The sequence below is a fragment of the Pangasianodon hypophthalmus genome, chromosome 4 (assembly GCF_027358585.1).
Source record: "Pangasianodon hypophthalmus isolate fPanHyp1 chromosome 4, fPanHyp1.pri, whole genome shotgun sequence".
NCBI lineage: Eukaryota > Metazoa > Chordata > Actinopteri > Siluriformes > Pangasiidae > Pangasianodon > Pangasianodon hypophthalmus.
Window position 1 is genome coordinate 22591290 of NC_069713.1, and position 220270 is coordinate 22811559.

The 220270-nt window shown below is 37.6% G+C and overlaps 2 protein-coding genes across 3 annotated transcripts; both read left to right on the forward strand.

The window, feature by feature from the left end:
• The first annotated feature begins 29242 nt into the window (after positions 1-29242).
• On the forward strand, positions 29243-90111 carry malrd1 (MAM and LDL receptor class A domain containing 1). Its single transcript, XM_026937183.3, has 33 exons — positions 29243-29564; positions 32422-32556; positions 32751-32839; positions 34173-34346; positions 35118-35214; positions 37326-37451; positions 38322-38474; positions 38938-39043; positions 39127-39494; positions 39678-40108; positions 40948-41035; positions 41178-41357; positions 41446-41605; positions 42000-42156; positions 42530-42640; positions 44102-44315; positions 45046-45293; positions 53101-53386; positions 57847-58092; positions 59573-59730; positions 68499-68676; positions 72850-72978; positions 74392-74544; positions 76630-76787; positions 80210-80411; positions 80627-80905; positions 82415-82540; positions 83628-83694; positions 84624-84715; positions 84797-84890; positions 85057-85117; positions 86916-87017; positions 89472-90111. The coding sequence occupies exons 1-33, from the start codon at positions 29399-29401 to the stop codon at positions 89532-89534; spliced, it is 5397 nt and encodes a 1798-aa protein (XP_026792984.3). The 5' UTR covers positions 29243-29398; the 3' UTR covers positions 89535-90111.
• Positions 90112-99503: 9392 nt separating this feature from the next.
• On the forward strand, positions 99504-214786 carry plxdc2b (plexin domain containing 2b). 2 transcript variants are annotated; one of them, XM_026936701.3, is made up of 14 exons: positions 99506-99959; positions 141828-142021; positions 155228-155374; positions 155903-155972; positions 169354-169476; positions 170444-170562; positions 172261-172360; positions 178400-178495; positions 179952-180033; positions 189629-189689; positions 190001-190154; positions 194704-194742; positions 211435-211607; positions 212586-214786. In XM_026936701.3, the coding sequence occupies exons 1-14, from the start codon at positions 99857-99859 to the stop codon at positions 212703-212705; spliced, it is 1581 nt and encodes a 526-aa protein (XP_026792502.3). In that variant the 5' UTR covers positions 99506-99856; the 3' UTR covers positions 212706-214786. The 2 variants fall into 2 exon arrangements, with proteins under 2 accessions (XP_034159837.2, XP_026792502.3); XM_034303946.2 differs by lacking the exon at positions 194704-194742 and having other exon boundaries at positions 99504-99959.
• The last annotated feature ends 5484 nt before the right edge of the window (positions 214787-220270 follow it).

Below are 220270 nucleotides of genomic sequence, written 5' to 3' on the forward strand. Positions count from 1 at the left end.
ATATGCCAGCATATATGCACAATGTGTTGAATGTATCATTCATACAGCTTTAGTGATTGCTATATCCTAGTCAGGTTCACAGTGGCTCCTGAGCCTATCCTGGGAACACTGGGTGTGAGGCAGGAATACACTCTGGACAGGGGTTTTTGGGAAACATTGCCCACTGAAACTGAAAAGCAAAATATGTAAATGGACACAAAATACACACCTCATTTTTTGGGGACAAACTTCTCATAAAATAATTTGACTCGACAGTATGTAAAGTGCTACACAGTTAAAAAGTAAAAAAGCAAAATACACTGCAAAATATTTTATCAACTGAAAATGTCTTCAATATAGTCAATTTTATTTAGTATTTCCTGTTACAAGATCACAATAAACCAAATATGACATTATTAAAAATTCTTCCTCATTTCAAGCTGAAATATTCTTCTTCTGTTGGCAGACAATTTTGCAAATATATACATTTGACTATATTCAAGATATTGACTATATTAATTTTTACTTGTAGAAAGTCTGTACAAAGTATAAATCTTGGCACTGTACAGCCCTATACTGTACACGAGTATTAAATATCTAAAATAACGAATATTGAATATTGCACTTATAAACAAGTCTGATAACTTACATATATACTGTATTACAAACTGTAATACTGGATAAATGTACTGTATTCTAGCCATCTAGCACAATGCAGAGACATCCCACAGTTATACTGTGAATGTGAATGGCTGTCTGTGCAGAAAAATGTGTTTAAAACGTTCAGTATAGCATTTTGGACTGACGGATTGTTGGCTTCTGTGCTCCTGAGCTGTTCCAGTGAGCTGTGTAGGGGATAAATAATGTTGGCAGGAATTGAGTCCAGTATATCCATCATCCTCTTTTCTATTAGTGCCTCCAGAGTGTCAAGGCTTTGCTTCACTACAGACTCACTTAGTGACAAGTATAAACCCTCAGAACACACACACACTCACACCTATGGGAGGTTAGAGTAGCCAATCGATCTACCAACATGTTTTTGGGAGGTAAGAAGAAAAGTGATTTGCAAAATGAGTGTAAAGAGTTCATGATGAAAGTGAACTCTGTGGCTTTGGCAATATTAAACTGGGCTTCAGTTAAGTGTGTGCCAATGCGCAATAACCATGTGTAAATAATTACAGTCATGAGAAAAAGAAGAACACCCCTCTTCAGTTCTATGTTTTTATTTATCAGGGCCTAAATAACAATTGTGTGGTCCTCACCAACTTCTATAAACAAACAAATGACCTCATGTGACAACAACAACCAAAAAAAAAAAAAACACAACACATTTCAATATGTAGTCATTTGTGCCCAAAAAGTGAACCAACATTCAGAAACCAGGTGGGAAAAATAAGTACACCCTACTTCCACAATCATTAAGCGAGCAATTAGCAGCCAGGTGTTACTAATGAAATACACAAGATTAGATAATAATCAAGAAGTATGACTACCTCTATAAAAGCTGCTTATGGCAGTTTGGTGTTCTGGAGCACTCAGGTGTGTCTACATTATGCCAAGAAGAAAGATATCAGCCATGACCACAGAGAAGCAATTGTTGCTTCTCATCAACCTGAGAAAGGTTATAAGGCCATCTCCAAACAATTTTAAATTAACCATTCTACAGTAAGAAGCATTGTAAACAAATGGACAGCCTTCAAGACAGTTGCCAGTCTTCCCAGGAATGGGCATCCCAGCAAATTCAGTCCAGGGTCAGACTGTTTAATGCTCAGAAAAAGCCAAGAGATACATTATTTGATCTACTGGCCTCTGTAAGCACATTAAATGCTTATGACCGCACAATCAGAAAAAGACTGAACAAGTATGGCTTTCATGGCAGAGTGGCTAAGAAAAAGCTCGTTCTCGCTACAAAGAATATAGCAGCATGACTTAGGTTTGCAAAATTGCTTCTGAACAAACCGCAAAGGTTCTGGAACAAAATTCTTTGGACTGATGAGACCAAGGTGGAGATGTTTGGTCATCATGAGCAGCACCATGTTTGGTTAAAAAAAACCCAAACACAGCGTATCACCACAAACACCTCATACCAACTGTCAAGCCTGGTGGGGGAGGGGTGATGATTTGGGCTTGTTTTGCAGCCACAGGAACTGGGAAACTTGCAGTCATTGAGACAACAATGAACTCCACTTTATACCAGGAATACACCCTGGATGGGATAGAAATCCACTACAGGACACCACACACACTTTTACAACAGCCAATCCACTTGGGAAATGGGCAGAAACTGGAGAACCTGGTGGAAACTCATGGACATGAGTAGAATATGCAGAGAAACCCCAAACTCCTGAGATCAAGATTGAACCAGGACCCTTTAGCTGTAAGCGCAATGTTACCCACCGTGCCACCCAACTGAAACACCATGTCTCCCAAAATAACAGTGAGTTGTTCTTTACACAATACGATAAGACAGCTTTTGGGGGGCTTTTTTATGAATGTGCTGAGAGCAAACCCATTGTACCTTTAGAACACCACTTCTCAGGGATTCCGCCATTTGATTGATGAACACTCCAGAATAGAGCAAGAGGCCAAGCTTCCAGGATGACAATACATTAAAACAAGGCCTGCTGCCGTGCGTGACGTGAGTCAGCACGTGAGCCATTCTAGGGACTACATTACTTTTCAGGAAACAGAAGGACACAGACAGTATAGACCACACACTCTGCTTAACTTGGAAAAAAAAAAGTCTGAGAATGTGTCTCATGACTGTCACATAATCCTTGTGTTTACAGGAGACAGAAATAGTCTGTCTGTGAATTGATCTGTGTGCACTCAGAGTGCTGTCTGTGTAACAACATGCTAGTGCAATATGAGATTCTTTAGCCGATCCTCTAGAAATACTGATGCAGGTTAATATTTGGGTTGAAGGGTGAACTATGGAGGCATAAATGATCTTAGCTTTTTTCACAAATGACTCGTGTTTATTTTTTTCTTTGTTAGCTGGGCCTTCTTGTATAAAAAATATTTTTCTAACAGTCATGATGTTTGCGCTGTCACGCTTGTTGCAATTTGCAATTTGTGTCATTTTTACAAATTTAACTAAAAACAAAAACTATGGTGCCATGGTGCACTCATTACATTTACAGGTTTATTAAACAACCAACCTTATTCACATAATTGGCTAAGTATCAAGTGCTCGAATAAGGTTTTACTAATGCACCAGCTAAATTTATCATTACATGAGTTAACAGATAAAAATATAGTAGTGTTGTTTGTTTTTCATGAAAAATGAAGTCCTTATGCTAGCCACATTCGTATATTGTACAACAATAACACTAGTTTAACAACTGTTTCTTTTATTTATTATTTTATTTATCCTCCATCTTCTTTTATTTATCCTCTTTCAGATGCTCTCAGATTTTTTTTTTTTGGGCTACCATCACCATGCTTTATCATAGGGATGTTATTAGCCAGTTGCTGAGCAGTACCTGGATTTCACCATTTGTAATATTTGTAGCTTCCCCACTAATGGAGGGTCATATTTTCTGTTGATATTTGTTTTGGATTGTTTCCTGCTGCAGGATTTACCCGCATTTCATTTTCAACATCTTACAGTCCTCAGTCCATGCACAATTTCCTTTGAAAACCCTGAGTGATGTTTAATTTGTCTTTCCATGTAGACTGGCTATCTGTCCTCATTCTTTTCAGTTTTGTGAAGTGTAGGAAAGACATTAGCAGAGTCACTTGAAGGGCCATATTGTGCATTTTTTGGTTCAAATTTCAGGTATACACTTGCACTGTCACTCCATTTCTGTGCTCTCGTCTGTCTGACACCAGGGGGTGATATTGCTCTGTTTAATCAGAATGACCTCACATGGCTTGGGCAATGTAGGTTTTGTTTGGACAGCCCCTGCGGTGTGACTGGATGGCTGGCAGCTGTACTAGTAATATACAAGTTTATTCTCAGTGTGAACATAATCTGTTATTTTGCAAATAATCTAGTAATCTAACATGAATGCACAAAAGGCAGTAGCACGCTGTGAGAACTTGCTGCTGGGGGATTTTGCTAATCTCCACATTTACGACTCTGTGCTAAGGTGTGTGTATATCTATACTTTCACACAAAAAAGTAATGAGGAGACTAGCAAAATGTCCCCCACAATAGTACATTCTCACACTCCTTTAATACTTTTCATTTACATTTTGTAGTATTACAACCTAGGAATGGAATGCATTTAATTGAGATTATATGTTATATATGTCTGTAAATAGTAAATGTAATTAGTATCGGTGCACCAAGTTGCCATTAGAAGTCACATAATTAGTTGAACGTAGTCCACCTGTGTGCAATTAAAGTGATTTCAGTGTAAATGCTCCTGTTCCTGGAAAGCTCCATGGTTTATTGGAGAACTTATAACAAACGTTATAAGAAAAGTATCAGGGTTGGGTAATGAAAAAATATCCCAAACTTTGAACATCCTGTGGAGTACCATTAATCACTTATTAAAATATGAAAAGAATATGGCACAACAGTGAATCTGCCTAGAGGAGCCCATCCACCAAAATGTGGATTAGTCAGAAAAGCAACCAAGAGGCCAAGGGTAACGCTCAACATGATGCTACCGCCACCATGCTTCACTGTGGCAATGGTGTTCTCAGGGTGATAAGCAGTGTTAGGTTTATATATATATCACCCAAACTGGAAAAAAATTCCCCCGGTCTTCAGAGGATTTGAGTCTCTATTCATTGGGTATATCTGGGTCAATAGTTAATAATTAATTTACTTAAGTGAGTTAATAATTTCAGTTCTATACAATAGACTTTAAGTTAAAACTATAATGAATTCAGAAATGACTTCAGAAAACAGGTAAATTTATAAACTTAAAATTTATATCCAGAATTTATTTATTTCTGTAAAGCTGCTTTGTGACAGTGTCCATTGTTAAAAGCGCTATACAAATTAAATTGAACTGAATTGGGTCCATGGTGCCTTTAATTAATATTATGTTTCTTTTGTGATGGAGCTAGCTCTGATCCATTTAACTGTTAGCTAAAGTGATGACAGACCTGTCCGTTAAAGGCATCCAAATGACAGGCAGCTGAGTGTGTTTGTGTGATGGAAGAGAAGAAATGCTTATGTCTCTCACTAAGGTCGTTAGGGAAAAGCGATATCTTCCTGCCCACCTGTTTTGCAAGAAAATTATGCTCTGCATGTCATTATTTGCACAATGAACATAACACCCAAGAGGAAAACAAGAAAGTCTATTTGGACTAAGTGACAAGCTCATTAAATAGAGTGCATGATTTGTACATTTCTGAGTCATTAATTCTTTGTCACTTTCACACTAAAGACTCATTTTATTATTTCACTGCTAATAATAAATCAAATGACAAATTTTAGTTTAGTTTATAGGTATAGTTTATTTTCCAGAAAATTTTTACAAAACAAGCGCAGAGTGAACAGCCAGTGAATATTGTTATCTTGTATTGTAATGTGGTGATGTTGCAAAATGGTTGATGTTCCAGAAAATAATCTGCCATACACAGCAGTTGTTGATCGGGCTTTTGAATGCTTAAACATGATTATTGAATCAAGCTTTGCTGGAACATGGCAAAGTGGGATTAGCTCTCAGTGATCTGATTTAGACTGATCTTAATTTGCCTTCTATAACGCTGGATTGACACTGCTACCTTGTAGATGAGTCCTCGATAATATCAGTTCGATCACCTTCTATACAATGTTTTCAAATTTCAGCTTTTACTGAAAGTCAGAAGAGAAAGCTCACTACTGGTGTGCAAGCTTACAACAGAGGGGTGTTATTTAGTGATGCAAATCAATCATTATTATAATACTGAGATGTGTGTAATGGATGCATTATAGAGTGAAATGTCCTTATAGCAGTAAATGATTTGTGCATAAGTGATGGTGCAAAAACAATACTGTGTGATAACCTCTCAGACCAATGTCAATATGTCAGGGCATTGTGTTATCTGCTTATGATTTCATGTTTTCAAATATGTGAAATGCCATATAACACTACACATCGTTATAATAGGAAACTACTACAATATTTTTAAATTGATTGTAGTTTTATTTAAGGCATAAAAAGTTTACACAGGCTTAGTCTCTAAAGCAGTTTGCTATAAGGGTCAACAGGGACTCCCCATAGACCTAAAACAGAAAATATGGACCTTTCCTAGAGCTGGAGAATGAGGTAACTGAATATCTGTATAGAAACACAGAAACTTGACAGTAGAAAAAATAACTGGAAAAAAGAACACCAAAACTTTATTGTTTCACAATTAATCTTTATACAGATTATAATAAGGAAGGAATATCATGCATGTTACTATAAAAGAAAGGATATGCAATCTTTTGTACTTAACTGAATATCATCATATACTTAATTTTTACATTGAAAGACTTCATCTTTCTGTTTAATAATGATTATTATTATTACTTTCCTACTTTCACAAGTATCACACCAGTACAGATAAATTTGCTTCATATACATTTTTAACATTCATTTTTGATTTCTTAAATCTGAGTGTACTTATTATTACTCTTGATTAGTCATTTCTCATGTACTGTACTTTGTTGAGCATACACACTTTGGTCTATTGTTCATTTTGCTTTCTTTATTAAAGTTATTATTCAGTAAAATCCATCTTCATAATGTCTGATTAGTTTGTTGCAAATGGTCTCACACTATGGAGTGTGATATGTGACATTGTTATATTTGTACAATACATTACATTACATTACACTACATTACATGTCTGTGTAACATGTTGTTTCACATGATATTTGAATATTGTTGCACATAGTGTTTAGTTTCATAATGTAAATAGAATCATATTTAGTGAAATACTTTACATGAACATTAAATATTTCAGGCATTTAATAAATAAGTTAGAAAATCTGTCATAATGTATTGATTAATGTGCTTGGCACAGAGGTCTCCTGTTTAAATCCTTGTTTTCCAAACTTCCCCTCAGCCCTGATCACCTGTAGCACCTGTGATATGTTTAGCGATAGTGAGCTCTATGCCAAAAGTCTTCTATAATACACAGCTGGCTGTAAGTGTTGAAGTCTTGAAGTCTTGAAGCTGTTCCACAAATCATGATCAGTATTGATGGCTGAGATCAGACAGCATCAGCCTCAATCAATATTCATACTCAGAAACAGACTGGAGAAGCACAACTTGGACAATCCAGGAAAGTAGAATATATAAATAAGTATATATAACACAATGCTAGCGGTGCTTCACAGAGCTACTGAACTTTTTAAAGAATCTTTATCTCTATCACTGAGAATGTACAGTATTGTACCATCCAAAATCAAATCCTATCAGAATATTGTCATAGACAACAGTTATGCATAAGACGTAAGATACTTATTGCTTTGAGCTAGCAATGTGGCTCCCATTCAGTTCACTGCAGTTGCTAAAAATGGTTAATTGTATCTCAGACAATTGAGACAATTGTTGGAATATTTATTTTGCCTTTTGATTCGACAATAATTTAAAATCGACAGAAATTGTTTACATTTTATTTTAATTACAGTCATACAACAGGAGTTTTCAGTTCACTTCAATTTTACTTATATAGGACACTGTCACAAAGTAACTTTACACAAATCTGGATATAAATTTGAAATGTATAAATTTGTCCCTAATGATTAAACCAGAGGCGACGGTGGCAAGGAAAAACTCAGTGAAATGACATGAGGAAGAAACCTTGAAAGGAACCCATCCTCAACTGGGTGATACCGGATGGTGTGATCATAAATCGTGTTTCTTCTATAATTGTCTACTACATCAAAAAGTGCTAATTCTGTTAACAGGAACTTGAATATGAGCATCGGAGTCATTTCTGAATTCATTATAGGCTTAACTTTAATTCTAACTATAATTTAACTGTTCAGTGTTGGAGACTGGAGTGCAAACTGTTCTTACCAATTGCAGTCCTAAGCCTATCCAAGGAACATCCACAGCCATCTTTAGGGTTTCTATGTGGTACAGTCCATAGTAATCTCACGGTGATCTTTAGGCTATCCTTGTGGAGCCATACTTAGCAGCAGCGAGTGGGGCATCAGGATGGATGGAGAGCAGAAGGAGTCAGGATCACTGGTAGAATATTCTGAAGTTGTTGTCATCATTCAGTCTTGGTTAAAGTCCAATGACATTTTTGTGCTTAAACTGAACCAATTTTGCCACCATAGACTGACTCTTTTACAATGAACACATGGTGAAATGGTTGGAGATTAGGCACCAGCTCTGGAACCAGCACCACAATGCAAGAAAATAAACAGGAGGTCTGTTTTTATAAGCTACATCACTGATTAATATCCTCTTCAGTAACAGTACTGACTTATCTGCATTAATACTCACTGTTGCTCCACATACGATTGTGTTGTTGAAGGAGATGAATGTTCTCCACCTCTCTTCTCTGATAACGCTTCCCTTTTTCTTGCTTTCGCCACACTTCTCCACTCTCTCCATTCACTGCGCTCTTGTACGGTCTATTTTTCTCCAGAGGATGCTGGAAACATAATGGACAACATGATGGTATTTTTGTAGCGCTTCAGCAAAATTGACCCATCTTTTTACTGAGCCGAGAATGAGTATGGGCATATAAAGTAAAGAAGAACAAAAACACAGTGTTTCTGGGAATTCTTCAAAACACGGTGGGGGGCGGAGGCGTTTGTGGGGGCTTTGTCCACGAAATGTCAAGTGCTGTAGACTTAATGACGAATTAGACATATATGTTATTTATGTTAATGTGATAATGATGCCATTACTTTGTCTCATTACTACATCCACGCTGTTTAATGTCTACATCGCTTTTATTTACTAGACACTTTGTAGAGTGAACATTATAAAAATCAGGACAATTGGTGACCTCTTTGAAAATTGACCTTCAATAAAAACACCTCATTAAAAGTGTTCTTCACTGCCACTCCCCTCTTGTCTAAAAGTTGATATTTGTGTCATTTTGGATTTTATACTGCATTTAAGATCTAACTTCAGTCAGCACTGATTTTAAGACAGTGCACTTGAAACACTGGATTTGATGCCACGTGTGAATCAGTCAAAGCCCAAATTCAAACTAAATGATTGTCTTCAGGATAAAAATAGGAAGCACTTTCATTTTTTAAATTATGTTTGTGCATTAGTTTTGGCTTTATAAATGTGAATGCAGCCAGAATGTCCATGTAAAATTAAGCCAAAATACGGAACTATATATATATATATATTTATGTGTATATATATATATATATATATATATATATATATATATATACATATATATATATACATACATAAATATATATACATAAATATATATATATATATATATATATATATATATATATATATATAGTTCCGTATTTTGGCTTAATCAGTATCCCCCCACTGTGTTTTGAATATATATAAACGATAATTAAAAAAGAAACCATAATAAAAATAAAAATACACATGCGTACAGGAGTATGCATTTTATATACAATGTTGTAAAGAGGAGTGGGCCAAAATCTCTCCAAAACGGTGTGAGATACTGATAAACTACAGAAAATGTTTACATTATTTGTTAACTGTTTGTTAATTTGTTAATTGTTGCTAACGATGGTTCTACATGTTACTGAATAATAGGGTGTATTTATTTTTTCCCACCTGTTTTCTGAATGTTGGTTTACATTTTGTTGGTTCACAGGTACAGGTGACAAATGGTCTTGTGAGCTCTATCTGGGTCAGGAGAAGATTCTATTCTTAATTCATGATGCTTACGTTTGCCAGCAGCCATGAAGTGATATCTAGATTCTTCCCACACTGTGCATTCTATACATTCTATACATTGCCTTGCCGCTGTGAAAAACAACTACCATGTCCTTTAGGATAGATGTGACTGTCAACTGGGAGGTATTACAACCTCAACCTGTCACCTGAGCTAGCAAACTCTTTTAGTTGATGTACACATTTTTAGTTGAATGACCCAAAACAATTATTCAAGAGTCAAAGAACATGGCTAGCTAACTTCAAGGGTGAACAATGATATAATTTTATGCAACTAGTTAATTTGTTCAACAAATAACTTACTAACAGAACACTTTCATTGAATTAAATTAATTCAAATGCATACATTGGATCCACGTGATTGAATTGAGTTACAGTAACACAATTTGTTTTCATATATCCATTGTGATTTGTGATCATGTATTTTCAAAGCCCTGAATAAAATCAAACTCTGCACTCTCACCAGAACTGAGGATAGGGCCGAGGTCGCTGGTGTGCTGTAACAGCCACATTACCCACTCTACTGCACATGTTTTAATCCCACTAATTTCATACTATAGTTATTTATTCCCGTCAGTGCCTACATCTTCGTGAGATTTCATAATCTGATCGGTTTATGTTAATACTACATGAATTGATCACGCTCACTCTACATAAATCAATCTAGTAATTAGAAACTTGCTTAAATCAAGTTCAGTATAAGCAATGAGATCAAGTTTTGATGAGAAACTTAATATTTTTATGTAAACTATATGAAATATTTTTTCTAAAATCTGGCCGGCCACATATTCCATTTTTTTTAGTGTTTTGCTGACAGTAAAGAAATGCGTGGATTATATATCACTAAACATCCCAGGATGTATTGCATTTTCTAGTCAATTACTGCAAACACTCAAAGCTACATATTTATACAGTTTAAATCTATTTGGACAGACTTAAGTGCAGCTTTCTATCTATTCAGGGACAGAAAGCCTGAGGTGTAAAATAACAATAATTACCAACAAACATGAAAGACAGAAGATCTAGAAGATGAAAGGCAATCCTAGACATACCCTTTCATGAGAAGTATATAAAATTGAAAGTGAAATACTAGGAAAAGAGACTTAAAAACAACAACACTGAGACTTAATTATGATCATGAAGTATTGGCAGAAGAAATGCAAATTATAACCCCTGTTTACTCAAGAAGAACAGAAGATTCAGTCCTAGTAATTAAAAGGCAAATAGGTCAGTAGGGATGAATGTGAAGTGCTGACTCACGGCAAGATCTGTCAGAGCCAAATTAAATTCCCATCCTATTCCTGACTTCCTCCAGCAGCTTGTCTTGAAAAAAGAGGCGTTTTTTCACAGAAAGATTGATGGGCTACGTTAGATCTGATAAAGCTGTAAAAGTGACCTATGCAGAGGCAAGGCAGAGTCTGATATTCCGCACAGGTATTTGGTATGCCAGCTGGCTGTTGCCACAGACAACTGGAGAGAATTTACAGAACGGCAAAGAAGAGTGCTTTGCAAGTTGAAGGCAGAATGCCAGCAATACCATCCATATATATTCTAGCTTTCACCTGTTAATTCCTTCATGTCCTGTTTTCTCTATTGCCTCTCTCTTTAATAAATCCTCAGACCTGGGCCCTGCAATGCAATCTAAAATCCCTTCTAAATATGTACCTTACCTTTAGTTTAGCACTCCATACCTTTTTTTTACTCATTTGACAACAGTCTACATGATTACTAAGACATTTAATCTAATCTTTCCAAATGAGATGGCTTAGTGTGGATCATTAATATTAATATTAAATCCCCTTAGCTTGTTGCCTTGAGGAGATCAGCAGCACAATTTAATTTCCTCCACAAAATTTCATTCTGGCTAACGTCACTTGAATACAGCATGTCTCTGTTTAACCCTAACCTACCAGCCTACTGGTAAGATTTCAAATACCTCTCTTTCTTATTTTCTCTGTGTTTTCAGTTAAACAAAAAAGTTTAGGCTTTTATCCAAAGCAGTTTACAATTGATTAAGTTAAGATCTTGCTCAAGGACCCAACAGAGGCCGCTTTGTAGTACTGGTGGTGGCTCAGTGGTTAAGGCACTGATCAGAAGGTTGTGAGTTCAAATCCCAGTGCTATCCAAACCTCAGCTGCTCAATTTCTAAGTCATTGAGTTTGTGAACATCCCCAAGGTAACTTCATAGTGCAGTGCTGGGTCATTGTTTAAGGTGTTGAGCTACTAAGTGATAGGTTGTGAGTACAAATCCCAGCATTGCAAAACTGCCACTCTTCAGCCCTTGGGAAGACCATCAACTGCTCAGCTGTAGCTTGTCTCATTTATAAATTTCTTTGGATTAAAGCATCAGCCTAATGTGTAAAAATAAAATGTAGAGTGCTTGGGTGTGAATGACCCTACAAATGCAATAGCACAATGACATTACACAAAATAGACTGAAACGTATACCCAAAACACAGGTTGTTCCTTTTGATTGATATTTATTTTGTCTATGTGAACGTTTTCTAGGCTAATATGCAGACGTGTCCTCATCTAACATTATGTCTGCTTTATGGATAACATATTCATGCCTCTAGTTTTGGTGCATACTCAAGACACAAAGCATTTGTGCAAAGATATGACCCTCCACCTTATAGTCTGTCAGTCTGTAACCATGGGTTTGGGTGTTACTTGTGCCCTTGAAGAGAAATAGAATCTTTATAAAGTTGTTCTTCAAAAAAAAAAATTGGGCTTTGCAAAGTGCTACCCTTCCACTATTTCACTTTTCTCTCATTTCACCTCTAATATTCATATAATCCTTCAAGAATGTCTCTGAAAAGAGCAACCCAACCTAATATATATTGGTGATATAAAACCATCCATAGGCAGCAGTCCACACAATAAGCCGTACTGTGTACTTCACTTTTACTGAATCATACAGATTATTTATCCTTGTCTAGACTTACAGTTTGCTGTTTCAGCTAAATGTTGCCCAAGAAGCTACTGACACTGACTGTACAAAATCTCTGGAAAATGGTTCCTCAGAATGTTGTCTAGACAAAGAAAAAGGAATGTAAAGAACCACAAACCACACGAACATCAGCATTCATTTCTCAGCAAAATACACATAGATTGTGTTTATTTCTCAATCTGGCTTTAGGATTAGGTACTCTCAGCAATTTCTCAGACTTGCTGCACTTACAAATCACTGACTTTGCATTCTGGGTTAAAATGAGGTTTGTATAAGTATGTGAGATTTTATATTCTCAAGAGTAACATGCACGAACATCTTGTCTCCATTATGACTCTTATACTGATTAAAAGAGTTATCAGCTACTCCAGTTTCCTTTAGAAGACATTATTTGTTAGTCTCATACAAATAACTTAAGTAACAGAAAGACTTTGTACAGCAGGTTACTTCTCAAAACACTTGCACATATTAATATCTCTCTTCATACCATGTTTTTATTAAAACTGACGAGGAATGTGCACTGTCATTGAAAGAATGAAAATGCTCTCATAAGCTCTTGTTATCAGAGAAAAAGAGAAATGGTCAGATGTCTTGTCATCTATTCTGATGCAATCAGGCCTCATGATAGTGTTTCACAAGGCAGCTGAAAAACAAGGCAGCTTAGATGTTAGCTTTAATTAAATTCAATAATATGACAATGATAAATTGTTTTTTTTTTTTTCACTTCGTTTCATCTTTAATTTCATGTAGCTATTGTGACAGTGAACCCAGGATGCTAATGTGGCTTCAATATATTTTTTTTTATCTCCTACATATTTAGAGGGGGACAATATAATGGAAAGTTTTTTTTAAAAAAATGACACATTGTAAAAATAGAGTAAGACTTAGAGTTAAAAAAGAGTAAGACTTAAGACATAAACATTTTGGGTTTAACCTGTATTTAATCAACATGTACATTATGGAAACCAATGTAATGGGTTTGCTATATAAATTGCATGTTCTGATATTAATGTAGGACTAACTGTGCCCTCTTTTTACATTTTTTTTTTACTTGTGCTACAGTAAAAGAATTTCCCAGACCACAGTTAATTTATTTATTTAGTCGATCTCAATTAATTAACCACCTTTAAACCACAGCGCTCTTAAATTCTCAATTCTGATTGGTCACAAGGTGTTGATTAATTTCTTTATGTTATAATTATACATTATAACAGGCTATACGTTGTAATGATAATTAATGATAATTTTCTTTTCTATATTACCACTTAATTTACTTATATGGTGGAGGCTCCACATAATTTAAGCTTGAATATAAAGTTTTTTTAATGTGTTATTTAACAAAGAAAAATGTATAATATTTGATATGGAAACACTTTCTGTAAGGAGACTTATTTAACTTGTTTTATTCATGGGAGGATTCTCTGGTGTCAGCACTTTGCGACAGTCTGTCACGAGTCTTCAGGACAGAGGACGTTGCAGTTTGTGGTTTCTTGGTAACATAACAAGCTGTGTTTTATTTTTGAGGTATTAACTTGGTGGCTGGTGAGGGAGCGACTGTTTTTTAGTTGCTATAATGTAAGTGATAATTAAATTTAAAACATAAAAAGTATGACATGCCATTCTTTAATAAATATTTGTAATCATTGGCAAATTGGGTTCCTGGAGGACTAGTGGTTAGGCCACAGCGCGCTCACCGCCGCAGCCCGAGTTCGTTTCCCAGCCAGGGAACCAACCACTGGAGTTGCGTGTAACAGTGTGCTCTCAGCACCGGTCCCAAGCCCGGATAAAATTGGGGATGCATCAGGAAGGGTATCCGGCATAAACACTGTCCCAAATCAAATACGTGGACCAATGATTCGCTGTGGCAACCCCTAATGGGAGCAGCAGAAAGAGGAACAACAACAACAGACATTGGCAAATTGCTGTGGTATATAAGGAATAAAGCATATACCACTTCTCCTTTGCATTGGCTTGCTCACTCCACCCTGTCTTTGATTATTTTCCTGAAACAGCTGCCCTGTTTTGTTCATGTGATTTATTCCTTACACTTTTAGTTCTTCATCACAAAGCGTATTATTCAGTATGTGAAATTTTAGGAAAGCTGTTTAGTTAAAATAGTCAGGAATGTCAGTCTGAACCTAACAACAGGTACTTCAAATTTAGGGGGTTAAAGGGGAAAGATATGTTTCTGTCATCACATCTCAGCCTGAGACTGAAAATAGCTACCGGGACACATTCATACAAGCATCTAAACATTTCTGGTGGCAGTCTACTGTACTCAAAAGGTGAGGTGAAACACTCAGTCTGGAAGGTCTTCTTCACGCCATGGACTGCTTCCAAGGTCATTTGAACCACATTACTGAGACGGAGAGAGAGAGAGAGAGAGCGATACAGAGAGAAAGAACACTGCTCCAGCTATAGAGAACTTACAAGAAGCAGTGATGGATTCCTAATGCAGTCAGCTCTGAGGGTTTCAGGGAGGCTGCATTTAAGATGTGAATGTAAACTTTCCTCACAGAGCAAGGCTGCATGTGGCTTTGTGTTCTCCCTCTTTGTCTTTTTTCACTCTCTTTTTTATTAAGAATGAAAAACTTGACCATACATGCATTTCTCACAATACAGAAAAGTGCTTCATATAATAAAGAACTAAAAAAAATATTATATGAATTGTAAATTCATATTAAAATGTGTTGTAAAGTGTGTTTGTTTAGATTTGAAAAGAATTTTAGATTTTTTTTTTTTTTGTCCAACCAAGATGCAACAGCACTCCGTTCATAGGCCTATATTTACATTGGGAGCATTTAGCTTCACAGTCATATCATTTTAATTTATCTCAGAGATGGACTCAGTGGCATGGAAGCAGGATCCATATGAACTAGGTATAGAACTTAAGGTACAGAACTTAAGGTCAAAACAGGCAGGGTCATTACCAGAAAAATTACTAGAGTCATAAACAAATCAATCTGAGATATATATACAAGCAAAGAAATGCTGTAGAGCAAAGATGCCTTCAAAAATAATGAAACTAAATGTTTCTATATTAAAAAAATACTATAAAGAGCAGTAAACAGAAATAAATGAACAAAATCAATATTTGGTGTGACGATCCTTTATTTTAAAAAAAGTAGTCTCAGGTGCAGTGTGTGCAGTTTATAAGGAAATGAGCTGTAAGTTTTATTGAGCATCTTGCAGAAGCAGCAACAGTTCCTCTGGAGACTTTGACTGTCACACTTGCTTCTTATTTTTGCAGCAAAACCCAGCAGCCTTCATTATGTTTCTTTGTCTGAAAAGTGTCTCTTATGTAATATGCTGCTTTCTTTACTGACATACAAACATTTTTCTGTAACATTGAATATTGTGCTGGAAAACTAATGTTAGGGAATCTAAAATGTTTTTGTACTGAATCAATAATGTAGAAGTCATAAAATAAAATCTATAACAAAGTTTGTACTAAACAAAATAGGCTGTCTAAGACTTCTGCACATTACTGTATATATGTATATATATATATATATATATATATATATATATATATATTTTTTTTTTTTTTTTTTTTTTTTTTTAATGTGGTCGCAATGCAAAGCAGGATCAAAACACCAAAATTCAGAAGAGCATCAAAAACAATAGGGCTAGGCAAAGGCAAAAACAGGTAAAGGCAATGTAATGGGCAGGGTCATGCCCAAAGAATCTTTTCAAAAACAATGGCTCAGAATTCACAAGATTGGCTGTCAAACTGTAAGACTTCGCATTGAAGTTCAAGGCCATGTACTTTAAATAGCAGTTCAACAGGAATTGAGAAACACAACCGAAGAAGGGATTCAGAATTTGGGGGATGTTGCTCTCTGGTAGTCTGGAGGAGAAATGTCTGGGCTACATGTTACAGTAGGATATGCATCATGATTATTTATAACTGCTAGATAATAATCATTAAGCTGATGACAATAACCTGATAGTGAACAGTAACATCATTATATAATCATAATCTATGAAAATATATTAAAAGTCAGGAAGCAATTTGATATTTAGTAACCATGTCCACCCTGACCACATGTACACACAGTACACTCAGGATTAGATGGCTTGTTCATACAGAACTAACTCCTTTCAGTAATGTGAACAGCAATAGCACCTCTAGGCTTTAGTACAGGATTTTGACTTTGGAATATGGGCCACAATTTGATTTATTGAAAACTTATTTCTTCTTCTTCGCTTTTTAGCTACTAATTAGTGATAGCTAAAACTCTACTTTAGATTATAGAACACATATTGTAGTATTACTGACTTATTCAGATTTTATAAGCTCTTAAAATCATAAACTGCAGGTCACCTGATGCTATCTAGAATCTGCTGGTATAATATGTATCATACACTAATAAAAGGTGAATTTAGATTATTCATTTATGCCCAATAATTTGCATGACAATATCTTAACAAAGCATTGATTCCACATTTTCACAACTAATAATGCATTTATTAGTCATTTTTTCAAAACAGATCCTCAATTAAGAACTAATACAAGTGTTTATGAATAAAGTGTAATTCATTGAGAATAAACCATTTGCAAGTGTATAATTTGGGTTTTATTAAACAAAGGACAAGGCCATTATTACCCGCTAATGCACTGCCTGGCCAAAAAAAAGGTCGCCGTTTGGGTTTAAATAAGCAAATACTTAAGAGCCTATGATTGGATCATTACTGCAGTGATTAATGTGTTTCAGCTGGCAACTGTTCTTTTAACCTTAACTGATGCAGTGTGTAGCTTCTCATTTCTTAAACAGCCATAGCAGATTACGTATCCCATGGTCGTGGAAAAGATGTTACTGAAGGGGAAAATTGTTGGCCTGCATCAAGCAAAGAAAACAACTAAGGAGATTGCTGAAATCACTGGAACTGGGTTATGAAATGTCCAGTGCATTATTAAAGCCTGGAAGGATAGTGATGAACCGCCAACTTTACAGCAGAAATGTAGTCAGAAAAAAATCTTGAATGATCGTGATCGGAGATCTTTAAAACGCTTGGTGATGTCACATCGTAAAAACATCGACAGGAGAACTCACGGCTATGTTTAATAGTGAAAGTAAGAGCATTTCCACACACACAATGTGATGAGAACTTATGGGATTGGGACTAAACAGCTGTGTGGCCACACGAAAGCCATTTGTTAGTGAGACTAATAGGAAAAAATGACTTCAGTTTGCTAGCGAGCATAAAGACTGGCCTGTGGAGCAATGGAAAAAGGTGATGTGGTCTGATAAAATCAGATTTACCCTATTCCAAAGCAATGGGCGTGTCAGGGTAAGAAGGGAAATGCATGAAGTGATTCACCCGTCATGCATAGTGCCTACTGTACAAGCCTCTGGAGGCAGTGTTATGATCTGGGGTTGCATCAGCTGGTCAGGTCGAGGCTCAGCCTCATTGTGCGGCTATAAAATGAAGTCAGCTGAGCACCTGAATGTACTGAATGACCAGGTTATCCCGTCAATGGACTTTTTCTTCCCTGACGGCACAGGCATATTCCAGGATGAAAATGCTAAGATTCATCAGGCTTAACTTGTGAAAGAGTCGTTCAGGGAGCATGAGGAATCATTTTCACACATGAATTGGCCACCACAGAGTCCTGACCTTAACCCCATTGAAAGTCTTTGGGATGTGCTGGAGAAGACTTTACGGAGTGGTTAGACTCTCCTGTCCTCAATGCAAGATCTCAGCCTCTGGATGGAAATAAATGTTGTGAAGTTGCATAAGGTTGTTGAAACAATGCCAGGACGAATGCGTGCCGTAATCAAAGCTAAATGCAGTGCAACAAAATATTAGATTGTGCGACTTTTTTTTTTTTGGCCAGGCAGTGTATGTGTTCCTTAAAATAAAGTGTTACCCAATGATGTCCTGCAGCTACATCTCGGTGCTACTGTAATCAGCTAAATTTGTTTAGAATCAGTTTTCTCTCTGCCTGATCACTTGTTTCTGACATTTTGTCTCATTTTCATTGTATTGTATCAAAGATTATGTGTACAAGGGTGATTTCTACATCTATTTATCATTTGTTTTACCATAAAAAAGCTCATTAAAGACACATTTTTGGCTACTAACTGAACCATCTCTGACAAGCCACTTTCTATTTGGCATGTCTAAAAAATGAACACCCTTACAGTTCAGGGACCCCTGGCCCCATCCAGGATGCATGCTTATCTCCTAGCAACAGACATCTTGTGTTTGCCAAAAGCCTTAAACCAATGAAATTATTCTTAACATCTTTCTATTTGGTCTCTAAGCACTGACTGTCTTTCATATAAGTCCACTAGCTGTAGTCCATGGCACACATTTCTCTGTGTCTAGACCACCATTTATTCTTGGCTGTTTTTTTTTTTTAAACTACATCATTCAATAGATTTCTGTGTAGTTCTCAGCTGAAATAAATACATTTTCTGCTTATGTGATATCTAATTTTGCTCCAAGGATTGTTTGCTCTGTCATTTTCTTGCAATATTATCTTTAATCATGTAGTTTGTCTTAAAAAGGTGACTCATTGGTTGGTGAGCACTGAACACTGGGAGGAAATCATATGAGATAATGAGAAAGGACGATTATCATAATGGTAAATCAATAGCTTAATATTTTAATATGTATTGTCCATGTTAGACCTGACATAAATTAAGCGATTAGTAGTATTTGTTACTTGTAATGATGAAGTTAATAGCTTTGTGATGCTCAGGTTGAATGAATGTTATCACTGTGCTTCCAAGTATGTGCAAGTTAATTAGTGTGTATCCATGCAGAACAATCGTATCAGGCCGAGCTAATAACAGTGCTTTCTAGTTCAATTGTGATGATGACATGCCTAATAAAAGGCACGTGTTTATATGAAAAGTAGATATGTTTTTGCTTCTATACTGCAATGATGATAAAACGATATCTTAGCAAGTAAAAAGATCTTGAATACAGGCAAATTCAACTATTTCTCTTTACACTCACTGAACACTTTATTAGGAACACCTGTACACCTACTCATTCATGCAATTATCTAATCAGCCAATCATGTGGCAGGAGTGCAATGCATAAAATCATGCAGATACGGGACAGCAGCTTTGGGTAATGTTCTCAACAAACATCAGATGGGGGAAAAATGTGATTTCAGTCATTTTGACTGTGGCATGATTGTTGGTGCCAGATGGCTGGTTTGAGTATTTCTATAATTGCTTATCTTCTGGGATTTTCACACACAACAGTTGCAGAATGGTGCAAATAAGAAAAAACATGCAGTGAGCCGCAGTTCTGCGGACAGAAAAAACTTGTTGATGAGAGAGGTCAATGGAGAATGGCCAGACTGGTTCGAGCTGACAGAAAGGCTAAAGTAACTCAGACAATCACTCTGTACAATTGTGGTGAGCAGAATGCGCTGAGGCTGCAGTGGGCACAGGCGCACCAAAACTGGACAGTTGAAGAAAAATGTAGCGTAGTCTGATGAATCTCCATTTCTGCCAAGGCACACAGATGGTAGGCTCAGAAATTGATGCCCACAGCATGAATCCATGGACCCAACCTTCCTTGTGTCAACAGTCCAGGCTGGTGGAGGTGGTGTAATGGTGTGGAGAATGTTTTCTTGGCACATTTTGGGCCCATTAATACCAATCAATCATCGCTCGAATGCCACATCCTATTTGAGTATTGTTGCTGACCATGTGCATCCTTTCATGGCCACAATTTACTAATGGCTATTTCTAGCATTATAATGCACCATGTCACAAAGCAAAGAGTCATCTCAAACTGGTTTCATGAACATGACAATGAGTTCAGTGTTCTTCAGTGGCCTTCCCAGTCACCGGATCTCAATCCAATAGAACACCTTTGGGACGTGGTAGAACAGGAGATACACAGCATGAAAGTGCACCTGAAAAATCTGCAGGAATTGCATGAGGCAATCACGTCAACATGGTCCAGAATCTCAAAGGAATGTTTCCAACATCTTGTGGAATCCATACCATGAAGAATTGAGGCTGTTTTGAGAGCAAATGGAGGCCCTATCCAGTATTAGTATAGTGTTTCTAATTTTAAACAAATAGAAGGTTATTAAAAGTATTCATGGATATTTTTAAACAGTTTGAAAGTGTCATTCATTTGGTAGATAATTTTGCTAACTTTAAGCATTTTAAGCATTTTATAAAGAAGCAATGTGTGTGGAAATAATATTTGTACATTAGTTTTCTGATAACAGTAAAAAACAAACAAACAAACAAAAACACACTATTGGCTTCAGACTCAAAGCTGTGAAAGGACATCATGGTCAGGAGGGGTGTCAGTGTTTAGCCAAGCTAAGGACCAGCCCTCACTTGAAAAGGGAGATCTAGTGTAGAGTGGCTGAGCTGGTTTTTAAAAATTACATCAGGACTTGTTTGTTTATCAGCTAGCTTTGCAATATCTTTGTAGTGAATAAGAAGCCTAGCCTTCTCTCTCTTTTTGGTTTGGGGACACCTAACCATCACACCCATCTGTGGTTCTTCCCCAAACTGTTTTATAGGATGTATGCTTTACATGCTGTAGCATTACATTTTCCCCTCACTGGAAGTAACAGGCGCAAAACCTGTTCCATCATGGCAATACCTCTGTGCACAAAGTGAGGTCCATAAAGAAATGCTTTGCCAAGGCGGATGTGGAAAAATGGCCTGGAATCTAGAATCCTAAATCTGGAATGTGATGTTCAAAAAGAAAGAATGTTATGGTCAGGTGTCCAGAAACTTTTGGCCATAGAGTGTATATCAAATTACATGCTATTTTTATCATGCTCTCTGTGTTTGTGTAATTTAAGTTATTAGCTGATAGCATGGCAGCCAGTTTAGACCTATATGTGTGAATATAACTCTAGACACTTTGTGAATTATGTTGCTATACCTGGTTACCAAAAATTACAATTCACTGTAAATTGTTTGTAATACTGACGTAGTGTCATGTCTACTTTAAGAACCTGAGGAACCCCTGGTGTCAATATAATTTGAACACTGACAAATAGCCTTGGATAACAAAGAAATGGAAGAAACGAATCAGAGATGCCAATCATCCACTGCAGCACCAATCACCCAAAGCTCAACTAATCAGCTTCCTAATATTTGATGCACCAGACATTCAGCTTGCAGCTGGACAGCTGGGTATACACAACTATTTGTTAAAGGTTTTGTGGTGCTTTTGAGTTTAGGTGTTAAACGAGAATAAGTAGGCTCTAACCTTGAAATAGCCTTAGGCATCAAAACTGCTGAAGACTTATGAGAGCAGGAGGCATATACAGTTACAGACGCACAATTATCAGTATATAAGTGTGTGTGTGTGAGTGTGTGTGTGTGAGTGTGTGTGTGGGTTTTCATTTCCTTTGGTTTGTGTCTTGGGAGGAATAGTGCTTTAATGTATTCCTTTGTTCTCTGGGGCAGAGTGATATTAAACTCCACACAAACCCAAATATCAGGAAAGTTCATCCTTTTTCCTTCTTCCTCCACTTGACCTTTTCAACAGAGACCAGGCATGATATGTCTCAGTCAGACCTCACCAAGACAGAGTACAGAGTAGCTCTCTGTAGACCCACTGTGTTTGGGAATGTGTGGGTTAGAATAGGCATCCACACTTATATAGTATATCATCAAAGCACTGAACCAGAAATTGCCAGAAATAGTACTCCTGGAAAAGAAAATAATGAAAACAAATGATAAAAATGGCCTCCGTATTAAGTGTGGGAGGGAGATTGTGTTTTCTCTAATGAAGTTAAATGGCTATAGGCAGGCAGAACAGTAGCAGGAAAGTTAAAGGCTAAAAGAACAGTTAAAGCCTCAGAAACAACTGAATAACAAACAGTGAACCAGTTTACCCATATTTAAGTTAGACTTATAGCTAAAAAAAAAAAAAAACACATAATCTTGCACTTCACATGTGTAAATGTGTAAAGGTATCCAAAGTTTTAAAATGTGCATCTATCCATGATGCATGACACCAATCCACCATTTTCTTCATTTTCTTCGTATAGAAAGGAATTTTCATTCCTTTTGATAAGTTAAATTTGTAGAAAATCTTTCAAGATCTAGCCAGTACAACTGTGTATTATGTATATGTAATTAGGACATGAATTACATAACCTACATCTAAGTGATGAAAATTGGTTCCTTAAGATCCTGAGTTACTGAACTGGATAAATTGCTTTTTTACAAGTGCACATTTGGGTTCTGGACAAGCTCATTTTCCCAGTTATGTATGCATGGGATTTAAAGATTCTTTTGGACAGCATATTGTTAAATTAAAACATTTTGCTGTACTCATGCAGACACACAGATCTGTTTTTTTGTTGATCTAAATTAATTCAAATTCTCCAATACTTACTATATTAATTATCATGATGTATTTATTTTTTTCATTCATCTTCATTAACTATCCAAGTCTTGGTGGAATCAGGATCTCATGTATCCCATGAATATATGGTGCAAGACAGAACCCAATAGGAATAGGATGCTACGAACACACACACACACACACACACACACTTAGGGGCTATTTAGCATAGTTGATCTGCTTACTGGCATGTTTTTAGGAGGTGGGAGGAAACCGGAGAACCTTGAGAAAACCCATGAGGATGGGAGAAGATCCGCAACTTAACACAGAAGTTAGAAATTGTTGTCACTCCTCCATGCTTCTTTACTCAGTCCTTTAACTACTTTTTATTAGTGGGTCTGAAGAGCCTCATTCTGACCCCAGACTCCATATGAGGAACAATGGAAATTATATCAAGGAGGCCAAGTAGACCTAAAACACAACAAATTTGGAAATATTTTTGCTTAATGCTTTGCCAGATTTTTAACAGTAAAAGCTTTGAGTACCACTTCCAGAGACAATGCTTTCTGAGAGAAAGGAATGTGCTGCTTTATTTATTTCTTCATTCTCAGTTTTCTTTTACTTCTTGCTTATCTGTCTCCCTCTTTTCTTTCCAGAAACTTAAATAACGGAAGCTGTGCATGTACTGGAAGGTCAGATGGTTGAGTCTTTACGCCAATGTATAACAAAGAAAGATCCAAAAAGGTCTGTTTTCAATTAAGTTTATTTTTACATCACTTCCTGCCTATAAAAATGTAAGAAGAACAGAAAGCAAGGCAAAGAAAAAAACATTCTATAGCTGGTCTTGAAGTAATTTATGGCACCCATTGGAAGTCTCAGTGAGATGCCATTATCATTTATTAAAGGTCTACAGTGCTCTGGCATAAAAGATTTCTAAAGTAATGTCTTCAAGCAGACAGATGGAGTGCAGCTTTTCTGTTTTTATTAAAAGCAATATAGCAGACAAGCAAAATGGCTAGACCTAGAGTCGGAAACGTGAAGCAGGCGAATGATCAAAACTCTAATCACGACAGGCAGACAACAATGGCTTAGAATCTACTTACGCATAATGTTGGAGTGAAACTTTGCAAAAAAAAAAAAAAAAAGTAATATGAGTTCCATTAGCAATCGGTTGTTGTCTAGAGGTCATGTGATGAGGTTGTGGGCTAAGGATCATGGGAGTTTCAAACTTATAGGGATACCAGGTCTAAATACAGTTGTCTATATAACAAGTAGTTTCAGTAACACTTTCAGTGAGGACCAAAATTCATAAATCATTATATCTGTGCTTAAGTTGGTGATGGTTCCTTGTAAACATTTTGATAAATTCTAATAATGCCTCATAAAACTGTTTGTGTATGTTGTAACAGAAGTGTCACTATTCATTGTAATGCCATATGCTATATTGCACACCTTTTATAACTAATAATGAGCTATGCATAATTATAAAGAAATTATCACATTTATTAATAGTTATTAAAAATATTCACTGGACTTGATGCACTCAGTGATGACATTTGAAATGTTTATAATCTTTTTAAATTGTTAATACATTCTACAGGTTCTTTATAGTTATGCACAGATTAATATTATTTAAAGGTTGTCCAGTACAGCACATCGCATTAGTAACGAATAGTGAATTTTTGCTACATAATTATAAATTAGCAAGGAATAACATATAGCACATTATTTATACAGATTTATGATGCATTATTAAAGTTAATAAAATATTCACAAACGATCATTCCCAACTTACAAAGAGCTATAAGTGCAGTTGTTTTTGTTTGTTTGTTTGTTGTTTTAATCTATGAATATGGGCTTCATAGAAAGTGTAACCATCATTATGGTAAGAAATTACAAGTCACTGAACAGGAAATAATACCAGCCTGGAGCGTTCTCTTTTTCTCCTATTTTGCTCCAGTGCTCAATACATTCACTGGGTCTGACTTTTTTTTTTTTTTGGGCTTAATCCATTAAATTGCTCTCCCTCGTGCTTGCATGCAGTCTCATAACTGAGAGTGTGAAATGAATGTAAATGCCTCATTTCTCCCTCAGACGCTCATCACTCTCAATATTCTCCGACCTTCTGTCCTGTCATTCTCAAGAATTTGGGTGCTTTCTTCCTAATTCAACCAGGGCAGTTCCGACATTGATCAATTTTTAGCATAGCGTATTCAAACCAAATTAACCTTCAATCTTTCTTCTCTCCTTCATGGAGGAAGACAGACAAAAAACTTTTTTCCCCTATTTTTTTCTGCTCTTGATAATACCCTAACTGTTGTGCACTGTACTTGCTGTACTATTAGTTTCACTGTGCTTACTGATTAATTCCTAGTAGTTACTTAATAAAATTAGGTTTAAAATAAATTTTGAAAAATAAGCTGGGACTTGAAGGGGTTAATCACCTGTCAGCTACAGAACAGGACAGATAGAGTGGGGTCCAAAAGTCTGAGACCATACTGAAATTTGGATTTTTTCATTTAGAATTAGAAATAAATTTTAGAATTTTGAAATATTTAAACAAAGAAAGCAAATGTTTAAGATTCTGCACTATTTCACCATGTCCCTATTTAAACGTTAACAAATTTGTGGTATTGAACATTAATAACTGCTTAATAATTGTTAACTGCTTTGTACAAAAAGTCTGATTTTCCTCACGCCTAATGTCTTCTATTGAAGCACGTGTTCAGACGACACTCCGATGGATTTGACCTAAAATGGATCATCAGGTTTTACACAAACTTGTGGAGTCCATGCCAGCTTGAGTGCAAACTGCCATTCGAGCAAAAAGGGGATGTCCCAAATACTAAGAAACTCTGAAACTCATGTAAATATTTCAAAGATTCTACTTTTCACTCAAATTTTCAATAATATGATTTTAAATTTGATTAAATTTCGAAAAGGATGCAAAATAGAAGCATTTTCACTCATGGTCTCAGACATTTGGACCCCACTATATATGCAGATCAGGTTCTGCTCTTGCTGCTGTTATATAAATTGATTTTTCCTCTAGCACAACAAGCACTGGTTGACTGCTATTATCCAAAAAATCACCCCGGATCAGTTAATTTACCACTTCTTTAGTTTCCTTTGTTTGGTCTGTCTATAGGACTGACATCATTATTAGGTGGCATTTAAGGAAAGCACAGCCTGTCAAGTGTCCACTTTGTCCTAAGTTCAATTAACCTCATGAATCACTGAGGCAGAAAGTAATCTTGGTGAGTCAAGATCCTTTGTCCCTTCAGACAAGATGTGTGACTGCGTGTCTTTCATTCATTAATATCTAATTTCGTCAGTAAAGTTAACTCCATTATTGATGGAGCTTGACGGTTATAACCAGTAGAGTGTAAGAACTGTCCTAATTGGCTGGACGAGCCAATTCGCCACATCCATTAAGTCTTCTGACGGAGCACAAATTGAGGCAGTCGACTCATACAAATATTTGGGTCTCTGGCTGGACAACAAATTTTCTTTTAAAATCCATGTGGAACACTTTACCCATAAACAAAAAAAGACTGGGTTTCTGTACAGATAGAAGACTTGTTTTTCTTCATCCATTAGAAAACGCATTGTCCAAACATCTGTTTTACCTGTGCTGGATTCTGGTGATACTATCAATGCTCATGCTTCCCAAACTACACTCAAGTCATTAGATGTAATCAGTCTACTTTAAGAGCTTCAGTTAATGTTCACATCAAACATCAGAATGGGGGAAAAGTGTGATCTCTGTGACTTTAACCGTGGCATGGATTCTGGTGCCAGATGGGCTGGTTTGAGTATTTCAGAAACTGCTGATCTCCTGGGACTTTCACACACATTTTTCCCCATTCTGATGTTTGGAGTGAACATTTCCTGAAGCTTTTGAAATGTATCTGCATGAATTTATGCATTGTGCTGCTGCCACATGATTGGCTGATTGGATAACTGCACAAATGAGCAGGTGTACAGGTGTTCCTATTGAAGTGGATGGTGAGTGTATATGTATGTATGTATGTATGTATGTATGTATATGAATTTGAATACTGAAAACTTTTGAATGTTTTGACCCTTGGATAAGGACAGAAGATGCTGAAGGCATGGCGTCTTGAAAATTTCAATCTCTCTCCCTCTCTCTCTTTATATATATATATATATATATATATATATATATATATATATATATATATATATATATATATATATGTGTGTGTGTGTGTGTGTGTGTGTGTGTGTGTGTGTATACATACATATCAAATTCAGTCTTGCTACAACATGTCATCTGAATGTCTTAAAGGTACACATGCAAATGTCTAGGGTCACTACAAAGAATGGTCTAATGTGTCTAAGATTGCATGTGAAAGCCACCCTTCATCTTGCAATTGGTGAGCCAATCCATGTCAATGGATCCATGTCGCCATTTTGGGTCCAGCTGGGTTATGTGATGGCCCAGTCACCAGACACTCACCTGAAGACACCAATTCAATGCCTGGCTCTATAATCTGGGCATGGTACACTTAGTCTTTTTTTGTTCCTTTCATGGGGTTCATTAGGATCACTCTTTGTCTGACCTCTCTTCTCCTCAGGTTTGTTCATCAAGGGTGGCTCTAATGGGAGTATTAATGGGAGCATATCAGGCATGTCCCATTGGACGGAGACCCCAGGGTAGACCCAGAACCAGCTGGAGAGATTATATATCACAGTTGTGTTTGGAAATGTCTAGGAATCCCAAAGGAGGAGCTGGAATCTTTGGCCAGGGATTTGGAGAAGTCTGGATTGATCTCAGCCTGTCGCCACCATGACCCCCACTGGGAAAAGTGGAAGGAAATGAATGAATGTGATAATGTAATTTTGAGGCACAGTACTTAATTTTGCTATGTGTTAGTAATTTCCTTATTGCACAGACATTGTTATGATAATATCAACTAATAAGGTTCTGTGAAAATGAATAGCCGTGTATCTGCTATAATGAACAACTTTTCAACTTCACAGAAAAGGGTGTTTTTCTCAAACTTTTTTTTTTATTTTGTCCAGCAAATAATAACTAAATAAAATACAATTAAATAAAAATCATTTTCTAAAAAAAATGCTAAACGCATGTGAAATCAGAAAAAATCATGTACATGTACCATGTAAAGCAGAAAAAACATTCATTGCAGAATAGTATAAAGTATAAAGGATATTTAAAGGTATCTAAACTGAATGTATGGCATTAATGCTTTTTCATGCTCATACAAATTCATCTTAGATACTTACTGACTTTTAGAAGCTGATCTGATTTTCTGATAGACTTTCTGACTGATTTTCTGACGAATGTTCCTATTGCTGGTACAGCAAATTATATATAGCTGCTAAGATGCCTCTATGTACAGTATGTCTATAAACAAAAGGGCACTGGGCTCCGCAAAGTTTCTGCACTGGGCTCAGAACCATGAAAAAAGGCTTGCAAACAAATAAAGAAACAAAATATAGTTACAGGAACTATTCAAATGCATAATGGATGGTTCGCCAAAGACCTATTGAAAATTACTTATATGATCATATGACAATGACATGACATGACATGAAATCATCAAGTTGCGTACAGTAAGTACAAAGATGCATTTCACATTAAAATGGTCTTAACTGGTCTCCAAACAGACTAAAAATGTGTTCCTACCATAACAAATGATTAAAAAGCCAGCCAACAATAAAAAGAGATAAAACGCTTCTTTCCCTTCTATTTAATATGATTTATTATAATACACATCAGTTATACAGTATATATGTGACAGCTACAATCACTGTGTTTTGTCTCCTTTGAAGGTTGCTGTAATAGCATCATAACCAACATGACTCTTCTCCCAGTTAACATTTTGGCTGGATGCCTTCCTTTAGCCACTGATTCTTTATAAATGTGATACTGTGTGAGAGAACATTTGTAATACAGCTATGAGCTGGCAGCCAGAGCTAATGACACCTAACACAATGTGGCTCAATTCACTATCCATTTTTTCTATTCTTCTACATTTAATCGAACTGAGAGTGCGTTGAGGAAGTCCTGCCCAGGTGCGCCTGCCATTTAGACTACAGATTACATGCTTTACAATGGATTTATCTGTAGCCAATGACTTTAAGGTTGACTTTAGTCTCCCTCATACACACTGTTTTGTAACCGCCATAAAAGACATTTATGGCCTGTGGTTGGTTTGAGTAAATTGCTTTCTGAGTGTCACGTTCAGACTGCCGAATTTACGCATTCCTTTCTGGATTGAGGAGGATTGAGGATTGCTGGGTGTGTGTGTGTGTGGGTGACTTTTTTTTTTTAAAGCTGGGTTTATGTACTTACGTTTATGTGACCTACCTGTCAGAAAGCCTAATGCAAGCACTTGTGTGGCCCTCCGTCTTGGTGTGGGCTGTGATGTGTGTGTCAGGTCAGCCATGCCAGCCAGATGAGTTTGAGTGCTTGACAGGAGAGTGTGTGTCAGAGAAGTATGTATGTGACTTCAGCCAAGATTGTTCGGATGGTAGCGAAGAGAGAAACTGTAAGTATTAAAGCTCACTACTATCATCTGGCTTTTGCTAATTTCTTTTTTATTCATGTTTATTGGCTCTATTCTTTATGTTTTGATGTGCTCTGTTATTTAAGATGTTACAAGTTATTATTTACTAACCACTAACCTACAAAGTGAGCTATTAAACTATTGATATCAGTATTTCTGCCTGGAGATGTAACAACTGATAAGTCAGTTCCTTAGTAGTCTCAAAGATTCTTCCATAAGATTATCTCACGACATTCAATCCTTATAATCTTGAATTGTTTGATAATTATAATCTCTCGAATGATATAATGTTTCAATCAAATGTTTCAATCATGTCCAAATTCAAGCTCTCTTCCCTGAACCATTGATTATATTCAGTGTGGTACACTGTAGACTGTGTGAGATATATAACTTTATTCAGAACATTAGCCGCTTCCTGTTTTAGCTCATTGACAGGACAATATGCTTTTAAATGAGCTGTAATGTGTAAACACGACAGTTTATGGCACAGAAAAAGAGTCTTTATTGTTCTCATAAAATGGAATATCATTGGGGAAGCATAGAGATGACACACAGCAGTGCTTTTATTATCGCATTTGTAGCCTCAGTTGTGTCTTTTCGAAAAGGAAACATGGCTGGAATAATGTTTACACAACCTCATAAGTGTCTTCTAAACAATTCTGATTAAGGGTTGGTGTCAGTTTTGGACAAATTCCCAATAAATTAAGACTGTCATGGACATTGTCTGAGCCGTCCTGCTGTTAGACATTAACATCCATCCAAAGAGATATATTTTTAGTAAGAGGAAGCCTTGCTTGTTTTCACTGTCAGCCTTAAAGTTTTTTATTGAACATGAAAACAATATCCTTGTCCAAACTAATAAAATCTAAAATCTTTCTTTAGTCAGATTGTTTTATCTTCGTCTCTTAAATTTTATTTGTTATTAGAAATCCTTTGTTTTTTTTTTCTTTCTCAGTTTCTATTTGGCAAAGTCACAAAGTGATATATGATGCAATATTTGCAGTAGATACTGCTGTCGTGTAGTCATATTTCCCATTTGTCTTCTTGCCATGTACATGTCAGACCACATGTACACCATATGGAGCTATCTGCTTAGAATTCTCCTCTAATCTCAACTCTATGCTTTGTCATCATCTTTTAATTTCAACCTCAGTGAGTATTTTTATACATTGTGAGGTAATATTTCATATTATCTTGATATTGTTCACAAGCAAATATCTTTGCTTGAACTTTTTAATACAGACACAGGCGACACAATTCATTCTCATGTAGCTCAACTTACTGAAAATGCTATACACCCTGGCATCCCAATGTATGGCAGAAATGATTAAGATTCAGCCAGGTCACTACGTGCAGTACCAGTTCTTGTTATTGATGCTAAGAATGATAACAGCTGAGAACTACCAGCTTTTCAGAATTGAGTTATCAGCCTATGGCTAGACCCCAAACACCACAAACAGAGGTATGAAAGCTATTGTGAAGCTATCTGTGAATAGTGTGCATCCCAAATCCTGGATCTTGTGTGTTGCCCAATTTCCAAAATTTTACCACAGACTGCTAGACAGCTGGAAGTCCCAATTAACCCTTCAGGTGTATGTGGCTGTCATCTCAGAGCATCACATCATCACAGCATGGATGGCCTCGCTCTAGGTTCTCATAAAACTTATGATTTTTCTCAAGGGGTGAAGTATCTCCATTCTCTCTGTTTGCTTAGGCATAAGGCCTGGGCTCTCCTCTTGAAGTCCCCAAGGAGTCCCATAAGGCCCGTATTTGTGAGTTTATGTAAGACGCTAAACTGAATTTGGTGTCTGAACTGAAAACTGCCTTTTTGATAGCAAATATGGATACAAAAAAAGTGGAAAAACTACATGCTCTGGTGCTGATGCTTATGGCCTAAGGTTGTAGGACCCAATTTGTAAATCAACTTTGCAGCATTCCATGAATGTGAGCCTGCAGAGCATTCTTTTGGGCCTGGTATGCGACCTGTGGTACTATTTATACCATACGGCAGCCATCCAATCCTCAGATCAACAGTTATTCTTCTGTGGAGGAACGACACATGGGATCCCTTATCTAAGCAAAGACTGGCCCATTGCATGATGAACATCATCACTATGGCTTACCTTAGCATCAACATGCACTTTTTCCAGGTTCTACAAAGTAAACCTCATGCTTCTCAGTGACCTGAGTGTAGTATTTGTCATCTTCAAATACCTTTCTGATCAGTCCTAAGTTGTGTCTCTTAACTAGGTGATTCTCACTGCCCCTAGTGATTAAGCAGAGTGAAACAGAATGCTAGTGCTACATATGTAACTGTGATGTAAAACATGTGTAATGTAAACAATACTTTTGAAAGTATGTGCCTAGTTACAATGAGGAGGCCTAGTGCCAGAGGAGAGGGGGTGTAAATGCATAATATTTTTTATTAGGTCTTTTCAAAAAATTATTGTCATAATCCATGGGTGGTGCCAAAGCACAGAATCAGAGCCAAAATAATTGCATAAAGCATTCTGTATTCACCATTACACAGTCATGGATGCAAATTTATCTAAAGTCATTATTTCTGTGGACTAATTTTGTTAAGCAAAAATCTTTGTAGAAGGCAGTTCCTAATTGTTCGCACTATCATTCAGAGATCCCAAATTCAAATCTTAATGATACTATAGTACCATGGCTGCAAGTCCAAGAGCCCTGCTCTCATTGTGAGGATGGATCAGAGCAACACTAGCTAATGGTCAATTGAGAGAAAATGCAGTAAAATAAGTTCACTGATTGTGTATATTGATGTGGGGATTTTGTGGTTTTACAGTTCAAATGATTGTGGTTTCCAATTGTACAGGTACTCATTTAGAGAGATGTGACTTTGAAGATGGGTTTTGTGATCTACAAACACCAGAATCAAATAATCTGTGGAGTCGAGGCTCATGCTTGACTGATCCTGGACCTCGGTTAGACCACAATGGCAACCCTGCAGGTATGCACACTTTATATAGGCACTTAGTAGAAGTAATTAAACTATTTATATATTATTATTGCAGTCTATGCCATCAAAAGGAAAGCATGTGTGCACATTTATTACAATATATTAAATACTTATACATTATAGAGATATTTGAGGTACAGTATATCAAAGAAAGTAGTGTATCATTGTTCCCTTTTTTCACTTAGGACACTACTTGTTCCTGCACTCTGAAACTGGAGAGACAGCCACTGCAGAAATATCCAGTCCATCTTTTCTGCCCTCGGAATCCTGCACGGTACTGTGTGTTATACGATTCACTACTTCCACTCTTATACTAGAACATTATGTTAATTATTTTACAGTTTGGAAATGTAAAGGAGCGTAAGAGGTTAAACTGAATGACAACTGATTAAATCTGTCTTAAATTCCTACATAAGTCTGAGATAAACAGAGCTTCAGCTAGCACAGTCCTATCAAACATATCTTTTTGTAATCTTTTGTAGAAGAATTCAAGTCAAGTCAAGTCAACCATATACAGCTGGTTAGTACACAGTGAAACGAAACAACATTCCTCCAGGACCAAAGTGCTACATAAAACAAAACACAGAACTACGGTAGACATTACATACTGTATATTTACATAAAGTGCACAGTGCAAACATGTGCAGACAGCACAAGACAGTACAAAAACTATCGAAACAAGACAATGGGCACAGTGAGTTACATTGCAGCACCGACGAGCACACAGTACTAATAAAAAAGTGACTGTTACGACAGTAGTGCAAAAGATTGACAAAATAAGTTGATGAATGTAAACACAGCAGCCAGGTGGAGATATATAATATATATTATATAATATAATATATATTGGTATATAATAAATATTTAAAGCAGCAGAAATTGAATGCAGGTGTGTGCAAATATTGTAAAGATGATGGGGAGATGCTCAGTTGAGTGTTTGTGTGTGTGTGTGTGTGTGCGTTTTCAGTCCAGTCCCTGGTGAATTGATGTCTTATGAATTAATGTCTTATTAATGGATACATAAATGTGCAAAAATTCCTGAATAGGATTTCATATATATTTAGACACTGCATATGCTGAGCAGGGTGGCACAGTGGTGCAGTGAGTAGCATTGCTGCTTTATAGCTCTTGGGTGCTGGGTTCGATCCTGGGCGTTCGATCCACGTTACTGTCTGTGTGGGGTTTCACTTCTTTGTGTGGCTTTCATCCGGGTTCTCCCGTTTCCTCCCACTTTCCAAAACCACAGTAGGTGGTTACACTCAATTGCAGATAGCTGTGAATGTGTGTGGTGCTGTGCGATGGACTGGCATCCCATCTGGGGTGAATTCTCCCACCTTGCACCCAGTGTTACCAGAATTGGCTCAGCATCAACCACAACCAGGATAAAGCACTTACTGAGAAAATGTTGAGAGCTGTACTGGATATTTGCCTGAAAAATTCCTATCATGTTTTCTTCTGATCTACATCCAATATAAAAATATAGCTCAAGAAAGAACATTAATATCTTATTTCTGATGTTTCCCTGGTAAGACGAATGAAGTTTATATCTGTTTCTGTGAGAATTAGCACGTGCTAATTTGAGTGTGCTCATTCTTTATACCCTGCAGGCCACTTTCTACTATCACATTGGCCAGGTGAGTGGTGACTTACAGGTTCTGGTTAAATCTGAACCTTCAGGAGAGCAGAGACAAATCTGGATTCAGACCAGACTGAATCCTGAGCCACTTACAAAGCCCTGGATAAAAACATCAGTTACATTCAGACAGAGCCAGGAGTTTCAGGTATGTGTACATGTGTATATTTCCAAAGCCCCATAGCAATTTACTGAGCAACACTTCCTGTTATTGTATAGTTAGCTTTATAGTTAAACTCTTAAGCATGATTAAGTGAATCTATGGATCATTTAGTTGTGTAGAATGTCCTATGTTGCCTAATTCGATTTAAATTGCTGCCTTTAATGAATGTCCTTAAATGAAATTGCCGTAATATGGATGCTGATTTTCCTGGAACTTTTTGAAGGCGTGTTTAATGTGAACAAGGGAGAAGAGCAATAAATAAATAAATAAATAAATAAATAAATGAAAAGTAATCCCGTCTTCAGTGGGTGGGAGCTCTGAAAAGTCTTGCTTGAAGTTTGTAGTACTGATATGAACTGAATTACAGTTCTGTCTTTGTCATTAAGTACTCACAGCCATAAAATACGCAGCTGAAAAATCTATAAATTGGACTTTGACCAGTGAAACCTGCTTTATGGACTGTTATTAAGGAGTCACGCTAAAATGGTTAGCAGATGCAATTCAACTTACAAGACTGATGACGGTTTAGGACTTGACCCTTTTTTACTTGCTGGTTGTGTTACTGCTGTAGAAAAAAACTGAAGCATTTCCTCAGATATTAAAGACATTCATTATATTTGACTCTTAAGGTAAAAAAAAGTTCACTGTTCATTATTGTGATTTTAAGCACAATAATAAGCAAAAGTATATTGTTACAAAGTGTACAATGTTGAGTTTGAAGTGGAATTATATATGACAAGTAAAATAACTCTACAGGTAATATTTCGTGGACTGGTGTTCAGCAACAGTGATCCTAATGAAGTTATTGCCTTTGATGACTTGTCATTCAGCCCAGGCTGTGTATCAGCTGGAGGTAACACACATCCACACACTCCAACATAATAACCTGATAACTCCCACCTTAATCATCAAACCTTACAATTCAATGAGAATTAGGTTGATGTAAAATAAGGGTAAGAGTAAAGCTGATACTGTGCCTTTGGAGGAGCTTATGGTCAGTTCGGGGGCAAAATTGGCAGCTCATATGTGGATATACTGTATATTGTAGAGTAGATCATGAAAAAATCATAAAATTATAAGAAAGGAGATTATAAAATACTGTTTGGAGGTAGAAGAGAAAGGGAGTGAGTGCCATTTTCATCTGGGAAAAGCCACATTTAACTGTTGCTGATTGTGCAAATTAAAAAGAGGCGAAATAAAGATGAATGACATTTTTAATCTGTTTCAGTTATGGCAAGTTGTAATTTTTGTTCTGGTTTTATAGCGTACTTTTCCCTCTGTGCTGCCACAGTGAAATTCGTCCTCATGAGCTTGGGCTCAGTTTTATTTGTCCATAAATAGCTGCACTACATATTTCAGCTTTAACGCTATCTATTGTAAAAAATACATATACACACACACACACGCACACACACACACACACACACACCACACATACATATATATATATATATATATATACATATATATATATATACAGTACTGTGCAAAAGTCTTAGACACATGCAAAGAAATGTTGCAAAGATGCCTTCAAAAATAGTGAAATTAAATTTTTCTACTTTAAAAAAAATACTATAAAGAGCAGTAAACAGTAATAAATGAAACAAAGTCAATATTTGGTGTGATGATCCTTCGCTTTGAAAAAAAAAAGTAGTCTCAGGTACAATTAGTGCAGTTTTATAAGGAAATGAGCTGTAAGTTTTATTGAGCATCTTGCAGAACCAGCCACAGTTCTTCTGGAGACTTTGACTGTCACACTTGCTTCTTATTTTTGCAGCAAAACCCAGCAGCCTTCATTATGTTTGTTGTCTGAAAAGTGTCTCTTATGTAATATGCTGCTTTCTTTACTGACATACAAACATTTTTCTATAACATTTAATTTTGTGCTGGAAAACTAATATTTGGAATTCTAAAATGTTTTTGTACTGAATCAATAATGTAGAAGTCATAAAACAAATATATAATATATATATACTGTATATATACAGTTGCAGCATTTTGAGAAACTGGGAGTGTTTGTACAACACCACTTTTTAACTGCTACTTTGATACTGATTGATTGGCATGATCAACTAATTAATTATTTGCTTGATGTTACATTCATAAAACAACTCATCGAGTTATTGCATAAAGTCAATTCTCCACTAAAAATGATCAGTGATAAAGACTTCCTTTGCTGCAGTCTTAACCATTTCACCATTGTATCCTAAGGGGTTGATACTTTCTATATGCTCTACATTTCTACTACACCTGATACATAGATGTGCTAACAAACTGCCACAAAACAGTAGTGTTGCATTTAAAAAAAAAAAGCCTGTCAGTTTGCTGAAACTTTGATTAAATATGTTATTAAATGCAAATGTAAAAGAAGGAAAATAAAAAAATCTGAGACAGAGACAACTTTATTATAATATATAATGATATATATATCACACACACACACACACACACACATATATATATATATATATATATATATATATATATATATATATATATATACAGACACACACACATATACACACAAACACACACACACACACATATATATATATATATATATATATATACATATATATATATATATATATATATATATATATATATATATATATATATATATATATATATATATGTGTGTGTGTGTGTGTGTGTTTGTGTGTATATGTGTGTGTGTTTGGATTTAGATTTGGATCCTTATCATTAAGGATCCAAATCTAAATGCGTATTTCTGTAAGGATGCTTTATGAAGATGTGTATGGTTAAAAGGGCTATAAGGTTTATTGAATTTTGCAATTTTTACAATTCACTGCAACATTTTAAAAGCTGCTATAAATGAGAGTTTGCAATTGTTATTAAATATGTAAAGTGTGGTATAATACATCACAATATAGAGATTATCACATTGCCCAGCCCAAAAAGAAAGAATGTCTAGTATGTTATTTTCTACCTACCAACTGGCAGAGGGAAGGTATGCATCCTCTCCAAGCCCCTCTCAGTTTGACTGTGGGGCAGGTGTATATGTGGACCCAAAGCATGTGTGTGACTTTACTCTGGACTGTCCTCATGGAGAAGATGAGGCCAACTGTCGTGAGTATTGTTTAATATTATATAGTATGAACTGAAATACAATAACTTCACTAAATGAATACATATTCATGATCATGTTTCTTGAAGATGGTACACAGTATGTATCACTAGATACTGTATAGGTTTGCTAACAACAAAATCATACAGAAATACAGCATTCAAAACTGTTTGATACTTTACACGATGTCTACGAAAAGAAAAAAAAAATATTTTATATATTTAAAAATAATATTTTTATTTAGAAAATAAATAAATAAATATTCGATTCACTGAAAACCTTTTTTTCCACAGAAAGTTCAGAGAAAAAAAAAAATCTGTAACATTTTTCAATTCAAAAAATGAAGGACTGATAAGTGACATAATTTATCACCATATCAATATTACATGGTCATATCGACCAGCTCTATATACAATGTTGAGAATCAAAATATTACTAACAAAATATTCAAAATATTATATTATATTATATTATATTATATTATATTATATTATATTATATTATATTATATTATATTATATTACATTATATTATATTATATTATATTATATTATATTATATTATATTATATTACATTACATTACATTATATTATTACCACACCAGTAGACGTTTGAACCGGTATAAAATATAAAAAAATATAAAAATATACCGACATTACTTTTTTAATGAATATTGATAAAGCACATGGAAAATTACATCATTCCATCCTATACTACTTCTAACAGATAATATAGATATAGATAACAGATATAAATATAATATAACTTGTAAAGCATTAGTGTTTTTCAGCATTTTATCATACTTTTAGCTTCCTCTGCACAGATTTAAACCTGAGTCATATGTGTGTTTATGTATGTGTGTGTTCTACAGCTGCACAGTGTGATTTCGAGGCAGATGCATGTGGCTGGCACGAATTTGTGCCTGATGATGGTTTTGACTGGGTTAGAAGCTCACCTCAAGTCATCTCCACAGACCAACAATACAAAGCACCTCCAAGAGACCACTCTACCAACACAAGCACTGGTAAGGACATACATACAGCTTTCATAGGTGAAAATGTTAACAATATTTGTATTTCATTAATATAATATATATTAATATATCCTGTGGGTCTCACAAGGCCTGAACTTACATTATAGCTTATAATTAGAGTTAACCCACATTGTTTCCAAACAGACTCTTCATAATATAAATTATCTTTATTAATACTGCATAAATCATGATATTAATTAACAGTATTAGTTAACTAGATGTTACTACTTAATTAATTTTCAGTTAATGGCTAATAATGTTTTTTTAAGGTTTTTTCCAAGTCTTCAATCAGTCCTGCCGTGGCCCAGCACTAAAAAGAGCTCATGATGCTGTTATATTTTCTAATAAATGATGCTGTATTGTACACATTTTCTTTCCCTCTTTTCACATCTATCCATTAACCACTCAGGCTTGCTATTGTTCAGATACTCTACTGTGAATTCCTCTCTTTCAGGCCACTTTCTTCTAGTCCAGAAGAACAGCAGTAGTTTTTCTCAGTGTGCTTTACTCCGGAGTCCCACGTTCCAGCAGGCTGGCCCGGACTGTAAAATTACCTTCTGGTAACAAGGAGATCTTGTATTTTTTGTCTGTCTTGAATATATAGATGGTTTAATAAATTTGATGTTTGATATTTTGGTCATAGGCATTACAATGCTGGTATGTCTGTGGGTGCAGCCAACATGTACCTGCAAATCAAAGGCATGGACAACCTTACAGTTCTGTGGCGCACACTTTACCATCAGGGAAACTTTTGGCAACCAGTGACTGTGCAGCTTGGCCGCCAGACAAGGCCTTTCCAGATCTTGGTGTCCAAACTGAGCCTGGGTGTGTATGATGGTATCTCCGCACTGGATGACATCACTTTTCACAACTGCTCACTACCAGTGCCCATGGACAAGTGCCCTACAACTGACTACTTCCACTGTGGGCGGAGTCGAGCATGCGTGGACCGCCTCAAGCTCTGTGACCTTGTTGATGACTGCGGAGATAGAACTGATGAGGAAAACTGCTGTACATCCTTGTTTTAATATAGCAAGAGATTTTAATTCAGAGCATGAGAATTGTGCATTGCTAAGTGATTTGTTATATATATATATATATATATATATATATATATATATATATATATATATATATATATATATATATTTATATATTTGTGTGTGTCTCTCTCACCTCTTCCTGCTTTTCCAGCCTCTGATTTAATGTGCAATTTTGAGGATGGCTTATGCAGCTGGACTCAGGATAAAGAAGACATGTTTGATTGGACCTGGAACCAGGGACCCACTCCCACCCCCAACACCGGCCCCTATAAGGACCACACGTGGTCCAGTGTGAGTGGACACTACCTCTTCATTGAGTCCTCTGCCCCTCAGCAATTCAAAGACACTGCTGTACTCATTAGTAGACCTTTTAATCCCACTCTCACCAAAGGAGAAGCCCCTCGTTCAACTTGTGTCTTCAGATTCCACTACCACATGCTGGGCCAGTACATCTTCCGATTAGCCGTCTACATCCGCAACTATAACACTGGGCGTGGCCAAATGCTGTGGGTTCGCCATGGTGACCAAGGCAACCTATGGCACAGAAAGACCTTGTACATCAACAGTGCACGCCCCTTCCAGGTGAAATCTCATCTAGTTCCCACATTTTCATTATAAATTAATTAATAATTTTCGTTAAATTATAAAATCACCTTCAATTATGCAGAAATTGAGTGATGAATAAATGCACTGTGAATGAATACACCATGCTAGAAGATTGAAATATCGTAAATAACATCATTCTTACGTATGTTATTTGGTATTAACTTTTCATGATCAAAAACATGTCATAGCTCTCACCTATCCAGATTCATAGAAGAAGGCACGGAAAACCTCACATACACACACACTCACACACTATCACACACAGCCTTGTCCTTTGCCTGATAACTATAATTAGATGTTCTCCAAAGCAGCACAACCTTGGCAACGTCTGCTATCAGCAATATTGTGGTCTCTGCCCCAAAGCTGTAAAACTTTTAGATGTAGATCATTAAACCCAAACACACATACACACACACACTACAAATGCAGTGACACTTTAAAAGACAGTTGAAACATCTGAACATCTCTCATTTCTAAACCTTTCCTCTATTTAAAGCCATATATACCTCATTTCATTGTTGTATCTGGACTGTATCCTGATAAGATTTTAACCACATGCATTTTTGCACGTCATGATACAATGTTTTGTTTGACAGATGTGGCTGGGAGAGATGGATATATTGTATATGTATTTGAATAACACAAAATTCTAAGATTCTTCTGATCTGAGATGGTTTGACCAATCAGATTGTCTGCATTGTGCAGATATGCAGAAATGCAGATCATTTCTATCTAGGTATAATTCTGATACTCAAGATACATGACACAACCAAGTGTAAATGGGATTTTCTTTTCCTCTCTCAAATTTGTCTCAGATTCTTGTAGAGGGCACAGTGGGGGATGACTTCACAGGAGATATAGCAATAGATGACCTCTCATTTCTGGGCTGTCAGCCATATGAGGGTAAATGTGACAATGAGACACCAACTAATAGTTTTTAACACATAATGGTCGATCAAAACTCTCATAGACTGTCCTATCAAACAAGTGTATTTGCTTTTAAAATTTGAATGATCACACCTTTTTTCTATATATGTGTGTTTAGGTGTACTCCCTTCATTTGAAGCCAGCACTATGGCTCCTGTCATCACTCGTCCCACATTGCCACCTCATAGCTGTCAACTGGGCCAGTTTGTGTGTGGGGCTTATGGAGAATGTGTGAGCCAGAATCAAGTGTGTGACTTCAGATGGGATTGTTCTGATGGCTCTGATGAAAAGGACTGTGGTATGTTTGTGTCGATCTTCATATCCATCTATCAGTCACTCCATCCATATCTCCTTCCCACATATACTTTTCTCTCAAAACATTTTAGTGATGGAACGGTGTTATTTTGAGGATGGAAATTTATGTGGGTGGAAACTGGATAGCCCCAAACCTCCAGTCCCACTACATGCCTTCCAGTGGCTAATAGGACAAGGAGAAACTATATATCATGGTGAAGAATATCATAGGCCTGTTAATGACCATACACTGTAAGTAACTGCATGTGTGTATTGTATATGTATGATGTTGTTCTATATACAGTCCAATCCAAAAGTATTGTAATATGTTTGATCAGTGGAAAAATGGATGGGTTCAAACAAAATGTGCCATGTTCTAAGTTGTTTAACATGTCCAGATGTCATTATCAGAAAATGAAAGCGGAAAGTTTGATCTATTATCTCATGTTCATGCTTTGATCTTTATTTAGAAAACATTAAATTGTTGTCATATATTTATACTGTATTTATCTCTGTAAGGTACCATTTGAGTCGTCTTCCTTTTATTTAAAATAAAATGTAGGTATCATACAATTTGGTTAATCCTTTCAGCTGTGCACTTTTTGTTATGTGTGTGCATATATTTTTGTCTGTGTGTTGGACTCAGTGGCACTGCAGAAGGCTGGTACATCTATGCAGACAGCTCTAATGGTGGGTATGGCCATGTATCCGATCTAATAACCCCACCCATCACTGCCACAGGGCCCCAGTGCACCATGGAATTCTGGTACTACATGAGTGGCTTCACTGTGGGAACACTACAGGTGGATGTTTCAAATGTCATCTCTTAGATTAAATCAGTTAATATTAAACTATACTATTACACTATATTACACTATATATATATATATATATATATATATATATATACATATATATATATATATATATATATATATATATATATATATATATATATATATATATATATATATATATACAGTATTATAGCACAAGCACTCCATCACATTTTATGCCCCTGTCACATTGTAAATGATTTCCAATTTTCTGAGGATAGGGATGAAGGGGTAATCTTATTTTAAAATTCAAACTGAGTGCGTACAACACATTTCAATTACATTTACTAAGCAATGACCTGACTTCTATTTGCCAAGTTTTTCATTTGTGTGTTTGTAGGTTTTAATCAAGTCTGGTAATGTCACACATGAGGTGTGGTCTGAAACTGGAAACCAAGGCAGCCACTGGATGCGGGGGAAAATTTTCATTGGAATCCGCCACAATTTTCAGGTCTGTATAAACACTTCCCAAAATTTACATTACAGATCAAGGAGTAACTCTTATTATGCCTCTATTGCTTCAATCAGAGCATATCCTTGTTTATCACATAAGTAAATAGGGTAGAAGGATGGTTTTACTAGATGTAACAAGATGCCCCTACTGACTTCAAGCCACCCTATGGAGGAATAGAGGAGTAATTTAGAGGGAAGACAGCCAGTCACAGTACACAGTAGACACCCCTGGTGTAGAGAGGGTGATGATAATTAACTTGACAGTGTCTGAAAAAACTCTAATATCTGATCCTGACTTAACGGCTGCCTACCAAGTAAGTATCACCATGTCACCGAAGAGCTCTTGGTGGCAGCTCGAAATAATAATCATTCCCAGAAAGCCAGGTATAACTGAATTTGATCATTTAGTAGCAAAGTCCTCTAAGCTTATAGCAATCAGAATTCTTATTTTTGAAGAGATTTTCAACTTCTAGTTCTAAGTAATCATAATAAGGTATTTCCAAACCACAGGCTGCTTTGAAATGGAGCCACCTGCATGATTGTAACAGTCCCATTATTTTGAATGAATGAGAAGTGAATGAATGAATGAAAATGCCATTTGAAAAAGCTTTTTTAATGGTTGTAACTAGAGCTTAAGAAGCAAGATATTGCAACCCCCAATAAAAACCTCAACCACGGTGCATTGCCCACTGTGCTGAGTTAATGTAAAGCTTAAGTAACTTGAGCCTGATGCCAGATTCCCAATACAGGAGGGTACTAAAGTTGTCTGTCATAAAGCAATTAATTAAAAATGTAGATTATAAGTATATAAAACAAAAAAGCATACACACAGTTGGGCCTTGAAGAATGCTTCTGTGCAAACTTGTAGCAGGGTTGTATGAGTGATTGATTAAATTTGGAGTCAAATGATTAGAGCATCTCTTGAGTTGAATGGATTTGTTCAGAAATATCACAACCTTTCTCAACTGGTTCTTCACTTTATATCATTAAGCTTTATCAACACTCCATCCACACCAAATACCTGCAGGCACATACAATCTCTAATGCCCTCTCTAACCAGTACTTAGCTTTGAAGTGTTCTTCAGAGGCTCCCTACAATGCTGAAGGGTCTTCTCTGTGCATACTATGTATCACAGGTCTAAATGCCTTTCAGCTCCTTTTCCCTGTTTGAGGGCTATGATTTTTCCATAATCTACTTTTTCATAATCTACTTTCTCTCTGTCTCTTTCTCAGATGTAGATATTACCTGACTAGAATGTAAAATTCTTTAGTAGTCTTTGATATACAGTGAATGGTCATATGTTTCCACATCTATTTTGTACACCAAACATCTATTTTGTTAATGCATGAAACATCTTAACAATTAATTAATTAATAGGTTTTTACAGGTTTTGCAGATGAGCATGCTAATAAGATGTTTTATTTTAATTGATGCTGTGTGTGTATGTGGTGCTTTCAGGTCATCCTCCGTAGCAAGCGAGGCGTTAGTTACATGGGTGATGTGGTAGTTGATGATGTAGAGTTTATTGACTGTGCACCTCCAGTCTTCTCGGGTTTCCCCTGCATGAAGTATGAGTTTGCATGTGCTAATGGACTCTGTATTCCTGATGGCAATCTATGTGACTTTATCGACCACTGTGGGGATGGCTCGGATGAAAACCACTACATCTGCAGTAAGATATTACACTTATATATCTGTTTGAAAACATAGAAAACTTCACCAAATGTTAATTTGGGTGTGCTGATCAGTTTTAAGCAGGAAAGGTTATGCTTAAGAAAACAAATGATAAAATAAATGAGTTAAAATAACACTCTTCAGTGCCCCATGTGCCTAAAATATCACTCATTGCAAAAATTATTATTTATTTTTATGTATTTTACCTTCCTATTAGGAAAAAAGTGATTCCTCACAAGTCTGAATAGTGTGTCCTTGAATAATTTAAAGTATAAATTTTAATATAAGTAAAAAATTGTATTACACTCTGAGGCAAAAAAAAATGGGCCAAGGTTCTTTTGTCATAAAAGTTTTGAGGGACATTCAAAGTTAGGGCGCTCCTCATGTTGACAGCCTGTGTATCATCTGTGGGCCATCAAACGGAATGAATCAACACTGACCCATCTGTAAAAGGCTGTCTTTAAGTTAAGTTAACCCCAATCACTTGGTTATGTGAAAAAATCTAAAGCACACTTTACTCATTTGTTAATTTTTTTATTAATTGCTAAATTAAAAATACAAAATTTCATTCAATTTTTTTGCTTGGCAATTTTATCCCAAGAGTATAGTCTTTTAAACCTAAAAACAATTATTAGTAATGGACCTTTAGACCCAGTTACACCTTGCATGTAAAACCAGTATGTGTTTCTGTGTCTGTGTGTTTGCTTGTTCATGTCTGTTTTTTCCAGAGGGCTTTCATGGCCACTGTAACTTTGAATTTGACCTTTGCTCCTGGCGCCAACTGGAGAGTGACAATTCCGATTGGCTAATTAAAGCAGGAAGAACACCCTCTGGGGGAACAGGCCCATCGACTGACCACACTCTGCGCAACTCGTTAGGTCACTACCTGTACAAGGAGAACTCTTTGTCCAAATCATCTGGAGACATGGCTCGAATCTCCAGCCCAGTGTTCAGCCAGAGCAGCAGAGAATGCAAGGTCAGATATCATTGGTAATGTCTAGTGTGGAATTAAGTGTAATTTTCCCCCAAAGCAACTCAACCACCACCTGACCTCCTAACTGTAGCACAGTAGATCACTTACAGAAGGGACAATATTTTGGAATAAAGCAACTATAGGTGAGGTCAAAGGCTATGGAATGGATTGATAGATGAATGGATAGATGGGTCACTGGGCGATTAAAAGGTTGTATGAAGTAATTGGGTGAAATGGTGCTAAGTTGGAAAAACAGAGGTTCCAAAATAAGTGTCTGTGACAGTGTCTGTGAAACTCCAATAAGGTATTAAACCTGGTTGCCCTTTACTATTATCAGCTCTCATTCTGTCATAATCTCATAATCATTCTGTCAGGGAGCAACAGAGAGAGAGAGAGAGAGAGATTTACATTCAAAGAAAGAGAGGAAGAGAGAATATGTGAATATGTTAGTGTGTGAACAATGAAAGAAAGGCTTTATCGTGTTATATACTGCCTGTTCAAGCTTGTTTGTGTCTGTGTGAATGCTTGTGAATCATTTCTGTCAAATCATTTCAGAGGATTCTCTTTCATTTTAAGAGGCAGTCATGCAGGAATCAATCAACTATTCATTCTTGGTATGCCTGTGGAAGAAAGAAAGGGACAAAGAGACAGGAAGATATAGATGATTGGCCACCTGGAAGAGATCTGTTGTCCAGCCTCAGATGCACCTACAATACTAATCAATTGCACTCTGCCATCCTGACAGGGAGCCAATTAGAAAGAGAGAGAGAGAGAGAGAGAGAGAGAGAGAGAGAGATTGTGTGTGCTGGTGTAAGCATATTTTCTGTTTGGGATTTTGTCTGTAAAGTTCATTTTTATTTTGTTTTCTATCATTGTGTCTTGAGCAGTGTAGCAGTTATTGAACATGTATGTAGCTAATGAGTCAATCATTGCAATCATTATAACTATATTTATTAAAGCTTCTGTCAATATGGTTTAAAATATTCTTAATATTTGTCTTTTAATTAACCAGGAGTAGAGATAAAAAAAGTCACCAAAAAAAAATTAAGTATAGGCACAACTTACAAAAACTAGGTTTCCACCTGATGGCAAGTCACATAGTGACATAGTGACATCGTCTCCACAACTTAAACACATTTATAATGCTAGTGCTAGAGAAAAGAGCACTGAAATGAGAGAAATGATTTTGTATTATTGTGTCAAAAATCTTTATGAAAGTACTTACTTCAAAAATAAATTACAATTAAAAATGTGATTTCTAGCTAGTCTAGAAAGCTATATTAAATAAGCACACAATAGTGCAGAAGCAGACTTGTAACCACTTCTGGTTTAAAACTGACAGCAACATTTCACCATCTCAGCTAGAGAAATGCTACTGCAAGCTACACACATGAGAACATTTCGTGATGTGGACTGTGCTAGACCCTTCTCCACCACGATTATTCTCATAGCTTCCAGTGCCAAGTCAGTACACATTCAATGAGCTGTGTTCCAAACGCAGTAGTACTGTAATATTATTCACTACTAGTACGGGTTTGGGAGACATTCCGTGTATTCACTACCCTGAGGATCTAATTATTTGCTGCCATTACGGTGCATCACCAAGCAGTCACAGCATCTGCTTTTCAGAAAAGCTTGGTCAAATTGTCTACTCTTTAAAATTGCCACTGTGTAACTGTGTAACATGCTGTGGGATCAAAAACAGCACGGAAAACATAGAATAAAGTAGACACCTAGTGTTAGCTAGATAGCTAAAAATATAAACTCTGGGTGAAGGGAAAAGGGTTACTCGTTTCTAATCTCTTCTGCTTCTTACTGCACAATGACTATAGAGGCTTTCCCTAAAGCTACGCACACCTCCAAGGCCAATTACAGTAAGCTAGCTCAATAGCTCTAGCCAGCTAGCTTAAAAAAAGGTGTAAGGAACTAAACTATTATATATGATTGCTAAAAGAATGGCTGAAATAGAAAGTCAACAATACACAAGAACACACCAAGTAAAACCCGATATCTGCTGTACAGCTATTGTTATCTCTTTAGCTAAAACCACTTCACAACTGGGTAATACAACTTCCCACCAAGCAGAGAACAAAAAACTCCATCACTATTGAATCTGTTTTCCTCTTATTAATTATATTGAAGCCTTTCACTCTCTTAGTTTCTTCCTCTCTCTCTCTCTCTCAATCAGGTGGCCTGATTGTTTTGCTAGTTATTTCAGATTGTTTGATATACAGGGTAATTTGGCTGTGATCTGAGAAAGGTGTTCGAGGTTTAACTGTGAATGATCTCAAAGAGGAAAAGTCCAGACCAGTGATTGCATAGTCTACTGTGCTGTTACCAAGAGCTGAGCTGTAGGTGTACCTTCCATTGACGATGCACAGACCCAGACTCTGACAGAGCTGCAACAGCTGCTTTCCATGGCAGTTACTTTATCAGAGTTGTGTCTGGGGGGATGCAAAGGAAACGTCATGCCATGATGCAATGGTCACCATGTGTATCTGTGAAATCAGATTCTACAGCAGTTCTAGAGTTTAAATCACCCAGAATCAGCATATTTCCCTGGGCCTGGAAATGGATGATTTCTTTTTCCATGCTGGGAAAGGTTTCTTCTTGAAAGTAGTGGAACTCGAGAGGGGAAATATAAATGGCACACAGGAAGATAGGCTGTAATGTTGATATCAGGCCTTTGTTGATTTTCAGCCATAGGTGATATTGTTCTCTTTTAATTAATTCTATGGATAGTGCAGATTTAATCCAGATTAGCATCCCTTCTGAGTCTCTGCCCTCTGTGACTGTTTTGAGTTTGAATGATGGTAACACTATCTCTCTGTATCCTGAGGGACAACCATTGGACTCATCACCTCTACACCATGTTTCCTGTAAGATGATGACATCTAATTCTTGAATTTCTCTCATAAAATAACAATTTCCACTCTTTAGGCTGAAAACCTGAGGAGCTCAGACTTTGAATGTTCCACATTGAAATGCAAAAGGATTTCATCTCAAAACTAGTAAGATAATCTCATAACCAGAACAAGGGTTTGTTTGCCATTCTGAGAAAAAAGAAAGACACAAAGAGCAAAAACAATGCAACAATGAATAGTTAGTTGTAGAAGTTATCCAAGGAATGGGGTAAACAGGAATTTAAAACATCCTTTACACAATTTCTTTTTTCTTTTGTAAGGGTCTTGTGGGGTTTTTTTTTTGTTCAGCTCTTTCCACTGTCTGCTAGTAAGCATGAGCAGATGATGCTCAGCATGTGTTGGATGTCCTGAAGTTCAGTATTGGCTCAGTTTACTCCTCCATTGAGATCCTGGGCGTAACTCAGCCTACTTGGCTGCAGAGGGGTCTGCTGTGGAAGGAGATCCAGTGCTGGGGGGTATTCTGCAGGTGCTGTGGGTCTTGTGCACCATGTTCTTGTATAAATGAACGTGATCATTCAAACAGTTAGTGTCCAGCTCTGGGTGGTGGGCCAGGTGGATAGAGGGCAGTAGGGCACAGTGTCTTTAGATGCTGATGTTTATTTTGTAGATTGAGGAAATCTTTCCTTTGGAGTAGAGTTGAGAAAATGATTTTAAAGCTGGGAAAAGTGTGTCTTGCATTCTTCAGAACAGCTTTCACTGAGTCGATCACCCTGTCTTGCTGGTTCTGCAGGTCATTGGTACCCGTGTGGATTATGATGTGGCTGGGCCGACCGAGCTGTGACTCCGTCAGAAGCTCCAGGACTTTCTCAGTGTTGGGACACCAGAGTTTAACAGCTCAATGTCAGGGAAAAGTTTCTATATATCAATGAATTTGATATATAGAAAGCTCTAGTCTCACAGAGCTTCAAATCTCACAGCACTGCTGCTCTCTCTCCTCCTGTAGCTCTCTGAGCTGTTGGGCCAGCTCTAGTATGGACTGTTTCTCTGTCCTACTGTAGCTGTAGTCTCAGTGCTGTCAGTTCACTCAGATATCCTTCTCTCACTGGAGCTCTCTCAACTGCTGCGTGAGGCCGTGTAATTCCTGTGTTATGTGTTCTGCGTGCTGCTGGAGTTCAGTACATGCACATGTGTGAGGGTGCACAGTCTGCTGTTTGAGCACAGTTTCTCTGAGCACTTCCAGCCTTGTGAAGTGCTCCTGGAGCAGAGCTATAGATGTGTGTGACAGGGGGGCATGGTCCTGAGAGCTGGGCTTAGAACCTGTGGACTCTGTTCACTTAACAGATTCTCATTTAGTAATACTTTCTCTTGCTTCATAATTTCACGTATGACGCTGTAATCAGCCTGGAAGGCCTCCAGGTTTCCCTGGACAGTGACGGGGCCATTTTATATATGTTGAATCTCTGATTTTCACTTTCCATCCGTCCATCCGTCAGGGACAGTTGATGATTACGGCTTTATCCCAGGTGTTGGGGTTGTCGGAAAAGAAAATGAGGTTAATGACTTCTCCAGTTTTATACATATCTGTGAACAGTGTTTCTGGACTGTACTTAAGCAGCTTCTGTTTGAAGAGTTTTTTGCAGATTCATTTTTCATGTCAGGGGTACTGCATGGGCACACAGTCTGTGTGGAGTGGGGGGATTATTTGAATAGAGCAGTGGGGTGACTGCAGCTGCTCCTCTGATTGGTTCATCATCTTGAGGTCATTTGAATTGATAGTTTACAGTCCTGGCTAGGAATGGCTTTAGTTTTTTAGCATTTGGACATGTTTAAGATGATCAAAATAGTCACTTATCTGTTCCTTTCTTTAAAAAAAAAAAAGTACAGTTTGTACAGATTGTCCAGTACAGTTTTGATTTTACTCACTGCTTCTTCACTGTTAATTAATGGATCTTGTCTTGTTTTCAGTTTACCTCCAATTTTTCTGCTTAGCCTCTGCTGCTGTACTGCTGCAGTCTGATCCTCTGCACTGAATAATCACATTTTAAACAAAAAAAATTACGTTTTCTGTTTTTTTTGCGTCAAAGCCTGCTCTGTATGTGATATTCTACTGATCTTTTCTGCACTGTTTTGTTTTGTTTTGCACTGTTTGCACTAGGCTGCACACGATGCACTTTATGTGGCTAGGACAACTTAGTCTAGTCCTCAGCTCTGTGTTTGTATCTCTATGTTGTGTGAGGTGACGATGTTGTTTTTATGTAGCGCCTAGGTTCTGGAGAAACGTTGTCTCATTTCACTGTGTACTGCATCAGCTATATATAGTTGAAATGACAATAAAAGCCTCTTGACTTGACTTGACTTGATCTTGTTGATGATCTGACCTAACTCATATCTCAAAACAGCAAACAAAGAAGAAATTCTAGATCATTCTCTCATGCAGACTCTCTCTCTCCCAGCTCCAGTTAGATGTATGTATGCATAAAAGGTTTCCCAGCACCTTGTAAGGTAAAACGTTGCAATACAGGACATTGTTAAGATCATCTTAAGGTTTGGTGATACTGATTTTGCTACTAGGATATTGTTTTCACCTGAGGCTCTATTAAACTATATGGCCAAAAGTCAGGTGGACACCTATACAGTCAGGTCCATAAATATTGGGACAGTGACACAGTTTAGGGAATTTTGCCTCTGTACACCACCACAGTGGATTTGAAATGAAGCAGTCAAGATGTGACTGAAGCGTAGACTTTCAGCTTTAACTCAAGGGGTTTAACAAAAATATTGCATTAAACGTTTAGGAATTACAGTCATTTTTTACAGAGTTCCTCCATTTTCACAGGCTCAAAAGTAATGGGACAAACTAATATAATCATAAATATTAGGATTATTTTTATTACTTGGAGGTAAATCCTTTGCAGTCAATGACTACCTGAAGTCTGGACCCCATGGACATCACCAAATGCTGAGTTTCCTCCCTTGAGATGATTTGCCAGGTCTTTACTGCAGCCATCTTCAGTTGCTGCTTGTTTGTGGGTCATTCTGCCTTCAGATTTGTCTTCAGTAAGTGAAAAGCAGCTCAGTTGGGTTGAGGTCAGGTGACTGACTCGGCTATTTAAGAACATTTAATTTCCAAGCTCTTGGGCTGCTTTCACAGTATGTTTTGGGTTGTTATCCATCTGTACTGTGAAGCGCTGTCCTATCAGTTTTGCAGCATTTGACTGAATCTGAGCAGAAAGTATAGCTCTGTACACTTCAGAATTCATCCTGCTACTTCTATCAACAGTCACATTATCAATAAACCCCAGTGACCCAGTTCCATTGGCAGCCAAACATGCCCATGCCATAACACTGCCTCCACATGTTTGACGGATGATGTGGTATGCTTTGGATCATGAGCACTTCCTTTCCTTCTCCATACTTTTCTCTTCCCATCATTCTGGTACAAGTTAATCTTGCATCAGAACTGGTCAGGCTTTTTTTAGAGGTTTTTTAGCAAAGTCTAATCTGGCCTTTGTGTTCTTGAGTGTTACCAGCGGTTTGCATCTTGAGGTAAACCGTCTGTATTTACATTCATGAAGGTGGCTCTTGATTGTAGACTTTGACAATGATAGGCCTACCTCCTCCAGAGTGTTCCTGACTTGGCTAGATATTGTGAAGGGGTTGTTCTTCAATAAGAAAATAATTCTGCAATCATCCACTTTAGTTGTTTTCTGTGGTCTCCCAGGCCTTTTGGTGTTGCTGAGCTCGCCAGTGCATTCCTTCTTTTTAAGAATGTACCAAATTGTTGATTTGGCCCTCCTAAAGTTTCTGCTATCTCTCTGATAGGTCTGTTTTGGTTTTTGAGCCTAATGATGGCCTCCTTCACTTGCATCAACACCTCTTTGGACGGCATATCGAGAGTTCCCATGAACAGCTACCAAATGCAAATTCAACACTTGGAATCAGCTCCAGACCTTTTATCTCCTTAATTTATCACGATATAAGGAGGAAACAGGCCCCAGCTGGCCATGAAACTGCTTATCAGTCAATTGTCCCATTACTTTTGAGCCTGTGCAAATGGAGGAACTCTGTAAAAAATGGCTGTAATTCCTAAACGGTTAATGCAATATTTCTGTTAAACCCCTTGAATTAAAGCTGAAAGTCTATGCTTCAGTCACATCTTTACTGCTTCATTTCAAATCCACTTTCGTGGTGTACAGAGCCAAAATTCCCAAAACTGTGTCACTGTCCGAATATTTATGGACCTGACTGTATGTGCTTCTTGAACATCCCATTCCAGATTTATTCCTCCTTTGCTGTTATGATAACCTTCAGTCTTCTGGGAAGGCTTTCCACTTGATTTTGGAGCGTGACTGTGGGGATTTGCCCATTCAGCCACAAGAGCATTAGTGAGGTCAGGCACTGAGGTCAGGTGAGGTGAATGCAGTCAGCATTCCAGTTCATCCCAAGGTGTTCAGTGGGGTAGAGGTCAGGGATCTGTGCAGGCCACTTGAGTTTTTCCACATCAACCGCAAAACATAGACCTCAATTTGTGCACAGGGGCACTGTCATGCTGGAACAAATTTGGGCCACTTAGTTCCAGTGAAGTGAAATTGTAATGCTACAGCATACAAATATATTCTAGACAATTGTGTGCTTCCCACTTTGTGGCATCAGTTTGGGGAAATCCCACATATGGGTGTGATGGTCAGGTGTCCACATACTTTTGGCCATATAGTGTATGTCAGTATGTCAACTGGAAATTAACAGCTTATGTGGAATGCATCACATCATTTTTTTTTCTTTGGAAGACTTCTTTATATTCTTTATAAATCTGAAAAGAAATGGGGCCAAAACAGAGTAAACATAAATAAAAAGTATGATCCTGGGGTAAATATGATACTATGTCACACTAATACCTCTAAAAAGCAGTTTATAGAATTTTCTATGAGCATCTTTCTTTGTTGTAGATGGTGTTTTACCTGCATATGTCTGGTGAGGGCGCTGGCACTCTGAGTGTGTATATGGTCACAAAGTCCTCGCTCTCCCTCCTCCTCAACCTCACCGGGTATCAGGGCAACTACTGGATCAGACAGGAAGTACCCCTTTTCTCCAAAGAGCACTTCCAAGTCATGTTTGAGGGCAAGATGGGTCAAAATGGAAGGGGATATATCAGCATCGATGACATCACTTTCTCGCCAGGCTGTCTCTTTAACCATGATCCCAAGACAAACCTCCCAGACTCTCCGCCCACTGGTATGCTTTTATTCTGTCAGCTGACTTTTTGTTTTATCTTATTTTGTATTGTGTTAGTTCAGGAAGTGCTGCTTTCTTCTGCTCTGTTTACTCAAATGGCATGCACTGTGGACTGGAAACCTTCTTGGTCCATATCAATTCAAAGTAAAAACTCATTTGAAATTCAGCCGATAGCATTATAAGCACTTCAATTCCCCTGCCATTACTCAGTCAAATCTATGGCTCTCATGCATTATTGCTTTTTTCCTCAATATTTTCCCCTAACACCACTGCAATATTTAATTCCCTCCTCTTGAGGTGTCTGTAGTTCCATATTCCTCATATCATTTCTTCATTTTCTAACGTGCTTTTCATAACCTTATCACAGGCACTATTAAAGCAGCTCCAAATGGTTAAGGCAGTCGAAACATGAATTCTTATTTTATCACAATCTTATTCCATACAGCACTCTCAGTCACACTGCCTTTCCTTTTCTCTTCCCCTCCCCGGGGTTGGCCTGTTTTCTCTCACTGCATTAAGCACTGATAGGTTGTCTGTAGTGAGTTTCGCGCTGGAGAAGCATCTCAATTGGTTCTCTGCCAAGACACAAGGTAATAGCAAAGAAACACAGCCATCTATATCCAAGTCTAGCCATTAGCTTTCAAAGTGTCATGTATACTGGGGTGAAGGAAATAAAAGAAAGAAAGCATTGGTAGTTGAAAATTTAGTTATGATTATAGATTAGTCCATGTTTATTTTTTGAGAATCACGAAGCAGACATTAGCTTTTTGGTGTTTGCAGCTTGCAGAGATTTGGTGTTTGTCCATTGATTCCGCTGGACGATTCATTTCTCTTTAAGTGTGTTTTTTAAGTGTGTTTAGGAGGTCTGTGTCAAAGTCTGTCTTGCCTAAATTGCTGTACAGCTAGGCTTTCTATGTGAAAAGCAAAGGGGCCCTTGAGCATCCTTTCTTTTATTTACACGTTGACTCTTCTGAGACAGAGGCAGAATGAGTGAGAGTGCAACAGAAGGGAAGTAAGACGTTCTAATCTATAGTTGGTTTTCACATTGATTGACAAGACCGCAGAGTGTGAGAAATGGGAACAAATGTTCCTGAGGTACAAAAAGCTTAGTGTGTGCATGTGTGTGTGTGTGTGTGTCTTTCAACAGTATTAGTGTGTAACTCTGTGACTTGTCTGTGTGTGGTCTCCCTGAAAACAAAGACCCTGCTAAGACTGTCTGTCTGATCCTTCTCAAGCAGTGTGTCTCTGCATAAATGTGTGCGGATTGCTAGCATGGTCTCTTAAGAGTTTCCCTGTGCCATATAATTTTAAAAGAAAATATTAAACCTGGCCTGTGGCAGATTTAACAACTTTCTTATAGCTTCATTTGGATGAAATTCTACAAAGTCATCTTCGCTTGATGTGATAATTTTATATACACAAATACCTTTAAGTACAGCAATATCAGGTCAATGTTGCGCTTTAAACCCTATTTGCTTGACAAGCTGATAAGTATGTAAGGTTTAACAATGTCCCAATACGTTTACAGATTTGTTTAATTAATTTTGTTTAATGGAATGAAGGGAAAAGTCCATATATACATATATTTTCATATTTTCCTATACTCACAGGATGTCATTCATTCATTCATTCATTCACTCATGCTTTGATGTACAGTAACAATCCATGTTGTTTTGTTTAGCAGCAATTAATCATCAGAAAATACCATTCCAACCAAATCTCCCCATGTTTATCACATTATATTTCAAAATAAAGCCTACACTATCCATGTTCATCATGTTATTAAGTATAAATAGCCCAGCACCCTGACATACAGGCGTCATGTAGCACTTTGAATATAAGCAAAGTCTTATTATGATTATGATATTGCACTTCTGCATGACTACACACATACTTTTCATTTTAATAATTTTCCATTAAATTGATTAGTGTTTGCATGTTTCTTCCAAATGCTATTCATTCTTCATGATCTTTTGTGTAAAAAGAAAAAGATAAAATACTCTTAATTCTTTCCGTTGTGATCAACATTATTATTTTTTTTTAAAGTAGTATACTTGGAGTGTGTCAGAGTCCAGCTCTAAGTCGTTAAGCATTTCTTCATTGGTTGTCATTTTTCTGGTTTGCTGCAAATTATGTTATTACCAAAACATCTTTCAGAACATTAATTACTTTCAGATATGTGTGATTTGGTAAAGACTATTAGCTCCAAAGAACGCAGTGTGGACTGTGGTTTTGTGACATACACTAAGACTATGGCCATAACTAGCTATGAAGACATTGAGGTCCAGTCCTTCGTACTTTCACACGGTTTTGTTTACGTCTCACGTCGCCTATTTCCAGCCATTAAATTCAATATAGAAACAGTGATGTCCTGATAATGTGGTGGCACAGTGTAGTCTACTATGTGGAAAAACTTGCATTCAACAAAGATGATTGGTCTCAACTGACCTCAGAGCAGCTGAGGAGGTCTGTCAAATACAAACTTAAATCTTTTTAGTTGTGGTAGCTCAGTGGTTAAGCAGTTGGGCTACTGATTGGAAGGTCATGAGTTCAAACCCCAGCCCTGCCAGGCTGCCAGTGTTGGGCCCTTGAGCAAGGCCCTTAACCTTTAACTGCTCAGATGTATAAATGAGATAAATGTAAGTTGATCTGGATAAGGGCATCTGCCAAAATCCATACATGTAAATTTAGACTACTCGAAATGTTGTTAGCCGCTTGGTAGTTGCAGGAACATTAGCTTATCAAGTTAGGCTATAAGCTCTATAGCTGTGTATAAATAAACACTTAATGTTAAGTTTAATTTCAAGTTGTTGCTTTGTGTACCTTCACTGATTATTAAAATACTATGAGCATGACAAATTTCATTAACGATTTATTTATCTCAATAAAATTTAACAGTCTACCTGGACAAAAGAATTTGACTGAATAAAATTAAACTAAATTAAATAAAATATTTAATTGAATCATATTAAATATTATTATAGACTAAAATATTTAACTCAATAAAATGACACGGGTTTGGACCAAACTGGACCAAAACATTTAATAAAATTAAACTGTTCTACTGCAGTCAGAGCAATTTATGGAAGAATGGAAGGATAATGGAGATTAGAAATGAGCAATTGATGTAATACACATACGGTATTGTGATATACATCATGAGACGTTTCTGCAATGTGAATGTCACTAAAATTTTGATCCTGGTTAAGGCCCTGAGTCATACAAAGTTAGCCAAAGAATTAAGTGACTATACAATACTCATATTTGTTTAAGGTAGGGTGATAAATTAGATGTATAAATGTGTAAAGGAAAGACTAACTGCTCTCTATAATTATATCTTATTTATACAGGAACCTCTTATTCAACTGTACTTTTTTTAATAATTTATCAAAAACATGAAAAATTTTACTCAGTTGATGCTTAGGATTAATAAGCAATTTTAATTTGCCATTTTAAATTAATATTGTATTTAAAATTGATAAATCAACAAACAATAAATCAATATTTTTATCTGAATAATGAATACTAAGATGAAATAAATTTTTTCCTATTTAATTTGCTGTTTGCAGGCTGCTTGCTTATTTTTTTATTTTTTATTATTATTATTATTATTTTTCAAATATTGAATTTAAATGGTAGTGCATATGCTCAACAATGAGTGTGAAATATTTTCATGTCTTAATGACTCTACACTGGATATTGACTGGATTACTAAAGTCCTCCATGTGTAGGCATCTCTACCAGTTTCAGTCACAGTAATAAGATGCCATGATGACAAGTTTCACTGGTGGATTCAGAATTTTGAACTCTACACTACACCTGATTTGAAGCACACATCTGTAGTCGGGGTGCATAAGCCCATGTGGATTTGATCAGCATCACATCTCACATCAGATTCAGGCTCAGGGTTTTAATTATGCTCACATCGTTCCGGAGTCACTGGAGAGATTCCCTGATGAGAGATATGATTCACACAACCTACCGTGCTTCTGCTCAGCTCTGTCCCAGAAAAAACTTTCAGTTATCTGATGACAGTGTGTGATTTTGTGTGTGTGTGGATATGTGTAGATTTGATCTTGCACATAGCTGAACATGCACAGTGATGTTCAGATTTGTGTTTTTAGCTTTGTTAGTGATTACATGGGGGAAAAAATCCTTGTTCTAGGAGTAAGCATTGTAGAGAAAATAAAGAAGGATGACTGGAATGGTGTAAAAAGAGGTGCTCTATGGCCTTGAGCTCTCCACAGGAAGAAAAGTTTAGAGAATTTATTCACTCTTTTCATCACTCATTACAGAAACCTCCCCCCTTCCTCATGCCTCATCACCCATTTAATACCGAAATTCCCACAAGCAGAGTGCACACAATGTGCTTTTCTCCCATTTCTACACACTGTGTTACACAATATATAATTTGATACTTGTTTTTATATCATACTTTATTTGTGTGTGTTTGTCCTCAGACTTTTGCCAATTAGGTTTACTTCGGTGTGATAAAGGTGACTATTACAAACCAGAGCAACTATGTGATTTTATTGACAACTGTGGAGACAACAGCGATGAGAAGAACTGTGGGACTTCCTGCTCATTCGAAGATGGACGCTGTGGATGGAAGAGCTCTCATGCAGACAATTTTGATTTAATCCTGGGCACTGGCTCCGCCCAGAGCATCAGACCACCATATGATCACACTCTGATGAATGAGAAAGGTAGGAAGATAACTTTTTTCCTGAGTTTTTTACATATACGTATAATACACATATCTGAGCTGTTAGAGCATTTACATAGGCTGCATTTACACTGTGGGCCTTGATGCACAATTTTGATGTTTTCACACTGATCTGTTTTTTTGTCGTGCTTGTTTACGTACACCTAAGGCCTGACACATATCCTATGTTTACATCTATCATCTGCCAAAATTTGATAGGCTGAAAATAGGATATATGTTGGTCCACATATGCGAAATTGTAGCCTACTGGTGCTAGTTTATAGGCTACAGTGTATGAGTAAAAGTGAGTAAAAGTAGATATTTAGCCCAAAGCAAATGTTTGATAGCATTACAGTAAATTAAAGATGCTGACTGGAAATAGGCCTGAGTAAGATGTAAAATATAGAAATGAGTTAACATAAAGCTAAATATGTCTGCTGGCTCAGAATAGACCAACGCTAAAACTCACCAACATCTGTCTCTGACTGTTGTTTCCACTGTATCCTTGCTCGGCCATGGCTTTAGACAGTGTGGTTTCACTAGCTACCCTGCAGTTTGGATTTTTTTGGTTGTGATCTTTCACAGATTGATTAGATCATTTTTCACCTGGACTCCACTGACTACCCTCCAAGATTCATGTGTTCATGTGTCGATGAGTCATGTGTCAAAATGCCAAATGCTAAATTTTAGCCTATCATCACATAATAATAATGTTATGGATGTGAGCATATTCATGTAGATGTGAGTCAAATGACCAGATATCAGATATGTTTTGGGTTTATAGCCTTATTTGAACATGTCCCATGTCAGATGTCCAGAATTGCATTCCATGCTATTTACAGTTATTCAACAATATTCAATCTGTGTCAGAAGTCAGCCAAAAAAAGTGGGATTGGTTGGCAGTGTAACTACATACATGATCTGGAGTGACTAAAGTGAGATATTTTTCCAAAACCTCCATGATTTAACTCATGTTATTATACTTATCCCTGGTCAACTTGGTCGTGATGTTACAATGGCTTTAATTATGCATTGCATATGACTGTATCTCATCAGCATGCACAAAACATTGTTCGTTCTGTCAATTAAATAGCATTGGAATGTAATCCAAATGCATTACTGCTGCAATTACTCTGTGGGTATATCCTATTAACCATCGTTACTATCTTGGCACTTGCAATGCTGATATCATAAAAGCCTGTGTTACCCATTACGCCCTCTGCCAAAACACTCTGTTGGTATTTTGATCCACACAATTAATTAAACCATGACCCTAGAACAAAAAAATATGTTTCATCAGATTCTTGCAGGCTGATCTTTAATCATGACCCATCATGAGTTCCTGAGTTCAATAGCTGTGTATAGTAACATTTTCAGTATATGCTCATTTAGACTATGTAGGAGATACACATGGCTTCAGTCCTGAATCTCATTTATTCTCTGTTATCCTACCCCTCTCTTTTTTCTCCTCCACTTCCCAGGCCACTTTGTGTATTTGGCAGCCACTCCAGAAGGTCTAAAGGGGGATAAAGCTCATATGAGAAGTTTTGTATATAAAGAGTCCAGCGCCACCTGCAAACTGGCTTTCTGGTACTATATTTCCCACAAGGCAACAGGAGTCATCCGTCTCTTCTTAAAGGTAAAACACTTAAAACACTTACATGTAAGTTCTTGTAACTTCAGTCAGAATTACGTCCATGTAAAATGTTAATAATGAAGAGGTGTTAGTAGAAGACAACACCTCCATGCATTACGACTATGAGTTTTCAGAAATGGCTTTATGTATTTTAATTGCAGATCACAGGATCTGTGTGTCGAATGCATCTGGGAAGTACACGGTGTCCCAAAAGTCTCCATACGTAGGGGAAATTAACACTTTTTAGCACAGTGTAACTTTATTAACAAAACATCATCTACACGATTGTCATTTCTTCGTAAACACACACAGAGTCATCTCTCCCACTCGTGTTAACACATGTGAACTCGTGTTAACACATCTGGTGTTATACATGGAATTGCGTGTCCATCAGAACCATGAAACAGCTTCCTGATCCAGCCATGAGAATGATTTCAATATGTTCTTCTTTCGTCAAAGGCATTCTCAAAGGCTATCTGAAAAAAAAAAATATATATATATATATATAGCGATATATATATATATATAATATAAACTAAGTATGAAAAATTTTGGAAGACATTTTGCTAAAAGGTTTTAAATTGTCCTATGTATGGAGACTTTTGGGACATCCTGTAGAGCTAAAGGAAGTTAAACAAACTGCTACAGGCATGAAAAATTGTAGGTGACAGTTGATTTAAAAGGAAGAGTGGTGGGTTTTACATGCACGCTGTTCTTCACATGCATTTCGTGCATTGAGAGTACTCACTGGAAATGGCACACACACACACACACACACACACACACATCTGTCTTATTATCCTTTCAGGATATCCCTTATTAATGCAGCTGATTACTGCTATGCCTGCACCAAAAACGCCAACAACAAAAAAAAACTCAGTATCCAAAAGGAAACCTTTTGGATCTTTTAGGGTTTTTTTTTCTTTTCTTTTCTTTTTCGTTCTTTCTTTTTTTTTAAAGAAAAGCAGCAATTTTTATTTAAAAAAAAATTGTCACTGTGTCTTGTGGGGACACAGGGACAGGGACAGTTCTCAGATTAGAAGTTGTGGATTAATTTTGAAAATGTGGATTAATAAAACAGCACATCTCTGAAAGTTGCTCCAACTGTAACACAAATGACAGGTTTATATTAATGCGTATAATTATATTAATACGTATATTAATTAATTGATATTAATTAGTTCTAACACATAACAGCTCATACAGGGACTTGTATGGCAGACAATCCACATAATCAAAGGATAATAATAATAATAATAATAATAATAATAAAAAACAAAGAAACATGTATAATCACCGATATGAGGAAGTTTTCTTTGGTGAAGTGTTAGGAGTTTATTTAACATTTACAGAAGGAATCTTGGGTGTCAGCGCTTAAATAAGTGCTGTTAAAGTTATTAAATAAATAAATGCGAATAAAGTAACAGGCCTAAAATAAATATAAAAGGCTATAGCTAATTTCAGATGAACACATTAAAAAAATATATATTTTGACTAAGATAATTCTGACTTACATTATATGCTTAAACAGACACTCTTACTTTATTTCCACCCTATTTCCTTTCAGCTGAGCTGTTTTGACATTTACTACTCCCTTGATAAACATGCACAGTAGGCCACTATTAATGCAAATATGAATAGGGCTTCTCAGAGAGTACAATAGCAAATATCTATCACGCTTAGATGGCCACATAACTGAGTCATTCATAAATATCCCAACAATGCTTTGAAAATTCCTTGAAATTGTTGAGCACTAAATTGAAAGTAGCTTGAAGATGAAGGAAAGATGAGCTGTCTGGAAATTGTAGTTTGTCAAGCTATAAGCGTCTCATGATTTAAAGCAGAAGAGTATCCACTGTGACTTTTTCTCTGTAGATGACTTGGATTTCTATCATTTGCACTAAGATGATCACACAGCACTCATTGCTACAGTAGTGTGTATGCAGTGCTACACTGTGCACACCATAGACACCTGTCTCAGCAGCTGCATGCCTATTATCTGAGCTTGTTGCTGTCACAAAACAAATCTCTAAGTTTGTTGCATTTACTTCCGTCTTCCTCTAACACCTTTCTATTCTTTAATCTGGTCTTTCCTGATCCCTCTTTTCGTTTTTTTGTTGTCTGTATTGATTAAAGCCTTTTAGAGAGCTTTCTGGTCTAACTGTAAACCTGTACATTTGTCATGTGACCAGTCTGGAATCAATCGACCAATTAGGGATCTTGGAAGGGGCCACACTCATTGTCACATTGCCTCCTGTATGGGGAGGCAGGGGCGTGATCGATAGGCTACCTGTGTGTAACTTATTTCCGTCTACCTGCACTATTTGCTTTGGCATCAAATTCATGCCAATAAAGCACCGCTGAACTAAACTGAACTGAATTATGTGTGTGTGAGTGTTTGAGTATGCGGCTCAGAGCACAGCTGCCTACTCTGCAACAAGTAGTTCTAAGATATAATTACATTGATTTTATTGCACCGCCAACACGTGGCCCACTGGAAAGTCTCCCGGTTCCCCTGATTAGCCACTCCAGCATTGGATAACATGGAACTTCCAGACGTTCCATAACATTACATGTAACTATAGACTCAAGATAAAAATGTGAGATGTGTAATGGTGCTTCTTTAATAAATTAAAATTTGTAATCATTGGCAAATAGGTATTGATATAGTTAATAACAAATAGTTATTAACAGGTATAAGAGCAATAACACATTCAGACCAGGCTGAAAATAATCCAGTTTGCGGTGGTAATGGCCCTCGCATCACACTACCCCGTGTGTATTATTTTTGTATAACAGCATGGTCCATCATTTGTTATTCTTTACTTACAACATTATTATCTACAATAAACATTATGAAGTCTCATAACACATGCAATTATACAGACATTCAATATTGTATTATATATGCTATATGAGACATTATTATTGCATATTTATTACATACTTAATATAGGACATGCTACCACACAAAAGAAGAAACTGATCTCTCTATGTCCAGTTGTCTGTTTTCTTTCTCTGTCTTGGTTTCAGTCAGACACTCTTCTGTTAATCTGAGGATCTTTAAGTAGCTTTGCAGCTCAGTTTGTGCCATCTGTACAGAGGGCTGAGCAATGCCAACTTGCCCATGTGTTTATCTGGTCACCCAAACACCAGAACAGCCTTCTACTACCATCTGGCCCTGCAGTTAAGATGGAAACACTCCCAGACACTGTCTGTGTTTGTGCGTGAGTGTGCATGTGTGTGTGTGTGTGTGTGTGTTTGTGTTTAAATTTCATTGTTTTCATCTTCATGTGACTGGAATAAAATAAGGTGCAGATTACAGAGATGATTATTAATGTATTATTCATTTTTTTGTTTGTCTGTTTACCTTCGGTAGTCAATAGATAATGATGTTTGAATTCAGTAGCTGTAGCCAACAAGCTGCAGAGTTTTGTTTCTCTGAACTGTGTTTGGTTGTGAGCATAATGAAAGTGAGAATTTCGTGTATCCATGAGACAATGGAAGAACCACAGAGATAGTGAAAGAATGATAGTGTGTGTGTGTGTGTGTGTGTGTGTGTGATTTGCTGAAATAAATTTACTCCCTCGGCTCTTGCTTTGCATCAACCCAGTAACTCAGATAATTAGAATAAAAAATATTAGTCGCACGTTCTCATGGAAACAGTAAGGCTATCTCTGTCTTGTTCCTTATTCTATTTCATAGAATATCCATATTCTATTCTATAACTCTTTAGTTTCTAACACCATTGTCATATGATATTAAATGACGTTGATTTGTCAGAGGATATTTTCACAGCAGTTTGAACATGAGTGAAGTTCCTTCATTGGTTTCCTAAGCAAAGTGGGTTCTAAGTGTGTCTGGATCAATGAGAGAATGAGATAGCAGCAAACATAATGAAAACGTATACAAGTAAATAGCGATGAATATATAAAGTGCTGAGGACGAACAAGGTCAAAAATCAAGTATACTATAATTATGGTTCCTGTTATTGTTTTAGACCACTGAACTGTACATTCAAAGGAAGCAAACAAACCCATACACACACAAGCACACACATGCCAAGAAAGGCTGTAATATATTTTCCTAATAATGCATTGGCACAAACACTTACTTGATGCTGTTCAGTCATCCATGCCTAATATTTGATTAAGTCTGCACTTGCGCTGTCTCACTTATAAATCTCTTGAAGGTCTACACTGAGACTGGCTGTTTGTCTGCACTTATGTTTTGCCTCCAGCAATAATGTTTCCCTCTACACTGAGGTAGACTGTGCTCTAGCTTGATGGATTGACTGTATAGTGCCCATAACAGCGCAATTATTTTTTACCCTTTGCTAGGGCCTGTCTCCTGTCCTGTGCTGCAGGATGGATTGGCTTAGAATGCAATGAATGCAATGAGTGCCAAAAACGTAGATTGCCACAAATTTTCAAACATCTTACTATTCCATGCTTCTTTGCATTTTCAAAGATGATGATATTATTAAACACTGCCGTAGCCATGTGAGTAAGAAGTGCTACTTTGTTTACTGCTGATGCTTTTGACGTGTCTCTGTAAACTGATGAGGAACTCGTAGCTGAGAAGACTACCCCAAGTTGACAAGTAAGAATTTCAAGTTGAGGGGGCGTTTTCTTTGGCTTTTCTTTGGAATGTTGCAACCTCGAGTCAAAAGCAGCATTACTATGTCTTACCCCAAGATTAAGCCCATTTTACACCAAATGCTGTAAATGTGCAGTGAAACACCACAGTGCTACTTTACACACCAGTGAAAATCATTGTTGCCTTTTAGCCCCATTTACACCCAAACGAATGAGGTACCTGTTTCATGCTGCAACATTCTGCCACTCTTTTCAGCAGGTCACACACTTGAGTGTAGGCTGCATTCTTGAACAGGATTCGTAAATATGACATGGAAATGGTGTCAGATTAGAATGAACACATGGTGCCACTGTAAATGATTAAATAAAGTCAATCCAGTGAGATTTTCGCAACAATGCTCAGACTGTTATAACCTTCACAAAGTTTGAAGCAAGCGAGTGTGTGTGCAGTTTCCATGGACTGTAGAGATGATAGGCACAATTTAGCAAAAATATTGTATTTTATAGTGTTTCTAGTCAGACAAGAGTGCAACAGTACTGCATGAAATAGAAACAGGGCATCCTTGAAAAATGTTATAGCACTTGTCATTATTGACATTGATTTTTTTTATACCATCCTTGCTGTTAAGACAAGGTTTTAGTGTAGCTGCTGCAGCAATGGCCATCAGCTGTCAAGGTGTTGAGTGAACCTTTTATTTGTTCTTTTCTAAATACGTGTAAATGTGAGGTTTTTATATTTGGCGTATCAATGCAAATTCTGTCATAAATTACATTCCCTGAACAACTATTTGCTCTTATTTTCACCTAGTATGTTTTTATTTACCTAAGCCAAAAATCTTGTAACACAATAGAGAATATTTTTAAAGGTGAAACTTTAAGATTTCATTATGATATTGCATCATTATACAGGTATATAGTCCCAAAACTATGTGCCTTTTAGTGAACCTAGTGACTTTAGTGACTGGGTTATACACACTGACCATCCAACATTATGGGGAACACCTGTACTCCTGTACATTCATACAGTTATCTAATCAGCCAATCACGTGGCAGCAGCGTAATGCATAAAATCATGTAGATAAAGCTCAAGTACTTCTGTTAACGTTCACATCAAACATCAGAATGGGGGAAAATGTGATCTCAGTGACTTTGATGGTGGCATGGTTGTTGGTGCCAGATAGGCTGATTTGAGAAACTGCTGCTCTCCTGGGATTTTCACACACAACAGTCTAATGACCAGGTGACTTTTTTCCAATCTTCAATCTGTCCAGTTTCATTCAGTCTGTGCCCATTGTAGCCTCAGGTTCCTGTTCTGGGCTGACAGGAGTGGAACCTGATGTGGTCTTCCACTGTTGTAGCCAGTCTAGCTCAAGGTTTGATGCGTTCTGCATTCACCATGGTTGTAATGAGTGATTGTTTGAGTTACTGTAGCCTTCCTGGCCAATCTCCACCACCCTCTCTCATTAACAAGATGTTTCCTCCTGCAGAACTGCTGCTCACTGTTCGTTTTTTGTTTTGTACCATTCTGTGTAAACTCTAGAGACTGTCTGAAAATCCCAGGAGATGCCAGTTTCTGAAATACTCAAACTAACCTGTCTGGCACCACAACTATGCCATGGTCAAAGTCACTGAGATCACTTGTTTTATTACGTATGATTTTATCCATTGCACTGCTGCCACCTGATTGGCTGATTAGTTAATTGCATGAACGAGCATGCGTACAGATGTTCCTAATAAAATAGATAGTCAGTGTATATCAGGTACTATATCCTTATACACCTTTTTTGAATTCTACACATTGAAATATATAGTGTCTATGATTCAATATCATTGGGAAATGGTACTACAGTACTTCAGTACTTTAGAAAGAACAGGAAACAAATACGTGAACAAAAGAAATGAAAAAGCATGGTAAACTTCTTTGACACATTTAAGCTTGACCTCCTGGGACAATTATTTTCACCTTTCACTATAGGGCCTTTAAAAGAAACGGTGCAATTCAGCTAGTGAGTGGCAGGTTGTGAGTTATGAACCAGACTAATACTTTTTTCCTTGAGCAAGATCCTTAACCCTCAACTGCTTACGTGCTTAAATTCTGCTTTACTTAAAGTGTCGGATAAAAGCATATGCCAAATTAATAATGCACTACCATAAGGCTCTTAGTAGCATTATGAGAAGGGGTCTGGATTTTATATGTAACAGTCCATTAATTACAATAGCTGTAATGCATTTTGATTACATTGTATTGATATTTAACTCTCCACCTTTCCAAGCTTTAGTATAGTGGTCTATTAATTTGGTCTGACATTTCCCAGGATTTTTCTAGCTTGATGAATGATTCAGAGCAGCATTATTTCATCCTTAATGGAAGGATTAATGTTCTTTTTTCTGCCCACGTTTGTTTTCTCCTTAATCATGAGATGGTTGTACCAAATATTATTAAAATACTGTTTCTAAATAGCTCTCAGGAAAGTGCCTATAATATTGTGCTATTGTAAATCACACATTTTTTTAATTAGATAAGAAAATACCTAACATCACAGCAAATCATTTTCGCCAAGAATACATAATGTCATTGATGTGACACACTATTACTGACGTATTATTGTGTCTACACAACCCAGCTGAAGTGAGAATAAAGCTGGTAAATATATTTGAGTATAAGTGATTGACACCTATGTGATGTGTGAAACTACTAGTTGAAGGCATTTCGGATCATTCAGACAACAAAATGTGTGATTTAAGACTGACATACTGTAATTAGCTAACAATCAAAATAGTTTCACAGCAACAGCAGAAAAGTTCAATGTAGTCTGTCTTTATGCAGTTTGTCCATCCATCCATCCATCCATCCATTTTCCGTACCGCTTAGCATATCCCAGGAGACTCGGAGCACAAGGCACAGGACACCCCAGACAGGGTGCCAACCCAATGCAGTATGCAGTTTGTGTTTCAGGGTTTTCAGTTAAACTATTGAATAGAGATTCTGCCTTGTGAAGAAGATTTTACATGCTAAACACAAATGAATGAATTGTAAGCCAGTTCCATGGGATTCTTTGCTCCTCAAAATCACATTTGTATGACAAAGATCATGTTCACATCACTTTGCCCTGACAGTAATGTGCGATAAAATTGTTTAAACATCCGGCCTATGTACAGTCAATATGAAATAAAAAGTTTTTGTGTGCCTATTGTAATAATTATTGTTTATTTTGCTAAGAAATGATATGAAGATAAAAATTCAATCAACGGTTATGGCCTGGATGAGGGGATATCCCTTGCTAACATGATATGTGGCATGAAAACAAATGAAAATGAATTTCTTCCTGATTTCTGCAAATGCTGCTTTCAGTTCTGAAGCAAAGTTATAATTCCAGGTAAAATACTGTGTGAATTAATTTTCTATAACAGCAGCTGTGGCAGTAGGTCAGATTTATGTTAATGCACTACTTCTAATACTTTATTGTTCCTATAGTAACAGCTCATACACATGGACTTGTACAGCAGAGGTTCCACATAATTTAAGGCTAAAAATAAATAGAATTAAAAAAAAAAAAAAAACGTTTCTGTTAGTAGATTTTTGTCTCAGGTGTCCACGCCTTTGTAGCAGTCAGTAAGTTTCCAGACATGGGAGAGTCTTCAGGACAGAGCTGTTTATGGTTTATGGTTTCTCAGTCACATGACAAGCTGTGTCTCCTTAAGATAGAGGGAAAAAAGGGAGTTTGTTGATGGAATGACTCTTTATAACTGCTATAACATAAGCACAAACCGGAACTTACTTTATTGCAGTCATTCCACAATAGTTCCACAACATTAAGTGTAAATATAAACAGCTAAAAAGCAGAATGTGTTCATTAATAAATTAAAAATTGTAATCGTTGGCAAATTGCTCTGGTATAAGAGGAATAACACCCTTTGGGCTGTGCTTCCAACTGGACCATATCACATCACCTTGGCATTATATATTATTTATAATAGTGTGTGACTTTGTATAATGTGTGTTACTCCTTACTTAAAAGACTGATTGTTTTAGGCTACAGAGTTTTAGACTACTTTGTGTTTTTCAAGCAGTCCGACTCTTAGTAATGATTTTGCAAGTGCATACAGTATAATTGCATTTTATATAGTATCCTAGATAAAGGTCTGATTTTGTCTGTCACATGTGATGATCAGACAGAGAATGAGCTGAGGGAGGTGTGGATGGAGCAGAGGATGATGCCTGAGTGGAGGAGAGCTGAAGTACCTCTGAGGAACCTGAGAAACTTCGAACTTATCTTTGAGGTAGTGCGTGCGAGAGATGTCAGTGGTGGGGCAGCACTCGACGACTTGCAGTTTATCAACTGTGCCCGCAGTGAGTATACACACACACACACACACACACCCTCACACACACACACACACACACACACACAAACACACACACACACTAAACTTCATTGTGCATTGCCTCATATATCATTGTTTCTCAGTTCAGTGGTTTCAAGCTTTCCCTGCACCCAGAACACCTGATTTAATTTATTGAGCCCATTAGACAGTAACTATCTGATGAGTTGCATCAGGTGTGTTAAACTGCTTAAACGTACAGAGCAAGGTTGCACCATGACTGGAATTTTAGTGTCAGACTCAAGCCCCAACACTAAGCGAGTTCAGCGTTCTACCTCATTTAACATATCTGACTCATCTGCAAATTTCCAAGGCCTTTCTGGTCCATTTGTTGTTAGAAGAGTGTACTGGTGTGTCCAGTTTTTTAAGCATGGGAAGGCAAGAGGAAAGAGGGAGGAGGAAGGAGACTGAATGGCACCAGATTTAATCCTTGGTGTAAAATGAAGGCCATGTAAATATTCCTGTATTGCCTTTATAGCTCCGAATACTAAAGTATTTGATTAAAATACCTACAATGAAAATTTAGGTTCGATTCGTTAAGTCTGCACTAATACCTGCTCCACTCCTGTGGCCATGCCAAAGGAAGACAGAAAATATACATCACAGTAGAGTTGTGGCAAAGGCTGAAGGTAGACAAAATGTGTACAGACCACTGAGGCTTTCCTTAAGTCCCTTAGACATTTAGGTGAGTGGTTATGGCCTTCAGGAACATTTCTAGAAAGTTCACTTAACACGTACGGTGACACATTCAAATGAAGTGTCAGATTTTAATTTCCCTCAAGTCTCATTATTGCTTAATATTCATGTAGTGGCTTGACCAGCAGGACTCTTCGGACAGCTCTCAGCAGTGCTTAATAAAATATCATATCACCTGCTTAATTAGCTGATGAAAAAAACACGACTCACGATGCATGAATATTTTTGTAGCATGTCAGTCGTGAAAGCTACTAATTAAAGTTTGGAAAGAGTTTGTAAAGTGATCTTAGGACAGCTTTAAAGGAAAGAGGCATTAACATTTACATTTACACTCTTAATCCAGTACAGATTTTAATAATTACCTTTATCCTTATATGACCCAGGTGGAAAGTCCTTGAGTAATTATACTTCATTACTATACTTAAGTATAATTTTGCTGGATTTATACGTGACTTGAGTGTTATTGAAATTGATTACTTGTACTCTTACTTAGTTACATTTTAAAGAAAAAACTTCTTTTTACTCATTACATTTTATTTAGACCTTCAAAGTACTCCTTACAAATCTCGAAGGTCTCTTTTCTCATCCACCCACTGACTGTATGCTATACATCAATAGAAGCTAAAAATGGAATAGAAGCAATAAATGCTGATGCATTTCAGTTTAAAGCATCCAAACAAGTGTAGAAATCAGTGTAGAAAAAGCTATCAAGGATCATACCAATTCATCATCTGCAGTGACCTTCTCATACACAGTGTAGTTAATGCTTTAGCTATCTGTGTGCATTTGAATATGGATAATCCACTGCACTGCTGTGTTGAACTTGAGGATTAGCGCCTTAGCCCTTCTTCGGAAAGTTTCAATATGCTGGTGTAAGCAATGAGATATATCCTTTGCCTTAACTCCATCTAATTTGAAAAATATTGACTGGTTATATTAAACTAAGTTATCCTGATTGCTAATGCTAATCCTTTGCTAATGCCAGGTTAGACTAGCATCAATTCCAGTAGCTGACTGTCACGGTAGCACAGAACTACACTAACCATCAGCCCCTGCACATCATATGATCTGCTCGCACGTTCCCTGATCACTCTCACCTGCATCATTATGCCTTATCACCACTATTTACATTCTAGTTTTTCTGCGTCTCATCGTCAAGCTTCTGTAGTTGTTGTGGTTTGCTGTCTTGTGTACCACGTTATCGCTTATAGTCTGTTTATTTCTTGCCTTGTATCTATAGTTCATGTTGATGGTTCTTGTTTTCACTGTTTTGTTCATACTTTACACAATAAATTTCCTGCATTTGCATCCACCTCTACTACCAATTCCTGACACTTACATCATTTGCTAGGCATTATTAGACAAATTAAAAATTCAAGGTAATGGGAAATATTGGTTATTTACAGGATGATTAATTCATTAGCAAACTATATAGCATTAGTCATGTACATAAGCAGCAGACTTATTGAGATTGAATGATGTTTTCAGGCAAAGCAGTGTACTTGCTTATAATAGTTTTAGCTAAGTAATAAAAGTTAGTGTTCACATGAAAATATGACATTAATTCCATCAGTTAAAAATATTTACTTTTAAATTTTTTTTAAATACTTTAAGTACACAGATTTTGGCCACTTTTACTTGAGTAGGATTTTCACACATGACCTATACTTTCACTGAAGTCTCATTTCTCAGTACCTTTTCCACCGCCTGTAACTACATGCTCCACACACATACCTACATAGATGCCATACCCAGATATCCATGTACTGTACATTGCACCATAACATGTTTTTATTTCTCTTAGATCTTTTATGTATTTCTTTCTCTGTCCTCCCTGCCTGGTTGTAAAATCAGAAAGGATTTAACAGCATAATGAAAACAGTGTTCAGCTCCGTACAGCTCTCCTGAAGCTACTTCAGTATCATTTTGTGTGTATGTTGTTCCCTAATGTGTATTAAGGAAGTAATCTGATGTCTTTGAATATGATACATTTATTCCCTAAAATTCTTATAACAGAAACAGTAGTAGTAATTATAATGAAGATAAATTGTGATAAATTATATGTTTTAATACTGTTTTTCCATTCTTCTGAATTCTCAGCTCTTCTTACTGTAGCTCAGTAATATATTTAGCCTTTATGTTGGTTATAGTGAGCTCAGAAGAGGAGATTTCATACTTTTGCTGTCACTAGTGTTCTGAGGTGTGATGTGCTTTTGTCTCAGCTCTTTTGCAGCGTGGGTGACAGCGTGCTAGCGCCTTGTGTGATTCGCTTGAAGGGGCTGAAGGATAATGGATTTCCTAGAAATCCTAGGGAAGGCTGATGTGTAATGCAGTAAACTTTGATTCCCTGCAGAGCGCTGATGTATGATGTGATAATGGGTAATGTGTGGTAGTAGTATCCATGCTAGTTCTGATGTAAGGTAGTGCAAAGATGCTGAGGAGCTAATGGTAGCTAATAAGAAGACATTTACTGCCTGAGAGAGAGATATAAAATCATGCCCCCAGGGCTGCCTGTCTGCAGTCCCAGATACCCACCGACCCACACACACACACACACACACACACACACACACACAGACTGAAAAAAATAACTAGTGGCCCAATATAGACAACATGTCATTAACATTTAAAAAATGAAGTCTAACAAAAGCTAAGCTTGTGTGAGTGTGTGTGTGTGTGTGTGTGTGTGTGTTCTGAATGAGCTTTGGATCTCAGACTTACATCAGTGTTACCTGTTTTTCACAGTTCAGTGAAGTTTGCTCTGCAGTTTAGAGATGTTATTAAAAGTGTATTCCAATTTTTTTTTTTTTTTTTGAGCAGAAGTTGCATTTTTTTTTTTTTTTGAGCAGAAGTTGCATATTTGATCAGCCTTGATGTAATGAGCACTTGGCAGGGTTGCCCTGTCTGGAGTCTCACACACACACACACACACACACACACACACACAAACTTAGCCTTTGTTAGACTTCATTTTTTAAATGTTAATGACATCTTGGATATATTGGTCCTCTAGTTATTTTTTCAGTCTGTGTGTGTGTGTGTGTGTGTGTGTGTGCATGTGTGTGTGTGTGTCTGAGACTGCAGACAGGCAGCCCTGGGGGCATGTTTTTATATCTTGGATATAAAAAAAAATCATATGAATATCTGACAGTTTGGGCTTTGCGGGGACATTTGGCTGTTCCCCATGAGGGAAACTGCCTTGCACCAATTTTTTAACAAAACCTGCAGCTTTTATTTGGTAAAAGGACCAAGAAAGTTTTCTTTTTGTTAGTGAAGTTAAAGTTAGGGATGCATTTCTTTAGGCATAGCATTAATTAGCTGTATTAATTAGATCGTTACAAGGTCCTCAAAACTAAGGAAGTAGTAAGACAAGACATGTTTATGTGTATATGTTTGTATCTGTATTTGTTTATGTATCTGTATTTACATTGTGTACATGTTACAGATGGAACACATCCTGGTTCTTGCCCTGCAGCAACTGATTTTGTGTGCAACAATGGCAAATGTATCATTTCCAGTCTGGTGTGTGACAACAAGCCTGACTGCACCGATGGATCCGATGAACTGGACTGCAGTGAGTGGATTTTCTCTGCAGTTCCTGTTTAACACAAAGCTGTAATGCCACACCTGTTATATTATACCAAGCTAACACCCTTAAACGTGTGCGGTAAAAGAACCAGGACATTATTGCAGTGTTTGTCATTTGGGTCAGAGACTGAAACAGGTATAAAAACATAACCATGTCTGCTAAATCTGTGACATGTCAATTTTACATTCTAAACAAACCGGAAAAACTATGTATCCTTTTATATTTCAGGTACAGTTAATTTACAATACTTGCATGCAGAGGACAAATTCAGTATACAGTGAACTTCAGAATTAGTGGTACCTTTCTTATTTATAGGGGAAAACTATTATATACAATAAATTTTACAGACAATGGGCCTCATTTATCAAGCTGGATATGAATGGATTTGTTATGAATGGATATATCATTTGTAGGAGTATTTACACAAGAAATTTGGTATTCATGAAAATCCCGTAATTTTACAAAAAAAATATCGTATCCTAATTCTAATGTGCTCCTGATGTGTGTAAATTTACACATAAGAAGACTAACTAATTGGCTTCAAATGATCTAAATTGCGATGAGTTACTGCATTTTTATATACAGATTACTTGTCAAGTTTTAGTGACTTTAGTTACACTCACAAATTTAATGAAACCCAGTCTTTTCATATTAATGGCATTAACTAAAGAAATATTAGATATGAAAAAAATAAAGAAAGCAAGCGAACATAAATCCATAAATTAAAACAACTAAGACCAGTCATTCAATTAAGAATGTCTCTATATAAAAGGAGGACGGACTAATTGTATAAGTCGTGGTGTATAAGTCGGTTCCATTGGCCATGGCATCTTATTTTAATGCTGTGTAAAACTTTATTAAAACCAGCACTAAGTGACTGATAAGTGACTGATCTGGTATGTCTCAAGCAATGTACTGCAGGCTCCCTGTTATGGCATTCATCAACATACGCACATGAGTATGAAGCTTTTCCAAAACTTTTGTAAACCTGTAATAAAAATGTTTTCAAAAGTCTGGAAAGCCAGAAAAAGGACCCATGAAGACAAAAAAGGAAACTTTTGATGATAATATGATGTTTAGAAGGACTACATGAAAGAATCCCTTTCTGTAAGTAACATACAAAATGCAGAGCCTGAACCTCAAGTGTCATTAAAACAGGAATGTGGTTCAATCAATGAGAAAAGATATTATCTTACTATAAAAATATACAGTGGGTCTATATGCTTAAGCTCAACATATAACTTACTGCCTTGTTCAATAAAGCGTACCAATAATTCTGGAGGTATCTTCATAGGGATTATTTATTATACGTATCAGGGCAGTGCTTGCTCAGGACAGTGGAACTTTTTCCTTTTGACTATATAAGCAATGCATTATGTCCATTTTTATGTTTCCCAGGTGGCCTGGCAGGAGCCTGTAACTTCAACATGCCTGAGGATCAGTGGGAGGCGGCGTGTCAACTGGTGCAAGATCAGGATGATGACTTTGACTGGCAGATTGGACACGGCAGAAAACATCAAGGAACAGGACCATTCACTGATCACAGCCCCGGTATGTGTTACAACTATGGCAAGCTTTAAAACTATTCTATTCTATTTAAACCAGTGGAATTTTATAAGAAAGCAATTCTCTACCTAATTCCGAAAAGGTTATTCAGAAAAACTTGGTAAATATCAGTACAGGTGATGGATGAGGGTAATTTCTACATGCAGTGCAAGCAGCATCTAAAAGGCTTTACAAAATAAGATTTAAAAAAAAATTATGACACCATAATCAGTGTCTGCTTACATGGTTTCCTGTTATAATAGCCCTGAATTATTGATATACCCTAATATCATTGTGGGAAATTCTAGAAAGCAAATTGAGGCATTGTTCCATTTTTTGAGCTGCTTATGGAGATAATCAAGACCGCTCTGAGAGATCACAGGAGTGAAATGGCTGTGTTCCGAGCAGCATGATAATGAAGCTGTCCTTATCTAAACCATTACCTCCAACTAAAACTTGCATGAAAACTATTTTGTCTGCTTCAAATATTATCTGTATCATATAAACAGGATAAAAGTAAATAAACTAAATAGAAACAGTAATTACCATTTTTATGTTTAAATAAATGTTTAATATAGACCCATATTAAAGGGGACTAAAAGCTAGTACTAAGAGAACCTTGAATGCTCTGTACAGGATAAAGCCGCTTTAAATGCTTATTTATTTTTCTACTGGGAGATCCCATTCCTTGTGTGCATGTTCTGGATAAATAACTTAAAACATCAATAAAACCCATCAACAGCATGTTTGCCTGTCTCAGCCCTCTATAACTACACTATATGGCAAAAATATGTGGAAACCTGGCCATCACAGACTTCCCCAAACTGTCGCCACAAAGTTGGAAGCACAGAATTGTCTAGAATGTCTTTCAGAATTTCCCTTCAGTTGAACTAAGGAGACCAAACATGTTCCAGCATGACAGTGCCCCTGTGCACAAATCGTGGTCCATGAAGACATGGTTTGCCAAGATTGAAGTGGAAGAACTCGAGTGTCCTTCACAGAGCCTTGACCTCAACCCCACTGAGCACCTTTGGGATGAACTGGAATGACGACTGCACCCCAGACCTGCTCACCCGACATCAGTGCAGGATCTTATTAATGCTCTTGTGGCTGAATGAGCAAATCCCCACAGTCATGCTCCAAAATCTAGTGGAAAGCCTTCCCAGAAGAGTGGAGGTTATTATAACAGTGAAGGTGGACTACATCTGGAATGGGATGTTCAACAAGCACATATGGGTGTGATGGTCAGGTGTCCACAAACTTTTGCCCACATAGTGTATTTTACCTTGAAATATAAACGTTAAAATGCTTCAAAAAGTTGTGTTTTTCATTAATATTTGACATCCTTTTCCATGAGTCATTCTTTATAGGTTAGGAAAAATGGACATTTTAGTGTTACGACATTCACTCAACCCCATAACCTGAACACATTCATTCCTATTTAGAATATTCTACAAGTCACATGATCAACAGGAAATTGCATCACCCGAATTCCCGGGGTGACTGAAAATACAACCCTCCTACTCAAATTATAGATTGAAAGTAAATTATTAATTTTTTAAAAATAATTTTAAGTATATCATTAGAATGTCCTCAATGTCCTCATTCCATTCACATTGGATCCTGCATTTGCTCTAACTTCAGATGCTCTAACTTCAACGCAGGCAATACAGAAGTAAATCTTGTAAAAGAAATAAATCCTGTAAAGAAAAGATTAAAATGAGATATAAAATGAGATTGTTGTAAATTGTTGTAATCCTGTAAAAATGAGATTGTTACCTGAGATACTGAGTTACTGTCACCTGCATATTTTCTTAGATTCAAATATTTAAAAAAATTTAATTTTTAAGAGTTACAAAGGCTATATGGCCTAATCATGGAAACACCCTAATAGATTTCATTAATTTGAAAGAAACATTAATGGTGTTGTTCTTCAGATGTTTATTAAGTTCAAAAGGTAATTTCCTCAAAATCCTCAAATTTTCCTATATTGATGCAACACATAAAATTTATACATTTATTATGATTGAGATCGGGCATTTTATGTCTGTAATGAAAGTCTCTTGTGTATTTGTGGGTGTGAACTGGGAGATGGTGCAGGGAGCTACCTGTATGTGAACTCAGCCTTGCAGCGAGAGGGGGATGTTGCTCGTATAATCACCCAGCAGGAGTTTCCTGCCAGTACTGGTGTCTGCCATCTGCGCTTCTGGTTCCACATGTACGGCTCCAAACAAATGGGCACACTGAAGGTGAGAAAGAGAAAGACATTGAGAGATTGGCAGGCAGCATTAATCTGATCTGAAATATAAGTCAATCATTTTTAGACAGAGAGAACTAGAAACACTGAACAAACAAGGATAAACAACTGCTCATTAATTATCTCCCATCCCCTCTACCGCTTCATCAATAAGTCTCTTAAATCTGCTTCTGCTCCACTGAGCCTTAAAATTGCTGTGGTTCCACCAATACTGGAGCTGGGCTTGATCCTCCCGAGCTCTGGAACTGTATTGTGTTTTCAGAGGTGGAAAATAGTGGAGCACAAATACTTTATTACTGCACTTAAACATGTTTTTTTTTTTACTTTACTTTACTTGAGTTTTTCTTTCACCTCCTACTTTTTAGTTCTACTTACTATCTTTCAAAATAAAAAATCTCTATGTTCTATTCCCTACATTTTCAAATACAACATTTGTACATTTTTCTAATATAATATATTTGTCAAAAACCTTTTAGCATTCAAGGATTTTATCCAAATTCATAAGAAATCTTCACTTTAACAGATGGGACAGCAAGAATGAGACATAATACATATCACTGTAATCTATATGCGTACATTTTTTATTGTAATGTATGTATTTATTAAGGCAGTGTGTATTTTGGTAGCTAGCTATTAGCATTCAATTACTTATTATTAGGGATGCATCCTTACTAACTGTGGTATGGGGTTTTGGTCCAAAACTATGTTAATTTGCCTATACTCATAAAAATTCTCCAACACCAACATCTGATACCACAAGATACTATGTGAAATAATGTACATTGTTGTGCTAATGAATAGATGACATGAAATTACAGCAATCGAGGCGTATTTCTTGATTAATGGTGGCAATCAAAGTAAAGCAAACTGCAAACTGTGATCTGTGAAAATATCAAGAGGAGGTACTACATTATCATCCAGCATACAAATAACCTGATAAAACATCTTATGGCACTTAAATAATATCTTTAATAGAGAGCAGAAGGGCAGCCGAACTGAATGGACAGGCAAGTGTAGTCATTAAAAATGAGGTCAAGTGAATTGCCCATGTACAAAAGTACTTATGAGCATGGAGCAGTGAGAGTGCAAGAGAATACGGAGTACTGAGCCACGTGCACTCATGAGGGTCTACACATTGAAGAGAATCAGGGTGCAATTCACAGCACCTTGTGCTCATGAAATAAGCCTAATTTCTCCTCTTCTCAACAAACACTATCTTGCAAGTCACGTTGTAGCACAGCACGGTAATGAGGGTATTTTTGAAATGTGGAAAATCTCAGTTTTATCTGTAGCTTGAAGAAAGCTCCACTCCCACATTACTTATGCAGATTGTAGTAATTCTAATGGATTTGTTGATAACAATGCAACCTAAGCTTGTAACAGAACGTTGTTGTGTTCATTGTATAGAAGGTGCTGCAAACATGTGGACGTTTTTTGTCTGTGAGACTGGGTTGTGTTTAAAACACCCTAACATCCTAAACAACTTAAGCTCACTGCTAGCAGCACACAGCAGCAACCAACATAAATAGAGCTAAATGAAATGTTCCATGACCCCCCTGATTTGTAATACTAAGTAGATTACTCATGACACCCTTGATTTGCAGCACTAAGTAGATTACTTGCACTTGGGTTGAAAAAAATGGTATTGATGCATTCCTAGTTATTATTGTGCTAGCTAAAATTTGAGAGACATATTTTTTGTGAAACTTTTTGTACTTTTACTTTCATACTTGATACTACTTTTACTTGAGTGAAGAATTTGAAGCTGTTCTTTAATAGATGAATAGTTGCACATTTACTTGAGTAAAGAATTCTGGTACTTACCTTACCTTGAGTTACCTTGCCATTGACAACCACTCTGAGGTAGTCTGCTTTGTGTGCACTGTATGGCACTGAGACAGCTCTTTTAAGAGGTATTAATAATCTTCACTCTGCTCACTCTGCTGTCCTCAAGAGACTTACTCTACTGTACATTAGATCAGCCTTTAACACTGTAGATCATGACATTCTTGACTCTTGTCTGTTTTTATTTAGATTCCTGGCCCTCTGTAGGTCCCTAAGACTCCATTCCCTCTATGAATAACCATAATTGTTTTGCTACATACAGTCAGGTCCATAAGTATTTGGAGAGTGGCACAATTTTCGTAATTTTGCCTCTGTACACCACCACAATGGATTTGAAATGTAGCAATCAAGATATGATTGAAATGTAGACTTTCAGCTTTAATTCAATGGGTTTAACAAAATATTGCATTAACTATTTTTTAACAGTCCCTCCATTTTCACAGGCTCAGAAGTACTTGGACAATTGGCTGATACACAGTTTCATGAATGTAAATACAGAGGATTTACTTCAAGATGTAAACCTCTAGTAACACTCAAGTACAGAAAGGCCAGATTAGACTTTGCTAGAAAAAAAAAAAAAGCCTGCCCAGTTCTGAAACAAGATTATTTGGACAGATGAAACCAAGATTAACTTGTACCAGAATGATGTGAAGAGAAGTGTATGGAGAAGGAAAGGAAGGGCTCATGACCCAAAGCATAGCACATCATTTGCCAAACATGGTGGAGGCAATGTTATGGCATGGGCATGTATGGCTGCCATTGGAACTGGATCACTGATGTTTATTAATAATGTGACTGCTGATAGAAGTAGCAGGATGAATTCTGATGTGTATAGAGCTAAACTTTCTGCTCAGATTCAGTCAAATGCTGCAAAACTGATAGGACAGCACTTCAATGTACAGATGGATAATGACCCAAAACATATGAAAGCAACCCAAGAGCTTCTTATGGCAAAGAAATGGAAATGGCCGAGTCAGTCACCTGACCTCAACCCAATTGAGCATGGGTTCCAGACTTCAGGGAGTCATGGACTGCAAAGGATTTCCTTCCAAGTATTAAAAATAATCTTTATATTTATAATTATGTTAGTTTGTCTGATTACGTTTGAGCTTGTGAAAATGGAGGGACTCCACTAAATACACTACTAAATGGCTCTGATACATTGGCATTTTAGAGAGAAGATTAACAAACTCATCTTCAGACTCTGAGTTAGTGTGAAGTGAAGTGTGAGGTGTGAAGAATTATCCCCAATGTTACCTCTATTTTGATATAATGTTAGCATACTGTGCCAAAGCTAATAAAATAGCTTAACCAGAGAAGTGAGGAGAAGAGAGGTGCTTTGGATAGCAGAAGGACCTGAAGCGGTTTCTAATTTGCATATTCATGCATATTCAAAGATCCTTGCATTCTTTATTAGGCTAAAGGGGTAGAGATGCTCCTAGGCCATTTTGAGATTTTTATTTGTACTTTTTTATGATGATGATAAATTCCGCAAGAAGGGAACATTATAAAACCAGAACACAGTGTTGGTATACTATGAAGCTAAAGTGTTTGCACTGAACTCTATAGGTGTACACAGTGGGCAGTAGTGGCATTCCCTTACTGATGTGGGCTGCTAGTGGGAACTATGGAAACAGGTGGCGTTACGATAACGTGGTGCTGTCAAACCCCCATCCCTTCAGAGTGAGTTTTCAGGCTGAGGTGGGAGGAAACAAGTGGACAAACATCGCCATTGATGACCTCTCATTCACCCGAGAGTGTGCTATAGGAGGTACAGCACCTACATCTTCAGTATCTTCACTATCACTTTTCCAATATTAAGCTTTATGTACTTGGCACAATGAATATCTATTGAATATATAAGGAATGTATTCTTTTCCAAAGATTGTTCTCTGTTCCTTATGACCTGAGAGTAAATAGGTGAAGGGAAACTGTTTAAAAATGCTTGACCTTTGTCATTTTTATTGTATTTTGCTGTTTCCTCAGCTCCTGTCACCCCTGTCCCTCCGACATGTGATTCAGGACAATTCCAGTGTGTGTATTCGTTGGAATGTGTCCTCCAGAGCTGGCGCTGTGATGGTGAAGCGGACTGTGTGGACGGTTCAGATGAGGAGGATTGTGGGAGTGTGGCACCCGGGACTGTACCACCGCAAACAGGCTGTGAGGATGCGCAGTACCGCTGTTCCAAAAACATGTGCATTCCAGCATTGTTGCGCTGTGACAGCATACCAGACTGCCCCAACGGCAAGGATGAATATGGATGTCGTAAGATGTGCACAAACACACACACCCACATGTATACATGCAAATATACATACATATATATATATATATATATATATACATATATACAGGGATTTATGTTTATATTTTAGAGCAGGTAGGAAAGTTGCAAAAACTGTAGTAGAAACTCAAATACTGTTGTAGAATTGGGATAAAAAAGTCGATAAGACTTCAAAAAGGTGTTAATCCCTAAAAGTGGCACAATTTGCCATTAAGTCTGTGAAAAAATAAACACCTAAGGTAAATGTGGTGTAAAAATGGACAAAAAAATCTGAATTTTCTTTCTCATGTATAAATAATTTCTCACTTGTCTTCCTGCACCATGAGTAAAACAGCTCTTGGTCTACTTCATAAACTAGTCAGGTGAAAGTAGAATAGATACTCAAGAGTAGATGTCTATCACTTGATGCTAACACTAACAGTGAGTATTATAATGGACTTCTTTTTAACAGTAATGAGTATTATTATAGATCTTTTTAACTAGCCAAGTGGATTCTTTATCTAGACCTGACTCACTGTCATGGATACTGTCAAGTTGATTCATTATTAAATAAATATAATGTTTTTTGTTTACTTTTCTTTACTGCAGCATCAAATTAGATTTAACCTTACTTCACTGCAAAAAAAAATATAGCAAGTAAAATATCTTGAATAAAGGCAAATTCAACTAATACTTCTCTTTATTAGATTGTTTTGTAAACAAATTTAAGATTATTAAGCTTATGTCTAAATAGTTCTACTCATTTGTACTCGTTTCAAGAAAGACGTAAAATGATCTTCCAATACAATAAGACGATTTTAAGTGTGAAATTACTAAACATGTGTAGAAATAGGCTTAATCATCTTTTGTTTGTTACATTATAATCTCATAATGAGAAATATTAGGTAACTTTTCTTTTATTCAAGATATTATCCTTGCTATTATTTACAAAGATATTATTCACAAAGCAGCTTTACAGAAATAAATACATTCAAATTAAATTAAAGCAAAATGAATTGTAAATATGTGAATTTATCCCTAATGAGCAAGCCAGATGCGACACTTAAGATCTTCACTTGTTAAGATATCATTCTTTGCAGTGTTAGCATTACAGTTAGCTCGATATCTTAGTTTAGTTTAGTAGAATCTAGTATAAGCTAATAGCTACTTAAGAAGCTCCCAGTGTAAACAGCACTGACCTAATTTGTCTAGCTGCTTCTTCTTCATAGAAGCTAATAGCTGATAGTTATTAGTGTCTCCTGCAAAAAGAACTAGATAGTTTAACTTGATCTTTTTAATGTTATATAGCTATTCCCATTGATGTAAATTATTTACATACAACAGATTACCTAACAACAGATCACTAGTGACAATAACACAAGTGATGCATATCAAAAGTGAATAAGAAAAGTATATAAGATCTTATTTATTACTTGTGATAAATAAGATGAGTGAGTGTACATGCTAATGCTTTCTCTGCCTATGTCTTTCTCTCTACTGTTTGTGTGCAGCTGTTGTGCAGTGTGAGATTGGGGAGTTGGTGTGTGAGGGGACCGGTAGCTGTATTCCTCACAGCAAGCGATGTGATCACACTGTAGACTGTCCTGCCTTTAACTCAGATGAGTCCACCTGCTATGGTAAAACTGAGTTTTATATCCTTGTTTTTCTCTCCCAAGCAAACACTCAGAGTCAGTTATACTGTACATGCATACACATACACATTCAGGTATATACAGTAATATATATATATATATATATATATATATATATATATATATATATATATATATATATATATATATACATATATACGAAATATCTTAATTTTGATTACTTAGAGTCAGCTACTATCCTCTCTTCTAAATCAGGTCTCCCATTATTTCTGAATTTATGAATAAATGAATTTAAAAAAAAGGTCTGTGAGTAGACACAATGCGAAGCCTTAGTCTTAAACTAATTAATAATAAGTAATAAGTTTGCCCTGTGCATTTACACATTTTACCTGATTTAATTATCAGCTCATGGAGAGCTTGACAGTTCGCTATTACAGAGTCAGAGCCTGGTTCATGCACTGTACCTTATTTGTAGCTGTGCTCAGCATGTGTGCTTATAGAATAATGACAGTTATGATGAACCAGCTCAATTTAGCATTATAATGGACTAATGGAAGGTACATGTGAGGCCTTCTATGCTTCATTCTCACATACTGATCCCTATAATGAAAATATAAAAAGGTACAAATTATTCACTGCACTGCTTCAGTATATTTTCACAAAAAGCCTAATGAGGTTCGTCTTTTTAAAAACTGATGTGCCACTTATTAATCAATAGCACAAACTGAGGAACTGAGTTTGAAATTTGAAGTTTAACTCTACAGAAAAGACTTGGTGAAAGTCTGTTGAAGGATTTTGAGACAAAGGAGATCTGACATAACTTCGCCTTCCAGTCACTGATTTTCAGAGTTTATAAAACCTCATCTGTTCTACTTCAAGCCTCATTGATTTGTAATCTTTGCAAGTACTGCCATGAAAAATTCCTAGAGACTGACTGTAATAAAATATTACTGAATATGTAAATGAAACAATTCGATGCACTGCATGCAAGATTTTTGGAGCTAGTTTGTCATTTTTGTGAAACTTGTGTGTGTGTGTGGGCGTGTGTGTGTGTGTGGGTGGGTAGTTGGGTGGGAGTTTCTTAAACATACTATATGTATCTTGTTTACAGAGTGCCCCAATGGTTACTGCCGCAATAATGGAATTTGTATAGTGGAGAACCATGGGCCTGTGTGCATGTAAGTAACACACACACACACACACACACACACACACATACATTGCAAACGTATTGCAGACATTTTAAGTTCCTATACACACTCATAACATGAATACAGTAATTGTGAATGTGCATGAAAAGCACATGAGTAGTTTAATATTAGCTGGATGTAAGACCTGACAATACACACTCACAAGCCATCAAACTGCATGATCACAGTCAAAAATGCAACGTCAGTTTAGCCAACTTAACCTACCTAGCTAACGATTTCATGCATGATCACTAAAAGCTGGTGATACCTGTTACAGGTAGGTAGACAGGACAACTGCTAACAACTTTGTTTCTACAGTGTTAATAGTGTTTCATTTTGTTTAGCACCACAGTTCAACTTTCATCTCAAAGCCATTTTTGCCCCGATGGCCAACAAGTCCATGAAAATGTCAAATCTCGAAGTGCAAAACTTCCCTAAAATCTCCAATGGGCAATGTAAAACACTATACCAGCACACACACCCCCACTACCCATAGTCCCTAGCGTTGCCTCTGATGGGAGCTTATTGTGTGCTAGTGTGATATTAGTAAGCATTTTATCCTGGTCTGGATCACGGAGGTGTAAATGACAAATTTGTTTATGTTTTGGGAAATGGAGCCAACTAAGTTTGTTGAAAATATTGGGGGCAAGTGCAAAAAAAAAACTGCAGAATTGGTCAGAATTAATTTGGGAGCAGCATGCATTAAAGGAATGCTAAACGTACTTTTAGTATGCAGTATAGTGAGTGTGGACCAACAGGAAGAATTTACTTTTGTTTACTAAGGGTCATTTCCGTGAGCAGATGCCATGGTGTGTGTGCGTGAGTGTGTGTTTGTGTGTGTGTGAGTGTGTGCATGAGTGTGTGTGTTTGTGCATGAGTGTATGTGTGAGCTAATGGTTCGTTTCTTTTCTGTCCAGCTGTAAATCAATGTGGACTGGCAACCGCTGCCATGTGCAGCAAAAACCAACCCCTCCCACTTCTTCAGTTGTGGTTGCTGACAATGGACCAGGTAAGTGTGTGTGTGTGTGTGTCATGTATGTGTATGTGTATGTGTGGAGATGTCATAATTCTGTGTGTGTTTAACTGATAGTGTATGCTGCCGTAAGTGTATCAGTGATCCTGATATTGGCTGTTGTCATTGGCACTATTATACTCTTCTTCGTACAAAGAAAGTGCACCGCTAAGTAAGTGTATTTAATTTGGACCTGTTGTATTTTTATGCTTCAACCTTTACCTTAATCATTCTTATGGAATTGAAATGAATTCAATTTTACTTTTCTAGTTTGCTTTTTTAGATAAATGTTAACATTGTTTTGTTTATTTGTTGCTATGATTGTTTACTGTGCTTAGGGATTCCAGGTTGATTGACAATGACGAACTGGACAATTATACTACGGCGTGTAGCGAACAGGTCAGTCACCTAGTATTCATTTCAAAAAGTATACGAAACTGCAAAAGTCACCGTAGACACCATATTTTTTATACATTTTGTCTTAGATGTTTATTTTATGTATTCTGCATTACTGGGTAAAAAAGTTACAGAATAAATGTTACAGAAAAAAAATACAATACAGAAAGTAACATATATTATGTAACAGAAAAAGCATAATGTTGGCTGTCAGAGATTCCCTGCAGAAAACAGAAGCAAGTGTGACTGTCAAAGTCTCCAGATGAACTGTGGCAGGTTCTTCAAGATTTAGAAAATCTTACCATCCAACTTCCTTATAAAACTGCACAGTGAACCCGAGACTACTGATGCATAAAGGCAAACGGTTGTCACACCAAATACTGACTCTGCATAGTTTATTACATGTTATTTACTGTTCTATATAGTCAATTTCTTTTTTTTATGAAGAACCATTTCATTTCATTATTTTTGAAAGCATCTTTGCTTTATAGCATTTCTTTATATATGCCTGAGACTTTTCCGAGGTATTGTGTTACACAGTATAAAACAATTTCCCACTAAGAAACGTAGTTAAACCCAACACTCGGTTATTGTATGACATCAGTGTTGGTTTTGGTAGCAGATTTTAAACACGATGGGGCATGCTGTTAACTAATCACTGACCAGGTGGTGTGATGCATCCTGGCATGAAGCGGAAGTTGATTACAGTATATCTCGAATTGTTTTATTCCTCTTATACCACAGCAATTTTCCATCAATTACAGTTTTTTAATTAAATCAAGAATAACATATTGTACTTCTTTATCAATTTATATTTACAGCTGGAGATAAAGCTATCACTTTCTAATGTTATAACACATATAAATAGTTGTTCACTCATCAGCCTCTTTTTACTCTTTCTCTTGAAGTTAATAAGACAGAAAAACTGCAAAGCCCTCCATCCTAAAGACTTTCCTGTGGCGTAAACCATAGATACAGCTTTCCCGCTGACTGATACAAAAGTCCCAACACTAGAGATTTCTTCCAGGAAGGAAGTAGGAAGGAAGGAAAGGCAGTAAACAAATGTGTTCTCGCAGAAAATTTCACTGTATCAACAATTACAGTGCACAGTTTTTAATCCCTGTGTAAATTGTTAATATAGAAACAATAACGTATTAGAATGAATGCATTAATATTAATTAAAATTAAAATAAAGTTAAAATAAGGGTTACTGTTATGGGAAATTAATAAACACTTTCTGACCAATCAGAAGCAAGGACTCAAGCGTGCTGTGGTATAAGGTAAAATTATCATATCACAATACCTGAAGATATCATTATGAGATATACTGTGTGTATGTATGTATGTATGTATGTATATATATATATATATATATATATATATATATATATATATGTGTGTGTGTGTGTGTATGTGTGTGTGTGTGTGTGTGTGTGTGTGTGTGTGTGTGTGTGTAAGTTTGAGATTTTGCAATATGAGATTTTGTGAACAAACTGTCAACAAATCATTGGAACTAATTTAACAGTTTTTTTATTTAACCCTTATTTAAAAAAGTATTTAATAGAGAAAAGGCACTAACCCCTGATGTTACCCACAATATCCAGAAAAGTGTATCGCTATGTTGTTATAGTGATTGTAATGATGTATTGTAATGATGCTTCTGTACATACACTTATAACAACATACCCTTAGGCAGCATTACATAGATTAAACGTTTGCTCAAAGTATAGTTATTGTTGTTTAGCCTTAATGCATAGAAGTTATTGTGTTGGTGTCTAATAGAGTATAATAAATTATTCAGTTTCCAGGTGTGAGGCATAGAGAATCTGCTGTCGTTAAGGCAAGATGGAGTAAATTTCCTAAACTGGCTATCAGTGTTTACCCATGGAGAGATGAACCAGAGGTACACACAGTAACACACATGAACATGCACACACATTTATAGGCACTAAAGTAAACAGGACATACATTTTCATGATATGTGCACATTTCAAATTGACTTTACAAGTAAAGTCAATTTACTGTTTATCAAAGGGGTTTTTAGTCCTTTATGTATTTCTTATTGACACCTCAAAAGGAATAAATGGCCAATATCATTGTGCAATCTTTTTTTTCTGGACTACAGCAATGGAGATGAATAATGACTTGCCTTGATGCTAAATGTAGCCCATTTGCAGCTTGGAACAGATTTTGTTCAGATGACATACAGTTATTTCCAACCATAATGCACAGTAGTGAGTGTGAATATTGAACAGTGTGTGAGTGCAACTGGAGCATATACTGTATTTACACACTGTAAATGTAAATAACTATGGCTCTTTACTCAGCATGTTGGATTTAAAATGAAGCATTGACTGTGAGAGTGCTTTCCTATCTATTAGTTCATTCAAATTAAAGCACTTTTTTCCACAATTTACAAAGGAAAAGGCTGGAAAAATCCAGATATCTAGACTACAGTATACATTATAGGTTCTGCAGCATTCCAGCTCTGTCCTTTGGTGTCTTTATTTTTCATCTCACATGTCAGTTTAGCAGTTTGCATGATAACAATAATATATAGCCTGTTTGGTTTACTTCATGCAGTTGTGTCAAATAAGGAATCATATTCAATCAAACAGCACTAGGGTTACTAAGTGCATTGAGAACACGGGCTGTTTTGGGTTGCACTTGATTCAGATTGCCATGTTCACACCTGTGCATATGAATCAAACAGCACTAGGGTAACAAGCCAGGGTTTGTTTCAGAAGTACTGTATATATGAAGCACCCCCAAGATTCAACCATATACAAATCACTTTGATACATAGTCTTCCTATTGTATGGGAGGAGGCATATGTTTTGAGTAACAAAAATATCATAAATAATATTTAACTACAGTTGAGGCCAAATGTTTACATGCATCTAGGCTAATTTCATGTTACCCTACATTTCTTTTGGCAAGTCAGTTAGGGTATCTACTTGGAGACAGATTTATTTCAGCTTTACTTCACTGAATCAGAATTCCAGTTTGCATACACCAAGCTGTCTCTTTATACAGTCTGGAAGATTTCAGAAATTGATATAATGACTTTTAGAAGCTTCTGGCAAATTGTAATTAGGGGAGCATATTTGTGGCTGTATTTAAAGGCCTATCTTTGGAGCCAGTGCCTTTTTGCCCTTGATACCATGGGAAAACAGAAACAAATCAGCCAAGACCTCAGAAAAAAACTGATCCTAAGCATACAATGATCCTAAGCATACCTCTAAAGTTGTAACATAATGGCTTAAAGACAACCAAGTGAAAGTATTGGAGTAGCCATCATCAAAAACCTGACTTGAATCCCACGTAAAATTTGTAGACTGCACTGAAAAAGTGTGTCTGAGCAATGAAGCTCACAAACCTGACTGAGTTACACCAGTCTGTCAGGAAAGTATTGCGAGAAGCTTGCAGAAGACTACCCCAAGAGTTTGATTCAAGTTCAAGCAATTAAAAGACAATGCCACCAAATACTAACAAAGTGTATGTAAACTTTTAACCCACTAAAAATCTGATATAGTAAATAAAACTTGAAATAAATCTGTCTCTTATCTATTATTTTGAAATGACCTCTTATGGATAAAGTAGTTGCCCTAATTGACTTAACACAGGAAATGTATGGTAACATGAATTTTGTGGAGTTGTGCAAAGCTAAGTTTGATTGTCGTAAGCCTAGGTGTATGTAAACTTTTGGCCTCAACTGTAAAACGCCTGAAGGCTGTGACCTCCACACATCATCGAATGCTGGGTATTTTTAATGTTAATATTCTACCTGACATGTAATCATGCAGTAGTCAATTTCTGCATGTTTTGGGGTCTTTTGCCTTGGGTTTTGTCTTTAGTGATGTGCATACTCAGTGACTGACTCAGCCAGGCATTAATATTCCAATTGTTAGAAATGAATCACTCCACAGTTGCTGTAGTGGCACATTGTTCTGCAGTAAGATGAAGCACTTTTGGATCATAAGCAGCCAATTGTTGAATCAGGCATTTTTCTTTAAATAGGTGAGGATTATGTACAATTTAAAAATGATACAATTAAAATGACTTATGATTAATGCTCGGTTCAGTCAGTATCAATACAGAGTGAGCTAAGCTTGATATAAAGCTGATATTTTACTCTTCTCATAGTCACTGTTTCAGTTTAAAGCCAAAGCGGCAAAGAGTGTGTCAATGACCAGTAACAGCACAAAACTCTAGCTGTCCATTTCCCATCCATCCAAACAAATGAAAACATAATGGAAATGATATGAACCTTAATGAAATTAATATATTTTTACTTGAGTTCTTTTGAAAGCTACTGTACCTTTAAAACCTGCCTATTCTTGTGTGTTGTTTTTAGTTTCCTGCCAAACTGTCTTTTTCCAACCCACTCTACAAGGAACCCAAAAGCTCCAAGGCCTGAGGATAGACACACACACACACACACACACACACACACACACAATGGCACTACAAAACCCCTATGGATGTACTTTTGTAATTTGAACCTTCTTGGCTAACATGACTGTACTTGTACAACATCCAAAGCCTTAAAAATATATATCTATGAAAATTTAATTTATTTGACTCTTCTGGGAAAAACGCTGGGAGCAACTGTAAATTGCTAGCATATTACTTTGGCCCTGAGATGTTATAGCCTACATTTAAAGTTTTCAGAGTGGAGGAAGTTGTCGCATTAAGCAGCAAAACTCATTATAACTCCATTATTCTTCAATTAACAAGACAAACTTTCTACTTATTTTAATTTCCTGTTTTGTTTAGAGTATAAACATGTGTGGTTTTCTTTATTATTCATATAAGATAGAATAGACCACAATTCTACTACAAACCATGGGCTTCGTTTAAGATTTAAATCATGAAATGGTTTTCGTGTGGGACCACAGCATATGCCAATAAATGTGGACAGTTTACCAAAACCAATATTGAGTTTGACAGCATGACATTTCAATTGTCTCTCTCTCTCTCTCTCTCTCTCTCTGTCTCACATACTCACACACACACACATACACATACACAAATGGTCTCAGAATTAACAATTACCAGTAACTTCACTACTTGTTATACTTGTTATTCAAATATAATCAGTAAGGATAAGTATAGTAGGTGTTTGTGGCAGTGTGTGAATGCTGAATTAAACTGGATATTTAATATCACTGCATAGCTGATTAACTCAGAAACACACACTGCTGCATCTGAGCAGCAGTCAGTCGTGTGAGCGCGGACTCTGTTGTCTGATGATATTACTGTATTTAAGTGTGTCTCATTTCACTGGTGGGGTTTCAGGACCCGTGAACTCTCAACACACACACACACACACATGCACACACACACAAATAATGTGGTATTGAATGAGTCATTGAACTGTTGCTCTGTGGTTCTGTGGAAAGACAGCCTTATTGATCACCTTTTTCCATGCACAGTTTGTGTGTATGTGCGTGTTTGTGCATTGGGTTTATACTTGCTCCAGGTCCTTTGTGTTTTTAACGAGAAATTCAGAATAGTTGGAAAAACAATGTGGGACTCATTATGTGCCTCTATCCGTTAGTGATGTGAATGTTATTAGCAGACTACTCACAGAGTAATGAAAATACTGAAACACCCACTCACTATATCATAGTTCATGGGAAAGTCATTCCTTTATTGTAGGCGTTCTCAAACTTTTTAACCACTTCAACTATAAAATAAATTCCACAATCCACTTTTTTTTATTGTGGATTTCTATTATTGAGTTTTAATTCTAGGTCCAAGCTGGCATTTTTATAGGAGGGGTTTGTTTTCTAGGTGTTTGAGGTTTGAATTAAACTCATTCAATTCAAGTGACCAGTTCTACAGGTTAATAAATACAAGAACTCAATAATAATAAAAGCTGCAAGCAGCACTTTTGGGGCCCAAGCACCCAGACTTGGTGAGCCACACATTCACAGACATTCTACAATTGTTGCCTAAGCAATCACAGGAAAGCAGAACCATAACTTTAGGCAAAGGGATTAAAGAGTGATTCATAGTTTCCCTCATGATGTTTATGTTTTGACCACAGACAGTGGTGGAATGCTCTGACTGTAGGAGGAAAGGTCTAAATGAACAAATGGGCAGCAGGGTGGCAATGCTGCAGCATTGTTTAGACAAGTATCAAGAAGATGTGACCCAAATTTGGTGAAGATTAGACATAATTTGGAGGAGGATTAGCATAAAAGGCAGTTAGATGTAAGCATTTTTGGCATGTTACTGTAACTTTTGAGCAGTAGGTAGTGCTATCACTATTGTTGCATAGCCTCAGGTCATGGTCCTGAAGATGCCTACCAAGTTTTGTGTCAGTGCACAAAGTCGTTGCTGAGATACAGCCTCACTTCCTGTTAGGCGGCTTCGCCATCAGATTTGTAGTCTCATTACGGGCAAACCCTTTGGACTATTAAAAATTCTTTCAATAATTTTTGTGAGGCGTACTCTGAAGATGATGTTTGCCAAATTTGGTGGTGCTTGGACAAAATTTACATGAGAAGTAGTGAAAAACAAAATCCATGGTGGCAGAAAATAAAATTGGGTGGAAATTCACGTCATAGGGTGCATAAACCATAAACGTACTTCCAAATTAGGCCCAAATTTGACCTGATGGCAACACTTGGCCCAAATTTGGTCAGGCTTTTCCTTAGACCCTCCCCAATCAGTGTGCCAAATTTCACAACTTTTTACCAGACGGTTCTATGGGCTCCCATAGACACTCTAGTCAGAAGAAGAAGAAGCAGAATAATAAGAAGAAGAAAAGCACCTTCAGTGTTTGGCCCCTTAATATAATAAGTTTAATAATTTTGGGTTATGTTTCACTGTAACAAAAAATCAAGGACGCCACTAGATGATGGAGGCATTATGTTTTCAGGTTGTCAGAGTGTCCATCCAACATTCTCATTAGTGTGATATCTCAAGAATGAGTGGTTGAATGTAAATAGTATTGTGAATAGTATTTATATTGAATGTTTGTAGTATTTATGTTTACACTATATGGAATTATCATTGTAACAGGCAGATGAACTGATTATATTACGGACATACTCATGTTCAGAAACCCGTCCATTTTTGGCTAGCAGTATGAAATTCGGTAGGAAATTCTTGTTAGTGAAATATCTCGGGAAAATGTGATTAAATGTCGGATATGTATAGAGTTATCATTTCTATCACCAGATGAACTGGATACATTTTGCCATTGAACCAAACATGGTCAGGATATATTTTAAGGGTATTTGAGGCCAAAAGGACTAAACTTGTTGGCAGCAGAGGCATCCCCGCTGACACTGTTGGCATCAATACTTGTTTTGCTATTGCGTCATTTATTTAATATCCCTGGCATTTCCATTATGTGTTTTATTATGGAGAAATTCCACATTTGCATAACAACATGTGGATGTAAATCCTGTTTATAGTGCAGGGCAAGCCAAGTGCTTCAGAGGCAGAGTGCATCAGGAGCCTGGGATTCGGTGTATGTATGCCTCTATAACAGGGGTGTAACACAATATTTGTATGTGTATCTGTATCTGATTAGTGCTCCAAATATTCATATCTGTATCTGTAAAGTACCTCTAAGTGGGCATGGTCAAAACAAAAATGTTTTTTTTTTTAGAGTTGTGCATGGATCTGTTCTTTAATCCCACTCATGTAGTTATTATTTTTGTTTGTACCTGCATGCGACATTTTCTACAGAACTCCCCAAACCTACATCCATACTACAAGCTGTAAGTACAAAAGGCATACAGTTTTTCTAGTGGTTCGGTATGTACAGGAAAGTAAAGCTGTTTAAGTATCATGTGGCTGTGGTTTGGATAGTACAGCAGTCTCAGCCTCAAAGGAAGATCAATGGAAGGGCCATTTATTTGATAGATAGGTCCATTCCACCTCATTCACTCAATAAATTGTGCTCTGAAGTTAAATAGCACAAGGACAGGCAGCACTGCCAAGGCAAAGAAAACTTACGTGTGGTGATAACGTTCTTCCGACCATTTTCAAGAAGACCCCACAGTGGTCATCTGTAATGATGTTTAAACGTTAAGTGGGCACTTCATTTGTGCTGCTTTTGAGTGGACAAAGAATTGTGCACACACACACACATTCTCTCTCACCTCATTTGCCCACAAACATGTGACTCTCAGCTGACTGAGAAAGTGCTCAGACAGTGATCATCATTTCTCTGTTCCCTTTCTTTCATTCTGTTTGTGCTGTTCTCTTTCAGTATGCTCTCGAACACTCGTTTTTCACCACAGAGGAACCAGAGGAATGTTAAAAGAGGAGTGTAACATGACAATTCTAGCATTTTAGATCTGATTTACATTTAGATAAATGTCTCTCATTATTTTGTTTATGGATTTGTCCTTTATTTTGTCCCTTTTTTGCCTTTATTTTGGCACGACTCTGATTTATGTCATGGAATTTGTAGAGCAACCCTGAATTTGAGAAAGGTGCTATATAATTCATACCTCATATATTCATCAACACTAGGCGCAAGGCAAGAATACACCTCAAATAGTAAACCAGTCCACTGGAGAAAAAAGTATTGCATGAACACACCTAAATCTGTTTCAGTTTGACATGCCGTGTCTTATTCCTTTGCACACAGTGTTCCCAGGATAGGCTCCAGATCCAGAGGAAGAGAGCACTAGTGGGCTGCCTCTCTAGCAAGGCAGTCTCTATTTGTGCCTTCCAGTCAATCCATGTTCTCACTGATTCTCACTCACACCCACCCTGTTCCTCATCACAGTCTCTCATTAACACCTTCTTCTAGAGTCTCTACAGAGGCTCGGATGAGCTGTGCAAAGCCGATAATAATAATGTCCACATGGGTATCTGGCCCCTCATCAAGCCTAGTCCTTATAGGTAACTTAACTATAAAAACTCCATGACCATAATCATTTAAACAAGGGGCAAGAATGTGAATAGTTTTCCAGTCTTTATTCCACTCTCATGTATGTCAAATTGACTTTCCATTTTCACATGGGTAGAACTCAAACATTGTCCATTCAGCCTTACACAATGGTGAAAGGCCTGAGGGATCATCTATCATCTATAATATTATCATTCATCCAGTATCTCTGATTTCTTCACCTAGAATGTACCTGACGCATCTGCACATAATGTCTCTGGTCACACTGCCAGACATTATAACTCAATAGCCTGCCTATTACCCTCTCATGGATCCTGCATGGATTTTACATAACTTAAAAGATGAAAATCAATAAGGGGATGCATCAAAGGCTTTTCTACAATGCAACCCTAAATAGAAACTAATATCTAAGTAAAATCACTTTTTTTCTCAATACTCAACAGTTTGAAGCAATAGATCATTATTGTCATCCCAACCCTGTACATTACATGGGGTCCTGTAAAAAAATAATAATAATCACGCAATCCTGGAAGAAGGTAAGCCAATTAAAAGATAGTATGTGCAAATGTTAAATAATTCAATTTCAAGACCCAGTCAACATGAATCAGTTTCCTGCCAAAAGTCTACACTTCAGACGCCAAATGCTTTTTCATTTCTGAGACAGTGAAGACAGAAAAGGATTCCTGGCCCATTTTATCCGATATCTTCACTTATAAATGCTTCAATTGAAATAGTGTGATAATCTCCAAATTATACGAGGTAACCCTGTGGAGATATTGGCATTTCACAGCTCAACATCCAGCCTGCAGAAGTATATACAAGTAAGTCAATAGCTAGCTGAGTGAGCTAGACTGGCTATCCAGATCGTTTTATATTTTACAGTACAAAAGCTCTGTGTTAAACTTGAGATGTCATTTTTATGTTCTGTAGCAAATGCCTGTTGTGTTATACATACCTGTGTGCTGCTACAGCCTATAGATAACACTCAGGATAATGTGTAAGGGGTATCTTTGCTAAATAGATAACAGTGTAGCTAGAAACATGTATGAATTAACATGAGCTAGCTAGCTAATTCAGTAGCTAGCAAGCTACTGAAACTCCAACAGCGTCTGGCTAAGTTAGCTAGCCAGCTAACTTTACTTGTCTTTATATACTGTTGATAATTCAGGTGGTGTTCAAATAAGTAACATGACAGACTGCTCTGTTATACGAAAATAATCTAAGCAAGGTTGGTGTGAAACCACCCTGACGTTAGTGCTGGTTAGCGAAGTATTGCTACATTAGCAGTAGTCCAGTCCAGTACTCAAGTCAGTGTTTGGACTCTTTCCACTACTGCTCACCTATCAGAAGGAGTGCTGAATTTTTTTAAGATTTGCTTTTATGTCAATTGAAATGTTAATCTGGTTTGTTCAGTTTCATATAGGTGGGTGTTGAAGGGCAGCAGTGTGTTAAGAGCCTGTCTGCCAACGGAACGGAGCTGAAGTGGAGTCTGGCAGTCACAGCCTAGTTGTTCTCCTAACTTCTGCCAGACAGCAGTGGTGTAAAAAGTACGTGGGAGGGTCATTTAAAATTCAAGTGGTTTTAAGGATGCACCATGGGTCCTTCTGAAGTCAACAATTCTCTCTCTTTTTTTTATTGATACTACCAGCTCCAGTACCACCACAGTGGAGACCCTCAGTGGCTACACTACTGCAGTTCACTTTGCTGATTCATGACTGTGCTCCAAAGCACAGCTTGAATCACATCATTAAGTTTACTGATGAGACAACTGTGCTGGGCCTCATCAATGAACCAATGAAAAGTCAGCATACAGAGAGGTGGTGGAGTGGCTTGCAGAATGTTCTGTCTACAATACATGTAGACAAGGCTGCTATCTACACTTTCAGCGTTGATCCAGATAGTTAGTTCTGTGAAAAATATCACTCACAATGCAAGATTAGGGGTTTTTGCCCAGGATTTCCCACTTCAATGAGAAAACTTTTCACTTGCATGCTTATAACCAGCACTTAGATAGCACGTACATGCTCATAAAAGTGTGTCTGACACCCATACATGCCAGTACGTGAACACACCCAGCAGGAGGGATGAGGATGTGCAGTGAGAGACCCCATTCCAGCCCCAGTGTTGTGTGTTAGCAGTCAGCACAAGAAGACCTGCAGGTGATATTTACCATCACTGGTGGTTAGGAGGTGTGAAACAGAATAGAAGAGTGTAGTCACTGTAATCATACTACAAACAGACAACAGTTAGTGGGCTGTCCAAATCAACTGGTTGATTCTTACATGCTCAGCAATAGCAAAGAACCTGGCAGACCACAGAAGACCAGAATACTGGATGAGTGGAGAAATACATTAAATCACTTTTGAATAAAGCTGATGTTGAACATTTCAACAAACTCAATGCCAGAAGCATAGACGTGTGTAAGACTTCCATAAAGAGAAGCATATTTATCATGAACGTAGGGTTAATGCCTCTAATGGCCACAGACTTCAGTCACTCATTGTTTGGAAAGGAATTGCGAACAAGCACTAAGCATGTTATTATGTTAATTTGATGAAATACTCTTGGTCTACTAAAATGCCTGGATTGTGTATAGACATTCCTGGGCTATAATTCCTACACAGGTCATCTGTTTTGGACATTGAATTAAAACTGACAGCCTGAATTTTTAACTTGAGAGTCACTGATTTATCCAAGTCCGGAGCCAAAACAGCAAGAATTTTGTTTCTGTCCAGTTACTTACATAGTGCAGTGTAGTGTGGATTCCTGAAGGATAACACAACACAAATATGAGCCTGCTAAACAAATTCTCCAGGGTTTCTCTTGGGTATGGATAAAAATATATGTCACATTTGATTTATGTCATGTAATAAATAAAAGGCTTTTTTTCAATGTTTGTGGCTTTAAAAGGGTTGATTAATTGTTCACAAAATCTGCTGACATTCTTAAAAGCAATGATTGACCCGTCATGTTTGGTGCATGCAGAGCTGTGGTTTGTACTTCATAGGGAATGCTGGAGGGCCTATGAGAAACTGGCTCCGAGACACAAATAACACGCAGACACACATACCGCCTTCTAGACTCACAAGGCGCTATCAAAGGCCTTTGCTTGTAAAAGCTATAACACCAGAATCCAAATTCAATTTACGCGAGACGGTTGCTTTCGCATGCCGTTTTAATGTGGCCTGGCCTTTTCACAGCTGCGTCATGAGGCTGTTTGAATTGGAACCTCTGCAGCATCTCTAAACGATTTTCCCTAGCAGGCTTGTCCTGGCCTGCACAAATGAAGGGTACGATGGAGTGGTTAGTGCTCAGAAGTGCCTTACTAATTCTCGAGGCCCCAGAGGGTCTTGGGCTCGGGCTGCCTGGCACACAGAGAGAACAGACCTGGCAACATACCGTGTCTGCCAACTGCTAATGACCCTCCACACATTAGTCTGCCTGAGGAGGAGAGGAATGAGCTACTGTTTCTTAGCCACTTCAATCTCTACTCACCTCTCAGTACTGTTGGAACAGTACCATTTAAAGGGGTTCTTTAAGAAACCTTAAAACAATTTATTGACTTGTGGTACATCTCTATATCGGTAGTTAAATATGACAAAAACCTGAAGACACAGCCTACTGTAATCACATCTTCTAAAGCAAGTCATATCCACTGTATTTTGGTGAGCTGACTAAAATAGGTCTGTTGAAAGATAAATAAGTGGCAAAGTTGGAGGAAAAAACCTTTCTTGTCTTGATATGAAGAAAAGCTTATGTTTATTAACCAAAAGAGGGCACCCTTTTTGACTAGTCTAGAACAATCCAGGGCTACTGGTCAAAAGTCCATGCTAATGGTCCTACCTGTATGTCCCAATAAACAAAAGGGTACACTCAGAAAAACTGCAAATATAAACACTAAATAGCAGGTTAAAAGAGTTCACCACCACAATAGACCATCAGTAGTAGTATATTATAAAGGTACACACAGCGTTGATGTGTAAGTGGTGTGTAAATCCGGATACACAGATGAATGCTGTAGTTCAGCAGTGCTTTTCACTTGCAACTGTGTATTTTTGAACCTAAAATCATGATGGTGTCCCTAATACTTTGAATCAAACAAACAGTGCCAGTTTCCATGTGAAACCTCTTGAGGAGCATCAGTTGGACTACCTGATGAAATCCATTCACTTTTCCAGGATGACACCATTATAAACTTGGGGTTTTTGTCCTGGGATGTACCATATGGAAATGATACGGCTGTGTCCAAGATCATGCAGGTTTCTGGCGTCTGCATTACTAAATCATATGTCAGTGATATAAACGTGGGTCAGCTACTAAACCCCAATAACAGCAGACTCGGTGGCTAAGGCATTATTCTGTTCAGGTCGGTGGCTCTCACAGTTTTCAACCGAGTTATCAACTGAGCCCCTCTCTCTCTCTCTCTCTCTCTCTCTCTCTCTGACCACACACACACACACACAGTCTCTCTCTCTCTCTCTGTCTCTCACTACACACACACACACACACACACACTGTCTCTCTCTCTCTCTCTGTCTCTCACTACACACACACACATACACACACACTGTCTCTCTCTCTCTCTCTCTCTCTCTCTCTCTATCGCTCTCTCTCTCTCTCTCTGACCACACACACACACACACACACACTCTCTCTCTGACCACACACACACACACGCACTGTCTCTCTCCCTCTCTCTCTCACACACACACACACTCTGTCTCTCTCTCTCACCACACACACACACACACACACACACACATAGACACACATACAGTCTCTCTCTCTCTCTGTTTCTCTCTCTCTCTCTCTCACTACACTCTCTCTCTCTCTCTCTCTCTCTCTCTCTCTCTCAAGTCAAAGTCAAAAGAGTGCTTTATTGGCATGACAGATATTGCCATTTTTATTACCAAATCTTGGATATAGACTTTGGGAACAAATTAGAAAATAACTACAGAAATAAATAAATAGAAACAAATGTACATACATTCAACAATACAGTCAAAAAGTAATGATACTTATAGAACCCTGAGGAAAATAATAATAATAATAATAATAATAATAATAATAATAATAATAATAATGTCTCTCTCACCCCCCCCCCCCCCCCCCCACACCCACACACACACACACACACACACCCACACACACCCACACACACACACACCCTCTCTCTCTCTCTCTCTCTCTCTCACACACACACACACACACACATTTTATCTTACAATTCTTATATAATTACATAATCATTAATGCTATGCCTCCACCTAACCCTAACCTTAATCTCACTAACCAAAAGGAAACCCTTTGGTTCTTTTTGTTGTTGTTTACTTGAAAAAAAAAAAAAAGCTGTAGGTTTTGTTTTGTTTTGTCCCCCATTAGGTCAAAACTCTGAAAAATTCCTATTCCTTGTTCCTTGTGGGGATATTTGGTTCCCACCAAGACATAAACCATGTACACACACACAGAGAGAGAGAGAGAGAGAGAGAGAGACAGAGAGAGAGAGAGCACTCCTTCTGCATCCGAGCAGCAGTCAGTCGTGTGCGCGAGGACTGTTATTTGATGACACTACTGTATTTAAGTGTGTCTCGTTTCTCCGTTTTCAGGACCCGTGAACTCAGTTCTCACACACACACACACACACACACACACACACAGACAGACAAGCGCGCGCACATCCCGATCCACTTGAGCGGTGTGAGTTGTGGGAGCAGCGCGTGGCGGAGAGACGAGAGCGCGAGGAGGAGCTGACAGTAACACCGCGGCTCCAGTGAAACGCCTGCTTCAGTCCTGCCTGTGCTCGTGTGCAGAGGAGCAGAGGAGCAGAGCACATCACATCAGCCGCACATCTTCTCGTCATGGCGGGGGCGAAGGCGCTCGACCTCATGCTTGGAGTTGTGTTACTTCTGCATGCTCTTGGAAGTCTGTTCCAAATCACCCGCGGGGAATTAACCACAGAGGGTATGTATACACACAGCAGTGACTTTTTTTTTTTTTTATTAGATAGAGCAGATAAAGCCCACGGCTCGGATTTTAAACCTCAAACCAGCACTGAGGTTCATTTCTACTCTTTACATTTACCCTCCTTATTCAGATCAAGGACTTTCTCTGTCAGCTTTTCATGCTTTCCTGCATGCATGCGAATACTCGAATAATCGGAGGATCTATGAAATACAAATCTACACAAACAGGCAGTCTGTGTGCAAAGCAAAACCCCCTCGTGCTGAATTAACATCTGCTGTGTCCAGCTGGATGTAAACATAACAAGCAGATAATCGGCTTTTTTTTTTTTTTAATCAGTTCTTTTCTTTTTTTCACAAAGCTTAAATGTATGCTGCGTGTTGGAAATGTTCTTAAGGTTAAACTTTGATCACTATTGCATAAAGTCAGTGCCTGCATTCACAGCACAGGGCATTTTGCAATGAGATTTGCTGGTGGTGCATGGTGCATTTGTGCGCGTGCCTCTTTGTGTGTGTGTGTGTGTGTGTGCATGCAAGGGATGAGTTTATCAGTATAGCTGTTTCTCTGTGTGTGTGTGTGTGTGTGTGTGTGTGTGTTGCTTCCTCATCAATGATGGTTTTGTCAAATTATTGTATACGCACAATTACTGTATCCACTCACAGTATACACGCACCATAAAGGTTAAATCTAGCACCCTAAAAGGTTCTCTAGTTCATCTCCATAGAAACCCTGAAAAGTTGAACGTAGAACCCTACAAAAGACGGTTTTCCTCTCATGGAAGTCGAGCCTTTCTCCCCCTCTGTCAGCCAGTGTGAGCCTGATTGGGTGGAGGAGCATCCTCATCTTTCTCATCAACCTCTTATCTACAACCTGTTCAGAGCTGTTGCTGCTGCGAGTGTGTGTGTGTGTGTCTGTGTGTGTCTGTGTGTTCCTCTGTTGCACTCGACTTACACACCAGGTGGCTGATTTCACTCTTGTTTGGAGTCCTTCAATACCATCATCCCATCTGACGCTGCCATAACCTGGTTGATGTTTTATCACCCAGAGGATCAATTCAAACAAATTCATTCACAGCGTTTTATGTTGTCATTTAAGTGTTCGGATATAGTCTGACATTTCTCAGGAGTATTTACGGCTGACTATAACTACTATTGTGCCACAGACATCCATAAAGCACGTGGGAAGAAGAAAACAGCTCCAACATGGCGCTGTGTAAACACTGTGTGTTCACGCTCACCTGGAGCTACCTGAAACACAGAATTTTGCCTTCATTTAAATAAAACCTGTGACTTGCTGTGTGTTTACACTACCATTCAAGCTGTGTTTTTTTCAGAGCAGGTGTCTGGTGTTGTTATTATCAGGTTTTCATTGTGCATTCAGGACAATGCCATCAATCACCGCTACACTTTTTCGTGACCTGCTTTCCTGACCTGCTCCCAAATCTTCCCTTAGGGATCAAGAATATTAGCTTTCATACCTGTATATTAGGTACTTTCCTACCCTGGAAGTATTTTCCACCAGACTAGGAAGAAATCACAGTTAGTTCCATCTGAGAGAAACATGGCTGATTTGTCTGTTGGTGTAAACACGTGGATATGCTGTTTGTGCATTCTGTCACAGATCTCTTTAGGCCTTATGCTCAGTGCATGCTCTTAGTTAGATGGTCAAGGACAGTTATTTGATCATTGTTTATGCTCTTTTCTTTGGATAGTTAAAGGAATCTGAGGGTTTCCACAGATGGATAAACCAAACAGCCCTTTATGGTGCTGGATTTAACCTGTTAAAGTGTAGAAAATATCATATTATTCAGGGGCATTTAGTTGGATATCTGTCACTAATATGCTTTTGGATTACTGACTGTCTATATTCAGTTCTGCAGATGTGTGTATCAAATCCAATTTAACAAATACATTTTGGCTGTTACCTAGTTATGTTTTTCTGTGATTATGTGTGAGCTTTGTTAGTTGTACAGGAAATGTGCTTGTTTTTTATTAGCATGTCAGTAAAATAGACTCAGAATCAATAAAGCAATCAATAAACATTATGTAAGCACAGACAAGACGCCGATGCAGTTTAACACTTAATAAGTGAACTAACATTAAATCTGAGTCTGCACTTTCCTTTTGCATGGCTCGTAACTCTTTGGATTGGGTGCATCTGTATGAGGAAGTGGGGATGAATACACACCTGTAAAACCCTGCACCTGGTGATGGGAATGCTGCTACATGGATGAAGGGCTCCTGAGGACTATATTGCTCTATGTGCGTTCAGTGTCTAGGATACTTGACTTGGGAGATATTAAAATGTCTCTGGAACGGCACAGACGAATGGCAAACTGTGAACCTGTGAACTGTGAGGCTAAACCTCAGATCAGACTAATGCTCTGATAAGTCTTCTTATCATATCTTGATCTTGCTATGGTGTGAAATGGGTGATTCCATGATTGGGGTGTCTGATTTTACATTTACAAATATAGATCTAAAGTAAAACTGAAAGGCACTTTCAGCATATACGGAAAGTGTCCTTTCACAACAGATGAATAACTTTAAGCATTAATTAAACCTATCTACAGCACACAGTGCATGTCCCAGGCCATTATAACTACTTTACATTGAAATATACTCATTAAAATACTTCAAATCCCTTTTTATAAATTGTATTTAACATTTCATGCTTGAAACATTCTTTCCATGAGTCAACATGTGGAATATATCTCAGGTCACATGTTCTACATGCATCAGCTAAACTTTCTAAAGATCATGAGAAGAAGAAAATGAAGCTGTATCATTCTTTTTTTCTTATTTTCCATGGCAGTGATACTGGTTGATGATACTCACTTTGAATGTACAACCTTGCTACGCAAAATATATTTAAGGTAAATCATATCATTAGCATGGATAACCACTTTTTGTATATTTGCTAATTCTAAAAAAACTATTCTAAAAAATACAACCTTGTTACTTTCAATGCTGCGAAAAATGCAGCAAAGAAACCTAGTAAAAATGAGATTGTTGCCTGAGACCTTTTAAAATGGATTTTTATGGTGTTAAATAAATGTTTTCCTAGATTCATGATTGAAATTTTTAAAAAAGTTTAATTTTTAAGATTTACAAGGGCTGTATGGCAAAGCAGTCATGGAATCACACAAATATTGTCAGGATAGAAATGAGGTCCATTAGAAATTTTCAAAAACAGTTCCTACCAAATACATCATACATACACCTCTGCAGAAGAAAAGTGGGCTTTTCTCTTGTGTAGACATTTCTCTTGTGTAGACATTTCTCTTGTGTAGACATTTCTCAGTCATGTGGGTGTTTCCTAACTGTTAGACATGATTGGCTAGAATCTGTGCCAGTTAATAGAAAAAGAAAAGCAGTAGCGAGTGTCTTAGTAAATGAAAGTTTTCAGTTTATAGTTGACTAGCTAGGTTCAGTGACTATTACGTTTTAGTGAAAGTCATAATCAGTTAGTTAAAGCTAGTTAATTAGCTAGCCAAATGAGTAGCTAGTACTGTGTAACGATGCATCGGGACGCAAAAATTTGACAATGTGCGTCGTGGAAATGTGCGATTCAGTGCAGTCGCACTGTTTGAACACCAGAGGTCCCAAACTGTGCATCCCATAGAGTTAAAATATAGGGAAAGCACGCTGGTCACATGATCGCATTCTTTCATAGAGAGCCTGCGCTATTACTGGGAATCATCATAACAGTAAAAAAGTGCTCTTCAGTAGTTTTCAACCGACGCCAGTCCCGCATCATTGTGATCTACAGTGCCTGAAAACGAGGCTGTCGAAGTCCGGCAATTATCCGAATTTGGAGCTCTATTTGTAGTTAAAATGACAACTCAGACGCTGCTATGGACCTCGTTATGTTTCAATCGATCATTTTCCCCAGGTCACAGACATTGTTTATTCAATAAAATTTTGGGGAGAATTTATAAATTTATTTATTTTTAAGATATAGTGAACCTGTAGTAAATTTTGTTTCCAATATAAAACCTCTGTTCATAGCCATTTTGATTTATTCAGTTTTATACAGACAAAAATGCACATTGTATTGCATTGTTTATAATTCAGGAATAAAAAAATATAGAGTCATTTCATTCTTAATTTTTCTTTTTTGTTTAAAATATTCTGAGAATCAGATTGAATCAAATCGTGTCCAGTATCGTGAATCAAATCGAATCGTAACCGGAGTGTATTACACCCCTACTTAGCTTGCTGGCTGATTTACAATGCCTTTAAAGGCAGAATGGCCGACGTTCCATAAATCAAACAACAAACAAAATGGAGACAAAGAGGTGTTTAGAAAAAGGTCCATCCGCAGTCCAGTGGAACTGGTTTTGCTTTTAAACGCTAAGCAAAAACAGAGACCTGTAATGTTTGCCAGACTACTTAGTAGTTTAGCACTTCTTGATCGTTAACTGTCACTATGTGTTGTTGACTGTATCACAAACCCTTATGCAATGGATATGCATTTGAGGTTGCTTTGCATTATCATGACTGCGTGGTAGAATGAAATTATCATGCTAAGTGTTTTGTGTAAGGATGGACAGGACTAAGGTGGTGGTCTGACAAATCGTTTGTGTTTCTCATTTGTGTATTCATTCTCACTGTACATATGTGTTGCTAATCTACCAGTTAGAGTTCACAGCAGATTGTAAATTAGCTTTACAATGTTTTCATCTTTATTTAGCTGTACGAAGTGCCTTTAAACATGTAGCTGGCAAATGATTAAGTATATGTAAGAAGACTTGGTTTCTCTGATTGTGTAAATGTAGGCTATATGATTCTATGTTCTGTATGGTCGGGGATTAGACGCTTTCTCTTGGTTTTCATCAACCCCTCCATTATGAATTGGTCATGCTAATCAAAGACAACCTAAAATTTCATTCATTTTGTTCCAAAAAAGATGGCAAGAAGTCATCAGAGGAAGGTTGTTCCTTCAGATGGGTTTGTTGCACTTCCATTTGGGGATGGCAGCGACAGAAGGCAATTTATGAGACTGAAATTTGCATAATAAGAGCTCTTTTCTGCTCTGTCGCATAATGGAATATGACAGAAATATGCACCTGTGGTTCTCCAGTTAGAAAGTCATTGAGTTCTACATTTCATGTGTATGGAGTATTATTGGACATGTTATGAACACAGCTGTTCTGTTCAGGTCTGTCTTTTTGTCTGCTGTGCTTTGATGTATGCAAATATCCCATTTGAGAGCTTTGTTTTGTGGGGTGGCTACAGTTGAGTACGAGAATTTGCGTACTCATATGACAACTAAAGAAGAAACTGAATTTATATTAATGTGACAGTGAGTTAAGTTTCATAGATTATCAAAAGGAACTGGTCAAATGTTATGTTAAAATGACTAGTGGGTGTCACGGTGGGGCAGAAGTTAGCGTTGCCATCTCAGTGCTCCAGAGTCCCTGGTATGATCCTGAGCTCAGGTTACAGTCTGTATGGGGTTTTGTATGTTTCCTCCCAATTCCCCCCAAAAAAACATCAGAAGGTGGATTTGCTAAGGCTAACTGCCGCTAGGTGTGTAAGAGTGTCAATGTGTGTGTGTGTATGGTGCCCTGCGATGGACTGGCGTCCCATCCAGGGTGTATTCTCATCTCATGCCCAGTGTTCCTAGGAAAGGCACCGGATCCTCCACATCCCTAACCAGGATCTTACAGAAGATTAATGCATTAAAGATTAATAGTGAAAGAAATACCAATTTTATCACTTCAAAAGCTTGCATCGCCATGTCTCAAAGTGATATAAATATTCTCTAATAATTTGTAAACTCTTTACCTTTGTAACTCAATCCAACATTTCATATCTTTGGGCAACTTTTGGTTCATCATTTCACTTGTAAGAATCGTTCTTGAATTCTTTAGTATTTCATTTTACTGTTATTTGCTGCCTCCTTCCAATCAGGCCATGTGATTTCTTGCTTTTGGTTCTTTACAGACTGGTTTCTTTTCCTGCTGGTTTTGGATTTGCATTTCATTTGAAACTTCTTGGAATTCTTTTTATTTGTAGGTAAATTAAAAATAGAGGTGCATTTTCCTTTTTTCCCCCGTTCAACAGCCATGAGGTATGAAACCGTTTGCACTTTCTGTGCCTTCACTTTACATAATATGATTTCCAGGCATTCAGTGCAGTCCAACCACAATACACTCTCCCAGAGTGTTATGACATGCTGCAAATGTGGCTGTGTATGAATAACTGTGGTTAAAGCACAAGTCATGGTGGAGATGTAGTTGTCCTCAACTTCCGTTTAGTCTCATGCTAATAATAATTTCAGTAACTGGCCTTGTTTGATAATGCGCATACATTTTCATAGATATTCTCTAATCTGGTGTTGTGTGTACATCCTTACAAATGACTGTTGTTCATTCCTGATGACCAACATCACGAACAACATAAACTAATGCTATCATGTTGTAAATACTGTAGGTGACTAGCACATTATTGGGAAAGTTAAGACTTTACTTTAAGATGTCCTCAGTGTGAATGGCTATGGGGCAATATGAAGATGCTTATATACAGTACATGCTTTATACAGTAGTTGTCATTGAAGGACGTGATTTATATCTCTCTCCAGTATAGACGACATCACCAGGTCCTCAGCATTTACTGAATTACCCCGCCTCTTCCATTATGGCAGTGTTTTGGACATTTTACCAAGTGCTGCTCCCAGCTGGATTTATGGCGTGCCACTTGATCTGAGCTATCAACACCTAGCCTCTCATTTATGGTATCTACATTTTTTTACCTGTGCTCTAGCCTTGACCATCACTCATATCGACAACCCATGAGTCAGGTGTTTTCCCTTTTAGCCACACTTTGTCTGAATTATGACGTTGTACTTCTCTTGCTCATCAGGCTTTCTGTCTCAGTGCACATGGCCCAGATAGAGCAGTATTTATAGAGTGCTAGCTCACCGAACAGTTTTAATAAGGTCATGATAAAGTTTGCAGAGTTAGGACTTGGTCAAGGATTCCCACATGTAGAACTTCTTCCCTGCACACACACTGTGTGCAGATACAGACTCTTACACACACACACACACACACACACAGACGTCTAGAGATATATGATATCTTTGTACCCTGTGTAACAGATAAAGCAAAGGACCATCCCTGCAAAACAATCCTGGCTTATCCCTCCTCTGTTATGTCAGACAAAGGTTATCAGAGTCATACTGGCTGTGTTTAGTGCGCATGTGTGTGTGTGTGTGTGTGTTATAAAGCAAAATCATGACTTAGTTATGAGTCATCTCACACTGTGAGACATTAGTTCTTTGGTATGGGATGCACGCACAGTGAGTGGGTCATTGGGTTGACAGCAGTGGCTGTGATACACAGCCTGGTTCTAGGGGCGAGTTTCCCATTCATCATAATGCCAGCGGTCTCACACACACGCACATACATGCACATACATGCACATACACGCACATACATACACACTCACAAACACACACACAGACACACACTTAAACACTGCAGTAGAGGCAATCACTGTAATTTTGTAGTCCATTGACCTTCATGTTTCTGAAAGCTGACTGTAAACCTGGAGCTTATACGCCAAACTAAGCTTTAGGCAGAGAGAGAGAGAGAGAGAGAGAGAGAGAGTAGCAGAAACAAATGCAGAGAGAAGAGCAAAACAAAATTAGGAGCTGAATTATTAGGTAGACAGAGGAAGAAGTGTTTTGCTGTTTTCAGGGAATGCTGTCTTCGTGCCACTTTTCTCCTTGTTCTCCGTGGGTGGAAGAAGAGAATGCGTCAGGCTTTATCTGCTCTTAATGACTTCCTGGGAGCATTATGAATAGAGCAATGAAGAAAATAATGGGTCTATTTTTGTATGTGTGTGTGCATGTGTGTGTGTGTGTGTGTGTGTGCGTCACAGCAGGTACATCACCACACTAACTTCAGTCTTTCTGACTGATCAACCAGACTCTAAATGGGCTATAATTGTTAAACATCTGTAGCATACAGGAAAAGTGGATTATTTCTCAAGACTGGGACCTTAGCTGACTACACATGGGGTCAAAGCTCAAAGTAGGGTTTCCATAACAACAGGAACAATGCATGATGCAGTGAAAGGAGGAGAAGGAGGAAGGAGGAGAAAGCGAGAGTTACTTCATGAAAGTCGGCGCAGATGCTGTCTCAGAGCTCCTTTGTGATTCACATGCTTCAAATCCTCTTTCTGTCTCCGGCAGTGCTTTTGTTCTATTTCTCTCTTTCTCTCATTGTCTTTACCTCCCCTTCACAGCGGAGGTTGGAATAATGCAGCCCGGTATGAGGTCTTTGACCTAATACTTGAGTTCATTATGTTTCTGCAGCTGTTAATTACACCGCAATTAAGAGTTGAAAGTGCTTATTACTCTCATAAAGATATTCAGCACATTGTTTTTATGTGTTGTCTTTCCTAGCGGACAGAATACAAAAGAACCATTTGACATAGCCATGGTGATAACAGTGTAGTATCAAGATCAACACATGCTGGACGCAACATATTGTGTAACTCAGTATACTTGAGGCTGTGGTTTCATGCCAGCACAAGTGTGATTTGCTGGTTAATAATGAATATTGCCTTATTATCCACTTATAATCTTAAAAACTCTTTTTTTTTTCAAACTCAATTACCTGCTGTACCACACTTGACCCGCTTGCAAAACACTCAAGTCAAGTGGGATTTTATTGTCATTCCTCTGTATCACTTGTAAACATTAGAATGAAATTTCATTTCTTCAGAACTATGGTGCAACACATAATGATGCAGCAGCACTTTATACAGGACTAGAAAAAGTGCAAATGCACGTCAAACGTGAGACAAGTGCAAAATATGCAATAAACACTCAGGACAATAAATACGCAAGACAGTGCACACTAACTAGACAGGAACACAGAACTGTACTCGATGGAAGAAACAAGTGCAAACAATAGTCTGTAAACTGTTGGCTATGCAATTGGGTAGAAAAAAAGATGTAGAAAAGTGTAGAAGCAAGATCTGGCGTGTGTTTTGGACCTTTCACGTCATATAATTAGTAAATGTGAATGTATGCACTTGTCAGATGACTGGTGTGGGTTCATGTGAGCTACACGTCAGGGTCCGTATTCACAAAGAATCTTATCTTACCAATAAGAGTTTAACTAAGTAGCACTAAAAGTTCCTAATTAAGAGTTTCTTCTGAAAACCAATCACGAAAGCACAGGAAAGAACTTATACTAAGGAATGACTAATCTATGAGAACGGTCCAGTGGCATTTCATGAATGAATACTAAGAGTGATTGGCTGATGTGGTAGTACTCTGAATTTTAAAGTTCTCGTTAAGGAGCACAGTGGTATAGTGTATATCTTTGCCACCTCACAGCTCCAGAATCCAGGGTCTGACTCTGAAATTGGGTTACTGTCTATGTGGAATTTCGTGTTCTCCCCTTGTCCATGTGGCTTCCCTGTTTTCCTCTCCCTGTCCAAAAAATATGCAGCTAGATGGATTGGCCATGCCAGCTTGCCCCTAGCTGTAAATAAGTGTGTTTATGGTGCCCTGCGTTGGAATGCTGTCCCAGCCAGGGTGTATTCCCGCCACGCGCCCATGTGTTACTGGGACTGAATCCAGATCCACTGTGACTCTGTTTAGCATAAAGCGATTACTGAAAATGAACAAATAAATGTTACTGATTTCATGCCTAAAAATAAACATCCAAATGCTAACATACACTGTAGTATAGAATATATGTTTAGCAAGATTTGTTAGCATAGCATATGCAAAGATATTTTAATTTACATTTAATTAGAGCAACGATTGAATTGTTTAGAGTCAGGGGTGCATTTATTGTTGTGTAAAAGTAGCGAGTGATACTTGCAGAAGTAGACAGTTGGGTAGTAGACGCGTTGTTTTCCAGTGGAAGTTCATTACCGTTTACCACGTTATTGACACGATACCCTTTTCAAACTCATAGTCATTACGTATCATTAATTCACACGTGAATTTGGCTACATTGTTAAATCTCTTTAGAATCGTTTGTGATTTGATCTCAGTGACTTAGGATTCCTCTGGTCTACCTCTAAGTTTTTGCAGGTTTTAACGTTAATTAAATTGTTCTGAATTGTTCTTACACAGAAAAAATGAGGAGTTTTACTATTAGGATTAACACAGCCGAGAGTTTCTCCTAAATCAACCAGTTAGAAGCTCTTTGGCCTTAAGGTTCTTTGTGAATATAGCCCCTGGTCTAAGGTTCATAAGGTTAATAGATAATAAACATTGCATCATTATTGCAGAGCATGGAAAGAAATCCCATAATTTTAATATTACTGGTTCAAACTAGTTCAAACCACATGTGAGGACCGAGGGTGTTTGACTGTGTGGGAATGGTGTGTCTGTGGGACTGATGGTGTGTGTGTGTGTGTGTGTGTGTGGGCGTGGGTGCTTTGTCAGTCAGGGGAATAGCAGAGGTTAGCACTTGAGGAGTGGAGGGTTTTCAGGCCACTCAAGCATTCTGACTAGAGAACAAAGGACCGGCGGGAATGTGTGTGTGTGTGTGTGTGTGTGTCCCTCTGCTTTCTTCTTTCTTTCCTTGTCTGTCTATCTTTTTCCTTCTCTCAGGTCTGCTTCTGTTTTGTGCTAGAAAAGTTGTTTTACTTGAAGTATTGCCAGAATGTTGGAAGAACGGGTGGCCTTGTCCTAGTCATTATCATTTAAACATATTTATGCTGCAGAGATCCTCTGGGGCAATCCATAATAAAATGTCATGTTCTTACATTCACCACACCGTTGCTCCTTGTGGTTTCATTAGACTTCTGCATCAGGCAGCTCTAAACTCAATGAATGTATTTTATCTGCATGCTCGCTTCTCTACATTGCCTTTCTGCAATGAACTCTCTGAACTCTAATATTCACACTCGTTCATCAGTCCCAGAGAATCTGCTTTAATGTAGATTGTATTGTTTACGTCACGGTTATAGCAGCTTGAATGCCTCAAAACAGTGAAAGTGGGAAACACATATATACTCATTTATTTCTGGAGAGGCCGGCGAGGGTAAGCGGGCTCCTGTAGATAGTGAAGATATGAGGATTAGGCCCATGTTTCATGGGAACTCAAGTGATAATCCTACCTTATCTCTTCCTGATGTGTTTTGTTCTGGTACATTTCAGATAGACTACAAAGAAATTGAGAATTCTACCAAAACTCTGAGGCTGAGACATGCATATACTAAAGAATACTACATAACAGAAAGTTTAGCTTTTTAAGTTTAGAAATAGTTGACTAGAGAGCCATGCTGCTTTGTGTTTTGTCTGTTCTTAAGGCAAATGTTTTTTTTTATTTTCCAGTAAAATATCAGGACTACAGTTCTCCTGCACAGACTTGCACACAGTCTTACTGATTGTCAACTGCCTGCGTGTCTTAACAGGACCCTGCGGGCTCTTACCCACCCTGAGCTTAATAATGGTGCTTTGTGTTTCTGTGACTCTCTCTCTCTCTCTGTGTGTGTGTGTGTGTACGTGCATGCGTGTGTGTGTGTGTGTGTGTGTGTGTGTGTGTGTGTGTGTGTATGGGAAAGAAACTTGGTCTAAGGAAAGACAATCCCAGAACAATCATGCAGTCATGCAGCTACAGTATAATGTCAACCAGATCAAGCCCCAGATTTTCTCTGTTTGTCTGAAAAGACTAGAAAACTATGCAACTGTTTTTGTCCCTGCGAATAAACACATCAGCTTGAGATTTCGTTTTGCTATCATAAATGCCACTTTGCCTAAACTACCCAGGCTGCTTGCATTTTAATGAAATTTAACTTTTGACCAAGGCTTTTGCTTTGTGCTTTGTTATGTTGAAAACAGTCAACTTATTTTCTGCCACCAAAGATGCATGAGTGTCATTTTTGTGATTTTAAAAGCAATTTAGTTTGGAACTAATCATTTAATATATACAGTCCCCTCCGAATGTATTGGAACAGCAAGGCCAATTCTTTTGTTTTTGCTATACACTGAAGACATTTGGGTTTGAGATCAAGAGATGAACTTGTGATTTTGGCTTTCATTTCCTGGTATTTAGATCTAGATGTGTTAAACAACATGGCATAGGACATGGCACACTTTGTTTGAGCCCACCCATTTTTCAAGTGATCAAAAATATTGGAACGTAGTTCATAGTGAAAATAGTTCTGAATGTCTACTCTTGGTTTGAGTCCTGGGTTTCACCTGTGAAGACAGCATTTGTTGTTAAAAAGGATCAACCTATATATATATATATATATATATATATATATATATATATATATAAGGTTTAAAGGCTTAAGAACATTGCTATATGAAGCAATAGATATTTTCTTGATTCATCCAATGCACTTCATACACTTTATACTAATTAAGTTGTAAGAAAAGCTATTACTTCTAACTCTCTCACTCCATCCTTGACAACTCTGAACTTCTTGTTTTTCATGAGTTGACTCGTGAAGTTTTATGAACTCATTTTGTTCAGATCATTTTAATTATTGCAGTATTTGAAATGGAGGCATTGAACTAACATTTTATAGCATAATGCACATTTACACAACCTTACGTTTAATTATTTGATTATTTATCCAAAGCAAATTACAAGTGTGGCAGAATATAATTCAGGCCTTCAGCTGTTAAAGAACCCAAAAGTAATATAAGTGCTGCATTCAGCATTCAGTCTATAATTATTCGTGTCTCTGTTACTCTTCTAGGCCATGGAAAAATGGATTTTCATCAATCCCTGTGTTATAATTTCTAAATAACTTTGTAAAGTAAATGATGTTTTCAACTATCCAACTCATCCAACAATGCTATAATATTGCTGAAGCACTTACACAATTTATGCACTGAAAATCCCTATGTAATAATAGACCATCACAGATCATAAAACATTTTACTGGCGTAAATATGCGTATCAGTGCACTCTTGCAACTTTTACACCAAAACAAACCAAAGGTTTTGGTCTAAGTCTTTATGTTTTAGTTTTTTAGTTGTTTACACTCATTTTTAAAACTAGATAGAGCTCAAGAAATTGTATTCGGGCCAATATGGAATTGCAGGCTAATATTATTACTGACTTCTCACCAAACCATTACTTTATTCTTCATGTATTTGATAGACAGACACTACATATTACAGCTAATATTACAAGCTTGTACATGACCAAGCTTTTCAGTCTTCTATTTCTTCACCATTGAAAGCTCTGTAAGGTATATTCTTTCCTCTCTAGGCATGTTGATGATACTATAGGGTAATACCACAGGGTAATTTTACACTGTAATTGCAGTAACTAACAAACAGAGAATGAACTAAGAAAAAGAAATTAAATTAAATTTTCAAATGTATTTAATTATAGTACTTGGGAAATTATTCTTCAAAATGCAAAATATAAGATAATGTAGTAATGCATTGCACATTTGAAGAGTGGTATTGATACACATGGATTGTTGTACAGTGTTATTTCAGGCTGGCTCATCAGTAAATCTTCTAACGTTTTCAAATATTGATAATTTTCCTGGTTCTTGGACCATGAGTGCTTTAAACACTCCTGGACAACCATCTCTGCAACTTCCATCAATCAGATGTTTATGGTTCAGTTGCCAGAGAGAAGCCACTCCTCAGTAAAAGGCACACAATGACTCAACACCTTCCATCCCTACACTGAAGCATGGTGGTGGCAGCATCAGCAGGAGAGAATCAAGGGAAAGATGAACGGATCAAAATATGGAGACATCATTGAACTCAGACTGGGGCAAAGGTTCACCTTCCAACACTACAATGATCTGAAGGTTGCAACCAAGACAACACAGGAGCAGCTTCACAACAAGTTTGCATAAACTTGACTGAACATTTCTGGAAAAACCTATGAATAATGGAATGGAAGCACATCCCTATATCCAAGTGTGCAAAACTAGTGGAATTATAGCCAAGAACATTTAAGACTATAATCACTGCCAAGGGCCTTCAAAATATTGAGTAAAGGAACTGAACCCTTGAGTAAATATTCTATTTTTTGCAGACAAATAAGCAAAAAAAAAAATTAAAATTGAATCTAGTTCAGAGTGAGGCTGTAATATAACAAAATGAAATAATAAAATAATAAATTAGTAAATTATTAGTACGCATATAGCAGTGCCAAATACTGGATTAATGCCAGGTGGTGGTGATGGTGACAGTTACAGGTTAAGAGTTTTATTTCATAAACAGGCAAATGAATCCCAAACGTGAGGTAAGATCAAGGTCAAGCTACAAGCAGAAGTCAGGTGACATAGCAGAAGACAAAGACATAAACCAATAAACCAGAATCGTAATTATAACCAGAAACACTATAGCAGGATAAATAAGACTCGGTATCACAGGTACAAGACACAGAGCATATAGTTCTCGAAATGTAGTGGTGAAGAGTGTCATTAAGTACTGTTGGCACTGATTGTGTAACTGAGTCCAGGTATGTGCGATCACTAGGAATCTGAACGTGAGCGTGATAGAGTTCATGATGGCTGAATGTTGTAGTCTTCAGTGGCCATGTTTGTAGGCCGCTCTGTGTGAACAAATGCCGATTCCAGCATTGACGGGCCAATTAAATTTTCTGATATTACCATGAATGTGTATACATATTCATGTGCATTAAGTTGCATTACGTTGCTTTCTCACAATATTTAGCAATAATGTGTGCCTCTCTCCTGTGCTTCAGTGGGTTGTTTCTGTTCGAATTTAATCACTAAAAAGACTATAATGAACATGCTTTTGTGCAGTGAAACTAATGAGATAAGTAGGGGATTAAGTCTGACAGGCCAATTATGAATAAATTATGCAAGTCATGACCCAGCAGGCCTTGTTGCCCTCCATCTTTGACAAACAGGACAGAGTTCGTACCAGTGTATAGAAGGGTCTTAAAAGCAGGAATAAAATAAGATACAAGTGGAACTCGATAGAACCAGTGTTGCTAACTCTCAAAATCAGCTATATCAGCCAGTAGAGTGTTGTGATTGTGTGTCTACTTTCAACGTTGCAGCTTATCTTAATTCTCTGCATAATATTAAATAATAAGCGAGCACGAAATTTCTGCCTCATGTTTGACTCCTTTCCTAATAGCGTGCATTACAATCCAGAATAGAATAGCTTTCATTTGCATAAGCATCATCCCAATCATGTGCCTTTGACTTCCTTGGTCTAATTTTCTGGTGTGATCTCACTTCTGGCTTTCCTTTTTTCACTGTGCTTGTTAGGTGGTCTGTTTTTTTTGTACTTTGTAATAGCAGTTTTCATAATCATTTCAGTATTTTGTATTTCCTGATTTTAATGACATTTGCTCTCTTCCTGCCAAGCCTTTGACACTGTAGAAATGTGAATAATTAGGTAAAATAGAAGCTCATTACATGCCTCCATTATCCATTGTTGTCAAATCCATTCAGATTGATTTGGCTTGGGTATTCAAATATCCGGACATCAGACCTCATTTTGGTATTCATGTATGTAATCGAGTATTTGAAGAAGGCATATGTATTGCAGAATGAAAATGAAAGAAATGATCTATTAAACCTGGGAGTGTGATGTAGAAGCACAGAGAATGGCAGCAATGTCTGCAGCCTACAGCAAGCAAAATGGCAACTGTTAAGCTGAGCTAAATACTTAGCTATAGCAGCTAATGTACTTCTGTCTGTGCAGAGAAAGTCTCCAAACTCACCTTATACCTACACATGTAACATCGGTCTGGATATGCAGATATTGCCAGTGTAGTGTTAAATCAGCAGGACTACTCTTAAGAGTTTAGTGACATTATGGAAAATGTGTGGCTACTATTTTGTTAGCCTAGTTTGCACTGGATTTTTTTGGATTGCTGCGTCACAGGGCAGTGTAACACACTCAGAGGAAAACGCTATGCGTCCAATTCCACATACATGAGCTCACAGAAACCTACGATTGGCTAGTGTTGCTCCGATTGACAGAGGACAGAGCATACACCACCCTTCCCACCCAGAGAGCATGACCAGTTTTGCTTCCTTGGCTCGCAGTCACTGATGGCTTATGTGGCATCACCGGGATTCAAACTTGCAATCTGCCTATGATTGAGTCTAACTAACTAACTGACTAACTAACTAACTTTTAAGCTTAGCTATATATAGAAGTACTTATCTGTAACAGCTGCTTCTGTCATGACAGAAGAAGTCTCAGCACCCATTATTTAATTTGTACTACATCATACCGGAACAGGATCCGGCACCTATCATATCTGAAGTACCTGCATCCAGCATTATTGTATTACATGAAGTGCTTGGAGCACGATTGTGTCTTTCCCTCACTGTCCACTTGCTGGATCACCTCTTGCCTTGGTGTTTCGGTACTTCATGTTTTACAAATTATGCACTATATCACCTCACACCTAAAAATGTGGCTATGCTGATATTGACAGTGCGCTGTTAGATTAGCGGAACCACACTTTAGAGTTTAGTGATATTATGGAAGTCATGGCTACTACTGTGCATTGTTAAGCATTGTTTTCCTTTCTGATGTTTATTCTGACTATTTGATATATTACAGACACAAAACAATTTCCATATTCAGGTTGGTTTAGGTCAAATAAACTCTTAGACATTTTAGATTTTAATTCACAACATTATAAAATACTACATTTGGTGGGATATTTGAATATTCTTCATTTAAAAATGAGGATATTTGAATAGCCGAATTAATACATTTATTAATTTATTAATACATTTATTATATATTATACATTTATTATATATTAATATATATATATATATATATATATATATATATATATATATATATATATATATATATATATATATATATATATATATATAAATGCAGGAGTATTTAAACCTAACCTAAAAGATGTGCTTTTGTGGAACCATGAAAACAGATTTATGATGTATTAATATGATCTAGATATAAATAACTAATCCACAGAGCCAGAGTTTGAGCTCTGTGCTTTTAATCTCACAAACCCTCACAGCTCACTCATCCAGTCTCAGGTCTATAAGAGAGTGTGGATTGATAATGTGTCGAAGTGGCAGTATTAGCACACAGGGATTTGCTCTATCGATTCTTGCTCTGCACATCTTCAGAATCTTTGTTTGAATGAGTTTAGATGTGCATTTGCCCGTCTAGGGATTTTTCGTATATGGTGGAGAAGTACAGTTGGGTTTGAACACCAGTGGACAAATATATTTAAGACATTCTCCTCACGTTTTCCTCCCTTCCCCCAGCAGCCTCTGTTTAAGAGTGTGATGTAGTGTGTGCTTTCTGTTATGGAGTGTGGCCCTTGTTGACCTCTGACTTTTCCTGGCGGTAATGGAAGACTCCAATTCCATTTCCTGGCAACGTGGCATCTTGAGAACATTTATCTCATGCAGAGCAAACACAGTAATACTAATACAACAAGGAGACATGAACAGAGAATGTAACAAATTCATTTATAGTCATGAAAGTAATCATTTATGGACATGAAATATGAAAGTTCATCCTGATGATGAAATAGTGTGTCCTGTCTGTAGTACTGAATAATTTGTTTCATTATTTTTTTATAAAGTAAACCAGGTCTGTAGGTCTGGGTCAGATAAAATGATCTAAACATAGGTTCAACAATTAAAAAAATGTATGACTTGCTTGCACAATATTGGGTAAAGTAGGATATGTGCTGTATATGATATGAAGTGCTATGGCATTGCATCGTGATGAAGGAAAAAAGTCTTAGTCATGACATTCAGCAAAAGGACAAAACACGATCAACAAAGAAGTTATAAATATCACAGACTTATTAGAGAGTCACAGATCAATACATAATTGATTTTCGACTGAATTATATAAGAAAGTGAACCTTATTCTGACTGTACAATTTGAAACATTTCATGTTGCCAAATAAATGTAGAAAATAATTAGATATATTAGACATCTAGGAATCTATAACTTGTCCATAGATATAAGTTACATATATGTAAATTATTGTCTAAATCCTTCAGGCATAATCTGTCTATCACCAGAGTACCTCTGGCACATTTTTTGCTGAATATTTTACATTGTAGAATATTGGTTCACTTTTTGTTAGCTGAAAACAATATTCACATTAGTTTACTGACCTGCTCTGCAGGTAGCACAGAACCATTAAATGAAGCTAATTCTGTCTCTAATTCAGTATAAATGATGTGAAATCAGTTCTTTATTAACTGTGTGCTTATCAGTGTTTGATTTTGTTTGTACATTGGCATGGGTACAAATTGAGACATTAGCTTAATATCCATAAAATGAGAAGAGGAGCATACTCATTTATCCAAATAAATGGCGCAGTGGCGGGAAGGCCAGTGAAAGGTCAATGAATAAGATCTTAACACTGCTAATAAATGTTTGTAGACCTCCATAAACCCTGGTTTGTAACTACAAGGTATTTATGGAGCATCATAGACAGTACATGTATTAACACAGTTAGACTTGAATATCCTTTTTATAGAGGATATGTGTGATTAGCAGCTTCCTTTTGTGAAATCTTGGTTCTCGTTATTTATTGATTCAGTAGTAAGAAGTAGGGATGTAATCCAATACAAATTCATTAATCAGAATGAACAGATAATGTGTTTAAACAAATACAAATATAGATATGAATAGGAGGAGCACTGTTGTTTTTTTAGACTAGAGGTGTGACTGGGATCCCACGGGGCACATTTAGGCTTAGGCCACATCCACTTTGAGTTTAAATCCAAATAAAGATACAGATACGAATATTTGAAACGATAAACATATACAGATATAGATGGTGGCACTGCATTACACCCCTAGTAAGAAGATGTGGACGACTGAACAAACTCATCAGTGTATACTATTAAAAGAAATAAATAAACAACCTTAAGCTCACTGACATGGTGGTTTGGTTCTAATACCTGTCTGATAGTCAGACCTCTCCATTGCTGCTTGTTAGAGAATTCTTTTTTAAGTGCAGATGTTGAAAAGTGCCAAGCTGAACATTTGGGGCAAGTTTGGCAGCAATGTGTGTGCAAGACTGTGGGCAGACTGTGGCAAATGTAACACATTTTTCACAGCCTTACACCAACCACAGAGAAATTCAGTTTGTGTGCGTGTGTGCGTGTGTCTGCATGTGTGTGTGAAAGTGTGTAGATTTGTATGTGCTGAAAAGAAAACATGTTTATGACATGGTTTTATTTTTTAAAGTCAGAATGTAGTACAAACTGTGCCAGAGTCTAATCAGTACTGGTGTATGTTTCAACAATTCTGTGTGTGCACATGGTCTAGTATGATCATCTGCAGAGACTTAATAAATCGAGTGAAGTAGTTGATTTATTTGGTGGATTTACACTGAGATATCTATTTAGAGAATAGTAGATTGTTATGCCTCATAAACTGCTAACTATAGTTACACACAGGGGGTAAATTAGGTGTGAGTACAAGAAAGTGAATCTCCTGCACCTTGGGCTCATGTGAGCAAGACATGGAGCTACTATATTTTAATGAAAGTCTGAACAACTTCACGGTCTTCATAAAATCCATTGAATTATTCAATGTGATTAATCTCCTTGAGAGACAATAGCTGAATGGTCCATGATCATTCAAACCCTTCCTTTGGCACCACATGTTTAGAACTATGATTCCTTTGATACTGTCGAGATTCGCTATCAAGTATGTAATGTGAGAATGCAGTATTCAGTATCCTGTATTCAGTATTCTATACACTTTAGTACTCTGTATAATTCAATATTTTACACACTTCAGTATTCTATATACTTCAGTACTCCGTACACTTCAGTATTCCGTACATTTCAGCATTCTATACATTTCACTATTCTGCACATATGGAATCTTTACATTTCAGTATTCCATCTACCTCAATATTCACTTCAGTACTCTGTACACTTAAGTATTCTGTACACTTCAGTACTCTGTACATTTCAATATTCTATACACTTCAGTATTCTATATACTTCAGTACTCCGTACACTTCAGTATTCTGTACACTTCAATATTCTATATACTTCAGTATTCTATATACTTCAGTACTCTGTACACTTCAGTATTCCGTACATTTCAGCATTCTATACATTTCACTATTCTGTACATATGGAATCTTTACATTTCAGTATTCCATCTACCTCAATATTCAGTACCCTTCATTATTCTGTGCACTTAAGTATTCCATACACTTCAGTATTATGTACACTTCAGTATTCCTTACACCAGATCCTAAATCCATTTCTCAATGAAGCAGAGATTAGAATTGAGTGATATACTGTATGTATGGCAAGACATTTTTTCAAAAGAAATAAATTCTTTATTTTGCTGTATTTTTAATGCCAAAACTGATAGACAATGAAAAATTAAAACTGGCAACCAAAATGTTAAATTATTCCTATATTAGGACAGAACCAGACAGTATTTCTATCACCTTTACATGATATCAGTGTTAAGGACAATGTTGAGGATATACTTCAGCTTACTGAAGGTGCTGTTCCTACATAGCTGCCACTTCATAAACCCAATATAACTCCTGTGTAGACTAGTTTAATAATCAATAAAGTGGCAATATGAATTCATTTAGAATGTTTAACTGATGCAGCACACACAAACACACACACACACACAAACACACACACACACACTTCAAGTTGTTCCTTGGATAGCTTAATACTTTTTTATTCCCCTGTCTTTTTCACTACTCCTCACACTCCATCTGTCTTTGTGCTTTACCCTTCCCTCACTCTCTCCTCCTGTTCCTGTTTTCATCCTCATCCTGGAACATCTGCAATCTTTCCTTCAATCTCCAGTTGTTTGGAAGACGAAAATGTTTCCTTAAAGTCAGCTGTCACGACAGTGAGGCTAAAGTTTCAAGATGTTCTGCGTACTGACCCAGTTCTGCTTGTGCTTTGACTGCAGCCCTGATAGGATCGCTATTCAGTCATGTATGCTGACAGCCACCGCTTAGACCATTGTGGTGATGATTATCATGTTTGTTTGTGAAAGCTGTCTGGAAGTACACAGTTAATGACTTATTCGTGAGGCATGTTGTGTGTGTTCGGAGGTTATAGAGAATTCATTGTTTGTGTGTGCGTGTATATGTTAGGGTGTGTGTGTATGTATGTGTATGTGTTCACATTCTGCGCCTGATATATAAACCTTTTGAAAATGTACATGTGTACAACCATTTAAACCTTGTTTTTGAGTTTCTGATAAAGACCTGAGAGATAAAACATTTGCAGGAGATGGTTTAATAGTTTAATAGCTTTTTAAACTCTTTCCACATATGTGAAGTATCAAAACAAAATAGTTTTCTGCTACATAACTTGGATGAAAATGAAGTGTCTAGCACAAAAATGTAGAACAGAGAGGAAAAATATGTGTATCCCTGCTTTTTTGTGGAAACAAAAGATCAGGAGTTTGGGGGTTTTGAGACTTCTGAATCTAATTTGGATTTTAATTTCATGCACACACAAAACACAAGCAGCATGTATGAACACCCTCCATCAGGGAGGTGAGAGACGCACAGGAAGAGGTCGTCGCAGCTGACTTTGAGTGTGTGCATCTGTGTGTTTTTGTTTAAATGACCTCATCGTGAATACACTAAAATTTGGAAACCTAACCAAGGAACATACACCAATCAGCCATAACATTAAAACCACCTGCCTAATATTGTTTTTTGTAGAAACAAAAGATTATGAGTTTTGGGGTTTCGAGACTTCTGAATCTAATTTGGATTTTAATTTCATGCACACACAAAACACAAGCGGCATGTATGAACACACGTTGACCTAGTTTCCCCTCCATCAGGGAGGTGAGAGATGCGCAGGAAGAGGTCGCCACAGCTGACTTTGAGTGTGTGCATCTGTGTGTTTTTGTTTAAATGACCTCATTGTGAATACACTAAAATTTGGAAACCTAACCAAGGAACATACACCGATCAGCCATAACATTAAAACCACCTGCCTAATAGTGTGTAGTTCCCCCTTGTGCCGCCAAAACAGCTCTGACGTGTTGAAGCATGGGCTCCACAAGACCTCTTAAGGTGGTCTTGAATTCTTTGTCATGTTCCTCAAACCATTGCTGAACAATTTTTGTAGTGTGGCAGAGCGCATTATCCTGCTGAGAGAGGTCACTGCCATTAGGGAATACCGTTGCCATGAAGGGGTGTACCTGGTCTGCAGCAATGTTTAGGTGGGTGGTACGTGTCAAAGTAACATCCACATGAATGCCAGGACCCAAGGTTTCCCAACAGAACATTGCCCAGAGCATCACACTGCCTCCGCCAGCTTGTCTTCTTCCCATAGTGCATCATGGTGCCATCTCTTTCCAAGGTAAGCAGCACACATGCACCCGGCCATCCGCATGATGCAAAAGAAAACATGATTCATCAGACCAGGCTACCTTCTTCTACTGCTCCATGGTCCTGTTCTGATACTCATGTGCCCATTGTAGACCCTTTCAGCAGTAGACAAGGGTCAGCATGGGCACTCTGACCGGTCTGTGGCTATGCAGCCCTATACTCAGCAAGCTGTATGCCCTGTGTGTTCTGACACCTTTCTATCATAGCCAGCTTTAACTTTTTCAGCAATTTGTGCTACAGTAGCTCTTCTTTGGGATCAGATCAGATGGGCTAGCCTTCATTTCCCACGTGCATCAGTGAGCCTTGGGTGCCCATGACCCTGTCGCCGGTTCACCGGTTTGCCTTCCTTGGACCACTTTTGGTAGGTACTAACCACTGCATACTGAGAACACCCCACAAGACCTGTCGTTTTGGAGATGCTCTGACCCAGTCTTCTAACCATCACAATTTGGCCGTTGTCAAAGTCGCTCATATCCTTACACTTGCCCATTTTTTCCTGCTTCCAACTCATCAACTGACTGTTCACTTGCTGCCTAATATATCACACCCCTTGACGGGTACCACTGTAATGAGATGTTAGCAGTTTTGTGTTAGCTCTTGAGTAGTTTGTCCATTCATACCCAGTTGTGTCTAGGATTCTTGGCAAAGTCTTCTTTAACATGCATGAAGAGGCAGGACAGAAGAGTGTAAACTCAGTGCTTTCTGTATTAGGGTGACTCCAGTACTCATAGGCTCTGTTGGCATTAGCATACGCCCTTCATAATCTAATCATAAGTGGACAGTAATAAGTACAGGTGTGAATGGGGTCCAAAGTGTCTCGGAAACACTTTGTGATCGAATCACTCAAACCACATTCAGAGGTGGTCAGAGACATATATGACCACATCACATTTGTAGTGTGAATGCAAAATCATCTTATTGCATCCCAGACAGCAACGAAGAACTGCCTAATTGACAGCATCATTGCCCTAACCGGAAAATACATAATAATTGCAAGACTCTTTGGAAAAACATTACGTTTCCTCATTTAATCTGTTCTGTTTAATAATCTGTTTAATTCTATATCATTTTGTTTGGTCATAAGAACACATGCAAGAGGAAGGGACATGTGAATCAAGCCAGAGTTGAAATCCCATGAAGACTGACGTTGCAATCTCCTGGGACAGGACCAAGTAAACATTCCAGGAAATTATCAGTAGGGTCTATATGTGAACAGAAGCCAATACATTACAAGAAAATACACACTGACCTCTTCTGAGCACATTAAAGGACCAAAAAGGATAGTCCATAATCAAAATTTATGAAAACATGTCTAAACCAGGAAGTACTAGGAATAAAGTACAGGAAACCCAAGAACAAGAAACAAGGCTCAGACTTCATAATACTTGATATATGATAGTAAAAAATTCCAGGAAATTATCAGCCTGGGTTTAGAAGCCAAAACATTATGCAGAAAGACACACTGACACCTTAGGAGCACAGAGAAGGGATAAAAAAGGAGGTAAGGCTTCAAGGAAAGTGAATGAAAACACCAGGAGACATATCTGGAAACTGGAGGGATTGAAATCCTGGTTATTCATGCTGAGAATGAAATTCAGGAGCAAATTAGAAGGAGACTATATGAACATGCATAAAAAATGCAGGTGCATTGGTTTGTTATACATCATGTCATGTGTTGTGTGTGACAGGAATTTCATAGTGTGAATGTGTGCATCCTGTTAAAATAAAGGTTGAAGGTTACAAAAGGCTTACTTGGTTGCTGAGAGGCTAAAGACATCAGCAGCCTGCCATGCACACATACACATACACACACACAATGTGTGATGAGCTACTAAATACGCACTCGTCGTCCCGCTCAGATATCTTGGCAAAGTGGTGTGTGAACATTCTCTTGGTAATGAGCCTTTTTAAAAGAGCAAGATGAGTGTGAATGAATGTGTGAGAAAGAGAATGAATTATTCAGGGACTGAGTTGACAATTCAGCATGGAATAATGTATCTTTAAAGAGCATCTTCATCAATGTGATGAATGTCATGAAAAATGTACTGCATTACGCCTTATTTTGATCGTTTCTGTCTTCTACAAAAGTCATATTCCTGTTACGGGTGTGATGAACGAAAAAAGTTTTGGGATGGGGTTAGAAGTGAGTCGAGGGCCATGACGTCTTCATGTACTGGTGCACAGACTTGTTTCCTTAACATGCTGCCTAAACACATCTTTGTGCTTATTTATCTGACACTGACACACACACACATATCAATCCCACCCTAGTAAGAGAATCAAGGCTCTATAAATGTATAGTTTTCGAGGGCACGTAATGGTGGCGGTAGTCTACAAATAAGAAACTATAAGGACAAGTGATGTATTAGTCTTAATTGATGATTTATTGCACATGCAGCTGTGGTTTCACTTTCATAGTTTTCTATAGGTTCATTTTGTTTTCCTGAATGTGCTTCAGCACATTTTACATCCAGCACCAAACAACATAAGCTTTTCAATTCATACTGGCTATGACATTATTCATTCATTGGTGCATGGAGGTTTCTCACTACCAGTAAGCTTAAATATAATACAAATTGTCCGCATTGGACCGTCAGATTATTATGAGCGTGCATTACCACTGTACACCATTAAATAAAATTTATCGACTCATTGAAATAAGCTAAGTGTGCTCAAAGCTGTTTTCCACATGTTGGGTTTAAAAGGAGTGCTTATTAACCCAGCACCAGTTATAACCCGTAAATGAGCCTTTAATTTCGCTATTACAGCTCACCACTCCCTCCCATTTAAACGCATACGGAGTGAAAACAAAGACACAGGCTGAGGAGACGAAAACTTGCTGCCATTTTGTTGTCGTGATCAGACATGCTGGCAGATATCAAGAATTCTGTTTTCTAATATCAGTAGGAGAAATTATATTGGAATTGACTATTAAGGATAATTGGAAAGGACTATTAATTAATTATATTAATGACTATTAAGGCGAGACACAGTGGTGCAGTGGGTCCACCTCACAGCTCCATAGTTGCTGTCTGTGTGACGTTTCCCATGTTCACGCAGTGTTCTCATGGGTTTCCTCGGGGTTTTGTGTGTGTGTGTGTGTGTGTGTGTGTGCATGGTGCATCCCATCCAAGGTGAATTCTCCTGCCTTGTGCCAGAGTTTCCGGGATAGGCTCAGGATAAAGTGAGTACTGAAATTGAGTGAGGAGTAGACTTGTAATTTATCATGAGTGAGAATATGTATGCTTGCATGCATGGCTACTGTATATGTCTATTTATTTATTTAAAAAGCCCAAAATCACAAGCATTTTTATAGCTTTATAAAATGCCTTAACAGTTGTTAAAACCCTATTTTTGACATGAAGTGTTAGCAAATATCTAGATTTCATATGAACTATATTTGAATACTTTCCTTAATAGCTCTTTGATTCGTAACTGACTGGGACAGATTGCTTGATACAGAACTGAAATTTAACTACAGTATTTATTCTAGTTGTGTTAAGGCTAAAGCACTTCTTGTCTGCCTTAAAGCTTTTCTTCACTATCACTGTCACTTTGCTCCACTTTCGGCTTTAACCACTAAAAATGAACACATTTTGGGTCAAAGTAACTAAAAAAATGGAGTATAAAGTAAAAATGATGGAAAAAACTAACTGAGTCACATGACTGTGTAGCCAAACATGATCATACTGCATACAACACGAGGAATAGTATGTTTTATATATTATAGGTGCAATGTACAAGTATGCAATTTCAAACATAGCCACCGGCTTTTCTTATATAATGCATTGTGTGTGTGTGTGTGTGTGTGTTCTCATTGGGAACAGCTGCACATAGTGTGTCAGTGAGTCAGTGAGATATACGATGTGAAACACTCAACTAAAATGTGGGTTTAGTTAAGATCCCTGAATTATGTAACAGCACCCTCAGTTCATTTCACTCTTTTAATTAGCAGCAAGAACGTAATGACAGTGGCAGGTTTGGATAAATCTCATGTCAGAGACAGAGCAAGATGCATGTAAGTGTTCAGTAAGAAATGGATTGATGATTTGGAGCACATTATAAGTCCCTAAGCACACACATTTTGTTGCCTGTGGATGCTATGTACAATGAATCAACTTTAATACCTATTACCTATAATGTATTTATGAATATAAAATATGACTGTGTTGTATGCACATACACTGCTTACTCTTACTGTGACTAAACACCACTGCAACTAACCTCTTTTCATGTGAGAGTTCACATCGATGGAACTAATTACTTGGCTTTATTTTCTCCATCACCAACTTAAAAAGATTCTCTCATAGCCAGGTATGGTTTAGTAAGGCATGGACAGGAACCTACGCAGGGACCGGGCCTGACTCCACCACACATGAGCCAGTGCCGCCGCGTCTCACAAGCCAACACATGCAAAAATAAAAGCATGTACATTACTACATACATTACACATGCATTATGAGGGTTTGAGTAGCCTCAGTGCAATGCAGAAGGCAGTCTTACCTCAGGCAACTGGCTTCTTGATGCCATTTTTCCTCGCAAACTCATCTACCAGATTGTTATAGTCCAGCTCTTTAACAAGCTCTGACTCAATGGCCAGCAGTAGCAGCATGTTGAGTCTTCTTTGACAAATTTTAGTTCATTTTTATTCTAGGGAAAATCAATATTTTCTGCATTTTTAAGGTTTCTTTTCATTGACTCACTTAGTGTGGGTTCCAGTTATCTATGGTTCATTTTCATCTGCTTATCTAGCTCCAGTTCTTGTCGTTAATAACAGTGCTGTTAGCATGGAGCCGTCTCGTCCACAGACTACTGGTTTTTGTGGGAATTTTTTTTCTCTCTCTCTCTCTCTCTTCCTACTAGGATTTCCTTGTTAGCAATGCTGGCACCTCTGTATCACTCTCATAAAAATGATTATACACTGTATCAGCAGAAAAATTATCTGCCTCTATCAAAAAAAAATCTGGACACCACTCATTACCCACTTAGGTCAATGACTCCGTAATCATTACTCCTATTATATGTATAACAAGACATAATCCCTATGGCCGTACCACATTACTGTAGAGCTCTAAAAACATCTCCTTGCACTTGCACAGTCACACTTATTTACACTCTGCCCAAGCACAGAGCAGTTTTATTTGGTTATGGTCGGGTGACTAGGCAAGACTTAACATAATCAACTTCTCTGGGAGGATTTGGATGGAAATGTTCACGTGTGAGAGAGAAAGAAAGAGAGAGAGTTGTGTTCAACCAGCTGCATAAAGCTCTGGCACGTCCTGCATAAGGCACAACAGAGTATCTCTGAGAAATGGTGACAAAAACACAGACTGTTTATAGGAAGGAATTGTGTGCAGCATTTAGAGCTGCAAAGAGACATGTAAACATTTTTGTGGTACATTTTTGTGTGGTTTTTTATTTTTCAGATAGTATATGATGTCACCAGTGTCGAGGAAGCAATTTTGAAACTTGTAACTTGTCAAAATACAAACTACTCATGACTTAAAATAGCTAAGCTACAGCCACACTACACTTTTGATAGAGTAGCTAGCTAAAAAATAATGCTAGCTTCTCTGAAGCTAGTTTATCAACCTCAGAAAATCTGTGGCATTTTCATTTTCTTGTGCTGCTAATTTTTTTCACAAAATAATAATTTACCTGCTTTGTACACAGTATTTCATTACAAAGACATTTTTTTCTAAAAGCAACAGATACAGAGAGGGCTAACTCCACTACTCTTGGTTCACTTTGTTTCTGCATATACTGTATCCAGCTAGCTAGTTAACGTTCATAGGCGTACAGTAATCCAAGAAAAAGAAATGTAACTTGTTAATGTGGAAAAAAGTAGCTAGTTACTGGAAAAGCTACATTATTCTGAAAAGTGCTAAGCTACTGCCATGCTACTAAAACAAGTAGTTAAGCTAAGAGCATCACTGCTTGTAGCAAACAACTGCCTGGATGTCACAAATCTGTCTAAATCTAATAAAGTGCCAAATAAAGAAGTTCTGTAAATTCTGTAAAAGTCCATGTGCATTTTTTTTATAGTGCATTGCGCTGGCTTTATTAGGTTACACACTTTATATGTAACCTACATTTTAGTGCAAGGCTTCCTTGTTTGGCGGCGTCATGAACAAATAAGAAAGAAAGAAGCAAAAAGGCAAGTGTGAGAATCGATGAGCATCTGATAGTTCTGTTCATCACTGGAAAGGGAGGACTTGTTTATCTGCTGGAAAAGAAATCAAAGCCACTTCTCATTAATGTCTAGCAAAAATGGGTCACTCCAGAATATTTGTGTGTTTGTGACGAGTTTGATCAGTGCAGCAGTTCAGCACTTAAGGGGAATATTGCTACCCCTGTACACAGTTTTCTCACTGCAACCAGTGGATATTATCAGGTAAATGAGGTTGTTTTTCTTGTTCGGTTAAACAGCATTCCAGTTTCTTTGCTGGTGTGTTTACTCATTAAGCATAGCTCCTATATGTCTATTTGATGCTTGGTCATGCTTTTATCATTTGTGGTCATGCCACATAGATGCAATTGTAGCTCATTAGTTATTTGCTTCTGTTTTTAGCAGACAAAAGTTGCAAAATACAGACTAGTAGTCTTACATTTTTGTTTAATATTGTAATTGTCCTAGTTGCCTTAATTTTATTTACTACAGAGTGTCCCAAAAGTCTACATACACAGGGACTGTGTATGCCAGCACCACATTGGTTGTGCCGTCGTCACAACACTTCCAGTTTTTTGAATTTGTTAATAAGTTTGGCAACAGTGTCATGTGTGACGTGTTTGCCATGGTTCCTGTTAAAGTCCATCGCAGCCTTGTGACAGTTTCACAATCCAGCCATGAGAATGATTTCAATATGTTCCTCTTTTGTCAAAGGCATTCTTTGAGGATATCTGAAAAAATATATATATATAAACTAGACATTTTGCTAAAAAGTGTTAATTTCCTCTATGAATGTAGACTTTTGGGATATCCTGTATATTTATTATATACCTTATGGACCTAATTTGGCATGATGGCTTAATATGTTCCCATTTGTTCAAATTAAACATGTCGATAATTGACCCTTAAATTTGACAATAAAATTTGACTGATTAAAAAGCGTGAAGGTTCTTGTGAGTATTCACTACTGACCTGCTGCATCTAGGGCAGTGGTGGTTCGATGGTTAACGCCCTGGATTACTGATCAGAAGGTCAGGGGTTCAAGCCCCAGCACTACCAGGCTGCTACTGTTGGGTCCTTGAGCAAGGTCCTTAAACATCTCTGCTCCAGGGTTGCTGTATCATGGCTGACTCTATACTCTGAACCCAGCTTCCTAACAAGCTAGGATATTTGAAGAAAAGATATTCACTGTGCTGTGATGTACATGTGACAAATAAAGGCTTCTTCTAAAGCTTGATTTAGTGGAATTTAACATTGGATTTAAATTCGGGATACCTGGAATTAGTTTGGTTTCTCCTCCCCCTCTAAGTGTCCTGTTTATTGGATGTTCTTGGATTCTACTGTTGATTTGGGTAATAGCATCTTCCCAGTGAATAAATGTAAACGTGTTCAATAATAAAATATTACTTAGTGCCATTTTAAAATGCAGCATTTCTCAACTCCAGCCCTCCAGCCCTGCAGTGAATTCTGCACAGTTACACATTCACACTGCTCTAACACACTTAATTACACTTATCAGACAATACTTAAGCCTTTAATATGCAGTAATAATCCAGAAATCACAATGAACAGAGCAGAGAAATCATAATGCGTGCAATGCCTTTCATTCATTAAGACATGATTTAGATAACAATCAGATTGCGAGTGTTAGACGTCATTTTAGGGTCCAAATCTGCAGACTATAAAGAGATAAACTGCTACTCTCAGTGTAATACACACTCATAGCCAATCAATTACTTGGATGTGAGAAATGAATGTAAGCTTTTTTGCACTGACCAAAAAGTGTGATTGTTCATTTTGTGATTGTTATCTCTGATTAGAACATTATTAACAGTATGGTCTATCTGAAATTTATTTACGCACCTCATTACAATGATGTGGACAGAAATACATCAGAGGAGACACTGTGGTGATTCAATTATTGGGCTTATTGCTCTGCTTGCTATCATTATTTTATTTAATGATCTCATTCACGCTCTCGTTCTGATTTATCGCTCGCACCAGTCACATCAAAAAGTCATTTTAATACCAGGTTCTTTTGATTCCTGTTTCTCAGACATAAATGCTTGTCATGAAGGAAGGATTTTAGAGAAGGTGTTCAAATGAACAAATGAAGGCTGCAGCTTGTAAGCACATGCGCAAGGGCCCTGATGTAATGTTGTAGTGCACATTGTTGTTGTTGTTTGTCTGTTTAGGTATCTTTTTTGTTTTTAGTTTCAAGTGAAGGAGCAGTTGTTGGACAGGAATTGTATTTTGATGCCTTAATGAAAAGTGGAAGTGTGTGCGGCGTGGGAACTCTCACATTCTAGTTTTCTCAGGTAAACTTGCTGTGGCTTTACCTGCCTCAACACTGAGCTTTTATTTTAAGGATGTTTAGGCCAAAGTCCAAATTGGCAGCAGAGAGAAAGAGAAAGAGAAAGAGAGATACATATAAAGATATTTGGCCTTGGCTGAATAGATGTAAGCTTATGTTGGGGTGTCAATCATTATATCATTATTATTCCAAAGCGTGAGTGAATTGTCAAATCAGAAGGTGTTGATTCGTTTTCTATAACAGCACAGGTCTGACAGTAGTTGCTAGCATGACATCATGACATTTTTTTCTCGTATTAACTTCAACGAAGAGAAAAAAGAGAGGCTGGTGAGGGAACGTTTATTTATGGCTGATATAACGTAAGTGATAACAGGAACTCTCATGGATGTTCCATAACAATAAATGTAGCTATAAATGGTTAAAAAGCATGACATGTCTATCATTAATCAAGTAAAAGTTATAATCATTGGCAAATGCTGTGGTAGAAGAGGAATATAATAATTCATGATATGCTATTATTAGAAAAGAATCAGCTTTGGGGTTGAGCATGCTGTGGCCTTTGGCAGTACATGACCATACTAACAGATTTCAGATTATATCCTGTGATAGGCTGAAGATTGTAGACCATGGGAGTATTTTTCCAGCTGTAGGCATTTATGTGATCTGGCAAACAAATTTTTGCCCAAATTTTGCTCCTTTATCATTAATACTGTTGTTAAGAAAAAATTGCTGTATTTGGTAATAGAAGCAGTATCATGCCTCCTTGTGTAATACCCTTCCCAATTCTGTAACTCAAGTGCTTTGTGTGGCCTGAGCTTATCTAAACCCTGTGCTGACTTCAAAGAATGCTAGCACAGCCAGTCAAAGCTGCGGGACTTAGTAGCCTTGTTTGTGCTGGATAGCTGATAAGTTTGTTCTCATTTATAAAGCAAACATAACTAACAATATGATACTGTTCTATGGCGGAACAATAAAAAGCATGCAACTGCTCATACTGTGTTTTTCTGATAAGGCAATTCTGTATGTAATGATAAGATTTCTACAAAATCTAAATCTAGGCTTTCTGTCTGTAAACATGCTTCAGTGTGATTTTGAATCATATTTGAATTATATTTGACTTCATAATATTTCTATTATTATCTCGGTGGAGCATTATCATTTCCAAAAGAAAAAAAATAATTGAGCTTGAGCTTGCTCCTATGAGCTTGCTCATAAAATATTCTCTAATACATTAAACACAGCATAGAATTAAAAAAGATCTTTGAGTTATTTTAATAACAAATAACAAACACATTTAAAACCATGTAAAAAGTCTTGCAATACCCACATTATAATTTTTAATAAACCCAGAGTATACAATGTGAAATGTCAAATTTCAGATTTTATTGTCATACATAATGTCATTTGAATTCAATTCAATTGACTTTTATTTCCATAGCTCTTGTAACAATAGACATTGTCACATAGCAGCTTTTCAGAAATTCAAAAATATAGACTTAGGTCCCTAATGACCAATTCAGAGGTGACAGTGGCAAGGAAATCTCTCTGAGACGACATGAAGAAGAAACCTTAAGTGGAACACGTGCTCTTTTGGGTGACATTGGATGCTGGGATTATAAATCATTACAATATACAGGTCTAGAAGAGTAAAGACAAACAATCCTAAGTGTGTTGAAATGGTTTTCAGTATAAGCATGTAGTTAAAAAGAGTCCAGATGAGCACAGGACAGTCTTTATGATTACAGCAGCAGTTCTTGGTACAAGTCTACAGTATCTAGAGATTATCCACTAAAGCAGGAGTGAAGTGAGGCTTGGACAAATCTTTAGGTTTTTCTAGATCCAAATATGAAAAACACACACCAGTTTCCTTCTCCTGTGCACTGATGGGCAAATAAGGTATCTAAAATAATTTTGAGTCACAGAGCATACTGACAGTGCGCATTAGGGTCTTTTATTTGAGTCATACATTAGCTGTTATATGATGTAAATCTTTCATTTCTTAAAACTCTAATTCCAGTAGAGTGGTGCCAGGAGTGTAGGATTACTGAGACAACCAAGGCTGGAATACAGGGATACAAATCACACTACAAAACAAAACAAAATAACACAACATTATAAGTAGGAGTGAGTAGTGTGTCTCTACACCTGCATAGATCTAAATTTTAACTGCATTTCTTTAGTGCTCTAAGTGCCCCCTAGATAAGAGAGTCTCGTAAGTGTAAATGTAAATGCATTTGTGTATTCTCATGTGGGTGTAAATACACAAGTGTGTATGACATTTACATTTATAGCTTTTGGCAGACGCCCTTATCCAGAGTGGCTTTCAGTAATGCTTTGTAGTCCCCATTAAAACATATCCTCATGTAAGTACAAACAGATCGGGGTCTAAGAATGCTCTCAGATTATCAGATGTTCATTCAGGTGCTTAGTGAAGAAGTATGTCTTCAGTCTTCATTTGAAGACAGCAAGCGATGCAGGGGAAGTTCATTCTTCCTCCTGGGTGCCAGAACAGAGAAAAGTCTTTATGTATGTCTTCCTTGCACCCCTGTGTATAGAATGAAGTTAAAAGTAAGTTAGACTTTAATTATGAGCTGCTGTGTGCTTTGCAAATGAAGAGAGCATGAAGTAAAACCCTTAATAGATCCTGTTCCTTCTTCATGTGCTCTAATGACTGTGAGTCTCAGCTTGGTGTCTGTGATGAACTCAAACAATTAGAGTATAGTATGTTTCATTCCTTCCTTCTTTCTTTTTTCTTTCTTGTTGAGTAGCTCTGTGCTCTGAGAAGAGAATGCTAGATGCGCACATGTCTATTGCAGTCATTCAGATGAGTGAGTTTCTGGCTGTTAGTGTCAGTAATTTCTTCCTCTGTTTGGAACACAGTGGAGTGTATACCCAAGGGCCTACAAGACTGAAGCCTAGCAGCAGATTACACCTTGAAACCACACACACACACACACACACACACACACCTTCTTCCCTTCATTTCAAATCAGTGACTCAGGGGAGAATAGCATGCAGGCAACAGGGTTTCTCGCTTTTTCTATTTATTTTAATTTGATTCTTATGCCTTACATCTATTAAGAACAATAATTTATTCAGGTTAATGCTGAGCAAAGTGATCAAGACATGCATTTTTGGTTGAGAGAGAGAAAGAGCTAGCAAGAGAGAGAGAGAGAGAGATACTTTGTGTAACTGCAAGGTTTGTCACTTAGCAAGTTTCATCACTAACCTTGTCCTGTCACACAGAAAACATCATCATCACGCAAATGTCATTACAAGGAAACACAAATAAAACAGTTGTAATGATCTGTGTCATGGTGAACAATCATAGAATCACCACAGGCTTCAAGGTGGAAGTAAACATGGTTAGGAATAAATCTATAACCAATGTTTATAACCAAGCATTTAAGCAAAGACTTTAAATAAGAAGTTCCGTATCAGTCACCCATGCATTTCAACAGAGATGAAGAGGAGGACTAGACTACATACCCTTCTTTAAGGGACGATATCTAGATTCGAGGAGTCCAGCCAGGGATAGACCCAAAGTCCAGAGTGAGACCTGAGCCAGAGACCAGGCCATGAGTGCAGACCAAGACCAGAGGCATAGACACTGAATTATAGACGTAGACAAACCTAGTGATAGAGATAGAGAAAAAAAACAGCATAAAGAACCTAGGGCAAAATCAGTAACTGACAGGGACAGGATGAAGACCCATGACTGATACTGAGACTTGGAAAGTCTCAAGTTCCAGTACTTGCTCAAAGAAAGGCTGAGACAGAAACAAGCCCAGGGGCTGAATGTGACCTTGTGGAAAGCTGATGCATCAAGCGTGGCACTAGGTACAACTAAAATGTTTAAAACTGATGCAGGAAAATTCTCAGAGGATAAGCAAGATGCTGGAGAGAGCTCAGAGATGGAGCATTACAATGTGTATGAGCCTTACATAAAGTAAAACTCAGGGGCTACACATGAACTGGAGTAAACATGGATACACCTCCTGTCACAAGAGAAAGGCAGAAAGCAGGGGCCTGATATTTGGGAACTCACATGACATGGAACTGAGACTTGAGATAAAAAGGGCCTGAGATTTACACAGGGGAAGATTCAAGGCTTGAGACTAACTCAGGGAAGTTCTCTGGATCTGATTTAGGGGAAATCTCAGAGCTTGAAAGAGATTCGGCAAAGGTCAGGGCTGGTAATTGTCTGAGGATTTACAAAGACAAAATCTGACAGAGGAAAATTCTTGGGAACCATGCCAGGTAAAGCTCAGGGTCAGGGAGGTTGATAAAGACAACAGATCAGATACAGATTCAGACATGGCGCCAGAAACAGTTCATCAGTGATAATTCCCCTGGCCGTACAGGAGGGTTAAACTTCTTTTTGGGGGTCAGCTCCCACTCCTTTTGACTGGTATGAAAAGCAAGACAGCTTAAACATCCTCATAAAGAGTTCTGAAGGTGCAGACAGCCATTGGGAAAAAAACAGTAATGCAGTTTGAATTCAGGCATACAAAGGGACTCAGATGACCTCTCAGAAACCAAGAAGCAAGCAAGAACTAGAGGAAGGCTGAAGAGTGCAGGCGAGAGAAACTGGTCAGTGTAGAAGTGTAGGAGTAAGAAAACATATCACAGATCAGATACACTGCAAAAAAAAAAAGTGCATTGCATAAATTACATAGCAAGTGAAAATATCTTGACTATAGTCATATTTATCTAGTATTTCCTATTATAAGATTAGCATAAACCAAATATAAGACTATTAAACTTATTTTTACACTTTTACTAATTTCAAGCCTGAAATGGTCTTGTTCTATTGGCAGATACTTTTGCTCATTTTAAATATTTATTGCTAGAAAGAAGCAAAATTATCTCCTAATAGAATAAGAAAAAGTTTAAAATGAGTAAAAACATCTCACAATAGGTTGAATAATCTTATATTTGGTTTATTGTAATCTTATAATAGGAAATACTACATACATTTGACTATATTCAAGATATTTTCACTTGCTATCACTTACCAAGCAGGACACTATGTGTCACGACACTGATGCAGGAGGTAGTACAAAGTATTTCAATATTTTGTAAAACCCAAACATTAGTCTAATTCCAACCACATATCTTTTTACATGATTATGAGAAAGTACACCTGGTAACTTAACTGAGGAAAACATCGTCGTCGTTATGTTCAGGATCCTGTTTTATCCTGGTATAATATGGGATGCCAGTCCATTGCAGGTCACCATGCACACACATATTCACACACTTTTCATACAAATTTAGCACAGTCAATCCACCTACTGGCATGTTTTTTTGGGAGATTGGAAGAAACCCAGGAACTTGGAGGAAACCCTCAGGGGATCCTGACGCTGTGAGCTGGCAGCACTACCCGCTGCACCACCATGCTGTGAGGAAAACATGTTCCAAGGAAATGAAAAGATCGACTCTGCTGCTCTTCATCTTGTTCTTCCAGATCAACAGAATGTCCACAAAGCAAGTTAATCGTTTGCAGCAAGCTATCACAATGGAACAACTGGCAAGTTTTTTTTTTCTTGCCTGGGGAGGGGCCAAGGGACGCATTGGCATGTGGAATAGGCATATTTGATCAAAATGTTTGGTCAGAAATTCTGGTTATGTCCCAGGTTTATGTCTTGTCCAACTGGAAAGCTATTTTAAAAAAATGATTTCAATATGTGCAAATAAGATTGTTTCCAAGAATTCTGGGGAAAAAAAATTTAAATGGGATACAGTTTAGCTATATAGATATATAGCCATAAAATACTTTATTTATAAAAGGAAAGTATAATACAATGATAAATGTTATTATGCAGCACAGTATATTTGCACTCTTCCAGTGAGAGTTGTGAAATAAATTAAACTGCTGACAGTTTCATTGGTTTTACCACACTGTTGTGAAAGGTACCACTGTACAGGCATTCTTTTCGGGAATATGACGGGTGTTTACACAGATGGTTATCGAGTTCATGGAGTGAGGAATTTGAAAATCAATCTCACTTTAGTTCTGTTTAGCAATGAGACAGCAAATGGAGAAGGAGAAGACAGAGGCAAAAAGAGAGAAAGACAAGCAAATGGTCAGGCCTGACACACTCATCCATTTATTTCACTGCCACACACACGTACATGTGTACCAGGGATGTGCCTGAATGCAAATGCATTATTCAGAAAGAACAGCTACAAAGAATGGGCTACATTTTGCTTGGTGGTCTTTTGTTGTTGTTGTCGTTGTTGTTTTTCCAGAAAGAGAGTTGCATGATTGGGAGTTTTTCACTTTCATGCAGGCATGAGTGAGCATCCACAGTCATGGTGGTTTAAAGTTACGGTATTGGTTTGTTTATATTGTGGGAAATTTTGAGGGAAAAAACTAAATTTGTTAGAAAATATTGCAATAACCCCTGAGGATTAAAAAAAATCTGTGATGTAGTGATGTAGCTGAGGTTGAGAAGCTGTCAGAGCCAGAATTCACACACCATCCTGCGAGGGCTGGCATTTCTACCTTTTTTCCTAGTGTTTTCCAGTGTTTTCGTGGAGGGTGGGAGGGGACCCTTCTGGTTTAGGCCACACCCACTTTGAGTTTAAACCGAATAGAAATACAGATACGGATATTTGTAGCAGTAGACAGATACAGATAGTGGCATTGCATTACACCCCTAATGTGCACAAACACACTTTCACGTTTTGTTTTGCCTGGTCTGGAAGTGTGTTTTCAAAGACATCACAGAATATCTCCTCTAAACTCTTCTTTTCTGTTTCTTTAAATCGTTTTTTTTCTATGTTGTATTTACATTATTAGTGTTATTAGCTGTGTAAGGAGTTTCCCAGCATGAGTCATTGTGTTTACAGGCTGAATTAGTTAATAAAACCACAAAGCCAAAGAAGACAAAAAAGGCAGCATACTTTTTGTCTAAAGAACAAGAGAATTACCAAATCAAAAGAAGAGAGAAAGAGGCTTACTTTCATATGAAAGGAGAAAAGAGTGAGACACTGTGTGGAAGGAAATGAGAGGGAAAGAGTGAAGCCATTCCTGCTGTGGGGCCTTTCACAGCATGGCATCTGAAAACTGCGATTGTTGCTGCACTTCAATTGGAGTCAGTGACAGTCACCTCTGCGAGTCCTATTTCACCTTCAGCTTCGCTTTTAAATTAATAGGCTTTAGAGGAAGCCTTTGGCACTGAGGCCACTTGCTCACATTCTTAGTCATCCTAGACTTTAAAAGAGTATCCTAGAAAAAAAAAACCTCTTATTCTGGGAAATGAGTTGCAGGAGTCTTTTTTTAGGGGCTTTGAGTGAATGAATAGAGGAACGAATGCAGCAGATATAATTAGATATCTCTTTTGGGAAAGAATTTAAGTTTTGTTATTTCCTGAATTCAAACATGTCATTACTTAAATAGTTATTACTTGAATAGGGAATAGTTCATGACTGAGCACTGTGAGCTTTTATGGATTAAATGTATTATTAGATGTCACAAATTTTAGAGAGCTACAGTATATAACCTTTTCTGAATAGCTAGTTTTGATGAGAAAAAAATGTAAAGTGGTGGACTGACTTTTTAAAAGACCATCTCACCATTATTTCTGTTTCATTTATTGTATACTGTACTAATCTTTTGAATATGTGGTACATGTGGAGTACATTATTTTCATTTAGCAACAAAAAGGTTATGTGCTAATTCTTTATTTCCTGAAAAACAGCATGGCAGATATAGAACTGTTCCCCTGTCTAAGTAGACCATAACACCTCATTTACATTATTAGAAATAACAGTGACTGGCAGTTAATAATGACAGTTAATAATTACCATGGCTAACAGTTTTTAGGAAGCATATAAGTGGTATTAGCCAAAATGTTTAGGTTACTATATAATCTAATACATACAGTAGAAGCCTAAATATATAACCGTGGTACATTATATGAGATGCTTATAAGCGTCTCTGTGTTTTAATCTGTTGAAAGTTAAAAGCTGCACAGAAAACAAGTAGCTGTTAGATTAGAGACCAGGGAGACTGAAAAACAACTCTCCAACTCTTTGTTCTGGTCGCTTACCAATTTATCGCTTGCTAATGTGAACTTAGCTGAAGGCTAAAGCTAAAATGAAGTGTTGGTTGCGAAATGATGGAGTGGACCTTTAATGTCACGGGCATAAATGAGGCCCAGTCAAGTGCACGATTCCCACACTCTCTCATTACCCTGTAAAGAGGCCAGAAAAGGCATGAACAGATGAATGGAGCTAGTTTATCTTAGTGCATTGTGAAATGTAGTACTTTAAAAAAGTATATTGCAGTGGAGGGACAGATCTATGAGCATGAACAATGTTTAAGGTCTTTTTTTGCTCTTAAATAAGTGTTGCACAGAGAACCAGAACAAATTCAGTCCCATTTAGGTATAGAAATCGAGTGAGTGGCAAAGAGTGAAAGCTTGGCGTCAGGCACAGCTTCAGACACCTATAAACAAGGAAGGCCCCAGCACGGTAATTGGCAACATGCAAATCCAGTACGTGTTCTGTGAGCTGACAAGCTAATTACAAGCAAAGATGTGTCATGCTACTCATTAAAGGAAGAATCTGCCATCTTTTAAAGGAGAACACTCGAATACACCCAATACATATGTTAAGACAGTTTGGTGTCAAATGGTTTATGAGGTACTTAGTGGAACAGAATATTTCCTGTGCCAAGAAAATTCTAGCACTGAACTACAACTATAAAACTACTGAACTATAACTATGAAGCTGTTGATAGGTGTGAATGTTTTTACACTGGAAGTGTGACCTTTGGAGTGTTATCATAAAAATAAGAGCTTCTTAATGACAACTAAATGGAACAGAAGGAGATAACTCAATGTTTGTCTTTACTTTTTGTGTTTAAAGAGATTTACCCTGCTCTCTCTCTTTCTCTCTCACACACACACACACCTATGTGTATGATGGAGCATATTATAGTAGTTTTTTTGTCTGTATTTTCATCTTAAATATTTCCCACACACACAAACATACACACTTACACACCTTCATTTCTCATCTCCATAAACAAGTTGAATAGCAAAGTGATGATGATTCCAGAAAGAGAGTGACCAAAGCTCAGCATCACTTGTTAATGAAACCTTGGCCTTGTGTTAAGAGTGACTCGTGAGAAAGGGCAGTTTTTTGTTTATATGGTGACTTCATTAGCATACCCATCTGGCCTGGAGACGGGAAGCTGTTGAAGAGCAATATGGACAACAGGGAGAGAGCGAAGGAGTAAAAGCAGTTAGTGAAAGAGCCAAAAGCAGCCTCAGGGGAAAGAGACGAGTAAAACAACTAAGAGAAAGAATCATTTTAGAGAAATGTAAGCTTGCGAATAGGAGTCATTTGTTTTTTTAATCCTTTTTAAGCACCTATTTTTTGTTCATGGACTATTTTGAAGAGAAGCTAACCCAGTATACACAACGTTTACTTCCTGCAGTGATTTGGCCGATGTGTATGGTCAACATGTTGAACTTATTTCTCCTCACAACAGCACAGAATGTTTCCCACCACATTGGAGTGCACATAATTCATTAAAGCACTAATAATTAGCCCCGGACTAAAGGCATTTGCCAGTACTGTGAGAATCTTGTGAGGAATTTGTGTCTGAATGTTTCAGTAAATGTTTCACTGGCATTTTTAAGTTATATTGTTGGTACACATGTTGAAATGATTTTCATTAACCTAATGACTGCTCAGTTCTAAAGCAAATAAGGCAAATCAAATGGATTTCAGTGTTGGATTTCTGTGGCTCCAATGGCTTTTCAGTTGCTCAGTGGTTAAAAACTGGTTGTAACTGGCCTAAATTCTGCTAATTAACAATCCAATTAAATTGATTAAATATTGCTGTTTTGTAATATTTTGCATCCTTGACTAATTATGCCCCAAATAGGTCATTTACCTTCCTACTTAATTTGAGTGGAATTTTAATTGAACCAGAAAAATCCATCGTTAATGGTTCATTAAAATTTGCTGGTGTGAAAGGAATGAGGATCCTGATAGTGTGAGACGTAATACGTACTTTGGTAATTAGGTGAATTGCTGACTCATGCTTAAATTAATGAGCCTCAGAGGCATGTCCGATTACAATGATCAGAACGTTAACAAAGACAAGTGCAAGTGGACAGATAAAGATTGTGTGTGTATTTACAGTTTGTTAACAATACATTTTTGCCTTCATTCATTCTATTCAGTTCATAGAACCACTTAACATTCATAACACTATAAATTCTGGACGAATAATAATAATAACAACAGACTGATTGCTCAGCTTGTGAACGTGAATAATGAGAATTTTATGCTATTAGTTTAGAAACATCAGGGGTGGACAAACCGCTAATACAGGCACCCCTGGACAAACAGATTACTTATCCAGGCTATTAGTTTTTCATTCGCAGTTGCCTGGCAGACAAGCAGGTGCAGTAAGCTGTTGATATAACAGTCACCGGTGCTTATTATTATTATTATTATTATTATTATCATCATTATTATTTCGCTCACTGACATCCAGAGAAAGAGAAGAACACTACTCAAATATTGACTGAGGACGTCCTCTGGCTGTTGACAATAATAATTTTTTATTAGCCTTATTAATTAGCTTGAAAAACCTAGACAATATTTCCAAAATCAGGAATATGAAGGAGTGTGGAAACAGTGACTAAACTGAAATAAATACAGTTCAGTGCAGCACAAAACCTGTAACTATAATGCTAGCACAACACACAGTCACTTCACTTTTAAACACTTCATCAAAGCGAAAATGAAGATGCAAGCCAGACTCACATAATGTCTTTATGTGCAAGAGAACACCACAGGCAAGACTTTCTGCCTTTTTGTCAAGAGAACAACCATGATATGCTTCATCAACTGTGACATTATCAGAAGAGAATAAGTATTATAGCTACATAAAGTCCCAGGGATTCAAGTATTGACTCATTTTCCATAGCTTCACTCTATGAATTTATGACTTGTCCACCCCTGAACACGTTAGAGTTGTTTTCTATCCTCCTTGACGTGATGCAACTATCTTATTCTTTGCAGGAGTTTCCTATTCTGTGCTTCAGGGGCCGGGGCAAGACAATGACATCACAGTGGAAGTACTCAGGAAGAGACGGTGGCTGTCTGAGCCAAGAATGACCAGCAACAAAGCCAGTCAGGAGACTTCAGAGGCGGAGTCACAGGATGTACCTGGACCACTGGCAGATACTGATGCAGATAACAGCTCCCAGATAACCGTAAGCTTTTTATTTAGTTAGTTAGTTAATTAGTGAGTTAGTTAGTTTTAAGTTTTTATGGTTTGGTGAGGAGTTGCAAAAGTGCATCAGCACGGCAGAGTTACCAGAGCTTAATAAAATAAAATAAAAATAATAAAACAGAGCTTCTCTAACTCTTTGCAGCAAGGGACCCCTTTAAACTGTAAAATAAATTCTCAGTACACATTGAGCCATAGAACTTTCCACCAACAGAACACATTAGGTAGGTCCAAAGCGTTGGCATTGTTTATAGGACTACTTGTTTTTCAGTTATTGAGGTTTGACTTAAACCCATTTGCTGCAAGGGTCCAGTCAAACTGGCCAATAACTATAAAAACTCAATAATAAATGTAATAACCTTTCATAATGATGAATTGTGCTTTCCACCACTGTGACAAAATTTAAAAAATAAATAAATAAAAGCTCCAGAAACCTTGAGGGACCCTGCACCCCACTTCAAGAACCACTGCAATAAAGGATGGTTAAAAACAGGTTGATAATAAAGGATGGTATCTATAGCAAAGTAGCTGTGACTGCTTGGCTACATTTAAAAGTACACACTACCACCCAACTAAGCAGTGTGTCAGAAAGTTACACTGCTTATGGTAACCATCATACGCATTGTCAGTTCTATTTGTTGTAGGTGTTGTTGAAATATTTTGTGTTGACATGGTTTGTATTAGCCAGATGGCTAATCAGTTATAAAGCAAAGCAAACTACAAACTGGCTAAACAGCTTAATAGTGATTGTTTGACATGAGGTCAGCTACTTAGCAATTAAATATTGGTTAAAATATTGCTTTATTAACTTTATTGCATGGTAATTTGCATACTATTGCTAAATACTACTTAATAAGATGTATTAAGTAAGCCAATGTGGATGTAGACACAGAAACTAGCCTTTTTTTTAAAAAAAAAATATCTGCTAATTGCGACGTTAGCTAACTAAAACTGCTTGCTAAATATTTTGTGCTGATAGGACTAGACTGTTTTGTGTGGACTATTTTTAAGTATGGTACTTGGGATTGGGTCTAGACACAAACAGGTTCCACTGCAATCACTGAAGTGTCATTGTTGCTGCTAATTTTTTAGCTAGCTAACACTGTATGCTAAATACTTTATATGCGAAATACAGTTAACATAGATGTAGCCACAATGTCACTTGACATAGTGTTCTTTTGATTACTTCTTCAGAATGTTCACATAGCAGTAGTGCAAAACATGATTTACATTTATGGAAAACATCTGAATGGAAACTTAACTGGAGACATCAATCCTAACCCATGACGTTCCAGCATTTTAAGTACACACATCTATTTATATTAAGCAGACATGGGCTAATAGAAGGATGATATAAAGCAAGTTAAAGCTAATGCTCAGTTTATTGTTTCCTTGCTGATTTTGCTCATTAGCTAATTAATAAAGGCATGTAAATACTTAGAGCTTCCCCTGCTGTAGCCTCCACGACTATACTATACATCCATGAAAAAACAGCCCTAAATGCAAGATATTTAAGACTAACAGTGAAACAGCTGGCAAACTGTGAATGAAATGCTCAAATCCTGGCATCAGTAGCTTTACATTCTCCATTTGAGGATGACGTGGTGCTTTAGAACTGATGGAAAATGGAGCAGCAGAGCCAGATGGAAGAGGAGACTGACAGAGAGAGGCTGTAGAAAGACTAGAGAAAACAGAGCTTGACAAGCAAAGAGCTATAAAGCAGTTTAATCTGATTTAATGAGTCTGTCTCATCAGAGTAGATGGCAAAGAGCCCCCACACCTAAAGCAATTCACACTACAGCATTATGGTCCTTTTTAATGCTTGTGTTTAATGTTCTAGTTTAATGTGTTTCGTGTGTGTTTGTGTGTGTGTTTGTGTTGTGTAATGTAGCACAGAAAGGGCTCACTATCTCAAATGATTGTAAAAATGACTTTGAAAAGAGCCAGGCGGTGTAGAAAAAAAGCTGCTGTTTCCTGTTGCCTTCCATGCATCCATGCTTATTATTAAACCTCATGTAGTCAGAGCTGTGTTTGTGAAAGTTTGTGTATGCCTAGGTAGAAAGAGCTTTCAGGCTTTAACTGTCTGTCTGTCGGTCTGTCTGTGTGTGTGTGCAGGGATCACAGACAGAATGTGAATATGAGAAAGAATTGGATGAGACTATGTGTGTGTGTGTGTGAGTGAGTGGGTGTGTGTGTGTGCGCACGCACCTGTGAGTGTGTGTATTTCTGCTTTAGCCTTCTTATAATAAGGACCTTAGAGAGTCATTTTGTACATTTTAAAAATGAAAGAGTTTCAAAACATAAACCAGTTGGGCTGCTAAATCCACCAGGTCAGTCATCACCACTCAGATATTTCATAGTCTATATTGTTCAAAATATAATAGAATATAATGAAATAGGATAAAATATTGTCATCATATGAGTACAGTGAAATTAGATTTGCATCTCCTGTTATATGAATAGAGAATATAAGAAGTAATCAAATGGTAATAGAACTTTTAAAATATGTGCAATATACAAAGGGTATGTGTGTATATTGCACATACATTGCATTGTCCCTTGCGTAGTTGTACATAGCATTTGTACCATGGCTATTCTGCCTTAAGCTTGTCATCTCTTTTTTACATTGTTTTTTAATTCTTCTTATTATTATGTGTCTTGCTGTCATATTTGTGTATGTACTGGAAGCAAAGTCAAATTCCTTGTGTGTGTGAGCACACTTGGCAATAAAGCTGATTCTGATTCTGAATATACAATTGTATGTGCAAGTTATAAGGCAGAATAGGATATTAGAGGAAATAATACTGTAGTGGCGGTACAGTCAGAATCATCAGAATCATACACACACAACAAAGATCACACTTGAACATACACAAACCCTTTGAGTTCACAACAACATGCCATTGAATTACTCTTAAAGAAGATTCCTATGAATAAAGTATTTATAGAGTTTAATTGTTTATGCAGTATCCATGTACCAGTTCTATACTTGCTTATGATCTGTCAAGCCCAGCCTCATCACACAAGGTTTATGAATTTAAGGGGGCTTTTTCCTAAACATTTTTTTTAACTGAGAAAGGAAGAGTATCCTTGCTATGGCATTGAATGCATTTGTGATATCTCAAAACAGAATGAACATGTTACTGCTGTGTTACTCAGGAACTGATTTTTAAAGCACAAGTGACAATAAGTGTCGACCAAAGAGCTACACAGTAATATTCATTTAATATGATTTTGAGTAAATGAGGTGTAAAGTGCATAATAAAATTTGTAAATGCTTGATAAAATGTATTCTCGGCATTAAAGTGCCCTCGCATGAAAACCTAATAAGTAATTTAATGGGGAAGTGATATAAATAGACCTGGGTATTGAGTATCCTGGAAAATACAGTCAGCTCCAGATTTATTATTAGGGGGCCAAGCACCAAAGGTGCGTAAGCACCCTATTGTTATTTTACCTTTTCTAATTATAATTCTTCTGGATCTTTTTCTTCTTCTGGCTGGGGTGTCTATGGCAGCCCATAGAACCATCTGGTAAAAATTGTGCAATTTAGCACACTGATTGGCGAGGGTCTAAGGAACATTCTGACCAAATTTGGGCCAAGTGTTGCCAACACTCTAGCGCCACCATTAGGTCAAAGTTGGGCCTAATTTGGAAGTACATTTATGGTCATAACTTTTGAACTGTGTGTCCAAAATTTAAGTTCAACGCACCCTATGACGTCAATTTCCACCTAACGAGATTTTCTGCCATCTTGTTTTCTCGCTACTCCTCCTACAAATTTTGTCCAGTCATCACCAAATTTGGCACACATCATCTTCAGGGTAAGCTTCACAAAAGAATTTTGAATTTTGCCCTTAATGTGCCAACAAATCTGACAGCGAAGCCACCAAACAGGAAGTGAGGCTGACACAAATCTTGGTAGGCATCTTCAGGACCGTGTCCTGAGGCTATGCTACAAATTTTGTGACAACATCACCTACTTGACAAAAGTTACAATAACATGCTGGAGATGTATCCATCTTAGTGCCATTTTTGCTATTCCTCCTCCAAATCTTGTCCAATCTTTACCAAATTTGGCTCACATCATCTTGAGACCTGTCTAAACAAAAGTTATCAAAGGAACTTTGATATTCAAAACTGTTCTGCAATAACTCCCATGTGTCAAATGGGATGAGAGGCTGTATCTCAGTAAGACATTTGCATATTGGCATGAGCTGACTTGATCTTGAGGACCTCGCTGTAATGTGCTCCAAAAGTTTAATGACTGCGCCACCTGTGGCCAAAAACTGTGATAACTTTCATAATCTTCCTAATTTAATTTAAATTTTTAACTTGTGCTAAATTCACAGTTCTGCATTCCTAGTTCTGCATTCCTATGATTCCCTAGGGTAAGTTGAAGTGAATACTCATCAGCATGTAAATTTCAAGAGTACTTCCTGTTTGCCAATTTGAATTCATTGAAACTCGTTTCATGCCTTACAAAAGTTATCAAATGATTTTTGATATTTTATATAGTTTTCCATATTTTATGTACTTGAATCTCTTTGCCTAAAGTTATTGCTCTGCTTTCTTGTGATTCCTTAGGCAACAATTGTAGCACATCTGTGAACGTGCGGCTCACCAACTCTAGGTGCTTGGCCCCCAGAAATTCTGCTTGCAGCTGTATTTATTATTATTAGTAGTAGTAGTAGTAGTAGTAGTAGTAGTAGTATTTGGTTTGATCTCACCTGAAAAATTTAGGCTAAGCATGAGAGTGACAAATTACTTAAATTCAAGGAAGATTTTTTCAAAATTTAAGTATGTGATTAAACTCATTAACAACAAAGACCTTTCTACCCATCTTTATCAAGGGTACCAATCATTCTGGAGGCAGCTGTAAGTTTCCTAAACATATTATTGTTAGTACACATATAAGTGAACAAGAAGATTACTTGATACTCGAAGTACTTTTCTGCAGGTGTACTTAGATATGTTAGTATGTACATAATAAATTGTAAGTACTGTATATTTGCCACTTAGTGTACTTCTCTTCAAGTATATACTATCTGTAAGAAATGTAGATAAACTTATTCAATACTTGAATAATCCTTTTTTGGTAATATTTTGTATTTCTAGTGTCGATGTTGAATCTGTTCACTGTAACTCTAATGTGCAACTGGTTTCTGACTGTGTTTTTCTGTAGTTTGGTGCATATTTGTTCAAGTTTAGACATGTTTTTTTTCTGTCATTTTGTTTCCTCATTTCCTTTCTCCCCTAGTTAGTCAGACAGCTTAACAAAGTCTTTGTCGATCCAGCTGAGCCACAGCCAGCCCTCGTCCTCCTTGACAGTGACCTTGAAATTCTGACATTTTGCTTTTATTTTGGGCTGTCTCATATTCTCTATGTCCTTTTGTTAAAGCTCATTCCCCTTCTCTTTGTGTTTCTGTCTTTCACTCTTCACCATAGCTGTTTTGCAATCTGCCTTTTCTTCTGCTGTCTCTCATTACTACTCCTGAGAGATAAGGATGAGGGATGCAGTAGGAATTAGAGCACACAGGCTTTGAGGTATACTCCATAATGAGATGGCCAGTAGGAGTGTACACAAGCCTAGTTTGTCATGCTCGATCGATCAAGGGTGATGGACAATTTGATCAACGGCAACAAAACCAAAGCGGGATCATAATCTATAGTCTGTTCTATTCTGTTCTAAGTCTATGAATCAACTTCCCTGTGTAAATCTGTAGGGAGTTAACTATCATTAGAAGGTGGGAGGTGCATTAATTTATAGTCAAGCCCAAAATATTGTACAAAATAGAGTGATTCAAAATATCCACACATACAGTTAAAGTAATTATTCACTTTTCCTCTAACTAAAATCATTCTTATGAGAACATCTTTTAAATAATAGTATTTTTTCATCCCTAAGGGGAGGAAACGCTTAAAATATGGTGGTGGATTTTTTTATGCTTTGGGTGCTATTTTTACAGCTAGTTGTCCTGGAGCTCTTATGAAGTATTGGGATATTTTAGCCCAAAGCCTGGTTGCCTCTGCCAGGAGGTTAGCTGTAGATGGATCTTTCAACAATGATGGAGTTGCCTATAGAAGGAGATTCATGAAATGGCACATAATTAAATGTTGAATAACAAATATCAGATTTTGCCTTTAGCTTTAGAATCAGATTAAGGTAATGTGAGTGGTGTCATCTGCGTTAAACAGCTAGTGGTCTGATTTAACCTCAAGCTAACATGTTTCTGGGGGTATACTATTGAATACAAATACATTATTAAGAATAATGTGTTCTCAACAGATGCAAATACAAATAGTAGGCACACCATTTATTTTGGGGTTTTTTTAGGTGAATTTGTACGAATGTTGACTGCTGTGGCAGAGCTCTAAACTTTAGACACCAGATTTCTTCTGTCCTTGAGGTTCCAAGCATGTTGCATGTTCACTGGCCGTGGATTGAGTGCAGCAGCATGTCTGTTGCTTTCAGCAATGGCAGGGAAATTTGCCCTGCTACTTTAACTCTGTTTGCGCTGTTTGGGACCATTGGTCCGAGTGGTCTCGGAGCTGCTCAATCCTCTGTGTGGCGCTTGTGCAAATATGATTTCGGTTTAAGATTTCCTTTTTTAAAATGTCAAATCCCAGTAGAGCTGCCATTCCACAAAGCTCACACAGACAATATTTCTGTTGAGGTTTCCGAAAAAGTAATTTAATTCATTAAACTTGCATTTGTGCCTGGTTTTCATCATTCAAAATCATATGGGCACTATAAAGAAACGCTGCTTTATTTGTTGTTATGTATTGTGTATACTATGAAAAAAAAATGCTTCTTTTATAGATATAGGCCACACCTACTTTCGTTTCAAATCTAAATACAGACACACATCCAGATTGAAATACACCCCTAATAAACAAACAGTTCTGAACTGAGCATGTAGCTAAAATACCATATTCCATGGACTACAAATCACACTGGATTATAACACCCCCTTAAATTCTGCCTTATTTTTATTTGTTTATTTTATTTGTTTTCATTGTCTCAGAAGCTAATAGAGGACAAAAATCATTTCGTATATTGTGTAGCTCCCATGTTCGTCATGACTAATGGCCCAGGTGTGTTTATTCGCTTCATACTTACTCAGGTAGCTACAAACCCTTGTAAATCTGCTTCATATTAACATACATGTTTAATGTGTTTTACCGGCCAAACCATCCTCTCATTAAAATAACACTGAATTCCTCTTCATAACACCAGTAATCCTTGGAGGAGACCAGTTCCTTCTGATGCATGCTGCTGTTGGCCTCCAATAAATAACATGTGAGTCATAGCTTGTAATCTCAGTTTTCGTGTCTGCTGTCAGCCTTCAAGTCGCCACAGTACATAACCATCACAGCAGGATCTCTCACTGTGTCCACGGCCACGTGACACACACTCATCGTTTCATCATTGTAAAGCTGTGTTTAAAGCCAGCACATAAACTGACGACGAATAGCATATGTCAACTTGCAGCTGCATATATATCCTATGTTTGATGTGAAAATCATTTTTAACACATTTGTAGTGGAGAGTATTACCTAATGTATTTGGAGATGTGTTAATCATGCAATCATTGACTCAAAATACATGTTCCTGTCAGTGTGTTTCAGGAAGACCCAGCAAAAGTAGAAAACCAGCAGGCAGATCAGCAAAAAAAAAAAAAAAAAAAAAACACTGTACTGTACAGTATTAATGCTGTGTGTGTGCACTCTTAAGTACCATCTGTATTTTGTCATTTGCACTACCATGGTAACTTGCCCTTACGCCTCATTCAGAACTTGTCCCCAAGCACAGTACTGACTAATTACTACATGCACCTTCTATATTTGCACTGAGCTGGTCTCTACTTTCTCTACCTCATACCTTGCACATGTGTATGTATATATCTCTACCTCCATTTTCAGGGGCTCAAAGGTATTTGGACAAAGTGACATAATTGTAAATATAACCATAATTTTAATACTTGGATGAAAATCCTTCGCAGTCAATGACTGTCTGAAGTCTGGAGCCCGTGTTCTCAAAACTCAAATTCTGAGTTTCCTCCCTGGAGATGCTTTGCCAGGCCTTCACTGCAGCCACCTTCAGTTCAGTTGCTGCTTGTTTGTGGGTCTTTCTGCCTTCAGTCTTGTCTTCAGTAAGTGAAAAGCATGCTCTATTGGGTTGAGATCAGGCGACTGACTTGGCCATTGAAGAATATTTCATTTCTTTGCCTTCAAAAAGTCTTGAGTTGCTTTCGCAGTATGTTTAGGGTCATTATCCACCTGCACTGTGAAGCGGTGTCCTATCAGTTTTGTAGCATTTGGCTGAATGTGAGTAGAGAGTACAGCCCTATACACCTCAGAATTCATCTTGCCACCTCTGTCAGCAGTCACATCATCAATAAACACCAGTGAGCCCGTTCCATTGGCAGCCATACATGTCCATGCCATAACACTGCTTCCACCATGTTTGACACATGATGTGGTATACTTTGGATCATGAGCTGTTCCTTTCTTTCGCCATACTTTTCTCTTCCTGTCATTCTGGTACAAGTTAATCTTGGTTTCATCAGTCCAAAGAATCTTATTCCAGAATATGGGAGGCTTTTTTAGATGTTTTCTGGCAAAGTCTAATCTGGCTTTCCTGTTCTTGAATGTTACCAGTGGTTTGCACCTTGTTGTAAACCCTCTGTATTTACGTTCATAAAGGCATCTCTTGGTTGTAGATTTTGACAATGATATGCCTACATTCTCCAGAGTATTCTTGGCTTCTGTTGATGTTGTGAAGGGGTTTTTCTTCACCAAGGAAAGGATTCTGTGATCATCCACTTTAGTTATCTTCCGTGGTCTTCCAGGCCAAATGAAATGGCTGTAATTCCTAAATGGTAAATGCCATATTTTTGTGGAACCTCTTAAAATAAAGCTTAAAGTCTACACTTTGATCACATCTTGTTTTATTTCAAATCCATTGTGGTGGGGTATAAAAGCAAAATCACAAAAACTCCATCATTGTCCAAATACTTCTGGACCTGACTGTATATACACAGTACTGTGCAGAAGTCTTAGGCACCCTATCTTTTTTTAGTACAAACTTTGTTATAGATTTTTATTTTATGACTTCTACATTATTGATTCAGTACAAAAACATTTTAGACTTCTAAATATTAGTTTTCCAGCACAAAATTAAATGTTACAGAAAAATGTTTGTATGTCAGTAAAGAAAGCAGCATGTTACATAAGAGACACTTTTCAGACAAAAAAACGTAATGAAGGCTGCTGGGTTTTGCTGCAGGAATAAGAAGCAAGTGTGACAGTCAAAGTCTCAAGGAGAACTGTAGCAGGTTCTGCAAGATGCTCAATAAAACTTACAGCCAATTTCCTTATAAAAGTGCACTAACTGTACCTGAGACTACTATTTGTTTTTTAAAAGCGAATGATCATCACACCAAATATTGACTTTGTTTCATTTATTACTGTTTACTGCTCTTTATAGTATTTTTTTAAATGTAGAAACATTTAATTTCGTTATTTTTGAAGGCATCTTTGCTCTACAGCATTTCTTTGCATGTGCCTAAGATTTTTGCACAGTACTGTATATTATATATATATAGACATATGGCTATTAGATGCTAAAGATGCTAAACTACATTTTGTTGGCTCTGTACTCATACTCTGCACATTGACAATAAAGTTGAATCTAATCTAATCTTATATAAAGATTAAAAAAAAAATAAAAGAAGTCAGCAAGCCACCTAATGCAGTATTGATACCACTGTCATGGCCAATCTCTCATATACAAATGGATCTAGGGCTGTTTGCCACTATATAGATCCCAAATGCAGTTTCAGACAGCACTTTCATTAGCGTTTTTTGTTTCTCCTCCTGAGGCGTCTGAACGGTTTGTAGATATGTCTTCTTTTTTGGTCGAGTGCTATTTCTTCAGGCTCTCGATTATGTCTCCATTTTTTCTATTTGGTTCCAGTTTCGTTCAGTTGAGTTGAAACGACGATATTACGTTGTGATGTAGTGTCCGCTATTAGGACTGGAATGGCACACATTTCTCGCCACATTTCTCTTTCTCCTTCACCTCCTCACCTTTCCGATGCCTCCTATTTTTTTCTTTTCTTTTTTATTTTCCATCCCACTGCTATGTCCTACCTCCGTCATTCTATTCTCCAATTTTCCTATCAGTGTCCCCCTGCCTCTGTGCGTATTGGAAAGGAGACACAAGGCTAAGACAATCCAGCTGGCGTCTCTGAGATCTCAAAGTTGCCAACAACACAGCGTCCAGAGGAACCAGCTGCTGCTAATCAATGCCAAAGACTTTTAGCATCACAGAAAACTCCTGATTAATGTCCAAACAGAGATGGACTTAAGAAGCTGGTGTTTGTGTTGGACCGAGGGAGAGGGTGCGAGTGTCTGTTGGTGTGTCTGAGTCAGTGATTGCATGCAGCAAGAAAGCATGTAGTGACGTAAACAGAAGCTAAACATGAAGCCGAAAATTTCCAACCCTGTAGTTTAGAGAAAAAAGAACAGCATAGCTTTTATAAAAAGTACATTATATTGTCAGGGCATTGTTGTTGGAAGTGGAAAGTACTTGAATAGTCATACTTAATTACTATACTTATTCTGTCACCTATTTTGGCATATTTATACGTTACTAGCATATGATTGATGATTGGATACTTGTACTCTTACCTAATTGCATTTCCAAGAAAAAAAAAAGTACTTCTCACTTCTTAGATTATTATTTAGACCTTTAAAGTACTCGTTACAAATCTCAAAGGTCTGTTCTTCTCTCATCTAGCCAATGACTGTTATACAGTATATCTATATACTGAATGTACCACTATATATCGATCAAATGGGAACATTTTAGCATCCAGTCTAGTTCATCAATATAGAAAAACTATCAAGAATCATACCAAATTGTAATCTGTGGTGACCTTCTCATGCTACACAATGTAGTTAGTGCTCTAGCTCTTTGTGTGCATCTCAATTTGGACAAATCTCCAGGTTGCAGTGGTGAATTTGAGGACGTGTGCCCTGGGCCCTATCTCAGTAAAATGTTTCAGTATGCTGGAGTAAGCAAAGACTCATATATAATGAGGCATCTCCTTTGCCTCCCTGTGAGGCATGAACTCTATTTAATTTGACAAAAGCATGTTGAGGTTTTGCTAATTTGTATACATGAACTGGCTATATTTAACTAAGTTGGTCTGTGTTCTTTGCTAATGCCAGGTTACACTAGCATTACATTACATTACATTACAGTAGCTAACATAAATGACTTAGCAGCAAGTCAAATTCTACCTAATGGTAAATATTGCAAAAGTACAGAGATTGAATGATGTTTTCAACCCAAATGGCATAGTTGCTTCCAAAGAAAAACTTCTAACAGTTTTAGGTAAGTAATAAAAGTTATTTTTCAAAAGCTAACTTAATTTCATCATTTAAAACTTTTTACTTTGTAACACCTGATTACATTTAAAAGTAGCAACATTTAAAAAAAACTTTTTCCTTGAGTACATCTTTGGCTGGATACGTCCACTTTTAAGTGAGTAAGATTTGGACACATTATCTATACTTCCATTCAAATATAATTTCTTGGTACTTTGCCCACCCCTGATTATTAGAATTGTAAGGTTTTCCAAACTTTTGTTGTTAATCTCAAATATTATTGTTATACATATGGTATTTACATGCAGCTGAATATTTGTGACAATCCCATATTACACCACAATATTGCTTAGTATACAACAGGTATAAATATCGTTGCATTCCAGTTTTTTTATCTTCATGGTAATAAAAGTTAGTCATACAATTAATTTTCCAATAGAGCTTTTATAATTCTTGAGGTTACATATCACCTACAGAGTCTAGAAAGTCCAGTCCAGTCCAGTCCAGGCTTACGAATAGAATAATTCTTGCAGTGTTTTTACTCTCCCTGGAAACTGGAGTCCTACAAAGCTAAATGAAAGTGAACACCATAGTATCCTCAAAACAACCTGAACAGTAAACTGTGGGATGACAGCTGACATGCTGGTATCTTTTTTTTTTGCACTGACTAGCAGCTGTGTTTATGAGTCTATCATAAAAATACTGAACAAGAGTTACCATGGTAACTGCGCTCCAAAAAATATATAAATAAATAAATATTTCCACACCATTCACATTTGTTAAAGACCAGTTGGATGTTCAGCAGCACTACTGGAAACACGTTCTGGTGAAAGATAAGACTAAAGTTAAATGTACTCACTTATGATTAGAGAAAATCAAATATAGCAGATGGACACTGAACCCTCACCTCTACTGTGACGCCTGGCGGCGGGAGTACAATGGTGTCTGGTGTCTCTGATTTATCAAGGCAGATATGTCTGAAGTATGTCTAAAATGACCAAGTCACAATCCTGACCTGAATCCCATTAAAATACTGTGTTGTGATGTGAAGCAGGTCCCTCAAGCAAGATACCCCCCACCAAACAAAACATCTACGTACATCTAGTTTTATTCTAGCTTCATGTGAAATGTTATTAACAATAAGGGAAGTTTCCTACAGCAATTTATTTGTGATAAGCAGCGATGGCACCCATCCAATATCCAGGATCGGTACTGGATTTGATTTGAGTTGATCCAGTCCTGAAACAAATGAAAACGATTGGAATTGGGTTGGTTGATTGTATTTTGATTGTATTTTTTGTTCACATTTATTTTTTATTATATTTATAGTTTATGCTTTATGATATTTGCAACATGTGATTTTTGTGTGAACACTGCGTTTCTATGTAAGTTGTATTTTTATTTATGTGTTTTTTTCAATATTTTTAATATTTTTCAGTTCAAAAAAGCTTAACACTTAAAGCTTAGTAGTTTTTTAATTAAAAAAACATATCAGATGGATTTTAGCTCAAGGTTTTAGTATATGTATCAATATTGGAAAAAGAGAAAGTAATATACCTTGCATTAACATGCCTTTTGTAATTATGTCGCATATTACCACATTTACAGAGCTCTCGTTGCAATCTGAAATAAACCAGATTAGCTGGAGCACCTGCAGAATGATGAGACAATATCCACTCATGTGTACAGAATGCAGATATTTCATGTCCAGATATTGATATACAGATGCAAATGTGAAGTTTGTGCATGCTGCGAATCAGACAGGCTCTGGCTTTGTCTCTCTCTGCAGGAGGACACAGATCACAACTATTACACATCAAAGACCTACGGCCCTAACGATCCCATGAGCAAAGAATTATGGGTGAACATTGATCAGATGGACAAGGAGAAAGTGAAGATCCATGGAATCCTGTCCAACACACACAGACAAGCAGCAGTAAGTCTTCACACCCATACACAAGCAATCATCACACAGATTTGGAGGTTAGACAATGACAATGACCACACACACAGACAAGTGCATGTTCTCAAAAAGCATAGCATCATTTCCTCATTGTTAGTATGACTCGCTTGGCCTGTTGTTCTCCGGCTGTGTAAATGCGGGAACAAATGGAGTGTATAGAAAAGTACAAAAAGCCCTTGTGTCAACATGCTCTATTTTATCGTAATAGGAAATGATTTTAGTTCACTGTAGCACATTATCCTCTGTAAACAAAAGAAACCACAATCCACAGACTGAGCTTTGATACAACATTTAAGTTTAAGCTGATCATTTACTTAAGTAGAGTCACATTTGCTCTGGCTGACCACACATTTAGTCCACTGGTGTATATTTACAGTTAATTGCTCTTTTTGATCTCCCTACCACCTTCTCTCTAATATCAGTGTCTCAGCGTGCCACTAGACATAATGTTCCTACCTTGATGATAATGTGTGTTCATTTTATTATTTTTTGTTCACACAGCGGGTCAACCTGTCGTTTGATTTCCCCTTTTATGGACATTTTCTCAGGGAGATCACTGTGGCAACTGGCGGTAAGGGAACCAGATTCTTGAGCTTCTTGCGCGTGTGTGTGTGTGCATGTGTCTGTGTGTGTGTACATGAAATTGGAGTTTATTAACAGAATTCATGTTAATAATCAAAGTAACAGTGTTTTTTTTTTAGTTGTTGTTGTGGTTGTTGCTGGTTTCATATTTAAGGATGACACTAATTGCTTGGTATTGTTATAAAAAGCTGCACTTGTTAGAGAGCCTGGAACTCTTTGTTATTAACCATCACCAACATCCATCTACCTTTCTTATTTATCTAATTTCCAGACATTTTGACTGATGTTGCAAGTACTCACCTCTCAGCTATATCATCAAAACTCTCTAACTTTTAGAGACAGATTCCAATGAACATTCTTCTTATCCAGTGGCTGTATTTTGCTTCAAAAACTTTGCTCATCATCTCACGGTGTTCAAAAGTTTGTCCCTCCATTGGAAACTGGTGTATAGACGTGTGTATATGCAAAAGAACACAGAGCCAATCCAACTGCAAGATGCTGAAGCTTGTGGCCCAAAAAAGTGTACGAAATATCAGGTTGGTTAGGCTGAAACCTGGCTGCACCATTTTTGACCCCATTCTGTATAAATTCTAGAGACTGTTCTGAATAATCCCAGGAGATCAGCAGTTTGAAATACTTGAAATACTCAAGCTAGCCCATCTGGCACCAAAAAAAATGCAATGGTCAAAGTCACTGAAATCACATTTTTTTCTCCATTCTCATGTTTGCTGTGAACATTACCTGAAGGACTTGACCTCTATCGCATAATTTTATGCATCGCACTGCTGCCACATGATTACCTGGTTGTATAATTGCATGAATGAGCAGGGGTACAGGTGTTTCTATTAAAGTAGGGCAGTGGTAGCTCAGTGGTTAAAACACTAGCCTAGTGCTCAGAAGGTTGTGAGGTCAAGTCCCAGCACTACCTAGCTGCCCCTGCTGGGCCCTTGAGTAAGGCCCTTAACTGCTCAGTTGTATAAAATGAGATAAATATAAGTTGCTCTGGATAAGGGCATCTGCTAAATGCCCTAAAGGTTAAAAAAAAGTAAAGTGGTCAATATTTTTATGATGTATTTATGTCACATGTTGTTGTAACATGCTGCACTTGACAGGTTTGTGACTGAAACAGGAAGCACATGCTATAAACCACTATGCTGTGCTTGTCCTATGGAAATGAGCTGTTTTACTGTGGATGAGCGTCCATGCTGCCTGCCAGGTCTGCATATTATGTGAAAAGCAGCATATGTGTGTAGGAGGTGCAGGGCTATAGGTTATATTGTGCTGTGATAGGGTTGGCCTGTTTCTCTGTGATTATGCTTTAAAAAGCCAAGCACAGGCATTTTTTCTAGAGCAGCATTTGTCCCACTTCTGTGTTGTGTGTGAAGCAAGAAGAGAATTTAACTGAAATACAGAAAGCTCTTTCCAAAGATCTGTAATGACTAGCTGTTGAGCTAAATCCAGCATACTACGCTAATGCCATCATTTTCACACTTTCACTCAGTAGCAGCTAAAGTCACTATAGACTGCTGTAACCCTGTCAGCTCCAGATCGAGTTTAAAACAAGAAGATCATTTTTAGCCCATACAGAAGTTCACCTGCCAAGTAAAGCCACCTTACCACCTTAGTTCCTATTCTGCCTCAGCTTCTCTGGCAGCGCTGTGAGCTATCTGTCTGTGTTGCCCTCTTCATCTTAGGTTCCTCTCTCTCTCTTTCTCTCGTCATACTTTTCATGCTGTTTTGAAATAGGCCAACGTTAATCCGCCGTTTTGCCATTTTGGCTACAGGGCGAATCAAATTGCTCATGCTAATTTAACTCGGATGGATGAGAGGGCAAGTGATAAAGAAAACAAGATTATCGTCCTCAGTTTGTAGAAGAGATACAGGACACAGAGAGGGAGATGATTTTTCTAACTCGCTGATGAAGAAAAAATATAACCAATATGCAGAAGGTGTTAGAAACTTCTCCACTGCGGAGCAGCCAGCATGAGAAACCTAGTGAGAAATCCGTTTGAAAGGAATTATGAACTAGACTTTTAGATTCAGAATGTTCTAGGCTGGGCAGCTACCGTAATTATGATAACATTTTAATGAGAGTTTAATGAGAGACAGTCAGGGGGATATGATTAGTTGCTATACCTGTGTACTGAATCATGAAGCTTGTGGTACTGTATTGACTTTTTTTGGAATTGCCATCACAAATGAATCTTGTAATTTTTCATAGTCCAATTTTGGAGCCACTTGCTAAGATATTAAGATTTCTGGAAATGCCTTTATGGAGAACTTATGGCATGTACCTCAGACAACAGTTACTTACCTCCTGAGTCCTAACTGTTCAGTGCTATTTCACTTTAGAACATATTAAATTATTAGAACTAACAATTTAACCCCAGGTTGGTTTATTTATTTATATTTTTGGCCAAAGTATCGACTACACCTGGTATTGGTATTGAAGTCAAAGTTTTGGTATCGTGACAACGCTAGGTCCAGTGGTATATGAATATAATAAATAGGTTTGAACTTGGGTTTGTTTTATTTCTACACCATTGAGCCTGACAGATGAAGAACAGATTTAGCACCCCGGTGGTTCGAACATCAGGCCTCAGAGGAACACCAAAGCCTCTCAGTAAAACCAAATAAATAAATAAATAAATAAAAAGACATCCACCAGATAAGCACATGGACAAATTGCATTAAGATTACAGGTAGAAGGGAAAAATGGAGCACTCCAGTGTGCCATTGGAAGCTCTAACAGGAAATGGCTGATGACTACAAATGTTCAGTCATAAAAAAGGGTACTTCAGGGGTTGTTTGGATAATTAACTTCAAAAGTGGATCTTCTTGGAACCCGCTCTCACAGGGAAATATTTTAGTGTGGGATTCTGTACAGATTCTGGGTTTAGGGATTCTATTCTTGGTTTTGCTAAAGAGTCTGGTCCTTTTCATCTCTAAACATGGTCACATGGCCTACCATGTTTAATCAAATGTTTCAAACAAAACTCTCAAATAACCTTTTAATACATGTGTGACTTTCTTTACCCTTCAAGATTTTGAAGCTTATGGCCTGTATAAATTGTATAAAGGATATCAGGCACTCTGTGAGCCATGGACAGAGGATCTGAGGCTGAGACTAGGGTTGGTGCAGAAGGAGAAACCTTAATGCATTTAACCTTTCTACTGAGCATTCATCTAGCTTGATTTGAATATCTTTATTCTAGATCTAGTTAAATATGACAGACAGTTTGAGCATATGTTGAACTGTTCCTACCTGGAAGTGATCCCTGTTGGAATGTCACTTTTTAAATGAGTAATGTTTGCGTTTCTACCACTTTTGCCTTGCTATTTGTTGTTATTGTTGTTGCTTGGCGCACATCTTGGGAAAAATGTTACTGTCATGTAACGGAGGCAAAGATGGATGCAAGTGCAGATTAAATTTCAATGAGAACAAACAAACAATCAAACGTAGTATAGACATTAGTCACACAAAACAAGAACTATGAACTCGAACCAGGAATACAAGGATTAAGGAATATAAACAAAAGACAACAACATAAGAAAAAAGCAAGACCACTGTGAAACACAAGGCGTGACTCATTAATTAAAATGTGACACAGGTGCAGGCGGTCATGTGACATGCTCCAGCGGGGTGCAGAGGCTGATGGGAAATGTAGTCAGGCAGCCAAGTTGGTGTAACCATGACAGTTACCTTCTCCAAAATCACACCCACCAGAACCAATATACTGTTGATGCATGCAACTCAACAGCATCACATGATCATTTAGTCTAAGAGTTCAGGTGGAGCTGACATGGATATTTTGCTAACAGTATGGAAGAAGGTGGAATGTGTTTTTTTTTTTATTTAAAAAGAAAACAAGTATAAAATTCTGTTGTTGTTTTTTCCTCTGCTTGCTAGGATTTTCTTGTTAGCAATGTTGGTACATCTGTGTAAGTCTCTCAGTTGGGTTTTAGAATTGAAATGTGCTGAAATGATAGTGGTGATAAAATGGTAGCTGCATCTGTTCTTAATCCCGGTTTGCACTTTTTGGAGAGATCTGTATGTGTCTGTGAAACTGATGCTATTCTAAAGAAAAAGTGTTAAAAAAAGAAAGAAAAAAGAAAAAAAGGAAGCGAGTGTCTTCTGGTCCTCCAGTTCATGATTTAATAAATCAAAGCTAAAAAAAAATGCACAAATTGTGATACAGGTTTAGAGATACCAAAAAAAAAAAAATCAGATTCCTCTTTGTAGTTGAGTGACAATTGCTGAAGCTCTGGTGAAAAGGATAATTACAGAAGAAGTCATGAGAGTAGACTGTTCTTTCTCAAAAATGTATCTAATTATGCAAAAACTTGTCATAACAGAGAACGGCGTGTCATCCGTTAAAGCATCGAGGACACCCAGACTAGCATAAACCCTGAACTGTTTCCTCTGAGAGCGACTACAGCGACGGCACTCAGGGAAAAAATGGATGGTCTTGAAACTAATAGTAAGTGATGTAACGTTGGGATGAGTGGATGGAGGAGAGGCGTGTGATAACCCTGACTACTTCTTCATAATCTACCGTATGGATAACTCCATCTCAATGACACGTGGCCTTCAGTGGAGTAATGATGTTGTTTAGGAATAAGGAGCTTGTCTGATATATATGAATGGGGCACAAGGTTAAATAATCTGTTTATACCTATAGCAGCATTTGTTTTGTTCTGGCAGCAGCTCCTTCTTTATTAGTTTTTGCACCTGTCTGAATCTTATTACCTCACCGCTAAAGCTGACCAGTGTCAGGTCTCCATGTGTGTACACCTACTTGAACTGGCATATCTGATTTTATCAGTTCCATGACCCCCTTTGTTAAGCCATACTATACATTCTTATATCTGCTCCTATATCTTATATAAAATTTGGTACTTCAGTACTTGGAAATGTTAGGGAAATCCCAGAAAAGATTAATTGCAGAAAAAATACGAGTGTCCTTTGTTCAACTGCAGCAGACCATATGTATATATATATATATATATATATATATATATATATATATATATATATATATATATATATATATACACACTATATTGCCAAAGGTTTTGGGACGTCTGCCTTTACATGCACATGAACTTTAATGACATTCCATTCTTAATCCGTAGGGTTTAATATGGAGTTGGCCCACCCTTTGCAGCTATAACAGCTTCAACTCTTCTGGGAAGGCTTTCCACAAGGTTTAGGAGTGTGTTTATGGGAATTTTTGACCATTCTTCTAGAAGCACATTTGTGAGGTCAGACACTGATGTTGGGCGAGAAGGCCTGGCTCTCAGTCTCCGCTCTAATTCATCCCAAAGGTGTTCTATCGGGTTGAGGTCAGGACTCTGTGCAGGCCAGTCAAGTTCCTCCACACCAAACTCGCTCATCCATGTCTTTATGGACCTTGCTTTGTTCACTGGTGCACAGTCATGTTGGAAGAGGAAGGGGCCATCCCCAAAATGTTCCCACAAAGTTGGGAGCATGAAATTGTCCAAAATGTCTTGGTATGCTGAAGCATTCAAAGTTCCTTTCACTGGAACTAAGGAGCCAAGCCCAATCCCTGAAAAACAACCCCACACCATAATCCCTCTACGCAAAAGCTCTGTACGCACTGTTGTTGAGCTAATCTGAAGGCCACACGAAGTTTGGAGGTCTGTTGCTATTGACTCTGCAGAAAGTTGGCGACTTCTGCGCACTGTGTGCATCAGCATCCACTGACCCCGCTCTGTGATTTTACGTGGCCTACCACTTCATGGCTGAGTTGCTGTTGTTCCCAGTTGCTTCCACTTTGCTATAATACCACTAATACTTGACCGTGGAATATTTAGTAGTGAGGAAATCTCACGAACTGACTTATTGCACAGGTGCAAACCTATCACGGTACCACGCTGGAATTCACTGAGCTCCTGAGAGCAACCCATTCTTTCACAAATGTTTGTAGAAGCAGTCTGCATGCCTGTGTGCTTGAATTTATACACCTGTAGCCATGGAAGTGATTGGAAGACCTGAATTCAATTATTTGGAGGGGTGTCCCAAAACTTTTGGCAATATATATATATATATATATATATATATATATATATATATATATATATATCCATCCCTACTATTACTATGATACAACATGACTTAAAAAAAAAAACAACACACAAATGCACAGCCATTCCAACCATGCACACAAACGAAACCTAGTGGATCATGTGGTGACAGCATGTGTTTTGGATCATTCTTTGCCTCCTTAGGGCTCTGGGGTAGACAAGATAACATAATGATCACTACTCAGGGAAACACATTATCCTAAATAAGAACCAGACTCAGACAGCACGGCTGGTCAATCACGTGTAAGTGTGAGCTTGTGTCTTTCTTATTTCGGGACATTAGATGAGTGACGCTACTGTTTTTAACAAATCACACAAACTTTCACTACCAAGCTTCCAAACATTTAGAGTAACACAACTATTATTGTTGCACAGTCTTAGGGGTGGTCATTTATAATTGTCATGGGAGCACCTAAGAGGGGCCAAACTACACTACCCATCAGCCCCTGCATGTCACATGTCTCATTAATCACTCACACCCGTTTCCTGTTTCACCTTGATTAGTGCTACTGTTTAAGGTCTAGTTTTTCAGCGTCTCCTCTATCAAGCTACTGTTGTACTGTTGTGTGTGTGCTACAGTATCGCTTATAGTCTGTATGTTTTTTTTGCCTCGTATCCACTATGTTTATGCTTCTTGTTTTCACAGTTTTGGTAATAAATAATCTGCACTTGCATCCGCCTTCATCACTCATACCTGACAGTAATTGAGCTCATGATCAATTAGACTAAGGAATAATGAATGATTAATGATATCAGATCAGCCCAGTTGCAATTAAAGCATCTCTGTATTTATTAGAACACTTGTCAGATTATCTCCACCATTATCAGTGTAGTTGCTGTCATGGATAAATACAAAATCATCCCAGCAGTGGTACTGCACTAGTGACCAGAAGGTTAAAAGTTGAAATCCAATGACTGCCCACTGTTAAGTTCTTAATCACAGCCCTAACTGCAAAATCTTATGTCTCGATTGTATTGCTCTGGATAAAAACATCCGCCAAATTAGACAAATCCCATTTTTATACAAGTGATGTTACTTTTTTTGATTATGGTTTCATTTCAATTATGTAAGCCGCAGAGTGAAGTTGGTGTGTACGTGCTGGAGTAGAACAATATAGGTAGTTACAGTCAACTCCAGAAGTATTGTGAGTAAAATGAACTAAAAGTAATATGTGGATATAATATACTAAAATAATAACATATTCATAGGGTGGGGCATTTCTTTTAACAAAAAAACATTTTCTTTAAGTAGTGTAATGTTTTCTGGAAGAACGCTGGCTTCAGATTTATGTGCATCTCTGCAGTAACTTAGTGAAGCCTCCCCTGGAGTCTCTTCCTGTAATGTGTAAAAAGGATGGAGGCGCTTGTAGAGGGATCATTAACCCTCCACCATGCAGAACATTCCAAATTCATTTATATTCTTAGATTTGCAAATTTGTACTGCCCTCTTCAACTCGCACCACCGGGATTCAGCAGGGTTCAAATCCTGAGACCATAAAAGGGTTGGTCTTGTCTGATTCCGAAACTAAAGAAACAGTAAGTGGTCATAGACAACAGACATTTATTCTTATGAGTTCTTATGAGAACTTAATGTTGTAAGTTCTTATGAGAAGGATTTCTGTTAGAGCAAGGGTAAGTGGTCTCTCTAATTTGAGACATTGTGTCTAATATTTGTATTCTTCTCACCCATTCTCTTGAAGGGTGCCAACAGTTTTGGAGCTGACATTCATTTACAGCATTTAGCAGACATCCTTATTCAGAGCGACTTGCAGAAGTGCTTTGTAGTTACTGTTAAAAACATCCTCATGCTCGTACAAATAGGTCAGGGTCTTAGAATATCATCAGGCTAAAACCCTGTTAGAGAGGACTGTTAGACAGCAATGAAAACAGAACACGCATCTTTTTTAATTAGTGCATACTTAAGTGAAGAGGTGGACTGTAGTCTGCGTTTGAAGACAGTCAGTGACTCAGGGAAAGTTTATTCCACCCCCTGGGTGCTTGTACAGAGAAGAGTCTCTATGCATGTCTTCCTTAGTCTACTTTAATGATACCAAACAGCTTCATACACTCATAGTGAGTGATCTCTCCTTCTCTCTCTCTCTCTCTCTCTCTCTCAGGTGTGGGTACAAGGGGAGATTTTATGCTCTGTAGATGAAGATGAATTAAGGTTACATTTTAATTATTTTATTTATTTATTTATTTATTTATTTATTTATTTATTCCTTTATTATATTCATCCATCCGTTTTCTCCTTCTAACATTATAGTTAGGAAATACAATACAACAATACAATTCATGTTTCTGTCCATCCTTGATCATAAAGGATGTGAAAATAAAAAGGTAACTGTAAAAAAAAAAAAGTCTCTTGCTCTCTCTCTCACACTCAGTGTGTGTGCATATATATGTGTATTTCTTTACCATTTTAACTCTTCTTTATTATTTTGCTTGAGTTTGAATATGAATTTCAAATCCTGTTACTTCAACACACTTTCTTTCTACACCAGAACCAGCATGATATTTTGTATGTTTGTTTCTATGTCAGAATTTGGTATCTTTCCTCGTTCTTTTCCTCTGTCCGCACAGCATGTTTGTGGATTTGAGATAAAGGGAATCGCTAACTGAGAAAACTCAAAAGAAAGAACAGAGTGAATAGTAGAGAAGGAGGGAGATGAAGAGCAAAGGGAAGTAGATGAACCAGGAGCCCTGCACCACGCAGAAATACAGGATTGCGATGATGTATTGGAAAAAGATGAGGAAATATCTTCTTTCCTTCAGTTCTTCAATTCATTCCTCCATTCAGCTAGGAATTGTAAGAAGGTTATCTTACCTTGAATGTAACTTTATGAAAAGAGGCTTGATGGGCTAAGCTAAAGCACAAACAAGACTTTCACCTGAAATTAAATATAGTTCTCTCTCTCTTTGGGCTTTCTGTAGCTTTTTCCATGTTTTCTGCTAAACAACTGACTGAAACACACTTGCAGCACACACACACACACACACACACACACACACACTTGATTCATAATCCACTCTCATAACACACAGTGTTAGCTGTGGTTCGTGACCATAGTTTTTGGTGCTGCAGTACAATGTTAAAATGAATGCATTGGACCTTTGCTATAGGCAACTTTCCAATAATAGGCAGTTATCAATAACAGAGTCAATAACGTACAGTCATCCAGCACACAGTCCAGCAGCTCGTCTGAACAGTTTTTGACGTACCTTTATTCCACTGTGTTTGATATAGAAGGCGTGTTTATATTGCCATTAAGCATGGTTGCCGGGTTTCAGCCAAATTTCCAGCCCAACTACATGAAAATGCACACAAAAGACTTGAAACTAGCCCAGAAAATTCAGCCATTAGAAAAGGGAGACATATTTTTCTTCTTTTTGTCAGCCTTTGCATAGGAATCAAGGTCACCATGGTGTGCACGCATTTCTGATATAAAGACATTATCCACTTAATCCCTCCTTTCCCTTTCCCAAATCTGTGCAGTATATCTTAAAGTAGAAATGGTTCTGTACATCGTAGACACACTGTCTGCACTTACACTTTGCCTTTGTTTGCAGAAATTTGTTAGATTTCATTTAGTTAGTTCTGATACTATGCTGTAATTATTTTCAAATGAGCCCAATGTGTTGTACATTTGACAACCCTGTCAATAACTGTCCTGTCCATTGTATGTGTTGTCCCCCAATTTTAGATGAAATGTCTAGAAATAGCAACATTTTTTATATTGTTGGTCAATCAAAGTAGATAATTAGTTTTGCAACGGAATTTAAAATGTATGAATGAGTACTTGATGAAGATTAACATTCACTGAACAGCTGATATAAGTGTGTGTGTATGTGTGTGTGTGTGTGTGTGTGTGTGTATATATATAGTGTACTCTCAGTGCCGGTCCCAAGCACAGATAAAATGGGAGGGTTGCGTCAGGAAGCGCGTCCAGTATAAAACCTGAAACTAACAGGAGCAGCCAAAAGAACAACAACGTATTTATATATATATTTTGTTGTTCTTTCGGCTGCTCTTGTTAGTTGTTGCCACAGCAGATCATTGGTCCGCATGTTTGGCACAGGTTTTATGCTGGATGCCCTTCCTGACCCTCCCATTTTATCAGTGCTTGGGACCAGCACGGAGAGCACACTATACGTATATAGTGCAGAATGTTTTACTAGGTAGTAACAGGACAGTAGTGAGGTGTTATTCAGGAGGGAATTGACTATTCAAGCCTGCTCTTTTAGCTGAACATTGGAAGCTGACTCATATATCTGAACAGCTGTGACACATTCGCTGAAAATCAGCATTCTGTATTCATTCATGTTCATTTTAATCACATATAGTACAACCATGACCGAAATGCATCAAATGATTCTTATCAGCATCTGAGTTGTTTGGCACAGAATAATAATTTAGAGCCAGTTCTTTGTTTGTGACTGAGACAGCATGACCATCCATCATATTTTGATTATTTTCTCAGTAAAAGGCTTTGATCTATGAACTGCTTGTAACTACAATTTGCCATGAACACAGTAAAATATAGTGGAGAGTCTATTACTAAAAGCATACATGAGATTAATACAAAATAATACAATATTTTTCATTGTAGTTTTTTTATGTATTACAATGTTTATTGTCTAATAACTTATTTTGTATTTCGTTAATAGGTTTTTATATATATTTAAGCTATTGTTTGTGTGTCTTCTCTTTTTTTTAAAAGTTGGACATTTAATTTCTGTACAGTTCTGATAAATGTGCATACAGTATGTGCGCATTATTCCCCTACTGTTTGGCATTTGATTAGCTCTTAGATTGCACAATAAAGTTGTTAATTGCAGCTATAAGGATGGTAATTAATCAGACAAAATGTCATAATCGTGACAAGCCTAATGTCTTCGTGTATGTGTGTTTTACTGAATGATGAGGGAAATTTACTGAATGGAATTCAGGGATAGAGATTATACAGCTAATTAGTTACAGCTAATTAGTTTCGTCTGTCTGCCAGGATGGAGACATGGGAAAGAAGGAGTAATTGGGCAGATATAGTCTTTGTACTAGACACTAGCATTCTTCCAGCAGTGGGAACTGTGGGCTGACATTTACACCAGGTATGAATCAATAACCGTAACATGGGATCATCACTCTGTCAGCATCCCCTGCATAGTTTCTCTTACAGCAGCTCTGAACTTGCCCATTTGTCTAATTGTACAAATGTGAGTCTTTTGTTGATGCAGTGAAGAAACCTTGAATTATGAGTTAGATATGATATTATTATTATTATTATTATTATTATTATTATTATTAGGTGGTAGTAGCAGTAGTAGTTGTTCTTGTATTAGTGGTGGTGATGGAAGTACTAGTAGTAGTAGTGAAAGTATTAGCAGTAGTTCTTGTTGTTGTAGTTGTTGATTTAGTAGTGGTGGAAGTAATAGTGAAGGTATTAGAAGTTGTATATGTTGTAGCAGAAACACCTGTAGTAGTAGTAGTAGTAGTAGTAGTTATTGTAGTGGCAGCAGTAGTAGTAGTAGTAGTAGTAGTTATTGTAGCAGCAGTAGTAGTAGTTATTGTAGCAGCAGTAGTAGTAGTTATTGTAGCAGCAGTAGTAGTAGTAGTTATTGTAGCAGTAGCAGTAGTAGTATTAGTTATTGTAGCAGCAGTAGTAGTAGTTATTGTAGCAGTAGCAGTAGTAGTTATTGTAGCAGTAGCAGTAGTAGTAGTAGTTATTGTAGCAGCAGCAGTAGTAGTAGTTATTGTAGCAGCAGCAGTAGTAGTAGTTATTGTAGCAGCAGTAGTAGTAGTTATTGTAGCAGCAGTAGTAGTAGTAGTAGTTATTGTAGCAGTAGTAGTAGTAGTAGTAGTTATTGCAGTAGCAGTAGTAGTAGCAGTTATTGTAGCAGCAGCAGTAGTAGTAGTTATTGTAGCAGCAGTAGTAGTAGTAGTTATTGTAGCAGTAGCAGTAGTAGTAGTAGTTATTGTAGCAGCAGCAGTAGTAGTAGTAGTTATTGTAGCAGCAGTAGTAGTAGTAGTTATTGTAGCAGCAGCAGTAGTAGTAGTAGTTATTGTAGCAGCAGCAGTAGTAGTAGTTATTGTAGCAGCAGCAGTAGTAGTAGTAGTTATTGTAGCAGCAGTAGTAGTAGTAGTTATTGTAGCAGCAGCAGTAGTAGTAGTTATTGTAGCAGTAGTAGTAGTAGTTATTGTAGCAGCAGCAGTAGTAGTAGTTATTGTAGCAGTAGCAGTAGTAGTAGTTATTGTAGCAGCAGTAGTAGTAGTAGTTATTGTAGCAGTAGCAGTAGTAGTAGTAGTTATTGTAGCAGTAGCAGTAGTAGTAGTAGTTATTGTAGCAGCAGCAGTAGTAGCAGTAGTAGTAGTTATTGTAGCAGCAGTAGTAGTAGTAGTTATTGTAGCAGTAGCAGTAGTAGTAGTAGTTATTGTAGCAGCAGCAGTAGTAGTAGTAGTTATTGTAGCAGCAGTAGTAGTAGTAGTTATTGTAGCAGTAGCAGTAGTAGTAGTAGTTATTGTAGCAGTAGCAGTAGTAGTAGTAGTTATTGTAGCAGCAGTGGTAGTAGTTATTGTAGCAGTAGCAGTAGTAGTAGTTATTGTAGCAGCAGTAGTAGTAGTAGTTATTGTAGCAGCAGTAGTAGTGGTAGTTATTGTAGCAGTAGCAGTAGTAGTAGTAGTTATTGTAGCAGTAGCAGCAGTAGTAGTAGTTATTGTAGCAGCAGTGGTAGTAGTTATTGTAGCAGTAGTAGTAACTGTTGTTGTTGTTGTTTTTGTGTTGTGCTAACAGTAATAGTAATAGTTGTAATAGTAGCAGAGGATAATACTAGTGGAGGTAATAGTAGTAGTAGTAGTAGTAGTAGTGGTTGTTGTTGTTGTTGTGGTTTGTCCTCAGCCTAAAAAAACCCACATGCATATCTAGTTATCACTGTGAGGAGTGACATCAGTATTTTCAGAGTGCATTCCCCGTTTGCTGCATTGGCATGAGGGACTGAATGCAGAGCTCACTGGCTTTCAGAGCTGCACTTGGCTTTATCTGTTGTTCACACATGAGCAGGACTGAAACACAGAAAAGCACAGCTCTTAGATAAGCACTCCGATGGACATGAGGGGAAAGGAAATGCCTCTCAGCATTCAGAGCTGCCACATGGGAAATGGAACAATGTTTAACCTCGTAACTGCAGTGCATACATTATGCTGCCTGAATGCAGGATAATTTATAATGCTTAAGTAAGATTTGACCATTTGTCCTTTTATGTTGCAGGGTTCATTTACACAGGAGATGTGGTACACAGAATGCTGACAGCCACACAGTACATCGCCCCCCTCATGGCGAACTTCGACCCCAGTCTGTCCCGAAACTCGACTGTCATTTATTTTGACAATGGTAAGACTCATGGCCTGTTGATTTTGTAGTGTCCCTGCACAAAGGGAGACACTACTCACTTACAAACACACACACAAGCACTAGCAGACAGAAAATCAATAAATCATCTCTCACACTGCTCCAAAAGAAATAAATCAGGCAAAGGATTACGTTATGCCAGTAATTTCCGGGCTTAATCGAAACAGATCGATTTAATTGCAGGATGTAATTAAATGTGTTCGACGTAACATCAGGACATAATACACCAATCAGTGAGCTGTAGTTGAAAGAGGCTATTTGTTAGTACAATAATTGGCGTAGAGTGGCGATGGGAAGGCCATGCTGGAGCATTCTGCCACTTAGAGTCAAGTGGAGTGACGTGAACAGCAGAACAACATGCAACCTTAAAGTCTGTGGATTATCCATTTTTTTAAATTAAAAAAAAAAACACAAAATATGTCAATATCAATATGTGTACCACCTCACACATACACTTCAGGCAGCACAGGAAAGTTTCTTAGTGACTGTTTCACTGTATAGTAGGTACATGTCATGCACACAGACAATCATTATCGCTATATTCTGAGCTGTTTGCATTGCTCGGAGCCCTGGACTTGTCACTGCTGATATATATACACAGTTACTAGAGGAATATGTACCTCTTTATCAGCTACAGCTACACATAGGTGAAATTTGTGCACACATCAACCATTAGGGTGCATCCTGTAGGTTTACAGTCGACATTATAGTGCATCTTTTTCCATGCACAATTCATGATAATTGTCTTCTCTCATTGATTAGACTTGTGTTTACGGCACAAAGCTAACAACTTGATCAAAGTCTGACATTCACTGTGTAAGAAGAAATCATACTGAGCTAAGATTTATACACTTTCAGGCAGATTGACTGCATTTATTGCTGCACTTGTGTGTGTGTGTGTGTGTGTGTGTGTGTGTGTGTGTGTGTGTGTGTGTGTGTGTGGTTGCAGGCACTGCACTGGTGGTTCAGTGGGATCACGTTCACCTCCAGGACTCGTTTAATCTGGGCAGCTTCACATTTCAGGCCACACTACACAGTGATGGCAGAATTATCTTCGCCTACAAGGAGGTCAGATAGTTTTCTCCATTTACACTCTCGTTTTTTTTGTTTGTTTGTTTTGTGTCTTTGTTCTCTATAATACCTATAATGCCTCTTATCCTCTCTCATTTACAGTATATTTTCTGTTTTTTTTTTTCACCCTTTTGGGTAATCATCTCTGAAGCTCTCTCTCTCTCTCTTTCTGTCTCTTTCACACATGCTATCTTGCTCTTCCTCTCTCTGTGTGCTTTGCTTCCCTCTATTCTCTCGTTCTGGCTGTGTAATTACAAATTCCTCTCAGCAATAGCTGGTAAAGCAATATAGCCACTGGTCTTGCTCCTGTTATTACATGACATGCAGCATGACTGAAAATTCAATTTCTCCCTTGATTAACAGGGTTTCTGTAAATATGGCAGCATCACCCCATCTGCTCATTCTTCCCATCAGTTTCCCGTGTGCCTGTAGGATCTCTCTCCAGCGCAGACACCATACCTTTATTAGATGTGAAAGCACTGACTGAATCATTTTTCAGCTAAAGGAGAGAAAAATATATAAGAATGAGTTTCAGCTGTTTTGGCAGAGCAGCTGGTGGCCTATTAAATTAGAATTTAATAGAACTAAGAATGACAGATTTATCTGGAACACATTAAATATGAATTACTTGTGCCATGCTATGTATCATGACAGTTTTTATTTAATTTTGGAGAGGGTCTCATGTGCAGTTTCAAATTTTCTCTCACGCATTTTCTTAAGGGCTTTGAGAGCAATTGAATATTTGAGAAATGTGTGTTAGGATGTTCTTTAAAATATACTAATTCTTGGATAAATTAAGCACATTATTTCTAATACATGAATTCATGTAATAATTGGAGGATTCACTCTCTTGTCTAATCTCTGGGCATTTTATTTCCTTTATTTTCCATACTTTATTAGTTTTGGCCCCCCTGGTCTCAGCACCCATCGCTCTATAGGACTTAATGAAGGTCAAAAATGAAATTGACAATGAAACAAATGATACATGTCGGGGTGAACAGATCATAAATTTATTACATACCTAATCATGGAAGCTCAAATGTGCTGCCTGGTCCCATGTTTTGCTTGCGAAGATAGCTGATTGACTAGGCAAAACAGTGGCAGCTAATGTAACGTAATAATGTATAGCAAGCTAGTTAGCTAGTTAAGTGCATTAATACTGACTAAGGAAATAAACTAATACATGACCATGGGCCAAAGTTTTACCTATTTGATATGTGGTGTTCTTATATTGCATGTAAAAGATCACGTAAAAGTCTGGCTTTTTATTTTCTCTCAATATGTTTAACCACAAATTGATTGCAGTTTGATGTGGTGTTAGCAGGAGAGTTATATAACAGCTTTGCTCTAGACCTTCACCCACCAGGAAGAGTATTACATTTAAACATAGTTATATACCAGATGAAAACTTTTCAGTAAAGCACAAGGTTTTTTTTCTTTCTCTGGTGGTTGAACGTACATGTCTGCTAGACAGCTATGAATAAAGAACTAATGCAGACAGGAAATTTACTTGTTGTGAAGAGTCTATGTCTAAGTCTGCTTGTTTCTCTGTCTTGTGCACAGAAGGAACACTGTCAGCTTTCAACTACAAAAATCAAACCTGTTTTATTGAGTACTGAATCAGATTGCAGGTTTCAGTTATATGGATTTACATGTATGCCTTTTTATAGATGTTTTTTTTTGTTCTGGTCTCAGGTTCCTATTCAGATCGGACAGATCAGCTCTGTTAACCATCCAGTGAAGGTGGGCCTCTCTGACGCCTTCGTGGTGGTTCACAGGATTCAACAAATTCCTAGTAAGTCATACAACAGTTATAGCAGCACATTTAGCACCCATCACTCTCAGCCTCTTTAAAGCAGTGTACTCTTTCAGAGCTTCTTCAAGGACGACAGAAACCACATTAGTCCAAGCAATGGTGAAATGTTTGGGGTGAGATGTAATTCCTCTAGCTCTGTTATACCTTTCTATGTGTCAGACATCATAGTTCAGTGAGATTTGTAAGCTGAGCAATGAATAATACTAGTGCTATTTTTTTACTTGCATATTTTGGCATAAATGCAAATAGAAACTGAGACTACATATTTAAAAGTATACAGGTAATTAAACTTTCATGTCTGCAGGTTTCTTTAGTAAAACATACACTGCAAGAATATAATTAACCTCCTCATCTCCAAGAAACAGTGGATGAGCCTAAAATTCCACTCCTCACTCTTATAGAGTAATATTAGTTTAATTAGTTTACATCTAATTCAGAGTAGTTACTGGAATTATAGGCTTTTGGCTCTGGTCTGATTATAGGTATGAGAAACTAAAGGGTGTTATAACTTATAAGTAAAGAAAGAAATCTTAACCCCTAAAAAATGTCAGCGCTCAGTGAATCCAGAGTTATACTTCTTACTTTATCAACTACATGACTTTCCTTTTAGTTTCATTGTAGTTAATGAATAAATGAGAGTATTTACTGAATAATATGCTTTCGGATTAATAAGCAGATAGGTAGCTGAGACTGTAAGTGGTTTCAGTATCTTCTTGTGATACAAAAAAAAACAGTTAAAAATCGCAATTTGTTCAAAGTTCAAAAAACAAATATTATAGATATGATTATACATAAGAACAAAGTGAGTGCAGTGATGTTTTTTTTTTTTTTTTTTTTTTTTATGACATCCCATAAAGGTTCACTTAGAGATTTATAGATTCCTTGAATTCAGTGGTGGAATAACCAGCTGGCTGAAATTACAACATATGTTGTATATTTTCTGTTTTCTCTGTCACTATATTGTATGTCGATATTTTAGCAGTAGTGACATGAATGAAGAGATGTGAATACAAATGCACGCATTATGTTGAATGCCAACCATCCAAAATTCACAATAATGAAGAAATATACAGTGGGTTAAATATAATCATATATCATTATGCAGCAGGTCAATGTTAAATTGTGCAGTCTAGACCTGGAATTATGACAATAAATGACATATATTTGACAGTTTTTTTCAAAAACCTAATAAATACCCATCTTTAATTTTGTGTTTTTATCAAACTGCAATGTTTGTGATTATATGCGATGATGTCTGATTACATTACACAAAGATAAATGTTGTTTAATGGGTTGTTTAATGGTGTATGAAAAAAGTAATAAATATTTGTGGTGTATATGAGAACACATGAGAATATTGGCTGAACATGATGGACAGCATTATTTTTTCCAACTGGAACTGGCATTACAGATTATGAAAATGTGTTACATATATATAGATATGTATGTATACATGTCCTCCATTATGGAGGAGAAAAGGCAAAGCTCCACCTCCCCACAACTCCTCAGCAGCTCTGTCTGTAGTCTGTAGACATTCCCACAAACCTTTCATTTGTCATAGTTTCGTAAATAAACATGTGGATTATGCACTCAGACATGACTTTAAGAAGTCGAGACACTCCACCCTGCTGTTCTATTACTGTTATTAGAATTTATTTAGGTTGGCATGTAAAATAGATCCTTAAACCATGTTTATATAGTAATTCTTAGGTCTTAAACTAATGAAGTGCCCAGACAAAAGTATGCTGGCTCAGCTCTGAAGCTACAATTTTGGTACTTGTCACCCAATTTTTTTTGGCCTAACCAATCCAAAATGTTGCATGCTTGGCCGATTTGCATGTTAAACTACAAAGCGATATTGGAAAGAATGCAGTACTATTAAAAGGAATAAGAAAATATGCTGTGAAAATGTGCAGTCAGGCAGTACCATATGCTGTCTCAGGGGAACTGCTCAGCAAAATAGCAAACTGTAATAGTGCTGACATAGGCTTCTGTCTGCGAAACATACAGTACGTCCATTTGTTACGCAACAAGAAGCGTGTACAGAGTGCAGATCATTTCACGCTGTTGTAAACAGTTTATGAAAGTCTATGGAGATAATTGCGCATGTTTACTTAAACCTCTTGCTTGCGCTTCATCAACAGCGTAGATCAGCAGAATGTGGTGGCATAATGTTTTGTTTGGCAGAGGTGCAGCAGCGATGTTGGAAACAGGACGATGTAGCATAGCCAGCCATTAGCACTTCATTGTTTCTCATTAAAATCTCATCTGGCAGTTTTAATGGCCTGCCATAACAATGTAGCTGAGAACTGTAAGAGAGGGAGGCAGTGTTAGGATGGAAAGCACAATGCAGTTCCAATATTGTGACAGAATTCTCTGAGACAGACGCATGCTTTAAGATAAGTTCTGTCATGTGTTTATGTGTTGGATCTGTGTCGTGTCAGTCATCAAAAGTATTCACGGCATAACACACGTCAGCCATTTTGTGCCTGAAATAATGAAGTCTAAAGAGATTAAGCATCAGTTCAATTATTTGTATAGAGCTTTTAATAATAGGTTGTCAGACAATGCAGCTTTACACAAATCCGGATGTTGATTTATATTTAGATTCTTAATGAGCAAGCCAGAGGCAACAGTAGCAAGGAAAAACTCTCTGAGATGAACGACATGAGGAAGAAACCTTGAAGGAACTCCAAAGGAAACCCTTCCTCTTCTGGGTGACAAGAGATAGTGGGATTATAAATAATTACTCTTCTACAACAGTACAACAGTTCAGTGCATTGAAAGGATGTTCAGGATGAGTGTATTGTGAATAGGAGTCCTGGGATGAGCAAAGGACAGTCTTTAACATTCAATAACTTTATTGTTATATGCACGAGACTTCCTTGTACAATGAAATTCTTAGTTTCGCATTCTCACGGATGCAGCAGTAGAAAATAGGGGGTAAATAATAACAAGTAAAATAACGACAATTGTCCTCATTTCTCATGCTGGATACTAACAAATAAATTTGTAAATTGTTGGTAGGAGCTTTTACACAAGAAGTATGGAGAGTTTTGGTGAGCCTGTCCCCACTGTAGCCTCAGATTTCCTTTTGCTTGACAGGAGTGGAACCCAATGTGGTCTTCTGCTGTTGTAGTCAATCTGCCTCAAGGCACGTTTGTAAAAACTGGATATTTGAGTTATTTGAGTTTTGTTTTTCACACTATTCTGTGTAAACTCTATAGACCTGAGTCACTGAGATCACATTTTTCCCCATTCTGATGTTTAATGTGAACATTAACTGAAGCTCTTGACCTGTATCTGCATGATTTTATGAATTGTGCTGCTGCCACATGATTGGCCGCTAGAAGTAGAGATTATAGATGATGCATTATGGTTTTATCATACCCTTCCTCCAAATAGGATTTTCTGAAGAAAGGACTGGGGGGATGTTAAAGTCCCTCTAGCCCCTAAGCTGTCTGTCTGCTTAAGGAGAAAAATCCTTTGATGATGCAGTTCAGCTCAGCAGGGACCCGGAACTGAGCTGCACTAGAGAGCAGCTGACAATAAAGCCTTCTGGGGAGGGATGACAAGAGAGGACATGTTACTGTATTTGCTGTCAGAATAGTATGAATCACAGTTTCATATTTACCCCAGTGTGTGTGTGTGTGTCTGTGTGTGTGTGTGTGTGTGTTTTACCAGCTGTGAAAGGGCAGCATTTGCATCTTCCGGCCTCACCCTGTCTGTCTTCTGGCTTGTCACAATTGCCCAGTCAAGTGAGAGTGTGCGAGAGAAAGAGATTGATGAAGCATGTAAGGCGGTGATACAGTGACAGCGCAGAGGTGTTGGAATAGAATGGAAAGATTGAGGGTCAAATAGATGTTTTGGTTTTACCTGCTATTACTAATTAGGAAATGAAAACTCATTAAACTGTAAACCACTGACAGGAGTAAACACACACACACACACACACACACACACAGGGGCGCACACACATATCTGCAGGCAAAATGTCAGCATGGTACACAGGAGGCTTGTGACGCCACACAGACTGGCCAGGTAATTACCTCCCGGAAAAGGCTTTTAACCTACAGAACATCCTCCACTGTACAAGCCTCAATTTCCTGCACTAAAATTATCAGCGGGAGACACGTGTATACACACACACTTGCATACCTGCCTTCACAATGAACGCCGGCTGAATAGCACATCATTCGGGGTTTCTTTTTTCTCATCTATTCATTTGACTTTCTGCTCACGGCATGTGTGTAATTGTGTAAAAGAGCATACGTGAGTGATCTGTTCACAACTCATATTCACATAGTCGAAAGAGTCACTAAGCAGTAAATACTGTATATACAGTATTACACATATGTTCAGCTGTTTTGTGGATACTAGGATAATAAAATATAGTGAGACATTGTGAAGGTATGAGGGGGAAAATGCAACTTTCCAACATCTCTTTGACAGCTTGTCTATAGTCAGAGCTATAAATGTAACATGGTTTCACACTCCATAAAAATTTCATAACAATTTCTAAGCTCAAGTATAAGAAATATGAGTAGTTAGGGTTAGCTTTAGAGAAAGGCTTAGCATTTATACCTTCACCACTTCATTACACAAATTTGTGTATGTTATTCACTTCATTTGTTTAAAGTTGTGGTCATTTTTCATGAGATTGGGCTGATACACATACCATCTGAACAAAACATGTCACTTGAATGTCAATAGATCTGAACAGCTAGGATACATGAAGAACCTAGAAATAAATCATTGCTATTACTCGAATCATGTGGTTCCAGTAAAATGGTATATATGAGCAGGTTCTTTGTGCATTTGTTTCAAACGTAATGGGATTTAAGTCCTGAATTTAATTAAAACAAATGCTAGGCTGGGAGTTTATGATTATAAAGGACAAAAATCCAGCCTTTAAAATATGTGTTAATATAACTACTGTCCATGTTGTTTTAGTAACACATACTACATGATATGGCTTTTATGTTCAATAACAGATATGTTCATGGTTTAAAAAAAAAACATTCCAAGCTCTTACTAATGCAAAAAAAAAAAAAAAAAAATCAAAGCAATTAACAGTTATTCAGGATCACTGCAGTGAAGTGCTGATCTCTTCCTGTGTTTTGTGCTTTGTTCTGGATCCATGCTGTGTCTTGAGAGTTTTTCTCTACAGGCAGGAAAGGAAACAGTGATCCATGAAAAGTTAACATTATGCTCCCTATTTTTTACATGTAGGTTTTTTATATAGAGAACTCATCGTGTGGTGTTTTTTTCAGGTTTCTTTGGTTTGGTTGAATTTGCTTATTGGGACTTAAGGGAAAATTAAATATGCCACTCCAATATGCCGCAATTCCACGCACAATCTGACAGATGGAAGCCATTACGCCCACACACACTTTTCTGGAAGGTTTTTAGTTCTAGTGTAGTTAATTGATTTAAATATAGCACGGTTTGACAAATAAAAGTTTCTAGCTGTCAGGCACACGCAAAATCTGTTTATGATTTCCTTCCTGTTTGTTTCATTGTACATTATAATTCAATTTGCCTGATCAGTGCTTCAGCTAATTCAACAACGAATCACACACACTTGTGTGTGTGGTTTTGTGTGTGTGTGTGTGTGTGTGTGTGTTTGAGAGAGACATCAAATTACATTTCAGTGAAATTCACAGTATAAAACTTTAAAGTGATTTAATTCACATCCTCTAAAAACAGTGCACTCATTGTTTTAGCTGCTGTTTATGATTTAAGAAGAATCCTTAAAAACAAGACTTTTACATGCAATATAAAGCATATTCATCTCATTTCTCTTCCCCTCGTGGATGGAGAATAATAAAATATGATGCATTTTAAGAGGAGAATAAACAGCGAATGGAGACAGTGACATGAAATCTGAAAAGCATTAATCTCTCTTCTAGTACTGCTGTTGTGTTTAGTCTTATGGTACTTACGGTGTGTGTGTGTGTTTGTGTGTGTGTGTGTGTGTGTGTGTGTGTGTGTGTGTGTGTGTGTGTGTGTGTGTAGATGTTCGGAGGAAGACCATCTATGAGTATCACCGTGTGGAGTTACTCAAGACCAAAATCACAAACAGCACAGCTGTGGAAATGATGCCACTCCCTAGTAAGAAAACACTCACACAGTAACACACAGAACAGCACACTTTAGCAAAGGACAGCTGGATGCAGCTGGATGCATATTTTGTCAGTATAATAGTTAGAGTTATCACACTAGCTACTCCTCTAGCAGCATAAAATCCCACTTTGTCTTTGGAGCATCATTTCTAAGTGAGTGATGCAGCTTTTTTCCTGGGAGATGAGAGATTCAGAGCTAAATAGTTGCTTCTTTCAACATTCTCTATTTCACTTTAGTTAAAACATGGGTTTTATATACACTTCCTGAACGAATGAATCTACTTGGATGAGTGATAAAATTTAAAACACTCAAGTTTATAAAACAAGTCTAGTTACTTACACTTACTGCTGTGAAATTTAAATGAATTATGATGTGCCTTCAACCATTTCAGACCTGCATTAAGGCCTTTCCATTTGTAAGCTGCAGGCTGCGATATAGTTGCAGAAGGCTAAGTTTAGCATGATTCATCTTTTCTTCTAAACAGGCTTCAGTGACTCCTGGGCTACAAGCGTCAGATGCTTTTGTACTCTTTTCTGGCCACAAGCTTCAGAATCACTGTGAACACAATGAGCTTTTTATAGCTAGATATGCACAGTGGATTTTTTCTCTAAAAAAGGTAATGGAAAGTTGGAAAGTTAATAAAGTTACTTTCCTTCTCAGTAGAATTGCCTCTTTCTGTGAAAATAGTTGGTCATTTACTGATGAAAATATTCCTACCTTTTCAAAACTTCTGAATAAGACACATCAATTAACTGCAACCTACCAAAGCCAATATATATATATATTAGTTAAGTTAATTAACTAATATACATATAACATAAGTTAATATACATATATATATATATATATATATATATATAAGTTAATTAATTAATGTGTAGATAGTCACTCCATTTCTACACAAAATCCAAGGCACCAGGCCAAACCATCCATTATTTATACCAATTTTAATGAAAAAAAGGAAATGGTCCACAATGAACAAACACTGGGCAGGATTGACTGGCCAGTATCTGTAGTTTCACTGGTGCAAACTGCATCTGAGAAGCTGTTTCTAAAGACCATATGGGCAGCCATTCTGGTAAGGTTCATAAAATGTGGGTTCAGTCTGAGGCCAATGGCATATTTTCCCAGATTGCCATTTTTTATGGCCTTTCTCTCTTGCCTGTTAATCAAAACCGTCCTTGCCAATCTCAGGCATTTGTTAGCTTATGTATATGTAGTAAAAAAGGCTCTCCTCTTAGTGTGTTTAGCTTTATGCCATTATTGTATATGAGCATCAGTTTAAGAAGATGCAGTAGCTTTACATGTCATGGAGAAAGCATGAATTATCCTTCAGTCTTCTACGTTGGTAGCCGTCATATGATTAATGAGCACTAGCAATCAGACGATAAGTTCTGAGGTTTGATCTTTCTGACCTGTGTGTGGTTATTATCTGACTCCACAGCCTGTCTGCAGTTTAGAAGCTGTTCTGCCTGCATCGCTGCCGAGATCAACTTCAACTGCAGCTGGTGTCACCGACTTAACAGGTGAGAATAGCCAGAAAAGACATAAGGTACAGTACTGAGGGGCAGTGGAGTTTGTTTCTATTCAGTTTGACCTCAGTGTTCCAGCCTTTTTCCCCTCACGCTGGGTGTGAAGTGTGGGTTGGAGTATCGTACTTCATCTCAGCTGATTCTTTGCCCTTGGCTCTGTTGGGGGAGAGACAGTGTGAGTCTCCTTTCCTGTTGACTCATGTGTGCTCTTTCACCTTTCCACCCCAGACCTTTTCCCACTCACTCCATCACAGGCCTGACATGAGAGCAGGGCAACACTGAGAGAATAAAACCACTCAGTATCAAACAGACTGACTGAGAGGCTCTTGTGCTTTTATCCTGTGTGCGTATGTGTGTTTGTGTGTGTACTCCCTTCTCTCTTACTTTCTTCTCATCTCCTCGTATGTGTTTTCCTCTCTCTTCCTCTTCCTTTTTTCCTGCTGTTTCTCTGTCTCTCAGTCTGTCTCACACATATTACTACTACTGTTTATCGCTCCTCAGGAATCCTGGCGTTCATTTTTTTCTGACTGGGTTTGCTGAGGTTTTTCAGAATTATTGAAATATTCTCACACTGTATTCTGTACTGCCCTGAATTCACACCGGATGAGTCTTGTTAAGAGTTGCATTAATCCACACTGGATGTATCTCATCTACATTTCCTTACGTTTACTGTCACGAGAAAAAGCATTTTGATTTTAAACTTTTTAGGCAACTCCAGCATTAAATTAAGTTCAAATTCAAGTTCAAGTTCAAGTTGAGCTTTGTCATTCTGCTACATGTGTGGACATATAGTTGAACGAAATGTCGTGTCTCGCAGGACCACGGTGCTACATACAAGTTAAACATAAATATAAACATAGAAGTATAAGAAACAATTTAGGTGACTATACCTACTTTACAAAACTTTACAAAAACTATACAAAACTTTACATAGATACTGTAAATGGAATTGTGCAGAAGAGGTATTTTGTACATGAAATTGTGCAAAAGAGATATTTTAGGGGAAGCAGCGCACAGTGCAAGATGATTTGTAGTGCAGTGCACAAGTAAACATATATTATCAGACTGAGTCTTTGTGTGAGAGAGTGTCTATAAAAAGTGTTCAGTGTACATTCAGGGAAAAGAGTGTGTTACTACAGGTGGTTTGTATATCCCACTCACCTGTGTGTAGCACACTCAGAATTGCACTTAAACAGATTGTTAGTTTGTTTGGGTTTTTTTTTGTTTTTTTTTTGTTTTTGTTTTTTTTTTCCTTGGGTTTTTTCAATTAATTATCAGTTATTAATTAATGTGTAGATAGTCACTCAAAATTCACCAAAATATACTGGATAAAAAATCCATTTCTACACAAAATCCAAGGCACCAGGCCAAACCATCCATTATTTATACCAATTTTAATGAAAAGAAAAAATGGTCCACAATGAACAACCACTGGGCAGGACTGACTGGCCAGTATCTGTGTCTTCACTGGTGCTGAGAAGCTGTTTCTAAAGACCATATGGGCCCTGAATTCACACCGGATGAATTATGTTAAGAGTTGCATTAATCCACACTGGATGTATCTCATCTACATTTCCTTACATTTACTGTCATCAGAAAAAGCATTTTGATTTTAAGCATTAAATTATCAGTTATGAGTGGACAAATTTAAATTTCTGCCTTTTTTGGTTTTGGGGGAAATATTAACTGTTTAATGTTAAATAATTAATGGAATAAGCCTACTTCAAGAGCAACCAGAATCCCCCACGGGCAACTACACCCCCCATCTCAGCCAATCCGAGCATTTGTAACTCACATTGCTCTACAGATGATGATATAAGAGGATATAAGAACTAGATGAGGAAATCTGCTCCATACTTCACCACAGTAGATGCACAGCTACTTAAACGTCATGAAGGGGGCGCTAATGCAATGGACTACATATAAAGTGCTCACAAACCAAAAGAAGGGAAGAAGAACTCACATATTGCTGAGTCTTGTTTGCTCTTGAATTACAAAACTGTTAAAAGCGTGACATGACACAGTGAAACAGGTGTGTTTGTGTTTATTTTGTTTCCCCACGTTAGTGTGGCATAGAACAAGGGCAGCGAGCTGCTCAAGCTCAAATTTGACACATCTCTAATGCACATCTGACGCAGCTGGTGTGGACGGAAATGCTTTTTTAAAATTTACATAACGTGTGACATGACACTACATGTGACTTTTGACATGATGCGTCCGGTGTGAATCGGTGTGAAAAAAGCACCTTTTACTGTACTTTATTTCTGTTTCATTTCTCAAGAATCTTTTTATTTGATTCATTTAGAGGAGGTTATTTTTCAAGTATAGTATCAGTGTAGTATCAGGTATGAGGGCAAAGAAGCTGGAATAGAAATTAATGAGTGACTCATATAAAACTGCTGTTGTCAGGACCATGAACTCCGCTTCCCAGAATACACCGCGGCTTACAAACATAGCCGCTTCAGACTACACTTCTCAGAAACCATGGCAGCTTACTTGCTTCCAATCACCAGACTTTTGATCACACACTTGTTTTCAGTCACACCCACCCACACACACACTATATAAGAGAAACTCATTGACTACTTTCTCTGTGAAGTGAATGCTCAGTTTGTGTTCTCACTGCTGACTTTACCAAGCCTTTTGCCTGTGTTTGTAGTCCTGGTTTTCACTGTTTGCCTGTTTTTTAGATTCACGTGTTTGATTTGCCCAGTTTGTCCTGTTTGCTCATCGCATGATAATCGCCTGTGTTTTGCCTTTGCCTAACATTTTGGATAGCTCTGCTTTGAACTGCACTTGCATCCATCTCCATTTGCAGTTTCTGATAGCTGTTATATTTAGTTTTTACTAGTGCATAAATTCAACTACAAATCAATCACTGCTCCTGATTGTTCTTAGTACTAGTTTCTCTTCAGGCAAACATGATCTCATGCCGATTTCACACATATGAGACTAAACCTAAACTAATATGGTGCATACTGTTTAAATAGATTGCAAAAAGACTCTAATCTTTCCCAAATCGTACTTACTTTTTTTAAATTCATGACCAGTAAAATGTTGGTGCGTTTAATACTATTACATTTTTCTTCGAATCCCCAATCATTTGACCACTGCATACCCAGACATAGAAAGAACATGCATGGCCTGCATTGATGCATGAGTGGACACGTGCTACTGATTTTGCACTGGATAATTCATAATTCAAGCCTCGGAAAATTTAATACATGCTTGCCTTGTTGTTTATTTGTAATTACTTTTAACTTTGCAGAACTGTCTATTACTCTATCAAGTATATTCTTTCTTAAAAGTGTAGCCACTTAACCGACACTGCAGAAGACCACAGTGTGTGTTAGTTTCCTACCGTGCATTACAGCACAGCTTCGCTCATTTAGATTCAGCTGCTGTTCTGCAGGCCAGCTATTCTCACAGCATGCTAGCAGTCTAATGAAATACAATCTGAAGTTCATTAATGGAAACCTTTAATGGAAAGGAAATTTTTCATGTTGGTAGAGATCTATATCCGTGCTTAAGATCTTAATATATATTTAAAAAAAGTAAGTAAGATTTGGGAAAGATTAGAGTCTTTATCCAATCTATTTAAACAGTGGTTTAATTTATGTTGTATCATGCAGCATGGCTTAATGCTGTATAATGTACAAAGGTATGGGACAAAATAAATGGCTGCATTTGTTTAGCTGGAGGAATAAAATGAAGGAGTGCTGTTAATTAAAGAATTGTTTTTTTCTGGACGTGTGTGTGTGTGTGTGTACTGTTAACAAATTTCTGGGCCACTATTTTCTGCAAACCCCTTAAAGTGCCAGCTTTTTATTTAGCTGCTCTACTTTAAAGCATATAATTCAGTACCTAATGTGAATTATTCAGGAAGTCAAGAAAAGTGAGTCTCACAGATGGGTCCTCAAAAGGTAACATTATTTATGCCTATTCTATAACGTTTAAAATGACAGAATCTCATTCCCTTTCTGCGTCACACATTACGCCAGTTTGTTTCTGTGGGACCGTGTGAAGCAGTCTGTTTAACACACACATACGCACATAACACTTGAGAGCAAGGCTGTCTAACCAGCAATCAGAGTGGAATATGTTGACATTTAGCTCAGAACAAGTGCTAGCACCAGCCACATAAGATGCAGCAGATGAGTTTCAATGGTCATTGTGGCACATTCCACCTCAACATCTACTAAATTAAATTAATCTAAATTACTGTGAGTTTAACAACAGGGTGACAGAGTTAGCAAGATGCATGCGTCTCTTTAATAAGGTGTTTCCAGATATATTAGTTGGAATCCTGAGTAGGGATCAGATAACCGGCAAACATTGGCTGATTAGTCATTGCTGGCAAGTCCATACCAATATTGAAAAACTGGCAAAAGACACACCTGAAAACAGTGGAACTGTAAAAGTAGGAAACACTGTAGTGTGTGTGTATATAGATTCAGAGGAGTGACAAATTAAAGTACCAACCAACAAACAGTGTCTTAGTGAGGTTTTGGACCACTACAAGCCACCAGAACACTCCTGGTGGAATACTCCTTGGCACAGCTTCTACAAGTCTCTGGAGCTGTACTGGGTGGGTGAACAGCGTTCTTCCAAAATATAGTCCTTGGCTGGTATTTTGAATATGGTGAACACATCACTGCAAAATCTCTCACAGGTGTTCAGTAGGATTGAGAGCTGGTGAGTGTGAAGGCTGTAGCATATCACATACAGTCAGGTCCATAAATATTGGGACAGTGACACAGTTTTGGTAATTTTGCCTCTGTACACCACCACAGTGGATTTGAAATGAAGCAATCAAGATGTGACTGAAGCGTAGACTTTCAGCTTTAATTCAAGGGGTTTAACAAAAATATTGCATTAAACTTTTAGGAATTACAGCCATTTTTTACAGAGTTCCTCCATTTTCACAGGCTCAAAAGTAATGGGACAAACTAATATAATCATAAATATTAGGATTATTTTTATTACTTGGAGGTAAATCCTTTGCAGTCAATGACTGCCTGAAGTCTGGACCCCATGGACATCACCAAATGCTGAGTTTCCTCCCTTGAGATGATTTGCCAGGTCTTTACTGCAGCCATCTTCAGTTGCTGCTTGTTTGTGGGTCATTCTGCCTTCAGATTTGTCTTCAGTAAGTGAAAAGCAGCTCAGTTGGGTTGAGGTCAGGTGACTGACTCGGCCATTTAAGAACATTTAATTTCCAAGCTCTTGGGCTGCTTTCACAGTATGTTTTGGGTTGTTATCCATCTGTACTGTGAAGCGCTGTCCTATCAGTTTTGCAGCATTTGACTGAATCTGAGCAGAAAGTATAGCTCTGTACACTTCAGAATTCATCCTGCTGCTTCTATCAACAGTCACATAATCAATAAACCCCAGTGACCCAGTTCCATTGGCAGCCAAACATGCCCATGCCATAACACTGCCTCCACATGTTTGATGGATGATGTGGTATGCTTTGGATCATGAGCCCTTCCTTTCCTTCTCCATACTTTTCTCTTCCCATCATTCTGGTACAAGTTAATCTTGCATCAGAACTGGTCAGGCTTTTTTTAGAGGTTTTTTAGCAAAGTCTAATCTGGCCTTTGTGTTCTTGAGTGTTACCAGCGGTTTGCATCTTGAGGTAAACCGTCTGTATTTACATTCATGAAGGTGGCTCTTGATTGTAGACTTTGACAATGATAGGCCTACCTCCTCAGAGTGTTCCTGACTTGGCTAGATGTTGTGAAGGGGTTGTTCTTCAATAAGAAAAGAATTCTGCAATCATCCACTTTAGTTGTTTTCTGTGGTCTCCCAGGCCTTTTGGTGTTGCTGAGCTCACCAGTGCATTCCTTCTTTTTAAGAATGTACCAAATTGTTGATTTGGCCCTCCTAAAGTTTCTGCTATCTCTCTGATAGGTCTGTTTTGGTTTTTCAGCCTAATGAAGGCCTCCTTCACTTGCATCAACACTTCTTTGGACGGCATATTGAGAGTTCCCATGAACAGCTACCAAATGCAAATTCAACACTTGGAATCAGCTCCACACCTTTTATCTCCTTAATTTATCATGATATAAGGAGGAAACAGGCCACAGCTGGCCATGAAACTGCTTATCAGTCAATTGTCCCATTACTTTTGAGCCTGTGAAAATGGAGGAACTCTGTAAAAAATGGCTGTAATTCCTAAACGGTTAATGCAATATTTTTGTTAAAGCCCTTGAATTAAAGCTGAAAGTCTATGCTTCAGTCACATCTTGACTGCTTCATTTCAAATCCACTGTGGTGGTGTACAAAACTGTGTCACTGTCCCAATATTTATGGACCTGACTGTATAGAGGCCATACCACAAGATGCAAACCACTCATCAGGAGTAAGAATCAGAAGGCCAGATTGGAATTCGCAAAGAAATACAGAGATGAGCCACAAAAGTTCTGGAACCAAGATTAACCTCCACCAAAGTGATGGAAAGGCCAAAGTGTGGAGAAAGAAAGGATCTGCTCATGATCCAAAACAAACGAGCTCATCAGTCAAGCACGGTGGAGGTAGTGTCATGGCTTGGGCTTGCATGGCTGCTTCTGGAATGGGCTCACTAATCTTTATTGATGAGATTAATCAGTGGGTCACCAGCTTGGTGCAGTTATTGCAAGCATGGTATATGTATCTTCGGTGTGATTTCCAGACCAACAGACACTATATAATCAGATTTGTACACTTGAGAACAGTCTCCTGCTTTTCAGTACATCTTTTTTCCCCTCAAAGTTATACTGAATATCAACAAAAAGCAGCCAAGCCGTGTGCATCTGCATGCATTAATATGCAAACAACACATTGTGGTGGAATGGCAATTAGGTATTTATCCACAGAGCGGTGCAGGATGGAGACAGAAGTCTTTGAAAGCGGAAAATTCCTATGGGAGCAGGCGAGCTGATGCCAGATTCGTATGCCAGCTATCTCTTCTGGTAGACGCCAAACAGACAGCCAGGCCGACAGACAGAATCCGTCTCACCTCACTGGCTTGATAGGGGATTTGTTTTTGTTGTTTACAGGCTGTTCTTTATTCTTTTAAGTAAACAGGATTTATGAGGCACAGCGAAAGATGACCACAGGGGAAGAATCTAAGTGAAGCAATGGCCAAATATTTGATATGATGCCTGGCTGTCATTGAACACTGCTCACTAATATAACAGTCATACCATATAATAGCAAAACCAGCTTCAGTGACTAGTCACACACGTACAAACATCCACCTTCGCACACTCACACTCTTACACACACAGCTGTTTTTTAACCTTCTCAGACAGGGGTGCGAGGCCTGTCTGGCCTTGATGTATCAGACAGAGAGAGAGCACATGATAAAATGGGAGAAAAGGATAAAAGAACATAGGGAGTGTGTGAGGATTGAGGAATGGGCTGAGGCAGAAGCAACGAGGTCATAAAAGTAATGACTATGTCAGTAGGGGACTTTAAGAATGCCAAGCATCCTGGCCAGCAGAGTGTCAATCTCAGCATGAGAGTGAAAGAAATACACTTATACAGTTTATTTTCCCAGTAATTACATGTTATTTAGTCGGCTTTTGTGGTTTTCTGTTGAAATCTGGACACAAGGCCATCTCATAATGCACCGGATGTGGCCACTGGGGTGTTCTTTCTGTAGTGTTAAATAGTTTGACTGACAGCATTTTACCCTGCTTACATCACACTATGTCCATCACGCCATTTTGTACAGCGTGTATAGCACAGTGAACAGCTCTGAATGTTAAATACCCTTTTCCACCACAAACAGAAAGGCTTAAGCTAGTTCGGGGGTGAAAAATATTTGGATGAAGCTTGAACTGAGAACTGATGATGCTCTTGGATGACCAAGGAAGCGTCTTGAAGATTATACCACAAATTCAAGTGCTTAAAAATGACCTGGATGACAGGAAGCCTGAGGAGGATTTCACAATTTTAGAGAACCACACACAGGTTTGAGAGCCAACTTGGCTGCCATTTGCATTAACAGAACTGGTTAGGATGTACAGTAGAAGTCACGGTTTAACCACATCCCCATGTTTAATATTTTGTGGGTTGGTGTAGCAGGGGTCACTGCTCCAGGTTTGATCCTGAGCTCTTTGCTGAGTTTTGTTTCTCTCTGTGTCTGTGTTGGTTTCCTCAGGGCCCTCCTTGCAAAAACATGCCCTAGTCCTGGAGAACCCCTGTCCTGCCTATTTTAGTGTTTTCCCTGCTCTAACACACCCATTTCAACTAATTTCTAAGCAGCAGCCCTTCTTGTTAAAGTGGGTGTGTTAGAGCAGGGAGAATACTAGAATATGCAGGACAAAGAGTACTGCAGCACCAGGGTTAGGAACCGGTGGGCTAAGCTAAAAATTGCCCCTCGGTGTGAATGTGTTTGTGAATGGACTGGATGCATCCAGGGTGTATTCCTGCCCTGTATTCCCGGCTCTGGATCCACCACCACCCCTGACCAGGATAAAGCGCTTGCTTAAGATTGAGTAATGAATGAATAAATTAACTTTAAAAAATGTTCCTTTCCAAATCGCATGCTTTTGTTGTCTGTCTCTCCAGCTATGGTTCATAGTATAAATTTGTAAAATTCTCATTAGGCTGTCAGAGCTCAGCTGAGAAACCTGAATGAATATTGTTTTGTTCATAGCCTTATTTTAATATTCCAATATTTTTTGCCTCAGCACAAAGCTTGTTCAATTATACAGACACACACGCACACACACTCACCCTCACCAAGGCAATAAGTTAGGGCACTCAATTCTGCTTTGTTCTGAATTACAAAATATTTTGTAACTTGTATCTGATGGTCATTAAAAAAAAGAATCATCATGTAATTTGTATCAATGTGATTTTTTGTTCTATATTTCTGTATTTATTGTGCATGGTGATTTTAGAGCAGGCTCTTGAATCAGAGCTGCTTTACGGCTAGAAAATCTCTGCAAAACCAAAGACTTGAAGGCTTCTGTGGACAGTTCATGAACAGCACAGCTGTATCGTGTGTAAATGAGGTGTGGTTTAATCGGGCTAATCCAGCAATCATAGTTAAAGCCGGTGGTGGGGGTTGAAACACAGACAAGCATCATCAACCTGGGACAATTCATCATCATAAAGAAGAATACAGAAACGGGTCTAAACATGGAGTTAAAACTGGAAACACAGAAACAGAGAAAATGGGAAACCAAGGCTGAGAAATGTGCATTAACCAGTGACTGACACTTTGCAAGACAAAGGAACATGAGCGTATATAAGACAAACTAATCATGAGATTAACACAGAATACCTGGACACAATCGGGAAACACACCAATGACAGGACAGGGGCGGAGGCAAGACAAAGGCACATGTGTGTATAAACAATAAGCACTTGAATTGAACAAAAATGAAACAGTAAGACAGTGCTTATTGTGTTTTTGAACTGCACAACACAGCAAAAAGCAGCTTGTCAGATCTTTTTTTATTTTTACATCAGTCACTGTAATAATAATAATAATAATCCCCCTGATTAACACTGTTGTTGGTTATGATGTGATGTTTATGTATGTATACTGTTAGTGATGCTAATGATGTTTGTGATGATGTTCTCATTTCAGATGCTCTAGTGGTTTTGACCGCCATCGGCAGGACTGGGTAGACAACAGCTGCCCAGATGAGGTGTGTGTGTTTGTGCACCTGTGCATGCAGCTGGCTTGTTGCTGTGACTACATGATGGATGCCATCATTTGTAGTTTGATAGGAGAACGAGAAGCCCCGCCCCAACTTTATTTCTGTCTGTTGGTCTGACTATTTTCTCTCTCTCTCTGTCTCTCTCTTTAGCTCTATAGTCGTCATCATAATTTATTATATTTAATAAATAATTTATTATAATTTCTTTAATTAACTTATCATTGCCTTGCCGATTTATTCCTTATTCTGTGCATGCCCTGTGTTGATATGCACTGTGTGTTTAATATTCACTCTTTCAGACAAAGGACAACATGTGCGACATCATCAAAACCACTCAGTTTGAATCATCTACCACTGCATCAGTGACCAAGACATCCACGAGGAACAGAGCCGTTACAGAGACTGATTCCACCCAGTCTACATCACATCCACCCACCAGCATCCCTACAGAAGGTAAGAGAAACTGAACCCACAGACCAATACTCATACAAACACTCATACAAACGGACAAGGCTGGATTTCATTCCGTTTCATACAAATAAACTCATAAGAAAAGGTACAAACACTGACACCGACTTTTAATTTTTTAACATTTTCCGTTTAACATTTTAACATTTAATCTTTTAACATTTGCCTTTTAACATTTTCATACAATTTGCATACAAATTGTGTGAACTGTAACAAATTTGCAAATGTTTGTAACACAGTTTTTTACTTTCTCTCTCTCTCTCTCTCTCTCTCTCTGTCTCTATCTGAACCTTGTTCTACCTATTAGACTGCTTCTAAATTACACACTTTATACGGCACTTATAGACTAAAGGGCACTCCTGCATCAGGAGTGGGCGGAGCATGTAGTCAGATATGAAATTTGCAGGATAAAGAAAAGCCATGTTGATTAACAGTAGAGAGTATAGGACATGGTGGGTTTCCTCATTCATTCATTCATTCATTCATTCATTCATCAAAGCAGTAACAGTTTTGTCCTGGTCAGGAATGCTGTGGTTTAAATGACTAATGTGTTTATAATTTGGGATACATAAATAATGAAGTCAGTTATAAAATATCTCAGGCAGATACAAAAATAATAAGTGTGGGAGCGGGCAGAGTTGGTCCAAATTTGAGCAGGAGCTATTGGGGTAAGATTAAAAGAAAATACTTAATTGTTCTTTGTGCTACAGTTGGGGTCATAAGTTTAAATACGCCTTGCAGAATCTGCAAAATGTAATTTAAAAAAAATAAAAAGGATCATAAAAATTGCATTTTGTTTTTCATTTAGTGCTGCCCTGAATAAGCTATTTCACATAACAGATGTTTACATATAGTCCACAAGACACAATAATAACTGAATTTACACAACTGAATTCTTTCAAAAGTTTACATACGCTTGATTCTTCATACTGTGTGTTGTTACCTGGATGATCAATGACTGTTTTTATGTTTTGTGATAGTTGTTCATGAGTCACTTTGTTCTGAGCAGTTAAACTGCCTGCTGTTCTTCAGAAAAATCCTCCAGGTCCTGCACATTCTTTGCTTTTCCAGCATTTTCTGCATATTTGACCCCTTTGCAGCAGTGGTTATATGATGCTGGAATCCATCTTTTCACACTGTGGACAACTGAGGGACTCGAAAACAACTATTACAAAAGGTGCAAACATTCACTGATGCTTCTTGAGCATCAGTGAATGTTTGCACCTTTTGTAATAGTTGTGTTCGAGTCCTTCAGTTGTCCTCATGTGTTTATAAGAATTGCACTCAAGAAGCATCAGTGAATGTTTGCACCTTTTGTAATAGTTGCATCATATAACCACTGCTGCAAAGGGGTCAAATATGCAGAAAATGCTGGAAAAGCAAAGAATGTGCAGGACCTGGAGGATTTTTCTGAAGAACAGCAGGCAGTTTAACTGCTCAGAACAAAGTGACTCATGAACAACTATCACAAAACATAAAAACAGTCGTTGATCATCTAGTAATGGTTCAGTTATTATTGTGTCTTGTGGCAGCACTAAATAAAAAACAAAATGCAATTTTTATGATCCCTCTTTTTTTTTAATTATTAAGATTTTGGAGATTCTGCAAGGCGGATGTAAACTTATGACCCCAACTCTAGGTTTTCATGTGTCATCAAAACACTCCTCTTCCACCAGATTAATTTTCTTAGTAAAATAAATACAATTTATATCAATATTTCCCAAGTTATTAAAATCTCCTACCAGAGAGCTTGACCATTTGTGAGCCTTATGATCCAGAACATCTTGTGTTTGGTTTGACTTTTTATAAGGACAAGGTAGCAGTTCAAGGTGCCAAACTATTCTTAGTTTAAATGCTGTCACATTTGTATAACAGCAATTAAAAAAGCCAACTAAGAAAGAAAGTACATTGTCACAAGTACAAACACAGTACAGGGACATTCTTTTCTCTGTACGTAGTAGCTTGTTAGATGGGCTTGGGTCAGAGCTGAGGGTCAGGTATGATACAGCACGCATGGAGCAGTTGAGGGTTAAGGCTTTGCTCAAGGATTCCACAGTGACACATTGTTGGGATTTGAACAGGCATATGGTGGTTCAGTAGTTAAGGCTTTGGGCTTTGCTGCCAGTTGACCTTTAACCCGAAGCTGCTCAGTTGGATCCAGTCTCAACTGTAAGTCACTTTGAATAAAAGCGACTGATTAGTAGAGAGCCACCACTGCCCATTAACAACTTCTCTGATTGACAGAGTGGTATTTACTGCTCAGGCACATCCAATAATCCTATAATAATGATTTAATACGGTATGATTCAGAGCTTTTGGCATGGAGTACAATGCAGTGTGGGACGGTGTGGTCTGCTATGATGTTATAGTGTTACTCAGCATTGGGCACACAGATTTTAATGGGCTACTTCGACTCAGGGCTATGTATTACCGTTTGGAAATAGCATGAATGTCACGTCTCTGGTAGCATTGTTTACATTGAGCAGTACAGTGGGACAGCAACGTTTTTTCAGTCTTACAATAAAATCATAGTGTTAGCTTGGGTGTTCATTTTTATTAATACGTGTTCAAATTCAAATTTAAATTTTATTGGTCACACACAACCATACACAGTACGACATACAGTGAAATGCTTTTTACGACTATCCAGTGGCATAATACAGAATTTACATAAAAACAGAATTTATTTACATAGAACTAGAAAAAGAAAAATATAAAAATATAATATAAAAGATAGCAGAAAAATTATGATCTATATGTGGATCTATATGTGAAAATATGTAATGGGAGAGCGCAAACGCAGTATTTTCATAACTTCATAGTAGTTAATGCATGATGAAGCATTCACTCTGACGCCTTTCTCCAGCTTACTAGAAGGAGCCTTGCAAGTGTTCTTACATATGTGATTTTCAGGAGTTTCTGCAAACACCAGGTGTAAAATAGTACCATTGTCGTTGTAGTGGACGAGCCAGAGGCAAAAGTGCTGTCTTAGTTATAATGCAAAAGTGTTTGTGTAAGTAGCCCATTTGGGAAAAAAGTTCGCTTTAGGAAATTAAAGGCCATGCCTCCTGTATTGGAACTGTCAGGCAGAGAGGCCTCGCCTCTTTCTTTGGGACACAGTGCCAGTAAGAGTACATATAAATAAAAAGAGATGTTAATCTGGCCACATCGGTTCAGTCGCTCAGTACAGTGTGTGTTTTATCTGAGACCTGTGAATCTTTACACCTCTCCTGACAGTGAGCTAAACTCACTGTGAAAGCCAGTGACAGCTTTGTGGAGTTGGATGCAGTCTGGCTTTAGATGTAATGTTGAAAGTAGTTTGTGTTCGTGCCCATTTCTGCTTTCGTAATCGGGAAAGGCCATATAGACTCATTAATTATATTTAAGCAAGTTGGCATCGATTTCCTCATCAAAGCAATCACAGTCATTGGGTCAGTCAACCACCAGCTGATCATTAACACTTAACGAGCGCTCAATATGCCCGAGAATCACAAATCACAAATCTCTCCCTCCTGGTCCTCCATCCTGGTTCTACATTCCATCAGAGAAGCACAACACTTTAAGCACTTTAAGCATTACTCTGATTACTCAAGTGCAGTCCTGATGTGTGAGGGTGTCCGAGTGACCAGGCTCTCACCCACTCGTGATTCCAGCAGATAATTCTGATGAGAATGAATGAGTTCTGATTGCTGTGAGCTGCTTGTCTCTATCTCACACACACACACACACACACACACACACAGAGACAAAAATGACTAAAGAGCAGAGATTGGACAGATCAGAAGAGGTGTAACAATCTAGTTCAGGTCAGATTGGAGAGCTGTTTAAATTATAAAAGCTCTCTCTCTCTCTCTCTCTCTTTCTCATTCTCTCTTTCTCATTCTCTTTTGATTATTTTATCTTCCCTTTCATCTCTTTGCAGGATTTATCCTTTGCTCATTTTCCTCTTGTCACCAAGGATAAATATTTTCTATCATTTTTACTCAGTTGACAGTTGAAAGCTTCTTCTCTCTCAATTCAGAAATCATACCTAACTCTAAGCCCTTCTGTTTCTGGCACACACACACACACACACACACACACACACACACAAAGGCAATTCTCATCCCACATTATGTAAATAGCTCACACATGTGGAATTGAGCGAGGTTGAAGAATACAGAACGCAGCAAGAAATGAAATTGATTTCAAGCAACAGAATTGATTTCAAATGAGTAAATTATGTGCCAAGTATTTTCATTTCAATTTCATGGTTGGCCTGCACTCTTATTGCTCTTTTCCACTCTATAGGTGGAGATGTGAACAAAGCACAACACGTTAACGCAATGCCAAAACATCATAACTTACCCCTGAATAGCACCCAAGGTTTTAGTAAAATCCTTTGTATTTGTAATTGTAAATTGTAATTTGTGTTTTGTAAAGTAGTGTGTGTGTGCATTGATTTTTGACAGGATAAAAAGCAAATAAGCTGACGCTTTCTCATATTGCTCACATTCTATCGCTCTCTCTGTCTCTCTGTTTTTGTCATGCACAGATGACACCAAGATTGCCCTTCATCTCAAAGACAATAGAGGTAGGATGTCACCTTGTGTGATATATACAGTGTGTCACAAAACAAAACAATATCATTCTAATGCTCAGAGAAGGGATAGTGTGTGTGTGTGTGTGTGTGTGTTTGTGTGGGTGTGTGTGCATGCAGGGGTTGTGGGTTCTGACGAATCCTGAATTTCAGCCTCAATCTCTTTTCCATCTCTTGCTGAGCCGTAGAGCCAGCTCATTTCCTGATATTGAAGAATTCAGCACACATTCCTTTTCATAGCATTATATCAAACTCTCACTCCTTCACTGTTTTCTTGCTTGCTTTCTCATTCTTTTTTCTTAACTTTCTTCCTTTGCCTTTTTCTGCGTCTGCACCTCTATCTCTGTGTTCCTCAACCTTCTTTCACTCTTTCTCTTTCCCTGTGTTTTTTTTTCCTGCATAGAAAAGGTTTTGTTAGCCCTCATGTGGTTTTGATTTGGCCCGTAGTCAGTTTTTCATGACTCAGAAACAGCAGACTGGAAGCCAGCAGAACTTTTTTATCACTAATGCAAAAGAAATTAGGAGCAGTGCTACCAAAATAAGCAATCTGCCTGTCGTATTCTCCACTAAGCAAGATAATGGACAGGTATTGTTGTTATTCTTGTCACACAATTGCTCTTAGAGTCAGACCTGATTGTAAAAATCCATCAATATAAATTAATATTTAAAGTAGAGCATTCTGAAGATAATCCTACAACACCTATGTAGAATAATAAATGGTTTTAATAGTATTGTGTATCTGGGTTCCATTGTAGCTATCTAGAGTCTGAATCCAGCATTTTCTGTAAAGCTGTAGAGGCGTATGTCCTTGCAAATAAAGTGACTGCTTGCGTCGGTTATTGCTTTCGACCGGCTAGCAGTGTGGGGTAGCGAGCGCTGAAAGAAACTGCTAACGCTAGCATCACTAGTGCATTGCATACAGCAGTGCTTTTGTTGAGATTTGTTTCTGAGATTTTGTTGAATCCAAAGTATCTCCAAAGTTAAGACTTCTCTTCGTCTCTCACCAATCATGTGTATCAGTTTTCCTTTTCAATTCAAACCGCATCTAGGCTTGTAAATGCCACACTGCAAAAATGAAATCTTAGCAAGTGAAAATATCTTGAATATGGCCAAATTTATCTAATATTTCTTATACAGCCTGTTTTTAGATGCTTCTGCTCATTTCAAGCTTTAAATGCTCTTATTCTTTTGGCAGATCATTTTGCTTCCTTCTAGAAATAAAATAATAATAAAAATATTCTGCCATTTCAAGCTTGAAATGAAAATGTCTAGAAATGGGTTTAATAATCTTATATTTTCTTATATAATCTTATATAACTTATATATTTTATATTTTCTTATATTATCTTATATATATATTATATACTTTTTGTAATCTTATAATAGGAAATGCCAGATAAATTTGACTACATTTGAGATATTTTGACTTGCTAAGAAGTCTTTTTTTTTTTTACATTGCATATCATAGAAAGTTGGAGAGATTAGATTGGGTTTTTTAGTTTTATGTTTTTAATGTCTAAGAAACTATGAACAAAGGGAACACCTCTACCCTCTCTATACCTCTACCCTCTCTACATCTCTGCCCTCTCTATACCTCTACCCTCTCTACATCTCTGCCCTCTTTACATCTCTGCCCTCTCTACATCTCTGCCCTCTTTACATCTCTGCCCTCTCTACATCTCTGCCCTCTCTATACCTCTACCCTCTCTACATCTCTGCCCTCTCTACATCTCTGCCCTCTCTACATCTCTGCCGTCTCTATACCTCTACCCTCTCTACATCTCTGCCCTCTCTATACCTCTACCCTCTCTACATCTCTGCCCTCTCTACATCTCTGCCCTCTCTATACCTCTACTCTCTCTACATCTCTGCCCTCTCTATACCTCTACCCTCTCTACATCTCTGCCCTCTTTACATCTCTGCCCTCTCTACATCTCTGCCCTCTCTATACCTCTACCCTCTCTACATCTCTGCCCTCTTTACATCTCTGCCCTCTCTACATCTCTGCCCTCTCTATACCTCTACCCTCTCTACATCTCTGCCCTCTCTACATCTCTGCCGTCTCTATACCTCTACCCTCTCTACATCTCTGCCCTCTCTATACCTCTACCCTCTCTACATCTCTGCCCTCTCTACATCTCTGCCCTCTCTATACCTCTACCCTCTCTACATCTCTACCCTCTCTATACCTCTACCCTCGCTATACCTCTACCCTCTCTACATCTCTACCCTCTCTATACCTCTACCCTCTCTATATGTCTACCCTCTCTACATCTCTACCCTCTCTATACCTCTACCCTCTCTACATCTCTACCCTCTCTACATCTCTACCCTCTCTATACCTCTACCCTCTCTATACGTCTACCCTCTCTACATCTCTACCCTCTCTATACCTCTACCCTCTCTACATCTCTGCCCTCTCTATACCTCTACCCTCTCTACATCTCTACCCTCTCTACATCTCTATCCTCTCTACACCTCTACCCTCTCTATACCTCTACCCTCTCTACATCTCTGCCCTCTCTATACCTCTACCCTCTCTATACCTCTACCCTCTCTACATCTCTACCCTCTCTATACCTCTACCCTCTCTATACGTCTACCCTCTCTACATCTCTGCCCTCTCTATACCTCTACCCTCTCTACATCTCTACCCTCTCTATACCTCTACCCTCTCTACATCTCTACCCTCTCTATACCTCTACCCTCTCTACATCTCTGCCCTCTCTATACCTCTACCCTCTCTACACCTCTACCCTCTCTACATCTCTGCCCTCTCTATTCCTCTACCCTCTCTACATCTCTGCCCTCTCTATACTTCTACCCTCTCTATACCTCTACCCTCTCTACATCTCTACTCTCTCTACATCTCTGCCCTCTCTATACCTCTACCCTCTCTATACCTCTACCCTCTCTACATCTCTACCCTCTCTACATCTCTGCCCTCTCTACATCTCTACCCTCTCTACATCTCTGCCCTCTCTATTCCTCTACCCTCTCTACATCTCTGCCCTCTCTATACCTCTACCCTCTCTATACCTCTACCCTCTCTACATCTCTACCCTCTCTACATCTCTGCCCTCTCTATACCTCTACCCTCTCTACACCTCTACCCTCTCTACATCTCTGCCCTCTCTATACCTCTACCCTCTCTACATCTCTGCCCTCTCTATACCTCTACCCTCTTTATACCTCTACCCTCTCTATACGTCTACCCTCTCTACATCTCTGCCCTCTCTACATCTCTACCCTCTCTATACCTCTACCCTCTCTACATCTCTGCCCTCTCTATACCTCTACCCTCTCTACATCTCTACCCTCTCTACATCTCTGCCCTCTCTATACCTCTACCCTCTCTACATCTCTGCCCTCTCTACATCTCTACCCTCTCTATACGTCTACCCTCTCTATACCTCTACCCTCTCTACACCTCTACCCTCTCTACATCTCTGCCCTCTCTATACCTCTACCCTCTCTATACCTCTACCCTCTCTATACCTCTACCCTCTCTACATCTCTGCCCTCTCTACACCTCTACCCTCTCTACACCTCTACCCTCTCTACATCTCTGCCCTCTCTATACCTCTACCCTCTCTACATCTCTGCCCTCTCTATACCTCTACCCTCTCTATACCTCTACCCTCTCTACATCTCTACCCTCTGTATACCTCTACCCTCTCTACATCTCTACCCTCTCTACATCTCTGCCCTCTCTATACCTCTACCCTCGCTACATCTCTACCCTCTCTACACCTCTACCCTCTCTATTCCTCTACTCTCTCTACACCTCTACACTCTCTACACCTCTACCCTCTCTATACCTCTACCCTCTCTACATCTCTACACTCTCTATACCTCTACCCTCTCTATACCTCTACTCTCGCTACATCTCTACCGTCTCTACATCTCTGCCTTCTATATATCTCTACCCTCTCTACACCTCTACCCTCTCTATACCTCTACCCTCTCTATATCTCTACCCTCTCTACACCTCTACCCTCTCTATTCCTCTACTCTCTCTACACCTCTACACTCTCTACACCTCTACCCTCTCTATACCTCTACCCTCTCTACATCTCTACACTCTCTATACCTCTGCCCTCTCTATACCTCTACTCTCGCTACATCTCTACCGTCTCTACATCTCTGCCTTCTATATATCTCTACCCTCTCTACACCTCTACCCTCTCTATACCTCTACCCTCTCTATATCTCTACCCTCTCTACATCTCTACCCTCTAAGGAAAACATATTTTTCTGCCAGATTTAAGAGCTTACCTGTTAAAAGACAAGCATATGCTCCTGTCATACAGATAGCCGGCTAATAACCTGCTACTACACTACTACATGTTCTTATCACACATAGACACAAGTCAGATTTCAGTATCAGAGTCTTGATTCGTATTGTAATTTTCTGAGCAATTCATAAAACAATCGCCAAATCTATCAAAATATACCATAACGAATAAGACTGTTCATCAGTAACATTAGCAATGATAGCTAGCTAGATTAGCACTTAGATTCCGAAGCTAAATGTTTCCAGGTAAGAAGATGTGGCTAGAAGATAAGAAGTGATTAGTCCAAAACCAAGATTATTTTATGCATAAATAGCTGAGCTCATATGTAATGCTCCCTGAATCTGTCATGTTCTGTAAAAAAGTGTTTGATTTAAATGAAAAAGTTGGTATTTAGCACAAATTCACCTAAATATGTAGAGATAATTAAAGTTAGCCACCCAAGAGGAGTTTGAAAATGATTTACTTCAGTGCTAATTTAATCTAAATAATTTCATATGTATATACTGTAAGTGTATATGATCATGTTAAATTTTTGACAGGATTTTCCTCTGAAGTAATTTCTAGGAATGAATCTTGAGGTACAACTTAAACAGGGTTCTCCATTTCCACATTTATCTTTTCACTTCCTTTATTCAGCCATTTGTAAGCCCCTCTGAGCTTTCTTATTTTACTTCATTAATAATATTAATATATACTAATCAGCTTAGGCTGCACATAAAAAAAGCCTGATTCAGTGTTAAATCGCATTAGCTTTTTCCTAAATGACAAGTCTTATGCCTCCTCAGCACGTATGCGTAAGTGAATCAGTGTGTGAAATCCTGTAAGTACATCAGTGTGTGATACCGTGGTTCTGTCTAGTTTGTGCTCAGCGCATTTAATTAGTAGATGTTTATTGCTTTGATGTTTCTGCTGTCTTCATCTGGCGATCACAATAAACTACACAAGGACATGAGGGTGAATCCGAAAGGGATTGAAATGTTCATTTGTCTAAGCACGAATGCATCCTGTCACACTATTTGTAAATGGTTTGCGTGACACTGACATCTAAACAGCAGGGTGTGCTGATTAATTAGGTTCATCTAGGACAATCAGTTAATTAATCTTTGTCAATTACTCATCCCATAGCTTTTAGAGAGCTACACTAAACACAATGCATCACTGTGAAAATGACTCTTAGAGGAGACTGAGGGTGTGAGACGGACATTAGCAAGTATTTGGTACCAACACCAAGCCAATATTTTATTACTTTGTTAAAACTCTGTTGACAGATAAGCTTTAGAAAGACACTTCACTGGGAATTAGTAAAGAAGAGTATGTTCCATGAAAGAACAGAAATATCATATCTATGTTTTATGCGATTTCAGACAGCTCTGGAAATATTTAGAATTATTTAAGAGATTTAAGTGTTTCCGTGTGTTTTCTCTTTCTTACATACAACAGGTAAATTATAGATATAGATATTAGACTCAAATATTTTACCACAGCACAGTTGAATTCTCAAATCAGATGATGTGAAATAATTTTCTATGATAGTAGTTCCAACTGTAGCATAACTAAAAGGTTTATATTAATGTGCTTGTTCTAATACTTTATTGTTCCTATAGTAACAGCTCATACACAGGGACTTGTATGGTGGATGTGCCACGTAATATAAAACTAAAAAAAAAAATTTGATTTTAAAAAACCTGCTATTAATTAACCAAGAAAAGATTTTGTGAGCTTTCTGGTAGGAGAAGTTTATGTAACAGTTTCGGTTGTCAGTGCACAGGAGAATCTTCAGAACAAGAACAGGACAAGTGCGTTTTTTTTTTGTTTTTTTTTTGTTTTTTTTTTTTGTCTTATTAGCTGCAGAAGAGAGAATACAGAATACAATTATGCCTTAAGTGATAACACAAACCACCTTGTCACAGATATTTCACAACATTATGCGTAACTATAAACAGCACAGTGTGTTGTTCATTAATAAATTCAGAGTTGTGGCGTAAGAGGAATAACACACGTTGTACTGTGCTGCTATATGAAAATAATTCACTTCAGGGTGCTTCATGTCCACACTATCATGTCCTTCATCACAGCACCCTGACGTGGATTATTTTCACATAGCGGCACATTACAACATGTGTTATTCCTCTTACGCCACAATTCTGAATTTATTAATGAACAACACACTGTGCTGTTTATAGTTACGCATAATGTTGTGAAATGTCTGTGACTGCAGCACAGTCTGTCGTATGCTATTCTTTACTTAACCGGTTGTTGACTTGTGTGGAAAGTAAGGAATAAAACACAACTATAGAAACAATAAAGTGTTAGACCCAGTGCATTAATACAAACCTTGCAGCTGAACTACTGTCTGAGATGCTGTTATAGAAAATGAATCAACTTCTGACTAATCAGATTTGAAGAGTCAATAGCACTGTGGTAAAGCAGATGTGAATTGATTGCAAGACATTTTAAGAACACATTTATAGTGTTGCTAAAGTCAAAATCGAGGACAGTATCAGCATGTCCTGGCTTGTGCAGGCTTCCAATAATATTTTCCCAGGATTCACACGTTCACATTTACTATGAATGTCCCATTACACAAAATGTAACATCTAAAAAAATCAGTGGATTTGGGAGGAATCTATATTTCAAACAATTATTTATCTTGCCTTCTTTCTGCTTATGCTGCATTCTCTGAGTCTGCTGGTGGTTTGCTCATAAATAAGCACATTCTGCACTGACTGCGCTTTCACAACAGCACTCTTTCATTTCTCCATAGCAGCTTTAACTGTATTACGGGTCTATAGGGTAGATCTCTACCCAATTAATTACTTCATGTGTAAAAGTGCATGTGTGAAAGGGGCAGTAATATGAATCTGCTTGTCAAACTTTTACAAATATTCCACGTTGTATTTCCTCATATATTGTACATGAACTCCATTTTAATTAAATGTCCAAAGACTGTGAAAGACTGACTAGACATGATCTCAAATGTCCAAAACCTGTGAATGATTTATCTCAGGTAGGCAGAAGCACAGGTGGAAATTTGAAACGAATGCTCCTCAGCTATCATAGAATCTCTGGTTTCAGAAACCAGCATCTCTCGGTGCATGTTAAAATTACGTGGATGCAGTGAAAAAAGTGACACTTTGTGCTTGTGTGATAACGTTGCTGTATGAATCAGCTTGGCTGCTGACGTCTGACTGTTCTGACAAAATCCCAAAATGACTTTTCTGTGTCATGTGTGCATGTGTTTGCTTTAAGTGTGTTTGTATGAGGAAGAGGGGAATGTGGAATTTTTTTTAAAAGGCAGAGAGAGAGGTAAAATAGAGATAGAGAAGTTATCCATATGTTGTTTTCTTACTTAGAAAAAAAAGTTTGAAAAAAAACAACTCTAGTGAGTTTTTGCACAGCAGTTCTTTGTTATTTCAGCCTTCCATCCTTTTGCCTTGAGTAATTCAGGGTTCAGCAAAGAGCACTTAAAGGATGAATGATGAGATATGCTTCCTAAAAGATGCTCCGTCAGCCACAGCCAAGACGCTGAGATATGGCTCTGTATCCCATCCTGCTGTAATAAAACTGAGACACACATACAGATCTATGCATCCTCATCAGCATGTGAAATTCAGCATATGAACCTGCCTGCTGTGAGCAACAGTTCAGTAGATGATGGCAAGGGAAATATCCCACTGGAGAGACTGAACCATGTTTATAACATCCTAAGGATAATTCCATATTACATAGTACATATGTGCACATTGCATTACATTACATTATTTCCAATCATAGATATTTGCTCTTGTTACATCTAGGATCAGGTCATAGCACACTGGTGAGATGTAAAACTGATATTATACGGGGGGTTACAAAGGGAGTATATTGTATACCAGGGTAGTGGGCACCAAACATAACTGGATTTTTATCAATTCAGATGTGACCCAGGCCAAAACAACAAACAAAACCCCAGAACACCAAATAAGACACACATTTCCCTCTCTTCCTTACTGTCCAAAACTCACACCAATCTTCAAACAATGGCAGTCACAACCTACACCTAGTAAACAAACTCACTATATACACAGTATACAGTGAACAAGAACCTAGTGATCAAAGCCAACTGTGAAGAGCAAATAACTTCAATCAGTGATTCATTCATCGTGGTCAGGGTCATGGTGGATCGAGAGCCTATCCCAAGAACACTATGCATGAGGTGGAAACACACCAGTCCATCGCAAGGCACCATACACACACTCATTCACACCTAGGAGTAATTTAGCATTGCCAAGCCACCTACTGGTGGATTTGGGAGGTGGAGAGGAAACCAGAGAACACAGAGGAAACCCAAATGGACACAGGGAGAACATGTACAGAGCTCCACACTGACAGGAATCCAAGCTTGAACCCGAGACCCTGCAGCTGTGAGGCTACAATACTAGCACCTACAACCACTGTGTTGCCAGAGCAAATATCAAAACCGTATCAAAGTCCAAAAACAAGTGCAGGGTTCACTATAAATTAGATCAATCAGAATATTAACAATCAGCAATGAAGTAATGAGCATTAAAAGCTAAAAAGGTCCAATTTGCAGATGACTTAAATAGCCACGGAGCGATGACATCATTGGGAGTAACAAGGCATGCGGAAATCTGGAGGATGTGGATTGGAGCATAGGAAAGGAACTGAAAAGACTTGATCTCTAGAAAACTTGAAATGGTCTCGAGACAAAGAACACACAGAGAAAGCATTCAACAAGCAAGCAGAATATGACAGATTCGGGTAATGATGTATAATAATAGTATAATAATAGCCATAATAGTACAGGTCCTACCAATAGCCATAAAACTGGTTGAGTATGAAACATACTTCAGAAAGTAGCACCTCAAGAAGAGGAAGTAGATGTGAACAATGAATGTATAAGGCATAATGTCATTACTACATGTATAATCAATCATTTAATTGTAATTAAATCACAAAAGCACGCAAAAATGTAAATCTTTAAGCCAGGTTTACTCTGTATGATTTTTGGGCCTAATTTTGCCATCAAGACAAAAATGGCTCATTGTAAAAGAATACTTTTGTTGTGAGTTGAGATTGGCAGCCATTGTAACCAAAGACTGTCAACAATAAAGTCCTAGCAAGTGACTGAAATTTTTGAATCTCGGAGCATGACTGCCACTACAGTGTTTATTTAAAACCCACCAATAGGTGGACGCCATGCGATGATGTAAAACTCACAGCACTATTACAGGTTAGGGGTGTAACGTTCTGACAATTTGGATTTAAAAGGCACCATTTGAAATGAATCTATTATTGATTAGAACTGATTATAAATCGTTTATTATTGAAGAAGGACAGACAGCTGGTGTGTAAAAAAAATGTATATTTTTTAAACTGATGTGTAAATAGACTAGCAAGGTGATTTACCCACATCTCTGCTACATAAAATAGTCCTTTTCTATGTCATCATTTGTGAATTAATGGTAGGATTACCCCAAATTCTCAACAAAGCTGATCTCATATCAATCGGAGGCTACTAAACTGAATCATACTGTATTGTATTGTATTGTGGCAGATTCACGAGCCTGGATCATCCTCACACACGGATGATGATGTAAGCAGTATGTAGTAATTAATAAATAGTAAATAAGCAGTGATTGATCACAGGTCTATTTTTGGAGAATTGTTATAGAATTTGGCCAAGATTTTATTAGGAGCATCTCATACAGTGCAACAAGTATTCTTAAAAGACTGCTGAAATCACACAATGTAAAGCTGGCTTGAGCCTGGAGCAACAAAGTGTAATAATTTTACCAAAAAGAAATGAATTGTTCTGATTGGTTTGTCATCATGTGTCTGTGTTCATGTTTTGCAGCTGTACATATTACAACTGTGATGTTTCTCCATGGGGGTGAATATGGGAAAGGGGGAGTGAACAAATGAGGTATTTTATCTCAAATGGAACAGAGGACTATGCCAAGGAGACCAATCAGGAGAAAATGCAATGTAGCTATGTGTTCACATTTGCACTGCGGCAGATGTATTTATCTTAATGCACTTGATGCATAGCCCTGTCCTGTCCCGAGGGCCGGGGTTAACCCACCTGTGCTTTCTTATTGTGGATTTCTTATTAATGTTTTATTAGAGGGCAGTGCATGTTGATATGTTCTAACAGAGATACAGTAGTGTGTCTGTGGCTGTGTGCATGCATACAAGAGTGACAGACTCTTAAGGAAGCTGGCTGGTGATAGATTAATGTTTCTAAACAGATAGAAATACAGATACAAATAGGAGGCACACTGTTCATTTTTTTAGGAAGGTTTCCAGAGAAGCTAGAGGTGTGTATCAGGACTGGGATCCTGTGACAAATCAAAATATTTTCATGATTGGGAGATTTTTATTTCCGTGCAAGCACGAGTGAGTGATCAGATATGAAGCTTGTGGGACAAACAAAGACCATGTGCATGTTACACTGCGTGATGCAGTTACAGCATCCTTAGTAACTGCCTGGTCAGGGTTTGCAGTGGTTTAATTTGTTTAAAATATTGCAAGCAGGAACAAAGAAAAAAAAAAAAAAGCAGCCCCAGACACATGTGTAGTTGAGACCAATTATGAACTCGAGTGATGTAGCTGAAGTTGGGGAACTGTCAAATCCAGAATTCATATACCAATTGTAGGGTTCATACTTAATTTTTTAAAAATCCCTTCTGGTTTAGGCCATGACCACATTGGGTTTAAATGTTGAATACAGATACAGATAAGTGGAGCACTAAACAGACACAGATGTTGTCAGTGTGTTACACCCCTGTTATCTACACTATATGGCCAAATATTTGTGGACACCTGACCATTACACCCATGTGTGCTTGTTGAGCATCCCATTCCAGATTTATTCCCCCTTTGCTGTTATAATAACTTCCACTCTACTGGAAAGACTTTCCACTAGATTTTGGGGTGTGGCTGTAGGAATTTGCCAATTTAATCACAAGAGCATTAGTGAGGTCAGGCACAGATGTTGGACGAGGAGGTTTGGGGTCCAGTCAGCGTTCCAGCTTATCCCAAAGGTGTTGAGGTCAGGGCTCCCGAGTTCTTCCACTCCAACCTTGGCAAAGTGTGTCTTAGTGGACAGGGGCATTGTCGTGCTGGAACTGGTTTGAGCCTCTTAGTTCCAGTGAAGAGAAATCTTAATGCTACAGCATACAAAGACATTATCAATTGTGTGCTTCCAAATTTGTGGGAACAGTTTGGGGAAGAACCACACATGGGTGTGATGATCAGGTGTCCGCAAACCTTTGGCCATATAGTCTATCTATCTATCTATCTATCTATCTATCTATCTGTCTGTCTGTCTGTCTTTTCCATATCATAGTTTCTCTTTCAAAAAATTGACTACATTTTTTTTTTTTTAGTAGACAGTTGGAAACACTAGTTTCCAAGGAACGGACTCTTCTAGCATGAGCTGTGTCCCAGTTCCACTTTTCTGCCTGTTTTTGTCTAAGTTCTCATGAGAAATGCTCTGGTGAAATCAATCTGGCACAGATGCATGCCTGGAAATGCATTGCAGTGACCAGAGTTGAAAAAGCCATATAAACTCATTCACTTCAATTTAGGCACTTGAGCTTGAGACATGGCAGCTAAGATATAACTGCTGGGATGTGTTGTTTATCTTGGAACATTAGAGTGTCTAGTTGACATCGGATATATTATACACAGTGAGTGTGCAGTTGTGTGTATTTTGTAGATTAATTGATTATGTAGTGTAGAATATGAGTACAGGCCCACCATAGTTGGATTTGTGTGTCAAAAGAGATGAGAGCTCAGTTGGCCTTGATTCTGTGTGTGTGTGTGTGTGTGTGTGTGTGTGTGTTTCATTATGGATGGAGAGAAATGAACTGTAAGAGCTGTTCAACAGGCACTACAAAACCACTAGACAGGGGAGGGAAAGTTCATCCAGCCAGCTTTCATGCTAGTGCTTAAAAGCATATATAAACACACTAATAAATACATGCACGCATGCACACACATACACACGTGCAGTACACATAAGCATTTTTATTCTTAAAAGACAAACACAACTCTTGCTGTACTGACATTAATTCTTCTAATACTTGACAATACATATCAACCAAAACTATCTTTCTGTCTCTCCATGTTTCTCTCTGCCCCATTTCTACTCTTTATCCCTCATCCTCAATAAAAGCCTGTCTAATTCCATTAGCTCTATGTAAAGGTCACTTCGCTTCACTGCAGCCAGAAGGCGTTATTTGTGAGGCAGGTTAACAGCTCCTGCTAATTACACCTGCATGTCTACATGGATCTCTCAGCCTACACCCTGTGTTTGTGTGTGTGTGTGTGTGTGTGAAGCTGTTGACCTGTATCTGCATGATTTTATCCATTGTGCTGCTGCCACATGATTGGCTGATTGGACAATTGCATGAATGGGCATGGTTACAGGTATTCCTATTAAACTGGCCTGTGAGTGTATGTGCCTTAGAGATACTAACACTGTCTAGTATCAACTGTAAGACAAATATAACGTTCTACAGTAACTGCTTCACGAAACAAGTCCTTTTAGGTATGTATTGCAACACTTGTTTAATTTTTTCCCCTTATGCGTAATAGCAATTTATTAATTTATTAAATCTTTTGACTGGTAATATATGCATGAACAGTAAATACATACTCACCAACGTAACCTCATGATTAACTCATCCTTCCTCTACTCTCATCTTCTTTGATCAGTGTCCTTATTTTCCTTGCTTTCCTCCCATGAGGACAGGGATGGAGAGGGGACAGAGATAAGAAACATTCACACTTGGGGAAACAGCCCACCCATGCTCATCATTCATTTATTCAGCTAAAATATGCAGCACTCATTTATTAATGATCCTGATTATTCCCTTGCCATTGAGCTGGCTGCTTTTCATCTCTATTCATTCTTAATTTATTCTGTTTGCTTTTGAGTTGTCCAAACATCTACATGCACAAGTATCTTTTCCAATTCATGATGCATTTCAGCAAGTGACCCTACATCTGTAGGAGTGAAAGAAGAAGTGTAAATCTAACCAGCAGGTGTGTTAATTGGGAAGGAGTTTGATCAGTTGAGTGTGAGAATACACACTCACATGTACACTCTCATATGCTGTACTTCAATCTCCTTGAATTTATGATAACACTTTTATCTATATGAGCTGTGTGTGTGTGTGTGTGTGTGTTTTGCAAAGATTTTGAACAATTTGTTAGCCTCGGGTTTAGCTTGTGACTGAAGGTCAAAGCCATCTCTTTTAAAATGCTTAAGCAGGAAGGCAGTGGAGTGTGTGTGTGTGTGTGTGTGTGTGTGTACGTGTGTGGGAGGTGGGAATGTATGTGTTGAGAGACATTATGCTGGAGTTATAAGATCCTAATCTAGCCCGCTCGTCTGTTCAGACGGGTGAAATACAGAATGAATAGAGAATATTTCCCCAGGAAAAATGCAGTGCTCTTCTACTAGCTGTGCAGTTGAGTCAGTGTGCTTTTTTGTGTTTTTATCGACACAGTAAACATTCTCTTCATTTGACACCTCGAGTCAAGAAAATAAGTGGAAACTAAACAGCATTTATTCAGTCAAATAAGAAAGAAAATCACCATACAGCATAATGTTATACTGTAACTTATTTCTTATAGTTCCATAATAACCAGTTAGTTTAATTTTTTTAAGTCTGTTTTTCCCCATTTTCTCACTGATTTGGTCTTGGCCAATTCCCGCCCACCGGTCAGCTCTCCTCTATCACATCACAGCTACCAACAGAGGGAGGGTGAAGGCTAGCGTGTGTCCTCCAGGACACATGAAGCCAGCCAACCTCATCTTTTCGAATTACTGCTGTCACAGGGCAACACAACGCACTCAGAGGAAAGCGCTATCTGCCCTCTTCCACACACATGATCTCACAGATGCCCATGATTGGCTAGTGTCACTGTGATTGACAGGGGAGAGAGAATATACCCCTCCCACCCAGAGGGCACGAGCAATAACTCACAACCTCCGGACGATAGGGCGAACGAGTTTTTTGTTGTGCAGCTCAGAAGCTGAAAGTTTTATTAATTACATATTTTTGGAAAAATAATCTTTCAACTATAAATAAAAAGGCCCTGATTTCCATCTGTCAGTTTACATCATGTGACCTGACATTGCACTACAGCCACAAGCCATGACCCTACATATGCGCACCACTTATGTTGCCTTCACTTAAATATGAGTTTCCCACTAGGAAGTTCCACATGAATGACAATTACGACTGGAAAACTCTGAGATAATTTTGATACCCGAGTTTCCGAGATGGGAGGAGTCCTAAACTTTCAAGTCTAGTCAAGTCAAGTGGAGTTTACTGTCATTTCAACCATATACAAGTACATAGTGATATGAAACAACGTTTCTCCAGGACCAAGGTGCTATATAAGAAACACAGAACAACACAGAACTACAAGGGACTACATAAATTTATACATAAAGTGCACAAGTGCAAACATGTGCAGGCAGCACAAGACAGTACAATGACTACTGGGACAGACAATGGGCACAGTAAGTCCCAGTGCAGCGCTGACCAGTACACAGTTCTATTTAAAAGTGAAACTAGTGACAATATTGCAGACAAGAGTACAAGAGTACAATACAAGTAGCTGAAATAGTGTAAACATAAGAGTAGCAGCCTATGTAAAGTATAATAAGTATTGTAGCAGCATAATGTAATGTGCAAAAACTTGCAAAAAAAATTGCAAAGAGGATGGAGGATGCTCAGTTGTGTGTATATATGTATGTGTGTGTGTTCCTTCAGTCCAGTTTCTGAGTATTGAGGAGTCAAAATGGCGGAGGAGAGTACACTTTCTGTACTGAATGGCAGGTTTTGTTCATTTTCCTAAATGCACCTAATTATGGTTATATTCATTGCTGTATATCAGCAACCATTCTATGCATGTTGTACATTTTTACACCATGAAAATTGATTGTATTTGACCAAAATTCCATTATCGTCAGCAAGCTAGCTAACTGAGTAATATGTGTTATGGTGTCAAAATAAAAGTGAAATAAAAGAGAAAAAAAAAGAAAAAAGAAATATGTGTGAATGAACCTGGCGTCACCCATGTTTCATGTTCTTTCAACATACTCCTAATTACCACTTCAGAAGTGGGAAGTAGGATAATTCGGATAGCACATGAAGGCAGCGTTAGCAACGTGGCGAGTCCAACTCTCGACTGTATGCATATTGTCACGTTGTATTTACTGTGTTATAGCTCACTGGGAAATACGTGCAGTAGAGCAGTAGGCTATGTAGCCTGAAGGCCAATTCACACTAAAGTGTTTGTTTTTAGTTGATCCACTGCGACACTGACCAGGGTAAAGCGGTTCCTGAAGATGAATAAATGAAAGAAAAGAAATGAATATCAGTGAAACATAAAATGATAGACTCCTCACAATGAAATGGTTATAGCCAGTGTAGTTTCAGAAGGATACATATTGTTAGCATTAGCTGTGTGTCAGAGTGCTAACTTTACCCATGTCAACTGAAGTAGCTCTACTGATCTGAGTTTTTACATGTATAAGATGTTTATTTTGATACATTTACATTTGTGGTATATTGTATTATATATTTTTAAAAAATTAATTTTCTGATGGATTTTTGTCTATCCCTGGCTATGGACCTTGTTCTCTTTAGCTCATGGCTTTTATCATTAACATCTGTTATATATATTAGTGCTGATATAAAGCAGATGTGCAGCACTTAAATGTTCCTGCTTTCCTGTGACTAATGGCTTTAGTATTTTGTATTTATTACCATCTTTCTGGGTACGGGCTCAGCTGGTACAAAGCATGGACGTCGATACAGTATGATGCATTTGATTTTACATAATTAAATTTCAGGAAACTCACAGAGGGCGAGGCCTAATTTTCGGCATTATATAAACAGTGAAAGTGGAACATTTTATTATTAAAGATTAGAAAATGGCAGTGTACTAAAAACGTATCAGTGCCAGTGAAGCCTGCCAGCAATGTCCTGAAAGACACAACAGAGGAATTTATTTATATCTTTTCTCATAATTTGAGCTTTGTGAAAGACACACACAGTCCCTGCTGGTTATGGTGAGAAATGGAGAGAAGGTAGTTTGATGGACACTGCTCCCTTCTGTTAGAGAGGAGAAGTGCACAGTTCATACAGCATTAAGTAGGTCCATAGGTCCTAGATATTGTGTGTGTGTGTGTGTGTGCAAAAGAAAGATGTACATTAGAACATTTTTAATACTAATAATAGTCAACAGCTCATATACTGTTAGTGTTTTATGAGGTCATGTGCAAACACGTTTGCTGTGGAATAGTCTACACCGATCTCGACTGCTTCCATGTGTGTTTCATGCATGTATTTTTCGTTTTCAGCGGCAGCGGCACACAGCATGGCGGAGAGGGAATCAACCAGCAACAAACACAACCTTCACACAGGCCTGATCCTGGCCATGCTCATGCTGATGTTGGTCATAGTGGCTGTGGTGCTGGTGACTGTTTACATCTACCACCACCCCAGCTCAGCCGCCAGCCTCTTCTTCATCGAGGTATGTGTGTGTGTGTGTGTGTTTAATATGGTACTTTTTGAATTTTTCATTATCAAATCACAAATACTGTAAAATAAGTCAGAGGTCGATTAGACTGCATAAATATTGATTTATTAATAAGAAATTATAAGTATTTCTTTAACTTACGAAATCACGATTCTGAATTATATGCAAAAATTTTCACTAATAAAATAAAGAAAGATGATTAATTATTTTCAGTAAATTTACACAGTTTTGGCATTTAAAAATGGGACTGCTGTGAAAGCAACTCATACAGAGTACAAAGTTCATCTGCTAATTTAATTTTTAGTACAATTGTAAGTGCAGTTTTCTGATTGTGTAGTCATGGAGTGGGAAGAAACACGTACAGAGAACCTGATTATGTAGCTATTTTAAGCAGTGTTGCAATATTGAATGTATAACTTCAATGTATAAATATAAAAATTTGTGGTAAAAATGCAAACACACGGTTTCAACATAAGCCAGTTTCTGAGTTTGTCTCTGAAAATTGTCCTGCATAAGATACTATAGGTACACCCTGTACAAAAAAAAAGAGTTTCTCAAGCATTCTTTTAATGGTTCTAGCTTCGTAAAACTTTTCTACATGGAAAATGATCTAGAATCTGAAGTTTATAACTGCATTCTTTCTACCAGTGACATTCAAGACTTCGTAGGAAAACTCATATGCTGGTCTATTTAAGAAACAGATTGTGATAGAATATGTAAAATCCGGACAATAGTGTGTTTATTTCTCTGGATCATGATTCAGAGTGTTGGGAGCATATCATATCAGCACTATAGCAATCTTTTTAATCTATTAGCAAGAAAAAAGAGACTTGGATCGGAGCACTGAGACAGCTCCTGTTAGATGAGACTTGCTTTGAGAGTTCTAGAGAATGTGGATTTCATTTTTTTTTCCTTTTCCAACACAAGAACATGAATAACATGATGTAACATAACACTCGTGTGTTTTTGTAGAGACGACCAAGCCGGTGGCCTGCCATGAAGTTCCGCCGTGGTTCAGGGTATCCTGCGTACGCCGAGGTGGAGCCTGTCGGCCAGGAGAAAGAGGGCTTCATCGAGGCTGAGCAGTGCTGAGGTCCTGACCTTTGACCTTGTGCCCCCATACACTGCCCTGCTCCCTCTTCATACACACTCATCCATGTAAGAACTGAAATGTCCCGCTTTCATCAACCGTCCAAATAGGAAGCAACAGTGTGGATATAAAATCATTCCTGCAAGTAAGAGAAGTATCTGATGGCTGATGATTAGTAGCACAGAATCAGATTCCTACAGCTTGATGATCAAATGAGCCATGAGAGAACTGACAAAGGTCTGAATCTGGATCATCTCTAAACTGCACGCTGAGCGCTAGACCTGATCTGGAACCAGCACCCAAAGCCTCGATCCCACTGGAGCAGATTTGGATTCAAATTCAATGCATCTTTTTCCTTTCACCACAGAGGAATTTCTTTTTGAAAACTCTTTAAAAATCAGAGCTGTGCATCTCCGGTTTATGGTTTAGGAGAATTTATTTAGGTCTTTATATATCTTTGCAACGGGTTTTAGGGTTTTTCTTTTGACCATATTGCTTTGTTTCAGTTTTAATTTGATGTTTTGGAGGAATTTAGTGCAGATTGTTGCTTGAAATGCAGTTATACTCATATAAAATCATTCATGCTTTCATTTTCTGCTACAATTGGGAAACGTTTGCATGCTGTATCCAACAGTGGTGCTCAACTTTTCCATGCCTATGACTCATACTTAAATTTTTTGCACAAATCTTTTTTAAATGCACATATGTTTTTGGTTTTTTTCAATTTGTTTGGATTTTATTCTTGGGTTACTAATGCAAAGTTACAAGACAGGCGCTTGTGGATCTTTGTCTCCTGTATGTGTCAAAATGGAGGTGGGACAGTGTTTGGATGAATTATCTTGTTTGTTGATTTATATTTTTGATTGGTTTCGAATGGTTTTGTCTTTTTTCCTGTGACACACTGATTAGAGACTCCTTCCTTCCTACTGCAAATGTTCATTTTGCTAGTTAGAATTGATTCCTATTCAATTGCTTCAACACGGTACATGCAATAGACATGCCAGTGGACGTGACCACATAAATGAGAATATATATTTGATATCTGTCCATATGTAATTACTTATATAAATCTATAAGAATAACAGTGTTTAAATGTTATCAGCTGTGTTCTCATGATGACATGAATGGAGTGGGTTTTTTTAATGGAATGAAGACTATAAAATCCTTCAGGTTCATCCTGCGATTCATGCATTCTCCATATAGAATCAGAGAAATAGATTTCTATTAATGTAGCATAGACACAAATAAATACTAAACCCTAGTCTTTCTTTCTTTCAGTTAATTCAATACGAGTGTGTTATTGCCGTTAAACTTTTAAGACTTGGTTCTCACTCTACAGTCGTATCAGTGGCTATAATCACAGCACTTCTTAATTTTTCTTGTAGCAAGTGTTTTACTGTTTTCAAAACCAAAGACCCATATCACTGCATCACAACTACTGTTCCTTATGTTCTTCCCTCTCATTGTCTCTCTTTCTTTCTCTCACACACATACACACACATGCACACACACACACATGCACACAGAGGCACGGATTTAGACAAAAGGATAAGGCTTCTGAAACTACACAATAGACTCAGGTCCAGTTAGAAACATGATCGTGTGAATTACAGAGGAAACCAGAAGGACAAATAACAAAGATAACAATACATTACAGATGCAAAAATCCTCCATGGTTGCTCGTTTTACACAACCAATGCAGATGATAGTATATAAGAACCATAATAATTAAGTAAAAAATATTTATAAGAATGCAGGAAAGACAACTAGGCCTTCTTTTAGTTTGTTGGGGTTTTTGCTTTTGTTTTGGTTTAAGTTTTTTTTTTCTGTATCACTGGACTCATTTGACGAATTTCATCCAGCCTGAGAGTGTGTGTGTGTGTGTGATTCTTAAAGTGAATGAATGTTTGACAGATGAGGAGAATGTTACATTTAACAGCAGGCTGTGCTCTCAAAGTCAGGATTTTTCACAATAACAGTCCTCTGAGAGCTGCTGGCCTAGTCGATGCTGTAACTCTGTGTGCTCCTCTATAACTACTGTCATTTTGATTGCATTTTAAATCAATAAAGTTGTTTAAACAAGGCTTGTCTTTACTGTTTCAAAACTCCAGTTGAGTGCAAAAGTTTTCACACACACAAACGACCACACACACACCCCACCCCCCACCCCCCGGTATCTGAAGGGGAAAAAAATGGAACACATACTATTTGTCCAATTTCTAAGGAATGAAATGCGAAGGAATTTCAAGCAGTTAAAAATGAAATGTACCCTGCGACAAGAGAACAATCCAAAGCATAAGGCAAAATCAACAAAAGAATAGTCTGAAAAGAACCAAAAGATGGAATTCAAAATTTGCCATGATCCTCTCAGTCATCAGATCTGATCTGAATAGTGTATAAAAAGTATTAAAATATATCTATTGCTCCAAATATCTATCAGTATCTGAGCTACATTTTGTATTTATCTAACCAATGTGTATTGTTAGATTAACTAGCTATTAACTAGCTATTAAGTTGTTATAGTTATTAGCATAGCTGTTGTTACTATGTGTGTGACCCTCCACACGATATGAAATAATTTGAGTTCTTAGGGCAATGATTCAACATTTGACAATACCAAGGAATCTGCTATAATATAATATGATTTGACTTAGTGGCCTCTGATCGATATGTGAGGCACTTTGCTCAGAATCTAGGTTGGATTAATTTGTGAATGATGATGACATAGGGAAGGACTATTTTAAGTATCAGAGTTACAGGCAAATCAACTTTCTAGAATATTTCCACATCAGCTTTAAACAAAGAATTATTTTTATACTCCCGTTGTCTATCTTTTAATAGAATAATCCATTTATAATAAATTATAATAAATAATAACTGATTTATGATTGTTGCCTTGATTCATTTTAAATGTTTCCTTTTAAATCAGCGCATGAATCCATCCAGATCATCTGATTGTTACACCTCTAGTTGTTACTTAGTTTTTGTTAATTTAGTTTATCTGTATTTGTTGGTTCATTGGCGAAAAACCACACTAATTAACCACCAGTAACAAAATCAGTGTGTGATTTAAGGCCCACAATTGTATTTTCTCATTCACAGGTTACATAAACGTAAGAGTTTGTACTTTCACTCTTTTACTTCAGATAAAAATTAAACCTCGACTATCTTCATCTTTTACCGGTTTATTTGTTTAGATTAATACTGGCAGTATTGGAGCTTTTGTGTGCTTCTTCCATCTCTGAACTGGAACCCACTCATGATTAGTCTGTACATATCTGACCCAAAGCAATATGTAAGTGTTGAAATACAAAATTCTCAAATTAGAGAAAAAGTAGGTTTTGTAGTTTGTGAAAACTGATACAAATACTTCCCAAAATAAAAGATAATGTGGTTTATGCTATGAGAATTTCTTACTTTTAAGAATTACATGTTCAGTATCTGAGTTCAAATACATTTTTGGTTTGTGTGAAAAAATAATTTCATATTAAACTTACTTCATATTAGACTTTCATATTTGGCTTATTTTAGTTGAAGTGAGTTGAGAAATTAGATGAAAATGACATTAGCTGAGATAAATTTATTGTTCCACTCAGGCTTCTCAACCATCTGCTTGTCATTATTACAATCAGAACACTAAAAAAAATTAAATATATATATAATCTAGTCATAACAGTAAATACATATATCACTTTACTTATATCACTCTTTAGCGTTATGATGCTTGACAGATACAAAAGGATTTTTCAACCTGGTTAATCTCTAATCAACTGAAGAGTGTTACCTAACTCCTGTGATCCTCCAAGCATGAACTGCCCAGACTAGCTAGTCTATTCTTCAACACTACTGTCAGATTATCAAACTGAGTTACAAGGCTCTCCAGTATAGCACTATAACACAAAATCATGAGTTCTGTTCTACTCCAGAAATCTTCGATCTTTCCAGAAAGTAAACTATTTGCTGCAGTCTGGAGCACAAATTCTCTGTATGTGTCTTCCATATGTCTTTGTTAGAGGAAACTTGCTACATGATTTCATTATAAATAATCACAGGCCTTTGTTCAGCAATTCCTTCCTGAGCCAAATTCTGCTCTGTCATCTTGACATTCAAAATGAGATTTTGTCACATGATTCCACAAATCTCTTTATCTTAGAATAGCACTTGGATAGATTATTGTTCTCACGCATTAATCCTAAGATCATCAGAGGTATCATCTGAATAATTAGTCTCTACAACCATTTGGGTCTAATGTACAAAATATACAAGTGCATGTACAAAGGTTAGCATTCATTTCAATCAGCTTTTAGTTAGTTGGGGTTGTACTGTATTAAAAGCAGTATATATGCAGGTTATTCTGTATTAAAAGCAGTATATATGCAGGTTGTACTGTATTAAAAGCAGTATATATGCAGGTTATTCTGTATTAAAAGCAGTATATATGCAGGTTGTACTGTATTAAAAGCAGTATATATGCAGGTTGTACTGTATTAAAAGCAGCATATATGCAGGTTATTCTGTATTAAAAGCAGTATATATGCAGGTTATACTGTATTAAAAGCAGCATATATGCAGGTTGTACAGTATTAAAATCAGTATATATGCAGGTTATTCTGTATTAAAAGCAGTATATATGCAGGTTGTATTGTATTAAAAGCAGTATATATGCAGGTTGTACTGTATTAAAAGCAGTATATATGCAGGTTGTACAGTATTAAAAGCAGTATATATGCAGGTTGTACTGTATTAAAAGCAGTATATATGCAGGTTGTATTGTATTAAAAGCAGTATATATGCAGGTTATACTGTATTAAAAGCAGTATATATGCAGGTTGTACAGTATTAAAAGCAGTATATATGCAGGTTGTATTGTATTAAAAGCAGTATATATGCAGGTTATTCTGTATTAAAAGCAGTATATATGCAGGTTGTACAGTATTAAAAGCAGTATATATGCAGGTTGTATTGTATTAAAAGCAGTATATATGCAGGTTATACTGTATTAAAAGCAGTATATATGCAGGTTGTACAGTATTAAAAGCAGTATATATGCAGGTTGTATTGTATTAAAAGCAGTATATATGCAGGTTATTCTGTATTAAAAGCAGTATATATGCAGGTTGTATTGTATTAAAAGCAGTATATATGCAGGTTATACTGTATTAAAAGCAGTATATATGCAGGTTGTACAGTATTAAAAGCAGTATATATGCAGGTTGTACTGTATTAAAAGCAGTATATATGCAGGTTGTACTGTATTAAAAGCAGTATATATGCAGGTTATTCTGTATTAAAAGCAGTATATATGCAGGTTGTACTGTATTAAAAGCAGTATATATGCAGGTTGTACAGTATTAAAAGCAGTATATATGCAGGTTGTACTGTATTAAAAGCAGTATATATGCAGGTTGTACTGTATTAAAAGCAGTATATATGCAGGTTATTCTGTATTAAAAGCAGTATATATGCAGGTTGTACTGTATTAAAAGCAGTATATATGCAGGTTATTCTGTATTAAAAGCAGTATATATGCAGGTTGTACTGTATTAAAAGCAGTATATATGCAGGTTGTATTGTATTAAAAGCAGTATATATGCAGGTTGTACTGTATTAAAAGCAGTATATATGCAGGTTATTCTGTATTAAAAGCAGTATATATGCAGGTTGTACTGTATTAAAAGCAGTATATATGCAGGTTGTACAGTATTAAAAGCAGTATATATGCAGGTTGTACTGTATTAAAAGCAGTATATATGCAGGTTGTACTGTATTAAAAGCAGTATATATGCAGGTTATTCTGTATTAAAAGCAGTATATATGCAGGTTGTACTGTATTAAAAGCAGTATATATGCAGGTTGTACTGTATTAAAAGCAGTATATATGCAGGTTGTACTGTATTAAAAGCAGTATATATGCAGGTTATTCTGTATTAAAAGCAGTATATATGCAGGTTGTACTGTATTAAAAGCAGTATATATGCAGGTTGTATTGTATTAAAAGCAGTATATAGGCAAACTGGAAAAGGATCTAACAGACTGTTGATTTCTTCCTTCTGTGTGGAGACAATATACCTCTCAAAGCACTTCACCAGTGCTGAGGTCAAATCAACAGGTCAGTAGTCTTTATTTTCGAGATTTAGTTTTTACAACATTTACAAGGCTCAACATTTACAAGATTCAAGATTTTACAACCAGATTTTTTTGGGAACTGGTACAGATTTTTCCCCCTAATGGTATTTCTGGAAAATGGGACACCAAGCTGTGGCTACTGCCTCACCACAGACATACCATCTGGGCTTCTTATAACCAATGCATAAGAAGAAAGTCTGGACTTTATACAGGTCAATCACTAATTGTGGACAATTTGTGTCAAGAATGAGTTTGAAAGCCATTTGATGGCTAATGATGATACATTTTTCAAATCTAACATAAAAGTCATTGAATTCATTAGCCTTCCTGATCTCATTTACTGAACTGATGCACTTCCTACCAGTATTTTAGTCATGAATTTCCCACACTTTGTAAGACTTCATAAGATGAAGTTGTTTCTTTCATTCATTCATTCATTCATTCATTTTCTTTCCACTGGTGAAAGTCACAGAGGCAACAGCCTGACGAGGTCAGTCCAGACTGCTCCCACAGATTCCAGTTCATCAAACGGGATCCTCATACGTTCCCAAACCAATTGTGAGATATAATTTCTCCAGCAGGTCCTAGATCTGCCTGAGGGATCTCAATGCAGTGGAGTGTGCCTGATATGGGAGCTGACCAAGACACATCTTTGTAAGGTGCTCCTGTTTCACCAACATACTGGTACAACGACTGTAACACTGCTGCTACTGATCCAATCTCACACTCTTATTCCATTATTCGTGAATAAGATCCCAAGATACTTTAACATGTCCACCAGGGGCAAAGTCTTTCCCCTCACCTGAAGGGAGCATCTTACTCTTTTCCAGGAGAAAACCGTGCACTTGAAGTTCTCTGTTTAGTCCAAGGTTAAATCTCTGTTCCCCTGAAGTAAGTATAGGGGCTAAAAATTTCATTAAGATACCAGGTTAGGATTTACAGGGTTTACCAGGTTAGGAGATCACATTATTATTAGTAGTAGTAGTATTAGTATTAGTATTAGTATTGTTGTTGTTGTTGTTGTTGTTGTTGTTGTTGTTGTTGTTGTTGTTGCTGACTAGTAGCTATTTCTAAAAGGGACATGCCAATAATAATGTTGGTTTTAATATCGATTAGAGGACTTTGTGTTGGAGGAAGATGATGAAGGGTGAAAGAGGACATCCTTTGCCAAACCCCTCTTTTCATTTCCAAACTATTTGAGCGTTTTGCTGTGTTTACCAAACTATTTCCAAAAGAAAGATCCATGGCTTAAAAATACAATTGCACTGTGGGTCAAAAGCTTTTTAAACTGTTGAACTCTTTTTTTTGTTTGTGAACCTATTGAACTCTTCTCTCTCTCTCTCTCTCTCTCTCTCTCTCTCTCTCTCTTTCTCTCTCTCTCTCTTATTGCAACCATCTTATTGCTGCACATACAGAGAGATACATTAAAATTAAACAGAGA

Excerpts from the sequence above, each read along its gene's own strand:
- malrd1 (XM_026937183.3), top strand. The coding sequence starts at position 29,399 with ATGCAAGCACTTGTGTGGCCCTCCGTCTTGGTGTGGGCTGTGATGTGT. Across the intron at positions 39,044-39,126 it reads GACTGTAAAATTACCTTCTG|GCATTACAATGCTGGTATGT; the intron begins GTAACAAGGAGA and ends TTTTGGTCATAG. Across the intron at positions 87,018-89,471 it reads CATGGAGAGATGAACCAGAG|TTTCCTGCCAAACTGTCTTT; the intron begins GTACACACAGTA and ends TGTTGTTTTTAG.
- plxdc2b (XM_026936701.3), top strand. The coding sequence starts at position 99,857 with ATGGCGGGGGCGAAGGCGCTCGACCTCATGCTTGGAGTTGTGTTACTT. Across the intron at positions 142,022-155,227 it reads ATAACAGCTCCCAGATAACC|GAGGACACAGATCACAACTA; the intron begins GTAAGCTTTTTA and ends CTCTCTCTGCAG. Across the intron at positions 189,690-190,000 it reads ACAACAGCTGCCCAGATGAG|ACAAAGGACAACATGTGCGA; the intron begins GTGTGTGTGTTT and ends TCACTCTTTCAG.